Here is a 282038-nt window from a genome sequence, read left to right as displayed (position 1 = left end):
CATGCTTCTCCAGTTTTATTATCAACCCTAATCATGATGTTTCTAATGTTCCACAAGTGAATTGTTGCTTGACACCAAAAAATTCTTCGAGCGACTTAAAACGTTCTGAACAGCTATAAGTGCTTTAGTGTATACTTCACAGGCGAATAGTGCTTATCTAACATGTTGATTGGCTTGTTCCGAAGTGATTAACACTATTCCTCTCAAAGCAGCCGAATACTAAAAAAATTTTTACCCTGGTGTCGGTGAAAGTGGTGGATATTTGCCTCGCCGCTTTGCCGCTTAATAATTAAAACCTGGCACTATTCACCTCTACTTCGTTGAATAATTACTGGGTATTTCTCGACATTTATAGCTGAATCAATTAGTTAACTGACAGAATTTTCCCCACCACCATTGAACTTTATGAAATATGCAATAGATATCGCATTATTAACATTTCACTTCATTGCTGACTACTTTTGAGCTTGTTAGCACACTTCAAAAGTACAGAATAAAACTTTGTAAATTAATATCTTAGTATCTCCTTGAACTGAAGCAAGTCTGAATCATACCATATATTGAGCTGCTTAAAAATATGTTTTTGCTAAATCAACGGAAACGTTTTTATTTTCCTCGTTTGGGAAACGATTTTTGCCTCGTCAACTAAAAGCCTTCCTGTGCTGAAGTTGTTTTTCAGCGTGGGGTCTCATTTGTGGAGCATATTTACATCTCAGCTTGTTTCCGATAAGTTTATCACTTCGATTCGTCGATGGTTATTTCTTCCCGTTTTTAACAGAGTTTTGAAGACCGCTTTATATTTTGGGAGGCGCCACGCGTACAAGAATGGATTCAGCAAAGATTTCATGGTAAAGATGTAATAAAATATTGCAAATAAGTACATTTGATAAGATTCGTGTTCCTCGCACGTGGGACATGCACCAATGACTTGGTAGAACACAAACCAGGGAGTCAGACAGAATAAAAACAAACACAGTGCAACCACCATGGCCTTTGTCATATTGCGTTCTCTTTGGTACGCATTGATGACCATTTTCCCTGATTCGTCAAGGTCTCTTGCCCCCTTACGAAGATTTTTTAACATGCAGTAAAGGCGAATATAGAACAAGACGCTGATAACTGACGGAAGCACAGTGTGAGCCCCAGATATGATATTAATCAGCGTGATCGAGTAGTTGAGCTCTCTCAGGATCGTCCGATACGACATGTAGACGATGCTGCTTATCCAGATAACCAGAATCCATAGAAAGACTCGTCTCTTCGTAATAGTAACGTTATGCTGTAATGGTCTCGCTACAGCCACGTATCGATCGAAGGACAATGCCACAGCGTGTAAAACGGAAGAAACTAAAAACAGAGAACTCACGGCTTCGATGGCGTGAACAGCTATGGAAGAAAACGTTAAAATCCACCAGGCACACAAGGGCTCTTGTACCAAACCTACAAAGAAATCAGCTATCGCTTGACTCGCGATAAGTAAATTAGACGGAGATCTTTGCAAATTCTTATTAGGATCTTTCCATACAGCAAGAAGAACCAACGCGTTTGCAAACGTTGTAGCTAGCGCTGTCAGCGCAACGAACACTGCCCAGAAATACTTAAGATCAAAGTTTGCTTCTTTCCAAGGACGTCCCGTTGAATCATAGAAATCATTCTCCATTTGGGTTGAAAGGAATGATATGCGTAAAATATATTTTTGCCAGAAGATTCTTTTTTAGTAAGGTAGAGATTAGTCTTCGTTGGTATCTTTTCCTTTTAATTCTTGCAATTCTTGACTGTTAGTTTAAGAGAGCAAACATCCCATTTAATTTCGCAAACAACAAGGAATCAAAATCGACAGCTGTATGTAGGATGGATTTTGTTCGATGCTGTGAAGCCACGAGTTTCTGTCAATTATAATTTATCATTTGATCGGCTTGACATGAATCATATTCACTTTCTCTGTGAACTGAAATCGAATGAGTATCGTTTTTATATAAGAAGTGATGACGATTCTTTCTCTAACGTTGAGGCTTCGAAAAATAAATTCGAAATCCTTGTATTTGAATTCATTTTATTTTTTATCGATCATTTTCAGTTCATTCGGGCGTATTTAGCATTATAAATACATTTTCTTAAACCGAACGCAAGCTCTCTTTCAACACTGCACAGGCTCTGACATATCATCAGCAGGTGTATTTTTTTAGATTTGGTCAATTGTTATCTTTGCGAACTGATAATGGAAAAATACTTCAGATACGCTTGCTACCAATTGACTTGATCCTAAACTTAACTACTAAAATTTGGTTTCAATGTCGGTTAGGAGGCAATTGAATATACTCAAAAATAATTGTAGACTCCTCTTCTGTGTAATTTTTTTCTTCTACGTGAAGTAGATGTAATTATTATAATTAGTATATCTGTGATTACGAGCGCCAGACAATTGAAAAAACCAGTGGAAATGTTTTATTTGAATAAGTCTGCCCATCTTACAAATAAAAATTGCGAAAGCTATATCTCAATTCCGACTTAACCAACAAATATAAAGGAACATTACTAATTAAAGAAAATATTATTTCACCATTTACGTTGGACATTAAGATGATGTCAGTTTGATCCGTGAACAGATTGGTTAAAAATGATTTTGGGGGAAAAAATAAAAAGAGAAAACTGCGTAAGCTTTTTTGTACACATTATCTTTTATTTCTTTCTCGAAGGGCACGGTAACGAATCCCGCGATATGATTGGTTCTTACCGCCGTCCGTATTTTCCTATCTCTGCCCACGGGCGCGGTAACGCTTTCGTGAGTCGCCGAGAACATCCCCAGCTTCTTTGCCATTTTTCATGTATATATTTTGTTTTGCCGGCTGGGTAGTATTTATAAGCAAGTCAAGCCGACTAATAACTTATTAATCCTCTCTTTTCTCTATCTCAAATCACTTTGCTTGCCAGCAAAAAATTGTTTTCGAAATTAATTTGTGGTAGCAAGTGTGTCATTAAATGATTGACACGCGACCTATAAACAGTTTTTAATTAACTGTTATCCTTCACAAAAAAGTGACTCATAAGGTTAAAACTGTAAGATATTTGTTTACAACTGAATTAATCGACGGAACTTTTATTCATCCAACAACTGAATTCTCTCAAACAATTTCTTCGTTGTAAAACAGCAAGCGAAGTTTTCAGTCCTAATTCAAGTCTTTGCAAGTCTGTTCAATTTGGCCATTTGTACATTAAATTGCACAACAGGAACCGAAGGAGAATTATAAAGTAGATTTTCTGACTTTAGACGAAATGTGCATTACTCCTTTATCGACCCCTATGCCGTGCAAAGAGAGTAGGCAGACTGAGGAATGTATTAAGTCACATTTGTTAGTGTTATTTACAATGGTCGATAGGAGAGAACCAGAGATTGACAAGTAAAGAGATTTAGCACTGCGTTTACGTGAGACGGCAAACGTTAGCTTATCCTTTCAAGTTTCACGTAAAATAGCGTGAACCTTACTGCTCAAGCTTTGCTGAGCTCACGTCACTTCAGAATGGACTGAAAGCCGTCTCAAGAGTGGACGCGAGTTCTTGCAGCAGTCTGCCGAAGAAAAGTGCGGCATTCGAAGGACTTTCAACATGAAACTTCATCTGCCCTTATGTGACCTACAGGAAATAGTTTTGGTGCACTTTTTCCGCAAATTAATTTCTACTCTCTAAAAGGTATACCTTGTATTTGAAATAGATAACAAAACTAGTGGCTGTTCAGGTTTATCGAATGATACTGAAGCACGATTTGCAAATCAAAATCGCATATCTGTCGCAAGTAACAGGTAACGCAACACAGAGTAGGCTATTTTTTCTTTATCGTATCAGGTCTCGTGACACAGAAATACACGCAGGGATCAGATCAAGCGGAGACGTGATCAGAAACACAGGAAGCTGAAGCAGTCAGTTGAAATACAAAGATCACTTCCCATGTCGTCTTATTAGGCAAGTTGTTTACCAGAAGTACTGAAAAACTACAATGGACTCTGCGAAGAAACCTTCAAAAATATGCTCAGAGATCGTTCTCCACAGAACCTCTACGGTTCTTTCTTTTGTTTCCATGCTGCTTATAGTTGCGCTCTTCATGAGGATGGAAACAATAAACAGACGAACAAAAATGAACGAGCTGCGAATCTCTGACGTGGAAAGTCACATGAAAATCACTGGACCGTCAAAGAACGAAAACGATGAAGACGAAAAGGAAACGTTGAAGGGTGAGTGAGCAGCTATTTGCGAATCTAACCTCTCATTTACGTGTCATTGAATCAGGTTAAAAAACAATCGGTTGTTACATTGATGTGAAGAAGTCAGGGTTCGCAGACCATAGCCCTGATCAATCTAAGGACTAATCTAGACTCAATGTTCTAATGCTTTTGAAGCCTTATTTCCCTTCCACTCCATATTTCACTCCATGATGGCAACACTTTCTAAGAAAACTTTAACTTTATGAGGATATTGCACCCCTTCATTTATATGACAATGAAATTGATATAGAATAAGTCAAGCAGGGACAATCGATACATAGCCAGCATAGTCATTGTTTACATAAGGATTATGAATACGCCGTGTGGTTAGATAAACTCATTCCCCGATGTTTCCATAACCTAACACTGAATTTGAAAAAGCGACCGAGTTGAACAACAACAATATAGTATACCTCCTATACTATCAATGTCTAAGAAAACCGTAATCGAAACATCCTATACGACGCAAAGTAAAATTGATGAAAATAAAGAGGTAATTAAAGGTCAAACCTGGCTGTTTACTTTCAGGTGTTAGGTTGCGCTTCCTGCAGGATTAAAGTAGGCCTTTGGTCTCCCTGTTGAGTATTAAGGTTATAGAAAACTCTTATTGCGCTCTTAACGAAAATATCACAGACTTCTATGAATCGAGCAGTCCATCAAAGAAGAGGTTAAAACGGCGTCCATAGCCAAATCTAGTGGACACATTGGTCTCTTTTCAGCGTAAACTCTGCGTCTTGTCATCTCAGACTGCGGCCATGAAATTTCGCCTCCTTGAATCAATCGGGGAAAATAACGTCAAGTAAAGGCAAATGAGTCCAATTTTGTTAGTATTATTTGCTTGATGACACTAAAAGATCCGAAAATCTCGATTCTCCAAAGGATTCTTTATTTTTTATCTTTCATTGGTTTGACTAATTTTGTTTTGCATGTCAACACACTCGTAGAGTGTTCCGCCTGTGGTATGAGGCAAGGGTGGCATTCATGTGGAAACGCTAAAATCTAACATGATAAACCAGTTCTGGTTATTATATGACGTACGGCCCCGCCAGAAACAACGACAGTGATACGACAAAATACTTCTTGACTGGTCCTGACTTCTTCATGACCTCGAGCTATATAGTTCCCGGTCCAGCCCTTTCACTCTGTCAAAAACTAAATAGTAGTTTGTTTTACAGTCGTAAGCAGTGACATTTTTTTTTCAACTGCTTTTTTATCTTACTTTTTTTTAGATTTAAAAAACTTTAAAGAAATAGGAAATAACGATCTCCAGAGAAGAAAAAGAAACAGTGCTCAGATTACTGTACAAGATGTTCGCCATGAAATCAACAATCAGTTTAATCGAGCTTGCAACGCCACAAAAAAAATTTGCCTGAAAGGACCTCCAGGCCCCCCTGGTGCTCACGGGTATCCTGGATATAAAGGAGAGCCAGGACCTCCAGGGCTCACTGGCCCACGAGGATTTATGGGTCTAAGTGGAGTCCCAGGCGTGAGTGGCAAGCAAGGACCAGTTGGACCTCAGGGAGTAAAAGGCGAGAAAGGTGATGTAGGCTCTGTTGGCGCACCTGGAATCAAAGGTGAGTTCGGTTTACCTGGTCCTCAAGGGAGAAAAGGGTCTATTGGTTTGAAAGGCAGCAAGGGAATAAAAGGTTCTATAGGAATTCGTGGACCGAAAGGACATCTTGTTGTTGCACCAAAAGTCCATGTTTTTCCCAAATCGCAGGTAGTTCCCGTCAACAAATCAGCAACTTTTTACTGCTGGGTTGATGGTCATATGTCCACGAAAACGACTTGGCGTAAGCTTGGAGATGCTTTAGCTAAAGGTGTCGTAAATGGTGACACTCTCCATTTTGACAACGTCCAAAAATCCCACGCTGGATCGTATGTGTGCTCAGTATTTACTGGTTATGGATTCTTCAAGGCCGCCAGTACCCTACAAATCAAAGGTATGGAAATACTAAATAAGTATTTTGAAATTTGGAAACCTATAAAGTCGAGAAGGTGTGATCGTCAGATGTCGTGTACGTATGTGCGTGGTTTATGGAGGATTTGGCTATACTTTTTGACCAAACTCGCCACCACCCTAACCATTTCGCCTCCAAATCCCTCAACTCGTCTCCTTATGGCAGAATGTATCCCTTTCCCGTCAAAAACATTATACATTTAGATGGCATGCAATGGGGCGAAACTTCATGATAGCCCGTGCGTCCACAATTAGGCAGTGATATTACTGTGAGGCTCTATGTATAAATGAATGCACGCACAATATATATTTATAATATGAACGCATGCAGGCCGATCAAGGAAAATACAGCTTAATTGGGTTCGTTCTAGATCTAGATGGGCATTTTACAGTTTCATATAAAAAGCATATGTGGTAAAGAATACTCGAATCTCTACAATCTGTGCACAAAAGTCTGAAAAGCAAGTGAAGAAGCTTTCGAACAAAAGAAGCGAAATTGTCTCCTGAATTCAATTTGGAGATCACTTGGGCTCGGTAAATATTGATATTTGATTGCTATTGATAACTGATATGTACACAAATTCATCATTTGGAAAAGCGAAATGAAATGTGCTTGATAAAGCGTCACAGCAAATTGAAATGTACTATCTTGAATTAAAGCTTCCGAACCAGTTCAAGATAATCTTATTTCTATTTTGAATCACTATGTTTAAAAATATTTTTAAATATAATTTCTGCCTTTATAAGAACCATCATTGTCATTTTTTTTTTGAAGAGCCACCTGTATTAATAAAGAAACCTCCCTCACAAGTCGAGGCAGAGCTTGGCTCTACCTTGAAACTTTGCTGCGTTGCTGAAGGCTCAGTCTCATGGTCACGCGCCCAATTGTCCCTGAATTTGTTGCCAGCTTTTCAGCAAAACGGATGCCTCACCATAACCAGTATCACAGAAGAATCTGCTGGAAACTACATTTGTCATGTTACAAATACCTTTGGATTCGCAGAATCTTCAACTGCAGTAATCATAAAAGGTTAGGTGTTATGAATATATATATATATATATATATATATATATATATATATATATATATATATATATACACACACACACACACATATTTTCAACTCAATTTTAAGTGAAAAGTTTATCAGTGTTGCTCTGCTAACGAGAAATGCAGCACATTTAAACTAAGGAATGCGCCGTCCAACTATGGAGGGTAAAAATTGACGGGGGGTCATAGGACAAAGAACAAACAGCGTGAGCCACTGAAACTGGGGTCAATGAGCGTGCGTTGGATATACATGTTATTGACCAATCTTGTTCGGTCATGATGGCTTATAGGTATTGGCCGAATTGTTTTGTTGTTGTTGTTGTAGTTGTAGTAGTAGTTGTTTTTTGCGATTTTATGGGCCGAGACGAAGTCGAGGTCTATAAAAACGCAAAAAGAAAGAACGGCTAAAATCCAGCCGACAAGCTTTGTGAATAAAGAATTAAATATATAGCAAAAAGATCATCGGTTTATTAAGAGTCAAAACTCGTTTATTTCGAAAGACGTGGAAAGAAAAGCAAATATAGCGCAATATACCAACGAAAGCCGTTTATGTTCCCTTCGTTTTGACTGCCATCTGCCGCTCTTTGCAACTCTATCGCTGATGTTGTCCAAAAGTTATGAACTTCGCCGGAGTGTCCGCCCCAGGTATTTTTTTTCTTTTTGCGCGGGATCAAAGCGGGAAATTCAAAGCGGGTAAAATGGGCCCATCTTGCCCACTCGGGTAGCCAATCCGAACACCGTATGCGCTCCATATTGCCCCAGGCACTGCCAGAGATATAATAGGAGATGGTAAATAGGCAACGAAGTGCATAGCGCCGAATAAACAATTGCTCCTCTCCAACTTGTTAGATATGAGATGATAAATAGCCAACGAGGCTCGTCATGTCATGTCCAACAAGCGCGAGTGAAATGATTGTTTTTATTGAAAACGCCCCAAATATGAATAAATCTTTCCAACTTTCTTTTTTTAAGAACAAACGGAATCTTACAATATACAAAAACACTGCCGGTTTAACCCTCGTCATGCGCAATTATGGTTTAATAGCTCATAACCCATGATGGCTAGGCCGATGAAAACTCTTGACTTGCATTATTCAATGACCCAATTTCTAATAATTGGGTGTAATCAATTCCGTATCCTACAAGTGCGAATGGAATAATTGTTTTATCAAATTTCAAGAAAGAACTGAATGTACTTAGCGACATCGACCAGTTATCCCGCGGAACAGAAAATAACAGTTTCAGATGACTGGCATGGGTGCATCATGTTCTCACTTGAATATTGGGACTCGTTTGTTTGTCATTCATTTTCCTTTTGCGTTGTCTTATCTCCACCTTTGAAAGTAATTTTGCTTGTTCTTTTTGCGTTGTCTTGTATTTCAGCTGCAAACTCGTGTAACGACTGGAACCATAAGTACGGCGGAATAAAGAACGGAGCGTACCTGTTGTCACTGGAAAATCAATTCTTCAAGGTAATCTAATTATCATATTCATACATGAATTAGGTATCCAAATGAAAAACAAATTATATATAGTGGAAGCTTGGACAATCTCACTCACTTTGCAACGGAAGGCAAATAATTAATAGAAGAAAAATTCATAGCCGTGGGCGTTTTGGACGAGGAATTAAGACTTTCTCCTTACTGTACGTTTTCGTCATACTCCAAATTTCCAAGAACGTAATTATTTTTCGGACTAAAAATGATGGCTATCTCATCCCTCCATTACCCCAGTCAAATGGTCTTCTCATCCCTTCCGGTTATTTAATGTTTGGCACCAAAGTTTTATTTTGGCGGTAAAGATATGAAATTTCCAGTACTGACTTGTCTCCATCAGGAGCCTATCACTTAGAGCGTTCAAATCCCATGCGAAGCCTAACATCTTTTCTCTCACTGTAGAAAAGGCGTATGTAGTCTGTGCAAATAAGCATTAGTAATTTTTTCAGCATAAAGTATCCGTCTGTTTTGTCAGGTCCAGTATTCCATTTAGGCAGGAAGCCATTACCCGGAGCCTCCATACCAATTGTACCCTTGAGTCAATCCTGTCCCGTATCTTTTTATTTTTAGAACTGAGATACGTAGGAGGTTCTTTAATTTCCCGCGAAAACACGCTGACGTTCGCATAACACCCTAAAAAAAAATGGTAAACTTTCCGCGCTCTTCGCCATTATTGAAATACTTTCGTACGGCCTGCATGTGGCGTAATCAGGAGAGAACCACAGCTCTCTTATGATTGGCTATTATGTAAACACTCGCGAAAAACCCCGTGGGAGGTGCTTCTAAAAATAAAAAGATACGGGACAGAGTTGACTCAGAGGGTAAGTATGGTAGATGGAAGCTCCGGGTAATGGGCTCCTGATTTAGATGATTCCTCCATATTGCACTGCACATTCTCTACTGCGCATAAAAATCACGTAATCAGGCGAATAAGCGCGCGTATCACGAGAATACAGTATTGTTTTTCAATCAATGGACCAGGTGTAGAAGAACGATTGTCTTTAGCTCTTGAACGAGCACTGTGGCCTTTATCCCTTAAAATTGGGGATATTCAGAAAGAATTCCTCGAAGGCAAAAAAAGAAAAAAAGATAAAGCTAAAAGCGTGCACAACACCCGTTATTCGAGGATGCAAATTATGACCTTAAAGGAACGACTCGAGGAACGTTTTGAGTCCATGTCGTTCAAATTTGCGTGGTTGTCCCACAAATTAAGTATCAAATTGTTCAGCTGCAGCAAAATGTACCGTAAAAGCATTAAGATGAAGCGCGTGATTAGTGCAAGTACAAGCATTAATGGGTAAGTTTGGCCCATCATACCTCATAAACAAGCTCGGTGACCTATCTTTTTTACTGTATTTTTCGAAACGACACTGGTAAGGAACGTTTATGGAAGGTTAAAAAAATTATTCCAAAAATTGTTTTCTGAGGAATTACCTTAAACATTCATATCCTTTCTCCTTTATTTTCCTAAATCCTTTGCTAAAATTCACACGCCCTGTCTAGTTTAGAAAAAGATATTATCGATTATTAGGCAGGGGTGTGTCTCTGCGATTATTATTTTATTTACTTACTAATTCATCGAACATCATCCATTTAAAATTTCATCATCTATATTTCTACATTTTATTAATGTACTGAAAATGTACTAATGAGCCACGTTTGCAAGTTAATGACATTACAGAAATTGAGTTGCCATTGGTTCCACTCTATGTTAATCACAGGAGTTCTCCATATCACAGGACTTCGAATTGTTCCGCGATCCTCTATTGTGTTTTCAAACGTTCTTTGTTGTGAATGTAAGCACTTCGAGAAATTTTTCGAAGTAACTATCACAAAATATATTGTATAACAATTTATGAGTAGCGTTAATGGAACGGCTAGACCTTTTTCTCCCAGTGCCTGAGATCAGGAAAGTCGATGTCGTTACAGAGTCTCTTTTTAGACGGGAAGATATATGAATCATGAATCATGAGTCCAGACGGAATCAGTCAGATTAGTTTTCTTTACGGGACAGAAGAACCTCCTAAGATTTGCCTCGCTCTATTTTAAGAGGCGAATAGTTGGCAAACTTTACCTGGTTCATGTTGTCCTGAATTACAAAAATTGGCATGAACCAACTTTAGTAAGTGCACATTCAATAATGGAATATCTACCAAAACGTTGTACATTTATTTCATAACGTTCTTAGAAAGTGTGACTTTTTTGTGTATGTGTTTATGAAACTCAGATTTGGGATAAGGTGCACTACGATCCGGAGAATTCTAAAATGTAATTTGTCCTAATTTAACTTCCTATTTTTTATTTTTTCAACCGATAATAAAGACGTTTTAGACAAGACAAATTGAAATACTAACCTCAGCAGGAAATATTAACTGATTGCTGATAGTCCCAGATTTTATTATCCTAGTCTTTAAAGCTTCACCCCTTCACCTATTTTAGGCCTATTGTGACGATAAAGGTTGGACACTGATCGCTAGATTTTCAAATACTGATCGCAAGAACTGGATGGATGATCGAGGAAATTGGTGGTACGATATTCGTGGTGCTGTCGGGAGAACATTAGATCCATCTTCTAATACTGACATGATCTCTTCAGCCTTTTGGTTGGTGGGTGGTAAAGAATTTAAGATCACTCGTAGCGACGACCCCAGTCACACACCTTTGTTACAAACCAAAGGTGATTGTTTGGCGGGACAAACATTTCGATCGAAAATTACTAGTTACGGAGACTTTAGAAATGGCAAAGTTTGGGCCAGTAACAACTGTTTGGGGAGTTGTGTTGTTCAATATGGCGGACGATATAGGTCAACCGAAGGATTCCAACAGGCAAGCTGCAATGGAAACATCCAAAGTGCCTTGAAGATTGGTTTCTGGTGTGACTGGGATGACGGTGATGGATCCGTGATGATGATTGGTGGAGGAGGAAATGCTTGTTTACGCGCTGATCACGGGATTGGGATCACAGAGGATGAACAAGCATCCTTTGAGTACGGAAACGATGAACATGACTTTGGTCAAGATACAACTGTTACTTTATCTTACTCGTTGAATTTGTGGATCCGTTAAATGAATTTTCTACGATTCATTTGTGCTGCTTTTTTGAAGTGTTGGGCTGAGCTGCTCGAAAAAAATACTATACTTATTAGGACTTAGTTTCGGAAAAAAGTATACGCCACCATGAAAATTACTGCCAGAAATGTAGCGTAATGCCAAACGAGCTTTGAATAGGTCGGTCGAGGTCTATAGGGATTTAGATTTTTAACAATGCCTGTGGATTTTGATAAAAAGCAAGTGCTAGAAATAACGAAACCTATGTAAAGTAGAAGAAAATTTTTTTTATATTTATTTGTTTTGCATATATATATATATATATATATACATATATGGGATCTTTGAGACCGTTTCTAAAGTTATCGAAGCAGATTGGAAGTGTTCATGACAAAGTCGGTCACGTTAGACTTAAATTACATCTGAAAAGTATATTATTCAAGATTAATTATATACGAGATAATTCTTTAATACCAAGTATGTCTTATCTGAAGTGTTTTCCATTCGTAGTATTCAGCTGAGTGAAGATAAAAAATATGCGTTACTTGTTATTTACAAGCCCAGAAGCTATTGAAATACATTTATGCAGGTGATTCATGCGTGATTCATGTATTCATTTGTGATTCATTCATACTTTCAATGGTGAGACATGCGAGAAATTAGAATTAATAAAGCAAAACAAAAACTAAAGAAGGAAAAACTAACAGAAAAGAGATAAGTAGAAATTTAGAAAGCAAATACAGAACAACAATTACAAAATCGATTGAAACGAGATCGCAAGCAAGCTTGCCACATCAATGTATTTTCTCAATGGTATGTGCGTCTTCTCTTCGAGGGGAAGTGTTTCCAAGACGTAATTTCATTTTTTTTTTCGATTAAATCAATGAATAAAGGAATAAAAATTAAAAAAAAATGAAATTAATGTATGAATAAAAAATGAAATAACGCATTTGGAATTCTACAGATTGTCACAACCTATTAAAAGCGTCTTAGAGGGTGTAAACGGTTCGATAACGGAACTACGGAAACTGAAAAATTTCAGATCTTTCGACACAAGCGCATACTTTCCTATAAGGCAACGAGAACTCATTCCTCTTGTTTTTAACTGCTTAGCGATCATTCCTCTTGTTTTTAACTGCTTAGCGATCTGTTTTACCCTTCAGGAGCCAGGCAAATAATGAAATTCTTGTACTTGCTGTTTGGGGTATTGTTTTTGAACCGCACGCTGTGGTTTTTTAACGTGCAGCGTGGTTACCAGTTTGACGTTTAGAGGCAATCTTCTCTCTTGATTTGGAGACAGTTTTCGTAAGGTTAAATTACCATTTGAAACATCAGAACGCGGTATGTACCATTTGATTACCGCGTCAATGACTCAGTCTAGATATCATTCGTTCAGCCAGTATAGTAACGTAAAGATATTTTATTCAGCTGCGATGCTAGCTGTAAACACTGATTCAATTGACAATTCTCCATTACTGTTAAACCCTTTTTCTCTTCCCTTCGATACTCCTCTTTCTTCATTGCGAATTTTAAAAATAAATCAGTTTTTGACCATAATAAGTTTCCCTTCCTTTCAAATACAATTAAATCAATGCAAAAAAAAGAACAGGAAGACACGATACATTGTGAAAGGGTTCATTGTTTTAATTAATCGAGATGGCAGATGGGTAAATTTGGACAAATCAGTGGCTGAAATAGTGGACAAGATGGCGACCACGCGTGCGCAATTAACCCAAAATAATAATCAAATCGTATGCCTGGAGTGTTACATAGAATTTTGTATATATTCAGCCATAAGCCGTGTGAGGTAATTATTTATTGAAAATGATCTTCTATTTAAGAAAAGAAAAGCGTAAAGACTTGTTGTGTGCAGACTTATCAATTGCAAAATCTGCAAATTTTGGTGGACACGTTGCCCAAAATTCGGCGAAATTTAGTGAAGTCCTCTCCCTCCTAATATAAAACCTCATGACTCCCTCCAAGCCATCATTACCCTTTTCTACATGAATATCATGATACTCTCTTATTTTTCTGTTAACGCCATGATCCCTTTAAACTTTGCTTTTTATGTTAGATACCCTAGCTCTGTCTTAAGGAGTAGATACAAACATTACACCTCCGGTGGAGGATTTGGAGAAAAGAACAAAATGAAAAAAAAAGTAATTCTCTTGAAAACTCTGAACGAAAACGTTGTTACTTTTTCACGAAAATAAAATGAAAAACTAGACAAAAATATAGAAATTCCCGTATTTGCTTTGTTCTGTTATAAGGCAAAGAAGCGTCAAAGCACTCACGATTATTTGAAGGGAGAAACAATCGACAACATCGGCTTTTCCCCCTCCACCCCTACACTTTTCGTTTGCCTTAGCCGCTTCCTGCGGCCTGCTTTACTTTACTTGATGCTTTTCATTATCTTGAATTTTGAGGAATTTCAAGGTAATTCAATTTTCGTCAAGTGAAGCTATTTTTTCCCATACGTTCATTTTTTCTGATCTGCTTGATAGTTTAGAAATTCGAGATTAGTAGAATTTCACGATGGAAGTTTTTGAGCTAGTGAATGTCATTTTGGAATTAGTGGTAATACCTTAGACCACAGATAAGCTTGCAATGCACCCTTTTGAATTCTTTCTAAGCTGCCCATACAGAATTATGACGGTAGACGTTTGGTGATTGCCGAAGATACATGTAGCGGCAGGTGCTCGAGAAAGAGTAGCTGATGCACTGGAAAATTTTTGACCAGCAGTGATCGATAAATATCGAATCGTCTATTCTTAGTTAACGTGTTGTTATTGTGAGCACGCGTGATTAAATTTAACCTGGCCAGAAATAACAACAAGCAAGTCCGAAAACAAAATTCAACACCTGTACCGTAATGTAAAAAAAAAAAAGGACGACCCGAAGCCAGGTTTAACTAAGCGAGAATAGGAAAAGGTATAATAAACACTTCACATAGAAAATAAATACACTATTAGACACATCTGTTGGGACATGTGCATAGGAGATTGTCTTTCTCTGTCTCGTTATGCAATCTGTTCGTCTATTCATCATTTTATCTGTTTGTCAGTTTTTCAGATGAAGTGGTTAGTCAAATACTCAAGAAATTAGATCGACAGATAATTTGGGTGAAAAATAACTATTTATTATAGAGACATAACTTGCAATCCGCTTTCAATGTGAAAGTTTTAATTTCAATTAAAAGTTGGGTATGTTCATCTTGTTAGTTCCTCGTAGGTACATTTGTTTACTTTACGTAATTTATAGGGTGGGTTAATAAAAGCAAGAATTCAAAATCTTTAACTCTAAATGTGTTCAAAATTTCCAAGGTTTTATGAAAGTTCGACATCGAAGGGGGTTCTTCTGGAGAACTGTGCAAAGGTAAATCCTGCCAAGAGGCCCTATTGAAAAATTAATAAATACATGTAAGCAACAGATAGGAAGATAAATAAATAAATTAGGACATTAATAAATAAAAGTATAAATAAATATCGATTAAGATAAGGTACGCTTAAATTGGTATTACCACCCATTTATGCGACATTTTGTGGATGCGACATACAAAAAGTGATTCCTGGAAATACGTGTGCAGAAGAGGGCTCATATATATGGAGGACAAAGAAAAAGTTCGTGGCACCAATCTGCGATGGAAAAGCTCACTTTCGCCAGGAACGCTAATGCGAAAAAAACAAACTGCAGGTGCTAAATATGCTACAATCTAAATGGCGTGCTCAGCCAATCAGTGGATGAAAAGAAACTGAAGGCGAGGTAGGAGGAAGCTAATAAGTACCATCTAAACTCATTTATTAAATTGGTCGATAAGCAAGAATACAAAGACTTTGTCAGTGAAAAACATAATTAGCCCCTTCTTCAACTAAGGAGGAAAAAGATTCAAGGAAACAGCTTGTGCAACTACTGTTCTAGACATCCATGTCTCATGTGACGGTGACAACAAAAGAAAGCACCAAAACAAAACTAAGAAAGGAAAGAAAAAACTGAGCTTCGGTCACTTAACCCTCATTAAAATATCTAGAGAAGACAAGCTTAGACACTTAAAGTGGTATGTCATCGATAATTATCACAAAATGATTTTAATAAACAGTCGAAGTAACACGAATAACCTAATCGAGCTTTTGTTTACCTGTTAAATATGTCGAAAATGTAGAGTCATATTTCTGAAATTCTCGCAGGGGAATATCTCGTTTACTCAAAGTATCTTTTTCCCGGCGTCCCATGCGCTCCCTGAGCTGTATTACCAGAAATTTCCAGCCATCTCTCCGCTGAAGTTGACCGGCGATGTTCAGAAACGTGTTCCTCCTTGCACAGTTCTCACGTAAGCCTGCCTCACCTCCCTTACCTCTCGCCTTTCCTAAATGAATGAAGAAAAGTGAGCAAGAAAGCATGCTAAAATACCTTGAAAGCTAAAGCAAATATTAACCTAATGCTTTCACTCTCATTAGAAATACACAGACACACACTAAACAATAAATTGATTGCAAATTACTGTGAATTGGAGAGATGAAAGAAGTGATGTTGTTAATTATGCCAAACCAATCAAACGCCCCTATTTCGACCGGGTGTCCTTAATTTAAGAATCTTAGGGGATAAGCCACGTAGTTATCTTAGAAACACCATGAAAGAGAAACTTTAACAAAGGAAAATCGACGAAAATTAAGAATTTCGTCCATCATAATGATAAGAGGTTCGAAGCTCTTTGAGACCAAACTGATACTTCCAAGCTCTCCCAATTTAAGGTTCCGAAAGTCGAAATCCTTAGTTGAGACAATTCAGTCAGTCGTCTAGTCTAAGTGTGTTAGCTTATCTTACCAACTAAAAGGTTCACACATGTTATTCTTCTATTGAGGACGGCAACGTGAATAGACGATCTCCCAGATGGCATCTTCCGACATGGATCAATACCTAAGCTCATTAGTCTGGAAACCACTCGCTCATGACCGCGATGGGAGGCAATGTACAGAGCTACATAGCCACGTTCATTAAAGTGCGCCCCTCTAAACCAACCAACTTTATGCTCCATCACTCTTATTCGCGACGCCATCACGTCTGATTTCATATTAAGAACAAAACAGTTAATAAACATTCATATTTACTTGCGAGCCGTTCTATTGCGAGTGCACGAAAAAGTCACGATCGCTTAGCTCTGCATACATCTACCACCACAATGAGGGTTGTAGACTAAAGCAATATAGTAGCCCTCGAATAAATCTCATAAATTTTTTCTTTTCATTTCAAGTGAACGTAGATGTTACAAAGAACTTGATGTGGATCAGGACGAGCAGGAGATCGAGAGATTGCAGCCATCCAAACTGAGATCTCTCTCCCACACAAATCATAGAATTGTAGAAGTTTCAGTCTGAAATTTTTAATTCTGACAGAATTCGTTATGGCTTTGGGTCAAAATATAAACCGTGTTATGTGTCTGCATATTAGCTGAAAAACCACATGGCTCAAATAAACCATGAGCCAGTAAGCATATAAATGTTGCCTTTATTTCTTTATTCAGCAAATTTTCGATGAAGGTTTTGATTTAAACTAGAAATTGTCCACAATTAACACATAAATGACCACGTAGTCAGATAAAATGACTTACTTTTTAAGTCACCACGATAAGCGGCTTGAATCAGAGAAGCCCACTCAGGCCACCATTTCACTGTAAGTATGGAGTTTGGTACTACATGGAAGAAGGACAGTTTTTTTCTGTCATCCATGTCTAGTTCATCAAGATATGTTAAGCGTTGCAATTGCCTTTGAAAATAATTAAAACAAAAAAACAAAATTACAAACATAGAAACAAAAATACGCCGAAGAAAAGAGCAATTAAACAGTGACACGAGACGATTGTACTCTTCCGCTGACATTCAGCATCTTGTCTCGCGAAAATTAAATGTTCAGTACCAGGTTCAAACAAGGGACGAAAGGATACGCTTTCACTTTTGAAGGTCAAATAGCTCCCAATTTTTAGACGGAAGGGATCCTTTATCAAAAGACTTTTTATCTGTTTTACATTAACGCTTTGTTACGCAGAGAGTTTCAAAAGTCTAATGTCTATCAGAGTTTTTTTGCCAGAATTCTTAATACATTTGGAAGTGGCATCTAATTGAAAATAAGCAGGATTTCAAGCCGAGAGTCAGACTTGAGCTTGCGGCTCGTTCAATTTTGAAAACTTACAAACAATGCCCAGTGCATAAATAGTACATTGACGTTGAAACGATTTCCTCTACAAATGGAGCGATGTAACTGTACCTGATCAGTAATTATGATTTAAAGCATAACTTCCTGATCGCTGGAATTGGAATTTTTCGAAAGGAATCACTCAATCTTACCGTGGAATCCCACATTGCAACTCAATTTTGTCTTTTAAGGCCAGCACAGTCATTGATGTGACGACATCTCTTATCACGATTTCTTCAATGGACGTAAGAACAATCTTAACAGGGAAAGGGCGGTTCTTGGCCGAAGAAATTTGACAAGGCATCTTCTGTAAAATCTCATGGAAACCAGAAAACTTCTCCTTTTGTTTCTGATTGTTTTATCTCCGTTTACGTCATAATAATGATCACGTGGGAAGTTGGTTAATTGCACGCGCAGCATTTCAAATAATTTTCTATAGGAGTTTCGTGTCACATAACGTGGTCGCTCGTAAAAAAGTTCAATTACTGAACGAAATCGAGTCATACATCACTGCAACGGTTTATTCAATTGGTAAAACAGTCAAATTCAAATCTGCCCTTTGAGGTAGAGTGACCGCTTTAATGGGTGAAAGACAAAAGCGATTTGCTCAATTATTAAGCCTTTCAGTTCTTAACTTGTTTTATGGTAATCCAGACAAAATCATGTACGAAAGATTCCCATTTAATAGCAACTCACACGATCGCACCAAAAAGTAACTTAACAGCTTTGAAAACATCATTTGAAACTCCTTGTAAATCTCTTGCATCCTTTACCTTCCAAGTCATTGATCATTGAGTATTCCAATGCAAAAAGGTGTGTCTACCACTGTGCATACACGAGAAACAAGAATTATAAAAAGTTTTAGTTTTTTTTATTTCTCAACATCGCAATCAATACCTCAAAATGTTTTAATGTAGATCCAAAAGGGAATGATGTCAACGTGAAATTTTACTTTCATGAATTGTGTAAATATTTTTGCCCGAGAACGCTTAACTGCTCCCTCAAAGTCATCGAACTAATCTGTATTCTAAGTGATTTTTTTCCTCGGGATTATTCCGGTTGGCACTAGCCAATTGACTCTAAGTGATATATGGCCAAAGGCTTTCATCACTTGATTAAACTAATGAAAATAAAGAGCATGCTATTAACGCAGTTAGACACGCGCACTGACTTAGAAATTACTTTCATTGCACGATTCACCTTCATAACAATATGTATTCAACTTAATTTACAGATCGATATCTTTGTGGATTGAATTTTCTAATATTTTTAATGTTTATTTTTGGGAAATGCTCGGCTTTTGCCATCAACAATCTGCAACAAATGCAACCTGCTTACAGAATGATGACTCGTCGCTACCTTCAAGTTTATAGTACACCGTTTTATATCTATCACCTGCCACAAACTTGGCCAATTAACGGTAGTGTTATTGGGTCTGAAAAGAGACATTATCTTTTAGAACTTCTAAAGGTCAGTCTTTCTGTAAGTTTTTATTTTTGTTTGCCATTTTAGCATTAGAACGATTTTGGCAAGATTTCTGCACATAGTTGTTGATAAAGAAAATGATGGTGGATACCATGATTACAGCCTTAGGGACTGCAGCTCTGTTTAGGAATAATTTTTGGTTATACGAAAATCTTTCTACGATTTTTCAAGCTCATTAATTTTTCGCATCCGTTTGATTTTGTACTTTGTTTAATGAACGTGTCACAAAAGCATTCGAAGAATTCTTTGGTACAGTCGTATTTTGGTGCATGAATAAATATTAGTTTGTGAAAATCACGATTAGTGTATTGTTTTTATTTGATGATTGATTCTCTTGACCCAAAACCACCAAATTTACCTCATGCTTCAGCAATGACATTCCTAGCCGATCTTATTTTCATCCTTAAACTAGTTGTCGCTGTTTCCCCGTGCAACATTGCTCTAAAGGAATGTGAAGCCGATAATACTTCGAAGCTAGGATTTGTCCTCGTTGGTTATTGTTTTAAATCATTTACAGCTGAAGACCTGGCGTTTTGCTACAGTGTTTGTAACACGGATCCGTCATGTCAAAGCTTAAATTATAACCTTGCCACCAAATCCTGCGAATTGAATTCAGAATCAAGAAAAAGTCAACCAGACAATTTTCATGGGGACGCATCTCGTGTTTTGTCTGATAATCCTGACCGACGTAAGAATTAATTAAAGGCAATGTGATAATTTATAAAAGGGAAGACGCCAACTATTCGCTTTTGTGATTGCTTCTAAAAGTTATTAACTGGCGCCCTGTATCTCATAGTATGGCAGTTTTTCACTCTTTTTCTTGGGGGGGGGGGGGAGGAAGGGGGAGATTGTAAAGCTGTTACTTATCGTTAACAGCAGGTTCTGGTAGCAATCAAACTTTTATTGATATGCAAAGACAGCATGTACGAAGCAAGTCCCGTTTGTGAAACTGTGAAGTCCGAACATTAGTATAGCATGATTAACGTTATGGCTAAAATTACATGAAATGATAAAAGACATTGGTTGGGTCCTGGTTCAGGTCTTAGGATGTGTCAACTTTACTTATGCATAGTCCTTCAAACGGAAATATGTTTACCAAGTCGTCCACACAGAAGTCAACAGTACCCTGATTCTCCGAACAAACTACACAAATTAGCTTTGTATGCATGAATTCGAATTCCCAGTGAGAATAGACCACTCTGTGCCATAGGATCATGCGAAAAGGCGTGCAAATCGAAAATGGAAATGAAGCACGTGTAGCCACTTTAAGTTTACAACCATGAAACGTGACTCTGGCACCCTTTTTTGTATTTCCACGGCTTTAACTTCGCAGGAAACCCATAGTTTTACATTTTTCAAACAATCAAGAAACAATTAAATCAGTCAATGAAGTTTAAATGAACAAAGCAATGGATTGTAAAATTTTTCATTAACCAATAACTATCAACCCGGTTTTCTTTTTACAAATGTTCATGAGATAAATTATTGTAACACCACACTTTTATTTACTTCAAAGCGAGAGTCAATCACTTTGCGCTAAGCATATTGCTTTCGTGAACAAATAAAAAAAGAACCCCGACCTCTTGGCTGGTTGGAGTTCTAAAATCTCTGTCATTAGTCAACAGTGTGAGGTTGCTATCTTCGTTATGATAACTTGCGCTCACCATAGCCGCGAACACAGATTTTCAAAGGCTAAAAAAATAAGTTAAGTGCATGAGCGCGATAGCACGGCCTTGAGGGTCCCTCTCTGTCCTCATATTTTCTCTGGTCACTTTTTATGATCTGTTTTTTTCCCCATTGATTCGTTCGTTTAATCTTTCATCGACTCCTTAACGGTCGCATGTCACCCGCAACATCTGAAATACCAGTTGGAAAACATGAAGCAATCGTATAGCACAATGTAACAATGTTTTCATCTCCTAGCTCTGTGCAAAGGCAATAAGCAACCAACACTGTCATCAATCTGAACCAAACATCAAACTAATAATAGAAATTTGTCTTTTATGCTTTTGTTTTGTTATGAAGGAAAGAAAGGGTCTTTGGTTACGGTACCAGGCCTCTCGTGTAGAAATATCCAGGATAATGGAGATCTGGACTCTAGTGGTATTTATTGGATTCGGCCTGCAGGGTCCCTCATTAGTTTCCAAGGATACTGTGACAAGTTAGCAATTGGACGTAAGTTTACCGACCAAAAATTTAAATTTATTATGAATAGGAAACGCTATGAAAAATGTATGTGTTTCATAAAATGATCCAAAAAATTACCTTCCAACCTCTCTCATCCCGATAAATCTCGACCTTAAATCAGCGAGGCTCTCGCGATAACCACAAACCCATAACACCTACCGAAAGGACTTAAATTTTCTGGTTAATATCATTCTTTGTGCATGATATCATTGGCAAGCACGCAATACTAATGATACGATTGGGGCGGAAATACATACCCTAATGCGGCAATCTGATTGGTGCGAGATACATACCATTTGCGGCAAGGCAATTTAACTGGTGCCAGACACATACCCAAATGAGAAATTTGATTGATACGAGATACATACTCTAATGCAGCGATCGTATTGGCTCGTGCAACATACCCGCCTATATGCATAATTAGTCATTTTTTTGTTACAAAAATAAAATCTTATGATAATGAAAATAAAATAATATTAATAATAACTCAAAAACAAATGTAAAATGAGAATTAGAAAACTCTCATAAACTTCCAGGAAAGTGGGCATGTGGCCATGTACTGAGGGTGAGCTAATTTGTTTTATTTGACTCTTCTTTAATTTACTTCTAAGATATTAATGCTTTATCAAGCATGCTCATGAACACGATTGACTGAAGGCTTCATGTAACTTCTGCACGCATAGGAAATAGCTATTGTGCTGTGTGAGTACCATGTAACAAAACAGAATCGGCAAGAACTGGTAGTGAGTTTTTTGGCCAACTGCAATAGAATAAGAGTAACAAATTTGGAATTACAAATATAATAATAATTCCAAGTTTTTTTTTAAGTCATCAGAGCGAATGACGGAGGGCTAATACTCGAAACGTCATTTTTGAAACTCTTTAGCTATTTCCCATTATTAACTTAGTTGATATGACTAAAAGTTATACTTCCCCACTGACGCAGCACAATAGTTTCTTCAGAAATTTACCCCCTATATTTTTTAGTGATTGTCACACTGTTAGGAAATATGTTAATCTGGTTTTCTTGCCTGTCTCAGAGTGGACGAGGGTAACTTCACAATGGATCGAACAAACTTTCAAAGATGGAGTGATCTTAAAATACACTGAAGAAAATGACGGGCTCACCATTTACGGCCAAGTGACGTCAAATGGATGTCTTTCAGGGAAAAATCCCGGAGCCCTGACTCTGATTAAAAGCTACTGGACTAAGATAAAATGCACTCAAGAATTCTATGGGAAAGCTCTCTGTTGGAGCATATTTGGAGATAGCAGGTAAGCATACTTTTTAACCATCCCAGTATTAACACATGTATGCCACATTTCTTTGAGCTTAAAATTAGTTGAATAAGTTGAAACTCGAGTGAAGTTGATTGTCTGTTTGAAATTTACAGGTATGGTCGAGCCTCAGCTGGCAAGAAACCAACAGGTGTGCATCCCTTTGATTCCTCTCAAGGAGATTCCATCACAAATCAATACTTCATGGGTGGAGATTGTAAGTAAACTCCTACTTTATTTGTCTGTTCTTTTCTTTTATTCATATCCAGCGCCTACATGTTTGAAAACGGGAAATTTGCATTTTTATAAAACAATGTTCTGCTTTAGAGTAGTCTTTTCTTCTATTATTCCTTATTTATTTAAAATGACAGGAGTGTATTACGAAGTACAAAAAACAAAAATTATGAAACGCGGCAATTTATGATATTGCACACTTCAGGACGACGACAAGAAAGTTAATGCAAACAAATTCAAGTAAGGGGAACCTTAATCTCCGTGAATTACCGCACGTGAATGTTTTTGGTATATTTCATTTTCATGAGATAATTTTTAATTGAAAGTAACTCGGGATTACTTTGGTTTTCCTTTAATTCAGTCTGATTGGTCCTGAAATCTCATGCTCAGCTCTGAAACTGTTAAACGCAATCGCCAAAGGAAACCAATCGTCACTTGGTCACACACGTACCTCGTACTTTTGGTAGTTTGCCTGTTTTCACTCTGAGTCCTCATTGGCTAATAATGACGCAAACCTTTGATCTGAGTGGCTGTCGTAGTTAATTTGGTTCAGGTTTTACGACAGTTAATTAAAAACCGCTGTACTGAGGTCAAGCTTGAGCTTAGTCAGGCTTAAATTCCTGAATTTTTAATTCAATTTTATCTTTTAGCCCATATCTTCAATGGTAAAACAACAAGGTGCAACGATTCAGCGGCAAACTTTAAGAGTAACACAGACCGAAATGTACGCTATGCGACAGTGGTTCTCAGAAGGGAATTGAGTGCTGAAAGTGCCGGGGTTTTTACTGGCACACCAACATACAAAATCAAGGATATTTGCGTACACTTTTAGAAACAGTGAGCAATAAATTAAGTGTGGATCAAAGTTATTTAGAGTGATGTTTATTCTTGTCTTTTGAGTCAGTCACTTTAGTGAGGTTTGCATCTGTGTTGAGAAGATTTTAAATTCCCTTTCATCGAGTCTCATGGGTATGTAAATTCAGTTTTCACAAGAAAAATAAGGATATCGAGGTCAATCTGACATTGCTGAGTTAATAAGAAACACATGTTCACCAGTGAGAAAGAAAAATAGATGAAATAAGAAACATGATGTATTTTGAAAACAGAGGACTTTTTCTCGCCCCATCTTTAGCTTAGGACAAATAAAAATCTTGAGTTTTCATCACGATTTGCACCTCAGACATTCAGATTCTACGCGCGCTGCGATGCTCCATCAGTAAGTTACAGGAAATCTTAGAGTGCATCATGTTGAGCCACTAGATTCGCTCGTGACGTGGCAAAAGAATGCTTCACTAAAATAGAAATATATCATATCTCCATCTTGTCGCAATATAATCAATTTGAAAGCATAACTTCCCCTGGAAGTCATAGAGTTAATCTGTATACTAATTGCATTATTTTTCTTAGAATTGATGTTCAGTTAATCAAAGCTGGCTAAAAGGCTGATCAAGACACTTTTCATAAAATGCATTCATCAGTTAATCAAATATTGCACGATACGCGCTCATTACGATACACATTCGACTAAAGTTAATAATCTTTTTACAATAAATTTTTCTACTATTTTTCTTCGTTTAGCTTTTGTTAATGCGCGGCTTTTCAGTTTACAACATAAAATGAATGCTGTCTGCCTACAGATTGATGATTCATTGCTGCCTTTAAGTTTATAGGACACTGTCTTTTATTGTTATATCAATATTTTTTCTTGGACATCACCTGTCACAACCTCGCAAAATTAATGGTGCAAAAAGAAAAGAGAGATTATCTTTGAAAACTCATGAATCGATTTTCGAGGTAGTATATTCGAATCCTTATTGGTCAACTTCTTCGGCAAGAATTTTGCACAGCCCCTTAATTATGCACAGAGTTCTTGGATAAAGAAACAGCAAACATACCTTATCCATCAGCTATGGCATTCCTAACTAATATTATTTTCATCCTTCAGCTACTTGTCGCTCTTACCGCGTCCAACATTTCCCTATAGCAATGTAAAGCCGATAATGCTTCAAAGCTAAGATTTTTCCTCGTTGGTTATGCTTATAAATCATTCGCAACTCTTACACTTTTCTTGTGCTCTCCAAACTTCCCGCGTGCATCCATAACTCGACATACATACACTGAGCATGGACCCATTCTATAACAGTTCTTAATTTGAGTAGTCACATGTATTATAATTTAAAACAGACAGACCGTCGGGAAAAGTTTTCCTTTTTTCCTTTTTTGCCAAGGAATGGACAAGAGTAACTCCACAATGATTCGGGTGTAGTAAAACCAAACTAAAAACCATTTTGAACTCACACTTCTTAAACTTCTCGCGAAGGTAAGTTCAAAATGATATCTAACTGCCTTCTTAATTTTTTTTTTTGTTATAATCTATGTTAACAATAAACGGACTTTTCTACTTTTATTAGACTGATACGAAGGGACTGGTTATTATTTATCTCTTGCCGGGGTGGGGATGGGGGGGGGGGGGGTGGGGGTGAGAGGAACGGGTTTGTCTCTATTTAAAATTATGTGGCAGTCAATTTTCTATGTTCTCCCTTTAAACTATGTTGGCGAAGACTGATCTCCCTCCGTTCCCGTTCCCTGAAAACCACGTAATGCCTCCCCAAGAATCGAAAAATCTGAAAATCATGCAGGCGTACGATAAATTTCAACAGTAGAGTACTTTGACAATAGTTTATGACAGTACAGGAAAATGTATTTGATGCATCAAGTTTAAATATTCTAGTATATGCTCAGAAATACGTTTTGTTCACGTTGGAAGTACACCATACTTTTTTTCAAATATGACCTCTTTCCTTTTTTTTTCCTCGAAGCTCACTTGGGTGACTTTTCATTTTAACTTAATATTTCGATTACGTGAAATAGTTCCAAGTGGTCTTGAGAACTTTTGCTGGATTGTTAATTAAGTCTAACAATTGTAATCAACACTCTGACCCAGATACCAAAGCTTTCTATAGCTTAACGTAAATAGGTTCTTACTCTAAACATCTGTTATCCTCCATTCTCCTCCACGAAATTTAGAGATGTAAATTGTGAAGCCCGTCTTGGGCTTATTGATGGAAAAGGCCTGCAGCTTAAGTCTTCAGAATTATCTAAATATATTTCATTTAATCAGCAGAAACACGACTGTGATTCAGACACCGGGCTTGGTGGTAGGAAATTCAGAATCTTTTGAAGTAGCAATTATTCTCCTAGCTTTCTGGGAGAAAACGGCGGAAACGGAAACGGCGGCTGAGGCGGCTAAGGGCATCAGGAATATCTAATAAGTAAACTCTCTATTCTGAAAGAAAATTACTGAGCCAACGACACTATCCGCACACAACCCAAGGAAGAAAGTAATCCTTTTCCTTCCTTACTAGTCCGCGGGAGCCGTTCGAGCAATTTTTTCTCCCGGCAAGAGGGGGGGAGAGGGGGGGGGGAGAGGGGGAGGGGAGGGGGGGGGAAGGGGGGGAGAAGGGGGAGGGGGGAGGGGGGGAGAGGGGGGGAGGGGGGAGGGGGGGGGGGCGAGGGGGGAGGGGGGAGAGGGGAGGGGGGGAGGGGGGAGGGGGGGTTTGGGTAGGCTTTACTCGGGTCAATTTTTGCTGTGTATGTGCCACCCTACTTCATTACAGTTAATTCTGTGGCCAATTAAAGACCTTGATCGCCTTTGGGTAATGAAGCTTTCTTGAATGTTAACATATAATACATACATGTGAACTACGGATGAAGACGTGAAGATGACAACAGTAGAGCACTGCACCGGTATCGCAGAAGAAATCATGAGTTAAAATCTCCTACAGGCCTGAAACTTTTTCAGGGCCTATTTTCACTACTGCTCTAGTAGTGTTCATTACTGCTACGATCCCTTTCATATTCATGAAGTTTTCATGGTAGCTACTTTGTGTTTATTCATCTGCCTTGTAAAGCGTTTTTAAAGTAGGCAATTTTTAAATTTCGAAAGTGTGCAACCCCTTTCTACCAACTCTATTGAAAAGGTAACCCAATCATAAACAATAGAATATAAACCGTTTATAATTTCCTAACTTATTGTCAACCCACTTGTCAAAATGTGACTCCATCTATTGGCACATCCCCATGGCCATTGGATAATTACTAGGAAGTACCCCATGGGCAAATCTCACAAAGTAATAGGACATCATACGCAAAATATCAACACTCACGTATATTTACCAACTCTTATCAGTGCTGTTCCTTCATAACTTAATTTAGTGGCTCATGGACCATCTGCAGAATCTACAGTAAATAACAACAATGCGATTTTTCATATTACCAAGCATTTTGCATTCATAATGACTTTGTTTGATTGATCAATAAACTTACGTCCAACGGCTGATTGGTCACAGTATCCTTGAGGACTAGCGAGAGAGCCTGCAGACCGAATCCCGTAAACGCCGCTTGCGTCCAGATCTCCATTAGCATGGATATTTCTACCTGAGAGGCATGGTACTGTAGGCTGAGACACTTTCTTTCCTTCAAAACACAACAACAGAAATAAGTTAAATTTTCAGTTAATAGTGTGATCTTTGATTTCGATTAATGACGTTGTTGGTTGCAGATTATCTTTAATAAAGCTTGGCGTTACATTGCGTGACATTGTTGCTTTCATTTCAGTTTCCAACATGTATTTCAAATAAATCGGGTGAGATATGACTGTTGATGAATGGATGAATGATTAAACGAAAGAATAAATGAATAAACAAGTCCAAAAGCGTGTCACAGGCTTTATGATAAAAATTAATTCATATATAAAAAAAAAACAAATAACAAAAAAAAGAACAAACAAACAAACAAACCAAAACAATACAATAAAACACCTTCAGGCATAATTCTATAGTTTGGCAGAGTGGCTGCTTTCTCACTAATGATATGAATAATGTCGAATCGGTTTTTGGGATGATGTCATTGGCCAACCCGCCCCATTCACCTATTTATTTATTGGTCGCGAACAATAAGGAGGCCAATTTTGGGATTGAAAATACCTAAGAAAAGGTTTGTAACATAGATGCGACGTAATTTTTTCGACTTTGTTACCAGTAAGACAAGGAAATTTTTTTTCGGTAAAACACATCTTCGAGTTGGTGGCACTCTAAGGTTGTAGAAGGTTTATACTCACTATATGGCCACGGCGTATTGATCATTAAAAGCACCTCGCTTGTCCTCCAATATTGTTAATAGTAGGACATTTAAATGCATATGAGGACAACCGGTTCAAATGGGCCTGTTTGATATCCAATGGGTAACGAGTTACTGAATTATCAATCAAACCGAAAAACAAGGAAAATGTTATAGAAAATAACAGCTTCACTCGATGAAAATTGTTTTACCTTGAAGTTCCTCAAGCAGCAAGTACTAAAACCAAAAGATAACGAAAGACCACAAAAAAAGTAAAAAACGAACAAAGAAAACAAAATATCATGATGCTGATTGATGTACCCAATTTTTGTACAATTCTTCGAAATATTACCGACGAAAACGCCTTTTACTCTTAGGTGTCCAAGTTGTACCAAAGCCTTAAAATACCTTTTTTTCCCCAAGCGATCACCAATATTTTCTAATTTCTCGCCATCTTCCCTCGATGGTGCATTTTCGTTGAAGGAAAATAAAAGCCGTATTACTTGTAGACGCTTCCGTGATTTGTCAGTATTTATTATTTCATTGCCCTCTAAAGTGATAATAATAGCAATAGCGTAATGAGTCTGAGTTGGCAAATTGGTGTTCAGAGCTTGCAAAAACGTTTTGCAACATGTGAGTCGCTGAGTTTGTTTTTATCCATGTGTGCTTGCGTTTCATGTCTATTGGAAAAAAAGTTAAGAACTAAAGCTTACCTCAATGCTTTAACTTGATATTTGCGTTCAACTCCCTCTATAACAAGTCTTGGGGATTTTAAAACTGAAAAGTCCAACTATGGTATTTAAACCCTGGTGAAAGAACTGCGATTGAGGTAAGCCAAGATTTAAACATCAAGGCCAAGGTGTGTCTTTTTGCCAGGAGCCCATTACTTAATGGACTCCTAATTTGCTAAGTTGTGTCCCAGAGGGGGGGGAGGGGGGGCACTCCTTTATTTGCCTTGGATTGCGAGGTACTGTTGTATAGGGCACCAGGATAAATAATTTCATAATCTAGTCTTATTCAACAAGGCTATTTTTTATTTCGAAGCCTTAGATAGTGTATGAACCGTAGTGACATTATGTCTACACTGACTGGGACAAACAGTTTTCACATCAAATTTTGTGTAATCTGTCTGAAAATGCTGAGCGTGGATGGCGGAGGTGATGTCGCAGTCTATAGAAACTTATTTTTTATGTTATAAGGGTGACAGTGGATATGTCTTATATAGGATCAGAAGCTCTCGGTCTCAAAGGTACAAATCCGCTTCCACCCTCTATTTCTACTCCCGCCCGAGAGTGGACTGTTGTTTGACATTAATTTGAAATATTTCAAAATAACAGCCTTTCACTGATTTGTTTATTAAGGGTCCCAAATGTGGTAGTGTTCATCTGAATTCAGTTCATTACTATGAGAGTAGATGCAAATGTTAGTCATGAAAATCGACGTAGTTCCTCGTTATAGATTGTTATTAGGTTCTTTTAAATCGTGTAATAGCATTCAAAAAATTTTTTTCTTTCTGAACTAGTGAACCACTATATGGTAAAAAGACAATAACTTGTCCATCACCTAAGAGCTTCCGACTTAGAATTGAGTTTGCACGAAGAGAAAGAACACCCAACAAAGCAGAAAAAAATTTGCTTCATTGTAATATATGTGATATAATAAAACATGCTAACAATTCTATTTTTACGAATAGTAATATCTCCCATACGTGCAGAAGTGATATGAAGGTTACGGTCTGGTGTGACATGATTAGACGATCAAATCTTAGCCGGAATAACTCGTTTTGTAAAACGACTGAAAAAGTGTCACAATGAAATGAAATATATCACAGCGTCAAATCAGCCCCACTCAGCGAAAATCAAAATACTTTTAAAAGTATACGTAAATATCCTTTATTGTTTTTCCAAAAGTTTGTGTTTACATTGTTGCACTTTGTTGTTTCACCATCAAAGATGTGGGCTAAAAGATTAAATAAAACAAAAGTTCAAAAACTCAGGCTAGAAATTATCTTTTAATTATCTAAGTTGACGAGAATTTTGATCCCGAAAATTCAGGGTATTTTAGGTTTCATTAGCTTGTTTTTGTTTTGTTTTAATTTTCTCTTCGTTGAACAAAGTGTGAATCATTAACTGCCGTGATAGTAACTTTAACCTTTGGAAGTACAAGGGGAGGGAAGTGGGGGCTACTGGATGCCACTCCCACCACATCTCGTTTTTTTTCTTTAATTTCATAAAGAGGATTTTATCTGAGGAACTGTCCATCTCAATAGCTTTCTGGTTATCTTGGAGACATACTTACTGCAAACTTGGTAGGAATCAAAGGAAATACAAAATGACAACCTAAAGAAATGGCAGTGAAATAGCACTGTATCTCAAAAGGAAACAGAGAAACACTTTACTCACAATCTCCACCCATGAAGTTTTGATTTGTGATGGAATCTCCTTGAGAGGAATCAAAGGGATGCACACCTGTTGACTTGTTTCCAACTGAAGTTCGACCATACCTAGGATTCCAAAACATAATCAATTAAATTTGCTCGAGTTTCATAACCTTTGCACTTTACTCTTAAACTCCTGCAGCTTATTTCAGGCTCATTAAATTGTCGAGCAAACATTCTGGTACTGAAACGATTTCAATGTGTATATATACTCACCTGTTATCTCCAAATATGCTCCAACACGAAACTATTCCACGGAACTCTTGAGTGTACTTTATCCTGATCCAATAGCCTTTAATCAGGGTCAGAGCCCCGGGATGTTCACCAGAACCACATGCATATCTGGTCACCTGACCTGAAATGACGAGCCCGTCATTTTCTTCAGCGTAGGTCAGCGTCACTCCATCTTTATAAGTTTGCTTGATCCATTGCAGAGTTACCTTTGTCCATTCTTATACAGGGAGAAAAAAATTAACATCCTAACAACCTCTCTGTCTTCAAATAGAAAGCAATTGAATGGCCACAAATATGCTACCAATTCTGTTGTGTTACGAACAGTAATATTGCTTACACGTGTAGAAGTGATATTAAGCCTACGGTCTGGTGTGACATGATTATACGATCAAATCTTAGACGGAATAACCCGTTCCGTAAAATGACAGAAAAAGCATCAAAATAAAATGAAACAGATAAGATTAAAATTCCATGGGACCGTTGTGGTAAATGTTTTTGCAGAGTATGTTTTGTTTTTTTTTTCTTCTTTTATTTTCCTTTGTTGTGTTTTGCCTTTTTTGTTTTTTCTGTCTGTTTGTTTGTTTGTTTTAATGATTTGCGTTGCAAGAAATTATTTTTAAGGCTCAATGACAATCCCTTGAATCCAGGCATAATAAAGCCCACAACATTTTTGAGTTAGTTTATTTTATTTTATTTGTTTGTTTTTTAAATAACATCTTTGTTAGCATTTAGAGAGAGGTTTGTTGCTTGCACCAATCAGATCGTTTAGGGTATGTATCTCGCACCAATCAGAGCGTCGTTTTTGTTCTTTGGTTTGAGAGTGTTCAAATTTCAACGAAGTAAAGGGGGATTCGGAGAGAGCGGTTCGTACAATCGAACCATCTTTTAGAATGAGAAATGTTGGCTTTTTTAAGGTGTATTTTACCGCGCTTTAAGAGAAATGCGATACCACTGGACAGATGAAAGATATCAGATTACCTATAGTAAACGTGTTGCTCATGCTGTGAAAGTGGTGGATAGTTGTTCGAGAGAAAATGGAGTCCTGTGCACTGTTGCACGATCATGGTTATTGTTCCTTCACGAGGAAAGTGGGTGGAAAATTTTTGAATCAAATATTGCTTGAGGTGTTGATGAATTGCACCAAACATTTTGATTTGAGCAGCTCTTTAACGGCAAGCTGTGTTGCAAGATTCATGATTTGTTAAGCGTACTGATTATATTTTTCTGGATTGGTTTGCTCGGTGCTATCTCTAGATGAATGTCTCAGTAAAATTACCTATGGACGATTTTGTGTATGTTTTCGATGCCTGAAGAAAGTGATCTTGTGTAGTCGTTTGTGTTTGGCCAAGGACGAATTCAAATACCATCGTTGCCACGTTTATTTGATTTTGTTATCTGGAATGAATGATTTACGGAGGTAAATCAATATGATGTGATCTACTAAAGTCGAAAATATATCAAGTCGAAGGAACAGTTTTGGTCTCGGTCCGCATTTTTGTCAACAAAATAAACACATACTGCTAAAAAAGATGATAATACGGACCACGTGCAAAGCTGTCAATTGTTTCTCGAATGTTGCGCGTATTAAATATTTAATAGTGACTTCTCATTTACATCTACATCTATTTTTACTATGTTCATAAAATCTGTACGGACATTACACCAACCAACTCGCGCGCAAAGTGAGAAGACTACATGGAGGCTTGAAATTATATTAAGATCGATTTTTATCAATTAAAGGGGCCAGGAATATTCAACAATAGTGCAAATAATCGTGAAAGCTGATCGCGGAAAAGCGATCGGGAGACGCTCGGTTAGTTGTAGGATGACATGTTATCACATACCAGACGAAAAAACTCTTTAGATTCTCAGTCTGCATTTTGTATTCACTCTGCAGTCTGCAGTCTACATTTTGTACCTAGTCTACATTTTTTATCTAGTCTGTAGTCAGCAGTCTGCAGTCAGCAGTCTGCAGTCTGCATTTTGTACTAACAGGTATCCGTGGCACCAATACAGTTTATTTTTGGTAATAGTTATGCGCACAACACATACAATCTACTACAAAATAGCTGTGTGTGACTTAATTCGACATTTTCATTCTTTTCCGCGTTAATAATCTTCTTTCCTTTTGTAAAAATGTAGACATCACTTAGAATGTTTCAAGTAATCCACCCACCCCCCAGAAAAAACCTCTTGCATGCATAGCATGCCTATGTTTAACTTACCCACTAGTTTATATGTTTATAAGAGGAAATTTCAATGTGTCGGGTAACAAGATTTTTGATGAAAAGATGAACAAATAAGCAAATAAGTGGATGAATAACTCACTATAGGGGGGAAGGAGGGTTTCCTTTTTTTTTTTTTTTGCGAAAACAATATGCTTAATATAATGGACATTGAAACGTAACTCTCCCCTTCCAGCGAATATAAGTTTTGTATTACAGCGGTTATTCCCCGTGAAGGTTTATAAGAGGAAATCTAGATTCGCAACTTCAACCATTCAACTCTTTATTTATATAATTGGCATTAATTCAACCATTAATTTTTCAATAGTTTAGATGTTAACACACTCGTGGGGTGGTCCTGCAAAGCTAAAACCATGGCTACACGTTACCATTCGATTATGGTTTCTGCCTCTTTTTGCGTCGGAACAAAACTCTCCTAAATGTCTAAGCGGCTCGTTTTAACCGAGAACTTAAAGTCGTGCATACAAAGCTCATAATTATCGTTTGTTTGGGACATTACATCAACGATGACTGTTAGACGGGCGTCTCGGGAATTATGCTTTCGTTTATAAGTTTAGCTATAAGTGTATTTGACGTTGCTTTTCCTTGACAGTAATATTGATCGAACTCTCCTCGCTCCAGGCATAACAGCTGCATCAAGAGAACTTACTACATACATACGACATGTGTAAATCAAAGGTTGAACAACACTGCTTCCAAACTATCAAAGATAAGCAATACTCCCCCGACCCCGAGAGAAAAAAGGAAAACTGTCCTCACCTGCAGGAAACCAGCTGAATTACTTAAGCAATCGTGAAAGCGAATTGGTGGCGACATCTTTTTCATATATTATCAGATTATTGCTTTAAAACTCTTACCTCGATCAGGATTATCAGTGTAAACGTAACCATTGCTCGCGTGAAAACTGTCAGGTTTACTTTTCCTTGATTCTGAATTCAATTGGCAGGTTTTTGAAGCGAGGTTATAATTTAAACTTTGACAAGACGGATCCGTGTTACAAGTACTGTAGCAAAATGCCAGTCTTTCAGCTGTGAATGACTTAAGTACATAACCAACGAGGAAAAATCCTGGCTTCGAAGTAGTCTTGACTTTACATTGCTTTAGAGCCATGCTGGACGGGGAAACAGCGACAAGTACTTGAATGATGAAAATGAGATCAGCTAGCAATGCCATAGCTGAAGGATGAGTTATCTTCGCTGTTTGTGGTACAAGGTAAAAATTAATCTTGAAAAACGAGACATTAATCGTGATTTCATGAACAACGTTCGGACTAATTATTTATTTATTCATTCTTTCATTAAAAATAGACCTATATCAAACAATAAGCAAAATAAAACAAATGAAAATTAATAAAGAACAAAAAAAAACTTTGTAGAAACCTTTTGGTACAATTCTGAAACATAGCTGTAGTCCAAAAGGCAATCATGACAATTGTTTCCCCCCATTGTTTTCTTTATCGAACGCAAAATTTACATTGAGGCTGACCTCCAGGATCTCTTAAAGATAATTTCTCTTTACAGGGTATGACAGTTGAAGACCCAGGAAAAGTGTTTATGTAAAGGTAATAGACAATACGTGTAAAGCAAATAAATGTAGCAATTTGTAATCAGTCTTTTTGGCAGATCGCGTTCGTTGTAATTTCAAAAGACAGAAGTCATGCGTTTACAAAACCAAAGAAAAGAAAGTTAAGAAAAACAATAAATTACGCAAAAATCCTAAACTTGATTTGAATATAGTAATAAGCGCGAATCGCTTAATAAATTTCGTTTTTTAAAAGTTGGTGTCTAATTGCTTTGATAGCGGGGTGCTTTCTATTTTCGTTGGTTTAATAAACTGATGAATGCCTTTTATTCTTTAGCCATCTGTCACTTGTTGTAAATTGTGCCAATTCTAGAATAATCCTGCACAGAATCAACAAGTATTCGTATTATTTCGAAGGCTTTCTAAAATTCATGAAAGGGGAATTGCAACTGGGAATGATTCCCCTCTAGATCTGTAGCAAAACATTTTGAGACGTTGTTTGCGAGGTTGCGAATCTATCTTAAAGACGACTATTAAGTTCGAAATTCTAGTTTGCCATACAGTGGTAATTAAGCAAAATAAGTATGAAACACTTTAAGAATAGTGACGATGAAGATCAATAATTTAGAAGATTTACATCATGGTGACGCACGTTAAAGGCCAAAATGTAATAATTGCCCTATGTAAATGTAATAACATTTGGTCCTAAATGTAATAGGCCTTCAATACAATCGTTTAACTGCGCTAGTGCATTGTTGTTGAAGCGGACATTCCCACTGAGATGTCAAAGTGACAGATGTTGCACCGAAGAGCCCTCTGATCAATATTTATGCCATATTGCGGGCTCGTTGATATAAATCAGCGTCTTTTTATTTGCTAGAGACGAAGGTCGAGAAGAGTTGGCTACAAACCCTTATAATAATGTGCTTTTGGCATCTAATTGACAGACGTCAAAACAATGAGAACGCTGATGAATACCTCTCTTTATATCACTGGCTCAGACTCTTTAGTGCAACAGATTTTGACGATATACTTGTGTGATCAGTGCTGAAGTTAACACTTTATGAGCCAAATTACAAGGAAATGGAAGTCCACTGACCGACACGTTAGACAAATTCCAGGCTCGGAAGTATATTTTTTGTACTGTCTTCCCTTGCCAGATTTGTACGGGTCTGCATGAAATGTGTTCATTTGCGTCATTGACCAGGGCCCAGTTGTATAAAGGGCGGATAAATCGCTATCCAGCGTATAAGTAATAGCAAAACTTATAGTATTATTCACTGGATAGAGATTTATCCAGAGGATAGCGTTATCCGATCTTTGAACAACCAGAGCCAGGCGTGAGGTCAAGACAGCTGGATATTGGCCGAGTTCTTTTTTTACTTTTTTTTAAAAACGCAGAAAAAGAACAAGGTTGATATCCAGCCATCTTGACCAAATAAACTTGTGGGCTTTACTGGGGTCAATTTTCGCTCTGTATGTTCCGCCGGCCATTACGGTCAATTCTGTGACCTATTAAAGACCTTTCTTGGTCACCTTTGGGCACAAGAAGCTTTCTTGAATGTTAATATATGAAAATCATTCATGTAAACTGCGGATAAAGACGTGAATATGATTATGGTCAGGAGCCCATTACTTGGTTCCTGCCATGGTAAAGTACTGCACCGGTATCTCCGAGGTCATGGTTTAAAATCCCGTACAGGTCTGAATCTTTTTCAGGCCTTATTTTCACTACTGCTCAAGTAGTGTTCATTACTACGACGATCGCTTTCATATTCATGTAGTTTTCTTGATAGCTATTTTGTGTTTATTCGTCTGCTTTGTAAAGCGTTTTAAAAGTGGGCAGAATATAAACTGTTTATATTCTCCTGAACTATTGTCAACCCCCTCGTCAGAATGTGAATCCATCTATCGGCACATCCTTCTTGGCTCATTACTGGGAAGTACCCCATGGGCAAGTCTCACATAGTAATAGGACATCATGCGCAAAATATCCACAATGTTGTATATTTATTGACCAGTTTAACTCGTACCCAGATCTTACAGTGTAAATGTAACTGAGATGTAGGACCTTACAACCGCTTGGCCTGAAATGGTGAGTCCGTCATTATCCTCTTTGTAAGTTTTTTCGATCCATTATGGAGTTTTATTCCCTTGCCCTTTCTTAGGCAGAAAAAAAAGCGTTGATATTCTAACAGCCTGATTGTCTTCAATTAAAGTGCCAATTATTATTTGAATCAAAAACTGTTTTAAAGTGATAATACTTATTCTACATGTATTTTAATTGGCCACAAACACGCTACCAACTCTTACCAGTACTGTTCCTTAATAACTTAATTTAGTGGCTCATGGACCATCCGCAGAATCCACTGTAAATAACAATAACACAATTTTTCATATTACCGAGCAGTTTGTATTCATAATGACTTTATTTGATCGATCGGTATACCTACGTCCGACGGCTCATTAGTCACAGTATCCTTGGAGACTAGCAAGAGAGCCTGCACACTGAATCCAGTAAACGCCGCTAGCGTCCAGATCTCCATTAACCTGGATATTTCTACCTAAGAGGCATGGTACTGTAGGCTGAGACACTTTCTTTCCTTCAAAACACAACAAAAGCATTAAGACAAATTTTCAGTTAATAGTATGATCTTTGATTTCGATTAATGACGTTGTTGCTTGCATACTATATTTGATAAAGCTTGGTGTTACATTGCGTGACACTGTTGCTTTCATTTCAGTTGAACATGTATCGAAATGAATCGGGGATATATGACTGTTGATGAATGGATGAATAATTAAACGAAAGAATAAGTGAATGACTAAGTCCAAAAGAGTGTCACGGGCTGTACGATAATTCATGAATAAAAACAAACAAATAACAAAATAAACCAAACAAAAAACAAATACAATAAAACACCATTGGACATAATTTTATTGTTTGGTAGAGTAGCCGCTTTCCCACAAATGATATCAATAATGTCGAATCGGTTCCCGGGATGATTTCATGAGCCAACCCGCCCCATTCACCCATTTATCGGTCGTGAACGATAAGGAGGCCAATTTTGAGATTAAAAATACACGAGAAAAGATTTATAACGTCGATGCGACGTTAATTTTTTCGACTCTGTTACTAGTAAGACAAGGAAATTTATTTTGTCGGAATAACACATCTTCGACGGCACTTTAAGGTTGTAGAAGGTTTACATCACGGTGACGTGTGATTTGACTATGTGGTCACAGCGTATTGATCATTAAAAGTACCTCGCTTGTCCTCCAATATTGTTAATAGTAGGACATTTAAATGCATATGAGGACAACCGGTTCAAATGGGCCTGTTTAGTAATTAACGGGTAACGAGTTTCTGAATTATCAATAAAACCGGAAAAGAAAGGAAAATGTTATAGAAAATAACAGCTTCACCCGATGAAAATTAATTTACTTTGAAGTTCCTCAAGAACTAAAACTAAAACAACGAAAGACTAAAAAAAAAATAATAAAATAAACAAAGAAAACAAATTATCATGATGCTGATTGCTGTACACAATTTTTGTATAATTCTTCGAAATATTACCGACGAAAACATCTTTTGCTCTAAGGTGTCCAAGTTGTACCAAAGCCTTAAAGCGATCACCAAGATTTTGTAGTTTCTCGCCATCTTCGCTTAATGGTGCATTTTCGTTGAATGAAATTAAAAGCCATATTACTCGTAGACGCTTCCGTGTTTGTCAGTATTTATTATTTCATTGCCCTCTAAAGTGATGATAATAGCAATACCGTAATGAGTCTGATTCGGCAAATTTATGTTCAGAGCTTGCAAAACTGTTTTGCAACAGGTGAGTCACTGAGCTTGTTTTTTATCCATGTGTGCGTGCGTTTCATGTCTACTGGAATAAAAGATAAGAAATAAAGCTTACCTCAATGCTTTAACTTGATATTTGCGTTCAACTCCCTTTCTAACAGGTCTTGGGGATTTTAAAACTGAAAAGTCCAACTATGGTACTTAAACCCTGGTGAAAGAACTGCGATTGAGGTAAACCAAGAATTAAACATCAAGGCCAAGGTGTTTCTTTTTGCCAGGAGCCCATTATTTAATGGACTCCTAGTTTGCTAAGTTGTATCCCTGAGGGGGGGGAGGGGGGGCACTCCTTTATTTGCCTTGGATTGCGAGGTACTGTTGTATAGGGCACCAAGATATACAATTTCATAATCTAGTCTTATTTAACAAGGCTATTTTTTATTTCGAAGCCTTAGGTAGCGTCTGAACCGTAGTGAAATTATATTCACACTGACTGGGACAAACAGTTTTCACATCAAATTTTGTGTAATCTGTCTGAAAATGCTGGGCGTGGATGGCGGAGGTGGATGTCGCAGTCTATAGAAACTTATTTTTTATCTTATAAGGGTGACAATGGATATGTCTTAGATAGGATCGGAAGCTCTCGGTCTCAAAGGTACAAATCCGCTTCAACCCTCTATTTCTAGTCCCGCCCGAGAGTGGACTGTTGTTTGACATGAGTTTGAAATATTTAGAAATGACAGCCTTTCACTGATTTGTTTATTAAGGGTCACAAATGTGGTAGTGTTCATCTGAATTCAGATCATTACTATGAGAGTAAATGCAAATATTAGTCATGAAAATGGACGTAGTTCCTCGTTATGGGTTGTTATGAGGTTCTTTTAAAACGTGTAATAGCATTCAAAAATTTTTTTCTTTCTGAACTAGTGAACCACTATATGTAACAAAGACAATAACTTGACTATCACCTTCATGTAAGAGCTTTCGACTTAGAATTGATCATGAGTTTGCAGGAAGAGAAAGAACACCCAACAAAGCTGAAAAAATTTGCTTCATCGTAATATATCAAATATATTAAAACATGCTACCAATTCTGTTTTTTTACGAATAGTAATATCTTCCATTCGTGCAGAAGTGACATAAAGCCTACGGTCTGGTGTGATATGATTAGACGATTAAATCTTAGACGGAATAACTCGTTTCGTAAAACGACTGAAAAAGTGTCACAATGAAATGAAATATATTACAGCGTCAAATCAGCCCTTCTCAGCAAAAATCAAAATACTTTTAAAAGTATACGTAAATATCCTTGATCTTGTAGGTTGGTGTGCCACACGATGTGCCGGTAAAAATACCGGCATTTTCTGCACTCAGTTCTCTCCTGAGAATCACCGTTGCATAGCGTACACTGGGGTTATTGTTATGCCAAAAGTTTGTGTTTACACCGCCGCATTTTGTTGTTTCACCATCAAAGATGTGGGCTAAAAGATTTAAATAAAACAAAAGTTCAGAAACTCGAGCTACAAATTATCTTTTTATTATCTAAGTTGACGAGAATTTTGATCCCGAAAATTCAGGGTATTTTAGGTTTCGTTAACCTTTTTTTTTTGTTTTGTTTTAATTTTCTCTTAGTTGAACAAATGTGTGGATCATTAAATGCCGTGATAATAACTTTAAGCTTTGGAAGGACAAGGGGAGGGAAGTGGGGGCTGCCGGATGCCTCTCCCGCCCCATCTCGTTTTTTTTCCCAGCTTTAATTTCATAAAGAGGATTTTATCTGTATCTAGAACTGTCCATCTTAGTAGCTTTTTGTTTATCTTGGAAACACATTTACTGCGAACTTGGTGGAAATCAAAGGAAATATAAAGTGACAAACTAAAGAAATGGCAATGAAATAGCATTGTACCTCAGAAGAAAATAAAAAAACAAACAAAGGAACACTTTACTCACAAACTCCACCCATTAAGTATTCACTTGTGATGGAATCTCCTTGAGAGGAATTAAAGGGATGCACACCTGTTGGTTTGTTTTCAATTGAAGTTCGACCATACCTAGGATTCCAAAACATAATCAACTTCTCTCGAGTTTCATAACCCATGCAATTTACTTTTGAACTCCTGCAGCTTTTTTCAGGCTCACTAAATGTGACCCTCCACGGGCTTTCGGGGAATAGGGTGAACGCACGCACATGGCACGTTATAACACGCTCGCACGCTAATGGCATGACACGCTTACCGTGCAGATGTGCAAATAGAAACAATTGATTTTGGAAAGCTTGTTGTGGCCATTGTCCATATCTGGCCAACACGATAGAGTATTGTTTCTATAACACGCTGGATTTTTTGTTTTTTTAACACGCTAACCTCCTTTGTCCCTTAACACGCTAGCTTATCGTGTACAACCCAGCTCACTTTGTTACTAAATTATCATGAGAATGGCGTTTGTAAAGTATATTACTTATAGAATATAAGAAAAAATGAAGAAGATCTTCTGTCGATCCTATCCGAAAGTTATAATGAAAAAAGGAAACTTTCACGGCAAATCACGGCTCTTTCCCTGAGGATTTTCACAAGGAATTCAGTGAGCACGACGTGTTTCACAAGGTCCAGAGGAGCTCAGTTTGAACACATGAATTACTTTTTTAAAAATTATCTCTTACCTTATAAGATATAAATCCTTATCGCTTCATGAAGTTAATAAGCCCAATACCGAATCTTTGTGAATCCTTCAGCAACAGTTTTCCGGCTCCATGTCGCTGTTCATCACTCAATGCAAACCGGCATTTTTAAAACGAATAACCGCTAGTTAGCCGGCGCAAAGCGAAGCCTTCCGAGCGAAGCCGGCGTGTTATAAAACTGGCACGGTCACCGTGTTATATCGTGAAAAGCGTGCTAGTGTACCGTGTGCGTGCGTTCACCTTATTCCCTGAAATCCCGTGGAGGGTCGCAAATTGTCGAGAAAACATTCTGGTACTGAAACGATTTAAATGTACACGTGTATGTATACTCACCTGTTATCTCCAAATATGCTCCAACACGTAGCTTTTCCACGGAATTCTTGAGTGTACTTTATCCTTGTCCAGTAGCCTTTAATCAGGGTCAGAGTCCCAGGAGGTTCACCAGAACCACACGCATATCTGGTCACCTGACCTGAAATGACGAGCCCGTCATTTTCTTCGGTGTAGGTCAGCGTCACTCCATCTTTATATGTTTGCTTGATCCATTGCAGAGTTACCTTCGTCCATTCTTACACAGGGAGAAAAAATTAACATCCTAACAACCTCTCTCTCTTCACATATAATGCAACTGAATGGCCACAAACATGCTACCAATTCTGTTCTGTTACGAACAGTAATATCTCTTATACGTGTAGAAGTGACATTAAGCCTACGTTCTTGTGTGACATGATTAAACGATCAAATCTTAGACGGAATAACTCGTTCTGTAAAACGACCGAAAAAGCGTCAAAATGAAATGAAACAGATAAGATTGAAATTCCATGGGACCGTTGTGATAAATGTTTTTGCAGAGTATGTTTTCTTTTTTTTTCCCTTTGTTTTGTTTTGTTTCGTTTGGCGTTTTTTCTTTTTTTTTTTTTGTCTGTCTGTTTGTTTGTTTGTTTGTTTTTTAATGATTTGCGTTGCATGAAATCATTTTTAAGACTCGAGGACAATCCATTGAGTCCATTCTTAATAAAGCCCACAACAATTTTAACTAACCCATTAGCTACTGTTCATAACAAATTTGTTTGATCAATCAGTAAACTTACTTCCAACAGCTGACGTGTCACAGTATCCTTGGAAGCTAACAAGAGACCCTTGCGGTCGTATCCAGTAAAAGCCGCTAAAGTCCAGATCTCCATTTTCGTCGATATTTCTACATGAAAAGCCTGGTACCGTAGGCAAGGACCCTTTCTTTCCTTCATAACATAACAACAGGAAATTTTTGTCAATAGCATGACCCTTGATTTAGATTAATGACGGTCTTGGATACAAATTATCTTTGCGTAAAGCTGGGTGATAAATACATGTTTAGAATGCGTCACGTGATTGCTTCTTTTCTTCTAGCATCGATTTCAAATGTTTCGGGTAACATAAGACTTTTGATGAATAGATAAACAAATGAGCAAATAAATGGATGAATTTCTCACTCTAGGGGGAAGGAGGTTTTTCAATTTTTATTTCTTATGCGAAAACAATATGCTTAAGATAATGGAAAGTGAACCTACTCCCACCCCCCAGCGATTATTAGTTTTGTGTTACAACGGTAACATCCCGTGAAGGTTCGTAAGAGGAAAACTAAATTCACAATTTCTACTATTCAGTTCTTTATTCACATAACTGGCATTAATTTAACGATACATTTTTTAAATATTTTTCTTAGATGTTAACACACTCGTGGGGTGGTTCTGCAAAGCTAAAACCATGGCTATACATTACAATTCGATTTTGGTTTCGTGCTTCTTTTTGCATGGAAACAAAACTCTCCTGGATGCCTAAGCGGTCTGTTTTAACTGAGCACGTTTGTTTGGGAAGTCTCATCGATGTTGACTGAGAGGCAGGCGTCTCGGGAACTTTGGTTTCGTTTATGAGATTATCTACAAGAGTATTTGACATTACTTTGACAGTAATATTTATCAAACTCTCATATTTCTAGGTATAACAACCACATTGAGAGAACTTACCACATGCATACGACATTTTTAAATCAAAGATTGAACAAAACTGCTTTCAAAACTATCAAAGATAAGCAATACCCTTCCCCGACTCCCACAAAATTGGAAAACTGTCGTCACTTGCAGGGAACTAGCTGAATTACTTAAGCAATCGTGAAAGCGAATTGGTGGCGACATCTTTTTCATAAATTATCAGATTATCGCTTTAAAACTCTTACCTCGATCAGGATTATCAGAGTAAACAAAACCCTCCCTCGCGTGAAAACTGTTGGGCTGACTTTTCCTTGATTCTGAATTCAATTGGCAGGTTTTTGAAGCGAGGTTATAATTTAAACTTTGACAAGACGGATCCGTGTTACAAGTACTGTAGCAAAATGCCAGTCTTTCAGCTGTGAATGATTTCAGTACATAACCAACGAGGAAAAATCCTGGCTTCGAAGTATTCTTGACTTTACATTGCTTTAGAGCCATGCTGGACGGGGAAACAGCGACAAGTAGTTGAATGATAAAAATGAGATCAGCTAGGAATGCCATAGCTGAAGTACGAGTTATAATTGCTGTTTGTGGTTCAAGGTGAAAACTAATCTTGAAAAACAATACATTAATCATGATTTTATGTACAACGCTCGAGGTAATTATTTATTCATGTATCCTTTCACAATAAATACAACTATATCGAAGGAGTCATCCTCTGCCAATGCTTTTTAGAATAAAACAATATACAAAGTAAAACAAATGGAAATCAATGACGGGCAAAAAAATGTCGGAGGGAAGTTTTTGTACAATTCTGAAACAAAGCTGTGGTCCAAAAGACAATCAATTGTTTTCTCCCACTGTTTTCTTTATCGAAAGCAAAATTTACATTGAGGCTGAACTCCAGGATCTCTTAAAGATGATTTCTCTTTACATGCCCAATTATGCCGTTAAGTGGCCGAGGTAATGACAAGTGAAGACCCAGGAAAAGTATTTCTATAAAGATATAAGACAGTACGTGTGAAGCAAATAAATGAAGCAATGAGTCATCAATCTGTTGCCGGTAAATCACATTTGTAACAGTTTGCAAAGAATAGAATTCGTGCATTTACAAAATATGAACGAAGAAAATTCAAGAAAAAAATCAATTGTGCGCAAAGCCTAAACTTGATTTGAATACAGTAATAAGCGCGAATCGTGCAATAAAGGTCGTTTTCAATTTGGTGTCTAATGGCTTTGATAGCAAGGTGCTTTCTCATTATTTTAGTTAGTTTAACAAACTAATGAATGCCTTTTATTTTTCAGCCAGCTACCGCTTGTTGTAAATTAGTGCGTGGAAACTAAAGAATAATCCTGAAAAAAAATCAATAAGTAGACACAATATTTCGATAGATTTGTAAAATTCATGAAAGGGGAATTGCAGGTGGGAATGATTCCCTTCTAGATGCAAAGCGAAACGTTTTGAGACGTTGTTTGTGAGGTTGAGAATCTATCTTAAAGAAGACTATAAGTTCGAAATTCTAGTGTGCCATATAGTGGTAATTAAACAAAATAGATTTGACAGACTTTGTGAATAGTGACGATGAAGATTAATGATTTGGAAGATTTAAATCAAGGCGATTGGTTGAGAAGGTTATGCTGGGTTGTGGAACAATCAAAGAATCAATGAAATTGATCGTAATTTTAATTGCGTAAATAGTTTTGCGAATAACAAGCTACTCTAATTTGAATGGTTCTGAACAACGTCAATCAGTTGTCGGATTTGACCTGACCTGTAAAGCAGCTTGAATCAGACAGTCATAAGCCAATAATATTTAAGCAGCAAGTGCTTATTGACAGACGAGATTTAACGGCCTTCCGTCGTCAATACCAACCAGCCAAAATGAAGCGCGACAAGCAGGCTTGTGTGCTTCAGTTTTCAAACGGAAAGAGGAAGAATATAATGTTCCATTTTATCCTCCTGTGGTAGAATTAAAAACAGTTGACATATTGATTCGAAAATAAAGCTTAAAAAATAAATAAAATTTCTTCCAATTCTTGTGAACGCAAATTGGTTATTGAACTTAGCGTTGTACAATTTTGGTATAACCACATCATCCTCACGAATCGAGCTCAACCAATTCAAGATGCATATACGATTAATTGTGCTCCATTTAGTTATGTTCACATCACTTATCATGACTGCAATGATGTCAAGCTGTTGTTTATTCATTGTAACTACACACTTCCACGTACTTTCCATTTTTGAGGAAAATTTTCCTTTTTTTGACACTGTTAGGTGAAACTCCACTTTTAAATTACTGAAATTTGACCTCAAAAGTCGAGCTTTTCCATGCATCTTTCTTGAGGCTGGGTAAGTAAAAAACAATAAAGTTTTCACGTTGGGTTGTTAAGTAATTATTCTAAAACATTTTAAGGGAGTCAACGACTGCTGTAACAATTGAATTTTCAAAAAGGTGCTAAAATGCAGAAGATGTGGGGCTATAAATTTCAGACAGCAAAAAGTGGAAAATCATCTAATCAGGTAAGTTTAGATGACAACATTGACTGCGCGACGCTTTCTTATTGCCACCGTAATCTTTTTTTTTATTTCATCGGGTAGCTTGGGAACAATTGAGCTACTGGAGTAACCTCTGTTGCGGCACACATACTCCGCGGTTTGCTTTTGCGGCAAATTGCTCTCAATTTAAACTTAATTGATACACTAATGAGGCAGAATTTCCGACAGATTTAAATATAGCAGTATTTTTTACCCGTGCCGTCTTCCTTCCGACTTTGTAGCCTGTAGACAATTACTGACTCTATTCAAAGGAAAATTAAGGGAAAAAAAGCTCTTTATGAAATTGATTAAATAAAAACAATTGACACTACATCTACACTTTTATCAGGCCAAACTAAATAAGACAATTCTTTTTGAGATTTCACTGTGTCATCAAGTTGATTATGGACCAACTCTTTCTTTGTGTCTCTTAGCCGTTTTCTATCCATTCAATTCTGAGCGACCCCACATTTCCTTTTAACTATGCATAGATCAATAATTTAAGGTTACTGAGAGATAAGAAAGTTATTGCATGCTCGAGTAGCCCTTTATTGGTCCAAGCAGTTGGTGGTTTGCCACCACGATTTACGTGAACATAAAATTTTTACACAATTTAAATCTTGTTTATAAGTGAAAGTTATTTAGATTTAGACGTCTTCTCCAATTAGATGAAAGGCAGCCCAATCCTTCACATGATCTTGATGCTCCCCAACATGTTTTACGGCACGATTGAGTGCTTTGCTCGCTTTATTTCCAGCAACTAATTGTTCATAAAAATATTTCATCAACTCCAGAGTGACCTGGTCATCAATCTCCCATAATGCCACCAAAACACAACGTGCACCTGCCGCCAAAAAGCCTCGTGCGATGTCAACTGCACCTTCCGCTTTTATCTTTCCTTGTGCACTATGGCAGCAACTTAACACTACCATTCTCGCTTGTCATTGAAGAGCAGTTAAATCAGTCATTGTTATCATGTAGTCCTCCACTCTTGGTTCTTGCGATTCCCTTATTGGGTTTGGTGTCAACAAAGTTTCTCCATTTTCGTCACCACCCTGCGCAGCAATGTGTACTAAAGAGGCAAATTTAAGGCGTCTTAGCACTTCCTCTGTCGTCGAATCTTTTCCAATAATGGACTCACTTTTAAGAATTCTGCCTACATTCTTGACTTCGTCTTCAGCTCCTGGAAGATTCCAGTTCCACGGCTGTTCTATAACAATCTCCGCAAGGTTCGGATTACCAACGAGAAGCACGCGTCCTTTGCCACGGAACTTTGGAGAATCCGCAATCAATTTCAAACTCGTTAGTGAAGGAACTAATCGTGCTCTGTAAGATTCACATATGTATCTATCATGCGAGTCGATGAATGCTGTAAAAGGCGCTCTACAGAGTGGGCCATCTGGGACAATAATTATTTCATCTCTGGTGAGGAGGTCTTCTACAGGTCTTATCACGACATCGTATAACATTTTCAGTGCTTCTTTCTTCGATTCGTCTCGTTCTCGTATGATTACTTCCGCCTTTAGAGCACAACCCTCCGACAACGAATGATCTTCAATTTAAAGGAGAAAATAAGCCGCTTGTACCAAAGAATCAAATGTCAAGTTGAGTTCCTGTCCCAGAGCTCGAGACCGCTCATCAATTTTACTTTGTCTTACTTGAACGTCATTTTCATTGATGACCCAGATAGTGATGTTTTTCTTCTCAATTGCTAAGAAGAGTATGACACAAGAAAGACTGGAAAGCAGGCTGGGCAAACGGTCCAAATGATCGGTTTCAGGACAATGGCTCTCAGATGTTAACTTCAGAAGATCTCGCAAGGCCTGGGCACGTCCTTCCTCAGCAACTAGGAGAGCATCCTTAGCTTTCTTTTGTTTTAAAAGAGTTCTCCATAAAGCGACAATTACAATTTTGTATCTATCTTGAATATTTATTACCCACATCGTTCGAATGGCTGGGCTTTCGTAGGTTATCAAATGTTTTTTACTAAGTCGAAGCCATCTCTCAGCTTCATCTAGGCTTCCCAGGTATTCGAAGCAGCAGCCTATCGCGTAACATGCCTTTCCTTCTTCAGCGCAGTTCTTAGCTTCTCTTGCAATGTCTAGACTCTTCTCGTGGTATGTTATGGCCTCCTGCAATTCCCCCAAGCTGAAATAGACATCTCCAAGGTTGCCATATGCAATACCTTCACCCTCTTTGTCTCCTAACTCTTTGGCCAACTTCAAGTCTTTTCTATGATATTTGATGGCATTTTTAAACCTACCATTACGGTAATGGCAGTTGCCAAGATAACGTTTCGCTTTTGCGATTTCTGTCTTGTCACCTATCTCTTCGGCGATGTACACAGCGCATTTATACCTCATCGCGGCCAACTTAAAATTTGCGATCTTGAAATAAAGATGACCGAGATTTTCGCAAGCTTGCCGTTCCTCAACTCTCTCTCCAGTTTCTTTAGCTATTTCCAGCTGTTGCTTATAACAGATCAAGGCATGTTTATGGTTTCCAAGCCCGACCTATAGCAGCCCTGTCTTCTTCTTCGATGTATGAAAGATAAAGTTCGTGGTTATGCAAAGCCTGTCTGAAATCACCAAGATTGTAATAAGCATCGCCAATAACGAGGAACGCTGGCCCTTGTTTTAACTTTTCTCCAATGTTTTGGACGCCTTCAAGAATTGCAGAGTTGCGCAGTTTATCACTTTGTTTGATTGATAAGAGGAGAGGAAAAAAAATGCACTTAATGAGAAATGTTGACGAAAAATATTTCAATGGACTGAATCTCATATACGAAACCACTTGTATACCTAAAATCTCTGCCGGAATTCAGGATTGAATTTATGCGGTTATATCGTTATTGATGTCCAGTTCTAAGTGTAGTGAACCTTTCGTATATTATCCCAGGGCTGTGATTTTCAGTGATATGTGTTGCGTGTGCGCATACGCACGCGTATACGTTGAACTTTAATAAACTACTCTATAGATAGATATGAATTCAAAGCATGTGGGATCTATCCATAAATCATCCATGGCCAAGCTCAACGACATTTGAACACGTGAGCTGGCGATCCATTTCAATTCTATCAATTTAAATTTTATTGTGATTGAAAAAATTGTCATCCCCGAAGACGCTGGTCATATGGACTGTTATTAACTAAGGAAGTGCATTAGATTGCTCAATTGTTTATACAGAACTTTAATGGCCTCAACTGAAAGGTGCGAGTTCAGATTTAAGAATCATTCTTGAAAAAGAGATGCTTTTTTTTCTATTTGCACATTTTTTACATTGTCCCTTTTTTTTCATTGTACGATGATATATAACTTAAATAACATGTTTCCTATACACTATAATTTTCCGCGACTTTGTAAGCACTTAACGATCTGAAGCTTTTTATGTTTTTCAATTTTTTAGCTCGTAATTGTTTTATGTTCACTCTTTACTTGAGAGGGCTGAACATTTCCGCGAAACATTGTGTATGAAATTGCTGGTCGGCAAAACACTTACTTAACAAACATTTTACACTTAATGTATAGTCCAGAGGGAAACAGTTAGTTTTGTTTTCCCTCAACTTTGTCTCGGGAAACATAGGACTCGAAGGAAAACAAAACTAACTAGTTTCCCGAAGGACCGTACATTGAGTGCTTTGTTATGTATTTAAACTTTCCCTCAAACAATCATGTGCTGTTGTATTCGGAGCGCGGGCAACAACTGCACAATTGTATCCCGGTCGGGATACATTTGAATTTGATCAGGGGCACGTGACCAAGAATCAACCAATTACAGTGCTCATTTTGTTGAGCGAAAGTCTAAGTATGTAACAAATATGTTTAATTGGTGTGCTACACATTTTTTCTCGTTATTGTATAGCCTTCGACATGGCATAAGTCACTGGCAGTTGTCTTTATAACCTGGGTTGGGTGAGCTAGACTGACACCCCCAAAAGAGAATTCTCGAGTAACTGACATTCAAACTTCTTTGTCGCTTTATTAATCTGCAACTAAATAGCAACCAATAAATGAACAAACAACGCAATAGAGGGAATAAAGGGAATGAGGGAGACGACGTGGTGCAAAGCTCTAAAATATTCTTGAATCCTTTTTTTGTCGCGCTTTGTCAAGCAGGATGAATTCTTACGTTCTTAGGTGTTAAGGATGCATATTCCTGGATGAGCTATATTTCAAGCTGTGCTTAGCAGACAAGTGGCTAGTTGGTGTTAGGAATGGTTGCATGCACAAACATGTCGAGCTGAGTTTTCAAGAAAGTCTTTGAAGTCATACTCACAATTAATCCCTAGGCCCATTTGGTAAATAAGGATTATTCCATGGGAAAGGCGCACGAAAGATTTTTGTTTACGATGCATCAAAAACGAGCGAGTGATCGAAGCAAACGAGTGAGTTTTTTGATGCATCGCCGCGAGTGAATAAAAATTGTCACAGAAATTTCCATGATGTTTTTTATTTCATACCTACTGAAATTTGTACTAACCAATTGACATTTTTCAAAGATTGGAAACGAACGACTCTGAAAATACATCGTTTGTCCAATCAGTTACACGAACGATAGTAATTCGCCTTGTAAATCTCAGTATGTATAAAATGAAAAGGCTTATACCATGCCATGAGCGGCGAGGAAATTTAAGGCTATTGCAGCACCAAATGCAAGGGCCTTCGATGCCGATTTTGGTCTTTTGTTGGCAACTAACACCATTTAGAATTATAGCTGAGATTCGACCCAATTTTAAGAAAAACCATTGGGACCTTCCGTTAGTCAGCTACATTCCTAAGCAAAAAATTTTTATGACGTTTGTTGCTCTTTTCTCTCAACTGGAACCAAAGATAAAACTTTTAACCGATGACTGCTTCTTCAGCTCTTGAGCTATGCATTAAAAAAGGCTATACAGTCTCTGCTTCAAGAGGTTCATGCTCATTTACATACAATTTTTCAGAAGTTCGATCGTTTATTCACTTGTCCTGGCGATATAATACAGATATGTTCTCCTTAATTCTCGTTTCTTTGCTTTCGTTTCACGAAAAAAAACAGTTACACACACTTCACTTATTTCATCACAAAATTTAAGAGTAAATTGACCTGTAATTAGCATATTACTGGTCAAAGCGGGTCAATCACCTGCAAAGGATTTACCTAATTATTGCATTGCCTTAGATAAAGAATCTAGAGAGACTGAATACTAGGAGTTAGGTAAGGAACTTGAAAGATAACTGTTAGAAAAATAAGTGAATAAATAAGTTGTGTACAATAACATTTATTTGAGAGCAAGAAGAACCATACAATTTGATTTAATTGTACAGTTTTGGAGGTTTTAACATTGAGATAGGAATCTTAATTTTCCATAATATCAAATAAAGATTTATTCACTTCTTTTCTTTAATGTTTTTTGTTTATTTAAGTTTTAAAATAATTAAGTATCTCGTTTCCAAAATATAAGAGAAAAGTATATCTCATAAAAAAAGTTCATAGACTATCAAGGCGTCATGATCTCCGTTAGGCGTGAACCCTTTGGGAGGTCAGTTTAACGCAATATTTAACTTTGAGTTCCATATTTTTCGAAAGATAAGTCAATTTCTCGTTATGAAACTTAAAAAAAAAGGATGAAAAAGTCCTTGATAAAAACCAAAAGGCTGAAAAAGCGAAAACTTGTAATTTGTGATGGTTTCTAAAAAAAGAAAAAAAGCGCGTAGGAATTTTCTTGGTGGAGGCACTCGAGCGGGCTTATAATAACCTGGATAAGTTCAGATCAAAAGAAGCCGAAAGTCGTCTGTCGTCTCAAAGAAAGGAAAACTCCAAAGATTTTCTGTATCGGTTAGAAAAAAAGTCACTGGTTGATTAGTGATAGAAAAGTAACGGTGTATATGCTACATCCACATATACGCGCGAAATTTGACACCTTATTCGCACTAAGAACGAAGTAAAATGAATTTTATTTGGTTGGATATTAATAGATAGATAGATAGATAGATAGATAGATAGATAGATAGATAGATAGATGGATTGATTGATTGATAGATAGATGCATGTACATAGATAACTTTATCAAGTCGATTTTCACAGGTCTTCTACAACATCAAGAGATAACAAGAATATTTATAATACTCATACTAATTATTAAAAATATCTATTTCTTAACTGCTTTTTAAATTACTGACTACTGGCCGGAGCACATTATACCACTGTCATTTTGAGCCTGGTGATTTATGCAAGTAAAATCTGATAGGCAGAGTCATCACGCACATCCTAACTGTTCAGTTAATGTGAACCCGTAGGATGAATATAGTTCCAAAAGCCTAGTTTGTGCAACCTGGTCTCGCGCCATTTACACCTTAATCAGGTCTCGTTGGTTTCTCTGTCGTTCTGGTTCAACAGCGACAGGGTGCGAAGCTGAACTGTCCCCAGCGTCCCATTCTGCATGGTCTGAAAGGAAAACAAAAAGAAGCTGTAGAGGAATATGGGAGAAGAACTGTAGCCATTGGAAGGCTCTGTTTTACTCCTTAAGAATGTTATGTAAAATTTTTAGGGTATGTAAGAACTTTATCATCTAGCGGTGATTATTTTCTAACGTCAGACACTATTGTTTGCGGATGGCATAGCTGTTGAAAGCTGTCGTGGTCTACTTTGTTTCTTGAAATCAGGCTGTCTAGAAAATATTCAGAGTGTACGTTAGCGGTGGCAGACGATAAAGATCGCAGTAAATGAACTCTAATTTTTAGGAATCGTTCCTAAACTATTTAATTGTGATGTATCTATATTGTTAGTAATAAATAAAAGAAAAAGATAGACTCCAATTCAAAAATCCTTGGAAGAGAATCAAATTGTTTTTCAGCCAGTCCAGAAGGCGTTATTACAAATCGGAATATTTATATAGTGTTGCAGTTCAGGGATGCAGCGGTCAATGAACGTTATACTGGTATCATCCGCTTATATTCGTATAGTAGAATAGCGAGTCTTATCGGCAAGGTCGTTTATGTGTATTGAAAAAAAAAAAACCGAGTTTTGATTGTGCGAAAACCGAGGAGGGACTTCAAACAACAGACTTCAGACTTCCGACTTCCGACAATTAAAAAAAAAAAAAAAAAATTCTGGAGTCTGAAGTCCGAGGTCTGAAGAATGAAGTCTGAAGTCTGAAGTTTAAAGTCCTTCCCCGCTTTCGTACAATTGTCAGTTGTAAAGCCTCTATGACTGATAAGATCGAGCTGGGCAATGACTTGATTGACTGCTTAATACAGGTTCGACTGTGAAGCTCTCTATGATAGATTTCATGCTGTTTTTCTTCTTAAATTTGTAGGAAAATGAGTCATAACTGCTTCTGCTCAATGATGTGGTAAAAAGGTGTTTACTTACACTGCAAAGCACCAGCGTAAGGCATCACTGTCTGTTCTGGTTTCAGAAACATGTTTAAGGTAACATCGTCCCCAATGAGTACAAATGGAGCCCAGTGTTTAAGTTCACAAAACTCAGTTGAGTTTCTGAAACATTCCATGGCCTTGGTTAAGGCCTTACTAGCGGTGCTTCCTTTCACCAACTCTTTATAGAATTCTTTCATAAACATAAGTGTGGCTTCATCATCGATCGCACCCAATGACACCAAAACAGAACGAGCTCCAGTGGCGATGAAAGCCCGTGCAATGCCAATGTTACCTTCAGACATAAGCTTTCCGTGCCCACTATGACAACAGCTCAGAACAACCAGTCTTGCTCTCACTCCAACAGTTAGTACCTCAGCCATCGTTAAAATGCAGTCTTCCCCTTTTGCAATGTCTGAAGTCCTCTTAGGGTTGGGTGCCAACAAAACCTCACCCGTTTGTGCCTCTCCGTGAGCTGCAATGTGTATTAAGGCGACAGAGTTTAGATGTTGAAGCACTACCGCTTTTGTCGCTTCTTCACCGATAAGGGGTTTAATACCGGTCCATCTTCCGATCAATATCACTTCCTGTCTTGCATCGGGAAGTGATTCTATCTCATGGGGTTTACCGCGGAGTAGAATTTCCCCGTTGAAAGTATCTCCCACAAGTAGACCATCACTATTACGGTGATAGTCCTGAGGAGAATCAGCGATTATTTTCATACTCGTCAGCGACGGAAAGAGTCGAATTCTAAACAGTTCGAAAAAGTACTTCGACTGAATAGATTCCCTGAGTGCAGTAAAGGGAACAAAGTACAAAGGACCATCAGGGACAATGACAAGTTCTTCTCCCTGCAAGAAGTCTGATATTTCACCAAAAATTAAGCGGTGAATTAAAAATAAGGATGATGAAAGATCCAAGATTTCCTTGTCATCGTTACTTAATGATATTGCAAGCGATCTTGTTCCACTAATTGCTTTCCAAAAGGCTTCAACATCTTGAGCACTATCTATTGTCCTCTTGACAAACTGAACATTTCGTCCGAATTTCGCGGGAAGAAGCAGCTAGATGTATATTTTGTCGCCATCAAGTCGCAATAAAACTGTGTCCAATTAAATGTATCATTCATCAATGCTACCTGTGTCACCATTGGATAAGAAAGTAATTGCATGCTTGACTAGCTCTTTATTGGTCAAAGCAATCGGTGGTTTGCCACCACGATTTACGTGAAGCAATTTTCATGCAATTTATTTCTTCTTTATAAGTAAAAGTTACCTAGGTTCCTTTGTAAAACGTGGTTGAAAGTTCATTTCGAAGTAGCAATGTTCAAAGCATTCATGTTCTTTCAAGAACTTACGATTTGCAAGAGTATTCTAGCACCCAAGACGGAGTGTATATTTTGCAGACTTCATACTGAATTGTTTTGCCGCCGTCTCTTAGGTATATTCGCAAATGAGTGTTTCAACAATTCAACTCATAGCTTACGTTTTGAATCGATAATCTTGATTCTTCTGCCAAGAAATCCAACTTGACGTCTTCTCCAATCAGATGAAAGGCAGCCCAATCCTTCACATAATCTTGATGCTCCCTAACATGTTTTACGGCATGATTGAGTGCTTTGCTCGCTTTATTTCCAGCAACTAATTGTTCATAAAAATATTTCATCAACTCCAGAGTGACCTGGTCATCAATTTCCCATAATGCCACTAAAACACAACGTGCACCTGCCGCCAAAAAGCCCCGTGCGATGCCAACGGCACCTTCTGCCTTTATCTTTCCTTGTGCACTATGGCAGCAGCTTAACACTACCATTCTTGCTTGTAACTGAAGAGCAGTCAAATCAGCCATTGTTAACATGTAGTCCTCCACTCTTGGTTCTTGCGATTCTCTTATTGGGTTTGGTGTCAACAAAATTTCCCCATTTTCGTCACCACCTTGCGCAGCAATGTGTACTAAAGAGGCAACCTTAAGGCGCTGCAACACTTCTTCTTTTGTAGCATCTTTTCCAATAAGGGGCTCACTTTTAAGAATTCTGCCTATATTCTTGACTTCATTTTCAGCTCCTGGGAGATCCCAGTGCCACGGCTGTTCGGTAACAATCTCTGCAAGGTTCGGATTACCAACGAGAAGTACGCCTCTTTTGCTATTGAACCTTGGAGAACCCGCAATCAATTTAAAACTCTTTAGTGAAGGAACTAATCGTATTCTGTAAGATTCACACAGGTATCTATCATGTGAGTCGATGAATGCTGTAAAAGGCGCTTTACAAAGCGGGCCATCCGGGACAATAATTACTTCATCTCCGGAGAGCAGGTCTTCTACAGGTCTTATCACGACATTGTATAACATTTTCAGTGCTTCTTTCATCGATTCGTCTCGTTCTCGTCTGATTACTTCTGCCTTTATAGCACAACCCTCCGACAACGAATGAACTTCATTTTCAAGGAGAGGATAAGCCGCTTGTACCAAAGAATCAAATGTCAAGTTAAGTTCCTGTCCCAGAGCTCGAGACCGCTCATCAATTTCACTTTCTCTTACCTGAACATCATTTCCATTAAGTACCCAGATAGTAATGTTTTTCTTCTCAATTGCTAAAAAGAGTGTGACACAAGAAAGACTGGAAAGCAGGCTGGGAAAACGGTCCAAATGATCGATTTCAGAACAATAGCTCTCAGAAGGTAACTTCAGAAGATCTACCAAGGCTTGGGCGCGTCCTTCCTCAGCAACTAGGAGAGCATCCTTAGTTTTCTTTTGTTCTAAAAGAGTTCTCCATAAAGCGACAATTACAAGTTTGTATTCATCTTGAATATTTATTACCCACTCATCGTTCGAATGACTTTGCTTTCGTAGGTTATCAAATGTTTTTTTACTAAGTCGAAGCCATCTCTCAGCTCTGTCTAGGCTTCCCAGAGATTCAAAGCAGCAGCCTATCGCGTAACATGCCTTTCCTTCTTCAGCGCAGTTCTTAGCTTCTCTTGCAATGTCTAGACTCTTCTCGTGGTATGTTATGGCCTCCTGGAATTCCCTCAAGCTGAAATAGACATCTCCAAGGTTGCCATATGCAATACCTTCACTCTCTTTGTCTCCTAACTCTTTGGCCAACTTCAAGTCTTTTCTATGATATTTGATGGCATTTTCAAACCTACCGTTATGGTAATGGCAGTTGCCAAGATAACGTTTCGCTTTCCCGATTTCTGTCTTGTCACCTATCTCTTCGGCAATGTACACAGCGCATTTATACCACATCGCGGCAAACTTGAAATTTGCGATCTTGAAATAAAGATGACCGAGATTTTCACAAGCTTGACGTTCCTCAACTCTCTCTCCAGTTTCTTTAGCTATTTCGAGCTGTTGTTCATAGCAGATCAGGGCATGTTTATGGTTTCCAAGCCCGAGATGGTCCTTGCCAAGAATACCGTGCGCACGACCTATAGCAGCCCTATCTTCTTCTTCGATGTATGAAAGATAAAGTTCGTGGTTATGCAAAGCCTTTCTGAAGTCACCAAGATTGTGATAAGCATCGCCAATAACGAGGAACGCTGGCCCTTGTTTTAACTTGTCTCCAATGTTTTGGACTCCTTCAAGAATTGCAGAGTTGTGCAGTTTATCACTCTGTTTGATTGATAAGAGGAGAGGAAGAAAAATTCAGTTAATGAGAAATATGGACGAAAAATATTTCAATGGACTCTGTGGCATTCAGGAAGGAGCGAATCTTTTGCATATTATCCCCAGGCTGTGATTTTCAGTGATTGTGTTGCGTGTGCGCATGCCCATGCGTATCCGTTGACCTATAATAATCTATTGACCAAGAATCAATCGATTACAGTGCCCCTTTTGTTGAGTGAAATTCTAGGTATGTAAGAAATATGTTTAATTGGTGTACTACACATTTTTTTCTCGTTATTGTATAGCCTTCGACATGGCATAAGTCACTCGCAGTTGTCTTTATTACCTTGTTTGGGTGAGCTAGACTGACACCCCCAGAAGAGAATTCTCGAGTAACTGACATTCAGACTTCTTTTCCGCTTTATTAATCTGCAATTAAATAGCAACCAATAAATGAAAAAACAACGCAATAGAGGGAATAAAGGGAATGAGGGAGACGACGTGGTGCAAAGCTCTAAAATATTCTTGAATACTTTTTTGTCGTGCTTTGTCAAGCAGGATGAATTCTTAGGTTCTTAGGTGTTAAGGATGCATATTCCTGGATGAGCTATATTTCAAGCTGTGCTTAGCAGACGAGTGGCTTGTTGGTGTTAGGAATGGTTGCATGCACAAACATATCGAGCTGATTTTTCAAGAAAATCTTCAAAGTCACACTCACAATTAAGTCTTAGGCCCATTCGGCAAGTAAGTATTATTTCATGGGAAAGGTGCACGAAATATTTTTATTTACGATGCATCGCAGCGAGTGAATAAAAATCGTCCCAGAAATTTCCATGCTATGATGTTTTTATTTCATACCTACTGAAATTTTTACTAAACAATTAACACTTTTCAAAGATTGGAGGAATGGTGAGGAAAATAAGAGGAAAATAAGACGAAAAGGCTTATACCATGCCATGAGCGGCGAGGAAACGTGAGGCTATTGCAGCACCAAATGCAAGGGCCTTCGATACCGATTTTGGTCTTTTGTTGGCTACTGACACCATTTAGAATTATAGCTGAGATTCGACCCAGTTTTTTTAAGAAAAACCGTTGGGAACTTTCCGTTAGTCAGCTACATTCCTAAGCAAAATTGTTTTCTGACGTTTGTTGCTCTTTTCTCCCAGTTGGAACCAAAGATAAAACTTTTAACTGATGACTGCTTCTTAAACTCTTAAGCTATGCATTAAAAATGGTTATTACAGTCTCTGCTTCAAGAGGTTCATGCTCATTTACAAACAATTTTTCAGAAGTTAGATCGTTTACTCACTTTTCCTGGCGATATAATACAGATATGCTTCCCTTAATTCTCGTTTCTTTGCTTTCGTTTCACGAAAACAACAGTTACATACACTTCACTTATTTCATCACAAAATTTAAGAGTAAATTGACCTGCCATTAGCAGATTACTGGTTAAAGCGGGTCAATCACCTGCAAAGGATTTACCTAATTATTCCATTGCCTTTGATAAAGAAGCTAAAGAGACTGAATACTAGAAGTTAATTAAGGACCTCGAAAGAAAGCTGATAGAAGAATAAGTGAATAGATAAGTTGTGTATAATTACATATTTATTTGAGGACAGGAAGAACCATATTTTTGAGTTCCATATTTTTTTCGAAAGATAAGTCAATTTCTCATCATTAAACTTAAAAAAAAAGGATAAAAAGGTCCTTGATAAAAACCAAAAGACTGAAAAAGCGCAAAACTTGTAATTTGTGATGATTTCTAAACAAAGAAAAATAGCGCGCATGAGTTTTCCTGGTGGAGGCACTCGAGAGGCTTGGAGTAACCTGGATAAGTTCAGGTCAAAAGAAGCCGAAAGTCGTCTGTCGTCTTCAAGAACGGAAAACCCCACAGATTTTCAGTATCGGTTAGAAACAAAACCATTGGGTGATTATTAATAGAAAAGTGATAGTTTATATGCTACACCCACATATACACGCGAAATCTGACACCTTTTCGCTCTAAGAACGAAGTAAAATGAATTTTATTCGGTTGGATATAACTAGATAGATAGATAGATAGATAGATAGATAGATCAATAGCTGGATAGCTGGATGGATAGATAGATAGATAGGTCAAAAGATAGATAGATGGATGGATTGATTGATAGATAGATACATGTACATAGGTAACTTTCTCAAGTCGATTGTCACAGGTCTTTCACAACATTAAGAAGTAATAAAAATATTTACAATACTGGTACTAATTATTAAAAATATCTATTTCTTAACTGCTTTTTAAATTGCTGACTACTGGCCGCAGCACATTATACCACTGTCATTTTGGGCCTGGTGATTTATGCAAGTAAAATCTGATAGGCAGAGTCATCACACACATCTTAATTGTTTAGTTAATGAGAACCCATAAGACGAATATAATTCCAAAAGCCTAGTTTGTGCAACCTGGTCTCGCGCCATTTACACCTTAATCAGGTCTCGTTGGTTTCTCTGTCGTTCTGGCTCAACAGCGACAGGGTGCGAAGCTGAACTGTCCTCCGCGTCACCTTCTGCATGGTCTGAAAGGAAAACAAAAAGAAGCTGTAGAGAAATATGGGAGAAGGACTGTGGCCATGGAAAGGCTGTTTTACTCCTTAAGAATGTTATGTAAAATTTTTAGGGTAAGTAAGAACTTTATCATCTAGCGGTGATTATTTTCTAACGTCAGACACTATTGTTTGTGGATGGCATAGCTGTTGAAAGCTGTCGTGGTCTACTTTGTTTCTTGAAATCAGGCTGTCTAGAAAATATTCAGAGTGTGCGTTGGTGGTGGCGGACGACAGAGATCGCAGTAAATGAGCTCTAATTTTTAAGAATCGTTCCTAAACTATTTGATTGTGATGTATCTATATTGTTATTAATAAATAAAAGAAAGAGATAGACTCCAATTCAAAAACCTTCGAAGAAAATCAAATTGTTTTCAGCCAGTCCAGAAGGCGTTGTTACAAATCGGAATATTTATATAGTGTTGCAGTTCAGGGATGCAGCGGTCAGTGAACGCTATACTGGTATCATCAGCTTATATTCGTATAGTAGAATATCGAGTCTTATCGGCAAGGTCGTTTATGTGTATTGAAAAAAAAAAAACCCGAGTGTTGATGCGCGAAAGCCGAGGAGGGACTTCAAACAACAGACTTCAGACTTCAGACTTCCTACTTCCGACAATTTATAAAAAAAAATTTTTTGGAGTCTGAAGTCCGAGGTCTGAAGAATGAAGCCTGAAGTCTGAAGTCTAAAGTCCTCCTCCGCTTTCGTACGATTGTCAGTCGGTTGGTATTTATTAATATTTTTTTAAACCACGCTACAACTTAGCCTCTAAAGCCAATATCCTGTCATTGAAAGTTGTCAATCTACCTTATCAAAGGCTGTCCTTAGATCCAGGACCAATCTTCTCTTATCAAGACCACATCTATTTTAAAGCCGCTATGACTGATAAGATCGAGCTGGGCAATGACTTGATTGACTGCTTAATACAGGTTCGACTGTATAGCTCTCAATGATAGATTTCATGCTGTTTTTTCTTCTTAAATTTGTAGGAAAATGAGTCATATCTGCTTGTGCTCAATGATGTGGTAAAAAGGTGTTTACTTACCCTGCAAAGCACCGGTGTCAGGCATCACTGTCTGTTCTGGTTTCAGAAACATGTCTAAGGTAACATCGTCCCCAATGAGTACAAATGGAGCCCAGTATTTAAGTTCACAAAACTCAGTTGAGTTTCTGAAACATTCCATGGCCTTGTTTAAGGCCTTACTAGCGGTGCTTCCTTCCACCAACTCTTTATAGAATTCTTTCATAAACATAAGTGTGGCTTCATCATCGATCGCACCCAATGACACCAAAACAGAACGAGCTCCAGCGGCGATAAAAGCCCGTGCAATGCCAATGTTACCTTCAGACATAAGCTTTCCATGCCCACTATGACAACAGCTCAGAACAACCAGTCTTGCTCTCACTCCAACAGTTAGTACCTCAGCCATCGTTAAAATGCAGTCTTCCTCTTTTGCAATGTCTGAAGTCCTCTTAGGGTTGGGTGCCAACAAAACCTCACCCGCTTGTGCCTCTCCGTGAGCTGCAATGTGTATTAAGGCGACAGAGTTTAGATGTTGAAGCACTACCGCTTTTGTCGCTTCTTCACCGATAAGGGGTTTAATACCGGTCCATCTTCCGATCAATATCACTTCCTGTCTTGCAGCGGGAAGTGAGTCTATCTTAATGGGTTCACCGCGGAGTAGAATTTCCCCGTTGAAAGTATCTCCCACAAGTAGACCATCACTATTACAGTGATAGTCCTGAGGAGAATCAGCAATTATTTTCATACTCGTCAGCGACGGAAAGAGTCGAATTCTAAACAGTTCGAAAAAGTACTTCGACTGAATAGATTCCCTGAGTGCGGCAAAGGGAACAAAGTACAAAGGACCATCAGGGACAATGACAAGTTCTTCTCCCTGCAAGAAGTCTGATATTTCACCAAAAACCAAGCGGTGAATTAAACATAAGGACGATGAAAGTTCCTTATCATGATTACTTGATAACATAACAGGCGATCTTGTCCCACCCATTGCTTTCCAAAAGGCTTCAACATCTTGAGCACTATCTATTGTCCTCTTGACAAACTGAACCTTTTGTCCTGCTTTCGCGGGAAGAAGCAGCCAGATGTATATTTTGTTGCCATCAAGTTGTAATACAACTGTGTTTGTGGAAATCCAATTAAATGTATCATTCATCAATGCCTGTGTTGTTGATAGCGAGTGAAAGGAGCCGATTCCATAACGTGATCTCAAAATGTCTACCAGAGATTGGGCACGTCCATTTTCCGCCGCGACAAGAGCCTCTGAAACCTTATTTAGTTTAAGTAGTGTTCTACATAGGGCAGTGTTCACACATTGTTGCGCATCGAAAAAGTTGATTTTCCATTTATCTTGGAAGAAATTGTTCTTTTTTCGAGGAAGATGAGCTCGTATCTCTTCAAAAAGCTCCACGCTTGACCTGTAATATTGCGCAGCCTCTGTTAAGGACTCTAGTGATTCAAAATTACGACCTAGTTCATATTTCGCACGAGCTTCATCAGTTCTCCTTCCCTCCGTTTTAGCAATACTCAGTTGTGTTTCATGATATTCTATGGCTTTTTTGAACTCGTGCAGACTGTGATGGACTCTCCCTAAGTTTCCATACGCCTTTATCAATTCATTCCTCTCGCCAATTTCACAGATAATCGAAAGTTGATTGTAGTAATATTCTATGGCTTTTTCTACTTCACCAAGGCTATGGAAAATACTGCCAAGTTGTCCATACGCAAAGCCCTCTTCTGATCTATCTCCCAACCTCTTGGCAATAATCAAGTGTTGCTCTTGGTATTCTACAGCTTGTTCATAACCACTGAGGTACTGAGAAACACTACTGAGTCTTCTATAGGCTTGACATTCCCATTCCATGTTACCCAGTTCTCTAGAAATTCTTAAATAAAGCTCGTAGAACTCTTTAGATTGGTCAACCTGGCCAACGCTGCTGTAAGCATCCCCAAGTTTGCAATACGCATGCCCCTCGCCAATGCGGTCTTCCAATTCTTTGCAACAACCCAAAAATTGTTTGTAATAGTCTATTGCTTTTTCAAAGTCGCTGAGCTCCGAATACTTATCACCAAGGATGAGATACTGAGCACCTACGTTCCTTTTGTTCCCTACTTTTTTGGCAATATCGAGGTTTAGCGGATTGAAGTTTTTCTGACAGTGGTACTTGTTTTCCTGTAAAATAGATAAAACTGAATCATTTCGCTTGTATTGATCTAGGTCCAGTTGTCCAAAGGGTGGATAACGTTATCCAGCAGATAAATCGCTGTCCAAAGAATGAATGTTAACAAAACGTTCCTCAGTCGCAATCCATCGGAAAGAGATTTATCCAGTGGATTGCTTTATTCTAGACCCTTCAAACAACCGGGGCTGGTGAAGCCGATTGCGGCCTTAAATATTTCATTGTAGCAAAGCAAAATTCATACGGGAAACTCCTTTCAGAATACTGAAGATACAGTCGAGTCTGTATGAAGCGGTAGCCCACGGAAAATGGCAGGGTGACCGCTAAATACCGATTGACCGTCTGATGCAGTTCCACGAGGTATAATAGAGAGATTTAGATCCGTGTTCACCGCAAACGTCAAACCGCGGTCAGCGGTTTGTAGTTAGAGGTTAGAAGTTCGAGACTTTCAGCTTCTTAGATCAACTTTTTATTTCGGCGATCATCGGTAACGAAACTATTTTATAAAAACGAGACTTTTCCCGAGTAATATGCTATCCTTTTTAAAGTAGAAGGATAGCATATTACTTGGGTGACGTCTTTTTTTTTTTTAGGATAGTTCTTAACTTTACAGTGGTTGCGAAAAGAAACTCGCAACTAGTATATTTATTTAGGTAATACCGCACGTTTGTCAAATTTTCAAAGTTTTGAAAATGTCTTCTATTGAATTAGTCCATGAAGCTTTTAGCTATTTTTCCTGAAATACATTCATTCGAGGGAGTGTTATGCAAAACGAAAAATAAAAAATTCGATTAAGTGGGACTGTCTGTCGATCCTCAACCCTCTCAGAAATAAGCTCTTAATGTATAAAAAAGGGCGCAAAAATACCATTAATATTGATTTCGGAAAATAAACATGAATTAAATTTTTCTTTAAAGGTTATTCTTAGTTTTATTTGGGTGGTTTCCTTAAAGCGATCGTTGAATACAAGTGGAGGATAATACTAACACGCTTTTGGGACTCAGTAAAGAGGTGACCACTACTGTTTAATAGAGGTGACCGCTCTTTTCAGGTGAAAATTACATATCTCCTACTGACAGACTTCGAGGGCCGTACAGTAAGTTACGGACCGAGCTTTTCCCGCTCGGATTTATAGCCCAAGCGCGAAGCGTGCAGGCCGTAAATCGAGAGTAACTTACGGTACGGACCGAGAAAAACGAAGTTAGTAAGATTTTCATTTTATCTCTTGTTTTATCTGTTATCAAATCCTAAGTACAAGAGCATTTTATTGCCTTCCAATATAAACCGGACTTCGAGTCGTCAAAACATCAAAATATTCGTTGAATATCCACTGTTCCAAAACAAACTTTTGAATTTAGCGGGCTGTGAAATACGGCCCGCTGAACAGACCAATCATAGCGCACGTACTAACCGATTTATATAATAAAAAAATTTGAGGAAAAAAAATATCGGAACTTTGATAACCGACCGTTTAGTACAGGGCGACTGCTTAACACGGTGCCCTTTAAGACTTGAACCCTTCGATCCTACTAACCTTCTGATATCACATTTATATTCAATGGGGCCTAACGAAAAAAAAGATATATTAAAATGGCTGACATGCCCTTTTTCGAGTCAAGTGTGAGCGAATCTTCTGATTATGATTAGTACATGTTTCCTTGAAAACGATTCATAGTTTTTTCTTTCTTGGCCTGTTTTTCTCAAAGACGCCAAATAAATGTGAATAACTCTTTACGATGATTATCCAACATTACCCAAAAAAAAAAGGTTCATCTGGGTTAAGAAAATTCAGTTAAATCTTCATGTAGAAATAATAAAATGTCGACTGAGTTTAACACATGTCAAAAAATAACTTTGTGAAGAGTATGTAACTCCAACCTTAGCACACACGTGATGTTCATTTTCGATGTAAATCTCTTATAAAACAAACAAACAAACAAACAAAACAAAACAAAAACAACTAATCAAACTGAACATGAACGAGAGAAAATGATAGAAAACTTTTTCTCTTGGTGTCAAACCGAAAAATAAGTCTTCACTCCCTTAATGTGCTGCACATGTACGTTCTGTGTCTTTTCAATCACCTTGCTTACCACGTTGGTCTCAATATCTGCCTTTTTAACAGACGGCTGTTGAGTTTTCTTTGCCTCGATCTCAGTTTTCAGTTCTAAGAGCCTCTGGTTTTCTGGGTGAATCTTTTTTAAAGTCAAGATGTATAACGTGACAAGACATAAATCTGACGATAATCCATGAAGAGTAATTCAAATGAAGTAGAGCACAGCCGTTTGACCTCTCGTGACGAATTAAAAGAAAAAGAAAAAAACGACTAAAACAAATACGAAAATAATTTTTAAAAAATCAAGCAAACAAACACAATCAACAAAATGGTTTTCGTTTTGGTTTATCAGTGTGTATATCTTGTTTATGTGGTCTTTTTAATTTATAAAAATGAAAACTTGAAGTTTATACAATTTGATTTTGTTTTTACCATTTGATTTTCATACGAAGATGGTTTTGTCTTTTAAAAAAAAGTAAGAAGGTCAAGAGTCTCAAAGATATTTTAATCCCTTAGAGAGCTAGAGACAGATACTTGCAATTTTCACTTCACATATTTTAGCAAAACTGAGCTGAAAAATTTCCTTTTACAACTTTCACTTAAAATGTATGAGCATATTAAGGATACTTCTTGTCCCTCGCCGCACCAGGTGGCGATTGCTTCTATGTCAAGATTACGCGTCATGCAGGCTTCTGATGCTGAGGATAGAGACATTCGTAATGATAAATTAAAGCCGGAATATGGAGATCTTTTTTAATCCGCAGAAAGCCTACAGCCCTTTCTCCAAAATCAGTGAGTCGATGATATGTTAAAAAACTGGATCAAGTTAACAGCTAACAAGAATCATATGTGTGATTGACAGATGACGGACAATCCGCCGTGCTCTTTCCTTGAGTACTGCGTCTAGCACATAAGTGAATGGACCTAGGGAGCGTCCATTGCACGTGGTAAGTGGAAAAAGAAGGGGAAAGCAACAATAACAGTCTGACATGTCTTGAAAGAAATTGCAAAAAAAAAAATAAAACTATTACTTACCCAAATGATAATTTACTGTTTCTCTGTTTAAGTTAATATTTATCCCTTCTGTGTATTACTGGATAGTATTTCGATATTTTCCTTTGATTAATGCTTCATCACCTTGATTGCTGAATACTTCTGTTATTGCTGAAAGAAAGAAATTATTTTTCTATAGTAATAGTCTGTAAATAAAATGTTTAATGTTAAGGAAGAAACACGATCAAAAGATCAACGTACCAAAATATGTTTGTCCTCTTTTTCATTTTCCTTGTAAACATTCGTTAACTATGGCTTAAAAAGAAAGAAAAAAAACACGCGTTCCCTTCGGAGTACCACTGACAGAATGCTCCACCAAATCCAGAGTAGCTAAATATGTATGTGTTCAATTATACCGAAAACAATTTAATTAAACCGAACGTAGAACAAAACAATGATGATACTGGGAAAGAAACAACTTACTTATTTACTCGATCGCAACAAATGCCAAGTTTTAATCATACTCAACACTCTAAGAATACAACAATTAAATTGTTCAGTGCGTTAAACGTTAAAGGTGTTTGTAGCTCCTAATTCGTGCCTACAGTTTGACGTCAATACCCGGGACATCGGCTGTACGCTTTGTCGAAAGAGAACTGGTCGCCGTTTCTATACTGGCATATTTTGCAAACCAAAATTGCTGAGTAATGGTCACTCTTAACTCGAAACAGTCGGTGATTCTATCGTTTTTCGGGTGTATTGTAATTTCGATCGCTAAAGGTGTAATTTCTGTTCGAAGAAAACCTGCCTCATTGTCTAACTGGATGTTTACTCGGCTTGATTACTAGAACATTTGTGGAATTTTCATTGGAATACCTGTAAATAAATAGTTCAATGTTATGCTTGTATCGTTCTGCGAGCTACGTAATAGTGCTTTATCCGACTAGAACTTTACACTCCGCATAGCTAACATTATCATTTGTGTCTCGATGGAATTCCGAAAATGAGGATTGTTAGGAATGCCCGATGTGTATCGAAGGAATCGCTTTAACGGTAAATCCTTGACATATTTATAAGCTGTAAGCGTAGAAAAGCTCTTTTTCTAGCACATCACAGATTATTATAAAAGGAAGGGGATTTCACAAAACTGACAGAATCATCGCACACTATATTGTATGGGTTTAACGACATTAAGTATGTATGGACTTTAAGCGCCTATGAGATGAATTTCTTTTTGGCATTTTCTGGTTAAAAGCTGTATATAAAATTAGAAATAATCGGCCTTAGCGCCAATCGAGTTCTCCTTGACCATTTTTTTAAGCATTGAAAGTACGATTGAGCGGCCAAAAAGTGTCCCCATCGAGCGCGCAGCGAAAACGATCATGTTACATAGCTGTGACGTAAAAACCGTGAAGACGCTTCTGCAGCTACGGTGGAGAAAGGGGAAATGTAGAAGAAAGGACGAACGTATTGCACGGATCGCCAAATGATGTTAGCTACAAGAATAGGACATATACACCGGGGTATTCCTATACACTTATTTCTAAAGGATGTAGCCGTATGGCGAAAGTGGACGCGTTTCGATTGTTGACATTGAAGAGATTTTACTTTTCGATGTCGAAAGATTTGTGTCAAATAAGAGTTTTCACAGTTTTCTACCTTATCATCCTCTAACTTGTTCCCAGTCCATGGGACACATTATAGAGAAAATAAGGGCACCTTAGGGCAAAAAAAAACTGAGTTTTAAGCTTTCCTGATATTGTTCTTCTATGGGAGTTAGTTTGTACATATGGTAAGCTAAATATTTATGCAAAAAAATCGTGTCACTGATAGGCACTTTAACGATCGACAGTCGTTGTAGTTTCCCTTTATAGCTTGTTATAAACGCGCTAATACTCTAACATTATCCCCCATCTGTACACTTTTGTGTCTGTTAATGACAATGATAGTATTAACTGGAACTTCAAACCATTTCTCATTCCCGAATGTCACGAAGTCATTAGAATACAATTTGCGCGATTCTGATCATGTACTTGTTGCATATTAACTAAACCATATAATAAAAAAAAGTTTATTAATTAACTAACTCGTCACACGTGATTGAAAAAGGGCATTTCACAAAACTGACAGAATCATATCGTAAACTATTGTATGGGCTTGTTGCTCTTATGATTATTATTTTTTCCTTTCGCGTAAATTTTCCTTGCATTTACTTGTTCAGTGCCACCTGCCACTGCTTTTTAAAGGTTCTTTTCCATCATCCTTTGTAGAATGATAGCTGAATAACAGGTAAATTAAAACTATAATTGTTAGGGAATTACCTTATGTCGAGAGTTCCAATTCCGTCCTCACAATTCCTGTTGAAGAACTGTTACTCTGTACCAGCTCGCACGATTGTAACTTTCCTAGTGAAGCAATAAATTGTGACGCACTTAAATGATGTGTTTGAAAGCAAAATTGTTTGGCATTCCGTGAGACAGATTGGGTACAACTAAGAGCTAAATGGACTTAGATAGGCGATATGACCCATTGAAAGGTAAGACGGGGAATCCCCCGCACCGCACTGTTGTTTCATGCATACGGAACAGTCGACTTCCGTTATTGCGGACACGGAGGCATGAAAGTGTCCGGATTTCCGTAAGAGCGAGAGTCCTTAAAAACGGGAGTTTATTTCAGTCGTTTCTCTATGCGTTCGCCGTGGGAGATTTTGTCCGCAATATAGCAAGGTGTCCATAGGGCGAGAGAGTCCATTGTATTTCGACAGGACCTCTTGATTAAGTTGGACGAACGCGATGAGCCCATCACTTATAAGTGATTTCGATTAATATTAGCACATTTCACTAGAGAAGGGTTTAATCTGTTTTCTAGCCACATAAACTATCGAGAGGGTACGATTAATGGGTCCATTTAGATGAAGTTTATCGCCACAAGATTACAACATTTGCAGAAGAGTCGGAAGTCCTTTCGTTTTATAATCATGAGCCCCACACAAAGAACGCAGGATTAACTCTGTTATTCAATATCCTATGTTTGCCTTCGAATTTTCGAATCGTCATAGTGAAGTATTTTTCGTTCATGATCTGATATTTTAAATCATAAAATGCTAAAGCGTGCAAATACAGTCAGCGCTATGTTTATGTGTTTGTGTTTTTCGAAGTGTCAGAAGGAAAAGTACGGAATACGTATTTATGATTTGATATCAGGTAATATCTCGCATATCCTAGAGAATAGAAAACAACGACAGTCGCTGCAGACCTTGTCATAAAATGTAATAGTACTCAAATATTATGCTCTATTCGTACATGCTGATGTAGTATTACCTAAAACTTAAACCATTTCTCGTCATGTTTGTCACGAAGTCATTACAAAACAGTAGATGCCCTTACAATATGTTTCTTTTTCTCTCTGACCTTAGTGTTTAAAATAAGGAACAGTGGGTCGGCTTCGCAGTTTTAATTAAAAGTCAATGTATATAATAAGTATCTGTCTACTTTGCAGGCGGGTCAGAAGTCCTTCTTATTTTGTCTCATTGTGTCAGCACGACTAGAAGTAGGGAAACCCCCTAATTTCATATGCTGTTTTTGCTTTCAAATTTGTGTCACACAAGGGTACGTGGGATGATTTCACAATAAACTATTGCAGCTTGATGTTCTATTTGAATATCAATTAATACTAATCTGTTCATAAGATTAAAAGTTGTATCAATATCTATTTGAGATCATTCGGTTCCACATCACCTCAGCTGGTCCTCGAATAAGGAGAGGAAAGGTTTATACTGTTCTGCAAAACGAAACGAAACTGACGAGACGAACCAGGCGAGATATTGCTGATATATTTTGTATAAGGTAAAGATAACTTTCGCAATAATTTTGGAGCAATCATCAATTAACAAGAAGGATTTTTATTCATTTCGCAAAGTAGCAATTTAGAAGAGTTTCTATTTTGCGAAATCGACTAATAGTCCATTTCGATCACAAAATAGTATCTCCTAAAATTACTATTTTGCGAAATATCTTTCAATACGGTTAAAGAAATAAGAGGAGACTAAAATCTTTGGTGATATACTAATTTGTAATGTTCAGATGTATCTCTGTGACATGAAAGAGGTCACGTTGTCACCGCAAGGTGAAAATAGTCTGCATTATTCCTTTAAAAAGTTTAAAAGCTGATAGAAATTAACGAGGAAGGAAAATTAGTCATTCAATTCGTAGACTGACATACGAAAACAATGTATTCGGTCTTACCGAATGTTGACAATTCCTACTGAGAATATGTTGCTCCCTGATAGTTTAATGGAGCTTTCCCAAGTGTAGTAATTAAGACTGGACCGCTTGAACCAAATGCGGGCTTTCAAGACAGACTTGTTGCAAATTCTGTGTAAAGGAGAGGTTACTGGAACGACTTAAAGTAAAACTGACTCATATAAACAGATATGACGTACTGGTAGACGAGTCGGGGAATCCCCTGAAAACCCCCTAATTTCATATGCTGTTTTCGCTTTCAAATTTGCGTCACACAAGTGCAAGTTAGATGATTTCACGATGAACTATTGCGGCTTGATGTTCTATTTAAATATTCCATGAATACTCATCTGTTCACAACATTAAAATCATATTAATATTATTTTCATATCCTTTAGTTTCACATCACTCCGGCTGGTCATCCGAATAAATATGGATGTTGTTACTTTTTTTAGCTTACTAGTCATTCGCGAACAATTTGTTGTCCGCGACAAAAAGCGACGTATAAGAGATTTGCAAGAATCAAATAAAACAAGAAAAGTCAATTCATCAGGGGTTGTATGTACAAGCATTGCAAATATAGATTCCTACGAAAAATTAACCAGAGAAACAGTCTAACGGAGGCATGCATGTGAGTATATCTTGGCCCAAACAGAGCGTCACGAAGTAGCGATTCAATCACGCTCGCATGCAAGGCTTTGATTTCAGACAATGAGTATCATAACTGGACTCTCCAGGTTTCCTTACAATGTAAATAAGTAAGAAGCTAATAGAAATTAACGATCATTCAATTCGAAGACTAGCACACGAAAACAAATGTATTCGGTCTTACCGAATGTTGACAATTCCAACAACGTCCTCACAATTCCTATTGAGAATATGTCACTCCCTGATAGTTTATTCAATGGAGCTTTCCCAAGTGTAGTAATTAAGACTGAACCACTTGAAATAAATGCGGTCTTTCAAGACAGACTTCAGCAAATTCTGTGTGAAGGAGAGGTTACTGGAACGACTGAAAGCAAAACTGACTTATATAAACAGATGTGACGTAATGGTAGGCGAGTCGGGAAAAATCCCTTGCACTGCATTTTTTTTTCCAACTCAGCGTATTATTTTGGGATGAGAATAGGAAACTTTGTAGATAAACCGGTAGAGTATCCACCCTTCGTGCATAAACTGTTTAAAGAGAAGATGAATTGGTCAGTTTCAGTTGCCCCCCTCAACAGTAACTATAAATCATTAAGATTAGCAATTCCTTTCGTTTTCATTCATATCACGTGCCCTTTACAAAGAACGATGTTACTAAAAGCGGAAATGGGGAGTGGGGAATGGGACTGGGGAATGGGACTGGGAGTGGGGAATGGAAAGGTAGAATGGAGAGTGGGACACGGGGAATTGGGAATGGGAATATGAAATGGGAAATTGAAAATGGAAAATTGTTTTTTTCTGCGTGGGATGTTCTTTTTGAGTGTTCTCTGGGACGACTTTACGAAAAACAAATATTTCCCTTTCGTCTGTCGATCTGTTACAAACAAAAGACGCTCTTTCAGCTTGAATTGAATTTTAAACGAAGACTTATCGCAAGGTTTGAAAATTGGGGAGTATCGCTTGGGTGATATCCATGGATATCCCCCAGTTTTAGGTAGGTAATATTCGTTAACGTGAAGTGTTTATACCAGTCATGAGCAAGCAAAAATATTTGATGGATCATAATAGAGGATATACCCCAGGTGATATTCATTAATTTTCAAGCTCTACGTACATTACGATAAGTCGATAAGTCCTCGTTAATTTAGCCCTTAGTTAATTTAGGGTGAGAGAGTGTTTTGTGGTTGTTAAAAAAAGAGGGGAAATGTTTGTTTATACATAAAATCGTACTAGTGAACACTGAAAAGAGAACATTCCGCGCAATGAATGGTTAACTGTTCGTAAACATTTGTTATGTAATGTTGCAAATTATTTGAAGGATAATAAACAAAATAGCCCCCTTTTGGCACAGAAATATACACGATTGTTCACACTTCAAGGGCGAGATTACTCATGTTTGCGGGGAACCCTTTGGAAGTTCAAGAGTTGGCTGCAAACTCGCATCCAATATTCGTGCAATTTTTCATCTGAAACCTCGTTATCTATTCGTTATCTGCTAGGCGCGTCTTTTGGTCGTCAAAGTAAAATTATTCTTTAATATGATTTTTCGATTTCTCAGCAGCTGAAAGTGAGAAAAGTGCTTTCTCTCGCCGAAATTTATCTCTTAAGCGAACCTCTATCACTTTCAAAAAAAACTATGGGTTCGTTTGTCGATCGGAGTTGAATAGTGACTTGGAATCTGAACAATTCAAGCATTATTCGGTTAACTTCTTTGAAACTTCTAGTTCGTTAATATTAAAATAAGCATTCAAATGGCCCTTTCATTAATCTCAGCATATTTAATTTACCTTATTACTTGTTTACTGATGAAATGAACAAGATTTAGTTTTAGAACATTCTTTAGGTGTCATGTATCACTTCTTTCTTTATCATCAATTTATTCCGTTCCTCAAGTTTTGCCTACGAACGTTTTTGAAAGTGAGTGGATATCGGTAATCGCCGCTGAAAATTTTCTTTTCCGCATATCAAACAAAAAAAAAAATATTGCACAAAAATAAAAAAAGGAAATTAATTTCTCCTTTTCAATTTCCCATTTTATTTTCCCTTTCCCCGCTCCCCATTCTCGCTTTTGAAAACATCCGTTGCAGGAAGTGCCTTTCGTCAAACATCAACAACAAAAACAAGATAAAAACAATAAGCGGATCTGAGAAGCTTCATTCGAGCGAAAAAAATACACAGCAACGATGAAAAAGGATACGACCTATGGTAACTTTTACTACAATACATCAAGTATTTCCGCTCAGATTTACCGCGCAGCAGGCTGATATTCTCGAGTATTCGCAAGTTTCTATTATAATAAAGATGATTCGCGTCATCAGCGCATCTTTTCTGTTTTCACAGAAGGTCTTCTTTTTACCCACACAATTTAAGAAAAAGTTTAGGATTTAGCTCATATTACAATCAGTTCTCAATGTCCTAGAAATTGTAGATGAATTTATAACAAAAAGCGTTTAACGTGTTTTTCAAAGTTGCAGGAAAAATAGACACTATGAATAGATATAAATATTTGATGACATTGAAAATAACAAACTCGTTTAAGTTTCCCAAAGCGACTTTATTATTTTTTAAAGCAGCTGTAGCAACCGTGTCAATAAAGTTGTTTAAGAAAATCGTGCGATCTTCTTCTACTGAGCAAACAGGAGAAATGACTAATTTACGAATTGTGTTATTTCAATCAATCCTGGCGTTACAAGTTCAATTTTTGATGACCACGCGGCAATGTGTATCTACAAGTTCGAAATATGGATTTATCTTGGTAGGATCTGTGTTTAAATCGTTCCCTTCAGAAAGTCTTCATCTTTGTTATATCACCTGCCAAAAAAATCCGGTCTGCCAAAGTTTGAATTACAACGCTGCTGAAAATGTCTGCGAGCTTAGCACAGAGATGAGCAGAAGTCGACCTGAAAACTTTCAGCAAAGGAAAATGTTTGTCTACGCTGAGAAACTCCCTGATCTGAGTAAGTAGAGAGTCTTTTGCACGCGGTGATATGATAATAGACTTCATTAGGATAAGAAATACTTGTTGAACAACTGAATCACTAACAGACTAATCTCAGCAGTCCTTTGGTTAGCTACTGGTTCAATTACCAAACCGAATCTTTTCAAAATTGGCTAATGCCGAAGAGATTCAGTTTCATTCCTCGATTGTAATGTATGTGTTAAAAGATAAGGAACTATCCAAGTGCAGACATCGTCTCTTTTTGATAGATTCACGGTAGATCAACATATGAGCTAAATTCCTTTTTCTTTATTCAGTTTCACTGTCTGATTCTAGGACACCCAAAAACATAACATTGGAAATTAAATTCTCGCAGGCCTTCATCAGTTACATGACTGATGAGCGGCATCAAAGAGCGAAACATTTGCTTTCCCAACGAGTGTTCCATCGGGTTCTCGCCTTTTGTCAAACCGCACTTTAATTTAAAGGATGATATTTTCATCATTGTCTGAAAATCAAATACTTAGGATGGAAAAGAATCACTAAGTCATGGATTGACAGCGCGCTCACGGGAGGAGTTACATTGACCTACGATGAAGAAAATAATGGGCTCACCATTTCAGGACGAGTGACGTCATCTGGCTGTGGATCTGCACCACCGTCTGGGGCCTTGACTCTCATTAAAGGATACTGGACAATGATAAAGTATACCCAAGAATTTCGCGGAAGATCGTCATGCTGGAGCATTTTTGGCGATGAATGGTAAAGATTATGAATAATTCATCCGAATACTAAACAAAGATAATATACATAAAGAAGCAATTTACGACTTCACGACCAAGGGGGAAAAAATAGCTTGACTGTTTCATTAAGCTTGCTTGAAAATTTCAAACATTTTTTTATCGTTTTTGTAAAAACAAAAAAACAAAAAAAAGTTAAAACGAAAACAACAAAATTCAAACAAAAAAAGTAAGAAATAATATAAGGACTCGAACGTCACGTCTTATTTTTTATCTTCACTGCCTTGCAATTATGATGTGTCAGGGGAAAACTTTTCGCGTGAAACATAGCAAACGAATGAAAAATTCGGCCTCAATTTCAGGTACGCTGGACTGTATATCTCCAACACGTCGACAGGATTGTATCCGTTCAATGCAAAAACAGGAGACGTCATTACAGATGAGTACCGCATGGGTTTAAACTGTAAGTGGTATTTTCTTTTGCTGAATTAATTTTAACGGAGGAATTAAATTTTGAATTTCCCGTGGAAAACCTTAGTGAGGCGATATTTGTTCTTGAGGTGTGTTTAAGGTGGAATTGACAATTCGGGTGTTTCATTTTCCCTGGATCACAGAACTGTTTCATTTTAATTAATAGCCCCTTTTTTTTGTCCCACACGCGCTCTATAAATAATCCAAAATCAATTGTCCGAACAGAAAAAAATGAAACGATTTGAAGGCAAAATAAACAATTTAGACAAGCTGAGATTCATTTTTTTTGTTTGCCGCAGCACATGCATTTGATGGAAAAACTAGAAGATGCGACAATTTGGCAACAAATTTCTGGAGAAGTCAACAGGGCTTGCGGCACGCAGCGGTTGTTCTCAGAAGAAAACCGATGACAGAGAAGGCTGGAATTTTCACTGGTACCTCGTGCGGGAGACCATCATACAAGATCAGGGATATTTATGTATACTTTTAGATTATCTTCATTACACGGTGGACGCTGAATTTCAAAACACACCCATCCATTTGGTCTCTTCTCTATAACAGAGAAATTGCATATGATGTAGGTTGAAACTAAAGCACTATTAAACAAACTTTTCAATGGCGTTAAGCGCTAAAAGCCGTTAAACAGCCTGAGCCTTAAGGCCCAGGCCCTTAAGGCCCAGGCCCTTAAGGCCCAGGCCCTTAAGGCCCAGCCTGGACCTTAAACATTGACAATTTTTAACCGTTAGTCATAACGATAGTCGTAATTTCCTATCTTCAATGTCATTTTGAGGTAACCGATTACCGTTAAATGGAGAAAGATGTAACCGTTAGCTTTAAAAGCCACCATCCCATTTTGCCCTTCTTAAAGTAAAAAGGAAAGTAACAAAAGTGGCCAATCAGAGAGGAAGAAACTATTGCTAAGAAAAAGGCACCAACAGTAACATGTAACATGTTGCAGTTTATGACACACAGAAGAAGTGTATGATGTGCAATACTTTCACCTTTCATCATTTATGTAGGATATTTGTAGTTTTTCGTTCATCCCATTCATATTTAGCAAAATTCCGTGAAAAGCAAAAAAAAAAAAAAAATAATAATAATAAATAAATTCAGAAAAAACTAAAGTAAACATCTTTTATATCATTGCAGAGGATAAAAAAGGGAGATATGATTTTCAGCTGAATTGTTGATATCACATCGCCGAGGTTTCTGTTTATTTTGGCCTTGACTCATCTATAAATGAGGGATTCAAACTCGATGGTATTTCTGTATTGAGTGCCTTGTTTATCTGCCGGTTGTTCCAATAAAAACCATTTCTCATTCCTGGTTTGTCTAGTTATAAAAAACATCAAAAAAGTCACTGATTACCAAGTTTAATGGCCGACACAACTTATCAAACAGATCTTAACTTTTGGTGTCTATATATCTTGAACACAGTTCTAAACTAGTCAAGATTAGAATGTTGTATCTGTGTTATTAGACTATTCAAATATTAAGATGATGTGATAAGTCAGTTACGAATCAGATCTCTACCTAAAATGCTCAATGTTCAGCGGGAGTCAAGCAGAAAAGTAGATATCGTTTTTGGCGCGAATAAAACAGGGTTGCCGAAGTTACCCAATAATTTTGTTTAGCCTTTCTTCGCTTTCCAGAATCCTTCTCAAACGATTTGCCATCTCCTTGACCAACTCTTCCTTTAATCATCCACAAGGTTTGCATCGGTCAAGCAATAGTGAGGAAGATTTCTCCTCTCCATACAGATCCGCAATGCTTCAAGAAATTTAATTAAATGCTTCACGCGTCTCCGCACACCCCATCTAGGCCTCGTTTCTTTACGAAGTGGATAAAGGCGGTTTTCAAGTGTTAGAGTCCATGGTAAGGATCTCTGCCGTCTTTGCACGATGGTCTTCACGGTTCTGGAGAACTCGTGCTTGCAGCCATGGTCTTCTCTGTCCTTGAACTCCAAGAATTCCTTCGAAAGCGACTGGCTCCAAAGGTGCACTTTGTAAAGTGTTCAGATGTTTAGTAAACGACCTAGAATTAGCTATAGGTTCGCGAGTTAATTCCATGTTATTGAGAATAAAAATGACTTGTTAATTAAGCTACAATTTTTATGTCCACCAAAAAAGATTCCTGAGTACATTTAGCCCAAAACAAGGCACTTAATTAATATATGTCATGATACTGACCATTGACACTGCGAGAGAGACCACCGGGAGTCTGAAGCTACGCAAGAATTTTGTTCAGCTTCACTTCGATGTCTCGGATACTTCTCAAACGCCTCGCCATCTGTTCGACAAATTCCTTTGTGAAATCATCCAGAAGGTTTATATCAGGCAACCAATAGTGGGGAAGGTTTTTGCTTTCCATAAGATTCTCCAATTCTCTGAGAAATCCAAGGAAATGTTTTCCCAAGGCGTCTCTGTTAACCCAATTCTGACCTTCTCCCCTTATATAGTGCATGAAGGCGGTCTTCAGGTAATATGACTCCAGTGGTAAAGAATGCATTACCGGCCTCTTAAACATGGTCTTCACGATTCGAAGGAGCTCGTGCCTACAGCCATGGTCTTCCCTGTCCATGAACTCTAGTACTTGCTTCTCCTGTAACGAAAACGACTGCCTCCAGAGAAGCCCGTGGCTTAACACAAATCGCTTTCCTTTAAAAGGCTTGGGCACGTACCACATTTCAGCGAGTTGGAAGCAAGGGACGAGATCAACTGATACAAATTTTTCATCAGATCCTTTCCTGAAAATGTCCACTTGGACTGCTGGCCCGTGGTGACGCACATTTAGATGCACTTCTGAGAATTGTGATTTAGAATTGAATTTATTCACTGCTCGGCAAACAAGGCTGTAGGTCCAACGATCTCGGAGAATCCTGGGGTCAATATGACTGTCAGGACTCAAATACTTATGGAACATCGAGCTATTTGCCCTGAGACGGACATATCCGGGTACCTCGGATTCTATGACCTCAATTTCTGAACCTGGCGTTCCCAGCACTACCATAATATCTACTTCATCAGCGGCTTCTGTCTTCAGCCTCTCATAAAAACTTCCGGTGTACTCAAGATTTAAAATCGGAAGTTTGGATTTTCGTCGACAGTACTCTATGATTTCGCCTTCAATGTAATCTTTGACCAATTTTCTGGTGCGAGTCATGTTTTCGTTAGAAATCTTCACGTATTTTTCAGAGAAATCATGAAGTTTCTTCGTTAAAGAAGTGGCGTCTCCTCTCTTTACCTCGGCTAATGTCATCAGTGATCTGTGATCTGACGAATAAAGAAAGCTATATTGATGGCATGTAAGATAAGTGTATTTAATACTGTTAAATGCCAGCGGAGTCAGTGTGCTTATCAAGTAATATATAGAACATTCATTCCCTCTTTCTTCATCAACCCTCAGATGTACACAGGTGGGGGGATGGGAAGTTAGCTTTTTATCTCGGAGACATATTTGCTGTGAATTTGGCGTGATCAGCTTATAGATATAGTAGTTATTTAAATTACAAGGTGTGGTTTAACGGTTGATATGAGATACGAGAACGAAAAGCTGATAAGTATAGTTAACCTAGTCTTTATATTCTGAGTCTTATTTTCTATTTTCTTGTCAAGTTCAACAGCTACTGTTCTTTTGACAAGCTAAAAATAATAATGAAAAAAGTATATAGTCCAAAAGTTCTTCCAGTTCGATGACGCCACTGAATCCCACGAGCGCATTTTGCATTTTCCCATAATATCTACATCACCTTGCAGACGACATAACAGGCTATCTATTTAAGGTAAAAACTTCTCAAAATATAAAAATAAAAAAAAATCACTGAGAATTCTGTAGAAAATCATCGTGTTGGAGCATTTTTGGTGATCTGATGCATAAGGAAAACGATATTTGTGTCAATAGAATATGAAAGATGGAAAACGACATTGATGGCTTGTAATGCAATTAGTGCTCTTCGTGAAAGCGAGCCGAGTCAGAGTGCTATATTACTTCTGCTCAGGAAATAATACAGAATACAATAATAATTTCCCTACCTTCCTTCCTAAACTGCATCCTTTTATACCTTACTTTTATTCCCTGCCCTGCGTTAACCGCATAACCCGACCTAAACCTCTCTCGCTTCTTCACTCCGCCGCTACAATCGCGTCGCTTACTATTACGCTCAGTTTTACAACCTGAGCGCCTGAAGCATTTTCAAATTCTTCTTCCCAAGCAAACTGAAGATGCTTGTATATATCCCCTAACAGAGCATGTCGGGGCGCGTAGAAACACTGGCTCACGCAGACACACCGACATAATTTCAGGACTTTCATTTCAGGCAATGAAAGCCAAAACAGCTCTCTCACGAGTGAGGCTTTTCCTGCATTAAAGCATACAAATAATCGATTCTAACGAAGAAATAACAGTTACTTACTCAGTAGGTTGATCGTTTAACCAGGAATAAATGCTTTCGGTCTTACCTTTAGTATGGAAATTTCCGATCCTAATTGACTATTCCTACAAAGAATATGTTGCTCTGTAATAGCCGCTGAAACTTTTCCAAGTAAATGAATCAAGACGGGAGCAATTAAATACCGCCTCTAACCTCTAAACTGTGGCGCATTCAGTCTAACCGACGAGTGAAAGTGAAACGGACTAAATAGGTGGATGCGATGTAATAGAACCGAGTCGGGGTTTCCCCTGCATCATACTTTTGTTTTCGATCCATGTTAAAATATTTACATCAGGGTAGATAGCATTTCGACGAAGAAGTTTGAATCTGCCGTCTTGTTTCATAACAAAACTTCAAAGAAAGGTCAGTGGGTCGGTTTCAAATATTATCTCAAGGTATGCGTCTCATAAGTGCTTGCAAATCAGTGAGATTTGCTGAAGACGCGGAAACCCGTATGTTTTCGTGTCATAAACACCAAAAATAGAAATAGGTAAAATCCCTTCATCTTGTATGCACCATTTTGTTTTCGAGTTTTCGAATTTTCGAATCTCTTGGCAAAGAGGTATCCCTTTACGATCTTGATGTTTATAATCTCCTCTGAAAGCAATGATATCTACAATCGGAAAACATGTCATTCTATTTTTTCACGACAGAATAAGTCAATATTTAAAGGACTCTCAATGTAGACATGACAGATATGACTTGTGGTTGAGGTATTGTGCAGATCTTATCGCAAAATATAAAACGGCAAAAGTTGCTCGTAAAAATGTAGGATCTTTTTCTTTTTGACTGAAATGCGTATAAAATAATGCTCAATTAGGGTTTTTGATCGAAAAATATTGCATGGAAGTTTCTGGCATACGAGTAAATGCAAATCAACCAATCATATTATTTGCGTGAGGACAGCAAGTTCTTTGTTTTGTTTAGTTTTTTTTTGTGCCTGTCGAAGCGGAAATGGCAAGAATTTGGGAAAATCCCTCACAATGTGATAACAGGTATTATTCTGTCGCGACCCCGTTATCTTCCAGAATAAGATAAATAAATAAGAAAGCTTAGGGCACTTTTTCCCTTTAAGAGTTCAAAAAAGCAAGGTGATTTAAAGTATTTTATTAAGTCTTTATGGAAAAAAATATAAACACTGTAACTTGATTCTCAAATCGTATAAACATTTCTTCTTGTATTTCCTTTAAAATTAAAAATTGCAATGATATAATTCATTTGAAATTCACACAAGGAAAAATACTCAATGTCACGATTTTCAGCTTGCATTATTAAATTCATGCATGACCTGAAGAAACTGACTCATGGTTATAGCTTCAAGGGAAAGACATAAACGAATAGATAAATGAATAACAAGAGAAGAAAACAAACAAACAAACAAACAAACAAACAAAGAAGTGGAAAAGAAAATATAGGAAAACTTTAACCTACCCAAGAATTCGATTTGTTCAGGTAAGTTTTGTCCTAGTTTACAAGTAGCTTTTCTGTGACAGAAACTTGGCAATGTAAATCATGGATCCACTTAGACTTCCAAAAGTTATGGTATCAGGATAGGTGATGGAGACTATTTATCTATGAAAGAATTTGATTCCGTTCTACTTCACTATTTAGGATTCTCCTCAACCGAGCAGCCATGTTTCTAATCACTACTCCGCCAATGTCATCTAAAATGTTTACACCGTCCAGCCAGTAGTGTGGAAGATTTTCTTGCTCAAGGGAGTTTTGCAAGTACCCCAGAAATCCAACGAAGTGATCTCCAAGCGATGTTCGCGTATTCCAATAATGGCGCTTCTCTTTGATATAGTGCATGAAAGCTGTCTTCAAGTGGTATGACTCTAATTTTCCAAGGGAGGATCTTTCTCGATTAACGATGGTCTTTACTATTCTGAGGAGTTCGTGCCTACAGCCATGATCTCTATCCATGTACTCGAGAAGTTGCTTCTCTTTCAAAGAAAACGATTGCCTCCAGAGAAGACCAGAACTTGAGACGAATCGTCTCCCACTGTACGACTTTGCCACATAGTAATTATCCGACCCGATTTGAAAGCAAGGAACGAGGTCAACAGATAAGAGATATTCGTATGGTTCCTTCTTAAAGATGTCTACCTGCACAGCGGGTCCGTGTTGGCGCACCATCATGTCCAAGTCAGATCTTGGTACTCTAGCTCTAAAGTCGTCAACTGCTTTGTCAACGAGACTGTAGAACCAGCCATTACGAAGACGTTCAGGATTTATGTAACCTTCAGGACCTGCGTATCGGCGGAATTTGGAATCGCTTCTCGCTTTAAGTCGGACGTACCCTGGTACATCCGAGTCCTCGACCATGACTTCTGGATCGCCCCATAACCATGGCGTCGAAGTTTTTAAAACCACCATGACATCGACTTCATCGGCAGCTTCAGTTTTCAGCCTTTCATAAACACTGCCAGTATATTCAAGTCTCAGAATCGGAAGAGTAGACTTCTTTCGACAGTACCACATCACTTGGTTTTCAATGAGGTCCTTGACCAGCTTTTTGCTGCGAGTCATATCAGCTTCGGAAATCTTTACGTGATTGGCCAAAAACTCACGAAGTTTTGTCGTTAAGGTAGCATCTCCTAACAACAAGTTCCAAAGCCACATGATCTACATGAAATTCGTAAATAAAGCAGAAATTCATGAAATAGAATGCAAGTGGTTTTTCGATTGTACTTCCAATCATACTACAAGTAAAGGTGACTGGTTAATAAACTTTTGTCTCAGATTATTGTTCGGTTGCAAAATGGTATCTAAATTAACCAAAAAGTGGAAGGTTTTCATTCAGTCATTCAGTCATTCAGATATTTTCGCCAAACATGCTGCAAATACAGTTTTACCTGAATCAAGGATCATTTATCACCAAGAGATTAACTATAAAAAGTAGAGGTTAACTATAAAAAGTGTGCGTAATGTTTTAGTCACAGACTTCTGTTGTTAAAGAGAAAACAAAAGAAGAATAAATAATACATTTTTTGTTAAATGAATGGCGAGGATACTTTCTCATTTTCCTTCAACCTGAGTCTCAATTTTTGTCAACATTTATCTTAAATAGTCCTGAAAAGTCCCAATATGCGAGGTTCTTAGCCTAATTGTAGCCGTACCCTCCCCCGTAAGGTGAAACGGAAGCTAGGGAATTCCGCTCCCTCGCTTCCGTTTCACCTGAGGGGAGGGGGGGGGAGCGAACACAGTAAAACCTTTCATCGATGGGTTTCTCTAATCTTGTCGATAAAATAGCTTTTGCTGACTTAAGTTTTTATCATGTTACAAAATTTTTAGTCGTGGGCTTAACGAAGGCAGTCAGGGGAATCCTTTCTCAAACGTAACATCGAATGTTCGATGTTTTGCTACCAAAGTATGGTAATTTTTCAATAAAACAGCAAGCAAAATACGTTGAAATCAACATTGTTTTGATTAGAATTTTCGACCCAGTTCTTTTGTTGATTAATTTTGCATCTTAAAAACTGAATATGAATATACAAAGTGAACAGCTAAATTATCTAGGAAATTGTTTTTGCTGAACGTGGCTATATCAAAGAATGGATGCACTTGGCAAGGTTGGAGAGCACGTGGCAAGCTTAAAAGCGGTCGAGATCAAATCTAGCTTTTTTCTAGTTTTTCGAAACAGGTTTCTATAGCAATTCTAATTTTTAACTTGAAAATGTGAACTCCAATGAGGCTGTCTCAATTGGTGTAAAACAATATTGACCATTTAATTTAAACTGGACTAGAGCTTTGCAGCAAATTGTAAATGTAAACGTTATGCTTTACACGCACAACCGTGCGTCCACAGAGATTTTGATATTGGCTCAATTAGATAGGACAAGCGTGTGCGTTACGTTTCAACGAAAAATATCTCACCTGAGTTTTAGAAGCTTCAGTCTGTTGGTAAGAAATCAAGGTCTAAACCACAAAGAGTCGAGCGAACGAGCAGAGCAAATAATAACTGATGCAAATTTGACACGTATCTGAAATAATGAACCAATCAAATCCATATTTTGGAGAGGAACCACATCCGGTTGATTTCCGCGAAAGAGCTGTGACATAATAAGAGGACAATGAGAACGTGGCAAATTTAGAATGAGTTAAAAATGGAAAGTTTATAATAGAGCTGCCATAAAATATCACCGACACGTTATAAAGATTTTTGTCTGATATCCTTTTTTTTATTCGCCTACTAAGAGAAAAGCTTTTCAGGGTTTGCTCTGACTTCTTGGGACCAGCTCGTTAAAGGTGTCTTAGGAGCTCAGGATCACTTCCGCCTTGAAGTCTAATACATTTCTAGGGAGAACTGAGAGGAACCACATCCGGTTGATTTCCGAGAATAAGCCGTGACATGTAACAACAAAATGACAGAACCAGTCGGAGAAGGAAGGAAAGGAACTTTTGTAATACTGTCGTAAAATATATTTTCAACATATATAATAATTTTTAGAAGTAAGGTTTGACTATGATTATTGATAATTGTAAACTTGCTAAGTTAAATGGCGTACAATTTTGAGTGCGTGTCTTACAATACTGATAAGCAAGTCTGGTTAACACTTCGATTTTATCTGTCTACCATCTTTCTTTTCAAAAACTTCTGATTATTCTCTTCAAGAGACCCAAAGCCTTCGCGTACTAAGCAAATAATCACTTCAGGCATTCTTCTACTGATCTCAAATAGAAAGGCTTGTATTATTTATTTGTACTTCCAATTAGACTTACTCTAAACTCGCAGTCTAACGCCACGGACGTGACAAAGTCTAACTGAATTTGCTTCCTTCCAATTAAGTGAAAGGAGATTTTTGTTTTTTTAATCCATCAGTATTGGCGAGTATGGCGCCAACCATTAACTCTCTGCGAACTTTCAAAGCTCAGGTAAATTGTGACCTCATTTCAACCTTTTTCTCTTTTTACAGCGATCTTCGCTGCCCTCGCAAAATAGAAGAAAGATTGGCATAAATTGCATTGATTCGCATGACGCTTACATATCGAAATGATTTATTAACTGTTGGCGAAGAATCTAATTTTATCTCTTGAGCTAAACACTCAGACGACAAAATCTGGATCGGACCGGATCGGATCACGGACTGGTTTACGGATCGGATCAAGAATGGAAGTTTTTTCGCCCCAAAACCCCTGTAGTCACTTTCAAAAGGCTCTGTCAAGGATTGTTATGTAGTGCCACCATAGACAAACGCAAGCGAGAGGCACGTATGATTTCATCAGTCAGCTATTTTTTGGTTTGTTTTCTGCTTGTTTGTTTGTTTGTTTATTTTTTTTTTCAATGCCATGTCATGTGCTACTTCTCCTTATTTCAATATCATTTACCACGCGCGAGAAAAGAGGCGATATGAGGTGTACGATTGTGATAGATATGACTGCTGAAGTGCACGTAAGCGATTTATGTAGTTCGTGAAAGTGACTAAATGGGGTTTTGAGGCAAAAAAAATCAAGAGGGGCCTACGCTCCTTTATTGTGTCACGCACACTATATTTTGGCTTGTCAGTCAACATTTTTTTCAACATTTATTTAAATTTAAGCTATTTTATTATTTTTTTACTCTTATTTTTTTAAGTATCATTATTTTGTACACGATTTGATTTTTTTTATTTTTCGAAACGTTTTGTTTTAATCCGTGATCCGATCCGGGGTCCAGTCCATGATCCATCCCGTACGGTCTGATCTTGGCTTTAGGGACTTTAAGCAAGGAGTACGGGGACGGCGAGGGGACTCCAACACCCGATTCGCTCGTAATTAACCGCTTATATGCGGATTTAATTAGTATTAATTAGTATCAAATTAACGCATACAAGCGGTCAAAGTAGGGCCTATTTACCTATCGTGAACCTGTGACGTATGGGATTAAATATTAGCGCCCTGCTCAGCACGCTTCGCTGACCCCATTGCTTGGTCTTTATATCCCTGCACAACGTGGATCCTTAGGTTATTGCGCGTCTGACCTTTTTACTTTACAATGGAAAGGCAGTCCCGATTAGTTTATTCTGAAGAACAAAAGGAAGTGCTGACCACGTTTTTCAACGAGGGAATGACTTCCACCAAGAAAGCGATGTGCGACAAAATTCGTGCATGTGCCACAAGAGTCGGCATTTCGGAAGACCAAGTGAAGGTAGTTTAAGCTCTCACGGCCTTGATTAACATTCATTTTATCCCAGGCACCAGGATAATTAATTTCCTGTACTAAATTTCATGTATGTATGTTGTTAAGAGTTTCAGGCCATTTGAAGTTAGTGTAATTTAATTTTTCTGATCTTTTGACCTATTCTGTTACAAACCGCGTTGATTTAATTGCGATCTGAGGACATCTTTCGAGCATTTTTCTAATTTTATTACACACAGGCTTTATATGAAGTTACAGTGTAAGGTTTTCGCCGGCCAGTTTATTCCTAATTCTGCGTTGTCCATAGCTATAGCCTTTCACAAATGATGTGAAAGCCGTTTGATGTCGGAAGAAATTAAATGAAGCATGTGTTGTACTTTCTCTCCATCTAAATAGAAATAACATGGAACGACGAGAAACCACAAAAACGATCTTAAACCACCTAAAAGCATTTTAAACTACCTGAAACCACCTAAAAACAGACAAACCATCTTAAACCACGTAAAACCATCTAAAACTACCTACGATCGACAAAGAGAGTTCTCCGGTTACCGCATTGATAGTTTGCTCCTCTGGAGACCTCTGTAATCAATTTCAATTTTTGGGACCCCTTCACACGTTTCGTACCGCTTTCTTGTACTGAATGAAAGTTCTCTTACTTCACATGAAAATGTAATTAACTGGGTGCCATTGTTAGACATTTGTTGATACATTTGTGCAATTTTGTCCTCTTTGACTCAAGTTGTCAATTGAAAAATGAGATCGACTGTAATTTAGTTTTCCATAAGGAAATTATAGGAACAATGATGGCCTTTGTAACTCCTATTTGTCGAGCACAATGATAGTCTGAATCATTCATCTACAGCTGGCCTCTTAAACCAGCCTACTATCTCCAGCTCGAGCTGAGATAATATTTCTTTGATTTTTGGTGGTTTTAGATGGTTGCACTGAGGTAGTTTTTGGTGGTTGTACTGAGGTGGTTTTAGATGGTTGTACTGAGGTAGTTTTAGGTGGTTGTACTGAGGTGGTTTTTAGATGGTTGTACTAAGGTAGTTTTAGGTAGTTGTACTGAGGTGGTTTTTAGATGGTTGCAATTAGGTAGTTTTAGTTGGTTGTGCAGAGGTGGTTTTAGATGGTTGCACTGAGGTAGTTTTAGATGGTTTAAGATGGTTTGCTTGTAGATTGTTTAAGATGGTTTAAGATGGTTTAGGGCCTGGTTACATAAAGGTGGGGGACCCTTGGTAGTTGAGGTAACCTGCCTACCTGTGGTTGAGAAATAGCCTGTGTTAATGTACAATCTTACAACCTCAGGAACTCTAGCAACCCCAGCAAGATACATTGACCCACCTTGGGATTTTTACAAGGCAAATTGCCATCCCTGTAGGGAGACATTCTCCTAAGCAGGTCACCCTGCCTATCATGTAAACATGATCAAGATAAAGTAAGAGATTATATGGATAGGCAGGTTACCTCACCTAGGTGGAGTCCCCCAACCTTCATGTAAACAGGCCCCTAGGATAGTTTTAAGATGGTTTCAGTTGCTTGTACATGGCTTTAGATGGTTTTAGGTGGTTGTAGATGGTCTGAATCAGTTGTAGATCAGGTTTTAGTTGGTTGTGGATGGTTTGAGTTAGTTGCAGATGGTTTGAGGTGGTTGTAGATGGTTTGAGATGGTTGTAGATGGCTTAAGTTGATTGTACATGGATACAGATGCTTCCAGATGGTTTCAAATGGTTACAGATCATTCTAGATGTTTTAAGAAGGTTATAAATGCTTCCAGATAGTTTAAGATGGTTCTGAATGGTTTTAGTAGATTCAAGATGGTTGCCAATTTTTTTACATGGGTCAAATGATTTAAGATGAGTTTATATGGTTTCAAATGGTTTAAGATTACTTTGGATCCTTTTAGTTTGTTTTCAGGTGTACATATTGGTTTTAGTTTGTGTTAAGGGGGTTTTTGGTCAGGCCATGCTGTAGTATTTCCCTTTCTTTGCACCTTATGTGTTACCTACAGAAGTTTTGTCTTGTATATTAATACAGTAGAACCCAATTGAACTAAGTGTTTTGAATAAGGTACTACATATGAGGATGTTAATGCAGAAGGTCATATTCACAGTTGACTTCTGATAACTTTCAAATGTTATTCGAGCCAGCAACTAGCAAATGAAACAAAAGTCATTGGGGTGCTTTAGATTTACATGTTTTTTATTCATTTGCTATCACTCTTTTTCCCCTCTCTCTCTCTCCCTCCCTCTCCTCTCTCTGTGTCTCTCTATCTTTCAATTTGTTTTTATTTGTTATTTTGCATCTTTTTCAGTATTTTAAGATAGACAAAATTGATGTGGTATTTGTACCTCACAATATAGATACAAAAAGAAATACTTTTAAAGAGATCTTGAAGAAGCTCAGAACTTTAATTTTATGGGACTGCACAGACCTCTCCTCCCAGACTTTGCAAATTAGAGCATATAATAACAGTTTCCTTTTTTCAATAGCCTTTTTAGCTACTGTACAATGTCATCTAACTGTTTTAAGTCATATTAATGTGATAAAGTAACTGGAAAATATATTTTTCCAATTGAATAAAGAGAGAAAGTTTCTAAAGAACCTGTGGTGCTGCATTTGTGGGGAAATATAGCAAGAAAATTCTGTTTTATTTACTGAGTTGATAATATGAATTTACTATCATACAGTGTTTCAAAGTTGACTTTTTGAGTGTCAGCCCTAAAGTAGCTGTGACTGCATGTGAGTTGTCAGTGACAGTTAGTTCAAAGTTTTCTTGTTTGTCAAACTGCTAAACCAGTTAGAATTTTACTTTTCTTGGTTTTTTCTTTTAGTGTGAAACATTACTTTTTTTTCTGGTCAGCACTGGATAAACAACCACAATGCGAAGTGTAGTAGTGGTTCCAGAGTGCTTGATGGACACAAGAGGACAGAAAAGAAACTAGTGAGGAAACAAAGTGACTTTAATGCTTTCACAAGGGAGTTTCTCCACAAAGGTAGGTAGTCATTCTTGATCTAGCTAAATTTGTGCTTTACATCTTACCTTCTAAGTTGAAAAATGCATCATGTCCTTTTATTCCACAGAACAAACTGGTGGAAGTGCAGAGGTCTTTCGCACCATCGGAGAAAAGTGGAGGAACTTGTCTGACTCAGATAGAGATGCCTACAAAAAGGTGGCAACAGATTTAGGGTCAGCTGTGTCACTACCCTCAGCAGATAAACAAGCCAAGAAGATAATTGGCAACATCATGAAACAGGTCAGCTAGTAATAATCATAGTCATTATCATCATCATTATTACAAACTTACAATGATATTTATCACATTTTGTGATGTGAACTTTGTGGTTTATAAATGACCAAGTTCAACTCACCAAGCTGTATAAAGACTGGATTGACAAGTTCTTGAAATGATATACCCAATACATTTACTGACCTTATGATTTTGTTTAATTTGTAAACTGGTCTTAAATTGTGCTATAATAGCAAACAAGCATTTTGTATTGAATTTTTTTGTTTGACATTGATTTTAATCGATCAGCATTAATTTATCAGTTTTCTTATTGTTACATTTATATTACTGGTAGATTGACTGTTGTCAAATAAAATTATGATATTTATCTGTGTGGATTGTAATTTAAGATATGCCAAAAATTTTCCCCTTTCTTATAATTTTACAGTTGGTCACCAGGTGTCTCAGCAAGCTCTTAATAAACAATGAAAGTTATTCTTAAACTTACTCATAATTACCTGTTTTAAATATCTTACTTTTTAGGTTTTTTCTTTTCCTTGATTTACACAACTTTCTAAGTATGCAAGCTCAGTAATTTTCATGTAATTAAATGTTTGTCACCATGCACTCCCATCATGGGATGCAACTTTAATCCAGCACTAAACAAACTGACATTGCTTAAGTAATGAGTATATATGTTATCACACTTATTTGGTTCTTCTAATTGTTACCAATCCTTATCAATGTTTTACATAGGTTGCAGAACTGGAAACACTTGGTGGCCATGCACTGATGTTATGTGCTTATGATGGTGTTTGTTACCAAGGTTCAGCTGGGATTGGTGACAGCCTTTTAAAAACAAACATCATGGAAACATTTGCAAGTAGATTACACTGTGAGTACTGACTGTAGATATGCATTAATTAGCACTTTACTATTGATATATACTTTCAGAAGCTCATTCTAATTTTACTTGTAATGTTGAAATCTTTCTGCAAATTTTTGCGCTTGAGAATTTGTGAATTGGATTTTTCCATACATGAGTTGATGAAAAAAAGAAAAACAATTAGTAAAACCAATTACCTGTTAATTCCAATTTGCATTTCATTCCCTCACTCAAAACATAAACAGAACCTCAAAAAAAGTTTATTGAGAGCAGTAGTCCCGGTACTCAATTTCTGTTACTCTAAGTGTACATCTATGTTCTTAAATCTCAATATAATCTCAATATATTAAAACAATAAATGAATCCCAATGAAATTCACTACATTGATGCTTAGATCAACAACTTATTATACCAAGCATCTCGTTTCTTAAGAACTTAGAAAAGAAAGCATAATATTTCCAGTGAAAATAGGTCCTTACTTTATAGGTAATTCCCTGGTGGAAAAGCAAGACGTGTCAGTAAAACATCTACAAGAAGTGTTCAACTTCAAATACAGTATGCGTTTTTATAGCATATATTTGCCTTTATCCATGCACGTGCGGATTAAGGTCTTCGAAGATCTAGCTGATGTTCCTCCAAATTATTGAAAAATATATTTGTTTTCTCTTTCCACTAAAATGGCCGCATTCAGTTTCAGTTGACCCATGATTGAAAACTACATCTCCATAAACTACTATTTGAAGCATTTAAGGGGTCAATAGCTGTTTTACACTCAGCTTCTGCCTTTTCTTGTGATTTGTTGCAATACGAAAAAAAGTCAGTCTTCTTTCCCAATATAAATTTTATTTCTGCTTTTAATGTATTGATGTGGTAATTCCCTTTATCTATGGCTATGATTTCTGTATAAGTGACATATTCAACGCAACAAGGAGTGACTTTTAGCCTCGTTTTTTTTTTCCAGTCAATCTCTGTCTTTGTCTTTTGTAGGTGAACTTGTCGGAAACAGAGGAAGTAAAATGCCTTACGCTAAGATACAGCAATTGGGAATTTTATTTAATAACCTTCCCTTGGATTTAAAGAAAGAGATTGGTGTTATTCCGCGTAAACCGTCTCTTTACGGAAGCGGCCAGCGACGAAAGCTGTGGCTCGCCCGTCATGACTGGAGCTTTGGTATTTCTTTGCCTGTACCCTCCATGGATAGTTCCACGACCCCTTCAGCCACCACTCACACATCAACTTCTCCTACGCCCACTCCTTCCCTTGTTAATTCGTCGACCTCCTGTTAACTGCTATTCACAACCGTAACAATACCAACTCACAACAAACTAACTACTAATTGAACTTACAAAACACCTCAGTCGAAAAGATGAAATTTACACAACATACCATACATTCTTCCTTCACTTTGACACAACCTCATCACACACAAGTTCTTTAAGTGTTTATCAGTCATCTGCAACCAGAGCCACAGTGAGTGTTGACCACTTTACTTCCCGCGCATCCATTGTTCTTGGTACTCCTTCCTAATCTCAACGCAGCACTTCCTCTGCTGCTGGTTTTATCGTTTCCAAAGGTGAGCAAGTTTTTTATCTCTGATTTTGTAAAGTTCAGTGTTAAGCGTGTTTACCACTCAAAGTGACGGGCTTATTACGTGTGAAAAGGAATTAGGAATTTCCATGAAACAAAGTGATCATGCTGGAATGAAAGACTAGTGTACTATTTGGTCTCCTAAGTATTTAACACCAACGTTATTTACTTTGTAACCCTTTTTACGCAGATACTAATTTGGAATGCTGTTACCAAGCACGGCCTGAGAAACACGTGTGGTTTTTGTTCTTCCACCACGAACACACATTCATGGGCGCACAGTGAATCCGGGAAACTTTGTGGTTGAATGGTGCATTCTATGACGGAGAATCGATTTTTGTCGGTGGTTTTATGAATGGCCTTTAGAGCCGGCAACCTATTTTCACTCGACTTAGTGAAGTTTACTTCTTCAGGCTGACCTCCCTGTGAAGGCGCCATAACCTTTTGGAACTGTGCACAATAAATTGTAACGTGGTTTTGGCAAATAAATCTCTTAATTTTTATTTTTTGTTTGTGTGTTTGTTTGCTTTTTCTATGTTTATTTGGTTAATTTCTTGGCAATAAAAGGAAAAAGCACTGTCCATCGAGCATGGCATATCCGATGTTTATCGCATAGTTTCCTAACAAGTTTGATGATAAGTTTTCACGCACTCTAAACTGAACTTGCCGGAAACATACAAACGGGGGGAATTAACTCGGCAGAGACCACTCGGCTAATGAGAACGGAACTCGTCACGATTTCCTGGCACACAGCGATCTACTTCGAGTGAACTTGTAGGGACATCAAGAAAGAGATAGCGTTTGGTTCCACAGAATACTTTTATTCGTAGAGCGCTCTAACATACACCATGCTAGAGTAGAAGCTAAAGTAGTAATCATAAAAGCTGCACAAGGTACTTGCTTAAGAACTAACTGGTGAGAGGTGCTATTGAACCAATTTTTCTCGAGAGACCATTAACACTTGTATTTACCTAACAAAAACCAGTAATAGATAACAAGTGCCGACGTGCAGGATCATAATGAAAGCGAGTAACAAGCAAATCTATTGGTCAATTGTCTTGTCAATGCTAGTACTTTACATATCAATCAATGACTCTAGTATCGTAGTCCATCATCCCCTTATGAACTGGTCTGAAAAGTTTCCATTTTTAGGCTTTCTATCGTATCATGGAACAACACTAAAAGTGTCATTTTTTCTTGAAAAGAATAAGGGGGAAACAGTCCCTTCTATTCATTTTCTTTGTATTGTGGTTACTTTGGTGTTATGAAACCAATTAAGACACGAAACGAAGATCGTATGGCCCGGATTTCTTTGGTCTTTAGCGGTTTCATTGGGTAAAACCCCGAATACTGTGGGTGTGTGTGTGTGTGTTAGCCTTCCCAGGAGGATACACGTAGTATACTTGATATACAGCGTAATACATCAAGAACTGATCCCTGTTATCACTTGTTTCCTATTGGCATGCACCACATTTGTTCTGAGCCGAGTGTTTACGAAGATTTCACCACCTTTCAGAGAATTAAAGACAATTTGCAGCAGACGTGAATTTAGCCAAACCAGAGTTCTCGAGCAATGAAAACTCGGTAACATTGTTATGGTTTTCATGGGATAACGACATTGGGTCCCACTTGGACTTATTTTGGTGATATTGGCGGATTTCCACATCTGTTTTATGATTTTCATGGGAGATTGCGGTTGGTCCACAGTCAGACCCATTTTGGCAATATTGGTTAGTATCCAAATTTTTCCTATGATTTCCATGGGAAATCGACTTTTAATCGCACTTGTACTCATTTTGGCGACTCGCCCAGTTTCCAGAACTGTCCTATGATTTTCAAGGGCTATTGTTGTTGGTCCTCACTAAGACCCATTTTAGTGATATTGGCGAGTTTCCACATCTGTCCTAAGATTTTGATGAGATGTTCACCTTGAGTCGCACTTGGACCCATTTTGGCGATATTGGCCAGTTTACATAACTTTCTCGTCATTTTTATGGGATATTGGCATTAATCCACACTTGGACTCTCTTTGGCGATATTGGCGAATTTCCTCACCTTCATATGATTTTCATGAGATATCGCTGCCGATCCTCGCTGAGACCTATTTTAGCGATATTGGCGAGTTTACACATCTGTTCTATGGTTTTGATGAGATATTGAGTCGCACTTGAACCCATTTTGGCAATATGAACCGGTTTCCACAAGTTGGCTATGAGTTTCACAGAATATCGATATTGACCTGCACTTATACCCATTTCGGCGATATTATCGAATTTTGCCATCTTTTCTCTGATTTTCATCGAATATTGACGTTCATCCGCACTTAGATCCATTTTGACGTCATTGGCGAATTTTCAACTTTTGTCTTATGATTTTCATGGGAGATTGCCGTTGGTCCGCACTCAGACCCATTTTGGAAAAATTTGGTCAGTTTCCAGATTTTTCTTATGATTTCAATGATATCGATATCAATGATATCGACATTGACTCGCACTTGGACTCATCTTGGCGATACTACCAGTTTATAGAACTCTGTTATGATTTTCACGGGATATTGCTGTTGATCAGCACTAAGACCCATTGGCGATATTGGCGAGTTTCCGCATCTGTCTTGTGATTTTCATGGGAGATTGCTGTTGGTCCGCACATACACTCATTTTGGAAATTTAGTCAGTTTCCAAATTTTTCCTATGATTTCCATGGGATATCGACATTGAATCGCACTTGGACTCATTTTGGCGATACTAGTCATTTTCCATAACTCTTCTATGATTTTCATGGGATATTGCTGTTGATCCGCGCCTAGACCCATTTTAGTGATATTGGCCAGTTTCCACATCTGTCTGATATTTTCATGGGACATTGACATTAAGTCGCAGTTGGACTCATGTTGGCGATATTGGCCAGTTTACATAACTTTCTTCACATTTTTATGGGATATTGGCATTAACCCACACTTGGACTCATTTTAGCGAAATTGGCAAATTTTCTCACCTTCATATTATTTTCTTGTCGACACGCATTAATTTGGAACCATTTTAGCGATATTACGTTCAGTTTTCTAAATTTTTCCCATGATTTCCACGGGAAATCGACATTGACTCGCTCTTGGACTCATTTTAGCGATATTGGCCAGTTTCCAGAACTCTCATATGATTTTCTTGGGATATTGCTGTTGATCTGCACTTAAACCCATTTTGGCAATATTGGCGAGTTTCCACATCTGTCTTATGATTTTCATGAGATATTGACATTGAGTGGCACCCGGCTCTATTTTGGCGATATTTGCCATTTTCCGAAACTTACCTATGATTTTCAAAGAATATCGACATTGACCTGCAGTTATACCAATTTTCGCGATATTTGGTCAGTTTGAAAATTTTCCATGGCATATCGACATTGACTCGCATTTGGATCCATTTTAACGAAATATTGGCAAATCTCTGCTACTTTACCATAATATTCATGAGATATTTGAAAACATCGATTTTGGCGATATTGGCTAAGTGCTTCGACTTCCCTGTGTCTTCTGTGGGAAATTGCCATTGACTGCACTTGGATCCATTTAGGCGAAATTAGCCAGTTTCCACGACTTTCTTACGATTCTCACGGGAAGTTGCCATTGATTTGCACCTTAACCCATTTTGGCGATTTCAGCCAATCTCTTTGACTTTCCAATGATTTTCATGGGATCTAAGCATTGACCCACAATTGGACCCATTTTTGTGATTTTGGTAAATCCCTGCGACTTTCTTATGATTTTCATGAGATGTCAACGTTGACCCGCACTTGCACCCATCTTGGCGATATTTGTTAGTTTCTACAACTTGCTTATAACGATTTTGACTCACACCTGGACCCATTTAGGCGAAAGTAGCCAGTTTCCACGACTTTCTAACGATTCTCATGGGACGTTGACACTGATTCGCGCCCTAACCCATTTTGGTGATTTCAGCCAATCTCTTCGACTTTCCAATGATTTTCATGGGATCTTAGCATTGACCCGCAATCGGACCCATTTTTGTGATTTTGGTCAATCCCTGCGACTTTCTTATCATTTTTATGAGATGTCAATATTGACCCGCACTTGGACCCATTTTGGAGATATTTGCCACTTTCCACATCTTGATTATGACGATTTTGACTCCCACTTGGACCCATCTAGGCGAAAGTAGCCAGTTTCCACGACTTTCTTACGATTCTCATGGGAAGTTGACATTGATTCGCACCCTAACTCATTTTGGTGATTTCAGCTAATCTCTTCGACTTTCCAATGATTTTCATGGGATCTTAGCATTGACCCGCAATTGGACCCACTTTTGTGATTTTGGTCAATCCCTGCGACTTTCCTATCATTTTCCTGAGATGTTAGCATTGACCTGCACTTGCACCCATTTTGGCGATATTTGCCAGTTTCCACAACTTGCTTATAACGATTTTGACTCCCACTTGCACCAATTTAAGCGAAAGTAGCCAGTTTCCGCGACTTTCTTACGATTCTCATGGGAAGTTGACACTGATTCGCACCCTAACTCATTTTGGTGATTTCAGCCAATCTCTTCGACTTTCTAATGATTTTCATGTGATCTTAGCATTGACCCTCAATTGGACCCATTTTTGTGATTTTGGTCAATCCCTGCGACTTTCTTATCATTTTCACGAGATGTCAACATTGACCCGCACTTGCACCCATTTTGGCGATATTTGCCAGTTTCCACAACTTGCTTATAACGATTTTGACTCCCACTTGGACCCATTTTAGCGATATTGCCCAGTTTCAACAAGTTTCCCACGATCTTTGTGGGATATCGACACTGACTTGCAATTGGACCCATTTTGGCCATAAAGGCCAGTTTCCACAACTTTCTTATGGTATTTATGGGACACTTGGACCCATTTTGCCGACATTGGCCGATGCCTCAACTTCCTCGTCGCTCTTATGGGATATTGCTCTTGACCCACACTCACACTCTCACTCGTTTTAGCAAAATTGCGAACCTTAGATGTTCTTGACTCATGTAATAATGCACTAAATAATTTTAATAAAGGTCGCCATTGCCATCCGTTAAAATACTTGTCCCGCGAACAAAGACACTTAGGCCAAAATGCTGAAACTTTTTCAATTTAATCAGGCTTCAAACGTCACAACAAAATGACCAGGTAAGGATACGTCAAGGAGCCAAAGTCGATAAAACAAGATTGAATTAATTCGTGGAGGAGAGCTGTTATTTGTCGTATAAAGTGACTGACTAGTTGACAGTGAGCTTAATTTTTTTAAACTGATTGGTAACACTTGTTCGTAGATTTACATTCTTGAGTGAAAGAGGAAAAGGAACAGGCAGTTGAAACGACTCACAAGTTATAATCAAGATATTTCTGTGTTTAAATCTGAACTATCTGAATCAGATTCACTGTCACTTCCGTATTCAGCATTGAGAACGGAACGCAGGTCCTCAAAGACTTCACTTTGGCCAAGCTGTTGAACCACGTCAGCTTCATCAGTGTTGTAATCGTCCTCCATCTGAACCTCTTCATCGGCATCATCACAATCCACTTCGGGGAAAATTCCAAGGTCAAACTGAGCTTCACATTCCTCATGGCTATCATCATCATTAGAAAAGAGACCGTGGAGATGACCTGTGAATACGGAAAGCTCATCCATTTTAGTGCGGGCAATGGAGAGTAATGCGCGAGCTCGCTCCGTATCTTTCTGTGCCATCAGTTCCTTTGACCAAGTGTCCAATACCTTCAACTTTCCCTCGAAATGACTGAACATCCGAGCCATTTCTTCTTTGGTGTTGGCTATTTCCTCTAAGCATCTTTTGCGTGTGTGAAACAAATCAATGAGTTGCCTCTTTAAACAATAGGGAACAGCAGACTGCGGTTGGATGTCATCGTTTAGTACACGCCACAGCGGACTGTCGATGCTTAGCGCGTCTTCAACCGCAATTGTGGAGGGGTATTTACAACCCACCGTGTCAACGTTTTGTCTTGTGTACTCCTTGACAAGCTGTTTAATGGCTCCCGTTGCCTTTGTAATTTGCGTACAAAGCCGTTTTGCAATGGCTTGTCCATCTAAAGAATTAACACGACATGAGTCAAAATGATACCCTAGAAAGCCTAGGTTATAATCATTTCAATACGATGTGTTGGTTAGCTGTAATCGGGCTTCTTATCGACGACTGTTAGCACTGAAACATATCAATGCAGTACCTGCATATTTCTTCATCAGTTGTAAGAGAAACCACCTTTCTGAACACTTGACATGCATGGATAATAGCAAGTCTTCTCGACGCTTGTCTTGCAAATCGCGGAGGTATGCAATATACATGCTACTGTCAGGAGACCATCGGGGTTGGCCGCCCTCAAGGTTCTTTAGCTGTTGATCCAACCTATTACCAGCGTAAAGGAAAACAAAGGAGAAAGCCAAAATTTGGTTGAAATTATTGGTTTGGATTTGCATTGCTTTGAAGTGCGATTGGCAATCAAAACTTGCCCTAAGAACCCAGTATAATACCTATAACGACTTCCACGTTTAATGACATGGAATTTTCCATAATTCTGATTGCCCGACTGCCTGATTGTTTGTTTACTTGTATGATAAGCTATTTCTAGATTTTGTGGCTGGTAATGAGTTCTTTGCTTTGTTTTGGCGGACCTCATTTGAAAATCGTTTTAATATCCTTACGTAAAGATCATTTAGTTCCCAGATGAGGGGAATAAATTGCAGGATCCAAAATATGGTTTCATACCTGTCAAGCTGATCGGTCAGTACTTTCCAAGTTTCAGATGCCGGGGAACATTTTTGCAGGTTTGTTCTGTTAATAAACAGTTTGAAAATTCAGAAGACAAGCATCAGAGAAAGTCAGGAGAAATGACAGAAAGTGATGGACCAAAAGTGACACATTTACTGTAAAATTTGGGGTAAACATTGTATGAAAACCAGATCCCCATGCTACTTCATACCTTACACAGAAAAACTGCCTCAACTTGTCCGGGTAATCATCTGGTGATGAACCTTCAAGTAGGAAACGTAAAATCATACACGAACTTGTAACTGTTTAAGTAACTTGCGTGTACCTATCTGAACTTCAGTTGTGGTACTCTAATTTCCTCTTAAGCACTTCAAAACATTTATCACTCTGTAATCAAAAGGGGGGCAAAGTACAATGGAAATCATTCATTTGTCATAATTATTATTGGTCGTTAAAGGTGAACCATTCCAAATAAGTTCCCCTCAATGAATAGGCGAAATTTGTACGTACTGGGTCTTCCTGTATTGGCCGCTTTGTTAGCCGTAGATTTCTCCATCATGCTCCACTCTGAGACGTTGGATACGTCCACCTTAATACCTTGGTAATAGTAAAATGGGGCTGTATCATCATCTAGACATACCTATGTATCTAACAAAGTTACATTCATCGAAGTTTCAATTTCTAGTATCCCGCAATACCCAAATGCCAATTCGCTAATGAAGGGAATATACAATATGTATTTACGACATAAAGCTCACAACAGGACGCACATGCAATGAAGTCTAATTCTTTTTAACACGTAAAGGAACAATGTAATTAGTTGAAGGGAAAAATAACGAAAGTAACGAAATCAAATCCCTACCTGTCTCATTCAACTTCTCAAGAAGCAAATCGAGTTGCTCTTCAGTTTCTTTCTCCGTTTCCACTGCTTTCTTTAAATGGTCACGAAGTCGTTCTCCTAAATTTTGGGGGATAACGAAACATGGTGAAAAACAGCAAGATAACGATTGAGTTTACGAAAACATATCATAAATCGTTTATAATATGATATACTGTGATGATAACTGTATTTGTAAAATGTGAAGATTAACAGCTAAATTACCAAGGTTCGAAATTGACTTTTTAGCGTAATGCATCAAGAAGTCAGTTAATGTATCAACTCGGTGGGCTGGAGTCATTTCCTTCGTTATTTTTGCTGTTGGCCTCAAGTAAGACCACAGTCTCTCCATCACCTCGCCATCACTCATCCCGAACCCTTCCAGCCGTCTTCCGCTGTAGTTGACCTGGCGTTACAAAAGACCAAACAAAGCTTCATGAAAACAATAACTGTTTTAGAGTAAGCATGCATGTGATTTTCAATACCTTTCAACTCCTCAAAAGTGTTCAAAAAGAAAATATTTCAAAATACCTGACAAGAAACTTTGTGTCCATAGCAGTGAAATGCAGGTATCGCAAGAGTAACACTTTCAAGCAATGTTTCCTGGTGCGTATTCTACAGAGAAGATAAATTAAAAACAACAGGGCATCATTTGACAAGCAAAAATGCCAGAGTACCATGACCACAACTTAATTCAAATAAAACCGCTAAAAAATCTTACTCTCAAATGTGTATCCAGCACACATGCAATATCATAGAAGAAGTGAATGTTGATAGCTTTATCTTGCACATGATTTTTAATCCATTTTAGCAAATACACAGCATTTCCAATCCTGCTTAATAAAAATATAATCATTATTAGCCACAATGTCCATGCAGTAATGTATTTGTTCCCTAGTTTCATTGAGTACCCTAATAGAAATGGTGTATAAAACAGAGTTATGCTATACAGCAGTACGACTATCATATATAAATTCTTTCCTTAGGAACCTAAAAAGTGACATGTCTCTTAATTTATGCATCCTACAAGGCACTCTGGTTACATATTTCTTAACAATAGCTGACCAATAATGTACAGATTTCCTTTTGCATGTACATACTCTTCTCCTCTCTTTAAGCTGAAAAACTTCAGTGGCACTTCGTGCTTGCAGCCTCCACCAAAGAGGGCCGTCTCATCGAGCTTTGTGGATTTGTTTTTGGAACGGAGATTGGAACCAGCTTGAAACTGATTACACTGCTCCTACAACAGAAAACATTTAACTCTTAATCTTCAACTTCCTTTCTACCTTTTCTTGAGATGTCATTTACAGCAGAAGTATCAAAGATAAAAACAGAACAGGAATTAAGATCTATGTAGCATTCATGTACGTGTAGCATTCAAAGTAGATATGGGTTGTTGGAGGTGAACCCTCACATTAGAAATTAAACATTACATTATGGGAAAGGTGGCAAGGAAAAATATTGGCAGAAAATAATAATCATTCATCAATTTCTCATAAAAATTTAAAAAATGGGACAACCAAATAAATTTACTGCTTGATAACAACCCTTCCCCTTTCATTCAGGCTTGGGACCAGCAAGAGTGACAGTAGATACCCTTGGCAGAGTTAGTTGTGTAAGCAAATACAAAGATATTACCTTTAAAGACCATAAATCAATTACAAAAAAAGAGGGAAAAAAACTGTATTTGAAAAAAAAAAAAAAAAAAAAATAGAAAAAGATCAAGGAAAAGAGGGGGCTGCAATAAAGATTATGTACTTGTTCTTGAAGCTGACAATTCACACAGTTCTTGTAAATTAAGTTTACAGAACAAACTAACAATATATTTGAGCTACATGTATTTTGGGCAGAATGTTACCAAAGTAATTAACCCTTCAAACTGTACCATATTTAAATCATTCAGCACTAACATCATTATTACAAGTAACGAACATAATTGTTACTTTTGGTCTCTCGTTGCAATGGTTGAGTAGTGGTATGAGTACTGATGGGTAACAAAAGGTTAGAGCAATGCAACAAAATACAAAGTAAGAGAAAAAGTCCTTTGGTTCACACACCATTGACTTGCTGCTGGGTCTTTTGCTGTAATTAGCTAGAAATGCATCTACTTTTTCTTGGCTAATGAACAGTTCCTCTCCATGATTTGAGGACTTTCCACTAGTTCCAGCGCTGCATTTGCGGACACATCCAAACAATGCATCAACAGAGATAAATAAACTTCCCTTCTCCTACAATCAGATGCCAAAATCTTATTAGAAATGTCATGTTAAAAATATTTCTTATGCCTAAATGAATGAAAAACAATGGAATAACTCATGCTAAGACCAGCTGCCACACTATGAGGACCACTAGGAAAGATTCAAAACAATGTTTCTTGTCTAAATTATATCATTCATTATGCCAACACATATAGTAATAGTTATTTGAGATTTCTAAAGGTAAATATTACCCACTTAGACATTTCATCTGAAGGATGACTTATCACAAACCTTAGGACATGCAGGACATTCATGATCATTCTCATACGAAGGATTGAAATGCTTCAGGTTACTCAACATGCTAGACATATACCGGAACTCGCAGAAACAATCTCCAACAAGGAGCCGGTAGATGTCCTTAATCTAAAGGAAAACAAATAATTTATTTATTGTATAAATTAAGAAAATAAAAAGGAATTCATAAGCATAAGATAAAAAATTACTGAATGAATACTTACATAAACCTTTGAAGCAGGTGGGACCAGCCACTGCAGTGCCTGACATATTGACCTTAAAGACACTCTACATTCTAAGAAAATGTATTGGAGCAAGGCCATAAATTCAAGGTCAAAGGCTACCTGAGGCTGTTTTGGAGTAGATGGCCAGAAACCATTCCTGACCAGCGTTATGGCTTCTGGTTCATGCTCGCAACATTTGATTTTGATGGGATTCTGCTGCCCTGTATAAAGACAAACACCATAGAGTGTTCATAGTCGTATTCTTCTATAATAATATTTGTTTATTAATTCCTTTCTGTGTTGAAAAAAAACAATTAAAACACAAACAAAGACCATCCTGGAAGAGGTAACCTAACTATTTAAATATAAGTATAAGTAAAAAGTAGTACTAGTAATTGCAGACTGGCAACCTATCTCACAATAAAGTTACATATTGCACAGATGTTAGTTACTTACCATGCAAACCGACAGCTATAATGTCACGCACATATCCATGATCCATGTTGTGAGGTGTGGTCCATACACACTCACCAAACTGATATGGCACAAATCTTCCATCCTAAGAGCATAAAATACCCTACATGAATCAGGTGAATACAAATCACACACCATTTAAATCAGCCAACTCTTTCAAAATTGCCAAAATAAACTTTACTTTGTTCTGAGTATAGAGCAAATTACATGTATGCTTGCAAGAAAAAATTATCCTTACAGCTTTAGCTTTTTCCTCTGTATAAAAATGGGTCAGGTCTCATGGACATAGTGCATATTGAAGTTGAGAAAAAACTACATCAAGTGAAGTAATTGAATAGAGGTGATATAGTTGTAAGAAAAAAAGATGGATGTCTCTGCAATTAAACCACAACACAACGTACTTACAAATGAAATTGCCTAACGGCCAGAGTACACAAGAAATCGGGTTTCACAACATAATTGAAAAGGTGACTGGAGGAGATTGTCCTCCATAAATCTTCAACTCACTTTCCAAACTTCCGGGTGGTGAAGTGATCTACCGCCTGCGTGAACTAAATTGATGTGATCTGCGCATAGGAATTGCCCTGGACTGCAGTGAAGGCATCTGCCGCACGCCTCTTCTTCGCAAAAAGGAATGACACACATCTGCCCCAAAGGCAAAGCCTGTCTGGTCAACAGCGCTGAGACGAGCTGTTCTCTCGCATTGAGCCAAGACAAAGCCAGCGTGGCTTTCCTCTCATGGTAAGCTTTTAACTTGCGCTTCAGTCGCACTTTTTTACTTTTAGATCTTTGGTTGGTTCTCAAACCATGATGTTCGTCAATATGGGGAAGGTCTTCTTGGTATGGAGAAAAACCGCCGCACGTGTTTAGAGAAGATCCGGCGACTACAGACGTTGTATCAGTTAATTGCTGGGCGGCATATCGAACTGGAACACTAAACTTCGACTTTCTTATAGCTTTTCCTCCTTTAAAAGTAACTACATTCAAACTTTTTTCGACCTAAAATCGCGTTTAGGAGGCATAATGGTATCCAAAGCTTTTTCAAAGCCGCGTTTCAAGGGTTCGCAGGCTATAGCACCAGGCCTTGAGTCCTTTCAGGTCTCGATAGGTAAATAGGCCCTACTTTGACCGCTTGTATGCGTTAATTTGATACTAATTAAATCCGCATGTAAGCGGTTAATTATGAGCGAATCGGGTGACTCCAAAACCCGCAAAAAGACTGGAGAGAGAACGCCACTGTGGCGGGAATTTCTAAACAGTTAAGCAGCCATTACAAAACACCGCTCATGAAGTCTTTGAAAGAAGTTCGAAATCAACTTTTGATTATCCACGATGATGGTGTGATAAACGATAAGGGTACGATGATGTTGACCTTACGTACAATTCTTATCCTGGTTTTGACTTCGATGATTTGGAAGACGACGAGAGCCTTTCAGAGTTTCACTCCTACAAGAACGACGTACCATTTCTGGCTGAAGATTCCTGAGATAGTGGAGTGCCATCAAAGAAGTATCCGTAGCGGATTGGAAGCTCTTTGCATTTTTCTAAAGAGTCACAGCTATCCTTGTCGATATTCAGACATGATAGCTCGCTTTGGGAAGCCTATTCCAGTGTTATGCGTGATAAACAACTACATGATCGACTACATCTACCAGGCACACAGTCACAGAATTTTGCAGTGGAATGATAGCATCCTACAAAGTAAATTGAACGAAAATATTTCCGGTAGATGTTTGTCGACTGGCGCGACAAAATTCTTTAAACTTGTGCTGGCAGATAAAAAAACCAAAACGGCTACATAAGTTGTGGTGCTGTCTGCCCTTTTAAATCGGGTCAGAATATCTTCTTTGTCAAACTGTTCGACTTTTGAGTTATTCTAAGCGGCTAATTTTCGATCGGTATCAGTTTGAGCCAAGCTTATTTACATTACATTTCTTACTCACATGTTCGTCAAATGGTGTCGATCTCGATCAGCGTCTTGACGTTTCTGTTGTAAAAACAAACCATCAAATTAAAAAATAACCTCACTTTATGAAAGAAAAAGCGATGAAAGTTATTTTAAATTGTTTCCCGGGAATATTTAACGTTTAGATGGCAGAGAAGACGAAAAAGGATACTCACGTTTTTAGCTTACGTCAAAGTGACTTCGTTTCACGTCGGGGCCGAACGTAAGTACTAAAACAAGGAACGACCTAAAACCACCTAAAACCACCTACAACCACCTACAGCCACCTACAACCACCTACAACCATCTAGAACCACCTCAAAAATTTCAACAACCACCTACAACCACCTCAAAAACATCTACAACCACTCGCAAACTATCTAAAACCATCTAAAACAAGGCATAAATGTCTAAAATAAGGCGAAACGACAACATGTCACGTACACGAAATACGAGAATCGAACGAAACTTCTACCTCCCCCTGAAATCTTACTCTCCCTGGTCCCATGTATAATCAACCATCTCACGAAATGAAATGCGATAGCATGCTAATTATTTTATATTCCCTCAGCAAAAGACTTAAAGAACTTTACAAAATGAACTAACTAGGCGCGCGTATGGAAGTTTTTGTAATCATATTCAAAGCATTTTCCATCTTAAGATGGTTGTAGTGTAGGTGGTTTTAGGTGGTTTTTAGGTGGTTTTAGGCGTTCCTCGTTTTAGTACTTACCGGGACCGAACGCAGAACGTCAAACTTTTTCCCGCCAGTCATGCGCAGATGATTATTTGGAGTTTCCCTGAGAGCCTGCGGTCCCCGTCGCCGTCCCCGTTCTCGTTGCTAAAAGTCCCTTTTGTCGACGCCAGGTTGGAGAGTATATTTACAGTCGAAGAAGTTTAAGGAAATTTTAGGCTCTTTTTTGTGTTTTGTTTGTGCTTTTCGCTTTCTATTTATTTTTTTCATCAAATGGGATATAACTGTAATCTTGCAATTACGAAGAAGGTCAAAGTTTGGTCGATTGTTCGAAAGGGAAAAGCGATGCAGCGGAATTTCCATCTGTAATTTGGACACCAACAAACCGAATTAAAAAGACAAAGTTATCACCAGATGATGCTTATCGGCATTATCCGCCGTTTGTCGACCAGAACACAACTGAGGGCACGTTAAGGTCATGTGGAGTGTCGTATACAGAAATTTTTCGCGCACAGAAATTTTTCTCGCGGTTTCGCAGACGATTTTATCAACCATATTTGTCGGAGCTTGATTATGAGCTCAGAGCTAAGTGAAAAGCTCATAACCTTGCTCCACTCAGCCAATCAGAAGGCTAGAAATTCAACAAAAATAGAGAAGCCCTGACTGTGCTCTATTCTGTTGTAATGCACGCAGGAGGCGGCTAGAGCACGAAAAAAGTGTAGGGAGAAATACACGACGTAATCGGGCCACACTTCTTGAGTAGGGAGACTCAAGAAGTGAGGCCCATAAAAACACGCAAGTTTTTTCACGTTACAACTAGAAAACAAACTGCATGTTCAAGCGTGTGTTTTATGAATGAATGACAGCCGAATTTACCGGAACATGCAGATTTCTCGGGACACAAAACTCAGCTGTAGTGACTGATGTCGCCATCCACTCAACGCATCGGAAAGGATATCAGAGCAAGCTCTTAGCTGTTCTCTCGGAGGGCGGCCGATGTAATTTCTGAGTCTTACTTGACTATTCTGCGATGACTGGAGATCGCCATGTTGAGCTAGCCGCTGTATTTCGTACCATTCCTGTTTTGTTCTGTTTTGTTTTTGAACACGAAAGTATATATACTACACGAGTGTTAGCTGTGTTTGATTTTTATTACCGTACGTAAGCTTGCAGTCTAATTGCGTATAATCTGAATACGGTTCCTTATGTAGGTCTTATACAGTCTGTATACAAAGTCGTGTTCAGAATATACAAAGAAGTGTCATGATGTTTAAGGTACTGTTTAAAAATCAGATACGTCAGGCCATGCTAAGGAAATAGCAGGAAGTTATACACTTGTAGCAAGATGTCCTATACGTCAGTACTCGTTTCAGTATACATACTGTATACTGAAGGAGTTATGAGGTTCACTGATGTTGTGTGGAAACAACAAGTCCGTATATATGATGTATACTGCATGAAGTAGGAAGGGTACTGATATGTTCTGTGGAAGGTACGTGTACAGATTCTTACACTTGTGCAAGGATGACCTTTTTGTCATTACAGATGTCTGTATACTTCGCGTAAACTGTAAGAAGTATAAGATTTATATACTATTGTTTTTTCAAGGTGGTTTATTCAAAATTTCAGTCTTTGTTCATTCACACAAGAATCTTCTGCAACCTCACTTCACTATTCAGGATCCTTTTCAGACGATTCGCCATTTGCTTCACAGCTACTTCATTGAAATCATTCAGAAGGTTTACATCAGGTAAATTATAGTGGGGAAGATTTCCGCTCTCTAGATATAACAGCACTTCTCCAAGGTATCCAAGGAAATGTTTCCCTAAAGCTTCTTTACTCACCCAGTCTTGGCTATGTCTCTCTATGTAGTGCATAAAGGCGGTCTTCAAGTAGTAGGAATCTAGTGGTAAAGATGTCACCTGCCCCTTGATCACGGTTTTCACGATTCGAAGAAGCTCGTGCCTACAGCCATGGTCTTTCTGGTCCTTCTGGTCCATGTTCTCGAGTACTTGCTTCTCCTCCAGCGAAAACGACTGGCTCCAGAAACCCTTGCGAGTGAAAACAAATCTTTTCCCTTTAAAAGGCCTGGGAACATACCAGCTATCCCTGGCATGGAAGCAAGGGACGAGATCAACTGATAATAACTTCTCTTTAGATCCTTTTTTAAAAATGTCCACCTGGACAGCTGGCCCGTGGGTACGCACAACCAGACGAACGACAGAGAACGGTGCTTTAGGTTTGACATTATTCCCTGCTCGCTGAACGATGCTTCGGAACCAACCATCTCGAAAGCTCCTAGGGTCAAGATAACCTTCATGATTCGAATACTTGCAGAAAATCGGGTCACCTCTTGCCCTCAGACGGACATACCCAGGCACTTCGGATGCTATGACCTCGATTTCTGAGCTTGGCGTTCCCAGTACTACCATAATGTCTACTTCATCGGCAGCTTCAGTTTTCAACCTTTCATAAAAACTTGCAGTGTACTGCAGATTCAGAATCTGAAGTTCGGACTTCTGTCGACAGAACTCTATGACCTGATTTTCAATGTAATCGTTGACAAGCGTTCCGCTGCGAGTCTTGTCTACGTCTGAAATTTTCACATACTTTGCATAGAAATTGCGAAGCTTCTCCGTTAAAGATGTGGCGTCTACTCTCCTTGCCTCAGCTAATGCCATATTCTGATAAATGAAGAAAACGATTTTATAAGCATTTATTTCCTTTCTTCATTCTTTCGTTACCTACCTTATTCAGCCGGTTTTAGGCGCACTTATTCATTAAGATTCAGATCATAGTAATGCTTTTCATTTGAAATTTGCGTTTTGAGCAACCATCCACACTTAATAAAAGTCCAATGCAAAACGTAAATGGAGGTAAAACTAAGCTATGCCTCCTTAATTACGTATACCATTTCCAATGCACGGTTCGAAAAAGACTCTGTAAGCTTAAATGACGTCACTGCTTTAAGGAGCGTATGAAATGAAAATTGCATCACTTGCGTGATCTTTGGAACCTCCCACAATCGAATAACTGTATAACATATCCAACATACAAGAGGACGGGAAGGGCGTACGAGTATCACGTGCCAGCTCGATACGAAATTAAGCCTACAGATTTCCGGTTTTCTCAGAAAAACATGCGGGTGGTTCTCGGAAAAAGTAATTTTTAATTTACTACGGATAAAACCTGGTATCCGATACTTAAGGATGATTTGTAAATTTAGTCGTTTACAATTAAACACAGTCTCTTTCGCTCCTCATACATAATACCCTTTCTACTCACTTGAACGGGGTGATCTATTTTTGTTCATTTCAATCTATCGCACCTGATGATAACATTCTTTCAAAGCCTTGCACGTTTCATTTGTCTGAAACGTTTGTTGTTGAGAACATTAGATGCAAGCATTGCCAAATTATGCAATATCTGATTTTTGAGCTTCGTTGGCGAATTGCCCCTATGGAAAGTAGAGGCAGGCCCGCAGAGATTTTTACTTGTTTAAAAGCTAGAATATTATAATCAGCTAGGTGGGTAGTTTCAGTTCCAGAATCGGTGTACTTTTGGAGAAATTCAGATAAACGTTTTCCCTGTTTTACCCGACAACAAAAATGACCGAAACTGTACCGAGATGAATAATCTCTTGGTGTGTTTACATTCACTCCCAGGGAAAGTTAAATATATCAAAATGAAGATGAATGATGTCACTATGCATGGTAGAAGTGCCAATTTGTATTGTTATATTTAGCTTGAGATAGAGAAATAAACATTTCACTCTTTTTTTGCGACATTTTTGGAGGAAAGTGAGACCCAGGCCTGGAACAAGCAGCCGTTGTTACTATGGCAGCAAGAGTGCTGCGACCTTTAAAAAGGGCATTTTTGTGCATCCCCTCTGAGTGCCTAACTGCATGCAAAATTTGAAGGGGGGTTGAAAGTTTTCATTTCCCATGATGTTTGATCCTTACAGAGACTTGTTCTTAATACACAGTTTTAATTTCTCTTTGAGGGGGACATTGGGATTTTCGGTTTTACGGTTTTGGCTATTTTTAGATCGGTTTTTCGGTTTTTGTGCCAAAAAGCTGCGGTTTTTTTCGTTTTGGAGTTCATTGCGGTTTGCGGATTTTCCGTTTTTTAGCATGTGATTTTCGGTTTTCGCGAAAAATACTAACGGGTTTTCGGATTTGATATCCGATGCGGTTTTCGGTTTTTCCTATTTGACTTTTTTGGGTTCCGGTTTCTCTTCGATCTGAGCGGCAATTACGCGCCTCCACTGATCTCGAATAGCCGCTAAACGCAAATGTTATCGCGAGGAATGCGTGACAAACCAATTAAAATATCGCAGGGATCCCTAGGTAGCCTCTGGCAATGTTCCGTACTTAGATGTACCCTGCGTGTAGCCGTACCCTTCCCTCCCCCCCAGAGGGGGGGAGGGTACGGCTACGCGTAGGTACGGCTAAGCATGGAACATTGCCAGAGTTTCTTTATCAACGCCGCCTCGACGTTGGTGACCAAAGCCACATGTTACTGATTGATACAACATTCCAATAGAATCTCCAAACTTTCAGGTCTTAGTTCGCAAATGGAAATGTTAGATTAGGGGTTTTCGATGAAACTTTCCTGAGCTATAGCTTTCTGCGACTGCAAAATTGCAATCCTATTAAGGACTTTTGTGCGAATTTCCTTAATTTAACTCGGCTCCATTACCAGCTTCTGAGTCTTCGAGAGGGCAGCTGTTAATTTAAGCAGATAATAGAAGATACGAATGCTAAGTCCATGGCATTCATAAATCCTTTAACGAAATTAGTCTAGTTTACTCTGTGTGCTCCACTTGTCACCACTGAATCGGATCGATCAGGGTATTAATAACTGGGATGTGAAAATGTATCGGTTTTGACAGTTTTTCATGCGGTTTTCGGTTTTGATCGATTTTTTATTTCGGTTTTTCGGTTTTGGATGATTTTTCTTCGGTTTTGCGGTTTCTAATAGGCCTCAATGCCCCGCTCCTCTTTTAAAAATAAACCAAGAGCAATGTCTGTAATCTATACTCCCAACTGCGTGACAACCTTTTTTAGGAGTCAGTTAAACTGATCATATGCAAATTTCCTTCTAGTTTGCTTTTAACCGCTTCGTTGATATTTGTGATTGTTGCGTGTTTGCGTTTCACAAGTAAACCTGATTGTAGGGTGGAACGTATTGGCGAAGTCAACGATAGCTCGGTTCAATATCGTGCTCGGTTGCCCGGGAACAAATATTGATCGAAGAATTTGATGGCTTTCCTGTTGGTCTGCCCGAGTTTTTGTGTCTCATCCATAAAGACTAAAAACACACCGGAGAACTACCGTTCAAGCCGGCTAAAGATGCTTTAAGCAAGTCTTGTCCGTTCCCCATAATCAGGAGAGTACATTATCAATATTGTTAAGTCTACAATTTGTCCATCAGTTTAGATAAGGTAGGGAACTATAGCAACTTGGGTTTAACCAAGCGTGATCGGGATAAAAATTTTCATAGCGGCGGGATGGTGGATGACCCTACCAAGAAACAGACATGGGCTGACAGGCAAACATTGCTAAATGAAAGTTGGGCACAGTCCCATGCAGAAATTTTTAATTTTTTCCTTCAAAGCACTTTTGCTGTCCCTGATGATGCTATGTGTGAAAGGTGTTTGAATGAGTTTGCTTTGGTTAAAATGCCATGAATGCTCAGCCTCACAACATTTCTGCAATGGCTGTGATAATATCATTCATGGATATTTACCTTTTCATGATAGAGATGCAATCGTCAGTGGGCACTATGTGCCTATCCCAGCAACAACATGATGCAACAGCAAAGGGAAATGATGGATAGTTGGTGAGTAAAAGTAATATTTTTTAACTATGTAATTATATTAATTTACAGTCTTTACTAGTACAAATAATTTAACTTTTAAATATATCTTTTGTTACAAATGTCTAGTACTAATTGTAAAGTTGTGTATCAAACAAATACCACAATCTGCCATTTATTAGCCCTTGGCTTGTCCAACTTCATAAGGGGTTTTAGATGGGCTTATAACCGGGGAAGTTAATACCTGGGAGGGCTTATATTAACCAGAAGAATTTTTTCATTAGTAGAAAAATGGCCTATAACTGGAGGGGTTTATAAGTGGCAGTTTACGGTATACTGCTTATTGTGCATTTTAACAGAACATGCATGACATAGCAAAATGGCTCAATCGCTGTGCAACCTTCATTTGCAGTCCATTGTGGTCATCTTCAAAATTGTTTGCCATGACTGCAACTGCTATAGTTAGTTATCTTATCCGCCAAACTTACCTAGATATCTCTACTACCTAAAATTGAAAATTATCCCAAAATTATATCTGGTTGGTTATTATTTCTCCAGTTTAAATTTAGTATTTTAATCCTCCAGCTATATTTTGTCAGGGAGAAGTCTGCCTCTCAGAGATGTTCTTTGCACAAGTTGCAATAGCAAATGCAACCTCTTTAAATATTACCTGACAGTCACGGCATTATTCTTACTTTTAAATGCAATTTTAGTACTTGAGAAAGGTAAAGTTAGGTAAATTACATGAAGAATAAACTTCGTTACTATCTTGGACCAGTATGCCTCACTGGGCTTAATACCTTACTTAAGGCTTCTAATTAAGAGCCTGACTTACTTGAATTGCTTGGATATGGCTTACCAAGCCAATCCAGCTCATGGTCTGCTATTGTAAAAATAATGTAACTATGGCCTATTCTCAGGACTTGGAATTCCTGGAAATTCCTAGGAATTCTCAGCTATACTGAAACTACCTATGATTTAAGAAGGGTGGAATTCTTTGGAATTTCTGGGAATTGATTTTGAGGCAATTTAATTTAATAAATATCCTGAGGTCCACATCAATTCCAAGAAATTCTCAATACCTTGAATGTGAAGTTTTTAAGAAAAGGAGTGGTTTTAGAGGCTTAAAACTTTGGCCCAATAAAAGGTATGCTATACAAAATTTTCCAAGAAATATAATACATGTATATGTTTATAACCTAAAGATCATGAAATTTATTATTCAAACTAAGTTTTAGTAAATCTCTGCATTAATATGGATTTCTCATGAAGCAGCAGTCAATTAAGTTAAATGCAAATTGTCAATTAATCCAATGTATTCATATCACAGATTTGCTTTCTAACCTCAGGGACTCTTGGATTCCATGATCATGAAAGTTTTTATTGTGATGCAAAACTTCTCTCATTAACAGATGTGCCAAAATCATCAAACATTCAATAATTACATTGTTATTTACACATAAAGAACTTTGTTAGTTGTGAACATAAGTTTCTTGCCTAACCTACATTACTGGTTGCTTTTGAGAAAACCTTGGAACAGTCAAGCTCAGTTGCCTCAAACACTGTCAGAGACTTTTTGTTCACATTAGTTTTAGTTTAAATTTCATGCCTCATACAAACAAATTCTACACCCAATTAATCTTTCCTTTTTCACGATTGTTGTTGCTGTTTTTGTTCTTTTTTTTCAGTTTTTTTTGTTGTTTTCGTGACTGATTGCTGTAATTTGTTTCGCTGTTTTTATTCTTACAAAACATTTTTGTAAGAGTTCCAATACTTGTAGATCATCTGCACACTTCGCAATTATTTGGCATGCAGACAAGATAGAGTTAGTCACTGTTCCCTTGGAGAAAAAACACCTTTTGAATTTTGACCTTTTGAGTTTTGAATTTTTCTCTAAACAAACCTCTGCTTCATTTTAGGAAAAAATATCTAATTTTAATGATCTCCATTTCTCCTATAATTATAATGTAACAGTTAATAGATTTTTTTGTCGTTGAATTTTGTTGATGTCTCCTGAGTTTCTTGTCAAATATGCTTTGTTGACTTCAGATAGACATAGGCCTGCAGATCTCGATGATGGTTATTTTCTCTCATTCCTCCCTATTTTTTTTTCCTTTTTTTGTTAGGAAGAGAAGAACTTCCCACTGAACATGCTATTCGTTGGGATAGGCTGAAAATTGAAGGGCTTCCTTTTCTTTAGCTAAGCGCTCCATCAAGGTAAAAAGTAATTAAGTGATGATAAATTTCTTTTTTCACAACACTTGATGATGTATAATAGTTGAACTTATCAGTATTCAGGTCTGACACATGTACTTCAAATGCCTTATTATTGTTATTAGCTCTACATGTTTAATCATTGAACACGTTTTTTTACGATGTGGTTTCCATTCCTGTCTGGATATAGCTTTTTCCTCGCGGAACTCGAGACACACATGCCCAAGTGACAACAAAACACAACCATTGTCAATGTATATTTTTCATTTCCAGGCTCAGGATCAGCTTAAGAAGTTGTAAGAGGAAATGAAAGATCTACTACAAAATTTTGGTTTAAAGCAAAGCGAGGTGTCCATTGAAAGATGGAATTAGACAATGTTTTACGGGTCGCAAGAGGTTTATCAATTACAAATTATCCTTTGTTCTGGTTAGGGAGATCTATATCAAAACCTTGTTATGATGTGAGTCGCTATTCACTCTATGCTGTATCTGTCTTTGTGGTAGTTCGTTGTTTTCCTTTTTGTTGTTGTTGTTGTTGTTTATTTTGTGGTTGTTGAATTTCTAAAATGTCATGTTAAACTGTTGATACATGTGCAAGCTGCCCTGAAAGTTTTTCGGCAGTGTTGTTATTTTGACAGTCAGTAATGGACGCTTTTGTTTGTTACTCTTTCAGAGGAGGAAGTTTCTTTTAATAAAATATAGAATATGACTATTCTGCGATGACTGGAGATCGCCATGATGAGCTAGCCGCTATATTTCTTTTCATTCCTGTTTTGTTCTGTTTTGTTTTTAAACACGAAACTATATATATTACACGAGTGTTAACTACGTTTGATTTTTAATACCGTACGTAAGCTTGCAATCTAATTAGATAGATAGATAGATAGAAACTTTATTAAAGTGTCAAAAACCGTCTAGCCAGGGAACAAATCCCTTACTAATTTGGGGACACCAATTAGGGGAGAATATACAAACTAAAAAAAACTATATACAGTAGTAGGTAAAATATCTATAGTTAACTCATTAAGAGATTTATAGTAAAAATACACAGAAGTCAAAATGAACAAAGGCTACAGCCTGCGCAGCCGTCATCTAAAAGTTCACTTATATTGAGTTGGCGTATCTTGCTTTTAAACGACGTTAGGGTTGTGACGTCCCTGATACTCTTGGGTAGTTTTGTCCATAGCCTAGGCCCTAAATATCTAATAGAGTGCTTGCCATAGGTGACTGTCTCATACCTAGGTATAGAGAAATCTGCTTGCCGCAGATTGTAATTACTATTTGGTTCTTTAAAGATGTTACTTATATATGCAGGGCACAGTTTATGCTTTACTTTATACATAAGGATGCACAGATCCTGTAAGCGACTATTTAGTAGTGTTGGCAGATCTGCCTTCTCTAATAGTTGTTCATAACTAGAATTATTATCCTTGAAAACCGCTCTAAGTCCTCTTTCTTGTAGTCTTTCAAGCTTTCGAGTGTCACTCGCTTTACAAAAATGCCACACTAGGTGACAGTACGTGAGGAATGGTAATATCGCGCTTTTGAATAATATTAACTTAGATTTCATAGGAATTAAATTACGTAGTCTCATTAGAACACCAATTCTCTGGCTGGCTTTTTTACAGATAGAGATTACATGCTCAGAGAAATTTAGCTTAGAATCTAACACTACTCCTAGAAGTATGATATTATCTTTAGTTTCAATCACAACATCATTCACGCAAATATTGCTGTCATTTTGAGTGAAGCCCAAGTTCAAAACTTGGTACTTTTTGAGGTTTCCCGCCAATAAGTTAGAATCGTACCACGTTGTTGCTAAGTTGGCACTATCCTTTAACTGGGAAGTCACAGCTGCCTGGTCTGCTCCTGCGTGGTAAATTTGATGGTCGTCGGCATACATAGACAAGTTCGCTGTTAGGCAGTAGGATAGGTCATTCTGGAAAACATTCCATAACAACGGGCCAAGCGCGGAACCCTGAGGACAGCCACGACTCACGAATCGGCTCGAACTAACATGACGGCCGATCTTTACTTGATATTTCCGTTCATTTAAATAGCTGTTTAAAAGTTGAATAGCGCTTTCCTGAAAACCGTACGCTTCAAGCTTGTTCAGAAGTAGTGGTGGGTGTAACGAGTCAAATGCCTTTGACATGTCAGTTGAAAGTATGCTCACAACCTGTTTTCGATCCCTCGCCAGTCTCCAATCTTCTACTAAATTGATCAATGTTGTTTCGCAGCTGTGAGCTTTGCGATAAGCGGATGAGTGTTGGTAAATGCGATTACCAAAGCCAGAGTTGATCTGCGCTCCAACCAACTTCTCAAGAACTTTACTTACACATGGTAAGAGAGTTATGGGCCGGTAGTTTTCCTTTGCATTCCTGTCATCCTTTTTGTATACTGGGGCCCAATGCCCATACTTCCATTCACTAGGCCATGCATTCTTGTTAATACAAGAATTGAACAAGGTGGTTAGTGGAGCGGATAATTCATTAGCACCTGTTTTTAAAGCCTTTGAAGGAATTCCATCAGTGCCGGTGGCTTTGACTTGCGTGAAATAATCAGAAAACGGTTCCTTATGTAGGTCTAATACAGTCAGTATACAAAGTCGTGTACCGAATATACAAAGAAGTGTAATGATGTTTAAGGTAATGTTTAAAGATAGGTATACGTCAGGCTATGCCAAGGAAATAGAAGGATGTTATACACTTGTAGCAAGATTTCCTATACGTCAGTACTCGTTTCAGTATACATATTGTATACTGAAGGAGTTATGAGGTACACTGGTGTTGCGTGGAAACAACAAGTCCGTATATATGATGTATACTGCATGAAGTAGGAAGGGTACTGATATGTTCTGTGGAAGGTAAAGGGGGCATATGAAATTACAATTGCATCACTTGCGTGATCTTTGGAACCTCCCACAATCGAATAACTGTATAACATATCCAACACACAAGAGGACGGGAAGGGCGTACGAGTATCACGTGCCAGCACGATACGAAATTAAGCCTACAGATTTCCGCATGCAGGTGGTTCTCGGAAAAAGTAATTTTTAATTTACTACGGATAAAACCTGGTATCCGATACTTAAGGATGATTTGTAAATTTAGTCGTTTACGATTAAACACAGTTTCTTTCGCTCCTCATACATAATACCCTTTCTACTCACTTGAACGGGGTGATCTATTTTTGTTCATTTCAATCTGTCGCACCTGATCACGTAGATTCATGAATAAAAGCATGGACGTGAGAGTTTGTCAGAACCGAATAAAGCTATGATATATGTATCGCGATAGCAGATATAAACACCTACGGGAAAATATTTAAAGAAGCACGTGTACAGATTCTTACACTTGTGAAAGGATGATCTTTTTGTCATTACAGATGTATACTTCACGTATGCTGTAAGAAGTATAAGATTTATATATACTATTGTTTTTTCAAGGTTGTTTATTCAAATTTTCAGTCTTTGTTCATTCGCACATATAAGCTATACAAGAATCTTATGCAACTTCGCTTCACTATTCAGGATCCTTTTCAGACGATTCGCCATTTGCTTTACAACTACTTGCTTGAAATCATTCAGGAGGTTTACATCAGGTAAACTATAGTGGGGAAGATTTCCGCTCTTCAGATATAGCTGCACTTCTCCAAGGTATCCAAGGAAATGTTTCCCTAAAGCTTCACTGCTCACCCAGTCTTGGCTATGTTTCTCTATGTAGTGCATAAAGGCGGTCTTCAAGTAGTAGGAATCTAGTGGTAATGATGTCACCTGCCTCTTAACCACGGTTTTCACGATTCGAAGAAGCTCGTGCCTACAGCCATGGTCATGCTGGTCCATGTTCTCGAGTACTTGCTTCTCCTCCAACGAAAACGACTGCCTCCAAAAAACCTTGTGATTGAAAACAAATCTTTTCCCTTTAAATGGCTTGGGCACATACCAGCTATCCTTGACGTGGAAGCAAGGGACGAGATCAACCGATAATAACTTCTCTTTAGATCCTTTCCTAAGAATGTCCACCTGGACAGCTGGTCCGTGGGTACGCACAACCAGACGAACGTCAGAGAACGGTTCTTTAGGTTTGATATTATTCACAGCTCGCTGAACGATGCTTTGGAACCAACGATCTCGAAAGCTCTTAGGGTCAAGATAACCTTCATGACCCAAATACTTGCAGAAAATCGGGTCACCTCTTGCCCTTAGACGGACATACCCAGGCACTTCGGATGCTATGACCTCGATTTCTGAGCTTGGCGTTCCCAGTACTACCATAATGTCTACTTCATCGGCAGCTTCAGTTTTCAACCTTTCGTAAAAACTTCCAGTGTACTGTAGATTCAGAATCTGAAGTTCGGACTTCTGTCGACAGAACTCTATGATCTGGTTTTCAATGTAATCGTTGACCAGCGTTCTGGTGCGAGTCTTGTTTAAGTCAGAAATTTTCACATACTTTGCTGAAAAATCACGAAGTTCCTTCGTTAAAGATGTGGCGTCTCCTCTTCTTGCCTCAGCTAATGCCATATTCTGATAAATAAAGAAAACGATCTTGTAAGCATTTATTTCCTTCCTTCATTCTTTCTTTATTTACTTCATTCAGCCGGTTTGAAGCAGCACTTTCATAGAGACTCTGATCAAAGTAACCGCGTTTTCATTTGAAATTTGCGTTTTGAACCATCATTCACACTTAATAAAAGCCGAAAACGTAAATGGTGGCAAAACTAATCTATGCCTCCTTCATGACGTATACCATTTCCAATACACGGTTCGAAAAAGACTCCATAAGCTTAAATGACGTCACTGCTTAAAAGAGGATATGAAATTACAATTTCACTACTTGCGTGATCTTGGAAACCTCCTACAATCGGAAAACTTAATAACATACAAGAGGATGGGAAGGGCGTACGAGCATCACGTGCCAGCTCGGTACGAAATTAAGCCTACAGACTTCCGGTTTTCTCAGAAAAACATGCAGGTGGTTCTCGTAAAAAGTAATTTTTAATTTATTATTTGTACCCCATGAGTTTGATATGTTTTTGAAGACGCCACATAGCAATGGTTGTTGTTTGTTTTTCCCTGCTGAAGGAGGGCGCGTTTACGTCCTTCAAATTTCACTTCTTATGGTGTGTTGTTAATTAAGTTTTTCGGGTTACTTCTTTGTTCAAAACAACCTCTTCCAAATGTATTTTGAACAAATTTTTGCTTTGAAGAATAAGTCCTGAGGAGTCGTAACGCCTCGCCTTTAGCAAAGCGTTTCTTTGCTTCCGGTGGGTGACACGTTGTGTATGAATTGGAATGTTTTTCATTGGAATGTCATTCCGGTGAAAAATTCTCGTACGCAGTGCATACTATGTTCATTTTCTCAGCTCGTAATATATTTGTCATGATAAGCTCGGAACGTGTATTGAAATGAGAAAGGTTTGTTTTGTTTTTCTGTGAACTTCATGAAGTTTGTTGTATCTTTGAGATATGACTTCTACTGTTTACCGATCGGCAGAAGAATTTGATCGCTTTTCTGTTGGTCCGCCTGAGTTTTTGTATATCACCCATAAATACTAAAACACACCAAAGAACTACCGTTTTTTCGAGCTGGCTAAATATGCTTTAAGCAAGTCCTTGCGGTTCTCCACAAACAGGAGATCGGGAGTACATTATCAAAATTGTTGAGGCTACAATTTGTCCATCAGTTTAGATCAGGCGGGGAACTATAGAAACTTGGGTTTAACCAGACGTGATCGAGATGAAATGTTCATTGCGGCGGGATGGAATGAAAAGCGGCAGGATGCGGAATTGGGAAAGTGTATTTTGGACCCTCGAGTCAGTGTGGTGGGTTCCTTTCACTTGACAAATTGACCGCAATTTTCCTTTGTCTATAACCTAATTGATCATAGAAATGACGCCATCAAAGTTCAAACCACGAGTTTTTGCAAAATTAAGCTAATTAATTCTATTTTACTATATCTACTCTATTTTCGACCAACATCCACTCTAAAGCGCACAAAAACGCAGAAGTTTACAAAGGCCTTTATTGTGCAGTATTCCGCTAACTTCCGCTACATGACTTTAGAGTTTCTGAACCCTTCTGAAACCATTTTCCAAAAGTCTCTCGCCAAAATACCAACATTTTTATGGAGAAAGCGCAATTTTCCAAACGAACAGCTAACGTAATTTATTCTAGGAGTAAATCTCCCTCTCTTCTTATGCAGTATTGAGATATTGTGACTATTGGTTTTAAAAGATAAATGTTGATATTCCAAGCCGAAACTGGCAACACACTCGAGCTACATAGCGAAAATTTAATCTATAAACAAATGGCCGGATATGAAAAGCGTCTCGAAGCAAAACATTGTCGAGCGCTGATGGACTAAAATACGAAAACAAAGAGTGTCATATTCACTTACTAGTAAAACCCTGAAGGTTTTCTGGCGGATGAAACAATCCTCGTAATATGTAAGAAATAGAAAAAAACAAACAAACAAACAAACGAACAAAAAACATTATGTTACTTAGAACGCTTTTTTCTCTATCAAATACCTTTTTAATAAAATCAACACGGATTGCCACACACTTCGAGTGAAAATCAGCGTTTTCGATGGGTTTTCAAATGTAAAATGGTAGGATATTGGGATAGCTCTTGCTTCAAATGTTAAGAATGGATTCACCCTATATCAGAAACTAAATTTATTCTAGATTCTACCGACAAGAATATAAATAGGATGATTTTCTGTACCATGATTTGACCCTGATCTGCCAACTCGGTAAAATGGCGTTGCTGCTTCCAAGGTATATCAAATAACAATATTTCATATTTATTAAACTGATCTTTGGAACACCATACATCGAAAGAAAAAGTTATGATTTACATTGTTAAGCAGACGGAAAAGCTTATGATTCTGTGCGCTCGATAAAAAAAATTATCTGAATCAAACAGTACATACTTCCGATTTTCTAAGGAGGGATATGGTTCTCGAAAAAATAAATCATTTTTATTTCAAAATCTCGGCTAAAAGGCTTAAGCGTGAAATGTAAATTAAAGCGTTTCATAAACGCGGCATCGCGCCCTTTGTACTCAATGGAACAGGCTGAGGCTGGACTATTATTGTTCATTGGAATATCACCTGATCTACGGTTATGAGAGTTTGGACTAAATAAAGCTTTGACGTAAAGGGCTCAATGAAGGGCGATAACAGATACAAATTTTCACGGCAAATGTTCAAAGAAGCAAGCAATGGATGTTGTATTTATTACCTACAGCGCGGGCCAGGTTTCGATTCAAGCACATACATAAGACTTTTGTTTCAGACGATGAATATTATAAAAGATCTCTTTCGGGTGAGGCTTATTGTGTATTCAAGGATATAACGAACCGATGCTCGCTGAGAGAGGAAGATAAACTCACTCAATACGTTTATTACTGAACTCAAGAAAGAAGGGTTTTAGTCTTACCTGGGGTCGGGAATTCCGTTGCTTCTTCTTCCCCATTTCTGTTGAGAATCTGTGTCTTTGTTGGAACACTTTCGTATTGCCTTTAATCTCTTAGTTGTGGCGTATTCAACCTAAATGACGGATGAAAGTAAAACGAGCTTAAATGACGTACTAGAATCGATTCGGGAAGTGTCCTGCACCGTCATTTCGTTTTCGACTCAGCTTAAATATTGCGACAGCGAACGTTGGGCGAAAAAGGCTAGAATTTGTCTTCTCGTTTTATTAACTTTTTTAAAGAACGCTCAATGGGTCCGTTTCGAGAAAGACTTAAGGTATAAGACTCAAAGTGCTCACACATCGATTAAATTTCTTGAAGATTCGGAAGCCTGTTTGCTTTCGTGTCGTGTTAACCAAAAATAGAATTCGGTAAAAACCCCTTCATCTGATATGCACTGTTTTGTTTTCGAAATCTGGAATATTCTCATTTAAGTAGTATCCCTTCATGATTTTAATATTTTGTGTCCTGGAAAGCAAAAAATGTACAGTCAAACCTGTATTGAGCAGTCACCCACGGAGAATGGTGGGGTTTACAATGTCAACAGAATCAGGGTATTATGTAAAATAATATAAAGCAACATATCATGCCACAATCGACCACTAAATGTATAGAATCTCGCTCAAAAATACCACTTACTTCGATTTCGGGAGAGAAACATGGATAACAATTTATGATAACGATTACTCTCAGTTTTATTTAAGTGGTTTACGTGTCCAGGCGTAAACGGCATGAATTCCGGAAAACCTCTCTCAACGTGATAACAGGTATTATGCCGCCATGATTCATTCTCATCACGAACAGATAAGAAAAATGATGATTCATCAAATATTTTTACTGGCGCAAAATCAGGTCTCAACGTGTCACGTAACTAACAACCCCAGCTCAAACTGGGTGATATCCAAAAGTATCACCCAGGTGATATTCCCAATTTTCAAACATAACGTCCTCTTCAACTAATAAGTCTTCGTTTTAAATTTAGAAAGCGTTTTATCGTTGTTACGGCAGGAGTAAAATATTTGTTTGTTCATAAAGTCATATAAAAAAAAACCTCAAAAGAGGACACCCACGCAACAAACAGAAGGCTCTTCGTAAACGTTTTTTTCATGCACGTTGCAAATATTTGAAGGACAATAAACACAATCGCCATAATTTGTCACGAAAATCTGCTTCTATATTTGTCCTTGGACATTATCTGTTCCTCAAATCGCACAGTTTTGTTCGCGCCAATCAAACGCTTTTTTTGTTTATGTGCTTTTTTAAAGTCTTGTTAAGTCCCAGCATGTGAGCACTGAATTTATTCACGTTGTCGCCAAAAAAAAAATTGAACTGAATTCAATATCACCTTTCATCGATGATTTGAATTATTTACTTAGCTTCTCGGTGGTATGCATGATTTCTCTAATCTGGTCAACAAATTAGCGTCTGCTGCTTTAAAATTTTATCATGCATGTAACAGAATCTTTAGTCGTAGTATTAACTAGGGCAGTCAGACAAATCCCTTGTCGGCCACGACATCTAATGGATCGACGTTTTACCACTTAGTTTTCTTTACTTAAGAGATTTACAAGCAAAACAAGTAGCTAGAAATTAGACATCTACGGCAAAGTAATTTATATGATTTATGTAATATGTCTTCTGACAAAATAAGTAAGAATATTCAAGTTGAGCAACTAGGTAATTCACGAGATGGTCTACGCTTAACATGGGTATATTTTAGGTGTATGGATACACGAGGAAGGTTTGGAGAAGCGTGAGAGCCGCCCAAAGGGTGGCCGAGAGCAAAATCTAGGCTCTCTCTTGTTTTTCGATGTAGAGTATTCTTCAGCGATTTCATTTTTGATTTTGAGATCCAATGGGGCTGTCTCAATCTAGATAGAAACATTTGATCACTCAAACATGACTTAAGATTTCTAGCAAATTATAAATGTACACATCATTAAATTTTTATACACACATGGCCGGTCGTGCGTTCATAAAGATTTGGCTATGATGGCTCAATAGCAGTTAGATTAGAAAAGCACCAGCGTTATGTTACAATTAACAATTATTCTCAGACACTAATGGGAATAATTACTTTAGTGTGTACCACACAAAGACCAAAAAATGACTTTATTTAAATACCGAAAATGGTCGAAAATTAAACTCTTGAGGCGCAATTCTGTCTCATCTACTGCTCGGAGGTGAATAGTACTTGCTATTCACTTCCGAACTGGCTAATCGGAGCTCGCAAAAAGCACTCGTCACTCGTGTGGTATATACATAATGGTAATTGAACTGAGTGGAGTGCAATTTGGGCTGAAATCTTACGTGTGATTTCAAAATCGAACGAGTGCACAGCGCAAGTTCGATTTGAAATCACAAGTATGATCTCAGACCAAAATTGCACGGCACAAGGTTCAATTACCACTTTATTACATCCATTTTGAAATCGCCCAAGTACAGGACTTGGTCAGTTCAAATATTTTATTGATGCAGTACTGAGCTAGTTTGAAATAAAATTCGTCCATTTTTGGCGGGGAAAAAACAAGAATTTTGGAAACAAGGGTTGCAAAATTTGCCACATGATACTCTTTGTCTTTCATTTTCCTGCAATTACATTGGTTACTTTAACAAGCTGTTAAGAAGAAAGTACCGGACTGGCGTGTCGTGCAATTAGCGCGCGCGCTGAGACATTTAACGTTAATCAGTGGTAAGCAAGTTACGCTTACGATTTCTCGCGTGTGTGTTGTCGTAGTTTGAATTGCAGTTTTTTAGCCGCATTTTAGTCGCAATTAGTGGCAGTTTTTTAGCGGCATTTAGTCGCATTTGGGAGATTTTCGTTATCGCTTGTGTTTTCCAGTTTAGTTGCATTTAGGAGGTTTTCGTTATCGCTCCCGAACACAAGCCTTGAAATCTGATTGGTTGTTTTGTTTTCAGTGTAGCCTCCTCATTGGCTTGGAAAATGATGCGATTTAAAGCAAAAAATGGTGCGATTCGCCAATAAATCGCACCAATTAAAGCCAATCAGATTACAGCGACCACCAGTGATTTCAAAATGGGTGTAATAATAATCTAAAATGACCCACCTGATTTTTCAGAAGCTTTCAAAATCTGTTGGTTTGAAATCAAAGTCTGAACCAAAACGATTTGGCGAATGCAAATTTGCCACGTCACTGAAATATCCAGCTAATAAAATCCAATTTTTTTTTAAAGTTTAAAGAGATCGCCCTAAATCCTCTGGGTAAGCTTGTAAAAGGTGTCTAAAGAGCTCAAAGGGCAATCTTCTGAAATATGGCTTAAAATATTTTGAAGATTATTGAGTGAAACGAGACTAAGAGATTTCACTAACTATAGGATCATAAGGAATAAAGAATAAACAGAGGATTACGAAAATGATCGAACTCTCGTGATGCGTAACAAATTAGCATGACTCGCTCAGACTTTTAAAGATGTAAGCTCGCGAGCAAATGGTGCTTACTACTATGGTGCGTGAGATTGGCAGTTTTTCGAAAGAGTCACATTTCAATCTGAGATGTCAGCCATAACAGTGGAAGTATCCTTGAAACTGGGACAATAAAAACAAGCATTGCGCGCGCAAAAAGCACTCATCATTTGTGTGGTATTTACTAATCTTAAATAAGCCATCTGATTTTAGGAAGCTTTTAAAATCTGTCGGTATGAAATTAGGGTCTGAACCAAAACGAGTGTAGCGAATGCAAATTTGCCTCGTCACTGAAATATTCAGCCAATCAAATCCATTTTTTGGGGAGGAACCACATCCGCTTCATTCCGAGGAAAAGCCGTGACATAATATTGAAAAAATGACAAAAATGATAAATTAAGGAAGAGGGGAATTTCTTGGAGTGCTATCAGTCTAAAGGACCCGGCCCTATATCATGTAAAATATAACCAAAACGCTAACTAAATACAGTTATTTTTATGCCGTGCGTTTCTTTTGTTTTAATAGCTCTCCACACCATGCGCAATTGTCTTTAGCCTCATTGGTCCGTTCTTAGATGGAAAAACAGAGCATTATAATGTCCACTATAGTCTACCTCCAGCAAAAAGGGTTGAAAGACGTTGAAAAATCCGCCATGATGCTACCATGTGAAAAACCAGAGTAAGCGCACTGACAACTGCTAACGAAAACTTATGATTTATGGTGCGATGAAAGGGATTCTTTCTAGTAAAAAATATGAGGCTTCACAGTCCAATCCATACGTTCTACGCTGAGTAAGTACATACAAGCCATGTCAAACTCTTGACTTTGTTATTGAAATATACAGTTAGAAGTATATGTTTTAAGCCGTAAGGCCTAAAACTCTGGAAATGATCAGCGCGCAACCGTGATACCAACACCTTACCGTCGAAAAAATTATCTTTATGAGATTTCTTTGTTCTTTGGCAGTGCTTGACTATATCAACAAGGAAGTTTGTCTCTTTTTCTGTAAGTGCGGCAAACCCATAAAATGTCTTGCATAAGAGTTTAAACTAGGATTGTTATTGCTTTCGACGAAGAGTTTGAAAATGTTAAAATAACAATGGGATTATTATTCATTCTTGGCCAGCGTTGGTTCCGTCACGTTGCACGCTTAGAACAATAGCGCGTGAAAGGAAGTACATTAATTTCATCTGGCTCACAGCAGAGTTAAGTCGTCATTCTAAGTGTTTGCTACGTAAGGAGCGCATCGCCAGAAATCAAGGACATTTCGAGCCCGCTAACAATTATCAGCGGTATATCGTATTACACTCCGGAACAATAGAATATCAAGAGAATTCAATATGGCGGCGATCACGGCTCGATCTGCAAAGAAGAGTGTTTCGTACCATGACTTATACAATTTGAGCATCGCAGATCTTCTATTTGATGAAAAGAAAAAGGAAAGAAGACCTGCAAGTAAATCTCTGGGATTTTTCGAGGCAGAGCGATGACATGATGTCAGAATTTTGATTTGCTTTAATTTAATTTTTGCGCTGAGACTGCTGAATTTGCATTCAATGCCTGGCATATTTTTATTCCGAAAAGGACCTGAGAACTAATTTATTTCCCTGCAAGAACATAAACAAATATGGCCGACGATTCGAAGATCAGTGTTGCTCGTGTTTAACTATTTCAGTCATAGTTTTCAACATGGCGTCTCGTCACTTACTCAACATGGAAAATAAGGGATATTCTGGCGCGTTGGGAAGTTTTTTGATGGGAGGAAATGGCAATTTTACAGGACATTTGGACGTTTCGAACTCTGTAGCAGTCAATTCTATCGAGAGCAGTTGACTTTATTGCTGCACTTTCCTGTAATAGGCGAGTGTTTGGGATGGAGAACGACGGATTTTGAAGAACTGTCTGGCGACCTAGGTCAATGATCAATGACAAAAGAACTGGCTGAGGAAGTAGGTGGTTTTTATTTATCGAGTCCCTGTGAGGTTTGATGAATAGCAGAATCAGTATTGAATATGTCTCGATCGAGAGTAGACGGGACCATGAGCCCCTGATTGTTATATTTTAGAAATTTTATAAATTTCCATACAGTTTCTTATATTATTTGGACTCCATTATGGACGAAATGCGCTAGCGCGGCCGCCATCTTGTCCAATATTTCTGCCAATGGATATAACACCAGGTTAAATATTTCTAAGGGTAAAATTTCACTGAAACGTGTCATTTAGACTCGCGTTTCAATTATAAAGACTTGTTCAAATTGATAAGAAGCTGAGCTGCAACGCGTTTTAAACTTTATTTGACGGCTCCCCGACTGAAGTCAGAAAAAGTTGTGGCCAGAAGTTTAAATGTAGAAAGAAAACAACTTTAGATAGTGAATTAATACTATTCTAGGTTGATTTTACTGTGTTTCAAATGCTGTTTTTGCGATACCTCATTTGTTCATATGTTTATTTTGTAATCTACAGTTACTCCAACTCTAATGATGCAATTACAAGGAACAGGTGAGACGGTATAGTTCCAGATTTAAAATTTATGTTGGTAAAATGGAACTTGAAAATTTTTTGACTGGTTTATAAGAATAATCACTGATTGCCCATTGTAATTGCATTAACTGGTTAGCAATTCCAAAATAATATGGGTAGGAAAACAAAACAACGAATTTAAAGGATAGCGAAGCCTGTCCTAAAACAAAATTAACGCTTATAAAATTTAAACCTTATTCCAAGCATTGCTTTAGTTTTTATCACCATTATCGTCATAAATACAAGTATCAGTTGATAAGTATTATCTGTATATTTTTATCTATCGATATGCATTGTTCACTGTGGTACCAAAATGCCTGTTTCCAAAATTCTCGGTACACATTTACGAGATGGGGAGGAACTTGGTCTGAAAACAGTGATGTCTGCAAAAGCCAAGGTGGTTACTTAATTTCCACTGAACCCAATGAGGAATGGGATTTTATCAGTCAGAAGATTTAGAATCTGAGTAGTTGGAGGAATAAAGTATGGCAGATTGGTTTATCAAAGGAATCTGGGAAGTGGACTTGGGAGAGTGGAAAATCATTGAAAATTTCGAAGTGGAAAAAATTTTGAGGAACGTTGTCATCGTCACCATCTCATTACTATAATTAGTAGAAGTAGTCAGTATCAGTCAAATTATCTTCATCATTATCATATCATTAGCATTATTAGTGTTATCGTTATTATCAATGTTATTGCTTTTGTTGTAGAAATTACCAACATTGTGATTGTAAGCATTATTGATTTACTTTTTTTTTTTTGTAGAAAATCACTTTTTGTTGTTGTTTTAATTTTGCAAAATACCAAAATCCTTCCTTTAATAACTCTTGATACAAATTTTCAGAGTGGGGTAAAACATGCGAATCAACGAAACTGCCGAAGCCAAGCCTGGTTTCCATCAAAACTGGATACGAATGGATTTTTATGAACAAAGAGAGTCGAAACCGCTCTTTATAGTTCTATCATATTGGTTTGAAAAAAAAAGCCGACATGTGGACTTGGTTGAGTGGAAGACCGCTGACTATTTTGCTAACAGGGAAAAAAAAAAAAAAACAGCCAACACGTAAGAGAGACGTGGCTGTCATACTCAAAGGGTCTCAAGGTAAACCACCTAAAAGGGTAATAAGGAATAAAAAAATATGGTGAATAAACTTAAATTTTAATGTCCACCAAGGGATATGTTCTTGCCTTTACATTTAGTTTTTTCCAAAATCGATCTTTGCAAGTTCAATAAAATGATAGATAGCTTTGATTGTACGAGAGAGACAGATATAGCAGAGTCATGAAGGCTATTTGAGTATCTTGTTCAGCCTTGCTTCGCTGTTTAGGATGCTTCTTAAACGATACGCCATCTGCTGGACAACCCCTTTCTTGAAATCATCCAAAACGTTTACATCATCCAACCAATAGTGAGGAAGATTTCTGCTCGCCATATGACTCTGTAATTCTCTAAGAAATCCAACGAAATTTTTCCCCAACGCGTCTCGACTTACCCAATCCAGGTCTCCCCTTTTGATGTAGTGCATGAAGGCCGTTTTCAAGTGATATGAATCCAGTGGTAAAGATGTCACCGGCCTCTTGACTGCGGTCTTCACGATTTGAAGGAGCTCGTGCCTACAGCCTTGGTCTTCCCTGTCCATGGACGCTAGGAGTTGTTTCTCCTTTGGTGAAAATGTCTTTCTCCAGAGACACTCGTTTTTTAACAAATATCGCTTCCCTGTAAAAGGCTTCGGCACATACCAGTTCTCCTCGACTTGGAGGCTAGGAACGAGATCGACTGATAAAAACTTCTCGTCAGATCCTTTCTTGAAAATGTCCACCTGGACAGCTGGTCCGTGGCGACGCCTAACCAGACGAACCTCAGAGTATGGGGATTTTGGTTTGATATTATTCACTGCGAGGTGAACAAGGCTGTAGAACCAGTTATTTCGAAGCTTCTTGGCATTAATATAACCTTCCACAGTCGAATACTCCTTGAACATTTGGACACTACTTGCTCTGAGACGGACGTACCCGGGAAATTGGGACTGGATAACCTCGATCCCTGTACTTGGTGTTTTCAGTATTACCATGATGTCGGTCTCATCAGCAGCTTCAGTCTTTAAACCCTCGTAAAAGCTGCCGGTATACTCCAGTTTTATTATCTCAATGACGGAATGATCTCGGAAGAACGCTTTGACCTGGCCTTCAATGTAGTCTTTGACCAACGTCCTGGCACGAGTAGTGGATTCTTCAGAAATCTTCACATATTTTACGGCGAAATCACGAAGTTTCTTCGTTAAAGATGAGGCGTTTATTATCTAAAGCATAAAGAAAACGATATTTGAGTAAACCGATTATGAAGTATGGAAATAAGAAAAATGGAACACGATATTAATGGCTTCTAAGAAAATTGTATCTAGTACTCTTCATGCATTGAGCTGAGTCAGAGGGTCCAACGTAGGTATGGCGGAATGCAGAATAAGGCTTAAAATCGAGGCGGGATGTGGGATGTGGGATGTGAGGCATTTTAAAGGCGAGATGCAGGATGAAAATAGGAGGGCGAGACTGTGATATCTTGCGTTTCGAAGGCAGGATAGGGGATAGGACGGGTACAGGTGGGATCATAATTTAGCTAACGAGTCACAAGACCTCACAGACATAAATTGGGGCTAGCCCAACCCTGTAGTGCGTCCAGTTTTTTCCTTATTTGTTACAAGTGTTAATGGACCTACACGGCTCCAAATGAGTAGGTTATAATTTTGCTGTCACGAGTATTTCTTTGAATAAACGCCCATTCCTGTATGATATTATCGGTTCTTTAAAGACTTCACATAGCAATGGTTTTTGCTGTATTGAAAGACACTTGCTCATAATTTTTTTCGGGTTTGGAGCTGTCACATAGTATTGTGTTGCAAACGGCATGATTCAATTGTTTCTTTTTCTCTGTTAGAGGAGGGCCTTTTTACGTCCTTCAAATTTCACTTCTGAGGGTGTGTTGTAAATAACGTTTTTCGGGTTGCTCCTTTGTACAAAACACACCTCAACCAGTTGTGTTTCGAACGAATTTCTGTTTTGAGGTCCTGAGGGTTAGTAACGCCTCGCCTTTAGCAAAGCGTTTCTTTGCTCCCGGTGGGTGACACGTACTGTTGAGCGTGTACTGGAATGTCTCTGTTAGTTTGAAGTGGATTCTTATATTGAGAACTGACTCCCTGTTGAATCTTTCACCCTTATAAATAGTTGTGTCTAAGAAATTAGCTTCTGAAACCGTTATTCCAGCCGTAAATTCAATCGTTGGGTGGTGTTTATTTTTTTTTCCAATGGAGTGGTTGACGGCATCTCTGTAGGTGTGCAAGAGAGAGATTATGTGAGCGATGTAGTTTTTCCGAACGAGCGGTTTGGAAGCACTTTTATCGAAGATTTGCGTTTAGTTTTTAACCATGAAGATGTTCGCAAAAGCTACTGCCTTTTTTGGTGATCATGGCGGTTCCGTGCGTTTGCAAGTAATTTTGTTCGTTGAATTGGAATGTTTTGACACTGGAATGTCATTTATGTGAAAAATTTTTGTACGCAGTGCATACTATGTCCTCAGCTTGTAGTGCATTTGCGTATAAGCTCGGAATGTGCATTGAAACGAGTATCCATTCTTTTGTAAGCTTTGTTTTATTTTCCTGTGAAGTTCATAAAGTCTGCTGTATCTTTGAGATCTGACTTCTACTATTTTGCGATCGGCAGAAGAATTTGATAGCTTTTCCGTTGGTCCGCCCGAGGAACAACTGTTTTTCAAGCCGGTTATATATGTTTTAAGAGAGTCTTTACCGTTCTCCATAATCAGGAGAGTACATCATCAATATTGTTGAGGCTACAATCTGCTGTCTATCAGTTTAGATAAGGCGGGGAACTATAGCAACTTGGGTTTGCAGGATTGGGAAAGTCTATTTTGGAACCTCAAGTCAGTGTGTTGTGTTCTTAACACGTAATAAATTGACCACAATTTTTCATTGTCTATTTAACAAATAGATTCCAAGTTGCTGTGCGTCTGTTCAGTAATAGATCACAGATGACATCAAAATGTGGTAAGAACATCAGTGGCACACTCGGCTGCGCCTCGTGTGCCACTTTTTTGTTCTTACCACATTTTGACGTCATCTGTGACCTATTACTGAACAGACGCACGGCAACTTGGAATCTATTTGTTTCATATAATAAAGAATTCAAAAAAATTTTAATGATGACGTCATCTATACGTCTGTCCTCCAATAGATCATAAGTGAGAACCAATCAGAATGCGAGCATAACTGAGCTCAATATATAAAAGATAATAGATCATAGCCAGAAATAGCGTCAACAATCTTCAAACTACTAGTTATTGTAAAATTATGAATACCACTTCTACTAATCTTACTTCTTCGAAAAGTAACGCAGAACGCAATTTCTCAGTTTTATTTACTGCCAGGTATCATCAGTATTCAGGTTCATTTTCAACCATCATCCGTACTAAAGCACACAAAAACGCAGACGTTTACTAAGGCCTTTATTATGCAGTGTTACGCTACATGAGTTTCGGAACCTTTCTGAAACCATTTCCGAAAGTCTCCCGCCAAAATACCAACGTTTTCATGGAGAAAGCGTAATTTTCCAAACAAACAGCTAGCGCAATTTCTACTGGGAGTAAATCTCCCTCCCTCCTTGTATAGTATTGAAATATTGTGACTACTGGTTTTAAAAGATAAATGTTGGTATTCCAAGCCGAAACTGTTAACACAATCGAGCTACAGAATAAAAATTTAATTTATAAACAAATGGATTGCTAAAGCGCCTCGTTATCTTCGAGAACACTAATAAAGCATGTAAAGAGAAACAAAACATTGTCGGGCGCTGATGGACTAAAATACGAAAACAACGAGTGGCATATTCACTCAATGTAAATAAAACCCTACAGGTTTTCTGGCGGGCAAACAACCCTCGTTATATGTTAGAAACAGAAAAACAAACAAACAAACAAACAAAAACATATATATAAAAACCTTTTTTTTTTTCCATAAAATCAACATGGATTGCTACTCACTTCGAGTGTTTATGAACCTAGTCATGATACAAGATCAGCATTTTCGATGGGCATTTAATTCGAAAAGGTTTTCAAATGTCAAGTGGCAGGATATTGGGATAGTTCCTGCTTTAGAAATCAGTTAAGAAATGATTCAACCCACATCAGAAATTGAATTAATTCTAGATTCTACAGACAAGAATATAAATAGGATAGTTTTCTATTCTATGATTTGATCCTGATCTGCCAATTCGGTTCGAAAAGACCCTAAAGTGGCGTCGCTGCTTCCAAGGTATATGACAACAAAATGTCATAATTAACCTGCGTAGATCGAAAGAAAAACGTATGATATAAAGTGGAACCTCGATTTAACGAACCTCTATATAACGAGGTTCTCGGTATAACGAACGATACACTTCAACCTGGCCAAAGTTACAGTAAAATGTATGGGACAGAACCTCGATATAGCGAACCTAGATGAAAAAATAGATAACTAAAAAATCCATTTACGAAAAGAGAGGCTAGAGTCCAAACTCCGTAGAAAATATGTATTGAACTTAATGAACCACAACATTTTAATGAACCACAACATTTGGCTGAAAACAAACTAAAAATAAGCAAAAAATGTTCACGTCAGTTTTCCAATGTCGAGGTTAGAGTTTTTTCATGTGATTGGCTTGATATTAAAATCACGCGCACCGCACGTGAATACGAAAATAACACAAAGTGGATAGAGGAAGAGAAAAGCTGTTACTTGAAATTTAAAAACGAAAGATATTTTCTGTACTCGATATAACGAATCCTCGATGTAATGAACACAATCCAGAAGCCCAAACGTATAATATACCCCGACAAAACGAACAAATGTCAACACGTGACCAAACAGAAATACGAAGCAGACCAACAAGAATTCTGTGACAATAGTGCAACTTCACAGTTAACAGCTCATTATAAATGCCGACACTGACACTATCGACACATCTAAAGATCCGCTCTACCCTCTTTATCTTTCTCCTTCTGCCAATGACTTCCACTGAGATTTTTCCTCCGTGCTTTAAAAACAAGGTGTTGTAGCAATGTACAGACCTGTACAGTGTACTGTAGCTTCACATACACATTAAAGCACTAATGTTATTTACACTAATCGTTCGGATCCCAAAAAGCTGGGTAGTGAGACGTCACACCGAAATAAAAAAGAAAGAAAATAAAAAACGAAGCAGCTATTAACCAGCCCACGATATAACGAACATTTTGGTTGTTTTGCCGAAAATTCGTTACATCAAGGTTTACCATAAAACGAACCCTCGTTCGCCATATAAAGAACCAATTTCCCCAACCCCTTAGGACTTCGTGAAATAGAAGTTCCACTATACAAACAGAGGGAAAAGCTTACGATTCGGTGCGCTCGATAAAAAAAAAAATTATTTAAATTAGACAGTACAGACTTCCGGTTTTCTAATAAGAAAGACATGTGGTTCTCGGAAAAATAATTTCACTTTATTGAAAACCACATGGGTGAAATGTAAATTAGAGTGGTCATAAACACGGCATTGCGCCCTTTACACTCTCTGGAACAGGCTGGACTATTATTGTTCACTTGAATATCACCTGATCTAAGATTATGAGAGTTTGACCCAAATAAAGCGGATACAAATTTTCACGGCAGATATTCTAAAAAGCAAGCAGTGGATGCACGTATTTATTACTTACATCGCGTGCCAGGTTTTGATTCAATCACACACACAAGGCTTTTGTTTCAGACAATGAATATTATAACTAATCTCTTGCGGGTGAGGTTTACTGGTCGCTGAGAGGAGAAGATAAACTCACTCACTACGTTTTTTACTGAACTCAAGAGAGAAGGGTTTTAGTCTTACCTGGGGTCGGAAATTCCGTCGTTTCTTCTTCTTCTTCTTCATTTCTGTAGAGAATCTGCCGCTATGTTGGAACACTTACGTACTGCCGCCAATCTCTATATTGTACACATGGCGCATTCAGTCTAAATAACGGATGAAAGTAAAACGAGCTTAAATAGCACGTGCTGTGACGTTATAGAGTCGATTCGGGGATCGCTTGCGTCACTTTTTCGTTTTCGATTCAAAATTGGGGTATTACGACAAATACAGCGAACATTTGAGCGAAAAAAGGTAAATTTGTCGTCTCGTTTTATTAACTTTTTTTAAAGATGGATCCGTTTCGAGGAAGATCTCAAGGTATAAGTGCTCACAAATCATTTAAATTTGCTAAAGAGTCTGTTTGTTTTCGTGTCGTGTTTACCAAAAATAAAATTCAGTAAATGAACTATTTTGTTTTGGAATATTCCGATCAATATAAGTATCTAGATAGACCGAAGGCGCTATGTAACAGAGCTATTTACTTTTAAGTTAAAATGGCTTATGTAAAACGGTACCAGTAAACAATCCTTATGTAATTAAAGTCATCTAAATGGACTTTTTTTTTTTCAGAGGGCACGGTAACGAATCCTCTAATTGACAGGTGCAAGATTTTGATAGATACTTATAAAATAATGTTTCAAAGTTTGTTTGGAAGCCTTTTAAATCACCTTTGTCATTACGTCAAAGGAAATGTTTCGGTGAAGCATCTCTCTTTAATTTGCATCACCTCTATTTTAAGTACCATTTACTCGCTCAAAAATTGTTCAGTTTATGGAAGATCTTGCCGTATTTACAGCCCTAAATCATTCGGGTTCTTTCGGAAAGAATTTATTTAAGTTTAAGCAAATATATGTTATTTACCGGCTAAGGGTCGGTCCGTATGGTGAAAAACTGTGAAGACCGAGGTCACAGTTTTTCACCATACAGACCTCCCAGCCGGCAAATAATATATGTATATATAGAACATAGAGCCGAGCTCAAGCTGTCACGCCATCTGCCGAATTGTACCTTATCCGGGACTTTTCTCCATGTTTTTTTTTTTTTGAAAGTGAAATTTCGGAACAGTCAAGTCGGCAAATAGCATTAGAAGAACCCAAACAAAGGTTTGTAAACATGCCAGGCGCCGTAATTGACGTTATTATAACGTGAGCAGAGACGAAAATCCTCAAAAAGTAAAGGAAACGGACAGTCCGAGTTTTGAAGGTTTTCACACTCAGTTAGATTGCAAGCGTACGTACGGTAATAAAAATCAAACACAGCTAACACTAGTGCAGTGTATATAGTTTCGTGTTCAAAAACAAAACAGAACAAAACAAGAATGATGAAAAGTATAGCCAAACTGGCATAACTGTTAAAAACTCAAACTAATCATGACGGTGTCATATCTCCGGTCATAGCAGTCAAGTAAACTTCAAAATTAACATCGGCCGCCCTTCGAGAGAACAACTAAGAGCTTACTCGGGTATCCTTTCCGATGCGTCGAGTGGAAGGCCACATCAGTCACTGCAGCCGAGTTTTACGGCGCTGTCATCCCGAGCTACCTTCATGTTCTGGTAGGTTCGGCTGTCGTTCATTCATAAAACACATGCTTGAACGGTTTGTTTTCTAATTGTCATGTGAAAAAACTTCCGTGTTTTTATGAGCCACAATTCGGCCAGATTTCACTGAGCATTTCACTTTCAGGTTCTTTATTAGAGACTCAAAGGCTTCAGGCGAAAGAGTTAAATTCGACCTGCCGAACTATTAAGTTTGTAAACTATTGCAGAATGTGAATGTGATGGTTTTTGAACTTTGATGCTTTGACGTTTTTGACTGCTTCAGTCTTGTACAGCCAATCAAATTATTTGAACCATTTTAACAGGGATTCTGATTGGCTTATTGTAGCGTGCTTTATGAGAGTATATAAAGCATGCTGACGACACTGTTGTTCGCTTTGGAAATAAAGTTTGTTTTGAAAATTGAAAGTAATGCGGGCGTGGGCAACTTAACGGAGTCTTTTTTATAAAACAAATAGAGAAGCCTTGACTGAGCTCTGTTCTACTGTAAAGCGTTTCTCCCAAGGAAGATCATCATCTAAGTATATTCCCAATTATACTTATGCTGCTACCGAGTTTGACCTCTATGCTATATGTTGCGATCTCAACGATTGAAGTCGAGTTGTACGGTGGCCCACAATTGTCACGGCAAAAGAAATAACCTCGCGGCAAAAGAAAAAGACTCACGGCAAAAGGAAGAACTTCACGGCAAAAATGAAAAGACTCACGGCAAAAGAAAAAACCTTACAACAAAGAAAAAACCTCACGGCAAAAAGAAAAGACTGACGGCAAAAAAAATAACCTCACGGCAAACGAAATATCAATGTCCTCACGGCATAAAAGAGAGCGTATAGGGGCTGGCAGGTTTTTTCTTCTGCCGTGAGTCTTTTCCTTTTCGCCGTGAGGTTCTTCCTTTTACGGTGGCCCATGTAACGTGTCACGGCAAAAACAAAACTTACAACAAGACAAAGCGAACCCACGGCAAGACAACCGCAATTCACGGCAAATCTCAACGAACTCACGGCAAGACAACGCCAATTTTTCAAGGCGGAAGTGAGAAACCAAGGCGGAAGTGAAATGCCACAGCGGATGTAACCTGACAACTACTTCATTACAGGCCATAATATGTTTTTGTGAATTATGGCGGAATCTGTGGAAGTTGACCTAAAATGTGAGTACTTGGAGTTGCCAGAAGACGACGAAGTTCTCCGAGCTTTCAATATCCATTTCTCTAAGCAGTTCTTGTACAACGATGCGCGGTACTCTAGTTCCTCTCAGCTTCAGTGCGTGCCATACTGACCTGTATCCAAGTAAACATCCATGGCCGTCGATAATAATTTGGACAGATGCCCTCACATCATCGATGTTGTAATCCGGTCGTTTTATTTTCAAACCATAGCTTTCAATTCGCCGTTTTAAGGTACTTACGCCCATTTGGATGTCGTGGTTTTTCTTTAAAGGCAAACGGATCTCTTCCTACTCGAAGCCCCTGAAGAAAAAATAGCGGATGAGGATTTCTTCTTCGTCTTCTGACAACTCCAAGTACTCATCTTCCAGTTCAACTTCCACAGTTTCGCCATAGTGCACGAAAACATATTGTGGCCTGTAATGGAATAGTTATTAGGTTACATCCGCCGTGGCATTTCACTTCCGCCGTGGCATTTCACTTCCGCCGTGGAATTTCACTTCCGCCGTGGCTTCTCACTTCCGCCGTGAAAAATTACCGTTGTCTTGCCGTGAGTTAGCGTTGTCTTGCCGTGAGTTCGCTTGGTCTTGTTGTAATTTTTGTTTCTGCCGTTACACTTATGGGCCACCGCATCCTTTTGCCGTGAGTTTTTCGTTTGCCGCGAGGTTATTTCTTTTGCCGTGACAGTTGTGGGCCACCGTAGAGTTGTCTGTCATTTAACAATATGTCGTGTTACATGAAATCGAGTGTACAAAGCATAAATACTCGTGAAATTTGCCTGCTTGAACTGATAACACTCTATAAAAGCTTTCCCTCACAAAAAGTGGATCCGACATGTGCATTTGAATTATTTATTTGTAAGACAGTGATCTTTAAATTTACGTGAGAGCCGTGTTTCAACACAAACGATTTTAACAAAGTAGGTAAACATTTAACCTTGTTCTTGTTAATTTTCGTGGAGTCCTTGCCATTGTAAAATTCACAATTACATATCAAAAAAAAAACTTGTTTTGAATCAAGGTGCCAAGATGGATCTGACCACTGTACGACAAAATGAAATGAAATTATACTACTCCAGCCATGCGGCTGAACAAGCCACGAAGTTTGCGCAAACGTTTTCGGTAAAACGTGCTTCAGAAGAAATTCCAAGCATTGAAGAGAGATAGCTGATGACTTACCTTACTTTTCAAAGATTTTAAAGTCGATGAAGTAAAAATTGGGAAGAAGAAAACCTCTAGATAGGAATTGACTCGTGACTTGCTTCCAACATCAACAGTTCAATGGCTTTGTAACCTCTTAATTTTGCCTTTAAGCACATCCGGTTTTTCTTGGAAAGTTCAATGATTCGATTAATTCACCGGAACTGCGCCTTCTGCCTTTCAAGGGTTAACAAAGAACGATGTTGACGAAGAATGATATTGATCTTAATTATTGATTTGTAAACAATAGGTGATTAACGAAAATCGTGCACGTTTAAGAAAACCACGACAGCGACAGCAACGAGATGGCGAAACAAAACAAGTGAACAGTAGCTCAGCAAGTCCCTTCTAAACTTTGTACATTTCCTGACCATCCTCGGAAAAACAACAATGAAATCGCTTAATTTCATTCAGTCTTGAAAGGAGAACTCCGACGGAAAATAAATTACGTTTCTTACGTCGAACTATCAGCAGATTGCCAAGTTTTTCTGGAGGGAAGATCTGGCACGAGAAAAAGCAGCCCACATCGAGCTTCCTGTAGAGTGCTTAGGAGAATTGACAAATAAATTTTAAGCGATGTGTTCTCAAGCGGCGGATAATTTCGCTCTGACTATCAACTGATAAATTAAAAAGTCCCTATGCCAGGTTGCGTAGACACAATTTTCTGAGAACCACCCGACTTTTCTGAGAAAAGCAGAAGTAAACTCATATTGGTCAAGCTTACCTTTGAGCTGACACTTTGTTCATCACATTACATTCGATATAGTATCTTTACGAAGTCTTACGATCCCTCTTAAATTATTCTGCTCGCTTTGTACGAAAAAAACCCTTGCGAGTTACACCTTTCAAGGCATCAGCTAGGTTATGAGGGATTATACTTAGGTGAATAATTTCAAGTTGCAGCGCCTATGTCGACTCCTTGTCGAAATGAGTAAGTGAAACAATAATATTAGTATGCTAATTGAATTTGACTTCGTCATGGCTATCTGTTGTTATCAAAAGGAACAGCACACTATCCTTTCGTCTTACCTTCGTGTTGAATCGGCAGTTTTTAAGGAAGATGAATCCGTCTTTTTTTTTAAATATCCAAAGAAGCTGAAATCTTATGCTGCCATTATAAGAGTTTTAATAACCGATTAAATGCCCCTCGACGCAAATTAACAAGCGACTAAATACAGGAATGGCTCCGACCTGTGATTGGATGATAAAAATAGTAAAAGTTAATTACTTATATCCTAACTCCTTGCACGTGAGTATGGTTAACCGCGTGTCTCGAAGCGGAACAATGAAATATCAATGTGTAAACACCGATGAGTCAAACAAAAAATGGCTACTTACATAATTAAGAGAAGGCAGAGTCTAGCTTGTTCAGCGAGATCGTTCAGCGATATTCCGGCGATGAAAAAGTCATATGTTGACTAGCTCCGCTGACTAAATTCATTTAGTCAGTTCACGCGCACGACCAGAGACAATCACAGGTCGGAGCCATTCCTGTATTTAGCCGCTAGTCGCAAATTACAGGGCGGCCATTTTTAATTAAAGTTAAATCTATCATTTTGTCTCATATTGTATGTCAGAAGGTTTGTCGAAGAGTGAGCGCTCCATAACAAGCTCACACGGCTGTATTTTTATATATATGTTTACTTAGAAAGTCGATGTTTGCATATTCTGTTCTGGACAAGCTCTTGTTTCCCTTCGCCACCGACCTGTCCAAAACACATGCTTCTTCAGCGGCAACCTCGGCGATTAAACGTTTCTCAAATTTACCATATCAGTTCAATTGGTTCTTTGCTCTCGGTGATATTCAGAGATTTCAGTGACAAAATTTGTTTGTCAGTGTCATCTTTGTATATATATATCAGGTCATGGCAGTGGCTGAAGAGGAGATGCTTCAAATTTAACGAAGAAACTTCGTGCCGTGCCCCAGTGGTGGGGTGTGGCAAATGATCAGTGTTACCAGTGTACCACTACAGTACAGTGATCAATAGAAGGCAGATATTTCCCATTAAATGTAGCTTTTTTCCCCTTTTAAATTGGACAGCTTTGCATATATACATGATTATCGGACTATGTCCTCTTGAATTGCCCTGTTAATGATAGTTTCTGTTCTCTATCTAGAGGCTTCCAAGGAAATTATTGTAAAGTAACTTTGGAGATTGTATGGTATCTTGAAGATGAATCTGTAGTTGAGACAAATCTTGAATGAAAAATATGAAGATGTTGATGAGCAATAAACAATAGTTTACAGGACCATTTGATCAAATAAGAATGAAGAGACTGTACAGTATATCATGCTCAAGAATTCCATGCTTACACTGTGTACACATATATTTTAAGAGAAATAGATGCTTTGTATAATATTTTCCATTTGAAGTTCGAGAATACCCTTCACATGCTTGTTGTTCTGCTTTATACTTTAGAAGTTATTAAGGCAAACTAGAGCCCTAGAGCTGGTTAACTGGGCTGACCAGCATGAGGAAGGAAGAGCAGCCAAAATCCTGGAGATGTATGGTATGAGTCACAAAGAAAGCTGCTACGAAGGCAACAGTAGAAACTCTTCAAGAGTGACAAAATACTCTGTCAGAAGACTTGAGTGGGAAAGTAGGACAATGAAAAAATTTTTAAAAAACTTGACAAGTTATGCAAAAAAAACCTCACAACCAGAGCTAAAGATAGAATACTGCCCAGAGTTGGTGGGCAACTGTTACTGAGATGCCTAGCCACTGAAAATTTTCCAGAGTGGGCAATAATGCAATAAATATATATTTTGGTTTCATTAATTAATCAGATTGATGATGTATTATCTGTCCAAATCATTTTGTATAAAGCATTAATTGGCCAACTTTAGAAGGAGGTTATGTTATAATTACATGCCTATGTGAGGCTTCTTATTCATTGAACATATAATTTGGCAATTTTTATGACCTCATTAAGGTATGTTGTTGTGAATTCAATTTTATATTTAATTTCCTCCACCTGAGATCCATACATTCTTCCAGTTGTACACATTTTTATGTGTGAAAGTTTCAAATTTAAAGTGCATTCAGAATAAGAGAACTATTTTGTATTGGTGCTTTACTAAGGTGTATAATTATGTGTAATAGGCATACATTAATTGATACAATTACAAATTTAAATTGATTAAGAAAAATATCCTGACTTTTTTAGATGATAGGTTAAACTTATATCTTTTATTTTATCAGTTCAAATCATGTTTCTCAGTTGCCAGAATTGAGAAAAGGATATTTGAATTGATAAATTTTTGTGCTAGGTATTAATATAGCCAGGTATATTGTGTATTTTTAAAAGTGCATTCAGAATAAGAGAACTATGTTGTATTAGTGCTTTACTAAGGTGTATCATCATATTTGATAAGCAATACATATGCAAAAAAATGGCAAATAACCGATACAATTACAAATTTAAATTGATCAAGAAAAATATCCTGACTTTTTAGATGATAGGTTGAATTAATATTTTTTATTGTATCAGTTCAAATCATGTTTCTCAGTTGCTAGAATTGAGAGTATGATATTTGAATTGATATATTTTTTTTTGTAGTGCATTACTATAGCCATGCAGTTATATTCTGTTCATATATTTTAGTGAAGAAGATTCTATTGCGTACATGATTGAGATTATACAAATTATACACAGACAAAAGAGAAACAACTTAATTTATTAAAGTATGACAATTAGTAATTTGTAATGTTTGGACGTCTTGTTTTTATTTGTGTAAGGGCCTCATTTAGTACAAGTCCAGATATCTTGAGTTTCATTGTGGGTTTGCTTGGGGAGCAATTGAGTTTTGTACAAAATTATTTCATCACTGCAATTTCAAATATTTTGTAATAACTTGCATGTGACTTTTTTCCTAGCAATTATAAGGTTACCCAAAATACGAATTACATTAATATATGAATATGGGTGTGATAAGGCAAATCAAAAGTTAATTGGAAGTGAAGATTTAAGAATCACTGAAAGGTCACTTAAAGATGAATGTTAACAAAACTTGAGATGCAAGAAAACCTGAAAGCACAACTGAAGTTGAACAAAACCTGAAACTTTAAGTAGTACCTAAAGGGATACAAAAGATTAAAGAAACCTTTAAGATGCCTTTACAAGTGAAGTTTTGGTCTACTAACGACGAGTTTACGAGATTTAGGAGAATTTTACTCTTAAATTCCATTAAATGGTTATTTGGGTTTGCTTTCATTTGAGCTTAAAGTGTTCATGAAATGGTTCATAAGGGGACTTTAATTGACTTCTGAAAGCTTAATGAAAGGTTCATTTAAAAAAAATTTGTACATCACATAAAGATGTCTTAAACGTTTTCAATGTTAGCCTTTAAGTTACCTTTAAGGCAACTTAATTGAGCTATTTCGTTCTCAGCCGCGAAAATGCCATTACCAAAGCCACGGAATACGTAACTTTCGGTTTTTTCGTTCCATATTTTGCATTGGTTTTCCCTCCGTTTCTAGGAAAGTTCTAATGTCACTGCCTGTGAGCGATACAGATTTTTTAGTGTTTTGGCAGCCATAATCCGAAAAAATTTTGACAAACGACCTTGTATTGGGAATCGTGAAGGCTTTACCGTTCATTCATCAACCTAACCGAGTGGCGCGAAAGGTGAATGACGTGTCAGCAGCTGATTGGCGATATCAAACACGTGAAAAAAATACGGTTTTTTTTTTTCGTGTGTTGTAACGGCTTTTCACAGGGCTAGAAATCCTTTTATAACACCGTAGTTTATATGATAAGCTCTTTTCATGCCGCCATGAATCCATTATCATTAAGAACAGATAACACAAATTACGATTCATCAAATATATTTGTTCGCGCACGATTGGTCTCTACGCCCCTCACGAGACTGAATACCCCCAGTCAAATTGGGTGATATCCTAAAATATAAGATACGATAAGATAGGACAGAAGAGAATTTCTGGGAGTGTTGTCATATGGGATTTTCACCAGATATAAGCATCTTCAAGCATTTCAGGTATCTCTTTTAGATTTTGTAAGTCTTCGAACGTTGTCTTGGGTCAAAAGTTTGAAGAGATTGCCTTAAATCCTCTGGGTTAGCTTGTAAAAGGTCTCAGGAGCTCAAAGGGCAACCTTTTGCAATATTGCCTAAAATATTTCAAACATTGTTGAGTGAAATAAGACTAACGGATTTCATTAACTATTGGTTCATGAGGAATAAAGAATAAACAGAGGATTACGAAATGATCGAACTATCTTGACGCGTGACGAATTAACGCGACTCGCTCAGACTTTTCAAATATGTAAGCTCGCGATTAAATGATGCTTACGACTATGGTGCGTGAGATTGGCAGCGTTTTTCGAAAGAGTCACATTTACATAATCAATTTCATAATCAAGAGTCAGAATTACATAATCACGCTTGTACGGATATATATGACATACCAACTTAAGTCCATCAGTTCTGAAGCGCAGCTTCATCTGTTTGATGGGTAAATGGTGATCATTTTTATTCTTCCAAGAACAGATGGGATACTCAAATTACATTTCGGCAGATAAATGTTATTTACTTGAAGACAACCGTAGTTAAACGAGTATTAATCTAAAATATCCTATATTATGTAAAACATAACCAAAACGTTAACTAAATACAGCTATTTTTATGCGTGCGTTTCTTTTATTTTACCAGCTCTCCACACCTTGCGCAAATTGTCTTTAGCCTTATTGGTCCGTTTTAAGATGGGAAAACAGATGGTGATGCACGTTAGTGAGAATCAGTTGTGCATTTTGATGTCCATAGTCTACCTCCAGCAAAAGGATTTGAAAGATGTTAAAGAATCCGCCATGATGCTACCATGTAAAAAACCAGTATAAGCGTACTGACAACTACCAACGAAAACTTATGATGTATGGTGCGATGAAAGGGATTCATTCCAGTAAAAAACATAAAACGTTCACAATCCAGTCCATACGTTCTACGCTGAGTAAGTACATGCAAGCTATATTAAACTCATGGTTGTGCTGTTGAAATTTAAAGTTAGAAGTATATGTTGAGATATAGATATATACAGATAACTCGGTATTAGGATATCCTACAGCCCTCTTCCGAGTCAAACCATAAATAAATAAAATGTAAAAATTGAGGGGATGTACCTGACGCTGTTTTACAGAGGTATTTGAGTTTTTAAAGGAAAAAAATTTAAAATAAAACAATCATGTTGTACTTAACATTAAGTGGTGCTTGTAGTTCATGATTATTAGGGATATCAAGGATCGCAAGAAGACAACTGCTTAATTACCAACCTTCTGAAGATGCCACTTGGTTAAAATACACACTTCTGTGCAAAACGAAGTTCGAAATTTTCTCAGGCATCTCAGGCGACGAGTCATTGCAATTTCAGATGAAGAACAATTATAGAAATAATTTCCACATCGCGTTTGAACGTCGAAGTATATTATACTTTAAAGAGAGTTATAAATAGCATATTCCCGCACCAGATGGAGGCCATTAGGCTTAAAACTCATGAAATGATCAGCGTGCAACCGTGTTACCAACACCTTACCGTCGAAAAAGTTGTCAGTTTACGGCATTTCTTTGTTCAATGGCAGTGCTTGACTATACGAACGAAGTTTATCTCTTTTTCTGTAAGCGCGGCAAACCCCATAAAACGTCTTGCATAAGAGTTTAAAGGAGGATTGTAATTGCTTTCGACGAAGAGTTTCAAAATGTTAAAATAACAATGGGATTACTTTTCATTCTTAGCCAGCGCTTGTTCCGTCACGTTGCACGGTTAGAACAATAGCGCGTGAAAAGAAGAGAGTTGAGTCGCCACTTTACGTGTTTGCTATGTCTTCGAAGGAGCGATATAATACTAGGTTAGATATTTCTAAGGGTAAAATTTCACTGACACGTATCGTTTTAGACTCGTTAAAGACTTGTTCAAACTGATAAGAAGCTGAGCTGCAAAGCGTTTTAAATTTTGACGGCTCCCCGAAGAAGTTAGAAAAAAGTTGTGGCCAGAAGTTTAAGAGGCGATCTCTGTAAGAGCGGTCCAGGGCATTTCGCATCGGAAAAAATTTTTCCCTCAAACTTTTCCCAATAAACTATCTTTGGTTACAAGTAAATAAAACCACATTAGTTTCTGGAAATACGTTAACATAAAATTTTTAGAGCTGTCAAAAGTCAAAGCTGCAAAAGGCCCTTTTTTGACCTTTTGCGACATCGAAAATTTCAAAAGTTGAATAGCTCGGTCCTCGTATCACACCGCATGCAGCAAAAAATATTTTTATTCTTAAAGTGTGTGATATATAAGGTGTATAAAATGCATTTCAATTTTGATATTCGTTTATTCAGAGGCTCGTCAAAATTTATTTAAAAACACTCGTTGGAAAGCTTTCTGAAATTGGTTAAAAGTACTCTTTCTTTCTTGGTTGATATTGCTCAAGTCCAGACCAGACCATTAAAAACGCCGCTTGATTTCTGCTGATAAGATGTTTGGCTGCAGAAAAATATAAAAACATCTTGCACTTATTGATTTTCTTCGCTGAGGTGACTTCGAACTTTTAGCGATATTGCTAGCGTGACAGCCGATTATGCAAATTAGTTCATTGAGCAAACTCCGACCGTTTTATGTGAGTAGCTTAATAAATCTTAGCTTTTGACCATTATAAGTAGAAAATAAAGTAGAAAATATAGTGGAAAAGCTTTAAGACCACACCGATTAATACCTTAAACATTTTAAAAGGCCAAAATTTTGACAAATTTTATTATCTCGTGACGAAGGACGTCAACAACAACGTATCGAATATCATAATTTGATTGGCGCTCGCAAACCCCTTTTAAATAATTTGGCTTCTGTTATTTCATATTCGAGTTCTGACAGCTTACGCTATTAAAACCTGTATGAACATTTCAAAACCAAACTACAGGATTCTATTTGGTGTAACCGGCGATAACAGCACACACTGAAATACACCGTGACCAATGTCACATAATTCAATTGTGTAATTATCCTGAATTGCTTCTCCCTTCGTAATAAAGCAGCGATAACATCGCCTTTTGGATCAGAATTCTGGTCGGCAGAAATAAGAGAAATTTTGCCTGCACACCGGTCTTTATGAAAGTTTCTATTCAGAACTCTAGAGAGTTCTTGTGGAAAAGGACCCCGCGATTTTTGAGGAAATAAATTATTACGTTACGTGTCACCTCATTTTTCCAACAATTAGCTATATCTATATCGTAAAGCGTGTAATTTTATTAGCTGTCATTCATATGTCTCTTTCGGTACTGGTTTGCTTGGGATTAATAAAAAAAAAATTCTTGAAACGGTATTCGCCACAAGAAGTCCTGTTTTCAGTCGCGTTCCTCAGAAACTTCGTTCGGAGACTGACGAGGAGTTTCCGGTTTGTTTAACTTGCCTCAGAGTACTGACTCAATAAAGAGTCATCTCTGCTTAATCCATTCGTCAAAAGAGAGTTTCACAGAAGGAGAGCTTATCTTTGCAAGGGCTGGCCTGTTCGATGTAGAAGACTCAGTTATGGCAAAATGTGGGTCTGCGCAAAGCATAGGCACACTTATGGGAAGTTCTGGCGCCAAAGTTCAGCGTGCCAGTATCCGACACACCCTGGTAGCGATTCCAAATGGGTAAAGAGCCAGTATTCTGTCAATTTGCAAATGTCAAAGGCCATTTCTAAGATGTATGGCGTTCTATAGAGGTTTAGACAATACTGCAGCTGAGGGAGCGGATGGTTTCAAAGATTTTTCTCCAAATTATAGACGAATTGGAAAGCGTGGGAGCAGAAAAGGACTAGGGTAAAGTTGGGAAGAGGCTTTAGGAGAGCAAGTTGTATTTGAAGACTACATACCGTAATCGCTACGAAGAGGAAGATAGAAAATGTACCGATCACTCTAGGGTCTTTGCACTTAGTCATGCTGTTGACACTGACGTTCAGAAAGTATGCAGTCACAGTCACAACGTGAGGTGTGAGGATTGTGAGAAGCTGAAGAGTATTTTTGAAGGAGAAAAAGGCGCTATTTCTGAGTACACAATGCAGTTGGGTAGGTTTCAGAGAGAGGCGAGGAACACAGTAATGGATGAGATAGGATTGAAACATCCAATCACGTTTGATATCTATGACGTGTGCTCGTGGCAAGAGAAGCAAGGTTGCCTAGCCTCAAAGTCAAGATGCTAAGAGACATGTGCAAACATTTTGAGCTCGCATTCAAAATGCAAGATACAAATGCAGCACCTCTTGCAAAAATGGAGGAAATGATTTCGGAGTGCAGATGATATGCAATCTAGTTATGACGTCCACCGTTAATTATGCAAATGCGATATCCTTTTTCACAGGAACTCTTCAAACTTATGAGAAGGGACTGTTATGCAGACAGGCGTGACGACCAAATATCACTTTTTTCCCTTTCAGCTAGAAATCCGAGCAATCGCTGCTTTATTTAGACATGAGAAGTATTCAGGACAATTACACAATTTGTCCGTTTACGAGACAGAGTCAATGGTCACGGTGTATTTCTGTGTGTGCTGTTATCGCCGGTTACACTAAATAGAATCCTGTAGTTTGGTTTTGAAATATTCATACAGGTTTGAATAGCGTAAGCCATCAGAACTCAAATGTGAAATAACAGAAGCCAAATTTTTAAATAAGTTCGCGAGCGCTTATCAAATTATGATATTCGATACATTGTTGTTGACGTCTTTCGTCACGAGATATTAAAAATTGTCAAATTTTGGCCTTTTGAAAAGCTTAAAGTATTAATCAGTGTGGTCTTAAAGCTCTGTCCTACTGTATTTTCTTCTTAAAATGGTTAAAATCTAAGATTTATTGAGCTACTCATATAAAACGGTCGGAGTTTGCTCAATGAACTAATTTGCATAATCGGCTGTCACGCTAGCAATATCGCTAAAAGTTTGAAGTCACCTCGGCGAAGAAAATCAATAAGTGCAAGATGTTTTTATATTTTTCTGCAGCCAAACATCTTATTAGCAGAAATCAAGTGAATTTTTAATGGTCTGGTCTGGACTTGAGCAATATCAACCAAGAAAGAAAGAGTACTTTTAACCAATTTCAGAAAGCTTTCCAACGAGTGTTTTTAAATAAATTTTGACGAGCCTCTGAATGAACGAATATCAAAATTGAAATGCATTTTATACACCTTATATATCACACACTTTAAGAATAAAAAATATTTTTTGCTGCATGCAGTGTGATACGAGGACCGAGCTATTCAACTTTTGAAATTTTCGATGTCGCAAGATGTCAAAAAAGAGCCTTTTGCAGCTTTGACTTATGAGAGCTCTAAGGATTTTATGTTAACGTATTTCCAGAAACTAATGTGGTTTTATTTACTTGTAACCAAAGATAGTTTATTGGGAAAAGTTTGAGGGAAAAATTTTTTCCGATGCGAAATGCCCTGGACCGCTCTTACAGAGATCGCCTCTTAAATGCAGAAAGAAAACACCTTCAGATAGCGAATTAATTAGTACTATTATAGGCTGACTGTGTTTCAAATACTGTTTTGCTATAATTCATTTGTTCATATGTTTATTTTGAAATCTACAGCTACTCTAACTTTACTGATACAATTGCAAGGAACAGGTGAGAAAGTGTAGTTCCATTTCGAACTTACGTATCTGAAAGGGAACCTAAAAAAATTATGAGTGATGTTTAAGAATAATCAGTCACTTATTGCCTATTGGAAGTGCATTAATTTGTTTGCAATTTCTGTATAAAAACAAAGCAACAAAGTCAATGGCTAGCGAAGCCTATCCTAAAAACAAAATTAACGCTTATAAAACTCTAACCTAATTCCAAGCTTTCCTTGTCACAATGATCGTCATAGTTACAAGTATCAGGTAATAAGTATTATCTATGTATCTATATATTTTTACCTATCAATATATATTGTTCACTACAGAGTGCCAAAATACCTGTTTCCAAAATTCCCGGTACACATTTTCGAGATGGGGAAGAACTTGGTCTGAGAACAGGGATGTCTGCAAAAGTCAAGGTGGTTACTTAATTTCCATCGAAACAATTGAAGAATGGAAATTTATCAATCAGGAGATGCAGAATCGGAGTGGTTGGAGGAATGAAGTATGGCACATTGGTTTATCAAAGGAATCTGGGAATTGGACATGGGAGAGTGGAAACTCATTGAACATTTCGAAATGGAAAAATTCTACGAAAAGTCATAACGGATCATATGCGGCGATGCACAAGAATAGTGGCCTTTTTAAATCAATCTCTCCGCAGAAAAAAAAGCCTTTATCTGTGAAATGCACGGAGGTAACAAGGCATTCCACACATCAAGTACATTATAAGCCAAAACACCACCCTTAGCATTTTGATCCTCAAGAAACTTCTTTTTCAGAATAACTCTAGCTCTCAAAAGTAAAAATAGTGCTGTACCCACAAGCTCATTTTAGTTAAATAATTACACTAGACACCCAGGTAAAGAAACATGTGTCAGATGACACTGAACAAAAATGTACTCTTATCATTATTATTACCATCTTCATTATATCATCACCATCATCATCGCGCTCGTTGTCATCGTCACCATATCATTACTACAATTAGTAGTAGGAATCAGTATTAGTCAAAATATCATCATTATTATCATATAATTAACACATTATTGTTAACGTTATTATCATTGTTGTTGCTTCTGTTGTAGAAATTATCAACATTGTGATAGTAAGCATTATTTATTTACTTTTTTGTGTTTGATAATCAGTTTTTGATGCTGTTTTTATTTTGCAGAATGCCAAAATCCTTCCTTTAATAAATCCTGGTACATATTTTCAGAGTGGGGAAAAACATGGGATTTTAATCAGCGCACCTGCCGAGACCAAGGCGGACACCTGGTTTCCATCGAAACTGAAGAAGAATGGATGTTTATCAATAATGAGATTCGAAAACGCTCTTTTAAGTTCTATCATATCGGTTTAAAAAAAAAGGCCGACATGTGGACTTGGTTGAGTGGAAAACCGCTGACTATTTGCCAAGGGGGAGGAAACCGGCCATCATGTGGGAAACATGTGGCTGTTATATTCAACGGGTCTACAAGCGACATACAGTGCACAATTAATTACTTCGGTATCTACTACGGTAGATATAAGCGGGCGGCCTATATCTGTGAGATCTCCAACGGTAAGACAAAATTACTCTTACTGTATTTATTCGACTATAAGCTGACCGATTTTTACACAAACTAAAACTGAAGTGAATTAAAAGTTTGGGCTCTAGAGGGGGTCTTGGCTTATAGCCGAAAGTTTTTGAAAACAAATTCTTTCAGCGCATGGAAACTCTACTAAATTGGGATGTACTTACTTATAAGCCGAGCTAAAGTAGGGAAACGCAATATGCAATCATTTTTTTATTAACTTTTAATTCAAATTCGAGAGTGCGACTGGATGGTAGTTCGAAGCGCATCGGTGTCTCGTCCATGTTGAAGATTCTTGATGGGTAATAACTGTGATGCTGACGTGATGTGATTACAAATCAATGGAACTTGACTGTTTGTTGCTCCAAATCTTCTGGGAGACGCTGAGCGAGTGTTGTTTTGGTCCAAAGGCTGACGGAATGGCGGCGCTTTCACCTCTCGTACCAGCCGAGGGACGCTTTAAACTCAGGATCCTCGCTGAATTCTTTTGCCTTTAGACGTATCATCCATCCATTAACAGCTACTCCTATGCAAAACGAAGTAGAAAGGTTACCAAACGATCAAAAGGATAAAAATTAGACACCTCTTGAATTTGTTTTGACACTGGTCAAAACTGGCCAATGAGAATCTTTCTTACAGAATGTTGTCGCATGATACTACGATAGATTTCAGAGTCCCACATTCAACTCACATTCACTCAGCAATCAGTTGATTGATTCACTTCGTGATAATTTTTCTGTTGTTTAAAAATACAAAATCAATGCTCTACAAAAAACTTACCTTGGCTTCTCTGCTCTGTTAACCATTCCAGTATTCTTTGATCAAGCTCCAGATACTTCGGCGTGAAGCATCCCATAGTCTTCCGTTTCGCTGACAATTTAATCTCGCAATTAAAAAGGTTCGCTTGATCTTTCCTCCAGCGACGGACCATGGACTCGCTGATGCCATTTCAGAGTTATTTTTAACAGCTTCTCCTTCGGCGATTATTTTAAGTTTAAACGCGAGGTTGTATGACGAGCCTTAGGCATGATGACAGCTTGACTTACATGAACACTCATCATTTCATCATCTAACAAAAGAACATCTGAGACTTCAATACTCCTAAAACTCTCGTTTAGATGCATGATTTTTTCTTATTTTTTTTTATTCATTTTAATGCTTCTGATTGCCTATAGGATCTAGTTTCACAGTTTCAATGCGATGCAAAATGTGTGAAACAACTGATCAGAGGGCAAAAATAGTGGACACTTTGATGTAGCATTAAGTTTAAATGGTTGAGAGCGCGGTTAGTAATAATTTCCGTAGTTCTCATATATCACCAGAAGTAATAGTTGCATTATCTTTTTTAAAATATCCTCGACACTGTGTTGGAACTGAAATGGTGTTGTGTTCACCAAAATAATCATTCTTCTTGGTGCTGAAGCAAAGCGACGGTTGACGATGTTTCATTCTATTAATTGTGAAAGAATTACTGCTCAGAAGAAACCTATTCTTTCTTTAATGATTGTTTTTGTTTGTTTGTTTTTTTTAATAATTACTTCCTTTACATCTTAGTTGTAATTTATTTTTATGGGGTTTTTCAGTTACATGGAAAAACTCTTCGCAGAGCTACTATCAAGAATACGTTGAAGTACCTTGTACACTGGAATATGGCGATAAGAGTTGGGTGCAAAATTGTAGCTTAACTAGTTATACCTGCAAAATGAACTGTACCGTAACTAGTTGTGAGCACGTGCCAAGTAAATTCCCCTTCGAGGTTTGCGGCCAAAATTGTAGTCACACGAACACATTATTGGTAGATCAATGTTCCGAGCAAATACATGAGGGAGGTTATCATACTTGCAACGTCACAGAATATAATCTGGCAATCGGCGAAGAGGAATATAAATTTGAGCAGGCTTACTATTGTGAGGGTGATCAATGTAAATTAAGATGCAATGGAATAAGGTGCACTCAAATTTGCAAAGAAGGAGAAGACGGTGAGTATAAAAGAAAGTCAGAAATGATAGGCAGGTTATAACATAATGCGTATATCAATTTGAAGCTTCAATATCCCCCTCTCCCCCCTCCACCCTCCCTCTAACGGCAACCCTTTAGGCATTTGAACTTTTGAAGATTGATTTATTCAAATACCTATTGCCTCCCCCCTGGTGGGCAAAAACTTTGTTCAAATTCCTTACCAAGTGCCAGATTCGATATTTATTTATTTATTTATTTGTAAGAGGCAAAATCAACGTCGAAGGCATTTCTACTCACTGACCAAGCTTTGAAACGTAGAGTTTGAAGACCTTTTCTTCTGAACAAAAGTGAAATCTATATCTTTTAAAACCTTTACATTTAAACATATAACACTTGTATTCCGTTGGAAAGACCATTCCGGCTGAAATTTCCCAACCCGCTCAGACAATTTTTTTTCAAATTCCCCACCCCGTGGGTACGGACGACGGCAAATGCCTGTGGGGTAAGAAGGGAGGGGTAGGGATGTTGAAGCTTCAGCTAACTCCAGCTAACTATTAATAAAATTGGCTACGCTTTGTAGGTTTTCTATCTTGCATGGCACTTTTTGTCGGCAAAATGTTTGAATTCTTTACTTACAGATCTAAATAACCAGATTACATTTGCTTCTTAAACGGCTTAGGTTTTGACCGATTTTTTTAAGGCAGCGCTTCTGCAAGCCTAAGCAAGCTAATGAATTGGCTGAATTGTTGCAATGATCGAGCTGTTGCATTTTCTCTTTCGCTCCCAAGATCTCGTAAATTGTCCACCTTACTGTCTGCCATACATGACGGTAACTTGAAGAATTTGGTATTGGATCAATCAACTAATACTACCTGACCGATATTTTTCTTTATTCTCATCTCTTGCCTGCTTGATATTATAATGATATTGTAAGGATAAATTATTTCTTGGTCATTCATGGGAGAAAGACCCACTTGTTTTGTGCCTGCAATACCGAGATGATGGAGACTTATGAATTAATAAATATCTTATCGACTAAACAACAGAAGCAAGGAATCGATTAAACCATTTGTCGTCGATATCCTAGTTATCCTATCCAGATCTTACGTAAGATGCGTGAAACTAAAACAAATTCAGAAATGACAAAAAAAAATTAATATCAATACTAATCAATCGAATACAAGAAGTACCACAAAAAAAGAGATATTGGTAAGGAAAAATGTATCATTCAATCTCGAATAATGCTATAATAACCATTATCAATTAATCTTTCTGTTGCTTTTTTTGTTTCTGGAGATTTATTGATATCAACGGTTACATCATCATCTACGCCGTCACCTGCAGTAGTCTCTGCATCAACGGAATCAGCACGGACCCAACCGGTACCGTCGCCGCAGCCTTCGTTGTCTTCTTCACCTTCGAGAAAAATTCACAAACTGGTTTGTACTCTATCAGCTCTAATTCTTGTCCTTGTGATTGTCATTGTTAGCATCCTTGTGGTTAATACTTGCAACTGCCATTTTCTTTGTATTAGGCAAATGAATATGTCTCTAAATTTGGCAGAATGGAGATCACCAGAAACAATTCCTTAAAGGTATTTCAATTCTACACATGTTGCTATGCAACAGAAACCAGATTTGTGCATAGATGTATAATTAGAGTAGGCCATGATAAAAAAGATTAACTTCAACCACGTTTTCAGAGAGGTAGCACAGGCTTACGTTTTAAAGGAATTATGAATTCAATGGATTCAAATCTCTTAGGCTTAGTTGATTAAGTACCCGACCAAGATCAGCCGGAAGGTCTGCGGCTTGAATGCTCGTGGGAGACTCAGATCGTTTCTTTTAGTCACACTGAAAATCAATGTCAAGTGCTTAGCACCTTACCTCAACAACAACAAAATACATTTTATGTTATTGCAGGAGGCTATAGGGGTTTTTGATGACTTCGTCATCAGTATGAGAAACATCGTGAAACCTCTTAACGGCACGTTTAGCACAGAACAAATTGAGACAAGCAGAGCATCCACCTTTGACGTGGCAGATGTGTTCGAGGAATTTATTCTTAATTATGGCAAACTCCACCTGGTTGGAACGAGGTCTTCACAAGAGATCTATAGCCACAAATTGGGTGAGTCAGAACGCGACCATCAATTGTCCTGATCAGCGCTGATCCATTACTTGTTTATCCACTAACTGGGTAATGAAATGATAAAATGGTCTTCCTGCCTTGATGATGTAATAAACTATAACACGTGCTCCATTTTCTAAGCGTTATTGCTGGATCAAATCGATCCATCTCCTCCTTCAATTAACTATTTGCGTTTATGAATCATTTTGGAGGTGGAAATAATTCCAGCGATTTTCATCCTTAAAAATATCAAAATGTCTTGTTCTCGATTGCTCTGTGTTCCTTAGAGGATTAACCCTTTAACTCCCAAGATCTCATTAGTAATTCTCCTTACTGTCTGTCATATAGTTCTTGTGATGTTAGTTTGGAGAATTTGATGTTGGATCTAGTTATTTAATCCCCTAGTTAATTTTTGTAAATTCTTATGACTTGTCTGCTTGATACTGTATTGGTGTTGTAAAAGGAGAAATTCTGTCACTCATGGGAGTAAAAGGGTTAATTGTACTTGCTACGTGGTAATTCTATAATCACAATATAGTAGGATAATGACATCATATTTGCTGTCCAGTCCGAAACACATTTCATCCAACATACTTTGTTGTTAAGTTTTCATTTGCTGTTTTCTCCGTCAGTGCTGCGTATTCAAAAAGCCTACCATCAAAATGCAAGTGACTTTTATCTTGAGAAACCAGAATGGCAAGCAAGCATGAATATTTCATCAGCAAATTTTGCGAAAAACGGTTTGTATTAACTACGTGGTCAACTCTCTAACGTATTGACACAATGCTCTTTTGGTTTCTTTTCAAATTGCAATGGTATTGAAAACCATCTCCGTATACAGAGGAGTTTGTTTGTTGATGCACACAGTCTGTTTGAATCGTAGTTTTTTGGAATTCAAATTATCATGTTTTTTTAGCTTGATATATTTTTCTCCTCATCACTATTTAGTATCGGTGGTTGTTGGGATTGTGTACAAAGATCTCCATGATCTCTTAGCTCCAGATCAACCCATCAGGATTAGATCAGGCAATAGAAGGTAAAATTAATTCCCTCGATGTTTAACCGAATGTACCAACAGAAACAAAAAATACAAAACAAAACAAAACGCATTGCGTTTAACCAAGAAGGTCTTATAACGTTTTCAAAACCCTGTTTGTTGATTCTCCAGTGAGTCAATGCATATTTTAGCGTTTACGACATTAGTATGGAAGTAGCACTTGTTTTTAGTGGCGCTAAGGATGCCATATCCTTAACAATTACGAAGCTCAACATTGATATGCATCATGTTAAAACTGTGTTTTTTTTTCAGGCATTTGGGTTCCAGGATAATGGCCGTAGCAATGGCTCCAAACCCAGACAAGCTGCAAGAAAATGTCGTCTTAAAGTTCAGAAACCTGGATGTAAAAGCAAGATCAAAATTAGTATGTGGCAACCGGTCGTTTCGATGTAAAGTCGTCTCGATACATTGATAAACTCGATTCGGTATAAGTAGAAAGTTATTTCGATACATGTCGTTTCGATACAAAGTAGTGAAGGATACATTTGGTTGTTTTAAACCGTCATCCAGTCCGATAACGAGAGGTTAAGAAAGCTTCCTAAGGTAAGAGATTGCATCTCCGTAAGTACGTGTGGTACGCGAGCTGCTTATGTGTAATTAGGCAATCGCGTTCCAAGTATTTGAATGAACTTGTGAAAGATGAACTTTTTAGTACTTTATGTTCGTTAGGGTTTATCATCCAGACGTATATTTGCTCCCTCTAACGACCGTAAACGGTTTTTAGGTTATCTTAATTTATTCCTAAGAGATCATATTTTTTAGGTCGATAAAGGGGAGAAGAAATGCATGTTTTGGAGTGGCCTCAGCGAGAGGTAAGAAGCTGGAATATATTACTAGCCTTGATTCGGAAGAAATAGTTTCGTGGATTTTAAATTTGTTAAGTATCATGCTTGAAAGGCCTTTTTCCTGGGCATAGGCAATTGCTACCATCATAGATAAGTTGTCAGTGAGAAAAAGCACATTCCGACTAATCAGATCTCGCGAACAGGAAAAACATTAAAATGAAAAAAAAAACCCGCTTGTCTAACCTTTCAGTTCCTCGATGGTTTTTGAGGTCATTTCTTTTTCTTGTTCACCACTTTTTTATTCTTTTTTTTTAGTTCAGAAGAGTTCTCAGGGAGAGGATGCTATGTGGTTACATCGAAAAGCAACTCAGAAGAAACAGTTTGCAGCTGCAGTCATTTCTCTCATTTTGCTGTCTTAGTTACCTACGATAGTATTCCAGGGGTAATGATTTTATCTTCTCAGTTTCATCATAGGTACAATTCCGTTGATTTGATAACAATTTTCTTATTTCTCTTTATGTCATTTGTGACACAGCTTACGGCCGAGGACGAGACTATTCTGCAAATTATCACCAAAGTGGGATTAGGCTTTTCCATCACCGGAATACTTTTGACAGTTATTGTGTATTCCTTCATCACGTAAGTACCTCAACCATGCATACGTCTAAAGAACTTATTCTTTATTTGATTTTAAGTAAAGATTTCGGACTTAAATTACATCAATACGCGATAAAAAAAAATGAATTAATGAAATTAATTATAAATAATTACGGAAGAAACGAATAAAGATGAATCAAATCTCGACCTCTTAGCGACAGTGATTCAAATTCCTTAGCTGGAAAAGTACCACATGAAATTAGACGCATGCGTTGTCGTATAATGCTTCTTTTCTGTTGTTTGTCTTTTTGTTTGTTTGCTTGTTTCACCAGAGATGTTCGAAAGCCTCTTTCTCAAATAAGATTGAGTCTTTCTGTGTCACTCGGAGCTGGTCAAATAATCTTTCTCGCCGGTATAAAGGTCACAGAGAACACAGTAAGTGACGTCTTCGTTCATTAACGGTATATTTGCTCTTTAGCGGCTTAAGTTATTCTGAAGAAAGGAGGATTAGAACAGACAAAAACCCGGCTCTCTTTTTTATCTCTTAGGCTTCCTGTGTTACAGCAGCAGCTCTCTCGCAATATTTCCTGATGGCCGCTTTCTGTTGGATGATGGTCGAGGGAGTTTATCTTTATCTGTTTGTTGTGAAAGTTTATAACATTGGCGAAAAGATGCACACGTATCACGTCATCTCATGGGGTACTTTCATTTCACTTATGAGTTTTTTGTAACTGCCTCTTTTGAATCGCCTCTGTGATTCTGCGTGTGATTCTGTATTGACCCCCTCCTATTTCTGTTTAGGTTTTCCGATCGTCATGGTAGGCATTTCATTGAGCGTTGCGACTGGAAAAGATGGAATTCAAAGTTATATCAGTGACAAATAGTAAGATAATTATTTAGTACTTGTCTCTTCATATTCTGTGCCTTCCCACTCTCTCTCTTTTCGCTACAAAATATTTGTTGTATTTTCATTCTGTTTCTCTTCTAGATGTTTTGTTACCGGTAAAGGGTGTGGGTTAGGGGTTTTATCGCTGCAAATCTGTGTTTATTCTGTGTTCTCCTTTTACCTTTCAAGTTGTTGGCTGTCCTCGACTAACAACTTGATCTGGATATTCGTCGCATTTGTGGCGCTCATTGAAGTTGTGAGTTTATAATTGATTGAAGCCACGTTATTACTTTTATTTACCGGGATTGACTACTATTGGATACTTCTTTTTTCCCCTGCTCCTTAAAAAAAACTTGAACACCTTTCTCTTAATGACGACCTGACTCAAAGTTTGCAATCTTCCCTATTATAATTACCAGCATAATTTATTCGGCATTTCTTATCGTAGCAGTTTGCAGGAATGCGTACCATTGGGTCCTTCTTAAATGAAGATTTGGGGTTTAATTCACAGAGAGGGATTCAGACTTTTTCTTTCTCTAACGCTCGTAACAAGACGGCTAAATTTTTTTCTTTTTTTCGACGACACATTTCACATTTCTTTCTTTTTTCAAGTTCAACATTTTGATACTCATCCTGGTCGTTAAACAGATGACCACATTAGCGCAGCCAATGGTGGAAGACAAGCGCTTCCGGCAGATACGGTGGGATTTGAAATCAGCATTTTACAAATTAATACTTATAAATGAAAATAATGGAAAGCAGGGTAAAGCAATGTGAAGGAATCGTTGGGTTAACTTTTTCTGAGGTATGGATTTTCCCAAATCCACCCTAGTTAATCTCAATTAAACAATGAGACATTAAGTGAAGAAAAAACCCTTCTATAAATTAATCCACAAAACTTATATGGCTGTCGTTCTTTAGTCTTGGCATTAAAACATGCGCGGTGATGGTGCCACTGCTGGGTGTCACGTGGTTAATTGGTCTTTTGTTACCCTTACACAAAGCTTTCGCCTACATTTTCACCATCTTAAACTCCACTCAGGTAAGCTTTTAACAGAAATTTTTAAATTTGAATCAAAGGTTTGCATACTTAGGCGCTCAAACTACACCTCAGGTAAAAACAGACACTAACTTTATTCAGATGATATTTCCCATTCAAAATTATTCTAATCGATATGATAAGTTATTTCTCGATTCATGAGATCTGTAACGTACTTTTAATCAATATTTTACCCCTACACGTTACGGCGGTTTCAAAGATGAACAAATGATAAGAGCATCATACACCTTGAACTCTATGCAAACTTTGTCATCAAAGACTAGCCTTACCCTACGACTTGTTCAAAACATTATTATACCGACCAATTATAATGAAAAAAATTGATCTTGAAAGAATCATCTGTTTTCAGGGTTTCCTGATTTTCGTCCTTCACTGTGTGCGAAACAGCCAGGTGAGATGGATATCAGACTGAGAATGTACATAATGAAAGCGAATTGTGAAGTTTTTAGACACAAGTTAAACATTTGATTGCTTAACAACAGACATTTGGTTACCTGTTCATCTACAGATTAGAGAGCGATTCAAGAGGAGGATGAACAGCATTTTTCCACATGCAGACGATGGAAACTTTACAAAGAAGGGCTCACATGTTTATCTAGGTGGTGCCAGAAATGTGTGGACAGTTGAATTGCAGTCTTTTAATAACTGAAGAATAGCACTTAACTTGAGTATAGCAACTCAACCGACTTTTAGCTGTAGTCAGTCACATAGTGTGATCGTCAAGGCGAAGGTATATCTTCAATTGAGCTTGTTCAGGATCGAAATATCAGCAAAGTCAGGCCTTCTGCGCCATTAGTAAGTCAGTATAACAATGTTTTAAACAAGTCGTGGTGTAGTGCTAGTATTTGTTGAAAAAAGGTTGCATAAAGGAGGGCAGTGAATGGTACCCTAGCAAATTGTAAGTCTCGCGAAGTATTATCCGATCACGAAATCTCGGCTCAAAGTCTAGCATTTTTCAATAGGCCATATTCTCTTCTAAAAGATAGTTAGAATTACTTGAAGCCAACACTGTGGGCGACGAAAAACCGCCCAGGGGCCCATGTGTAAATAGTGTTGATGCGACTTCAATGATTAAAATCAATACCCCATCCACACCAGCAAAACATGTTTTAGCTACACCAGGTTTAACTGAACAAAAATACGAATCTGGGAACTGCAAATTTGAATTTTATAAAGGATTTAAGCAGTCAATAACTTGTATTTTCAATGTGCTAAATTTGAAGCCGACGAATATCGTTTTAAGCAGCTTAAACTGTTTTTAACGAAATAGCATTAAAACATGCTCAAGCGTTGGGTGAATGTGGTATAAGATAATAACAAGGAGTTTGTATTTTAGAAGCTTTTAAGTTGTTTAGTTTCAGTCCCGGTTTTTTTTTTTTTTTGACAAAACTCACGTTGTTTGAGCGAGTCACGAAATTCATTAGTTGCCGCTATATAACTTAATGTGTTTGGAAAAGTTATTCGCTGAAATTTGTTGATCGTGATGATAATGCCTTTACCATTAGATGTAGATTAAAGAGATGAACTTAAAAGTCTGGACAAAATTTAGATTTTGGGTTAGCCTATTCGCCTTTGAATTTGAATTCGCTGAAATTTGTTAATCAATGTTGTAACTTTTACCATTCGATGTAGATTATAGAGATGAATTTAAAGGTCTAGATGGAATCGAGATATCGAGTCAGCCTATTCGCCTTGAATTTACGCATTACAATGTCCTTTTTCTTTAATGTATTCTCATGTGCTATGAAAGAAGTTATAAACTTAGTCAAATAAAATGTGAAACAAAATTGGTATCGATCAAAGTAATAACGAATAAATAACAAGTAGATAAGAAATGTGATGTCGCCCTGTTACATCCTATGGGTATTTTAGTATAAGTGGGCATTTTTTGTCGTATCCTCAAGAAGAAGTTGGCCGGTACAGTTATCATTCAAAACATCCTGATTATATATTTATCTGCCTTTTTATGGTCCTGAAGGGGGAGGGAGGTGGAAGTTTGTGATCCTCATATACCACGATGGGGTTTCCTCCTAAATACACCTTTAAGTTGCAAGGTGGTCAACAGCTAGTAAGCTGATATGATCAGCCTGGTTGGATGGCCGTAAAGAGGAGTTCACAGACATGTAAATTTTACAATAATGAATTCGAAGAAGAGAGCTTCTAAATACACCCTGTGGCTATCTCCAGGCTCTACATGGATAGGGCTATAAGTGATTTCGGTGAGTAGGCTGGGTAAGAAAACTGAGATGGTCGAAGCTTGATTCAGAAATCACATTTTTCTATACACTACAACCTAAATGGGCCGAGAATTATCGCTCAAGACAAGTAGTTTTGAATATTTTATATGGAGTAATACATATGATCTTATCATTGCCAGAGTTAACGAGTTACACAGGGGGGTGGGAGAGGGTGAGGTTCAGACCCTCTGAACCCTGCTACATTTGCCACAGCAACGGGAGAGAACCTTACCAATCAACCTACTTCCTTGTCATGGCAATCGCCTTATTGTCCTATTTGTCGATTTTCTGCACCAATTCAGTTATTGTTATGAGTTATAGTGATTATAATCTGAAGCAAAATCATATGAATTACAATGTAAATAGTAAGATTCGGAGTGCCTCGACTGATCTGTCCTTCTTTTCAAGAAAGAACTTTATTCCTTTCTGCGTCGCTATTGAGGATTGCTTGAAGACGATACGTCATATTTCTGGCGTAACCTCTTCATTGATGTCATCTAGAAGGTTTACACCAGATATCCAATAGTGTGGAAGATTTCTTCTCTCCAGATAAATCTGCAGAGCTCTAAGAAATCCAAGGAAATGGTTTCCCAGCGCGTCTCCGCTCGCCCAGTTTTGTAAACCACCTTGCTAGGACAACGAGGCTGTAAAACCAACCATCCCAAAGGCGTACAGGGTCGATATAAACTTCACGACTTGCATACTTTCCGAACAACGAGTCATCTCTTGCCTTGAGGCAAACATACCCAGATATTCCGGATTCAATGACCCCAATCTCTCTCCTTGTCGTTCTCAAAACTACCATGACATCTACTTCATCGGCGGCTTCAGTCTTCAGCCTCTCGTACACACTTCCGGTATAATCCAGTTTTAGTATAGGAAGAGACGAGTGCTGTTGGCAAAACACTATGACTTGATTTTTGACGTACTTAATTATTCACCAAGCGTCTGGTGCGGGCCATGTCGTCCTCGGAAATTTTGACATACTTTACACAGAAAGCACGAAGTTTCCTCTTTAAATTCGAAATATCTCCTCTCCTTGCCTCGGCTACTGTGTAGTAATAATTTTCATGATTCCCCTTCCTATGGTTGTTGTGTGCGAATCAGTCAACATATAGCTAAATCAAAAGGTAATATACCGATTGAGGTCTCGCTTTTTCCTATCCTCTAAAACCAAAGTCAATTTGAACTACACTTTAATCTATCTATATCGTCTAATGCAACTCCGTCTGGTAAATAGAATGCAGAAGAGAGCTGTGCAGGCTATCACCAACTCAGACTATCGAGTACACTCTTTTATTCTCCAAACCAGAAATTTAAGATGTTTTCCAAGTCAATACGTTTGCAATCGCCAATTTCATGTTTCACTATTAAAAAAAGTATCTATTTCCCCCATTGCTTCTCAATCGTTTTTGTTACAAATAGCCAAATTCACTGCTTTGGTACCAGAACTGCTACGAACGTATTTGTGTCGTACAAATCTCAAGCAATTAACAATTCTCTAGCAAGGTCCTAAATTTGGAACCCTCTTCCTGTTTAATTTCAGTCCCTCTTTAGGCAAATCTTCTTAGCTTTAAGACAAAAATCCAAAGGTTTTTACCAATATAAACACTGAATTGGCCAAGTAGCACATTTGTAGCACTCATCCTTTCTCAAATATATTGTTGTTAGTAAGGTGGCCTCTCCCATAAGCCCGGTGGCTTTTTGAGTCTCGTCGCCTTCCACAAATCATAACTCTGAGGATAATTCTTTTTTTCGGATTGCGAAAAAGGCATAAAAACCAGACAGTATCCTTATCAATTATCAAAAGGATATCCTTGTATAGTAAATTCGTCATTCTATTTGACAAACTTACTAGCTTGTAGCAGACTCTTTTGACCTCCATGCAAAATGTTGCGATCTCAGCGATTGAAGTCGAGTTGTCTGTCATTTAACAATACGTCGTGTTAAATGAAATCGAGTGTACAAAGCATAAATACTCGTGAAAATCGCCTTCTTGATTTGATAACACCCTACAGGAGCTTTCCCTCAAAAAATGGATCTGACATGTGCATTTGAATTATTTCTTTTTAAGACAGTGGTTTTTAAATTCAAGTGAAAGCCGTGTTTTAACACAAACGATTTTATCAAACTAAGTAAGGATTTATCCTTGCTCTTGTTTATTTTCGAGGAGCCCTTGTCACTGTGAAATTCACAAAAACATACAGAAAAAAAGGGGTTTCGAATCAAGGTGCCAAGATTGAATCTGACCTCCATAAGACAATGAAATAAAATGAAACAACTCCAGACATGCAACTGAACAAGCCACAAAGTTGGCGCCAACGTTTTCGGTAAAACGTGCTTGAGATGAATTTCCAAGAATTGAAGAGAGATAGCTAATGACTTATCTTACTTTTCGTAGATTTTGAAGTCGATCAAGTGAAACTTTGGAGAAAACCGCTAGACAGGAAAATGACTCGTGACTTGCCTCCAACTTCAACAGCTCAATGGCTTTGTAACCGCTTAATTTTGCCTTTAAGCACTTCCGGGTTTTCTTAGAAAGTTTAATGATTCGATTAATTCACAGGAACTGCACCTTTTGCCTTTCAACGGATTGAAAAAGAACGATGTTGACAAAAAATGATATTGATCTTAATCATTGATTTGCAAACAATATATAGGGGATTAATAAGGTAGTCGGTAAGAACAAAACAGAGTCCCAAAACCTACAACAGAAACACAAACTTAAAACAGAATCACAAAATCCGCAACACTAACACAAAACTCTACAACACAAACACAGACTTAAAAAAAATCACAAAATCCGCAACACTAACACAAAACTCACAAACACAAACTTAATTAAGTTTGTGTTTGTGTCTTGGATGGTTCATAAGGAAATTTTAATTGACTTCTGAAAGCTAAATTAAAGGTTCATTTCAGAACTTTTGTACATCACTTAAATGTTTCTAATGTTAGCCTTTAAGTTACTTTTAAGGCAACTTAATTGAGCCATTACCAAAGCCACTGAATACGAAACTTTCGATTTTTCGTTCCATATTTTGGTTTTCTTCCGTTTTTAGGAAAGTTTCAATGTCACTGGCTGTGAGCGATACAGATTTTTCAGTGTTTTGGCAGCCATAATCCGAAAAAATTCAGACAAACGAGCTTGTATTGAGAATCGTCAAGGCTTTTTTTGTAGTTCATTCATCAACCCGACCGAGTGGCGCGAAAGGCGAATAGCGATATCAAACACGTGAAAAAGATACGATTTTTTTTCACTTGTGTTGTTACGGCTAGAAATCATTTTTATAACACTTTAGTTTATATGATAATCTCTTTTTATGCCACCATGAATCCATTATCATTAATTAAGATAACAACAATTACGATTCATCAATATCAATATCCTAGAATATAAGAAACGATACGATAGGACAGAAGGGAGTTTCTGGGACTGCTGTCATATGAGATTTTCACCAGATATAAGCATCTTTAAGCAAGTCTGGTATCCCTCTTAGATTTTGTAATTGAGTTTCCGAACGTTGTCTTGGGTTAAAAGTTTGAAGAGATTACTCAAATCCTCTGGGTTAGCTTGTAAAAAAAGGGTATCTGAAGAGCTCAAAGACAACCTTTTGCATTATTGCCTAGAATATTTCGAAGATTGTTGAGGAAACGAGACCAGCGGATTTCACTAACTATAGGATCATGAAGAATAATGAATAAACAGATGATTACGAAAATGATCGAACTCTCGTGACGCGTGACGAATCAATTAACGTGACTCGCTCAGACTTTTCAAATATATAAGTTAGCAAGCAAATGATACTTACGACTGTGGTGCGTGAGACCGGCAGTGTTTTTCGAAAGAGTCACATTTAAGTCTGAGATATCAGCCATAACAGTGGAAGAATCCTTGAAACTGAGATAATAAAAGCAATACTTTCACCTCTCTCCATTCTCCCTTCTCCTCCACTTTTGTCTCACGGCCTATGGATTTGTTTCTCTCTTGACGTCAGTTGCGTATGCCCCAATATGAATAGTATATTTTATATATCTGGCTTAGTGTGTAACTTGATACTTAATTTGGAAGAGCATATAATTTCATTCTCCATACATTAAAACGCATAAACCTACCTTTATTTTTTGAACCAGGTTTCTTGACTTTCCAAAGTCAGCGGGCAGGGAAGACATTCTTACAACAGTAGGATTCTGTGGTAGAATTACATTATTACGCTTGAACCGATATATATGATATACGAACTTAAGTCCGTCAATTCTAACGCGCAGCTTCATCTGTTTGATGGATTAAGGTGATCTTTTTTATTCTTTCAAGAACAGATGGGATACTCAAATTACACTTTAGCCGGCAAATATTATTTATTTGAAGAAAACCGTCGTTGAACGAGTATTAATCTAAAGGAAACTATATTATGTAAAATATAACCAAAACGTCAACTAAATACAGTTATTTTTATGCGTGCGTTCAGTTTGTTTTAACAGCTCTTCACAGCTTGCGCAAATTATCTTTAGCCTTATTGGTCCATTTTTAGATGGAAAAACAGATCACGATGCACGTGCATTATGATGTCCATTATAGTCTAACTCCAGCAAAAAGGTTTGAAAGATGTTGAAGAATCCGCCATGATGCTACCATGTGAAAAACCAGTATAAGCGCACTGACAACTGCCAACGAAAACTTATGATGTATGGTGCGATGAAAGGGATTCATTCCAGTAAAAGTTATAAAACGTTCACAGTCCAGTCCATACGTTGTACGCTGAGTAAGTACATGCAAGCTATATTAAACTCTTGATTGTGCTATTGAAATGTAAAGTTGGAAGTATATGTTGAGATATAGATATATTCAGATAACTCGGTATTAGGTTATCTAACAGCCCTGTTCCGAATTAAACCATAGAGAAGCAAATATAGACAGAGGCTTTTAATAACAAAAAAAGTAAAATTAAGATAGACAAAAGAATGAATAAATTATTAGATAAATAAATGGAAAAATTGAGGAGATTGGTCTAACGCTGTTTTATAAAGGTATTTGAGTTTTTAAAAGAAAAAAATTAATAGAAGAAAATTCAAATAAAACAATCATGCTGTATTTAACATTAAGTGATGCTTGTGGTTTATGATTGTTTTGGATATCAAGGATCGCAAGAAGACAACAGCTTAGTGACCAACCTTAAAATACATTAAGGCTCTCTTCTGTGTAAAACAAACTTCGAAATTTTCTCAGGCATCTCAAGCGACGAATCGTTGCAATTTCATGCAGATGAAGAACATTCATAGAAATCATTTCCACACCGCTTCCTAGTGAAAGTTATTAATAGCTCATTCCCGCACCAGATGGAGGCCATTAGGCTTAAAACTCATGAAATGATCAACGCGCGCGACCGTGTTACCAACACCCTACTGTCGAAAAAGTTGTCAGTTTACGACCTTTTTTTGTTCGTTGGCAGTGCTTGACTATATGAACAAGAAAGTTTGTCTCTTTCTCTGTAAGCGCGGTAAACCCCGTAAAATGATTTGCATAAGAGTTTAAACGTGGATTGTCATTGCTTTCGATGAAAAGTTTCAAAATGTTAAAATAACAATGGGATTATTCTTGATTCTTAGCCAACGTTTGTTCCGTCACGTTGCACGCTTAGAACAGTAGCGCGTGAAAGGAAAAGAGTTGAGTCGTCACTTTCCGTGTTTGCTATGTAAGGAGCGATATAATACTAGGTTAGATATTTCTAGGGGTAAAATTTGACTGAAACGTATTGTTTTAGACTCGCGTTTCAATTATAAAGACTTATTCAAACTGATAAGAAGCTGAGATGCGAAGCGTTTTACATTTGCCCTTTGACAGCTACCCGAGGAAGTTAGAAAACATGGTGGTCAGAAGTTTAAATGCAGAAAGAAAACAACTTTAGATAGTGGATTAGTATTATTCTAGGTCGATTTTACTGTACTTCAAATACTGTTTTGCTATAACTCATTTGTTCATATGTTTATTTTGTAATCTACAGTTACTCTAACTTTACTGATGCAATTGCAAGGAACAGGTGAGAAAGCATGGTTCCATTAAGAACGTATGTATCCGAAATGGAACTTAAAAAAATTCTGAGTGATGTTTGAGAATAATCTGTCACCGATTGCCTCAGAATCTGAGAGGTTGGAGGACGAACGTATGGCATATTGGTTTATCAAAGGAATCTGGGAATTGGACTTGGGAGCGTGGAAACCCATTGAACATTTCGAAATGGAAAAATTCTAAGAAACGTCCTGAGGGATTATATGCGGCGATGTACAAGAATAGTGGCGTTTTTATATCAATCTCTCCGCGAAATGCAAAAGCCTTTATCTGTGAAATGCGCGGAAGTAACAAGGCATTCCACACGTCAAGTAAATTATAATCCAAAACACTACGCTTAGCATTTTGATCCTGAAGAAACTTCTTTTTCAGAACAACTCTCAAAAGTAGTGCTGTACCCAAAAGCTCATTTTAGTTAAATAGTTACACTAGACACCCAGGTAAAGAAACATGTGTCAGATGACACTGAACAAAAATGTACTCTTATCATTATTATTACCATCTTCATCATCATCACCATCATCACCGCGATCGTTGTCATCGTCACCACGTCATTACTAAAATTAGCAGTAGTAATCAGTATTAGTCAAAATATCATCATCATTAACATATACTTAACATATTATTGTTAACGTTAGTATCGCTGTTGATCCTTTTGTTGTAGAAATTATCAACATTGTGATTGTAAGCATTATTTATTTATTTTTTGTTAGATAATCAGTTTTTGATGTTGTTTTTATTTTTCAGAATGCCAAAATCCTTCCTTTAATAACTCTTGGTACATATTTTCAGAGAGGGGAAAAACATGGGACGTAAATCAACGCACCTGCCGAAACCAAGGTGGAGACCTGGTTTCCATCGAAACTAGAGGAGAATGGATGTTTATCAATAAAGAGATTCGAAAGCGCTTTTCTTTCTTTTCTTCTAAGTTCTATCATATTGGTTTGGAAAGAAAGGCTGACATGTGGACTTGGTTGAGTGGAAGACCGCTGACTATTTGCCACTGGGAAAAAAACCCGCCAACACCTAAGAGAGATGTGGCTGTTATACTCAAGGTGTCTACAAGCGACAAACAGTGCATAATCAATTTCTTCCGTAGAAATAGGTGGGCGGCTTATATCTGTGAGATCTCCAACGGTAAGACAAAACTATTTCATATCGGGCGGGATAATAGCAACGTTATCGTACAATTTTTAGGAATCCACGTGATCATAACAGAAGATATGAAGCTTCTAACAAGTTTTCACTTCTAGTTGCATGGGTAGAATAAAGTTGAGACAAGGTTAAAGAACTGATTGTCACCATATACATGCCTGAGTAGTGAAAAAATTAGAGGTTAATTACCGACCGTTTGTTTACCAATCATTTCATCAACATCACGGGTACCACCAGTTGAAATAAAATTAATAATGATGATAGACTAAACAAACAATTATAAACTTCCGATTATTATTCATCTTAATCTTTGATGTTTCGATTGAACAAGGTGATGTTTAATTGCCTGCTCAAACACCCACTCCAATATGTCTGCGCGATTATTACGCCTGATGAATTTCAGGAAGACGGCGAGTTTCGATCTAGGGTTGTAAAGCTAGTTATCGTTGAAAAGTAACTTACGGATAGCGTTTCCAAAGATACGCGAACTTTCATCATCTCATCATTTAACAAAACAAACATCTAAGACTTCAATACTCCTTACATTTTCGTTTAGATGCATTATCTTTTTCTTATTATTTTTTTTTTATTAATTTTAATGCCTCCGATTGCTTATAGGATCTAGTTTCACAGTTTCAATGCGATACGAAATGTGTAGAGAAACAACTGATCAGAGGGCAAAAATGGTGGACACTTTGATCAACGTAGCATTAAGTTTAATTGGTTGAGAGCGCGGGTTGTAATAATTTCCCTAGTTCTCATATATCACCAGATGTAATAGTTGCATTATCTTGTTTAAGAACTCCTCGATACTGTGTTGGAACTGAAATGGTGTTGTGTGCACCAAAATAATCATTCTTCTTGGTGCTGAAGCAAAGCGACGGTTGACGATATTTCATTATGTCAATTGTAAAAGAATTACTGCTCAGAAGAAACCAATTCTTTCTTTTATTCTTACTTTTGTTTTTTTTTTAATAATACTTCCTCTGCATCTTAGTTATACTTTATTTTTATGGCGTTTTCAGTTACAGGACAAAACTCTTCGCAGACCTACTATCAAGAATACGTTGAAGTACCTTGCACGCTGGAATATGGCAATAAGAGTTGGGTACAGAATTGCAACTTTACCAGTTATAGCTGCAAAATGAACTGTACCGTAACCAGTTGTGAGCACGTGCCAAATAATATCTCCTTCGAGGTTTGCGGGCAAGATTGTAGTCACACGAACTCATTGGTAGACCAATGTTCTGAGCAAATACATGACGGAGGTTATCATACTTGCTACGCCGCGGGATATAATCTGACAATCGGCAAGAAGGAATTTGCATCTGAGAAGGCTTACTATTGTGAGGGTGGTCAATGTAATTTAAAATGCAATGGAATAAGGTGCACTCAAATATGCAAAGAAGGAGAAGACGGTGAGTATAAAACAAAAGCAGGAATGATATAAAAAAATCAACGTCGCTGCGTTTCTACTCACTGATCAAGCTTTGAAAAGTAGAGTTTGAGGACCTTTTCTTCTGAGTCAAAGTGAAACCTATACCTCTAAAAACCTTTACATTTAAACATATAACACTTATATTCCGTTGGAAAGACCTGACCATCCCGGCTGAAATTTCCCACCCCTCTCAAACAATTTTTTTCAAATTCCTCACCCCGTGGGAAGGGACGACGGCAAATGCCCGTGGGGTAGGAAGGGAGGGGTGGGGGTGTTGAGGTTTCAGCTAAACCCAGCTAACTATTAATAAAATTGGCTACGCTTTGTAGGTTTTCTATCTGAGATGACACTTTTTGTCGGAAAAATGTTCGAATTCTTTACTTTTACATTTAAATAACCAGATTACATTTGCTTCTTACACGGCTTAGTTTTTGTCCCATTTTTTTTTAAGGCAGCGCTTCTGCAAGCCTAAGCAAGCTAATGAATTGGCTGAATTGTTGCAATGATCGAGCTGTTGCATTTTCCCTTTCACTCCCAAGATCTCGTAAATAATTCTCCTTACCGTCTGCCATAAATGACGGTATCTTGAAGAATTTGGTATTGGATCAATCAACTAATACTACCTGACCGATATTTTTCTTTATTCTCATCTCTTGCTTGCTTGATATTGCAATGATATTGTCAGCATAAATTCTTTCCTGATCATTCATGGAAGAAAGACCCTCTTGTTTTGTGTCTGTAATACCGATATGATGGTAACTTATGAATTGATAAATATTTCATGGACTAAACAACAGAAGTAAGGAATTGATGAAATCATTTGTCGTCGATATCCCAGTTACCTTATCCAGATCTTACGTAAGATGCGTGAAACTAAAACAAATTCAGATATGACAACAACAAAAAACCAATTTATATCAATATAAATCGAGCGAATACAAGAAGTACCACAAAAAGAAAGATACTGATGAGGAAAAATGTATCATTCAATCTTGAGTAATACCATAATAATCATTATCAATTAATCTTTCCGTTGTTTTTTTTGTTGTTTCTGGAGATTTATTGATATCAACGGGTACATCATCATCTTCGACGTCACCTGTAGCAGTCTCTGCATCAACGGAATCAGCATGGACTCAACCGTCGCCGCAGCCTTCGTTCTCTTCTTCACCTTCACCTGTACTCTATCAACTGTAATTCTTGTCCTTGTGATTGTCATTTTTCGGATCTTCGTGGTTCATAATTGCAACTGTTATTTTCTTTATATTAGGCAAATGAATATGTCTCTAAATTTGACAGAATAGAGATCATCAGAAGCAGTTCCTTGCAGGTATTTCAATTACACACATATTGCTACGCAGCATAAACCAAATTTGTGCATAAATGTATAGTTGTAATAAGAGTTGGCTAGAATAATAAAAAAAAAAGATTAACTTCAACCACGTTTTAGAGAGGTAGCACAGGCTTACGTTTTAAAGGCATCATGAATTGATAATATTTTTAATAAAAAGACAATCGCAATAGTTGATATCCAGAGAGACATGATTTTATCTTCTCAGCTTCATCATAGGTACAATTTCGTTGATTTGATGACAATTTTCTTATTTCTCTTTATGTTATTTGTGACACAGCTTACGGCCGAGGACGAGACTATTCTGCAAATTATCACCAAAGTGGGATTAAGCTTTTCTATCACCGGAATACTTTTGACAATTATTGTGTATTCCTTCATCACGTAAGTACCACAACCATGCATACGTCTAAAGAACTTATTCTTTATTTGATTTTAAAGATTTTCGACTCAAATTACATCAATACGCGATAAAAAAAATGAATTAATGAAATTAATGATAAATAATTACGGCAGAAACGAATATGGATAATTCAAATCTGGATCTCTGAGCGACAGTGATTTAAATGCCTTAACTGGAACAGTACCACATGAAATTAGAAGCATTCGTTGCCGAATAATACTTTTTTTTGTTTTTTTGTTTGTTTGTCATTTTGTTTGTTCACTTGTTTCACCAGAGATGTTCGTCAGCCTCTTTCTCAAATACGATTGAGTTTTTCTGTGTCACTCGGAGCTGGTCAAATAATCTTTCTCGCCGGTATAAAGGCCACAGAAAATAGGGTAAGTGACTTCTTCATCCATTCACGGTATATTTGCTCTTTGGGGGCTTAAGTTATTCCGAAGAAAGGAGGATTGAAACAGACAAAAATCTCCCTTTTTCTTCTCTTAGGCTTCCTGTGTTACAGCAGCAGTTCTCTCACAGTATTTCCTGATGGCCGCTTTCTGTTGGATGATGGTCGAGGGAGTTTATCTTTATCTGTTTGCTACGAAAGTTTATAACATTAGCGACAAGATGCACACGTATCACATCATCTCATGGGGTACTTTCATTTCACGTATGAGTTTTTTGTACCTGCCTCTTTTGAATCGCCTCTGTGATTCTGCGTGTGATTCTGTAGTGACCCCCTCCTATTTCTGTTTAGGTTTTCCGGTCGTCATGGTAGGCATTTCATTGAGCGTTGCGGCTGGAAAAGATGGAATTCAAAGTTATACCAGTGACAAATAGTAAGATAATTATTGAGTTCTTGTCTCTTCATCTTTTGTGCCTTCCCACTCTCTCTCTTTTCGCTACAAAATATTTGTTGTTTTTTATTCTGTTTCTCTTCTAGATGTTTTGTTACCGGTAAAGGGTGTGGGTTTGGGGTTTTATCGCCGCAAATCTGTGTTTATTTTATGTTCTCCTTTTACCTTTCAAGTTGTTGGCTGTCCTCAACTAACAACCTGATCTGGATATTCGTCGCATTTGTGGCGCTCATTGAAGTTGTGAGTTTTTGAGGCCACTTTATTACTTTTTATTTACCGGGATTTACTACTATTGAATACTTCTTTTTCCCCTGCTCCTTAATCCTTAACAAAAAACATGAACACGCTTCTGTTTTTGACGACCTGCCCCGAAGTTTGCAATCTTCCCTATTATAAATACCTGTATGATTTTTTTGGGCATTTCCCCTTGTAGCATTTAGTTCTCCTTACATGAAGATTTAGGGTTCAATTCACAGAGAGGGATTCAGACTTTTTCTTTCGCTAACGCTCGTAACAAGACGACTAACATTTTTCCTCTTTTCGACGACACATTTCACATTCCTTTCTTTTTTTCAGTTCAACATATTGATAATCATCCGGGTCCATAAAGAGATGAGCACACTGATGCAGCCAATGGTGGAAGACAAGCGTTTCCAGCAGATACGGTGGGATTTTAAATCAGCATTTTAAAAATTAGTACTAATAAACAAAATCTAGGGAAAACAGGATAAAGCAATGTGAGAGAATCGTTGTCTCAACTTTTCCAGTGGTATGGATTTTCCTAAATTGCACTCTAGTTAATCTTAAACAATAAGACATTGAGTGAAGGAAAAACGCTTCTATAAATTAGTCCACAAAACTTATATGGCTGTCGTTCTTCAGACTTGGCATGAAAACATGCGTGGTGATGGTGCCACTGCTGGGTGTCACGTGGTTATTTGGTCTTTTGTTACCATTACACATAGCTTTCGCCTACATTTTCACCCTCTTAAACTCCACTCAGGTAAGCTTTTAACAGAAATTGTTAAATTTTAATCAAAGGTTTGCATCAAACTACACCTCAGGTAAAAACAGACACTAACTAACAGTTGATAAGTTATTTCTCGATTCATGAGATCTACAACGTACTTTGAATCAATATTTAAGCCCTCCGTTACGGTGGTTTCAAAGATGAACAAATGATCAGAGCATCATACACCTTGAACTCTATGCAAACTTTGTCAACAAAGACTAGCCTTACCCTACGACTTGTTCAAAACATTATTATACTGACCAATTACAATGAAAAAAAATGATCTTAAAAGAATGATCTGCTTTTAGGGTTTCATGATTTTCGTCCTTCACTGTATGCGAAACAGCCAGGTGAGACTGAGAATGTACATAATGAAAGCGAATTGTGAAGTTTTTAGGCATAAATTAAACATTTGATTGCTTAACAACAGATATTTGGTTGCCTGTTCATCTACAGATTAGAGAGCGATTCAAGAGGAGGATGAACACCATTTCTCCATATGCAGTCGATGGAAACTTTACAAAGAAGGGCTCACATGTTAATCTAGGTGATGCTGGAAATGTGTGGACAGTTGAATTGCAGTCTTTCAATAACTGAAGAATAGCACCTAACTTGAGTATAGCAACTCAACGGACTTTTAGCTGTAGCCAATCACATAGTGTGATCGTCAAGGCGAAGGTATATCTTCAATTTAGCTTGTTCAGGATCGAAATGACAGCAAAGTCAGGCCTTCTGTGTCCACTAGTAAGTCAGTTTAACAATGTTTTGCTCAAAGTCTAGCATTTTTTGAATGGGAGTTATTCTCTTCTAAAAGATAGCTAGAAAAGCTTGAAGCCAACACTGTGGCCCATGTGTGAATAGTGTTGATGCGACTTCGATAACTAACACTAATACCCCATCCACACCAGCAAAACATGTTTTAGCTACACCAGATTTAACTGAACAAAAATACGAATCTGAGAACTGAAAATCTGAATTTTATAAATAGCATTAAAACATGCTTACCTAAGCGTTGGGTGAATGTGGTGTAAGATAATAACAAGGAGTTTGTATTTTAGTAGCTTTTAAGTTGTTTAGTTCGGCCAGGGGTTTTTTTTTTTGACAAAACTCACGTTCTCTTAGCGAGTCAAGAAATTCATTGGTTGCCGCTATATGAATACATGTGTTTTGAAAAGTTATTCGCTGAAATTTATTGATCGTGATGATAACGCCTTTCCCATTAGATGTAGATTGAAGAGATGAACTTAAAATTCTGGACAAAATTTAGATTTTGGGTTAGCCTATTCGCCTTTGAATTTGAATTCGCTGAAATTTGTCGATCAATGTTGTCACTTTTACCATTCGATGTAGATTAAAGAGATGAATTTAAAGGTCTGGATAGAATTGAGATATTGGGTCAGCCTATCCACCTTTATATTTACGTAAAACAAGGTTTTTTTTAAATGTATTCTCATGTGCTATGATAGAAGTTATAAACTTAGTCAAATAGAATGTGAAACAAAATTGGTATCGATCAAAGTAATAACGAATAAATAACAAGTAGATAAGAAATGTGATGTCGCCCTGTTACATCCTATGGGTATTTTAGTATAAGTGGGCATTTTTTGTCGTATCCTCAAGAAGAAGTTGGCCGGTACAGTTATCATTCAAAACATCCTGATTATATATTTATCTGCCTTTTTATGGTCCTGAAGGGGGAGGGAGGTGGAAGTTTGTGACCCTCATATACCACGATGGGGTTTACTCCTAAATACACCTTTAAGTTGCAAGGTGGTCAACAGCTAGTAAGCTGATATGATCAGCCTGGTTGGATAGCCATAAAGAGGAGTTCACAGACGTGTAGGTCTTACAATAATGAAGAGAGCTTCTAAATACACCCTGTGGCTATCTCCAGGCTCTACATGGACAGGGCTATAAGCCATTGTGAATTTGGGGTCCCCTGGCGTGACTTCGGTGAATAGGCTGGCTAAGAAAACTGTGTTATCTCTTAAGGACTACTTATTTTGCCCGCGAGGGGCAGGGGAATCTCCTTCTCTCCGGGCAGAGGGGACACTAAAAATAGGGGAGCCCCTTCAAGACGACTATTTCAGACTCTACATGGATAGGGCTATCAGCCAGGATGCTTTTGGGATTCCCGGAATAGAACACAGGCGAGAGGGCGGGTTAGAAAACTGTGTTGTCAGTTGTGATTTACTTATTCTGCAATGCGAGGGGATACTGGACGCCCCTTCTCTCCGGGTCAAGTGAGGCACCAAAAGTAGAGAGAGTGAGATATTCCAAGACTTTACGTGGACAGGGAAAGAGATTGACTAATAGTGAGAAGAGTTTTCCGGCTCTGCAAAATTCAGCTAGATCTGCATCATGTATTTCATATAGTTTGCAATTCATATTAAAGCCTTTCAAACTCAGGCATGCAATTTACCCGCAAGGAACTTCTTTGAATTGATTGTTTTCGTATTTTCAGATGCAGATGCAGGATGAAGGGGGCGGGTGCAAGAATTTCTAATGGGAGGGGGGGGGGGGAGGAGGGAGGGTCTAAGCTTGATTCAGAAATCACACTATTTTTCTATACACTACAACCTAAATGGGCCGAGAATTATCCCTCAAGACAAGCAATTATGAATATTTTATATGGAGTAATACATGATCTTATCATTGCCAGAATTACCGAGTTACACAAGTAGTAAAAAACGCACTTGTTTGTTTTAAACGAGCAAGGGGGGAGGGGTTGGGCTTCAGACCCTCCGAACCCTGCTACATTTGCCACAGCGATGGGAGAGAGCCTTACCAATCAACCAACTTCCTTGTCATGGAAATCGCTTTATTGTCTTATTTGTCGATTTTCTGCACCAACTCAGCTATTGTTATGAGTTATACTGATTATAATCTGAAGCAAAATTATACGCATTACAATATAAATAGTAAGATTCGGAGTGTCTCAACTGATATGTCCTTCTTTTCGAGAAAGAACTTTATTCCTTTCTGCGTCACTATTGAGGATTGCTTAAAGACGATATGCCGTATTTCTGGTAAGCACTTCACTGATGTAATCTAGAAGGTTTACACCAGATATCCAATAGTGTGGAAGATATCTTCTCTCCAGACAAATCTGCAGTGCTCTAAGAAATCCAAGGAAATGGTTCCCCAGCGCGTCTCCACTCGCCCAGTTTTGTAGACCTCCTCCCTCTATGTAGTGCAAGAAATGGTTCACTGCTAGGACAACGAGGCTGTAAAACCAACCATCTCGAAGGTGTACAGGGTCGATATTAACTTCACGACTTGCATACTTTCCGCACAACAAGTCATCTCTTGCCTTGAGGCAAACATACCCAGATGTTCCGGATTCAATAACCCTAATCTCTCTCCTTGTCGTTCTCAAAACTACCATGACATCTACTTCATCGGCGGCTTCAGTCTTCAGCCTCTCGTACACACTGCCGGTATACTCCAGTTTTAGTATAGGAAGAGACGAGTGCTGTTGGCAAAACACCGTGACTTGATTTTCGACGTACTTATTCACCAACCGTCTGGTGCGGGCTATGTCCTCCTCAGAAATTTTGACATATTTTACAGAGAAAGCACGAAGTTTCCTCGTTAAATTTGAAAGATCTCCTCTCCTTGCCTCGGCTACTGTGTAGTTACAATTTTCATGATTCCCCATTATATGGTTGTTGTGTGCGAATCAGTCAACATATAGCTAAATCAAAAGGTAATATACCGATTGAGGTCTTGCTTTTTCCTATCCTCTAAAATCAAACTCACTTTGAGCTACACTTTAATCTATCCCTTATCGTCTAATGCAACTCCGTCTGGTAAATAGAATGCAGAAGCGAGCTGTGCGGGCTATCACCAACTCAGACTATCGAGCACACTCCTCTCCTTTATTCTCTAAACTAGAAATATAATACGTTTGAAATCGCCAAATTCATGTTTCATTATAAAAAAAAGTATCTATTTCCCCCATTGCTTCTTAATCTTTTTGTTACAAATAGCCAAATTCACTGCTATGGTACCAGAACTGCTACTAACGCATTTGTGTCGTACAAATCTCAAGCAATTAACAATTCTCTACCAAGGTCCTAACTTTGGAACTCTCTTTCTGTTTCAGTCCCTCTTTAGTCAAATCTCCTTAGCTTTAAGACAAAAATCCAAAAGTTTTTACCAATATAAACATTGAATTGGCCAAGCAGAACATTCGCAGCGCCTCTCCTTTCTCAAATATATTGTTGTAAGTGAGGTGGCTTCTCCCATAACCCGGTGGCTTCTTATGTCTCGTTGCCTTCCACAAATCATAACGCTGAGGATAATTTTTTTTCGGATTGTTAAAAGGCATAAAAACAAGAACAAAAATGGGATGATGAAAATTCCTTATTTAGACTACAGCATCCTTATCACTTATCCAAAGGATATCCTTGCATAATAAAATTCGACATTCAATTTAACAAAGTTATTAGCTTGTAGCAGACTCTTTGGCCGATTTCAAGCTTTTCTTCCAAGATAGATTATCACCTAACTATATTCCTAGTTATACTTGTGCTGCTACCGAGTTTGACATCTATGCTATATGTTGCGATCTCAACGATTGAAGTCGAGTTGTCTGCCATTCAACAAATCCACCTACTTGATCTGATAACACTCTATAAGAGCTTTCCCTCAAAAATGGATCTGACATGTGCATTTGAATTACTTCTTTTTAAGACAGTGGTTTTTAAATTCAAGTGAAAGCCGTTCTTTTACATAAACGATTTTATGAAACTAAATAAGGATTTATCCTTGCTCTTGTTTATTTTTGAGGAGCCCTTGCCACTGTGAAATTCAAAAAAACATATAGAAAAAAGGGGGTTTCGAATCAAGGTGCCAAGATTGAATCTGACCTCCATAAGACAATGAAATAAAATGATAGAACTCCAGACATGCGGCTAAACAGGCCACGAAGTCGGCGCGAACATTTTCGGTAAAACGTGCTTCAGATGAAATTCCAAGCATTGAAGAGAGATAGCTAATGACTTATCTTACTTTTTAAGGATTTTAAAGTCGATGAAGTGAAACTGAAGAAAACCGCTAGATAGGAAAATGACTCGTGACTTGCTTCCTACCCCGACAGCTCGATGGCTTTGTAACCGCTTAATTTTACCTTTCAGCACTTCCGGGTTTCCTTGGAAAGTTTAATGATTCGATTAATTCACAGAAACTGCACCTTTTGCCTTTCAACGGATTGACAAAGAACGATGTTGACAAAGAATGATATTGATCTTAATCATTGATTTGCAAACAATAGGTGATTAATACGGTAGCCGGTAAGAACAAAACAGAATGAAAAAATCCGCAACACTAACACAAAACTCTGTAACACCAACACAAACTTAAAACAGAATCACAAGATCCGTAACACTAACACAAAACTCACGAACACAAACTTAATTAAGTTTGTGTCTGTGTCTTGAATGGTTCATAAGGAAACTTTAATTGACTTCTGAAAGCTAAATTAAAGGTTAATTTCAGAACTTTTGTACATCACTTAAAGATGTCTTAAATGTTTCTAATGTTAGCCTTTAAGGCATCTTAATTGAGCCATTTCGTTTCAGCCGCGAGAGTGCCATTACTAAAGCCACTGAATACGAAACTCTCGATTTTTCGTTCCATATTTTGGTTTTCTTCCGTTTCTAGGATAGTTTTAATGTCACTGGCTGCCGGTGAGCGATACAGATTTTTCAGTGTTTTGACAACCATTATCCGAAAAAAATTCTGACAAACGACCTTGTATTGAGAATCGTGAAGGCTTTGCCGTTCATTTATCAACCCGACCAAGTGGCGCGAAAGGCGAATTACGTGTCAGCAGCTGATTGGCGATGTCAAACACACGTGAAAAAATACGATATTTTTTCACGTGTGTTGCTACGGCTTTTCGCAGGGCTAGAAATCCTTTTTATAACACCGTAGTTTATATGATAATCTCCTTTTACGCCGCCATGAATCCATTATCATTAAGATAACAAAAATTACGAATTATCAAATGTTTTCGCTCGCGCACAATTGGTCTCAACGCATCACCAGACTGAATACCCCCCCCCCCCCCCGTCAAATTGGGTGATATCCGAGTTTATAAGATACGATTACGATAAGATGGAACAGAAGGGAATTTCTGGGAGTGCTGCCATATGAGATTTTCACCAGATATAAGCATCTTCAAGCAAGTCTGGTATCTCTCTTAGATTATGTAATTGAGTCTACGAACGCTGCCTCGGGTTAAAAGTTTGAGGAGATTGCCCTAAATCCTCTGGGTTAGGACAACCTTTTGCAATACAGCGTAGAGTATTTCGAAGATTGTTGAGTGAAATGAGACTAACGGATTTCACTAACTATAGGATCATGAATCATGAAGAATAACGAATAAACAGATGATTACGAAAATGATCGAACTCTCGTCACGCGTGACGAATTAATTAAGGTGACTCGCTCAGACTTTTCAAATATGTAAGCTCGCGAGCAAATGATGCTTACGACTATGGTGCGTGAGACCGGCAGTGTTTTTCGAAAGAGTCACTTTAATGTCTGAGATATCAGCCATAACAGTGGAAGAATCCTTGAAACTGGGATAATAAAAGCAATACTTTCACCTCTCTCCATTCTCCCTTCTCCTCCACTTTTGTCTTACGGCATATGGATTTGTTTCTCTCTTGACATCAGTTGCGTATGCCCCAATATGAATAGTATATTTTTTTATCTCTGGCTTAGTGTGTAACTTGATGTTTGATTTGGAAGAGCATATAATTTCATTATCCATATAATAAAACGCATAAACTTAGCTTTATTTTTTGAACCGGGTTTCTTCATTTTCCAAAGTCAGCGGGTGGGGAATAAGGTCTTGCAGCAGTAGGGTTCTGTGGTAGAATTATATATTGATATATATGATCTACGAACTTAAGTCTGTCAATTCTATTCTGTTTGATAGATAAAGGTGATCGTTTTTATTCTTTCAAGAACAGATGGGATACTCAAATTACACTTCGGCAGATATTACTTATTTGAAGACAACCGTCGTTGAACGAGTATTCTTTTAAAAGAAATGTAAAATATAACCAAAACGTCAACTACATACAGTCATTTTTTATGCGTGCGCTCAGTTTGTTTCGACAGCTCTCCACAGCTTGCCCAAATTGTCCTTAACCTTATTGGCCCGTTTTTAGATGGAAAAACAGATGGTGATGCACGTTAGTGAGAATCAATTGTACATTATGATGTCCATTATGGTCTAACTCCAGCAAAAGGGTTTGAAAGATATTGAAGAATCCGCCATGATGCTACCATGTGAAAAACCAGCGTAAGCGCCCTTACAACTGCCAACGAAAACTTATGATGTATGGTGCGATGAAAGGGATTCATTCCAGTAAAATATATAAAAGGTTCACAGTCCAATCCATACGTTCTACGCTGAGTAAGTAGATGCAAGTTATATTAAACTCTTGATTGTGCTGTTGAAATATAAAGTTAGAAGTATGTGTTGAAATATAGATATATACAGATAACTCAATATTAGGATATCCTACAGCCCTGTTCCGAATTAAACCATAGAAAAGGAAATACAGATAGAGGCTCTTAATAACAAAAAAAATAAAATTAAGATAGACAAAAGAATGAATAAATCGATAAATAAATGAATAGAAAAATTGAGAGGATGTGTCTAACGCTGTTTTCCAAAGGTATCTGAGTTTTTAAAGGAAAAAAATTATTAGAAAAAAAAAATTCAAAATAAAACAATCATGCTGTAATTAACATTAAGAGGTGCTTTTAGTTCATGATTGTTTTGGATATCAAGGATCGCAAGAAGACAACAGCTTAGTTAACAACCTTCTGGAGATGCCACTTGGTTAAAATACACATAAGCTCTTCTGTGCAAAACGAAGTTCGAAATTTTCTCAGGCACCTCAGGCGACGAGTAATTGTCATTTCTGATGAAGAACATTTATAGAAATCATTTCCACATCGCGTTTGAACCTTTAAATTATATTTATATAATTTAAAGAGAGTTATAAATAGCAAATTTCCGCACCAGATGGAGGCCATTAGGTTTAAAACTCTTGACATGATCAGCGCGCAACCGTGTTACCAACACCTTACTGTCGAAAAAGTTGTCTTTATGACATTTTTTTGTTCGTTGGCAGTGCTTGACTATGTGAACAAGAAAGTTTGTGTCTTTTTCTGTGAGCGCGGCAAACCCCATAAAATGACTTGTATAAGAGTTTAAACGTGGATTGTCATTGCTTTCGATGAAGAGTTTCAAAATGTTAAAATAACAATGGGATTATTCTTAATTGTTAGCCAGCGTTTGTTCCGTCACTTTGCACTCTAAGAACAATAGCGCGTGCAAGGCAGAGAGCTAAGTCGTCATTTGACCAGTTTACGTGTTTGCTATGTAAGAAGCGATGTAATACTAGGTTAGATATTTCTAGGGATAAAATTTCACCGAAACGTATCGTTTTAGACTCGCGTTTCAATTATAAAGACTTTTTCAAACTGACAAGAAGCTGAGCTGCAACGCGTTTTAGATTTTATTTAACAGCTCCCCTGAGAAGTTAGAAAACGTTGTGACCAGAAGTTTAAATGCACAAAGAAAACACCTTCAGATAGTGAATAAGTACTATTCTAGGTTGATTTTACTGTGTTTCAAATACTGTTTTGCTACAACTCACTTGTGCATATGTTTACTTTGTAATCTATAGTTACTCTACTTTTACTGATGCAATTGCAAGGAACAGGTGAGAGAGCATAGTTCCATTAAGAACTTATGTAACTGAAATGGAATTTAAAAATCTCTGAGTGATGTTTAAGAATAATCTGTCACTGACTGTCTATAAAGTGCATTAATTGGTTTGCAATTTCTCTATAATACGAGTTGGAAAACAAAGTAACAAAGTTAAAGTTCAGCGAGGCTTATGCTAAAAACAAAATTAACGCTATAAAACTTTAACCTAATTCCAAGCATTGCTTTAGTTCTGTCACCATTATCGTCATAATTACAAGTATCAGTTAATAAGTATTATATATTTAGTGATATATTTTTCTCCATCAATAAATATTGTTCGCTATAAAGTGCCAAAATGGCTGTTTCCAAAATTCCCGGTACACATATCCAAGAATGGTGGCCTTTTCAAATCAGTCTTTTCGCAGAAAAAAATGCCTGTGAAATGCGCGGGGGTAACAAGACATTTCACAATGCAAGTACATTATAATCCAAAACACCACCCTTAGTATTTTGGTCTTGAAGAAACTTTTCTTTTAGAACAACTCTCTCAAAAGTAAAAATTGTGCTGTACCCACAAGCCCATCTCAGTTAAATAATTATGCCAGACACCCAAGAAACATGTATCAGATGACACTAAACAAAAATGTACTTTTGTCATTATTATTACCATCATCCTCTTCACCATCATCATTGCGTTCGTTGTCATCATCACCATGTCATTACTACAATTAGTAGCAGTTATTAGTATTAGTCAAATTATCATCATCATTATCATATCATATACATTTTTATTGATATCGTTATTATCATTTTTGTTGCTTTTGTTGTAGACATTATGAACACTATGATTGCAAGCATTGTGATTGTTAGATAATCAGTTTTTTTGATGTTGTTTTTATTTTGCAGAATGCCAAAATCCTTCCTTCAATAACTCTTGGTACATATTTTCAAAGCAGGAAGAAACATGGAATGTTAGTCAAAGGAAATGCCGAAGCCAAGGCGGAGACCTGGTTTCCATTGAAACTAAAGAAGAATGGATGTTTATCAATAGAGAGATTCGAAACCGCATTCCTAAGTTCTATCACATTGGTTTGGTAAAAAAGGCCGACAAGTGGACTTGGTTGAGTGGAAGACCGCTGACTATTTGCCAACGGCGAAAGAACCAGCTAACACGTAAAAGAAATGTGGCTGTTATACAATCGACAATCGACAATGAGTGCAACATCGATTACTTCGATAGTTATGAGTGGGCGGCCTACATCTGTGAGGTCTCCAACGGTAAGACAGAACCACTCCTATTTCATATCGGGTGGGATAACAACATCGTTATCAAGCAAACTTTTAGGAATGCATGTGATCATTACAGATGATATGAAGCCTCTAACAATGCAAGTTTTCACGTCTAATTGCACGAGCAGAATATAGTTGAGACAAGGATAAAGAATTGATTGTCACCATATACATGCCTGACCATTAAGTAGTCAAGAAATGAGGGGTGAATCAGCGACAGTTTGTTTACCAATCATAATCATCACAAAACGGGTATCACTATTTGAAATAAAAGTAATAATGATGATAATAGACTAAAGAAACAATTATAAACTTCCGATTATTATTCATCTTAATCTTTGGTGTTTTGATTGAACAAAGTAACGGTTAAATGCCTGCTTAAATACCCACTCCAATATGTCTCCGCGATAATTACGCCTGATGATTCATCTTCGAATTTCAGGAAGACGGCTTGTTTTGATCTAGGGTTGTAAAGCGAGTTATCTTTGGAAAGTAACTTACAGACAGCGTTTCAAAAGATACATAAACACTCCTCATCTACTCAATATAACTAAACAAACATCTAAGACTTCAATACTCCTTAAACTTTTGTTTAGATGCACGATTTTTTTCCTATTTTTTTTTAAAATTCATTTTAATGCCTCTGATTGCTTACAGGCTCTAGTTTCACAGTTTCAATGCGATGCTAAATGTGTAGAGAAAAAAACTGATCAGAGGATAAAAATGGTGGACATTTTGATCAACGTAGCATTAAGTTTAAATGGTTGAGAGCGCCGTTAGTAATAATTTCCTTAGTTCTCATATATCACTAGAAGTAATAGTTGCATTATCTTGTTTAAAAACTCCTCGATACTGTGTTGGAACTGAAATGGTGTTGTGTTCACCAAAATAATCATTCTTTTTGGTGCTGAAGCAAAGCGACGATTGACGATATTTCATTCTGTTAATTGTAAAAGAATTACTGCTCAGAAGAAACCAATTCTTTCTTTTATTATTATTTTTGTATTTTTGAATAATACTTCCTTTGCATCTTAGTTATAATTTATTTTTATGGCGTTTTCAGTTACAGGACAAGACTCTTCGCATACCTACTATCAAGAATATGTTGAAGTACCTCGCACACTGGAATTTGGAAATAAGTGTTGGGTGCAAAATTGCAACTTTACCAGTTATACCTGCAAAATGAACTGTACCGTAACCAATTGTGAGCACGTGCCAAACAACATCTCCTTCGAAGTTTGCGGGCAAAATTGTAATCACACGAACACATTATTGGTAGATCAATGTTCTGAGCAAATAAATGAGGGAGGTTATCATACCTGCAACGTCACAGAATGTAATCTGGCAATCGGCGAGGAGGAATATGAATTTGAGCAGGCTTACTATTTTGAGGGTGGTCAATGTGATTTAAAATGCAATGGAATAAGGTGCCCTCAAATTTGCAAAGAAGGAGAAGACGGTGAGCGTAGCGTCTATCAATATCCCCCTCTCCCCCCCCTCCCCGCCCCCCTCTTACGGGGTAACCCCTTAAGCATTTGAACTTTTTAAGATTGATTTATTCAAATACCCATCGCCTTCCCCCTGGTGGGAAAAAAACTGTGTTCAAATTCCCTACCAAGTGCCGGATTCTATAATCATTTATTCATTTATTTATTCATTTATTTATTCATTTATTTATTCATTTATTTATTCATTTATTTATTCATTTATTTATTCATTTATTTATTCATTTATTTATTCATTTATTTATTCATTTATTTATTCATTTATTTATTCATTTATTTATTCATTTATTTATTCATTTATTTATTCATTTATTTATTCATTTATTTATTCATTTATTTATTCATTTATTTATTCATTTATTTATTCATTTATTTATTCATTTATTTATTTATTTGTAAGAGGCAAAATCAACGTCGGGGCATTTCTACTCACAGACCAAGCTTTGAAAAGTAGAGTTTGAAGACCTTTTCACCCGAGCCAAAGTGAAATCTATACCTCTAAAAACCTTTACATTTAAACATTTAACACTTGTATTCCGTTGGAAAGACTTGACCGTTCAGGCTTTCTTGGTCATTCATGGGAGAAAGAGCCACTCGTTTTGTGTCTGTAATACCGAGATGATGGAGACTTATGAATTGATAAATATTTCATCGACTAAACATCAGAAGAAAGGAATTGATGAAATCATTTGTCGTCGATATCCCAGTTACCCTATCCAGATCTTACGTACGATGCGTGAAACTAAAACAAATTCAGAAATGGCAAAAAAAAAACAACAACAACAGTTTATATCAATGTAAATCAAGCGAATACAAGAAGTACCACAAAAAGAGAGATATTGGTAGGGAAAAATGTATTATTCAATCTTGATTAATGCTATAATAATCATTATCAATTAATCTTTCTGTTGCTTTTTTTGTTTCTGGAAATTTATTGATGTCAACGGGTACATCATCATCTTCACCGTCACCTGCAGAACTCTCTGCATCAACGGAATCAGCATGGACACAACCGTCGCCGCAGCCTTCGTTGTATTCTTCAACGTCGAGAAAAATTCGTAAACTGGTTTGTACTCTATCAACTGTAATCCTTGTCCTTGTGATTGTCATTGTTAGAATTCTCGTAGTTCACAATTGCAACTGTTATTTTCTTTGTATTAGGCAAACGAATATGTCTCTAAATTTGACAGAATAGAGATCACCAGAAACGATTCCTTGAAGGTATTTCAATTACACACATATTGCTATGCAGCATAAACCAAATTTGTGCATAAATGTATAGTTATAATAAGAGTAGGCTCTGATAAAAAAGATTAACCTCAACCACGTGTTCAGCCGGAGAGGTAGCACAGGCTTACGTTTTACAGGCATATGAATTGATAGTGTTTATTAAAAAGACAATCGCAAGTAGTTGATACCCAGAGAGACAAACGTGGACTTCCTCGACGAATCTTCAATCTGAGCACATTCTAGACAGCAGATTCTTTTCCTTTTTTTTTTTTTTTTTTTTTGCACTTTATTCTAACTTTAAAAATATATAAAAAATATGCACGTGCGTAACAAAGGGTTCAGATCTTTTATGCTTGGTTGATTAAGTACCCGACCAAGACCAGAGGGTCTGCGGTTTGAATGCTCGTGGGAGACTCAGATCATTTCCTTGAGTCACACTGAAAATCAATGTCATATGCTTAGCACCTTACTTCAACAACAACAAAATGCATTTTATGTTATTGCAGAAGGTTATAGACGTTTTTGATGACTTCGTAATCGGTATGGGAAACATCATAAAATCTCTTAAAGGCGCATTTAGCACAGAACAGATTGAGATAAGCAGAGCATCCATCTTTAACGTGGCATATTCATTCGAGGAATTTGTTCTTAATTATGGCAAACTTCACCTGGTTGGAACGAGGTCTTCAAAAGAGATCCATGGCCACAAATTGGGTGAGTCAGAACACGAACATCAATTGTCCTGATTAGCGCTGATCCATTACTTGTTTACCCACTAACTGGGTAATGAAATGATAAAACGGTCTTCCTGCCTTGATGATGTAATAAACTATGGCACGTGTTCCAGTTTATAAGCGTTATTGCGGGATCAAATCGATCCATCTGCTCCTTCCTTTAACTATTTGCGTTTATCAATCATTTTAGAAGCGAAAGTAATTGCCAGCGATTTTCATCCTCAAAAATATTAAAATGTCTTGTTCTCGATGGCTCTATGTTCTTTAGAGGATAAACCTTTTAACTCCCAAAAGATCTCATTAGTAATTCTCCTTACTGTCTGCCATATAGTTCTTGTGATGTTACTTGAGGAATTTGATATTGGATCAAGTTATATAATCCTCTAGTTAATTTTTTTTTATTCTCATCACTTGTCTACTTGATACTGTATTGATATTGAAAGGAGAAAATCTATCTTGGTCACTCATGGGAGTGAAAAGTTTAATTGTACTTGTTGCGTAGTAAAGTAAAACCAGCATTTCTACAATCATAACACAGTAAGGTAATGACGTCACTACATTGTTAATATTTTTACATGCTTTATTCTCCGTCAGTGCTGCGTATTCAAAAAGTCCAGCGCCAAAATGTGAGTGACTTCTATCTTGAGAAAGAAGAATGGCAAGCAAGCATAAATGTTCCATCTGCAAATTTTGCGAAAAACGGTTTGTATTGACTACCTAGTCAACTCTCTAACGTATTGACAAAATGCTCTTTTGGTTTCTTTTCAAATTTCCATAGATGTTTGTTTGTTAACTTACACAGTCTACGTGATTCGTACCGTTTTGAAATTAACATTATCTTGTTTTTTTTTCCTTTCCATGGTGTGGAAAACCATATTCGTGAAATTTCTTTGCTGATGCACACCGTCTATTTGATTCGTAGTCTTTTAAAATTTAAATTATCACGTTTTTTCAGCCTGTTATATATTTCTCCTCTTCCCTGTTTAGGATCAGTGGTTGTTGGTATTGTGTACAAAGATCTCCATGATCTCTTGGCTCCAGATCAACCCATCAGGATTAAAGCAGGAAACAGAAGGTAAAATTAATTCCCTCGATGTTTTAACCGAATGCAGCGTCCTTCCATCAAATAGAAAACCAAAAAAATAAAAAAAGGAAAACGCAGCGCATTTAACCAACAAGGTCTTATAACTTTTTTAAAACTCTGCATGTTGATTGCCCTGTGAGTCAATGCATATTTTAGCGTCTACAACATTAGTGTGGAAATAGCACTGGTTTGTAATGGCGCTAAGGATGCCATATCCTTAGCAATTACCAAGCTCAACATTGATATGCATCATGTTTAAACTGTGTTTTATTTTCAGGCATTTGAGCTCCGGGATAATGGCCGTAGCAATGGCTCCAAACCCAGACAAGCTGCGAGAAAATGTCATCTTAAAGTTCAGAAACCTGGAAGTAAAAGCAAGATCAAAATTAGTATGTGGCGACCGGTCGTTTTGATACAAAGTCGTTTCGATACAAGTCGTTTCGATGCATCGATAAACTCGATTCGGTACAAATTAAAAGACAGTTCGATACATATCGTTTCGGTACAAACTAGTGATGGATAGATTTGGTTGCTTTTAACCTTCATCAAGTCCGATAAAGGGAGGTAAGATAGCTTCCTACGAGAAAAGATTGCATCTCCGTAGGTACGCGGGGTACGCGAGCTGCGTGAGTGTAATTAGGCAATCGCGTCCCAAGTATTTGAATGAACTTGTGAGAGATGAACTTGTTGGTGCTTCTTTATGTTAGTAAGGGTTTATTATCCAGACATCCATTTGCTCCCTCGAACGACCGTATGTCAATTTATTTCAAAGATATCATTTTTTTTTTAGGTCGATAAAGGAGAGAAGAAATGCATATTTTGGAGTGGCCTCAGCGAGGGGTAAAAATTGAAATATATTGCTAGCCTTGTTTCAGAATAAATGGTTCCGTGGATTTTATATTAAGACGACACATTTCATAAGTATTATTCTCGTAAGGTTTTTTCCAGAGCATGGGCAATTGCTACAATCATTACATAGTTATCAGTCACTGCTGCTCTACTTGTTCCTGAATTGAAGCCGTTTATTTCATAAAATTTTATCATATTATTTTTTCTGAATAGCGTTGTTCTTTCTGTTTGTTTATTGCTATCATCTTCCTATTTATTCTTCTGTTGATAAAGTCGTCCTGTATGTCATGAACACAGGCTCACTCTTTTGTTTTGTTTTTGCCTGTCTTTTTTGTTTCGTCACGCATCTTTTTAAGGTAGGCTGTAATTGTGTTTAATGAGTCTATTTTAAACGACACCTGGCCTGCCTTGATATAACCTTTTGCCTCACTCTGGCAGTGAGTATATCAAAGCCGACTCTATGGATAACTGGGAGGAGATAAGAAAATTTGAAATCTAACCTTTTGGTTCCTCGATGGTTTTTGAGGTCATTTCTTGTTTTTGTTCATCATATTTTTTTTACGCTTTTTTAAAAATTTTTTTTTTAGGTCAGAAGGGTTCTCAGGGAGAGGATGCTATGTGGTTACATCTAAAAGCAACTCAGAAGAAACAGTTTGCAGCTGCAATCATTTGACTCATTTTGCTGTCTTAGTTGACTACGATGATAGCCTAGGGGTAATGATTTTATCTTCTAAGCTCTATCATGAATCTATTTATGTGAAATTCGCTTCCAAACAGTATGAGAACAATGACATCATTTAAAGATTTTAAGACAGCCATAAAAAAAATTAACTTTCAGTAGTTTTAATCAATGTATTTTAATACTTTAATTGATTTATATATTTTTTTTGATTTATATACTTTTCCTTCTCGAAGATATTAGCTCATTAGAGTTACTCTAATAATTCGAGTTGAAATTAAGTGTATGTATGTATGTATCATAGGGTATTGCAATTCAGTTTATTTGATAACAAATTTCTTATTTCTCTTAATGTCATTTATTACACAGCTTACGTTGGAGAACGAAGCTATTCTGCAAATTATCACCTACGTGGCACTAAGCTTCTCCATTACCGGGATACTTTTGACAATTATTGTGGAATCCTTCATTACGTAAGTACCCCAACCATGCATACGTCTAAACTTATTCTTTACTTGATTTTGAAGATTTCGGACTCCAATTAGAAAGTACGCAATAAAAAAATGAGTTAATAGAATTAATGATAAATAATTATGCAAATCTCGACATCTGAGAGACAGTGATTCAAATGCCTTAACTGGAAAAGTACCACTTGAAATTAGCCGCATGCGTTGTCATATAATGCTTCTTTTTGGTTTTTTGTGTCTTTGTCTTTTTGTTTGTTCACTTATTTCACCAGAGATTTTGGTCAGCCTCTTTCTCAAATAAGATTGAGTCTTTCTGTGTCACTCGGAGCTGGTCAAATAATCTTTCTCGCCGGTATAAAGGCCACAGAAAATAGGGTAAGTGACTTCTTCATCCATTCACGGTATATTTGCTCTTCAGGGGCTTAAGTTATTCTTAAGAAAGGAGTATTAAAACAGACAAAAACCCGGCTCTCTCTTTTATCTCATAGGCTTTCTGTGTTACGGCAGCAGCTCTCTCGCAATATTTCCTGATGGCCGCTTTCTGTTGGATGATGGTCGAGGGAGTTTATCTTTATCTGTTTGTTGTGAAAGTTTATATCATTGGCGACAAGATGCACACGTATCACGTCATCTCATGGGGTACTTTCATTTCACTTATGAGTTTTTTGTACCTGCCTTTTTTTAATCGTCTCTGTGATTCTGCGTGTGATTCTGCATTCACTTCCTCCTACTTCTGTTAAGGTTTTCCGATCGTCATGGTGGGCATTTCATTGAGCGTTGCGGCTGGAAAAGATGGAATTCAAAGTTATACCAGTGAAAAATAGTAAGATAATTATTGAGTACTTGTCTCTTCATCTTTTGTGTCTTCCCACTCTCTCTCTTTTTGCTACAAAATATTTGGTGTATTTTGATTCTGTTTCTCCTTTGGATGCTTTGTTACCGGTAAAAGGTGTGGGTTAGGGGTTTTATCGCCGCTGTGTTTATTTTATGTTCTCCTTTTACCTTTCAAGTTGTTGGCTGTCCTCGACTAACAACCTGATCTGGATATTCGTCGCATTTGTGGCGCTCGTTGAAGTTGTGAGTTTATAATTGATTGAGGCCACTTTATTACTTTTTATTTACCGGAATTGGCTTCTATTGAATACTTCTTTTTTCCCCTGCTCCTTTACAAAAAACATGAACACCTTTCTGTTTTTGACCACCTGGCTCAAAGTTTGCAATCTTCCCAATTATAATAACCTGCATGATTTTTTTCGGCATTTCTCATTGTAGCAGTATGCAGGAACATATACCATTTAGTTCTCCTTACATGAAGATTTGGGGTTCAATTTACAGAGAGCCGAGGGATTCAGACTTTTTCTTTATCTTATGCTCGTAACAAGACCGCTAACATTTTTTCTCTTTTCGACGACGCATTTCACATTTTTTCCAGGTCAACATTTTGATACTCATCCAGGTCCATAAAAAGATGAGCACACTAGTGCAGCCAATGGTGGAAGACAAGCATTTCCGGCAGATACGGTGGGATTTGAAATCAGCATTTTACAAATTAATGATAATAAATAAAATTTAGGGAAAACAGCATAAAGCAATGTGACAGAATCGTTGTGTCAATCACAAATTCCACTCTAGTTAATCTTAAATAATGAAACATTAAGTGAAGGAAAAACACTCCCATCAATTAGTCCACAAAACTTATATTGCTGTCGTTCTTCAGAGTTAGCATTAAAACATGCGCAATGATGGTGCCACTACTGGGCGTCACGTGGTTATTTGGTCTTTTGTTACCCTTACACAAAGCTTTCGCCTATATTTTCACCATCTTAAACTTCACTCAGGTAAGTTTTTAACAAAAGTTGTTAAATTTTAATCAAAGGTTTGCATACTTAGGCGCTCAAACTACACCTCAGGTAAAAACAGACACTAACTTTAGTCAGATGATATTTCCCATTCAAAATGATTCTAATCGATACAATAAATTTATTTCTCGATTCATGAGATCTGCAACGTACTTTGAATCAATATTTTACCCCTATGTTACGGGGGTTTCCAAGGTGAACAAATGATCAGAGCATCAAACACCTTTAACTCTATGCAAACTTTGGTCAACAAACATTAGCACTACACTACGACTTATTCAAAACATTATTATATTGACTAATTATACTGGAAAATAATTATCTGTTTTTAGGGTTTCTTGATTTTCGCCCTTCACCGTATGCGAAACAGACAGGTGAGATGGATATCAGACTGAGAAAGTGCATTAAGTGAATTGTGAAAATTTCAGACATAAATTATAAATTTGATAGCTTAGCAACTGATACTTGGTTGCCTGTTCATCTGCAGATTAGAGAGCGATTGAGGAGTAGGCTGAAAACCATTTTTCCATATGCAGACGATGGAAACTTTGCAGAGAAGAGCTCACAACGTAACCTAAGTGATGCCGGAAATGTATCTTCAATTGAGCATGGTCAGGAACGAGATGTCAGCAAAGTCAGGCCTTCTGTGTCCGCTTGCTAGTCAGTACAGCAATGTTTTGAATAAGTCGTGGTTTAGTACTAATATTTATTGAGAAATTTTTGCATAAAGGAGGGCAGTGAAAGGTACCCTAGCAAATCGTGAGTATCGCGAAGTATTATCCGATCACGAAATCTCTGCTCAAAGTCCAACTTTTTTTTTAATAGGCGATATTCTCTTATAAAAGATAGCTAGAATGGCTTGAAGCCAACACAGTGGGTAACAAAAACCGCCCAGGGGCCCGTGTGTGAATGGGCTGGAAGCGACTTCAATAAGCAACACGAATACCCCATCCACACCAGCAAAACATGTTTTTGTTACACTGGGTTTAACTGAACAAAACTACGAACCAGAGAACTGAAAATCTGAATTTTCCAAAGGATTCGAGTAGTAAATAACTTGTATTCTCAATGTGCTAAATTTTTGAAGCCGACGAACATCGCTTTAAGCAGCTTCTGTGAAGAAAAGAAATTTAATGAAATAGCTTTAAAACATGCTTATGCTTTGGGTGAATGTGGCATAAGATAATGTCAAGGAGTTTGTAATTTAGTAGCTTTTAAGCTGTTTAGTTTCGGTCCCGGTTTTTTCTTTCGTAACAAAACTCACGCTGCCTGTGCGAGTCACGAAATTTGTTATTTGCTTCTGTATTACTTAATGTTTTTCGCAAATTTATTAGTTGAAATTTGTTAATGATGTAGATTGAAAAGATGAATTTAGAGGTCTGGACAAAGTTTAGAGTTTGGGTTAGCCTATTCGCCCTTGAATTTGAAGTCACTGAAATTTGTTTATCATGATGTTATTGCTGTTATCATTCTATGAGAGATGCATTTAAAGGTCTGGATAAGATTGAGATATTGGGTCACCCTATTCGCCTTGGAATTACAATTTTCTTTTTCTTTAATGTGTTCCCGTATATATGCCATGAAAGAAGTTGTAGACCTAGTCAAATAGACTGTGAAATAAAATTGGTATCGATCAAAATAATAGCAAATAAATAACAAGTACATAAGAAATATAATGTCGCCCTGTGACATTCTGTGGGTAGTTTGGCAAGTAGGCATTTTATATCGTATCCTCAAGAAGAGGTTGCTCGGTACAGTTTTACTTCAAAACATCCGGATTATATAGTTATCTGCCTTTTATGGTCCTAAGGGGGGAGGGGATGGAAGCTTCTGACCCTTATGTACGATGGAATTAACTCCTAAATACACCTTTAAGTTTCAAGGTGGTCGACAGTGAGCAGATACTTATCAGCCTGGTTGGATGGCCATAAAGAGAAGGTCACGGACATGTAGGTCTTACAATAATTAAGTGAGCTTCTAAATACACCCTGTGGCTATCTCCAGGTTATACATGGACAGGGCTATAAGCCAGTGTGAATTTAGGGTCCCCTAGCAAGATTCCGAAGGGAACGAAAACTGTGCTGTCTGTTGTGGACTACTCTTTTTGCCCGCAAGGGGCAGGGGGACTCTCTTTCTCTCCAAGCCGAGGGGACACCAAAAGTAGGGGAGCCCCATCAAGGAAATTATTTTAGACTCTACATGGATAGGGCTATCAGCCAGGATGCTTTTGGGATTCCCGGAATAGATCACAGGTGAGTGGGTGGGTTAGAAAACTGTGTTGTCAGTTATGATTTACTTATTTTGCCATGCGAGGGGATGTTGGACGTCCCTTCTCTCCGGGCCTAGTGAGGCACCAAAAGTAGAGCGAGTGAGATATCCCAAGACTTCACGTGGACAGGGGAAAAGATTGACGAGTAGTGAGAAGAGTTGTCCGGCTTTGCAAAATTCAGCTAGATCTGCATCATGTATTTCATATAATTCGCAATTCATTATTAAAGCCTTTCACACTCTTTCGATGACAACGAAGTCTTGGCAAGCACATTACCCTCCCCCCCCCATTTCAGATGGCAGATGCAGGATGTAGGGGGGCGGGTGCAGGAATTTCTGATGGGGGGGGGGGGGAGGGAGGGAGGGAGGGTCTAAGCTTGAGTTAGAAAACACTTTTTTGAACACTACAGCCTAAATGAGCTGTAGACCCTCTGAACCCTGCTACATTTGCCACAGCGATGGGACAGAACCTTACCAATCAACATTCCTTGTCATGGAAATCGCTTTATTGCCCTATTAGTCGATTTTCCGCTCTAACTCAGTTATGGTTACGAGTTATACTGATTATTATCTGAAGCAAAATTATACGCATTACAATGTAAATAGTAAGATTCGGAGTGTCTCAGCTGATCTGTCCTTCTCTTCAAGAAATAATTTTATTCCTTTCTGCCTCGCTATTAAGAATTGCTTGAAGCCGATATGCCATATTTCTGGTAACCACTTGAGCGATGTCATCCAGGAGGTTCACACCAGGTAACCAATAGTGCGGAAGATTTCTTCTCTCCAGAAAAATCTGCAATGCTCTAAGAAACCCAAGGAAATGGTTCCCCAGTGCGTCTCCGCTCACCCAGTTTTTCAGACCTTCTCCCTTTATGTAGTGCAAGAAGGCGGTCTTCAAGTAGTATGACTCCAGTGGTAAAGATGTCGCCTGCTTTTTAACAACGGTTTTCACAATTCGGAGGAGCTCGTGCCTACAGCCACCATCTCTGTCCATGTACTCTAGGATCTGCTTCTCCTGTAACGAGAACGACTGCCTCCACAGGAGCTCGTGATTAGAAACAGGGTAACTCCCGTTGTAAGGCTTCGCGACATAGCAGCTCTCCCCTAGTTGGAAGCAAGGAACGAGATCAACCGATAACAACTTCTCGTTAGTTCCTCTCCTGCAAATGTCAAGCTGTACCGCTGGCCCGTGGTAACGAACCTCCAGACGGACTTCAGAGAATGGTGATTTAGCGTCAAAATTATTTACTGCTTGGACAACGAGGCTGTGAAACCAACTATTTCGAAGGCGCACAGGGTCGATATAACCTTCCTGACTTGCATACCTACGGAACACAGAGTCACCTCTTGCCATGAGGCGAACATAGCCAGATATTCCGGATCCAACAACCTCGATCTCTCTCCTTGTCGTTTTCAAAACTACCATGACATCTACTTCATCGGCGGCTTCAGTCTTCAGCCTCTCGTACACACTGCCGGTATACTCCAGTTTTAGTATTGGAAGAGACGAGCGCTGTTTGCAAAACACCATGACTTGACCTTGGACGTAATCAGTCACCAAGCGTCTGGCGCGGGCCATGTCGTCCTCGGAAATTTTGACATACTTTACAGAGAAAGCACGAAGTTTCCCCGTTAAATTTGAAGCATCTCTTCTTCTTGCCTCAGCCACTGCCATGACCTGATACATGAAAGACGACATTGACAAATAAATTTTGTCTCTGAAATATCTAAATATCACCGTAAGCAAGGAACCAATTGAACTGATATTGTAAAATTTAACAAACGTCTAATCGCCCAAGTTGCCTCTGAAGAAGCATGTGTTTCGGACAGGTCGGTGGCGAAGGGAAACAAAAGCTTGTCCAGAATTCGAAGAGAATATGCAAACATTGACTTTCTAAGTAAAAATTTCTCTTAAATACAGCCGTGTGAGCTTGTTATGGAGCGCTCACTCCTCGACAAACCTTCTGGCATACAATACGAGACAATACGATAGATTCATCTTTAATTGAAAATGGCCGCTCTGTAATTTGCGTCGAGGGGCATTTAATCTAGTACGATTATTAAAACTCTTAAAATGGCAGCATAAGATTTCAGCAACTTCGGATATTTTTTAAAAGGATGGATTTATCTCCCTTATAAACTGCCGATTCTGCGTGAAGGTAAGATGAACGGATAGTGTGCGGTTCTTTTCGATAACAACATATAGCCATGACTAAGTCAAATTCATTCATCGTACTAATTTCATTGTTTTACTTACTCATTTCGACAAAGAGTCGATACAGGCCTTGCTACTTGAAATGATTCACTTAGTATAATACCTCATAACCTACCTGATGCTTTGAACGGTGTAAATCGCAAGGGTTTTCCTTATACTAAGCGAGCAGAATCAGAAGGTCCTTAAAACTTGGTTAGTATATTATATTGAATGCGAGGTGATGAACAAAGAGTCAGCTCAAAGGTAAGCTTGACCAATAAGAGTTTACTTCCGCTTTTTTCAGAAAAGTCGGGTGGTTCTCGGAAAATTATGTCTACGCAACCTGGCATGAGGAATTAGGAATTCATCACTTGAAATTATCCGTCGCTTGTGAACACATCGCTTAAAATTTATTTGTCAATTCTTCTAAGCACTCTACAGGAAGCTCGATGTGACCGCTTTTTCTTGCGCCAGATCTCCCCTCTAGGAAAACTAGGCAATGCTGCCGAGAGTTCCAAGTAAGAAACGTAAATATATTTGCCGTCGGGGTTCTCCTTTCTAGACTGAATAAATTAAATTAAGCGATTTCAACCGTTGTTTTGCAGAGGATGGTCGGGAAATGTTTAAAAGTTCAGGAGGGACTTGCTGAGCTTTTGTTTCACCACCTCGTTGCAATCGCTGTCGTGGTTTTCTTAAAGGTGCACGATTTTCGTTAATCACCTATTGTTTGCAAATCAATGGTTAAGATCAACATCGTTCTTTGTCATGACCTTTGTGTTTTCCGTTGAAAGACAAGAGGCGCAGTTCCGGTGAACTTTCCGAGAAAAACCGGAAGTGCTTACAGGCAAAATTAAGCGGTTACAAAGCCGTTGAGCTGTTGTGGTTGGAAGCAAGTAACAATTCATTTTCTTATCTAGCGGTTTTCTTCTCCACAGTTTCACTCCATCGACTTTCAAAACTTTGAAAAGTAAGGTAAGTCTTTTGCTATTTCTTTTAAATGCTTGGAATTTCATCTGAAGCATGTTTTACCGAAAACGTGCGCGCCAACTTCGTGGCTTGTTCAGCCGCATGGCTGGAGTTGTATAATTTCATTTCATTGTCTTAAAGATGTCACAATTTTTTTTTAATATGTTATTGTGAATTTCTCAGTGGCAAGGGCTCCTCGAAAATAAACAAGAGCAAGGATAGCTCCTTAGTTAGTTTGATGAAATCGTTTTGTGGTAATACGCGGCTTTCACGTGAATTTAAACATCAGTCTTAAAAATAAATAATTCAAATGCACGTGTCAGATCAATTTTTATGAGGGAAAGCTTTTGTAGGGTGTGACCAGATCAAGTAGGCGAATTTCACGAGTATTTATGCTTTGTACACTCAATTTCATGTAACACGACGTATTGTTAAATGAGAGACAACTTGACTTCAATCGTTGAGATCGCAACATATTGCATGGAGGTCAAACTTGGTAGCAGCACAAATATAATTAGGAATATACTTAGGTGATTATCTATTTTGGGAGAAACGCTTCAAAAACATCGGCCAAAGAGTCTGCTACAAGCTAATGAGTTTGTTAAATAGAATATCGAATTTTACTATGCAAGGATATCCTTTTGATAAGTGATAAGGATACTGTGAAAGTAGTCTAAATAAGGAATTTTCATCATTTTTGTTCTTGTTTTTATGCCTTTTTAACAATCCGAAAAAAAAAATTATCCACAGCGTTATGATTTGTGGAAGGCGGCGAGACCCAAAAAGCCACCAGGCTTATGGGAGAAGCCGTGTCACTTACAATAAAATGTATTTGGGAAAGGATAAGTGCTGCGAATGTGCTGCTTGGCCAATTCAGTGTTTATATAGGTAAAAACTTTTGGATTTTGTCTTAAAGCTAAGAAGATTTGACTAAAGAGGGACTGAAACATGAAGAGAGTTCTAAATTTAGGACCTTGGTAAAGAATTGTTAATTGCTTGAGATTTGTACGACACAAGTGCCTACGTTAATTACTGGCAGTTCTGGTACCATAGCAGTGAGTTTGGCTATTTGTAACAAAAAGATGGGAGAAGCAATGGGGGGCAATAAATACTTTTATTTATAATGAAACATGAATTTGGCCATTTCAAACGTACTGACTTGGAAAACATCTAACATTTCTAGTTTTGCGAATAAAGGAGAAAGGTGTTCTCAACAGTCTGAGTTGGTTTGAGCTCGCTTTTGCGAAAAAATAAATTCGATTTAAGTTAGGTACGTTTGTGGACGACCAGGCAGGGTTGCAATAGACGATGTAGGGATAAATTAAAGTGTAGTTCAAAGTGAGTTTGGTTTTAGAGGATAGGAAAAAGCGAGACCTCAATCGGTATATTTCCTTTTGATTTAGCTATATGTTTACTTGCATAGCTGATATGGTATTTACGGGTGAGATGATCGTCAGTATAGATAGAAATTTAATTGTATTGGACTGTTTTAGGGGTTTACCTCCAAAGGAGAGAGAAATGCTGGAGTTAAATTTCTTCTGTCTGGGTTTAAAAAATGATGAAGTTAGGTTTCTTTTTAATAACTGAAAGCTTATTACATTTGAGCCAAGCATCAATAATTTGAACTTTATCATTAAGTATGGATTCTAAGCAATGTGGGTTTGAGTGAGAGGAAAATATAAGGCTAGTGTCATCAGTAAAAAGCCTAGGATCTGTTAATTCAGAGGCATTTGGGAGGTCATTTATGTACAGAAAAACTATAATAGGCCTGCAATAGAATCTTGAGGGACACCACACTTGATTGTTTGCATCGAAGAACAAGTTTGATTGAATTGGGCAAACTACTGGCGGCAAGAAAAGTAGCTTTTAAACCACTGTAGAGCCACGTCACGGATACCATAGTGTTCCTATTTGGAAAGGAGATTTTTCGAAAGCTTTGGAAAGATCTAAGAAGACACCAACCGTTTCGTGTTGGCCGATTGCAGAAGCAGTATTATCTACCAAATAAATAAGCGTGTGTAATGTCGAGTGATTTTCCGAAATCCAAACTGACAGCGTTACTATATGACTATTGTTTCGGAAAAAGGTAGGATCCTCTGCTTTGTAGATGGAAACTGAATTATAGCGATGTTAAGTTTTTCCGGAAAAATTCCTTTTCGCAGTGAGAGATTATTACGTGGTTAGATTGCTCTAAAAAACATGTTAGAAGATAGAGCTTTTACAAAATGGACTGAGCCATGCGTTCAATATTAGACACTTAAAGGAACACGTGTTCTAAAAATTATGCGGTCCAAGTTAAGTCTTCTTGCAGTAGAGACTGGAAGGCGTCCTTCGCCCAATGTTGACCTTTGTCAGGAGATTGTGCACCATTAAGTGTGCACGAGTGGCAGTAATGATTGTTTCCTTCGTCCGCCACCACATAGTCACACAAGTGTAAATGTGCAACACCTTTCAATTGGATTGAATTTGAAAAACGTCAAATTGAATTGGGTTCTTGTTTGTTTTCTTTTAATTGAAGCTACCCTTGTTCGCTTCCCTTGCTTGGTTTTATGGCAATAAATTTGTACATCATGGAAACGTTTTGTGCTTGTCGATGAGCTGGATCGAACAACATTTAAATATTTGTCTCGGAAAGAGTTTACTTGATGCCCTTTAACTTTTCTTGGATTTGAAATTATAGTGGCGCGTGTTATAGTCAAGTCCGGTTTAAAAGATATTGATTCGTTTTGGATTCAGGCTCTTTACCGATAGGCGAATCACGAATTATATATGTCTTTCATTATGGTTGGAAATTGCGTAAACTTCGAATACCGCTTGTTCAAACACTTTCAATCATCAGAAGGTTAGGAGGCGTTCATAAGTAAATCGAAATTCGGAAAATTTCAAGATTATTTTCCACTCAATGTGTCTAAGTTGAGACTGGTTAGAACCAGTTTGGCGCTAGGCGATTCGTGGGCTATTTGAAATCTAACGGGATCTAACGAGCGCTAGGAGTGATTGTTCATTTCTATTCTTTCCGTGCTTTAGACAACCATGTGGATTTGGGATTGGTTGGTACAAGACGACACCTTAACGAGAAAACTCAGAGCTTTCTCGGTGAGGCATGTGAAGATTTCTGAGGAAGACATGACTCGCACCAGAAAGTTAGTGAAAGACTATATTAAGGACCGGATCATGGAGTACTGTCGACAGAATTCCGAGCTTCCGATACTGAATTTGCAGTATACCGGCAGCGTGTACGAGAGACTGAAAACTGAAGCTGCCGATGAAGTAGATGTCATGGTAGTACTGAAGACGTCGAAGCCTTGGTTTTGGGGCGATCCTGAGGTAATGAAGGAAGAAACAAGCTTCCCAGGCTACGTGCGACTCAAAGCAACCGTGGACTCGAAACTTCGCAGGTATGTTAGTTCAGAGGGGTACATAATTCCCGGACGACTCCGCGAGCGCTGGTTCTTCAGTCTTGTTTCACGAGCAGTTACAGATTTAAGAGAAAATTCGCCGGGGTCCAACCTCGACTTCGTTGTACGTCAACATGGGCCTTCTGTTCAACTGGATATCTTCAGCGAAGGAACCGGGTGGAAGCTTTTGTCAGCGGATCTCGTTCCTTGCTTTCAAATTGGGACGGATGAATATTTCGTGGCAAAGCGACACACTAGAGATGAACGGCTTTGGAGGCGGTCATTTTCACTGGAGGAAAAAAAGCTGCTGAAGCGCATGGATAAAGATGACCGTGGTTGCAGACACGAGCTCCTGAGGATTGTGAAGACCATCGTCAATAGGGAGAGAACATCTCTGGGACAACTGAGGTCATACTACCTGAAGACAGCCTTCATGCACTACATAGAAGAGAAGCCTTCCAATTGGAATGGAAGGAATTCACTGGGGGAACACTTTGTCGGATTCTTGGCTGCATTGCAAGCTTTCCTGGAGAAAGGAAACCTGCCAAATTACTGGCTTCCTGAAGTAAACCTCTTGGATGAGATCCCCAACCCGGTGGTTGTTGGGAATATGGCGTATCGTCTGAAACGAATCCTCAACAGCGAAGTAGAGCGAAACAAAATACTTGAATAGCAGAGAGGACTCTATGAATGAACTTATCGTTGACACTGTTTTAGTTGAGTGGTACTTGTCATTAAATTTTCATTGAGTCCATCAAAAATTCACATACAATTATTTTGCCAAATCAGTTATTTGGTAAGTCCTTTAAAATTTGTTATAACCTAGGTTGTAAGTGCTAAATAATAACCACTTCCTATTTCATTCAAATAAAGTCAGACTGCTTAGCTAATTAGTAAGTTGCAAGTTTCTTTTTTCCCAACACTGTTATCTTAGAAAGTCCATGGGAATTGACTGTGGTTGTTAGTACAACATACATCAAATCGATATTATTTCCTTTGAATTTTCTCTTTAGAGGTCAACGCACACTCGCCCTATCCAGCTGCTGGGAGTTTTGTCTGTCTGCCTACCTGCCTGCCTACCTGCCTGCCTGTCTGTCTGCCTGCCTACCTGTCTGTTTGTCAGTCTGTCTGTCCGTCTGTCCGTCTGTCTGTCTGTCTGTGAGCCTGCTTGTTTGTCTGTCTGTCCGTCCGTCTGTCAGTCTGCCAGCCTACCTGCCTGCCTGTCTGTCTATCTGTCTGTCTTTCTGTCTCTTCCTGACATTGCTTTAAAGTTAGCGCATTTCTTCACACCCATTCTAATCCATGAATATGACGATTCCTTTGAAGTCTCGGTTCCATTGTATAATAGTTAGCTGGTGAGCTACGGGAGTAACTAATCATTTTCTAGCGAGATTAGACACCCAGCCATCCGGTTGTTCGAGGGTTGGATAACAATATCCGCGCTGGATAAATCTCTTTTCGATGGATAGCGCAGTACATTTTGATAACAGCCGCTGGAGAGCGACTTATCTGTTGGATAGCGTTATCTGCCTTTTGAAAAACTGGGCTCAGATGTTTGCATTACTCACATGTGGGGCAGAAAGCAAGCCTTTTTTACAGTTCAATTTTCGATTGCGAGATAGTGAGAACGATTGATGCATTGTACAGATGAGTGTATAGATCCAGTCGAATAAAATCAGAGTAACTTTCCTCTCCCCCCCTTCCTCCTAAAAAACCCAGCGCCAGCTAATTCTTGCAGAGAAACAAAGTCGAACAAAAAGATAAACTGCTGAGCTTTGACATCTGGTTTAAAGATCGAACCACAACGCAGTTGTTTCAACCTAAAATAATTACCAACATTAAAAAAATTGTAATTTTAAAAAGTTCACTAAGTTGGAAGTAAGATTACACAAACATTAGGGCAGTTTTCTATTGGGCAGAATAAAGGTAAACGTTGTTATTAGCCAATGAGAACACAGAGTGAAAACATGCAAACTGCTTGAAGCGCGGGAAAACGCGAATGACCAAGTCACGATTGGTTTTAGTTTTGCATCTGATTGGTTAAGGGGATGGCGCGAGTTTTCTGGACCAATCACAGAGGAAACTAATGTAACGCAATCCCGGATTTCTTAGACACAAAATTGACGATTGCTCTATCATTATGAATGCAATTTCAGGACACATGGAATGAACATATAACAAGGGTTAACATAGTTTATTCAGTGTACATTAAAATCACAGTAAGTGAAAATGAATTGATTAAATTTTAACATATAGTTACAATCTTATCATCGTTCATAAGTGAAAATCAATTGTTCAAAATTTAACATAGTTAGAATCTTATTATTGTTCATAATCATTTTACAATTCTAGTGCCCATCCCATTTTCCCCCGATTTTCAAAACTGAAATAAATTATTATTAACATATTTGCGTTGCAAACTAGATTCCCCAATATTTCCTCTCCACAAGCATTGATTCAATAACATTATCTGAAGCTTAAAATTTAGATTTAGAGAACTACGTGCATTTATTCGTTTTTGTTCGAGAACTAAGAACGTTACCGTGTGCCTTTTAGGGCTCCACCCTGTTAGTCCCTTATATCCTTTTTTTTTTTTCTCCGCTATCAAGAGTATTTGTCTACATCTGCCAATGTCCTTAAAATGACTACTATTAACTGTGTCGTTTGAATGAAGAAAATTATTATTTGCTGTGAGTGAAAAAGTGGGGCCTTTAAAATGCGGCCTAGTTACCTAGTATGACAAGAGAGGATGTCGAAGCGATTGCCACCACCCATACTAATATAACTGCAAGCGTACCTCCTTCCTGAGTGATTACCCAAGATATAAGAAAATAACAAATAGAAACTGATCGGTAGGAAAATCCTCGATCTCAATCTTTAATCTCGTCCGCAGAGCCTTCTCTGCCCTTGTCTTATGCAATGGTTTCGAACGCTGGTTAAAGAACAAAGACTTCAGAAACGATGCAAGCCGACCTTTGTCACATTTTTACCCACTGTTATTGGCCTTTCATTTTGCTATCAAACTTAAAATGCTACTTCTGAGTGGTAAACATTTTAGTTCGACACAAAAAATATTCTTTGAGAAATGCAATGCTACAAAAACGATTCTGAAATCTAATGAACAAAAATTTGATCAATAGCATAAGCTAACATTAGGTTATACTGATGTGGCGGCTTCAAGGTTAAGCCGGAAGGAAGGGAAGAGTTGGGGGAAGTCAAACTAATGGGAGCCTGCTCCCGATAGCAATATTGACATCGTCTCTGGGTACCCTGACCTTTGTCAAATAATGAAGTGGGTCTACCTGGACCCCTCTCTTAATTTCTCCTCTAAATACTACTCTGCAGGAGGAGGGACATGATGAAACATGCGGTACTTAATTACCTTCTCACTGGTCATAGTTGTGATCATTGTAGTCAGGTCACTTCGTAGTAAAAGGTCATTCAATGCTATCTCGAAATTTAAATTATCATAACTTGCAATATATAATTGTCTGGTGAACATTGTTATCCTTAAAAGCTTTACCCAAAAACTATTACTCAAACACAAAATGTGTGTCATAAATCGTGCAAAAGTTATAAAGCAAAGTGAGAAATACAGAAACTTTCTGTTTATCCTTACGCCTAGCATTTTTTACAAATTAATACTAATTAAATATTAGCTCTGTTGAGCCCTACTGAAATCTAATTTTTTCAAAAAGTAAAATTATTTTTTCACATCCACAATAAGCTGTCATATTGAATTGCCAACATGTGTTTTATCGCAAACTGACATCAGATGCGAAGCCTTTCCTGCTGCAACCGTGAATAAGTTGAGCTATGTCGCAAGCAAAACCATCTACAACAGAAATTAAACACTGGAATAAACTTATAACTTGTAAAATAAAGTGTAAAGAAATGACCGTTGATAAATGTATACATCTATATACCAAATTCCTGTCTCTTACAATCACTCATCACTTATCCCGGAAAATCATAGCATGTCACAGGCATTCAATAAGTAAAACGGAGCACCCACGGTAGTAAACGGCGAGGCGGCGGTAGCGGATCGAAAAAACGAGGGAAGTTCGGTTCATTTCGCGACTCGACCCAAACATCTCTCGTTTTTTGCACTTCTCCGCTACAATCGCGCCTTTTATTTTAGCACTTCGTTTTACAAACTAGACACCTGGAATAATTACTTCATCGTTGAATTTTCCCGGCAACAGGGACAACGATTTTATCAAAAGAGAAGTTAAACAAGACGTTAGAGGCAAACAGCATATGGCAAACTTAAACTTCTCGCCCTCTGCTCAGTTCAACTGTTTGTACACTTAGTGGGATATGATTAAAAAGATTCAAGCAGATCATTGTTACATACTTCCTCAAGACGAAAACCTACAGCCATCCCCATCACTGATCAATAATAGTAATAAGTAAAGGCCAACCTGTTTTGCATTTCAAAGTTCAGTTCGAACTTCTCGTAGGGTTCAGGTACTCATAGACCACTTGTCTCTTTTTGTTTCTGTCCAATATGGTTAATGCAATACACTTCAAATCGTCTAGAAACCTGTACATATCATAAACGTTACATCCATGATTTTACTCACTTGCAAATGAGGAGACACTGGGTACAAGCAAAGGTGCAAAACTAACTCTTTGCTCTTTAAAAAACATGCCTTCTTCCAAAACTCTTCCGAGGATTACTTAATCTCCTGACCCCTATGAGATAATTATTAGCATCTAATCTCCCCTTACAATATCACCCGTGAATCAAATATTACGAACACAAGGGTAAATTAAATGATTTCCAGCTGGAGAAGCTCTTGATTGTTAAACAAATTGTTATGGTCAACTTTTTAGGAAATGCAGAAAGAAGAGTGTACCCTCGGGAATTCTGCACATAGATGAGCTGTGCGTAATAGAACAACAAGAACAACAGTAATAAATTGGGCTACCTGGAAATCGCTTTCTTGGCAACTGGGTCATGTTGGTACATGGCGTGAAAATCAGCTAAACCGTTGGTGTGCCTCTCTGAAAGGAGCTTGTTTATGACTATGATATCCAAACTGATGTTTTTTGCCGGTAAACACGCCAAGATGTCTCTTTCTTCCCTCCATTTCTAAGGAAAGGAGAGTAGATAGCACAATTTAACATGCAATATATATTAAACTTACTAGCTTTAATTTACAGGAACGACTTAGAGCTGGTGTTGCGGTTTACCATACTATCCGAAGTAGTATAAAATGTAAGTAAAAGGTTGTCCAATTTTCGAGATTCTTTCCGATCCTCTATATGCGGTCACTCTCGTTCCTCTCTACCCCAGTAGGATCTTGAGTCTCTCTCTATCCCAGCTACCGCTGTGCAACAAAATTTAAAAATCAAAGTATCATGTCTAGGAATGGTATCTTGCTCAGCTTCCTAAATACTTATGCCCGTGGTTATTGCACAGAACTTATAGAGAAAGAGGGCTTTAGATATAGACATATCAACCTTATCTCTTGGCGGTTGTCCTTTCAAGATGGCCGGATAATTTGGAAGAAACGCATACTCGTCATACTGAGAAACGTTAACCGCGGCATGTCCAACTGTGCTGGTGAACATTATGGATGTTAATGTTTGGCAGAGCTGTTCTGTTGTTTCGAACCTGCCTTCACCCGGCACGCCCTGAAATGAACATCAATTATTTGATTCTTCAAGCTATTATCATGAGTTTTTTCCAGGTCAGCAGTGGCCAGTTGATATCGAAATATCTGAAAGCTCGCGCCGCCTATTCAAATAATGAATTACAATCGGGACTTTACCTTTAATACGATTTTTTGTCTAATTCCGCTAATTTGTTTGAATTATCTTTGAAGTCTCCTCAGTAAATTCTGATAATTTCCTTTGTCCTGACTGGTCATTGGGATCACTTTCAGTTTTTGTTTTATACCATTCGGTGGAGAGAAGCTCTGTTGTTATAAGTAATATATCAAACACGAGGAAGAGTGTTCCATCCGATATCCAAACACCGAGAAGTGGTTGAAAAAACGAGGTGCAGCCGAGTTTTTTTTAACCAACTTCAAGGTGTTTGGATATCAGATGAAACACCCTTTCGAATGTTTGATGTAGCTTCTCAAACCATGCATTAACAATTCTTGGAGAAAATCAAAGCAAAAGTTCACCAAATTTTATGATAATTAAGATCTCATATCCAGACCTCTTTCACGGTTACAATTTCCTTTGTTTTCTCAGCATGAATTATTAATGAGTTTGAGAAGTTACATTGAAGAGCCTTCATGAAGTTGGTATTGGAATAACTAACAAATACATCAACAAAAACAATGATAACAACAAGCAGAATTTTCCCCTTAAATGAAAGAATTAAATCAGTTCAACAAAATAGCAAATACAAAGAATCTGATTACCAATCAATGTGAGTCAATTTAACTGACCTTTATACCGCACCCGGGATTTCCATCTGCCACTAGCTCCAGTCCCCAAGCCTGAAGCTCATAATCGTCTGTTAGTGTTTCTTCTTCATCTAGTTATGATCAAATTTAACGAAAATTTTTGAAGGTCCACAGAAAAAGGTGAGGAGCGACTTCTTAACAGTCAGGTTTCAGATTCAAGAAAGATCGATGTATGGAGTTATAAATTCCAATTGGTAATGTAAATGCGCTATGCTTTTTCGGCAGTGCTCAGAGAGACTTGGCTAACGGTGCAATTCAGCAACATAAACTTATTGATGAATTTACATTCTAATAAGTATGATAAGAGACCATTTACACATAAGTAGAAGAAATACAAGAACTTATGTTGAATATTAACTCGAATTTATTTTATAACTAACACATAGTTTATGACTAACACCCAATTTAATTCTTAAATGCAGTTTTAATTTGCCCTTTAAAAGAGTAACGAGATTTCTATAGGGTCTTCGACCTTTTTTCTGCTAATACTGTGTTAAGAAAATAACGCGCATAAGGATCAATGATTTTCCTTACCATATCTCGCCTCCACAATTGAAGTGACGTACTTGTTGATGGCATTATACAACATGAGGCCATCATCTCGGTAAGGATAATCTGGCAGTACTGAAGGATCAGCCACCTGTTACCATAACAACAAAGGAGTTTTTTTTTCTTTTATTACAGTGATTATCTGATGATATATAGAGATAGATCTAAGATCCAGATCTTCCAGTTTCAAGAAAGATCGATGTATGGAGTGATAAATTTCTGGCAATGGAGAGATTTGTTTTCAGAAACGCGTTTGGTTTGGAACGTTCAAGTTTGTTTGGAACTTCGATCACTTTACACTGATTTAATTGAGTCTCCAGATATACTTGCTTGTTGTTGTTGTTGTTGTTTTATTTTCTTTCAACTTTTTTTTGTCTATTTTCATTATTGTCATCGTTATCATTAACATTGTAATGGCACCTTTTAGTTGGCCCTACAAATCGACAAAGGTTTGACGAATATTGTTGTTGATAAGAGTACAGGTCACGCTAAACCACCGTCGATTTTCTTTTTACCACGATATCGACGTCAACTGAGTAAACTGACGATTCTTTCAGTGCGTGATCATTGCGTGACACGTTGACGCGAGCAGCGTTGTCTGTACTCCTATCGACAACGACAAATTGACCAATCAGATTGCGCATTACTTCCAAATGTGGTAAAAAAGGCCTATAACCTAGATATATGCTTCTGATCATGACAATTTCCTACTACTGGAGGTTACAACGAAGAATCCAGAAAAACCCGAGGACTAGGTAGCTATTAACGCAGTCGAACTAAAGGGACGAGAATGCCTGGAAAGATTTTTAAATGGCATCGAATAAGTCTATTGCTTGATTTCCCATTTTGCCACGCGTCAAACCAACACCAATCTTAATAGACGAAGGAGGTGTACAACTGTGAATGGCAAATTTGAAACCGTGGTTTGTGGTCCGCGATAAACTTCGATCTCTAAGGTGTCTATTGCTTTTGTTCTTTACACTTCTTAATGAAAACTGAACAAGTTTTTAAATATAAACTTACTCCTCTTTGCTCAAGGTCCGCCGGTAGAGTGCCATGCACATCCATTCTCCAATCTTGCCAACTAATCAATAAAAAAAATGGATAGATTTAAAATAAAGATAAGTAGCTACGAAACTTTTGGAACAGTCTGATAAATCATAAGCTATGGTCGCCTGTTATATGCAAAGTCTGTCCGAAATCATAAGATTGGTTTTTGCCAGTTTGCTGAAAAAAGAAATTCACTATATTACGCGGGAATGCTACAAGGATTAGGAACTGTTTTCACCATCGTTCTCGTTCAAATTTCCCTCCAATTTTTCAATGAGGCCAACCAGGATCTTGACAACTTAATGACTCTACTTAAAGCAAAGGATCGTTTCGAAAGAAAAATTGACATCAGTTCTTAGAACTTCCCCGTCTACCTTGCAAACAAGATGGTCCGACCCGACAGTTCTTAGAAATGCAAAGAGACCCATGAGCAAATATAATACATAAGCGAGGAAAGTGCTTTGAAAACCCCTGCTAGTTAAAATATACGGGCTTATTCATCAGTGCAGAAAGTGAGCCACAAGGCACCTACCCTAAGGCTATAAGATCCTGGGTGCCCTTCGCTCCGAGAGTTGTCGCGCTGTCAATCCAAGAACCTGGCGCGAGCAATTCGTTTACTTCAAAACTGTGAGAAGAAGAGTGAATAATAGAGTTGATGAATGGCGTACTGAGAAATCTTCACAACTAAGTTTAGGCCAGCCGAAGAAACTAAACACAAGAAACCCAAACTTTGAATCCAAATGCTTCGTGCTTTGCACTCAACAAATTATTATATTAACGCAAAAGGTTGTTAGCGCTATATAGTGGTCAGATTAATAAGACGAACCAATCTTAAAGGCAGTTGACTCCGTGGCGCAATGGTAGCGCGTCTGACTCCAGATCAGAAGGCTGCGTGTTCGAGTCACGTCGGGGTCAGTGGTTACTTTTATATTTTTCAGTTTAGAGAGTTTTTAAGTCTCTTCCAAAGCCTTTTTCGTTGGCCATTTATCCCATTAAGCCCTGGCCTCCATCATAGGTTTAAATCCAGAATAATAAAAAAAACTAATCTACAGTTCTAAAGAAATATCTCTGGGAAGTTAATCAAGAAAACTTTTTATCGATCAAATGTGAATAGTTAGATCCTTAAACCGACCTAAACCCGTTAACGTTCTGTAAAAGTATCACCGATGTCAAAAACTTACCAGTTCACGGGAATCACGTGACGTAAGTACGGTGCTAGTAATCTATAGATCGGATGTGAAGGAGAAAGCTGACGATGTGTTGCTATGGAAACTGCTTCCAAAAGAAGATGGGTGTATCCTTCAGAAGAAAAGAAAAATGAAAAGCACAACCAAACTGTAAGAAAAGGAGTTATGTGCTGCTGTTGATGTTTTAGTTGTGGTTGCTCTGAGACAACTATTATTAGCAGAAGTAGACCAAGAGAAATCCCTTATTGGAGTTAATTAATTTTAAATGGATGATATTTTCCCAATTTAAGAATATCTAGGTCATGTTTGTGCGAGAATTACACAGAGTTATGATTTTTTCCCTATCATCTGTTGTGGCAGTCAGGGAAAACTTGAGAGAAGGAAAATGAACGCAATAAATGCTAGATCTTTTCCCAGAGGGTGTTTGGGGAACCATCATGGAGTTGGAGGATTTAAAGGGGGGAATATAGCCTTATGGGGGGGACTAGGTAATTTTACTGTGACACGACATAAGCAAAATCCTCCGACCCCTCCTTCCTTCCCCCAGACAATAATTAATGACCGGTTTTAGAGTGTTCTGTGAAACCCATTTATTATCGTAGGCTTAGCAAGGGATGGTGCTCTCTAGGATCGAAAAGCCTCTTTTTGAAAAACTCAATCAAAATGACTTGGCCAGGCTTGAACCCGAAATTTTAGAACACTGCATCTTCATATTAGTACGTAAATGGTACCTACAAGTTTGTAGACTTGTTTATGTACATTGCTATACTGGTCTGAGCACAGTTGTTCAAGATAAAATGTCATTTTATATAGCAAATGAAGACAAGTTCAATTTAGATCGCGCATGTCGTATCAGTACCTAGCAGTACGCATGCTCTGTGATACTGCGCATCAGCGTTGTTGAACCACATCTTTGCTAGCACCCAGGTGTACCAAGGGTCGCTGGGAAGGAAAACCTGGCGGAGAGAGATTACCAATCATTTATAATAAAGTTCGGATATAACGCGCGCTGTCATTGGTTGAAAGAGCGTGCTCCATGAGAATATAGAGCATAGAGCTGAGCTAAAGCTGTCACGCCATCTGCCAAATTGGAATATGTCCGACCTTTTCCAGGACTTTCCTCTAACTTTTTTTCATTAATTGAGAGTGAAATTTCGAAACAAGCGAGCCGGCAAGTAGCAACAGAACAATTAAACAAGGGTTTATGAGCATGCCTACACATTCTGTATTAGAGACTAAAAAACTTCTGGCAAAAGTGTGAGAAATGACCTGCCAAACTATTTAAGTTTGTAAACAATTGCAGAATGTGACCTTTGATTGTTTTAGAACTTTGATGTTTGACAATTCTGACAGCTTTAGTCTTGTACAGCCAATCAGATTATTTGAACTATCATAACAACGATTCTGATTGGCTTATTGTACCGTGCTTTACAAGAGTATAGAGTATGCTGACGACACTGTTGTTCGCTTTGGAATTAAAATTTATTGTAAATTGAAAGTAATGCGCGGGGAATTTAACGGATTCTTTATTATTAAACAAATAGAGAAGCCTTGACTGTGCTCTTTTCTGTTGTAAAGCACGCAGGAAGCTGTTCGAGCACAAAAGAAGTGTAGGGAGAAACACTTGACTACGTCTCGTGTTTCTCCTCACTTCTTGAGTGCTCTAATCGCTTCCCAAGTTCTTCCTAAGAACAGAACAGAGCACAGTCAAGGCTTCTCTATTTGTTAAATAGCTCGAGAGACACTCGATGTTTCAGTTTTGCGTGCGTATTCACATATGTCACTGAGATTCTCAAAAGAAGCGACAAAATAAGCAGGAAAATATCCTAAACGACGATGACAATCGCGTTAAATTTGTTAAGTGTTGATAATGCAAGGTGAGATACTTAGCGTTGGCGTTTTTCGCGACATTTATAACTGCAAAATACTGACTGGATATTCGTACCGGATTATCCTCTCCTCTCTCCTGATAGAGCTGGATGGCGATAGGAACAAGATAACACTTCGATGGACTCAGGAAGAACAGTGCCATTGGAGACACAACCTAAAGAGATCCATGGAGAAATCAAACTATTCCAAAATGATAATTTGGTTTTATCAACTGAGTTGATAATATAATTTGCCACATTAAACAGTTTCAAACCTAACTAATCGATTGTGAAGCCCCCGTGGCGCAATGGACTAGCGTGTTGGACTTCTAATTCAAAGGTTGTGGGTTCGAGTCCCACCGGGGGTGGAGTATTTTTATTGTGTCAAACATTAAGTTCTATTTATCGTTGAAGCAGGAAAAGTGCCGGTCAGTGGGTCTTTAGCTTATGAACTCTGTGAACTTACAGTTTTGTGTTCCTATAGAACTATTACTCTCCGCAAAATGCACACCAAACTAAAGAATTTCAAATACTATTTTTTGGTTTATTCGTTTTTTTGTTTTGGCGTCGATGCAGATGTTTTAAAAAGATCGTATGCAATTTTGTAAGTATCTTAGTAGGAATTGGCACCTTTGTAATTTGTTTTGATTCAATTTACTTTGTTTTGTTTTCCTTTTTTCCTATTTTTCTAACTCGCTCTTGAATCGCACCACATATCTTTTAAAAACCCGAAAAAGCAAAAGACAGCTCTTTTCCTCAGTTTACCGAAATTATAACCCACTTGGGATGTTGGGAGAAACACAATAAAAGTTTGTAAACCACGAGCCGGAGACTAGTGTTCTCTGAACATTACGCCGGTAAAGCGATGAAAAGTGTGATCTGTTGCTTTTATAAGATAAACCTCAATTTTCTATGTGTTTGGCGGTGCAATGACCGATAGGTTTTTGACCAATCAGGGCGTTGGTCTTATCACGGTTATTTTATACGAACAATAAAACTAACCTTTCTTGACTCATCTAATTCTAACCGGGCCAAGATTTCTAAATCGACAATAAAGATCCTGTTTGCTTCCAACGCCATTTCCAACGTTTGTCCCTCAAGAAATGGCTCTAGCATCGCTGACGTAACAGCAAGCCTACGAGAAAGCATTTGTTATATAGGAAACAAACTGCTTACTGAAACATAGGCATATCCAAGTATAAGGTGGGCGTGTTTTGCAAGCATTTATGGAGGGTTTATTAAGAAGCTTTAGTCAGAATTTCAAGCAACGAATCTCAAAACACAGACTCACTTGTCGGGTACTTTGGTGCAAAGACGAATGAGCGTTGGATTACAGCCACACAATCTCTGTCGAGCGAAATGCACATCATCTCTCCAATAGTTACGTCCCTGAGGGGAAAAAAGAGAGAGAGAAAAAAGAAGAAGCAAAAGGAGGTAAACTGCAGGAAAGATTATGATTGAATTAAAGAATTTTCTTATCAAATATTCTTCCAAGAAATTTCAGGAAATTTGAAATTAAGTCACTCTCGATTGCAAAAACATGAATGATAAGACCCAATGGCTTCATGGGAAATGTTTGCACAGTTACATAATCACTGCTTCACCTTTTGGATTATTCAGGGCAAATCTTCATACACCTTCATTCTTTGATTCATTTCCATCTGACTAAGTGGCAGTTTTTTATATTTTTGCTTGTCGTCTTTAAGTTTTTCTTATCTTCTTCTTCTTCTCTGATAAATTCAATAGACTCGTCAGCACTACCGCAGAATAACAAACGATTTGGTAGAACGGATGATATGAATATTCAGCTTGTGCTGTAACTCTGTATAACAATGATCATTCACCTGATCTGCAAACGATCAACCTACCGCTGGTTTGCCAAATTTTCTGTCAAAAATTTCGTCAAAGTCATGAAGCGAGTTCCAAGGTTCATAGCCGTAGTCTGGCAGATTGAAAGCGTTGACTAAACTAGATCGCCTCACAATGATATCCCACTGAAAATGAAGAGGAAAATTAGATTGGTGTAAATTGCCATTTGTTATGATGTTCTTGTGATCGTTTTTGAGGAACCCGAAAAAAGAGAAATAAAGAGGATCAGGCAGATTCACAATCGATATCGACATCTGTCGTTTTAAAGTGATCTCAGCGTTTAGTTGAAGTACTGATAAAAGCTTCTCGTAAGACACTGTGGAATGCCATTTTTTTAACATGGAACACTACGTTTGAGATCGAAGCATCATAGAACAGGTATTTCAACCAGTAAATGCTTTCCGTTTACGATGCATAAACTGTGAAGATATTGAAAGGGAACTAGGTAATGTTTTGGTCAAGGCTAAATAAGAGGCAAACCGAGTGAAAAAAAAAAAGGAAATAGCTGAAATAAAATTTAAATTAATCACTGGATACTTTGTGAAACCCCCGTGGCGCAATGGACTAGCGTGTTGGACTTCTAATTCAAAGGTTGTGGGTTCGAGTCCCACCGGGGGTGGAGTATTTTTATCAACTAAGTTTCCACTCTCCCTAATTGAAACATGTAAAATGCTAATCAGTCTTTAGCGTATGAATTCTGGGACAAAGACTTAAAACCTGTGTGTTCCAAAGAGCTATTCATCTCCTCGAAACGTACTCTAGAATGATGAATTTCAATGACGTTTTTTATTTGCTCATTTGTTTTTTTGTTTTTGTTTTTGTTTTTGTTTTTTATTTTTGGGGGTGGGGGGGGGGGGGCGCTGAGAGATGAGCAGATTTAATTCTTACAGTCGATCGATTGAAATTTGAGTAACTTGAGTGGAATTGGCATCTAAGTTAAGCCATGTTTTCCAATGAAGTAATACTTTATTACCAAAGTGACACTCCGTTTCGAAAAACTAGCCTTTTCTACCTGTTCTCCTATAGTTAATCTGTCCTGAGATAAAGACAAGTATTCTTTACAAGCAACAAAGACTTAATGTCGTCTATGATGCATTGTCTGTCATAAATACCATTCTCGGATCAATGTCAATATCTGAGCAACTGCAACGATCACTCCCCGGACCCGAAAACAGTAAACTGAAAAAAAAGGTTAGGGTTGATGCTGGGTTAGGGGAATGGTAGGTGTATAGATGCTCAGATACTGATATTGATCTGCGTTCTCGTCTGGCAACAGCATAAAGACTTCAGAAGTGATTTCTAACTTGGAAAAAAAAAAATGTGACACGATGACCCCGACGTGACTCGAACACGCAGCCTTCTGATCTGGAGTCAGACGCGCTACCATTGCGCCACGGAGTCACCTATAGATACATTTATAAATAGGTTGGAAGCAACTTAGACAAAGGGCTAACGCTCGAAACCTCAGCCTTTTAAACCTTTTACGGTGGCCAATTTACGTTTTCAACTTTCCCTGATAACGTTAATTGGCCACCGTTAAGAGTTTGAAAGCTGACATTTCGAGCCTTAGCTGTTAGTCAGAGCTAAAGACGAGGGGCTAACACTCAAAACGTCAGCTTTCAAACTCTTAACGGTGGCCAATTTACGTTTGATTGATCTCGTCGCTATACGAGAAAAACCTTTTGCATTTATCTCTGATTTAGTTTTCTTGGTGAGTCAGACAAAACTGTGATCTCAGAGACTCACGAGTAGTTAGTTGGACCGCGAAAATAACAGAAGTTGCATCTAGAACAACAAGAAACTTCATCGTGGACCTCGGCCGAGAACTGATTTGAGCACTGAGAGGAGATCAAATCTTTGGTACGGATTGACTTTATTTAAAGTTAGCATGACGCGACCAAACATACACAAAACCAGTCTGAGAAAAAGATGCGCAGGCTTGGGGAATGGTTTTAAAATGTAGACTATTTAATAATTATTCACTGATGACGCGCGATTTTGTTTTTCCGTCTGCTCGGAAGTAAATAGTGCCTGCTTATCACTTCCTAACCAGCAAGTCAGCGCGTGCGAAAAGCAGTATCCACTTGTGTGGTATATACTAATTAAAAAACATTAATTCACCGAAGTGGAGGCGGTGAGTGGTGGATATTTACCGAATTGCGAAGCAGCGAGGTAAATATCCACCGCGACTCACCGACACTGAGGTGAGTAGTTGTTATCGTATTAAAATAAGTGATATAACACGGAAAAAATAGATGATTTTAACTCATTCATTCCTGCAACTATTACAATATTTTAGGGCGCAAATCCCGCACGCGTTGCTCGGAGAGAAATAGCAAAGAATATTCGGAGTTTAAGTAGCCAATCAGGGTGCGCCTTCAAATCTATCCACTGTTTTAGCACATACTAATTTATGCAAATTCAGAAGTTACCATTTTTTCTGAGTTTTAAGCGACAAACCGACCTTAGCTGCGCTAAAGGTGATATTGCGGTAGTAACTGCGAGCTGGTACTAACCTGATGATTGCAGCTAAAAACCTCTTCTTTCGGGCAGAAGCTTATCTGAAAAAGGCAAAGGAAAAAGTACCATTAGCGTACTTCTGGTATGCATACGGTATAGCATGTATACGTTGGTATAAATTCAGTAATAAACAGACTAATGACACTATAAAGCGGTAGCCTTTGCAGTATGCAGATGATATTTCGTTTTTTCTTACGACTCCGGAAAATGATTACAAACTGGCCCTGAACTGTGATAGCTCTTTAAAAAAAAACTGCGTCAACATCTCCAACATGGTAATTTACCCCCATCGTTTTTTCCGACCTAGCTCTAAAATTACTAAATTTTCTTTAAAAAAAATTTCTGCTTAGAAGTTAACCTTAGTCCTTAACAACGGGGAAAACTCTTCTTTTGCGAAGATGATGCTACGCATGCCTTTCAATTCCTGGTGTGCTTATGGCGTTGGCTCCTGATTGTGGAAGATTTTGAAAAAAAAAAAGACGCGAAGCTCAATTGCAAAGACGCACGCAAATCAACACCGAATGACAGATCAACTCGTGAAAGAGTTCCAACGGTTAAAATATTTTCTGAAATGTATCGCTGGTGATCTGTGATCAGCACAACTTGGAAAAAAATTAATACTTTTGGAAAGTCTCTTATGAAATTCTGTTTTTTCCTGTTCCTAGGTTAATTACGTTGTACCTACATATGGCCATTTTCTATGCAGGAGTTCGTCCTTTTAAAGATGGCAGCTTTCCAACAAGTTTAGGCAACAGCCAACTAGACTTCGAAAATTTCTCTCTTCAAAACATTTTGCACTCGGTTTGACTAATAAGTAATCACAGTGCCTTTGTGCAATTAAGATCATTTTACTTCTCATTCTGAAGCTTTCCAATTTGCGTGGAATCTTTCCTCGAAAACTTACTAAGCTCAAGCTAAGTTTTTTTTCTCCCGGGACGCGCACCGAGACCTATCATTAAATGGGTATATGAAGCCATGGCTTGCAAGTATTGAATTTTGCGAGTTAATTAACGAAGACTTGATTAGTAGTGTCCCATGTCTCACCTGAGGCGGAATTCCAGGTCGTCTTCTGTAATATCGATACATAGTTCTTTTCCAAAATAATTCCGTTTCCCTTTGCTCAGTCTCAACATCAAACTGAGGTAAGGTGCTATCAAACATCCTTAAAATTAAGGGTTGTTTGTTCTTTATCCATCGATGGCATGGAAATATAAAATCTTCGTAGTCTCCTGCGGTATAGCGTCGAATTTCAATCGTTTCAATGAACCATTCTACATAATTTCTACGACCCGTTGCATCCCGTCGGACGAATTCGATTTTGCAAAAGCGTCCGATTTTCACTGGCTCGCAGATCTTAAAAGTATCCGTGTGGCCTTTCTTGAACACCGTAACACAACACCCTGTCAGGCATAATTCTTGAGATCTATTTCCTTTTTCGTCAATGATCGTCAAATAAGCTGTATTGTGCAATCCACCACCTTTCGTGTCTCCAGTTTTGACGGTTATTACCAGACCTGGGATATCAAAACAGCTGAAGCAATCCACCGTGTTTCCCATTTCAGTAATTCTTCGCTTGGTAAACCTGCATCTTAATTTCAACAGGTGTCAGAGGCAAAGTACGGGCGTAGATTCGATGTCAGTCAATTACCGTCAGAAGATGGCAAGTTCCAAGAACATTTTCGATGCTTTTCTTGCATTTAGATGGTGATTCTGGAGAAGAGTGTTGTTGCTAGCGTCAGTCAAATGAATTGCCAAAATATCTCTTCATACCACGGTAACTCGCAGCGAACGGTCAGTTATTTTAACCATGGATACCAAGAAGCTTTCAGCCACTTAAATGGCGTCAGGCACCCGCCAGCTCAATTCATCGTTTTCATCTGTCAAAACTCGACGCTTCGACTAGCTCAGCGTTCCGTTTGATAAGCTTTTAGAAGAGCTATTGTATTCTTTAATAGACAGCGATGTAAAATGAATAAACAGATCTACACATAGCCAAAAGCAACAGGTGGAATCACCCTCCTCATGAATTTTTAACTGTTTTATTTTACAGAAAACCACATTAGGATATTATAAACCGAGGTACGTTGAATTAGAAAATATTTGACATATAAAAAACTTGCGGTTTATTTTATTCTACACATGTGAACTATAGCTACAAGCAATTTCATTAAAATTATATCTGTTTAAAGTCCTATCTACTGCGTGCATGATTTGGTGGTTTTTTATCTAAAACCCCTCTCGCGCAACGTCCCACCAATCACGTCTTCTGAACATCTTTCATTCTGTTATGGTTAAGCGAAGCAAGGGAAAATTCAAGCTGCAAAAGATTTCTCGTAAGGTCGTGAAACGTTCGCCCCTAAAATAAAAAGAAGGAAAATTTTTTTCCTTCAAAGCAGGAAAATTTTAATTAACTGAATGAAGTTTCGAAATAAAAAACTCTTGCGCAAGAAAACCTGTAGAGTTTTACATTCAGTGTATTGATTAGGTATGCGGTACAACAGGTGTAAGCCTTATATTATTTTTTTTAGCCCAGTCCCTCAGCACAACTAAATGTCAGTTGACTGCCAGGCTCCTAATTAATTAGCCGGTTCTTTGGCAGTTTTACAGGCTTTACTAGTGATAGAAATAGGTACAAGTCATACTTGTTTGTGGCAAAACTGAAAAAATTTGCTAGGTCTGATACTGGCAATTTCAGAATTAATGAGTCACAAAAGGTGTGAATTGTTCGCATTTAGTACTTGCAGATGTTTAAACGACGATGTAGTGAAGATTCATATTGAAAGAAAAAGGAGATCCAAAGAAATGGTGATCTCCTTGAGAAAGGATGAATGGCCGAGTCCACCCTATTAATTAGTATAAATTGTAAAATTTTTAAGATGATCGTTGTGTGACGGCCCTGTGGCCCAATGGATAAGGCATCTGACTACGAATCAGGGGATTCCAGGTTCGAGTCCTGGCAGGGTCGCGCCACTTCATTTTCCCTCAATCTTTTCTTTTTTTTCTTTGTCCTTTTTCCCTCTCTTAAAATATTCTCTGTTTTCCATACCGAATAAAGGAAGGAAAACAATAATTAATCCGGAAATTGGACGAACTTCTGTCATAATCCCCATTTTTCCAACCAACCAGCCAAACAAGTTGTGGATTGATCGACTGACGCCGAGCGAAATGTTTCCCTTCTTCAGTTTTCACTGAAATTTCTTCCCCTTAACAAAAATCGGTCCCACATTAGAAAAAATTTCATTTAAAAAGGTACAGGGGCGAGTTGGCTGTGCAACTAATCTTCAGTATTTTGATATATCAGTAATAATAGGAGGGTCAAAATTCTTGGGTGTTACGTGGAAAATTTCATTGAAGGAATATTCGATAAAGTATTTTCCCTTACTGAACATTTCTGTCGCCAATTGCATCCTTCAGTGGAAATAGATGGCACATGGAAGGTAGAGAAGGAAAGGAAGCGAAACTTAGGATCTTAGACTACATGCGTGACCTATTGTGTTATTGCACGTGACTTTACAGTAAAACGCCACTGATCGTGAGTTGACAATGTACTGCAATTACCAGTTGAGGTATAGCACCGTTCAAGAGTAAGTCGACAGTCTCGACTCGAAGCTTGAAACATTCGAGAATCGAGGATGATCGAGAATAAAAAAAAAATAATCGCGCGAAAATTATTTTGTCTTCCCGTCTCGCAACTCAACTCGAACGTCTCGAAATTCGACTCGAGCCTCGAAGTTTTCGAGAATCGAGGATCCAGTTGCGAGGGACGGACAACTCACTTTAGAGTAGTACTGTATGTGACCTTTTATACTTTCTTCAGCTTATTAAGATTGCGAAGAAGGCAGCCAATGTAAAAACAACAACAACAACTACAAAAACGAAGTCCCCATCATCATTTAACCCTTTAACTCCCATGAGTGATCAAGCCAGAGTTTCTCCTTACAGTATCATTACAGTATTAACCAGACAAGTGACGAGAATGAAGAAAAATATCAATTTGGCAATATTTAGTTGATCTGATACTAAATTCTCCAACCTAACATTATAAGAATTGTATGGTTGACAGTAAGGAGAATGACAAATTTGATCTGGGAGTTAAAGGGTTAACTGTCTCTAGGACAGTTACATTGCACAGTGAATCTGCTTTCATTTTCCTCATTTTGTTTGTTAGTTTTGTTTTTCCCTGATCACAAGAAAAACCCTTGGACAACCTTGAGTGACTAAGACAGAATTTGTCCATTCAATATCATGCAGACACGTGATGAGTATGGTGAAAAATATCAACTTGGGGATTATCATTTGATCTGACACCAAATTCTCAGAACAAACTTTACGAGGTATGTATGACTGATATTTTAATCGTGAAAGGGTTCAGCAAAGTAGGCAACTTCTGAGAGAAGAATAACATTAATATATTCCATAAGAGCATTCCTTTTCAATAAAGGATCATTTGCTTTACTTATTAGTTAGTTTGTTTTGGTTTTTAGCTTTGATTGTTGGGGCATTTTGCTTTGTTTTTTTGCTTTTTTCTCTGTACTGTGTGGGCTCGTGTCATACAGTGAAGAAACCAGAGCTTGCTAATGATGGGACAAAGGCTTTTATCCTGCAGGTAAACCTTTACACCCAAACCGGCATTGGTATGCATATTCTCCATGCTGTTCTATATACATTTCCTAAGGTGCTGATAAGGAGAATTTGTTTAATAATCAAGAGCCTCTTTGTTCATTTCCTTTATTGCTGTGACCTGAATGTTTGATTCAGGGGTAATAATTTCAGGAGAAATTAATGCTAGTCACTTCAAGGTCAAAGAGTTAGTGGTTCAGTGCAGAGTCATGCATGGAAGCCAAATTTTTGTATAATGTTAAAGGCAAAATGCCAGCAAATATAGCGAGACGTGAACTTCAACAAGGTACCTTTATGTAACTAATTTCAAAGTACTTTTATTTTATAGGCAAGACTTATAAAAGTGCTTAAAATGCACAATTTACAAAAAGCACAAGCACGAGTAGTCTTACCAACTTCCCTATTGCACCATAAGGAAAAAGTACATTTTTAACAAGAGGTTAATGCAAGAACTTTCTAACCAAGAACTTCAAAAAATAATGTATTGATAAATCAAATAAGTTATCAGCAAAAAATACAAAGACCAATGTAAAAATGTCTCTTAACATTCCAATAACTGAAAATTGATGTAGACATGAACTGGTTATAAATAATTGATCAGTCCCTGACTAAGCTAAGATTGAAAGCCTTTGGCAAACACCTCTTAAAACAATTGCGACTCTTTTTAAAAGTTGCAATGTTAGTAACAAATCTCTCGAAATTTTAATTAAATCCAAATGAGCAGAATTGCTTCAAACTAAACTTTATCAATAGTAGTAAGGTTCTATGACTTATATCATAATTCTTGTTTTTCGTTTTTGACACAATCCTTTGTATATTCTTTGCACAAATAGTCAAAGAGGTCCTTTGTTTTCCTGTATTCTGCATAAATTTCATCTTCTCCAATGTCTCCAACCAAACCACCACACTTCTGGGCAAGTCTAGAAAATGAAATTAAAAACTTAATTGTATTTGACCTCAGAAATCATGCAGAGAGTATGTACTTTAAATAAACATATTCCTGTATATTGCATCAAAAAAAAAATAAAATAAAAGGAACAAGTGGTGTGGAGATCAAAAGAAAAAGAAACCAGGAGAGCAAGGGTAAAATTCATCATAAAATAATTGTGCCCTTCTATGGATTTTTTTTATTGTGAAGGTTATTAATGACACATAGCTGTAGTTTATGTTAAGAGTACTAAAACATCTCCAAAAAAGAGAGGCAAATAAAAAAATTTAAAAACCTCCAATTCCAGCACAATGCCATTTAACAGGACACTAGTACAGTATTTCTTTTAAAGTATTTCTATCAGAGAGGCAATTGTGCCCATAACTCTGAAATCTGTATTTCTCACTTTTTGCTTTATTCTTCCTCCTTCACAAACAGATAGCACCTTCTTGCTGATAAATTTCAGTTTTTCTATGACATGTTTGCTCAGTAAAACACTAACATTTTGAGAAGAAGTTAGATTTTTAAACCCTTTGGAAGCTTAGTGGTTACCCCTTTGCACACTTACAAGGGTGTCCACATTCTGCATTTAACTGTTCTCAATACATTTTCTATGGTATTGACTTGGAAAATTTGTTCACCTATTAACAGCTTGGCAATCATATCCTTCATTCTCATGACCATAATGCTTAATTTAGTAGTAATACTGTGAGGAGAATTTAGATGCCAATTACCCTTTAGTAAAGATGGTTAAAGGTAACCTCACCTGCCAGGCCATTTGCCTCCCCCTTGCATCATACCAGGAAAATCTTTTGCTTCCAAACCTGGGCCAGATAAACGATTTACACCCTTAACTGTCTTTATCCCATAGCTGAAAGTTAAAAGAGGAAAAACTAATTTGAACATGTTACATTGATTATTACTGAATGTATTATATTTGTTTTCTTTTTCTTTTGTACTCTGACCCAGTATTACTACCACATAGCCTATATGATATATACTCATTCAGATAACTGAATACACTTTTCACTCTTTTTATTGCAGCTGTAAGGTTTAATATTCTGTCACACTTGAGACCATTTCTCACCTCTGTCTACAAGCTACAAGCAGTGTTTACCTAATCTTGTATTTAAAACAAGAAATAAACTTGTAAACTGATACAATGTCATTATGAACTCAGTTTAAACTTGGATATGCTTTTTACCCTTTACACCCTAACATCAGTATATATTTTCTTCATACTGTTCTCAATGCATTTCCTGTGGTGCTGACAAAGAGAATTTGTTCAACAATCAAGAGATTATTTAGTTGGTGATCATTTCCTTTATTCTCATGACCTCAATGTTTGATTTAGGGTTGCTACTTAAAGGAGAAAATAGTTACTAATCACTCTTAGGGGTTAAAGGGTTAAGTAGATACAAACGTAAACTTAAAAGATTTAATTGCCTTAACAATCTCTCTGATCCTTGCAATTTTAAAGTCCATCCTTGGGGTGGGTGGATATGACTATTTCTTGAAGCAAGTTTGGGTGAGGTGCTGGAATGATGGTTAGAACTTTCTGACTTTAGATAAAGAGGCCTCCATTTGAACCCCTGCTGGATAATTTTTACCAAATCTTTGGCAAATAAATTTACTCTTACAATCCATCTCTCCACCTAATACAGTTGAACCTGTCTTACGCGGTCACACTCTGGGAATAGGGGACGAGTACTTAAACAGGTTTTTCACAGATAAGGGGTATAATGGAAAAAAAAAATGATTAAAAATACAATTTTGGACCATAAGAGACCACTTAATGTACAGAGACTTGCTCAAAAATACACCACTAACATTGATTTCGCGAGATACATATGGATAAATTTTACTTGAAGATTGTTATAAGTTTCACTTGAGCAATTCCACTTTAAAGTGACTGTTCAATACAGGTGAAGAACAAAAGAAACAGGCTGCTGGGACATAGTAAAGGCTGATCATGACTGCTTAAAAGAGGCAATTGGTTGATAGAGGAGGAAATTACAGTAATTTGAGGGACAAAATTCTGTACTATGAAAATCAAGTGGTTAATACAAGGGGACAGCTTCATACAGTGCCATTCAATACAAGTTTTATTGTAGTTAAGACCAGCTATGGCAGAGTGTGCAGGAGCCCTAACAAAATTCTGGAGGTTTACATACAATGGAAAAGCATCCCATTTCAGGGGGAGTAGCATCACCTTTTCTCAATTCATACCAAGGGGATAAGCTCTAACAGAAATTGGCCCCTTAGATCAGACCACTTTTTATGCAATATTAAATAACATATGCAGCTTCCCATCTTTAGTTACCTATTTTTAACAGGTGCACTTATGACCTAATTAGTTTCAATGATCAAATGACTTACTCATCCCAAGAATTGTCACAAACTGCCTCAAACACATCAAGATAATCTGACTCTGGAAGTGGTTTTCCTTTCAGTGATGGCTTCTTGTCCTCTGCTTTACGTAAAGCTTTGCTCATCTGTAATAAAATTGGAAAAAATGTCATAAACATTGGTATGTAATTCAGTCTTTGTTTCATCACACTAAATACACTACTTCATAAGATATCATATTTCTGTAGGCTATTTGGCTGTTTCATCATTACAAACTATTTAAACAGCAAAGAAAAGCGTTGCAGAGATTTAAAACCAAGGATAATTTTGAGAGAAAAATTATTAAGTGCTGTATGTTAAGTATTTTTAAGTTCATGAAGCTGTGCAGCAACCCTAACAGTAGAGTAAAACTTTTATTAGGTAACTATTCATCGCCTACAAATTACATTAGCGGGTATTATATCAGTTCAGCCGCCCTTAATGACAATAGCGTATCGCCACTTTACGCTGGCAAAGGCAACAAAAAAAATCTCGGCAAAGTGTTAAACTAATATTTCACAGTCGAGCAGGTATATTTCAAGAGGACAGCAAAGACTCCTTCAGTTACCTGGAATGCAATCGCAGTGCAAGCATCACACGTCATCTCAAACGACTTCGGTGTGTGCGGTGAGTGCTGTTCTTCTTCATTCATTTTTGGCGTCTCAAAGCGCATTGGTTCACCATCCTGGCCGTGCGCTTTCGCGCTCAGAAGAGCGAAGATGGCAAACACCGCAGCAACTTGTAAAGTCATCTCATTCACGAGTTATCTTTACCAAAGGGAGCAACGTGCTTTGTACAGAAGTGAACGGTTATCAAATGGGTCTAAATTTATCAAAGCATAAATAAATAAGTAGCTCGAAATGGAAAGTTAGCAAAGCGACAAATCGTGTTTTGCCACGAGAAAACAGCAGGCAGTTGTTCTTTAGCAGTATACCGCTGTGCATTTGAACGGCGCTGTTACAGTTTCTGCTCGGTTACCAAGCAACTTATGCCACGTCGCGCGCATGCGTACGAATAAATTTACGACAAGAAACAAAGATGGAGTACTTATCTCGCGGATTTAAGTCAGTTTTGGGCAATCAACAGGGTGGTTCTCAACCTTCTCCTCACGAAACGGTGCGCATTTGTTTAAATTTTGTAATCTACGATGTGTGACAGTTTCAGACATTTATTTTAACTATCAATTTTGATCCAGGTTGAAAGATTATGTGACCGCGTAGCCTCTTCTACGCTGCTGGAAGACAGACGGGATGCTGTTCGGGCGCTCAAGTCTCTCTCAAAGGTAAATTTTTAATGAAAATTAAAAGGCCTCACCAGAGTATTCTCGTAGAAAAGCTCGATCTTAACCGTAAAAATGCAAGGAGTTTACACGAATGTTCCACGTCATACCGTTCTGGGATGGGAAAGAGGAGTTTAAAACCGTCGAGGGCATTAGGAAAGGAAATTGTTGTCCAATAGAATTTCTTTCATTGACGGCCTAATCAACTTCTATAACAGAACTGACCAAAATTCTAGCTTGCGCAATGGATTAGACGTCGCCATCAGCTTAATATTTGTGATCTAAGTATCTCAGTTAAGTTATCCAACGATGGAGTTGTTTATCAATTAAGTTGTCAAACAACTAGTACATTGAATCTTCCTCTCACACAATTCCTATAAAATTATCAAAACTCCAAACTTGTTGGTTAGGAAGTCAACAGTTTCCCATATTACATTCAAACTGATTAGGGCTCACAAGTACAATTGTATTATTACAAACAAAGTTTTTCCACTGATTGATGAGCTGAATGCTCTTTTCAATCTGTCTCAAGAAGGCTGCTTTCAATATATGATAATGTTACAGTTAGGATAATCACATTCAGCTCTGAGATTGTGTCTGGTAGTAAGGATCAAGATCTCTCTTTTTTTTATAAGAAATTCCGCCTTGAAGTTGGAACACAATCAATGGATCTCTTGATAAATGTGTTACAAACAGACAGGTAGGCTGTGCAGGGCTTCAAGCTAAATTTTTCTCAAATTCCCCATTTAGAAACCTAAAATGATGAAAATAATGGTCACCAAAACATATAATTTAATCAGCCAAAAACTGAAATTAGATAAGGTTAAGACCTTTGCATATCAAGAAGAGATATTTTGCATCCTAAATGAACCGCAAATGACTTCATTTCTTGACAAGGTACATGTATTTGGTTACATGGCATAGTATTCTGATTAACAACTATGATGACAAAATGATTGCCTCTAGAATTTTCTTTAGTGACTGATCAATCTGTACCATTGAGTGCATCTACTCTTTTTCCTTGTTTGGTGTTGACAAGTTTACCCTTGGGGATATTTTGGCAAAAATAAACAGATACAAACATTAACATTTTAACGATAAATTTGAACTGTAATACATGTCCATGTGTTTTTTTTTATCCATTTTACTTTTGATCTCTCTGTTTTTTGTCTTCTCTTTCTTTTTTTTATAATTTCAATTTTGACTTCTGTTTGATCTTAAAATTTTAGGAATGACACAGAGATCACAGGTTTAGCCTTACAAACTTTCTGCAACCTGCTTTCCGCTGATCCAGCTCAAGGTGAGATTGTGTAGATTTTAACCCTCTGACTCCCAAGATCTGATTGTTAATTCTCCTCTCTAGCTGCTACACATTTCCTTGTCAGTTAGTTACAAGAATTTGGTTTTAGATCAAGTTAACAACTTCCACCTGATAAGTTTGAGCATTCTCATTACCTTTTTGCTGGGTAATGTATGGATATCATAAGGAGGAGTTACTTATTAATCACTTCGAGGAGTTTAAGGGTTGGATAAAGAATATTGTGGGTTAAAATTTGGATTTGGTTGTTATGTGTATTTTTTCTTTCTCTAAGAATCACAGCAAATTTAATTTGTCAGGAACAAGAGCAAATACCAATTAGACCAGTTTCTATTGAAAGGAAAATTCATTTTAAACTACTGTAATACTTTTTAGAGTGTGATCCCTTTCACTCATAGTATCTTGTTAATGATTCTCCTTACTATCTGCCATTTAATTCTCATGATGTTGGTGTGAAGAATTTGTTATTGGATCAATTCATAATCCCCATAATTTATATTTTACTCTCATCAATTTTCTTCATGTTGTATTGATATTGTAAAGAGAAATTCTGGTCACTCATGGGAGTTAAACGGTTAATACCAATTAGTAATTGTAACTCTAGATTTGTAAATAACATACATGTACCATTGCATTTAGTATTAGTAGTATTAGCAATGAAATCATCCGTTATCAATATTTTATAAATTGACAAATACTTAAACAATTTATTGTCAAAGAAAATTTAGCTCTGTCTTATTTTCTTTTCCAGATGAAGGTGGTCGAGATGCCAGTCAAACTGCTTCTGATGTTGAATTAGGGGTTCAGTTTACAGAAATTTTCATCAAGAAAAGTGATAATGTCACTTTGTTACTTGGGCTTTTAGAGGTACTGTATACTGTATACAGAAGAAAGTTAAGTAGTTGCTAGATTTGCAATCAGTGATTTTTGTGCCATTTTTTTTTCTCTCTAATCCTATACATGTCTTACTATATTTGATGATAAAAGATGCATGTATAAAACAAGTAGTGGGTTGTTTGAATTTATGAGCAATTTGCTACTGTGCTTAGAAAAAAAATGGCTTTTTGGTTTTCCTTGTCTTGTTGTTGTGTCGTCCTGTATTACATATCAGGTGGTATATAAATTGTGCTAGTGATTTGAACAGACAGAACAGGAACCAAATTTAATTCTGTTAATACTGATAACATAATAAAATTGTCATGCTGAAAATAAGTAAGATGTTTTCCAGCCATTTTGTTCAGTTCTTTCTTTTTTGTAAGTTGGTCAAACCAGGATATGTTATAATGTAATCTTTTGAGCACTCCCTTAACCTTATCTGATGAGATTACATTTTACAGGCATACACTTAGTAACATGAACTAACAAACTTTACATTAATTTTCAGGAGTATGAATTCCAAGTTAGATGGCCAACCGTTAAACTTCTTACTGTGTTACTGACAAACAAAAGGTAAAAAAACTAAAGACAACCTTATCTTAAATTTCACCTATATACTGTACAGCCTGTATTACTGACTCCATTTTGTACACATAGTACTGTACATGTATACACTGTACTGTGTTACTGACAAACAAAAGGTAAAAAACCAAAGACAACCTTATCTTGAATTTTCACTCATATACTGTACAGCCTGTGTTGCTGACTCCATTTTGTACACATAGTACTGTACATGTGTACACTGTACTGTGTTACTGACAAACAAAAGGTAAAAAACTAAAGACAACCTTATCTTGAATTTCACCCATATTAATACTGTACAGCCTGTATTACTGACTCCATTTTTGTACACATAGTACTGTACATGTACAGTATATTCATAATTTTGGTGCATTTTTACAGATTAGCAGCAGATTAATGAACAGTTATTACAATAATAATTTAAAAAATAAGTTGTACATATAGCTTACATTACAACTCAAAGATGCATGTAATTTGACGATGCAATGCAATTCATTCCTCTGAGGATTGAGGCTTGAGTCCAGGTTTGAGATGTTCAATCAAGTTTCAAGATGCTCTAAACTTATTTAAAGCATCTTAAAACTGCAAATGGAGATCCTGGAAAAGTTCTTTAGGAAACTCAATCCTTGATTTGTGATCCTGAATTCTCTAAATTTTCAAGGATCAAGAATCAAGTTTTGAGCTGAGATTGTCAACTTTTTTTGAGGGGTACTGTTAACAGATCATTAATTTATTTGGATTGATTTTGATTTAATTTTCAGTTATCAACTCCAGCAGTGCATTCTAGTAAGCCCCATGGGTAAGTTGAAGAACAACACTTGTATGTGCCATTTCACCCTTAACAACATAACCTTTTAGTTCTATCATTGAAGAATCGATTGGACAGTGTGACTGACCATCATCAGGCCTGCTGCAACCCATATACTGTATGAAGGGCTTGTTCAGGGCTCTCAACAGGTCTTCACTGCACAGTACCTGTGCCAGCCACAAGTCTATATGTTATGGGTGGTTGTATGGAAGACTCATGCACTGTACATTGCACATGAGTGATTGCAACTTGAAAATATTCCAGGACTCCATTGGTTTTACCTGTTGTTTTATTCTGGCCAGTCAGATGCAATTACATCATGCTCACTCTTATTTTCTTGTGCTTGATGTTGAGGCATTGAAGCTCACATTTTCTTGCACTTGCTCTGAGACTTTGATTTTGAGTTCTCACTGGCTTCTGTATGATAACTTTTTTCCTCAAATAAGAACACACAGTCAAATAAGCACCCTCCCTGACTTAGGCCTTAATGTCAAACAAGTGTCCCTCTCAAAAAGTGTCACCCCTTCCCCCCTCCTCTTTCACTATTTTATATACTAGTAGGGATACAAGGAAACATGTTCCTAATGCCACCCTATTAAAACTTTTTAAGCTTTTGCTACAGCTGAACCAGTACAGGAGGAAAGTCTCTTTTTTTGTTCAAGTTCTTTCTATCCCCATATGGTTGTATTCCCTTCATATATGTTATCAGTACTTTAACTTTTGTCCTATTTGTGTACCAACTTTACAAATGCTCTCTCAATCAAATCACCCTCTTTGCAATAAGCACCCCTCATTTTAGCCAAAACTTTAAATAAGTGCCCACCTCCTATTCAAGGAAATACACTAGCTGTAGAAGTAAATTGTTTGCAGTTGTTTTAAATACTTTTTCTCTTCTGAATTGTTGATCAAGTCTTCTATTGAGAGGAACTTTGTTTTTATTTCATTTTGTTCTGAAGGTGTATCCAGACTAATGGACTTACTGTCAGACAGTAGAGAAATCATCAGAAATGAGGTACAGCTGATGTTTATTCCCTTATAAGGAATAAGGTTTTTAAAGTTTTTATGAAGTTGATTGCAGCTTCAAGTAGGTAAGGCTGTTTCTAAGGTGTTGAATAAGACAATACATGTATGTAGTATAATTTGTACATGTGCATTGTATTAATTGGTCATTATGGTACTCTCAGCTGTGCTCAAGGAAAGAGACCAACTGGGTGTTTTAAATTTGTCTAATCAAATTCAATTGCGCGATAGTGCTTCATATTCTTATTGTGCACGCTCATGACATCAGCAAACATATCCCTCAAGAAAAAATTTTCCATCAGGTTGAAAATGTTATAAAACAATGGGTTCATACATCAGCTGTGCATTCATCGAGATATGAAGCACTTTGGAAGTTTAGAGAGTATTCAAGAAGCTAGAGTTGCTCTCGGCTATGCCTCGAGCAACTCTTATGCATCTTTCGTGCTCTCCAAACTTCCCACGTGCTTCATATCTTGATGAATGCACGCTGATGTGTGAACCAATTGTTAATTGGAAGATAAAAACTAAATTGTTATAGTTAAGCACTCAATAACTAGTTCAAGATGCACATGCATCAATGAATACAAAAACGTATGTTCATGTAGCTAGGAGATTTGTCATCCAACACATTGTATACTGCTTTTTTCAGGGTCTCTTGTTGCTAATACAGCTTACCAAGTCTAATGCTGCTATCCAGGTTGGAGCCAGATTTCGTCGCTTCTGTGAATTGTTTCAATCTTTGCATATGCACAATATATGTATAAAGTACAATCTACAATCTACAAACAATAATAATTTTTTTTTTCTTTCTTTTGTCCCCCTTCAAATAGAAAATTGTTGCCTTTGAGAATGCATTTGACAGACTCCTTGAAATAATTACAGAGGAAGGTTACAGTGATGGAGGTGAGTGGAGATGTAACTATGGCAGAAAATTTTTGTGCCATAGCATTGTATGGGAAGTGATTACTTCCAAGAATTTCCAACAACAATTCTATCTGTGGTAGCAGTTTCATGAACATAATTATACATATAAGTCAGTCACAAACAGAGTAATTTTAATGTGGAAAAAGTGTTGTTAATGGGTGAATGTTTTTCAGAAACAGCTCTGTTTTGTTTTGTTTTAACATTTACATGTATACGTATACAAACTAAGGTATATTTTATAACACAGAAGTGTTCAATTTGATTGCTGAAATGACACTGACTTATCAGTGTGAAAAGACCACAAGTACTTAAATTTTTCTGTACAGATTGTATGAGTGCAATGCTCTTTAATAATCCATTGACATTTTAAAACCATATGTGCATCTATGGGTGGTAAAACAGCTATGAAGACATAATGATTGCCCCCAGAATATTCTTCTGTGATTACTTAATCTGTACTATTGAGTACCTCTGAGCTGTTTTTTCACCATAATGTGATACAACGTACATGTAAATTTGAAATATTTCTTGTTCTCATGCATATTGCTGGACAATGACAATAGTTTTTCTCGTGCCATGATAACTTTTCTTTCAGCTTCTGATACTTTTAAAAAATTTAATTACAACAAATCACTATGGCTGTGTTGTTCTAAATTATACATGATCAGTAAGCTAAGGTTTTCGTTACATACCAGTAAGAATCCTGTTTGTCCCTGAAAAGCCCCAATGGGAAGAGATCAATAAAATATTGCTAATATTGCTTTGTAAGTTCTAGGGTAATTCCAAAAAAATTTCAGTTACTTGAAGTACTTCCTTTTTCATTTGCTCTCTTGCAGGAATTGTAGTAGAGGACTGTCTCCTACTGATGCAAAATCTATTAAAATTGAATGTTTCAAACCAAAACTTCTTCAGAGAAGGGAGGTATGAGATTAAGTTTTTTTTTGTTTGTTTGTTTGTTTTGAAATTGTTTGTTTTGAAATTGTTTGTTTTGAAATTGTTTGTTTTGAAATTGTTTGTTTTGAAATTGTTTGTTTTGAAATTGTTTGTTTTGAAATTGTTTGTTTTGAAATTGTTTGTTTTGAAATTGTTTGTTTTCTAATTGTTTGTTTTGAAATTGTTTGTTTTGAAATTGTTTGTTTTGAAATTGTCTGTTTTGTCCCTTTATTGTTACTCACTGTGATGTTGTTGCTGTTCTGGTGGTGGTTGATGTTGTTGATAGGTCTAATTTTTCTTTATGTTTTAGTCTTTTGACATTTTACACCCAAATATCAGTATTGATATTCTCCATATTCATCTTTATACTTTTCCTTTGGTACTGACAGGGAGAATCCATTTATTTAACAACCACAGTTTCTTAGGTTGAGAGTCACTTCTTTCATTCTCATGATCTTAATGTATGATTCAGCAGTTTTACTACCAGGAGAAATTAGATGCTGGTCGTGCTTAGGGTTTAAAAGGGTTCATTTGTCGCTGCAGTTTATTCTTTTTTTAGTGGATGAGTCTGTGCTTGTTTGAAGTGATGTGTTTTTTGTTACCCTTTGTGTGATTCTTTTTGTCTGTTTTCAAATCTTTCTTAGCAACAACTATATAGGAATACACCATTTATTGAATTTGGTTTAACTTTTCAATATTTTTCAATTGTTGTTGTTACCAACAGTTATGTTCAAAGACTTACTGCATTCTTTGAGTTGGATCAAGTGTCTTCACCAGCCACTCCTGGTCAGTCTTCTTCTTCTGTATTGGCCAATTTTTTTTTTTCTTTTGCACACAAAATCCCTGGCATTTTTCAATGACAGTTCTACTTGTAAGAGCCATCCAAATCTTTCACAAATAAAAAATGACCCTTAACCCCTAGAAGTTATGAACATGTAGCTTCTCCCTGTAATATCCATATATTATCCAGCAAACAGGTAATGAGAATACTCAAAATCATCAGGTAACACTAAATACTTGTAGCTTATTTTAGAGGAAATCTGTAGCAGTTAGAGGGAGAATTAACAATCACATCTTGGGAGTTTAAGGGTTAATAGAATTTAGTAACATGTAAAAGACAGCAGTGGTTTAAGAAGTTCTCAAGTCAAGCTTATTTATTTTATGAATAAAGGGGGTAAGTTTCTAAAGAAACTGTGGTGCTGCGTTGGTGGGAGAGTATAGCACATAATTTAGCATTAACAACTGAGTTGAAAACATAAATTGGCCACTGTAAAGAGTAAAAAAGCTGACATTTCGAAAGTTAGCCCTTAATCAGAGTGATAGACGAAGGGCTAACGCTTGAGACATCAGCTTTTTTACTCTTTGTGATGGCCAATTTTACATTTTCAACTCGGTTGTTAACACTAAATTACCTTATTTATTTCATGTTTGGAGAAAAAGCTCCTTGCATTGCTCTTTAATTTATGCAGCAGTTTCAGTGAACTGTTATGTAATTTCAAACTGGCTGTATTTATGATGCCTTATCTTCTTGCAGAAAATCAAGACAGCACATGGTCAACACAGAAAGTGTCAAATATCAAGCTTATGTTGCAGGTGAAACAAGGAAAGACTACATTATGTATAGAAAGTTGTTAGCAGAGCAGGAGGTGGTGTTTAAGTTACTCAGTTCAGTTGTATTTCTCAGTCAGCATCAAACAGAGTTTTGTCTGTTGTTTTAGCTTATCAGCCTTGTGGTCTAAGTTGACCAAATGAATTAGAACATGCTACTAAAATGGATATATCATGTTAGACATTTTTGCTGAGTATTTTGACATGTTTTGCTGTATGTTGACAAGCCCCACTAGGGAGAGTTGAAGTACAAACAACTAGTAATCAACTTAATTCTAATAATTTAATTATTGATATCAGGGCTTGTATTTTTTTCCTCTTTCAGCTTGTCAGAGTGTTAGTTTCTCCAGACAATCCTCAACAGGCCACAGCCACTTGTCAAAAAATAATGAACCAATGTGGTGAGTGCCATAGTATTGCCTGCTTGAAATGACCATCAATTGGTAAAATGTTAAAGCACAATGCAAATTTACTGTATAGTTACTGTAAGAGTGATGAACAAATACTCAGTTATAACCTCAGTTGTACTGTCAGTACCTATTGCATATTGGTCTGGATAACTGAGTCTTGTAACATGGATAAGAAACAGCTATGATGACAAAAGGATTGCCCCCAGAATATTCTTCTGTGATTACTTCAAATCCATACTGTCAGTCTCGTTGTCTGAGCTGTTTTATTGTGAGTTTTCCAATTATTTGAATGCTCCTGATAATACCAGGTCCATTCAAAGACTGGTCATCAACCGTGGCTAATTTGAATTTTATTTCACAATTATCTACTTAGAATGGTATAGCATGTCTTTACGTATTGACTTTCATATTGTTACTCTCCTCCACCCAGGTTAAAAATAGTCAGTAAAGAAGCCTGGTGGATTGTTCAGGGTTATCCTGTAATTAATAAAAGTTCTTTTCAAAGTGATGGGGAAGGGGATGAAAGTGACAGTGCACAGAAACTTGTGAAATCAGGATATGTTCCAGCAGCTGTGGGAGAAAATTTAAGCAGACTTAACGTTACTAAGCCTTACATAAGCTCACATTTGCCAATTATTAATTTCTTTTGTCTGCATTAGGATTGTTGAGGCTACTTTGTGGTATACTTATGTCAACTGGAATTCCTGCAGACATCCTCACTGAGGTAAAGTACTTGGTGATGTACACTTTATTATAAACATTTACAGTGGCATTCATAAGCCTATGTTATAAAGAATACCTCCAAGAAGTTAGAAATCTGTTGCACACTGTGGTAGGCAACAAATTTTAGTCATGAGTAATGATCAATGTAGCCTTTAATTTGCCACTGAAAGCTAAACAAGTGATCTGCAATAATTTTGGGGCTAGTGGAATATGCCTTTGGGCACTTTCTTTGTCTGGCTTAGATTTTATATCATATTTGCATTTGTGGTCAGATAAGACTGTCTTATGAAATGTTAAGTTGAGGCCGTTTATTAATGCGCTTTTTTTGTAATGTTCCTTTGTTGAATCAATCAGACTATCAACACTGTATCAGAAGTAATCAGAGGATTCCCAGCAAATCAAGAATATTTCTCTCAAGTTAATGCTCCTTCAAACCCTCCTAGGTAAGACACTGTCATTTTGGAAATGTACCTTGTCTTTTCTTTATCTCTCTTTTTTTTTTAGCACAATTCCACAACTTTCTCGTTAATATTACTATGTACGCATTGCATGCTTACGTTTTTTTTTTCCAGTCCTGCCATTGTTGTCCTTCTCATGTCCATGATAAATGACAAGCAGCCGTTCAACCTTCGCTGTGCTGTCTTGTACTGCTTTCAGGTAAGTTCCAATCTAAGTCTTGTGTTAAACATGCTTTACAAGATGTCCGTAGGAGTAACTACTAAAATGAAATTTTAAAAAAAAAAAAAAAGTTAATTGAAGGCTGTATGAATGAAGGCAAAAATGCTTATAGGTACTGCCACTGAACAGACGATGTATTAAGGAAAGAAAATGTTTTGTTACGTGGGCAAATATAATTTTATGGAATGTTCAAATTTCAAATCCCATTCTCCTTAAACCACTTGATAAGGCCACCTCCACTTGCTGGCTCAACTTGTTCCCTTATTTATTTATTTTATTTTATTATTTACTTTGATGACGTTGGTTTTTTTTGTTTCTGAACAGTGCTATCTTTACAAGAATGAACAGGGACAGAATGACATTGTGACAACATTGCTACCATCTTCAGCTGCAGCTGGTAAATATTACGAAATGTTTACCAGAATCATTCTTACTTTCCTCGTTGATCGCTTTTATGGTTTATTTGAATTGGAGTTAAGAATGGGGTGCGTTTCGATTGAGTGTTGCAATGTACTTGCAAATTTGACCACAAAGCAGAAACGAGAAGTGTTATCAATTATTCTCAAGAAAGTGCAGGAGACTTTGCTTTTGTGGCTGCTGGTTTTTCTCTTTGTCTCGGAAGATTGCCCCTCTGAAGATGTTAGGGTTTATTGCTAATGTGTTTGTCCGTTTATGGTTAATAGACATCTTTTTAATATCTTTCTTTATTTTGCCTTTAACTACACCTTATTTTGACTTTTGCTTCATTTCTAGCTAGTAACATTTCTGCAGGACAGCTGCTTTGTGCTGGTTTGTTCAGGTAGGTATTGCAAAAAGCTGAACGGAATGTGTGCTTCTACAACGCATACCACCGATAGTCCATGTCAACTTCGGTTATACCAGTTGGTTCCTGAAGCCCTTGAGCTTCAAAGTTGTATCATAAACTTGGAACGCTAGTCTGCACGTTGCCCGAATATCAGGCATATAGAAGTTACGCCCGTTAGCCTTTATTGTTATCCACAATCACGCTTCCAATCCAGCCCTAGCGTTGGATTGAACTGCGTGAATTTCGTGACTGCCCTTTTTTTTCCTATAATGAAGCGCTTTCTAGACTTAGCCAAATAATTTTAACCAAAGAATCTCGGACTGACTAATATCGTTTCTTACTTTCACTATTTCTGTTCAGTCCAGACCCTCTGTCCAACTGGTGCGCGGCAGTAGCTCTTTCTCACTGTCTAAAGGGTAACCCCACCCAAAAAGAACAGCTTCTCAGAGTACAGCTGGCAACCAGTGTGGGTGAGTATTTAATTCTCTTAACCGATTTCGGAGGGCTTCTTGCGTTTAAGTTGGGAGAACTTCGTTTTTGGTATGACTCAGATGATTCGTATGTTGAATGAGGAATTGATCCTTTCTCTTAAAGTGCAAGTGCAGAAAGTATAGACTGAGAGAAAAGCAGGCTTCGATGGGGTGTTAATCAGTGCTTTCCAGATATGGGTAATGCCCACTAAGCCACGTTTTCATAGCGAAACAGATGTTTAGTACGTTTGTTTGTCTGTTTGGTTGTTCCCTGCAAGTGACTTTGATCACAGATGAAATGTGAAATGTATTTTACTTGACTTGCGGATAACAAGTGGCGAATGGATCCTGACAAATGACTTTGAAAATCATTTGTAAAAATATCTTGGTAGTGTGTAAGCTCTAACAGATTCTTTGTCATTTTTAGGAAATCCTCCAGTTTCCTTGCTTCAGCAATGTACCAACATGCTCTCACAGGTAACCATGACTAATGTTCCTATAGCTGGATTTAAGGTATCATTAAGAAGACCCTGGTGGTAAGATAAGGCATTGCTACCCAGAGGTTATATATAGTTGTTAAAATTTTTTGTTTACGATTACTTGAATTTTTTCGCAGGGTGGAGAGATACAAACACGTGTTGGTTTGTTGTTGTTGCTGTGTTCGTGGTTATCCAATTGCTCCTTGGCCGTGTCTCATTTTCTTCATAATTCTGCTAACATTCCATACGTATCCTTTGGCTACTGAGCTGTGTCAATGAGAAAGTAGAAACTGGAATTGTTCAAAGTAGCTTCATATGTAATCCTCAACAGTAAACGTGTACTAAGGTGACAGGGCACGCGTGTCATGACACGGTGCGTTAAGCGTGTCACAAATTTGCAGATATGTGCATGTTGAATACGCAAAAGAAGACAGAAGCGGTGACTCGCGATAGTCGCTCCCCGCCTTTTGTATTATTTGTAACAGGCTGGAACTGAAAAGGTAAAGGAAGAAGGAAAGTTCAAATTTTGAGAACGTGAGGCATAGTCGGAAGTGCAGTCGTCGGCTTGCCTTTCTTTATTCGCGTCGTCGGCTTGCCTTTCTTTTTCGCGTCTACATTACGAATGAACGGAGTCCTCTTGACAATGGCGACCACAATTTATCTTGGGAAAAAATTAAACTTCTCAGTAAGCCTGTAAATTTCCTATCATTGTTATCTTCTCAAAGCTATTCCTAGTCTCCTTAACTGCTGTAAGCTGATGGCTCAAGTCGAGGCTCATGGCGAGGAAGCTGACAGACTGGTTGGAGCTCTCTGTGCTCTTCTTTTAGGGATTTGTTTGGATAACAACGACAATTCAGAGGCTACTTGTCAGAAGTAAGTCAGCTCTCGCTCTCAACCCTTTCACCCAAACATCAGTATACATCTTCTCCATACTGTTCTTTATACATTTCTTAAGGTGCGGACAAGGAGAATTTGTTTTACAATCAAGATCAAGAGTTTTTTTTAGCTGACGATCATTTTCTTTATTATTGGTACCTTTATGTGTGTTTTAGGGGTGATACTGTAAGGAGGGGCTCGGTGCTAGTCACTCTGAGGGGGTGAAAGGTTTTTTCTTGCTGCAGTGAAGTGTCTCTCACGAGTTATCGAAAGAGATTGGGAAAAAGGGCCGCACAACGAGACAGTTGTATAATATATTAGACACACAGTAATTGTAGACTATACCTTTTCTATAGGGACGATCTTCGAAATTTAATAATCAAGAGAATAGGGAGTGACAACCTTTTGGACAAAATTAGTTTTATATCCAAGTCTGAGTTTTTCACCGCTGCTGTCAAATCTCCTGAGGTAAGATGACTTGCTATGTTCAATGATATTTTTTTTAATTGCTTTCTTTTATTTTCTATTCCGCTATTTATTTTTGTTTTGTTTTTGTTATTGTTGTTCACCTGTGCTTCATCACGCGAGCATGTTCCAGGTGGCATCGGGAGAGCTGTGAGAGAAAAAATGACATGATTTCCTTACAAACATGCACAAGTTTACTTTTCAAACTTTGACCCTATTAATGGCGGAGGGGCGCCTAACTCGCAAGTAAATAACGTCACTATCACTCTCAATCCAGCTCTCATATTGCGACCCAATCGGCAGATTAAACGAAAAAATAAATAAATAAAATGCATAAATAAATTAGATGTAATAGTTTGCCCGGGGAATCTTAGCCAAACGTAGCTTTGAGATAGATAAGAGTCAGAGAACTAGAAAAACAACTACGAAAGTAAAATTACGAAAGCTTCGTTTCGGTAAGCCAATATTAAACAACTAGTACAAAAACTGTCCATCGAATCCTTTACAGATTTCATTATCTTGTTATCTTTGGAAATGTTGATTACTCTCTTGATTGAGGTAACGACCGAATGATTTTGTCTACCACAGATCAAAGTCGAGTCAGAGAAGCACGTGTTATTTGACCATGAATTTACTAAGCTGTTCAAGAAGCTGGAAGGTTAGTTGGTCCAGGTTATGAACTAATTCACTCTCCCACCCCTATCCTTATTTTTTTACTGTCGCTCACCCCCTTGGTACAAATAACTTAGCCTTCCGCTGCCATTAAAATCAAAGAAGGCGGCTATAATTTTCGCCAAGAAAATACTGAGCACTCACCCGCCAAAATTACCCCATCCCCGATCCTTTTATTCCGGACTATGATAATTGTATAATATACAACACCTACATGTAGAAATGTTTTTTATTTACTTTGAAATTTGGCCAGAAATTAGACAGATTTTTCTACCATATGTTTCCGCAAGTTTTTTGGACGTAACCGTGAACAAAGTCCTATAGCATTTCAGTTACTGTCATACGAGAGATGAGTGTGTTGTGCTTGTGCACGTTCAGGGTGCTCCCAATATACACTGCAGCACCTTTGTTTCGCCGGCTTTGGTAACCAATTTTTCTCAATTAACTCTGACTGGTATGAACTTAAAACTTTTATGATGTATTTTCAGCAAAGCCTCAAAGTTAAGTTTTTGGCAAAAATTAGTAAAAGCAGTCTCCTTGAAACTAACTTGAACATTCTCATCTAAAGTTAACTGCACTGGCTTTTTCACGAGAACTTGTGGCTAATTTGTCTTCCCTTCACTAATATTGATCATTTCTTATCTTACTTTTTTTTTGCTACGATGATGTTGATTTAAGCCTTTGCTCCTTTTTCCCTTGAAGCTGCTGTGACTAAAGCTATCGAAGAGGAACCTTCACACCAGCAACTAGCGAACCACGTGAACGGGAAACCCTCACAGGGAATGGAGAACCATGACTCGATCATATCATCGTACAAAGAACTTATTAGAGAACAGGTGAGTGTCACGTGACCCTCAATCAGTCCGGATAGTTCAACGTTCTCTGTGTGTTGGAGGGTCGGAGAGTTGGTGACTTAGTAATAGTCCATTTTCAAGTTACGTGCTTGGTTGCAAAGCCTTTGAACAGGAGTTAGGCTAAGGGTGACCTTGTTAAGATACAAGCGTTGCTGTTTTTCAAATGTAAATTACCTTGTCATCATGCTAACTAGATACTGATCTCTCTCACGACAAGGTCACCTTCAGCCTCACTCCAAATCAAAGGCTTGGCACCTAAGTTCACAACTGTAAAATGGCCTCTTAGCGCCTCGGTCGCCAAATAAAGATAGCCAGATTCCAGCTCCAGCTAGGGTCACTGTGATGTGCTCTTGAACACTGAACTCACTGAAATATTTTTTCTATATTACCTTTTTATAGTTGTAGTAGTTGTCCAGTGCGCGCCCTTCTTATGTATGCAAGTATATCCTAGTCCTATGTAGGTTGAAAAGCTTCTTTTTTTTTTATCTGCAGGATGAAGAAATCGGAAAACTGAAATCAAGATACGGTGACATGGAGTCGTCTTACAACCAGGTGAAATGCCACGACTTCTTCAATCCTTGGGTCGTTTTTTTTTTTCGGGCAACCCGCAAGGCTTGCAGGGATATGTTGCATCTTGAGTGACTCTTTAACTCACGGTCAGGCTATCAAGAGTTTGTGAGAGAAGCAAATTCTTTTGTTAGTACAAATGCCAGCCCATTGTTTGTACATTAGAGTAGGCTTAAGGGGGGAGAAATTACTTGATAAAGGTGCAAGTTGTCAACGCTGTCTTCTCTCTGACAGGCACAAGCACAGATTCAACAACAGTCTCAGGAGATCCAGGAGCTTCGTGAACAACTCCTTGTGGCTCAGAGTAAGAAGAAATCTCTTTTCACTTTTGCACTCTCTCGTTTCTTTTTCTTTTCCATTCGTGGAGATAATGTCCATATTTTCTGGTTTATATTGCGCAGCTTTTCAGCCCCAGTCTTCGGGCGTGACTGAATCATTCTTCACTGAAAATGTGGAATTAACAAATCTTAGAAATCAAGTCAGTGATCTTCAACTAAGTAGAGACTCGCTACAGGAGGATGTCAAAACGAAAGATCAAAAAATAGGAAAGTTGGTAAGTGCAACCTTAAGATCAAGCTGTCAATTCTGCTTGCTAGCTCTTTTCTGATAGTTTCTTTTAATGGTAAATACTTGTATCCTTGTGTGAAATACAACTTCTGTGTTCCTTTATCCGACGAAGACGTTTCCTCTAGGTTTTTCCTCTTCCTTTCATGCTGAACTTTGTTCGAAGCCTTTGCTTTCTCAATACTTACAACTGTCAAATCAGTTTTAAACTGTGCGTTATGATGGAATAAACAATCCGTCCGCGATGTTGAAACTTTTGATATATAGGTTCTGTGTTAATGGTCGTCTGTTCCGTAATTTATCACAGATGACGTCAAACTGTGTTAACCCTTTAACTCCCATGAGTGATCAAGAAAGAATTTCTCCTCGCAATATCAATACAATATCAACCAGATAAGTGATAAGAATAAAGGAAAATATCAATTTGGGGAAAATTAATTCATCCGATACTAAATTCTTAGAACTAACATTATAAGAATTGTATGGTTGACGGTAAGGAGAATTACAAATTTGATCTGGGAGTTAAAGGGTTAAGAACATAAGACTGGCACACTAGGCGCAGCTGAGTATGTCACTGATGTTCTTACCACATGTTAACCACGTGTGTGATCTAGTACTACAAAGACCCACAGCAACATGGAATATATTTGTTTTGTACAACAAAGAAGTGAAATTTGTGAATTATGACGTCATGTATGAGTCTTTCCTCTAATAGATCATGTGAAAGAACCAATCAAATACGTGTAGAATTAAGCTTATTAGATATTTATAACCGAGAGTTTATAGGCAACCACTAATCACAGAGTACGTAGTAATCAATTTATTGTATAATGAAATGTTGGTCTTTGCTGAGAATTTTGTAAGTTGCTGATATCACTTTATCTTATTTTAGGAGAAAGACCTCGAAGTCTGCCAGGCCTCGTTGGCCGTGGCTCATGCAGCCGCTGAGCTAGCTGCGGGCTCAGAAGCTGCAGAATTCCCATCAGTACCTCTGAGCCTTACAAGTCAGCAACTAGAAGAATTAGAGCAGCTGAAGCGAAAAGTGATATCACAGCAAGAGGAGTTAGACGTGCTTAGAAATTTGAACACAGAACTTGAAAACGAAATGGAAGTGATGGTAAGTAAAAAGACGGGAAAAACTGCACTGACTTACGAGTAATTTTTTAATCGAGAGTCGAATTCATGAACAACACAACTGACATCATTTAAGTGTTTTCTGTGACCAAAAGAAAAATTTGATGTGGTCAAAGGAAAACCCATTGAGATGCAATCTCTATTGAAAGTTGCATTGTTTTTCGTCATTTGAATTATATTTAGAGAGAAGAGGGGATCGATACGCCAACGAATAGCACAGATGAAGTGAAAGCTGAGCTGGAGAGGGCCAGAACGGAAAGCCATGACAAAATAAGACTGTTAGAGGAAAAATTAGCCACGACGGAGAATGAAATGAGCAGAATGAAAGAGGAAAAGGCAGATCTGGAAAAGGAACACGAAGATCTTTTGGTTATGCTAACTGAACAAGATAACAAAATTATGAAATATAAGGTAATTTTATATGTGATGTAGATTCATGCCCAGAACTAGAGAATCTTCAAATCTTAGAGTGGCTCGAAGTTATATATCCAAGAAAGGAAAGGCTCTTTACAAGAAATGTGGAAAAAGAGGAGTGAGGAATCTGTTACTCTCTCTTTCTGCCTGAATGATTTAGATATTATTTGAGTGAATGTAACTACATTTGACACCTTCGTTCTTAGATTTAAATGTCAGTTCTCCATACTGTTTGGCATTTATTTTAAACAACTCAGGTCTGAGAATTTGGTGATGAATCAAACGGTATTCCATTCTTGATATTTCGTCATTGCCTGTCTTTTAGTAGCGCAGTGGTATTGTAATGAAAAGTTGATCTTTGTTACTCTTGGGAGGAACAGGGTTAAAAGTATGGAAATCTTTAAAAAGGGCCTCGTAAAGTCAACTCTTACCGATGCTGTAACCCTTTCCAGACTGACATCAGTATGCATATTCTCCACACTGTTCTCTTTACATTTCCTAAGTTGCTGCAAGTAGAATTTGTTTGGCAATCAAGAGTTTCTTTAATCGGTGTTCATTTCCTTTGTAGTAGTGACCTTAATATGGGATTCAGGGGTGATATGGTAAGGAGAATTTAGATGCTGTCACTATAAGGTGTTAAAGGGTGAAAAACCTTTGTCGTTTCCCATTTACGCAGAAACTAGCGAAACAGGCTGGACAAGAGGTCAGCGAAGACGACGATGACGGTGATGACGATGACGACGAGGAAGAGGAGGACGACGATAACGCGGAGAATGATGACGATGTTGAGAAGAATGATGAAGATGATGAGAAGAATGATGACGATGAAAATGAAGACGGGTCTGATAACCACGACGAGAATGAAACAAAACAGGACACAAAACAGCCAAACACGGACGACACAGAATTGGACGATGAAGAACTTACGTGAAATACAAAAGAATCTAACTGCATCAGCTCTATTGATGTCAAACGAAAAACTAGGCATTCTAAACAGAAGTAGAATGATGCCCATTTTTAACGATAGTGTATATTAATTTTATTAAGAATTTTAAATTCATTGCATCAGTTCCGGCAACAATGAATGAGTTACTTCGTCTTTGGTTCCTCAGATTACACGTTCTTAAAAATTATCAAACTAAATAACAGAAAATTGAGAAACATTTCTAAACGTCATTTGCCTATATTGAAAAATATTCAGCCAAGAGGAAATGTAGGATTTTGTCTTCGTGTTTTCGTTTTACAAGGGAAACGAGACACTTTGGAAAAGAATCAAAGTTCTTTCCTCCAAAGAAAAAATAATAATAATTTATATACTGGTACTTGGATTTACTGTGTTGTTTGGTAGAAGCTAGCGTTGCAACGTTCAATTTTGTTTGTTACCCAGTTTTATAAAAACACGAAATTTGAACAAGATTGTTCGTCGAGCGTAAAAATTAAAGAAATACTTTCTGAAGGAGTTAAGTCATCAAAAATTGCCCCTTTCAGGTGGGAAACGTAGAATACATTTTCCTAAAACACATCACAGTAGCCAATTAGAACAAATGTGGGAGGAAAGAAAGAGGATGGCTATGTTTTGGGTATCACAAGCTTGAGGAACTAGGACTTTGACGTTTTTCTTGAAGAAGTTTAGTATGGGATTATTCAGGTAAATCTTCAAAAAAGATTTTGTCAGATGGCACTCAAAAAACGATTGTTGTTTCCAAATTTAATAAGTTCTAATATGAATTGTAATTAAAGGTTATTTGTGCACTTGTTGTGTGAACTTATGCGTAATCATACTGGTCAAATGAATAAAGGGGTAAGTTTCTAAAGAAACTGTGGTGCTGCGTCGGTAGGAGAGTATAGCAGGTAATTTAGTGTTAACAACTGGGTTGAAAACGTAAATTAGCCACCGTAAAGGGTAAAAAAGCTGACGTTTCGAGCGTTAGCCCTTCGTCAGAGCTATCGCTCTAACGCTCGAAACGTCAGCTTTTTTACCCTTTACGGTGGCTAATTTACGTTTTCAACCCAGTTGTTAACACTAAATTACCTGCCATACTGGTCAAAATTGACTCTCTTAGATTAGGGAAGGGTTTCGCGAAGGATTTGAGTTTCCTCTCGCAAGTGCAATTTCGCATCCAGTGGGTCATATTCGATTTGCACCCTCTATCTTGTTTAAGGTGGGGCACGGATAAACTCGAAGGAAAATGGAGAACCGGCATGTGAAATTCAGTCAATGTTTTCCCTCGTGAGTAGGTTATCAATTTTGAGTGTTTAAGCTAACTCTGATCGGTTCAAGGATTATTAAAGCAATTTTCAAAAGAGTTCCGAAAAAAATCCAGGATTACACTGTTTTGCTTGGCTGCGCTCATTGGCTCTTAAGGTATTTTCCTTTCTTCAGATTGGCCATCCTGATGACTTAAGTTTTGATTGTACGAAACTTCATCGAAAATCCCTTTAACACTGTCTAAGGCTTAATGATAAATCCGCGGCGAAGTGTAAATTAGAGAAACGTGACTACAATATTGAAATATAATAGAGAAAGGGGGGTGGGGGGTGGGGGTAGAGTGGGCGTGAACAATCCTGACGATTGCAATTTAAATTTCAACACCCAAAACCGATCTATATTTCAAGGCTTCCGTCCGTATCACTCATTCTGACTTCTTCGGTCGTCGTCGTCGTCGTCGATCGGGGCACGTCGTAATTTTCATGGAACTCGAGCACTCGTGGAAATTTGCGATCGCCTTTGGTATGACTTCTGGGAACGTCGTAGGTTTCCAAAACAATTTCTGAAAATAGCAATAGTGGATATGAACTAAGGCGTTTTCCTATTTCCGTCATGTCGTTAAGAAAACACGGAGCCTTAACGAAATGGACAACTGGACGAGTCTTTAAAATCAAGCGAGAACCCCGCAAAAAAAAAATCAATGAATAAGTACATGAAAAAAACACTGGGACGTATTTATTGGAGCACTTTCAATAGAGGAGTATATTGAGGTGCTCCTCTCGAAAGTGGCACTTTTCAGGCTAAAAGATTACGAACAGGTTTGAGGACTTCAAATGTCAAAGCGTGGAAAATGGTAAGGAAAAGTGCCATTGACGCTCTAGGAGTGAGGGGGGGGGGGGGGGGGGCAGAGCCCAGAGGGTTTATAGAGTACTTTGAGTGGGTTTGGAGCCGAAGCTATGAATACCCTGACCCTGCTCTTGAAAGAAAAATTGTTCATTTCGCTAATTTTCCATCTAAAACACTCCTTTTGTTTCAACATGTGATCACATTACATTTTTCAAGGATGTGTTACTTCTCTGTGATAAATAGAGGGGAAAGAAAAGTTAAACGATTGTTACCAGACAGTGAGACGCTCATGTTTTCAGACAGGAGCTGGTTGTTTGACTCGGCACAACTTCCATAGTTGCTGTTAAATGGATCACTCAAGCGTGTCTGTATCTCAGAAAATTCTAAACGCTTTTTGGGATCCTCATGCCAACAATCTTTCATGATAGCGTACACGAAGTCTGGACAGTCTCGAGGCTGGCCCAGATGAATGCCCTGCAATAAAGGAAACCGCTTGCTGTTAGGAATGACTCAATCGTCCCCAAAGAGTACCCTAAGAAAGAACCGCGTGTTGGTGCCCAGATCTCCAACTTAGCGCAGAGGTCAACAGGCGTTTATGTCAAGAAACCAGAATAATTGACTTTACCTTCCCCTTTTCTCAATCAATGTTCAGGTCAATGTTCGTATTTGAATTTGTGAATTTTAATTACTGTTTACCCGACACAGGGGTATTCAGCACTCTCGCCTAACCTCTCCTTTCATTAGGAAAATTTGCGATGTATTAGAGTAACACGTATGGCTCAGTTGACAAGCACAATAACCTAGGTTTAAAACTTTGAAGCTGGCTTCTTGTTCAATCTGTAACTGAGCTGTAGCTTTACTTAACGACTAAGGACTGGACTGAAAAATCAACTTGTAAAATGAAAGAATTAAAGTTTGCCATATGGACAGAAGACCGTAAATTAGTCCCACTTACAACATGAACACCTGGGTTACTGGTCTATGTGAAAAGGCCCTCAAAAAGGCTGACCATAGAGACGAAAGCTGATCTTGTTGTAAACGATTTTCCGCTTCTCCTGACAAGAAGCGGTAAAGTCTAGGCATGTAAAGACTACGAAACTCTTTCGTCAGGAGAGAGCTACTGTTTAACCCTTTGGCCCCAGGCCCCTGAGAGTGATAAGCATCTCATTTCTCCCAACGTCACCCCCCTGAATTCAACTACAGAAGCTCCTGATTGTTAAACAAATTCTCCTTATAAGCACCATAACAATTGGATAGAAAACAGTATGGAGAACTTGCCACCTGTGGTGTTAGAGTAGAAAGGGTTAAATATGTAAAAAATTGAGTCCTATATCGTAGTTTTAGTACCCAGACCTACCCCTACCAAACGAGTAGATCTCGCGGTGAGTTTTGTGATTACCTTTTGTATAAAGTGTATCACTTCCTTGTTGCTATAGCCGTAATACGGTTGAAGAGCAAATGTGAAAATCTCCCAAAGTAGCACGCCATATGCGTACACGTCTGACTTGAAGCTAAATTTGCCGTAATTTAATGCTTCAGGAGCAAGCCAGCGGATGGGCAAAGCAGTTTCCTTGCTCAACTGAAAATCAAAGAACTGAAATGAAAGGTCCCTTCCGTAAAATTTAAAAAAGAAAAAAAAAATCAAGCATGTCTCTTGTAGATGGAAAGAAGGCGGTAAAGTGGCCTAGAACATGGTGACTTGATCATTATCTTGTTTTCTGTATCATAAGTGTTTTAATTAATCTTGAACAACACAAGTACCTGCTTTATTGTCATTCATTGCAGTTTGGTATTGTAAGAGTACCTTGTAATAATCTGAGGTGTGAATGTCGCGCGACATCCCAAAGTCCCCAATCTTCACCACAAGGTCATTCCCGACCAGACAGTTTCTCGCTGCCAGGTCTCTGTGAATAAACTTCATCTTGACCAAATACTGCATGCCAGCAGCGATCTGGGTCGAGATTTGGAGAAGGTCTTCGTGGGCAAGGTAGACTGGTGAGAAAAATAAAGTGAAATTGCAGTATTAATGGGGGATTTTCTCATACCGTTAGACAGATGGATGGATTGGAGGATAAATGGATGGAAAAACGGATGAACGGATAGTACCTTTATTCGGTTCCTGTGATTCCAGGGGGGTTTCAGCGGCCGGAAAGGCATTCCTCAGATAATGGTTCAAATCCCCACCACTCATGAACTCGAAGACCATGCCATAAGGTTCCTCCTCGGTTGATACAGCCAGGAGTCGAACAATGTTTGGATGTGTGAGAATGGACATTAGAGTCACTTCTCGGAAAAACTCGTCTTTCTGTTCCTTAGATGGATCATCTTTCAACGCTTTAACAGCAACTAGAATCTCCTTCTTGGGCTTTTCTGTAAGACCAGCTGCACGACCTAGAAAACACTGATATAATGAAGTATCTCGTATGTTCTCATCTGTAAATAGCGAAAAAGGTTTTCGATATCAGCTGGACTTGGTCGCTTACGAAAATTTGGCTCACGTGAACAGCCACTAGCTGTGCATAGTCACTGACGGGAGTTGTTTAGCCAACTTTAACAATATACCACACTTTCTATCGGTTTGCCGGCGTAAAAATCTACGCGGGTAGTTGCCGCGCAGGAACTCGAGAAAGTTTGTCAATCACTAGCAGGAGGCAGATGGACCTTGGAGAATAGAGTAATTTGAACTCAAGTGTTACTCGAAACATTTTGTGAAGAACGATTAGCAGCTGCCTGGTATATCCACGTTAAAAACAATCTCAAAAGGGTGTAGATGCAGCGTGCACAGAAAGGTGAGCTTACCTTGAAAAACTTTGCCAAAAGAGCCTACTCCCAGGTCTTTTACATAATGTACGTGGTCCAATCTGTACTGCCTTAATCTATTTGGATCAAAATGCCGCGACAACAATGTATCAAAACTTTTTAGGGACTCTGCTCGTAATTTATCTCTCATTGAAAAAGCCGGCGGCTCGACCAATGTCTCCATGTCATCTCGGTGTCTTCGCCAAAGCAAAAATATGATAATGCACACCACAATGGTGAGCAAACTGACTGTGACAGTGGGTAGAAAGATGCGAAGATTGTCGTCGTCACTGCCTTGGTTCATCTCTTTCGTTTCTACACTAGGCTTGAGTTTTCGTTTTTCTTCGAATTCTGCGAATTTTAATCATAAATCTATTTTAAACAGATTTTCCATACATAACCTGCGCATGCGCGGTAGAATATTCCATAGAAGTAATTTCGTTCGCGGCAGTCCTGACTCTAGTCCAATTGAACGGTTGCCAAATGCTCCTGTCAAGTCTAATATAATACTTAATTGGCTGGTAAAATCACCGAAATAAATTGAATATGAGTGCCTGCGCAAATTCGTATGGACAAATACAAGCAGAGCCTAACGATTCGTGGTGCTGACCAATATGATCATGGTTCTGGTAATGAGATTTAAGATTCTCTGATATAATGAGTTTGTAAACCAATGCGAATTGAAACCTGCTTGAAGCGTAGGAAAACGCGAGTGACCAAATTGGGATTGGTTTTACTTTGCATCTGATTGGTTTAAAAGGTGGCGTTATTTTGGACCAATCTCAGAGCAAAGTGAAGAAAAAAAAGTAGTCCAGTATCACTTTCGTTACTCAAATTAGATTTTCTCTTAAAGACACCGCTCCTTTTCTCAAAATTAAAGCAGTTTCACTCACTGAAAAATCCAGAATTGATACAAGTCTTGTTCCCAGGCAAGCGCTCGTAATACGACCGAGGATGATGTATGGAGCAGTTAGGAATTCCTCGATGTATAAAGTCAATATGTTCATTATGCACATAGAGCTTCACTCCCCCAATCACTTGATTTATGGTTACGCTACACTCGTTAAAAATTTCTTCGCAGTCTTCCTTACAAAAGTCGAGTATCGTGCCATCTGAGTAACAAGGCGGTACGGTGAAGTGGCACAGCATGTTCACCATAATGTACCTGCATTTTTCATTGTCACCAGCGAGGTCATTGATGATGCCAATAACTTTTGCAAGGAACCGCTCGGTCCCAGATAGTCCAAAACTGTTGTCAAAGAAACGCTTGGTGTCCCTGTACTCGGGTAGTGTTGTAAAGGAGTCGTTACAAACTGTTCCTTCGTATTTAAAACAGGCGCCTCCCCTAACAGAAATACAAAGCCAATATTAAAACTACTTGATGGTAAACAAAAATTTTTGTGCACATAGCTGCTTTGTGCATACAGCAAGACGGGAAATTTGCTCCCGTAATTGTAGTAGTGATGATTATGTTGAACTGTTCCACGGGGCTTAATTAGTAAAAATTAAGCGAATTAGTGAACGGCACAATGGTAGCGCGGGAGCGAAAATGGTAAAGGTTCGGGTCGGGTCGCGTACGGAACACGTTCATTACGCGACCCGACTCAACACTCCCTCATTTTTTTCACTCCTCTGCTTCTATCGCGCCGTTTACTTCGGGACAGGTTATGATTATGTGAGCTAATAGATATTATGTGTATCATAAATATGTATATTAAGAGAATGTAACATTCCTTATGACGACCTTTACACTCAGAAGTTACACAAAGTGCGCTTGCGCTGCTTGTGTGCAACCACCCCAACAACCATTAAAGTTTGATTTCATTACAGCTGCTATAATACCATCATAAACCATTTTTTTAATAATCCAGCAACGTCATAATATTTGCAATTTGCTCGACGTGTTTTTCCTGGCCCGATATATGTTTGATTTATCTAAGCTGAGCTGAGTTCATTTCCTCCTAGTTTTTAATTAATTCTAAATTAACAAATCTGATAATTACATTTCAAGAATACAATAGTGAAAAACAGGGTCAGAGAAGATAAAAAATAAGAAAAAATTTGAAAATGGTGCTGGACCCACTAAAAACTCTACTGCGAAATGTCTGAGGGTCTCCTTGCAAAGTCATAATGACTCTACAGTGCAGGTTTTCATACAGAACTCGATCTTTCTCAAGAGGAGTAGTGAATTTTCTTCAAATGGAAGTGAAAGCGAGTGATAATGGTGACGACGATGATTAAGCATGGAACTTACCGCTTTGTATAGCATTTGTCTGTAGCATCGGCCTGGGTATCATTCCAGCAACATCCAAGATACATGCACGTGGTAGAGTTTACATATTTTGGCACCATACATCCAACTGTCTCATTAGTAGCGATTGTGGAACAGTTCCATCTAGGCCTCTGAGGTGCTCCTTGGAACAAAAGAAATAAAGCAATCGACAAATTTAATGTTGCCTTGACCTATCCTCGACAGTCTTTTTTTTTTATCCGATAATGAAGCAGAAAATAGGGGTTTATTTTATAACTTGTTTTGGTTGTTTGACCAATTTTTCTCCTTCTCCACAACGATCCCTTACTGGGTGATCCTTATTTCTCCTTTTTTCTCTCAGTCTTTTGTCATTTACCAGGGTACCTCCCTTTTTTAAGGCCATTCCTTACCCCTTCCTCTCCCCCTTTACGAATACTTTTTCGTAAAAGCTACGATGTGCATCTTGATAGACGAATCACACTCGTACCCAGCTACTCCTGTGAAGCGTTTGACGAGAAGCCTTTGCATTATAAGAAGTCTATATTTCTATATCCTTTACGGCATAAAGACAAATTTTCCCAGCTATTTTAAATGCTCATAGGTATCATTCCTACATAATAAATAATCCTATTTAGCTGAAGTTAACGCATTAGGTTTGGTTTTAATGTATGTAAAATGAACATTTCTTAATGGCATAGAGAGCTTTTAAAAAGTATGCCTCTAACAATTGTGATCGGAGACGGATTTAGATTTCAAGCGTCGAAAGTCTCAATAGGATCTCCATACAGGCGCCGCCTTGAAACTGAAGATTAAAAAATAATCAATGATTGGGAAAATTTGTAGTGGTGAAATACAAAGAAGGCTCATCGGTTTGGAGCGCATTTCGATAGAGCGTCGAAAAACTTAAACAAAAATAAAATACAATGGCCAATCACGTGAAAGGAAATACTTTAAAGAGCCAATGAGAATCGAACTCAAAGTAAAAACAACCAAGCTGCCTTAAGTGCGGGAAAACGCGGGCGACCGTGACTCGAATTGGTCCTAGTTTTGCATGTTATTGTTTGAGAGAGTGGCGCAAGTTTTCTGGATCAATCACAGATGGAAGAAAAGTGAAACCAAAGGAATATCGATCACTATCGATACTCAATTGAAAATTGCTCCAAGAAAGACTAATTATCTCGGCCATTATCGTGTTTTTCGTAGACAACACCTAAGGCTTAGAAAATGAAAGTTGCAATATATCCAAGTCTTGATTGAGATATTCCGATAAATGAGGTTGAAAAGGTTAAAACAACAAATAAAGTTTCAATTTAAAAATTAGTTTATGCCTGTTTTTCTACAAAACAGTCATTTGAAATATTCTTGACTTCAGAGTTCGTCCACATCCTAAAACAAATTTACTTGAATACAACCGAGACATTCCTCTATGCCACATTTCACTTCGGATAAAAATAATGGTAGGAAACTCATATATGATTAGCCAGCTCGAAACCATAGATTAACTTAATTCGATCAATACTTTCTTGACTCGTGCCCAATTATGAGGCTTAGTTTCACTGATTTAGCCCCCACACACAGATGCGAAGATACTGAATTTTTTATCGGCAAAATTACATAACTTTCAACTGTTCAATAAGGGTTTTTCTGCTGAAATATAAAACGAAGATCGATATCTATCGGCATTTGCATTAGTTTTTCTTCCACTTGGAATGGATAGCGGAACTGATCAGAGCAAAAGTAAAAAATTTCCTTTATGGTAACTTTTTAAGATACTGGGTATATACTAATGATAGCCAACTAAGTTTCGTTCTGATCCACTTCAAAAGAATGAAACCATGTCAATAACTTTAAATCTTTCTCTCTCTGAAAATATAAGGCGATGTGTGTAAATGGAACACATGAGTTATTCGCGTACCTTGGCCGAAACTAGAAATATTCAGTTTAAACGGAGGATTCCCATGTGACTGACAAACTGACAATCTTTAAATTGAAACGCGTATCGATTTAGCAGCTATCAAATCACTTTGATTACTTCAGGTAACCCTTGGCTATCGAAAGGTTAATTTACTTGAAGTATTTTTCTAGTAAACTAATGCGTAACGTTACAGCTTACCTTGTTTGCTGTCAACGACCCCAAGCTTATCAAAGAATCGAACACAAAGTAAAACTACAGACGGAAATAAAATGTGAAACATGATCGACAATATCTCCAGCTATGGCGAAAAGGTTTCAAAGTTTTAATTTATCAGTCTCACTTCTTTTCCACTTTCCAGCGAAACTGAATTTGTTATGTTAATAATGATGTTTTCAGAAATCGCATATTAATGATCACTGTAGCGGCTGTGAATTGGGCAAGGTCAGTATTTCGCTTTCCGTTGAATATACATATAATGAACACACTGTTCATGCCACCACGCCGTTCTCGAAGTCTCTTTACATACAGTCCAAACTGTATTAACGCTTTAAACCCCACGAGTGATTTGTAAATATTTTCTTCTGTTACTATCACCCCTAAAAGAAATATCCAGGTCATGAGAATAAAGGACATGATCACCAACTGAAGAAGCTCTTGATTGTTAGACAAATTCTCTTATCAGCACCTTAGGAAATGCACAGAGAACAATACGGAGAAAATATATACTGATTTTAAGGTGTAAAGGATTAAGTGATCGCCCACGGGGCATGGTGGGTAACCACTTAATACAGGTTCCACAAAATAGGGGCCAAACGCGATCTAAACCCGGTGACATTTCGTCTTAACGGTCCTTAGAAGAAAGATAATGCACAATACGTTGAAGATATTTGAACGCAAAGGGCTGACATTGATTTAGAAGATAAATATGGAATAAATTTGACTTAGTTTTTTTTTTTTTCCAGTGTTTCCACTTTAACTGAATGTTCAATTCAGGGGGGAGGCAATATAAACAGGCCTTCGGGACTCAGTGAGGGATGACGACGATAGCCTTATAGAGGTGAAACTTACAGTAATTTAGGGGAGAAAATATTGGGACTTTAATAACTGACAGGGTGACCGCCTAATACGGTGCTCACTGCAGGTTCGTCCGTATGTACATTCCGCCTACACCTGCTGGAGATCTAATGTTAGTGTGGCTACCACTCGCCCCGTTTCGGAAAAAAAAGGTAATCAATCGCACTTCCTAAAATAATGTTCTTATTCAATACTGACAATACGATTACTATACTAACATACAAAAATGTTTTACACTTGCCTTATTTTTGAGATCTAATTCATATTTCAACTATCACAGAATAAGATTTGACAACTGTGCAGGTTTGAATAAAATATTCCAAAAGAATTACTTAGCTAATAGTGATACGCTAACGTTTTTAGATATGTTAATGGAGTCGTTGGTCAGTTTGATTGCATGTCTCTACAACTACTTCCTGATAGAGAATATAAAGTGTTTTAATGTCTTCTTTAAATTCTCCATCTATTAGCTTCCTTTCTGATCTTCATCAAGTTATAGGAAATAACAGAAATTCAAAAAAGACCGCACTAAATGATTACATGGATCGAATTTTGATCACGAACCTAGTGCAAAAATTTTATGAAAGAACAAAATCTAAAATTTTACTTGTGTATGATATTACCTTAGGCCTGATAATACATCGTTAATTAATAAGAGAAAGAAGAAAAACTTGATAAAGTTTGCGAATTTTTTGACAGAGAAACGATTCTGTTGCACTGTAATTCGAGATTTTGATATCAAATAAAAAACAAACTGTTAAGGGTGGCTGGAGTTGAATTTAATTTCAAGGTAAATATATGAAATTAAGAGGCAATCAATTCCTCGAGATGAATTTTAAGTCGATTAAGACAAAACAGGTAGAATTTTTGTCTGTTGATTTTGCAAGATTATAAATATTTTTTTGGAAATTAAGTGAGGGTTGCTGACTGATAAATCCATCAAGCATGAGAAAAGCCGCATTAAAACGAGCAAATTCTGTTTGCCAATGCACTTGTCAAGCTGGAAAAAAATACCCTTGTCCTCAGCGTTGACCAAGCTTATTGAAGTAGGATTAAATTTCTCTGAAGTCCTCTCCATTTTCCTTGTCAAGTTATCTACACTGACAAATTGCGTCTTTGAAAAGTTTCTCCTTGACAAGAAATTGCCATGAAAAATTTTTCAACGAAGTATTGGTTCAGCAAAGGCAATTTTTGCAGGTGCAGATGCGGCTGAAGAGAGATCTAGAAGGCCCCACGGAATCTCATAATTTCAGTCACCAAAACATCACTAAATATGGGTAGATATGACATACAAGATACGAAATATTGCAAAAATGATGTCACCGTAAACTGCGTCGAATTTTATAATTCCTAAAGCAACTAGTCAAAAAATCTAACAACGTAGTTTACATGCCTCGTGTGAATTCATTTATGGTCCATTTGATAGTTGTATAACGACGAGATTGTTCTTATGTGGTGGTAAACAAATCAAACTGGAACATCTTTCGGAGCTTCTTTGTCCTCGTCGTCGGTGTCGTCGTCGTCGTCATCGGCAGTGCTCATTCGAATATCTTTGTTTGATCTCGGCACGTCGTAATCTGACTCTAGCGTTATCGCACGCGGGATGTCGTAGTTTCCAGTGTCTGATATTAGGACAACGATAACGTAAGTGTATCTGTTTGCGCGTAATTTAAGGAGACGCAACTTCCACTAAAGGTAGAAGAATGTTACAATAATAGTTAAATAACTTAAAGACACACATGGCTCATGACTCCAAGTGCTTAAATCCGGTTTTTGCGGCGACAGCATTGTCCTCTTCCTTCCCCCCCCCCCCCCCCAATTACTTGAATTGCAATATACCTGATGACAAGATCTCGTCGCCTTCTTTTGCTTCCTCCCTTTGCTCGAGTTCTTCCTCAGATTCTGAAGCGGGAGGCATGTTATAAACGTGGTAAGGGTCTTTTAGACGCATGCCTATAGCTGTAAATTCCAAACGCTTCTCTGGTTCTTTTTTCCAACAATCTTTCATTATAGCGTATACGAAGTCCGGACAGTTGTCTGGTTTCTCTAAATGAATACCCTGTTCGAAGGAACAAGTTAGTAACTAAATCAGTTAGTGGATAACGAGCTGAACAAACGGAAACGGACGATCGAATACGAACAGATTGACAAACGGATAGGAAGGCAGATAGACAAGCCGACTAACAGACAGATGAATGGCCAGACGGACACGTAGACGGACAGATAGACCTGCAGAATGGAAAGACAGACTGAGTGAGATAGACAGACAGGACAGACAGACAGATAAAAAGACTTACAGATAGACAAAGATTCATAAAAGAGGTAAATGTAAGTCCGTTGGTTGAATGGTTGGGTCAGTTACAAGAGTGATAGATAGCGTGATGGTCATCGGAAGCAGCAACACCTAAAAAGTGACAATTTCAAATGAAAAAAAACTTTACGGTATTCCTCTACATTCCAAAAGGAACTAGCGGAACGCCCCTACCTCATGGTTTACAATCATCTGTTTAAAAAAATGCAGCAAATTCTCATAGAAATGAAAGATTTTTTTCCGATGAGTACAATACCTTTTGAATAAATTCCATCACTTCTTTATTAGTATACCCATAATACGGCTGAAGACCAAACGTGAAAATCTCCCAGAGTACCACACCATATGCGTATACGTCCGACTGGAGACTAAACTTGCCGTACAGAAAAGCTTCAGGAGCCAACCAGCGGATGGGCAACAATGTTTTTTTACTCATCTGAAAGTATGCAAAGATAAAAAAAAACTATCTAAGACACGAGACTTGTGAAATATTTTGAAAGACTTGGCGAAGAGTTTGGACTAATTCTAACAAACATTCTAACAAACATTTCCGTCATTTACTTTTTTCAGGTCCTATTTACAACTACTCGTTTCAGTAGTGTTCTTAGCTGCGAGGATCTCCTAATTTCATCTTTCCACCGCAGTGCAAATATGTGAATTTTCATATATCTAAAATCTTCATTCACTTGGATGTTTATTTGGACCCAATTCATTGACCAGCTCCCAGTTGGCTTGTTAGCTCAATTGGTAGAGCGCTGCACCGGTATCGCAGAGGTCATGGGTTCAAATCCCGTACGGGCCTGAAATTTTTTTCAGGTCCTATTTACAACTACTCGTTTCAGTAGTGTTCTTAGCTGCGAGGATCTCCTAATTTCATCTTTCCACTGCAGTGCAAATATGGGAATTTTCATACATCTAAAAAAAAAATTTCCGTCAATTTCCCATGCATTCAGAATCAAACATGTATACATTTCTTCCAACACGCCACATTTTATGTTGTTTCCCATCCTTGCACCAAGTTAACTACATATCTCCTTATTTTTTCTGTTGTTTCTTTTCCTGGCTCGGACTAGTTCATGTTCCCTGCTTGGCTTTACTTACCAAGAAAAGTGGATCAACTTAGATTACAGCAGGCTTTGTTAAATGATTAACGATGACCGTATAAGGCCACTTTGGAACAATGGCGGAAACAGCTTCAAAATACACGCGGGTTTTCAAAATTTCCGATTATCATACTAGCGGCAGATTTAAACCATGGTAATTAACTCATTCTTAACTTGTTTTACAGCATTTAAAATAAATTAAATAGAAATAGATGAATGTATGTTTTTTGTAACCATTTTAACACTGAGTTTCAGATTCTAATGCAGGGCCTCGCTCATAATTCCCTTGAAATTTTCGACAATAGAAGTATTCGGTAAACGTGTTTACGTCCATTCACATATTTGCACTGCGGTGGAAAGATGAAATTAGAAGATCCTCGCAGCTAAGAACACTACTGAAACTAGTAGTTGTAAGTAGGACCTGAAAAAAATTTCAGGCCCGTACGGGATTTGAACCCATGACCTCTGCGATACCGGTGCAGCGCTCTACCAATTGAGCTAACAAGCCAACTGGGAGCGCTCCCAGTGTTCTTAGCTGCGAGGATCTTCTAATTTCATCGTGTTTACGTCCTTTTGCCACCCAGTTTAGATCTTAACCCATTACACCCTGACAGGCATGTTCTTCAAATTATTCTCCATAAATTTTTATGGTACCTACAGGGATGATCTCTTTAACGATAAAAAGCATCTTTAGTAAGTGATCATTTGCTTCGTCCTCCTGACCTCAATGTGTTACCTCAATGTGTGATATTATAAGGATAAATCAGATGCTAGTGACTCGTACAGATCAAAGGATAAATTTTACGTTGATTCCTTTGGGACGCTTAAAATGTGCAATTTGACAAACACCTCGGGTTAAAGAAAAATAAAGGGAAAACAATGGTATCCTCGTGAATGAATCATCACACGATCTGGATTGGGCATTAACGCGGATGTAAACGCTTTAGCTGAAACCGTCTAACAACTTTAACTCTCTCTAATTCTTTAACGAGCTCAAATCTAAACAGCTTTCTTATTCTATGTATAAAATATGACGCTAATGACATTGCTGATCCTAGCAGTATGCAGGACCCATGTCATATATAAACTTCGTAATGTGCCTTGCTCAATATAGAGTCTCCGTGGCTCAGTGGTAGAGCATAGGAGTGCGGGATTCGAAGGTGTGAGGTTTGATTCGTCATGAGAACTCAGAATTTTTTGCTGGTCCTACGCTCTTGACAAGATGAGAAAACATCTTTCTCTACAAGAAAACTTGTTTGTTTAGCATACCTTATAGTAATCTGTAGTATAAATGTCACGTGACATTCCAAAATCTCCAATCTTCACAACGAAGTCATCTCCGACTAAACAGTTCCTAGTCGCCAAGTCCCTATGAACAAATTTAATCTCGGCTAAATAATGCATGCCAGCAGCGATCTGGGTTGCGGCAGACACAAGGGATTCTTGAGAGAGATAAACTGATGAAAAAGAAGACAAGAAGGCACAGTTAAGTTGAAGATCTACCGTTTGCAAGTTCTTAAGTTTTTCTTGCCGGTTTTGAGTTGTTGCCACTATGTGTGCATCAAAAGTATACCAGGCAATTTGATCACCTATTCGATTACGATTATATAACAGGGAATAAGAGTTAGTCCGAAAACCGGAAATTCGATCGCCTGAATCTCGAAATTAATACCGGTATACACAAAGATTTCTATCGCAGTGAAGTCACTAGACCCGAGCAAAACCAGTTTTGATGTGTGTGCTCGCTGGCGAAAATAACAAACGTATTGTCCCATTAATTTAGCGCAACGTGAACGCAGCACATCGAGTTACTAAAAGGCAAATTACCGACCTTTTGAAGTTCGCGTTAAATCATATTTATCGCGTTAGAGTTGTGGTACATTTGCATTCTTAAACAGCAACACCTCTACGCAAGACAAGGTAGGCTTGCTCCATTCCCTTCGACTGGGTCAATGGCAAAACCTACCTTTCCCTTTCTCGCTGGATTCAAGCGATGTTTCCGCTGGTAGTGCATTCCTCAAATATTGATTCAAATCCCCGCCACTCATGAACTCAAACAGCATTCCATAGGGTTCCTCCTCAGTTGACACAGCTAGAAGCTGAACAATATTTGGGTGTGTAAGAATGGACATCAGAGTTACTTCTCGGTAAAACTCTTCTCTCTGTTCCTTGGACGCTTCGTCCTTCAGCGCCTTCACCGCCACAGGAATAACCTTTTTGGGTTGTTTATCATTCAGACCCGAAGCGCGACCTAAAATGTAAATGGGAGTCGACATGAATCTCTAAATGCCTAAGTTAGGAAAGGAATTTGCCTCCAAAGAGTTAAGTAAAGGTGATGAAATGAACAATTCCTAAATTTGTGATTATATTCATTTCGAGTTGATTGGAAACATCCAAGTAAGAAATAACAGTCATATATTATGCCAAAGGAAAAAAAAAACCACCCCCGGTGGGACTCGAACCCACAACCTTTGAATTAGAAGTCCAACACGCTAGTCCATTGCGCCACGGGGGCTTCAGATACCAATCCCCTTCATTGTATTAAAGCTATTTCATCGTGTTTTTCTTCGAAACAAAAATAATCCTCGATGCTTTGATTTTCTACAACAATTGTTGATTGCCGTGACGTAAACATCAGGTTGATTTAATGTACCTGTTAACATGTGGCAATAAATTGTAAAAAAACAAAAATGCTTCTTTATCAATACGACTCTACATGCAATGATATTATTTCTTCCCTTTGGGCAGTTGAGATAGTTTTATTTGATCATTTTGCGTAACTTGACCATTGCGAGATGCTAAGATTCATTTCGAGGCAGAATCACGAGTATCGTTTCTATCGAAGAGTTTTGCACAAAGTGAGATTAAACCCTTCCTATCTTCTCACATCGTTCTCAAAAAATTGTTCTTGTCAATTGTATGACTATCTTCCATTTTTTTCCCTTGTTTATTTTTTGTTTTGTCCTTTATCTTCATTCTGTTAATTTTAGTTCATCGTGTTTTTCTTCGAAACAAAACTATTCCTCGTTGCTTTGTTTTTGTCTTTGTTTGTGGTTGTTGTACCTTAAACATCTTTTGTGCTTTACAAGACCTCTCTTTCTGCTGTCTTAATGTCATGATTTGAAAACCAGATGTGATCCTAATCGGCATATTGAGTCATACTACATCTTCGATTTGAGTATTTCAATGTTCTGTGACATATCCTGTCCTCCTTAAGTTCAGGGCCATACCTCACGTCCCCCGTAATATCTGCACAACATATCAATTTGTCTCCACCAAATATTTAAGGAATAAAACTGATACGCGAGTGAACATTCATTATGAAATTGCGTTGTTAAGGTACAAAACTCTTAAAAAATTTTGAGGAAAAAACTTGAGGGGACTGGGGATATACGCCTCATTCTCACCTCCAGCTCCTCACTCTCGTTACACATTCAATTGGCTAAAAATAACTAATGAATTGATTCCAGTTCTTAAGAAGAGGGTATGTGGAAGACATGCGCAAAGAGTTACACAGAGCCAAAGGATGAAATAAACTTGTAGAATTTTAATTAGGTAGAGAGTACCTTGAAAAACTTTTCCAAAGAAACCTTCTCCCAAATCTTTCACGTACTGTACATGGTCCAAATTGTATTGACTCAGTTTTTTCGGGTCAAAAAGTCTTAACAAGCGCGAGTCCAGGCTCTTCAGGGACTCCGCTCGTAACCTGTCCCTCATGGTGATGGAACCTTTGTGGGATAGCGCATGCCCATTATCCATAGCGTCCCTCATTTTCTGACGTCTTCGAAGAAGAACGACCACGATGACACATAGCAAAATAATAAAAAGGCCAACTATGACAATTGGAAGGATAATTGCCAGTTTACTACCAGGTTGTGGGGTTGGTTTCCCAGTGTTTGCACCCATCGTGGTCTCTGTGAAATCTGAGGAGAAGAAAAACACAGATTAGGTCGACTTATTGGATCGGTTGAAACGAAAATTGTCTGCAATGAAATAGTTGTACTGTAGCAGGCTAACATCTGTATCTGCAAATTGACATCATAATGTACGAGAAGGCGCTTTTGTACCGTACCTATCATTTCTCCTTTGGGAAGGGGGGGGGGTTAACTTCTTTGGTTGAATATTAGTTTAAAAGTACTTGCTCTGTGCCAATCAAAATGACTTACTATAAATATTTTAAAATAACTGCCAGACTCTACTCTCTCTGCATGGTTAAAATATCACTATATATTACTCCGGAAAAATCACACAAAGCTGAAACATCAATGATGGTATTTCAAAAAAGCGAAAAACTGCAATTTAATTTCTAAAGATTCAATGCGAGCAGGCCCTCACTTTTAGCGCGACCGTGGGAAAGTATAAGGCCCTGAGGCGAGAGATCTGCCAGGGGTCTGGCACTGATAATAAGGCTTTTTATTAGTGCCAGGTCTTTAACTTTCTCAAATCTTTCCACGGGCGGCAGCCCTATTAACAGGCTATAGATTCAGCTTAACAAATTGACCACAATTTTCCTTTGTCTACAACCCTATTGATCGTAGAAAAGAATTCAACAGTGTGAGCTGTGAAACTAGAGTGAAACCACGAAGGGCAATCGAGGGGTTTCACTGCACAGTTTTGAGTATTGTTGACGTCATTTCTATGACTAACAAGGTTATAGACAATAGAAAATTGTAATCGATTTGTTTTTTACAATAACACTGAAATTTTTGTGCCAGCTGAATACGCCAAAGTTTTCGAAAAATTACGAGCGCGTGACATGATCGATCCTTGCTTTGTTGTTTGTTTTGACTTGAGTTATGTAATAACTTGTATAGTGAAATACCAGTAAGAAATGGATGGCAATAGACTCTGTATCCCTGAATGGGTTTTTTATTGCCCACTTAGTTTTAAAATTTTGCACCGTTTGCTACGGTATCGGCAAGTATTTCTACGAGGTTGTCCATCTATCAACTTTGCGAACAGAACTCTGAAGATTTTCCCCCGCTTTTTCTTCCATCTCGACAAGTTCTTCTTCAGACATTTTTCTAAGTATATCGATCTTAAAATCCGGAAGTTTCTTACCGTCAATATCTGAGAAAATTTCAATTACTTTTACGAGATAAGTGTTTTCTCCGACATGGCGAGGATTGCCGAGCGTTGCGTTACATGCACGTCATTTTTATCGCGTATAATCTTATTTACAATAATTCTCGACCGATGAGCTTGCGAGAATTTCTACAGTTATGGAAAATATGTAATAACCACTTGCCATGGCTGAACAATATTCTAAATCTTAAGAACCACTTTACTTCTGCTTGACTTTCACGAAATATTTTCTTTTGCTCTCTAAAAACACCGCTATCAATGGATTACTATATTATATAAATTTTTAGTAACGCATGATAGTGGGCGCTGAAAAAGCCTTAGGGAATTTATGAGACTGCGAGATTCTGCCAAATTACTATATATTTCCTTGTGCAACACTCGGAGAAGTTGATGTCACACCAAAAGTTTCTTATTACTTAATAAATGTTCACTTACTGAAAAAGCCTGTCTTGATACAGATCTTTCCTGGTTTGTCTTCAAAATGTCCTTCCTTATGGTGCCCGGAACAGTTCGGTAGACTTGTATGTATAAAATCAATCTTTTCCGCTGCCACATGCAACGTCACGGCACCAATCACTTGATTCAGGGGGGTTCTACATTCCTTGAAAATGGCCGCACAGTCCTCCCTACAGTACTTCATGTCTGTGTCATCTGAGTAACATGGAGGCACAGTGTAATGACAAAGCATATTTATTAAGATGTATCTGCACTTTTCGTCGTCCTTCACAAGCTGGTTGATTATTTCTACACCCCTAGTAAGAAATTCTTCGGTGGCTGGCAAGCCAAATTTGTTGTCAAAGAAACGTCTACTGTTGCGGTAAGTTGAGAGGGTCGAGTTGAATGACACTTGGCAAACTTTTCCTTGATAAGGCATGCAGGATCCTCCTCTAAACAAAGAAAAAATAGAAAAAGGTTAGTACTGAACTTCTTATATCTTGATCAAACCGCCATTTTTACTTTTTATCAACCGAGTACTGTAAGTTACGGACCCAATTTTTTTGTCTACTAGAATTTATGGCCCAGGTTCGAAGCGCGCGGGCCTTAAATCCGAACGGAAAAGAATGGGTCCAAATGGAGGATAGAATTTCAATTAACACAAAATTTGGAATTCAGCGGGCCGTTCTGTGAAATAGGGTCAGCTAAATTGACCATTAAATTAGGGGAAGTACAAAGAGAGATACAAAAACAAGTGTTAATAACATCGTAGTCAGTTCTTTGTAATATTGCTTTTATCGGCCCGCCAAGGGACAAATAATTGACATGCACCACTCACAGCTGTTGGAAACCAACCAATCCCAGCGGAGAATAATACTTTATAAGGTAATGCGTGGAAAGTCAAAGCCATCGGAGTAAGAAGACCATGAATATGCGCTCAAAAGGATTTCATCGCAGCCACTACATCTTGAGAACAACAAAATTCCTTCATGAACATGGAATTTCGTTGTCTAAACAGAGGCCATCAACAGGCCAGTGGCAACGTATCCAACCAGCACGCGCAAGACTATTTAGAATATTTTTGGTATACAAGTCGCAGAATTTCCCCTCTAAAATACCACTCGGTGAGTCAAGGAAAGAAATTTTGGCTCAAAAAAATTGGAAAAATTGGCTAACTCGAAATTCTAAATATGTTATAACACTTACTTTCAGGGAAAAATAAAAGGTAATCCACCCCCGGTGGGACTCGAACCCACAACCTTTGAATTAGAAGTCCAACACGCTAGTCCATTGCGCCACGGGGGCTTCAGATATAAACATTGTCATTCTGTTATCCTCATTTCATCGTGCTTTTCTTCGAAACAAAAATATTCCTCACTGTTTTCATTTTCTACACCAGTTGTTCATCGATATGACGTAAATATCTGGGTGGATTTAATGTACCTGTTAACATGTGACAATAAATGTTTTTTAAAAAAGAAATGCTTCACCATCAATATGACTCTCCGTGCAATAACTTTTCTTCTTCCCTTTGGGCAGTTGAAATGTAATTTCACTTGCCAATTTTGCGTAACTTGGCACTGAATTGCGAGATCGCGTATCAACTGTGCTAAGATTCATTTTGGGGTAGAATCATAAGCGTGGTTGGTTTTGAACAGTTTTGCACAAAATGAGACCAAACTCTTGCTGCTTCTTCATGTCGGAAACAGGATAATTAGTATTGATTTAAGCTAAAGTTGTAATGATTGTGGAATATCTGGCCGGAAATCAAGCGTACGTTCTGTCTGCTCTAATGAATGAGTTTGTTTATCTTTTTTCTGAAAGATTTTCATAGCCAATCAGCTTACGCGTGATCAAGGCGTGACCATAAGATAAAGAAACAATTGATTGGAGCTTTTTAGTCAGTCTGAGATATAATTTTTTGTGTATGCGAGAGGATTAAAAAAAATGGATATCTGGAAGAGAAAAGCGAAAGTGTGGGTTCCTTACTAATATTCCCCACACTCACACCGATTTAAAACAAATATATTTTTGCGAATTGTGTAACCATCTCCACTTTTTTTATTGAGTTTGTTTATTTTTGTCTTTGCTTTATTTTCGTTCCTTTTCTTGTTTAGTCTTGAATTAAGCCTTTACACCCCAACATCAGTGTGCATATTCTCCATACTGTTCCTTGTACATTTCCTACGTTGCTCACAAGGAGAATGTGTTTGACAATCAAGAACTTCATAAGTTGGTGATCATTTCTTTAATTCTTATCACCTTTATGTGGGATTCAGTGAGTGAAAGGAGAAATCAGAGGCTGGTCTTTGTTAAAGATGAAAGAGTTGAAAGGGAACAGGACAAATTTACTTATTCCATACCTTCGATTATGGAACGTGTCTGCCGTCTCTTCTTATCTAAAAGTAACTTTGTTTTCTTTTACCTTTTGGTGTAACATTTCTTTGCAGAATCTGCTTCCGTATCACTCCAGCAGCATCCAAGAAAAAGACACGTGGTCATGTTTGTATTTTCCGGTACTAGGCACCCCACTTTCTCATTCGGAGCGATATCTTTACACTTTACCCGTGGCGGCGGAATCGTCCCTAAAAACAAAATGGAATGACACATGCACTTATACATTTCCAGTATGTGACAGCAAGAACGGGAAATGCTCGCGATATTTTTGGCGCGCGAATTCGCCAACAGTGGCCTAAAATATTGACCTACCCGTTGATAGAAACGTTTTTTGGTGCTGCTGTAAAAAGAAACAGGGCTTAATGCTGAAAATGTACTTTCCACCCGCACAAAAAAAAATATTATCTATTTTTCTACAACATACTTCTAAGAATTATACGAAAAGTGAGTCAAATCACTATTCATTTTTTTTTCCGTTAACGTGATACCTCACTTCATTCATAACCTCTCTACAATGGCCAGAACATGCAAGTCACTGACTGACGAACGTTGTAACAAAATTCGCTGAGCCGCCCACATAAGCCGACAATCTACTCCTCCACAGTCGCCTATTCGCCTTTGCCTTTGAGGCGACCTTTTTAGAGAGACTTGACTAGATCTGTCAGTAATAGGCACGTAATGTATAAATATTCAGTTTAAAGGGAGGATTCCCATGTGACTGAAAAACTGACATTCTTTAAATTGAAACACGTATCGATTTAGCAGCTATCAAATCACTTTGATTACTTCAGGTAACCCTTGGCTATCGAAAGGTTAACTTACTTGAAGTATTTTTCTAGTAAACTAATGTGTAACGTTGCAGCTTACCTTGTTTGCTGTCAACGACCCCAAGCTTATCAAAGAATCGAACACAAAGTAAGACTACACACGGAAATAAAATGTGAAACATGATCGGCAATATCTCCAGCTATGGCGAGAAGGTCTCAAACATTAATTTATTAGTCTCACTTCTTTTCCACTTTCCAGCGAAACTGAATTTGTTAATAATGATATTTTCAGAAATGATCACTGTTGCGGCTGTGAATGGGGCAAGGTCAGTATTTCGCTTTTCGTTAAATATGCATATAATGAACACACTGTTCATGCCACCACGCCGTTCTCGAAGTCTCTTTACATACAGTCCAACCTGTATTAACCCTTTAAACCCCACGAGTGATTTGTAAATATTTTCTTCTGTTACTATCACCCCTAAAACAAATATCCAGGTCATGAGAATAAAGGGCATGATCACCAACTGAAGAAGCTCTTGATTGTTAGACAAATTCTCTTTGTCAGCACCTTAGGAAATGCATAGAGAACAATACGGAGAAAATATATACTGATGTTAAGGTGTAAAGGATCAAGTGATCACCCACGGGGCATGGTGGGCTGACCACTTCCACTGGGATGACCACATACAGGTTCCACAGAATAGGGGCCAAACGCGATTTAAACCCGGTGACATTTCGTCTTAACGGTCCTTAGAAGAAAGATAATGCACAATACGTTGAAGATATTTGAACACAAAGGGCTAACATTGATTTAAAAGATAAATATGGAATAAATTTGACTTAGTTTTTTTTTTTCCCAGTAGTTCCACTTTAACTGACTGTTCAATTCAGGGGGAAGGCGATATAAACAGGCCTTCAGGACTCAGTAAGGGTGAAGACGATAGCCTTATAGAGGTGAAACTCACAGTAATTTAGGGGAGAAAATATTGGGACTTTAATAACCGACAGGGTGACCGCTTAATACGGTGCTCACTGCAGGTTCGTCCGTATGTACATTCCGCCTACACCTGCTGGAGATCTAATGTGAGTGTGGCTACCACTCGCCCCGTTTCGGAAAAATAAAGGTAATCAATCGCACTTCCTAAAATAATGTTCCTATTCAATACTTCTGACAATACAATTACTATACTAACATACAAAAATGTTTTACACTTGCCTTATTTTTGAGATCTAATTCATATTTCAACCATCACAGAACAAGATTTGACAACTGTGTAGGTTTGAATAAAATATTCCAAAATAATTACTTAATTAATAGTGATACGCTAACGTTTTTAGGTATATTAATGGATTCGTTGGTCAGTTTGATTTCATGTCTCTACAACTACGTCCTGATAGAGAATATAAAGTGTTTTAATGCCTTCTTTAAATTCTCCATTTATTAGCTTCCTTTCTGACCTTCATCAAGTTATAGGAAATAACAGAAATTCAAAAAAGACCGCACTAAATGATTACATGGATCGAATTTTGATCACGAACCTAGTGCAAAAATTTTATGAAAGAACAAAATATAAAGTTTTACTTGTGTATGATATTACCTTAGGCCTGATAATACACTGTTACAATTTGTATAGTGGTTAAGAGGGGTTTTTGTCCAATATTTTTGGTCAAAACTTGTAATTTAAATGTTAAAACAAGGTATTTCTCAGGTCCATGCTAAGTGAGCTCACTTACTAGGATTTAACTGCCATGGAAACGCATCGTTTCTGTATGCAGTTAACAATGTATTAGGTCCAAACAACACGAATCATCAGAAGCATCTATTCATAACGACTATAATTAATAAGAGAAAAGAGAAAAACTTCACAAAGTTTGCGAATGTTCTGACAGACAAACGATTCTGTTGCACTGTAATTCGAGATTTTGGTATCAAATAAAAAACAAACTGTTAAGGGTGGCTGGAGTTGAATTTAATTTCAAGGTAAATATATGAAATTAAGAGGCAATCAATTCCTCGAGATGAATTTTAAGTCGATTAAGGCAAAACAGGTAGAATTTTTTACGTCTGTTGATTTTGCAAGATTATAAATATTTTTTTGGAAATTATTTATTACCACGTGAGCGTTGCTGACTGATAAATCCGCAAAAGCCGCATTAAAACGAGCAAATTCTGTTTGCCGATGCACTTGTCAAGCTGGAAAAAAATACCCTTGTCCCCAGCGTTGACCAAGCTTATTGAAGTAGGATTAAATTTCTCTGAAGTCCTCCCCATTTTCCTTGTCAAGTTATCTACACTGACAAATTGCGTCTTTGAAAAGTTTCTCCTTGACAAGAAATTGCCAGGAGAAATTTCTCAACGAAGTATTGGTTCAGCAAAGGCAATTTTTGCAAGTGCAGATGCGGCTGAAGAGAGGTCTAGAAGGCCCCACGGAATCTCATAATTTCAGTCACCAAAACATCACTAAATATGGGTAGATATGACATACAAGATACAACATATTGCAAAAATGATGTCACGGTAAACTGCGTCGAGTTTTATAATTCCTAAAGCAACTAGTCAAAAAATCTAACAACGTAGTTTACATGCCTCGTGTGAATTCATTTATGGTCCATTTGATAGTTGTATAACGACGAGATTGTTCTCATGTGGTGGTAAACAAATCAAACTGGAACATCTTTCGGAGCTTCTTTGTCCTCGTCGTCGTTGTCGTCGTCGTCGTCGTCGTCGTCGTCGTCGTCGTCGTCGTCGTCGTCGTCGTCGTCGTCGTCGTCGTCGTCGTCGTCGTCGTCGTCGTTATCGGCAGTGCTCATTCGAATATCTTCGTTTGATCTCGGCACGTCGTAATCTAACTCTAGCGTTATCGCACGCGGGATGTCGTAATATTGGGGATGTCGTAGTTTCCAGTGTCTGAAATTATGACAACTATAACGTAAGTGTATCTGTTTGCGCGTAATTTAAGGAGGCGCAACTTCCACTAAAGGTAGAAGAATGTTACAATAATAGTTAAATAACTTAAGGACACACATGGCTCATGACTCCAAGTGCTTAAATCCGGTTTTTGCGGCGACAGCAGTGTCCCCCCCCCCCCCAATGCCCGAATGACTTGAATCTTGAATTACAATATACCTGATGACAAGATCTCGTCGCCTTCTTTTGCTTCCTCTCTTTGCTCGAGTTCTTCCTCAGATTCTGAAGCGGGAGGCATGTCATAAACGTGGTAAGGGTCTTTTAGACGCATGCCTATAGCTGTAAATTCCAAACGCTTCTCTGGTTCTTTTTTCCAACAATCTTTCATTATAGCGTATACGAAGTCCGGGCAGTTGTCTGGTTTCCCTAAATGAATACCCTGTTCGAAGGAACAAGTTAGTAACTAAATCAGTTAGTGGATAGGGAGCTGAACAAACGGAAACGGACGGTCGAACACACGAACAGATTGACAAACGGATAGGAAGGCAGATAGACAAGCCGACTAACAGACAGATGAATGGCCAGACGGACACGTAGACGGACAGATAGACCTGCAGAATGGAAAGACAGACAGACAGATAAAAAGACTTACAGATAGACAAAGATTCATAAAAGAGGTAAATGTACGTCCGTTGGTTGAATGGTTGGGTCAGTTACAAGAGTGATAGATAGCGTGGTGGTCATCAGAAGCAGCAACACCAAAGAAGTGACAATTTCAAATGAAAAAAAACTTTACGGTATTCCTCTACATTCCAAAAGGAACTAGCGGAACGCCCCTACCTCATGGTTTACAATCATCTGTTTAAAACAATGCTGCAAATTCTCATAGAAATGAAAGGTTTTTTTCCGATGAGTACAATACCTTTTGAATAAATTCCATCACTTCTTTATTAGTATACCCATAATACGGCTGAAGACCAAACGTGAAAATCTCCCAGAGTACCACACCATATGCGTATACGTCCGACTGGAGACTAAACTTGCCGAACAGAAAAGCTTCAGGAGCCAACCAGCGGATGGGCAACAATGTTTCTTTACTCATCTGAAAGTATGCAAAGATAAAAAAACTATCTAAGACATGAGACTTATGAAATATTTTGAAAGACTTGGCGAAGAGTTTGGACTAATTCTAACAAACATTTCCTTCAATTTCCCATGCATTCAGAATCAAACATGTTTACATTTCTTCCAACACGCCACATTTTATGTTGTTTCCCATCCTTGCACCAAGTTAACTACATATCTCCTTATTTTTTCTGTTGTTTCTTTTCCTCGCTCGGACTAGTTCCTGTTCCCTGCTTGGCTTTACTTACCAAGAAAAGCGGATCAACTTAGATTACAGCAGGCTTTGTTAAATGATTAACAATGACCGTATAAGGCCACTTTGGAACAATGGCGGAAACAGCTTCAAAATACACGCGGGTTTTCAAAATTTCCGATTATCATACGAGCGGCAGATTTAAACCATGGTAATTAACTCATTCCTAACTTGTTTTACAGCATTTAAAATAAATTAAATAGAAATAGATGAACGTATGTTTTTTGTAACCATTTTAACACTGATTTTCAGATTCTAATGCAGGGCCTCGCTTATAATTCCCTTGAAATTTTCGACAATAGAAGTATTCGGTAAACGTGTTTACGTCCTTTTGCCACCCAGTTTAGATCTTAACCCATTACATCCTGACATGCATGTTCTTCAAATTATTCTCCATAAATTTTTATGGTGCCTACAGGGATGATCTCTTTAACGATAAAAAGCATCTTTAGTGATTGATCATTTGCTTCGTCCTCCTGACCTCCATGTGTTACCTCAATGTGTGATATTATAAGGATAAATCAGATGCTAGTGACTCGTACAGATCAAAGGATAAATTTTACGTTGATTCCTTTGGGATGCTTAAAATGTGCAATTTGACAAAAACCTCGGGTTAAAGAAAAATAAAGGGAAAACAATGGTATCCTCGTGAATGAATCATCACACGATCTGGATTGGACATTAACGCGGATGTAAACGCTTTGGCTGAAACCGTCTAACAACTTTAACTCTCTCTATTTCTTTAACGAGCTCAAATCTAAACAGCTTTCTTATTCTATAAATAAAATATGACGCTAATGACATTGCTGATCCTAGTAGTATGCAGGACCCATGACATATATAAACTTCGTAATGTGCCTTGCTCAGTGTAGAGTCTCCGTGGCTCAGTGGTAGAGCATAGGAGTGCGGGATTCGAAGGTGTGAGGTTGGATTCGTCATGAGAACTCAGAATTTTTTGCTGGTCCTACGCTCTTGACAAGATGAGAAAACATCTTTCTCTACAAGAAAACTTGTTTGTTTAGCATACCTTATAGTAATCTGTAGTATAAATATCACGTGACATTCCAAAATCTCCAATCTTCACAACGAAGTCATCTCCGACTAAACAGTTCCTTGTCGCCAAGTCCCTATGAACAAATTTAATCTCGGCTAAATAATGCATGCCAGCAGCGATCTGGGTTGCGGCAGACACAAGGGATTCTTGAGAGAGATAAACTGACGAAAAAGAAGACAAGAAGGCACAGTTAAGTTGAAGATCTACCGTTTGCAAGTTCTTAAGTTTTTCTTGCCGGTTTTGAGTTGTTGCCACTATGTGTGCATCAAAAGTATACCAGGCAATTTGATCACCTATTAGATTACAATTATATCACGGGGAATAAGAGTTAGTGCGAAAACCAGAAATTCGATTGCCTGAATCTCGAAATTAATACCGGTATAGACAAAGATTTCTATCGCAGTGAAGTCACTAGACCCGAGCAAAACTAGTTTTGATGTGTGGCTCGCTGGCGATAATCACAAATGTATTGTCCCATTAATTTAGCGCAACGTGAACGCAGCAAAAAAACTAAAAGGCAAATTGCCGAGCTTTTGAAGTTGGCGTTAAATCATATATATCGCGTCAGATATGTGGTACATTTGCATTCTTAAACAGCAACACCTCTACGCAAGACAAGGTAAGCTTGCTCCATTCCCTCGACTGGGTCAATGGCAAAGCCTACCTTTCCCTTTCTCGCTGGATTCAAGCGATGTTTCCGTTGGTAGTGCATTCCTCAAATATTGATTCAAATCCCCGCCACTCATGAACTCAAACAGCATTCCATAGGGTTCCTCCTCGGTTGACACAGCTAGAAGCTGAACAATATTTGGGTGTGTAAGAATGGACATCAGAGTTACTTCTCGGTAAAACTCTTCTTTCTGTTCCTTGGACGCTTCGTCCTTCAGCGCCTTCACCGCCACAGGAATAACCTTTTTGGCTTGTTTATCATTCAGACCCGAAGCGCGACCTAAAATGTAAATGGGAGAGCCGACATGAATCTCTATATGCCTAAGTTAAGAAAGGAATTTGCCTCCAAAGAGTTAAGTAAAGGTGATGAAATGAACAATTCCTAAATTTGTGATTATATTCATTTCGAGTTGATTGGAAACATCCAAGTAAGAAATAACAGTCATATATTATGCCAAAGGAAAAAAAACCACCCCCGGTGGGACTCGAACCCACAACCTTTGAATTAGAAGTCCAACACGCTAGTCCATTGCGCCACGGGGGCTTCAGATACCAATGTTCTTCATTCTATTAAAGCTATTTCATCGTGTTTTTCTTCGAAACAAAAATAATCCTCGCTGCTTTGATTTTCTACAACAGTTGTTGATTGCCGTGACGTAAACATCAGGTTGATTTAATGTTCCTGTTAACATGTGGCAATGAATTGTAAAAAAACAGAAATGCTTCTTTATGCAATGATATTATTTCTTCCCTTTGGGCAATTGAGATAGTTTTATTTGCTCATTTTGCGTAACTTGACCATTACGGGATGCTAAGATTCATTTCGAGGCAGAATCACGAGTATGGTTTCTATTGAAGAGTTTTGCACAAAGTGAGATTAAACCCTTCCTATCTTCTCACATCGTTCTCAAAAAATTGTTCTTGCGAATTGTATGACTATCTTCCATTTTTTTCCCTTTGTTTACTTTTTGTTTTGTCCTTTATCTCCATTCTGTTAATTTTTACTTCATCGTGTTTTTCTTCGAAACAAACTATTCCTCGTTGCTTTTATTTTGTTTTGTTTTTGGTTGTTGTACCTTAAACATCTTTTGTGCTTTACAAGACCTCTCTTTCTGCTGTCTTGATGTCATGATTTGAAAACCAGATGTGATCCTAATCGGCATATTGAGTCATACTACATCTTCGATTTGAGTATTTCAATGTTCTGTGACATATCCTGTCCCCACCTCCTTAAGTTCAGGGCCATACCTCACGTCCCCCGTAATATCTCCACAACCTATCAATTTGTCCCCACCAAATATTCAAGGAATAAAACTGATATGCGAGTGAACATTCATTATGAAATTGCGTTTTTAAGGTACAATACTCTTAAAAAATTTTGAGGAAAAAACTTGAGGGGACTGGGGATATACGCCTTATTCTCACCTCCACCTCCTCACTCTCGTTACACATTCAATGAGCTAAAAATAACTAATGAATTGATTCCAGTTCTTAAGAAGAGGGTAATTAGAAGTAATTGCGTGTACTGCCGTTCGCTATCTCACTCTAAACTTCACTGTAGTTTCCTATTGAAATATTATTTGGCTTTTTTTTTTCATTTACTCCTGGCTGACAAAACTATCTTATTTACTCCTGAGGCAAACAAAGTCATCGCAAATTGTATGTGGAAGACATGCGCAAAGAGTTACACAGAGTCAAAGGATGAAATAAACTTGTAGAGTTTTAATTAGGTAGAAAGTACCTTGAAAAACTTTTCCAAAGAAACCTTCTCCCAAATCTTTCACGTACTGTACATGGTCCAAATTGTATTGCCTCAGTTTTTTCGGGTCATAAAGTCCTAACAAGCGCGAGTCCAGGCTCTTCAGGGACTCCGCTCGTAACCTGTCCCTCATGGTAATGAAACCTTTGTGGGATAGCGCATGTCCATTATCCACAGCGTCCTTCATTTTCTGACGTCTTCGAAGAAGAACGACCACGATAACACATAGCAAAATAATGCAAAGGCAAACCATGACAATTGGAAGGATAATTTCCAGTTTTCTACCAGGTTGTGGGGTTGGTTTCTCAGTATTTGCACCCATCGTGGTCTCTGTGTAATCTGAAGAGAAGAAAAACACAGATTAAGCCGACTTATTGGATCGGTTGAAACGAAAATTGTCTGTAATGAAATAGTTGTACTGTAGCAGACTAACATCTGTATCTGTAAATTAACATCATGACCACGATAACACATAGCAAAATAATGCAAAGGCAAACTATGACAATTGGAAGGATAATTTCCAGTTTTCTACCAGGTTGTGGGGTTGGTTTCTCAGTGTTTGTACCCATCGTGGTCTCTGTATAATCTGAAGAGAAGAAAAACACAGATTAGGCCGACTTATTGGATCGGTTGAAACGAAAATTGTCTGTAATGAAATAGTTGTACTATAGCAGACTAACATCTGTATCTGTAAATTAACATCATGATGTACGAGAAGGCGCTTTTCTATCGTACCTATCGTTCCTCCTTTGGGAGGGGGGGGGGGTTAACTTCTATGGTTGAATATTAGTTTAAAAGTACTTGCTCTGAGAAACTCAAAATGACTTACTATAAACATTTTTAAATAACTACCAGACTCTACCCTCTCTGCATGGTTAAAATACCACTTTATATTACTCCGGAAAAATCACACAAAGCTGAAACATCAATGATGGTATTTCATAAAAGCGAAAAAACTGCAATTTAATTTCTGAAGATTCAGTGCGAGCGGGCCCCGCGGGAAAGTATAAGGCCCTGAGGCGAGAGGTCTGCCAGGGGTCTGGCACTGATAATAAGGCCAGGTCCCTAACTTTTTTAAAATCTTTCCACGGGCGGCAGCCCTATTAACGAGGGCTTGCTCACAGGCTATAGATTCAGCTTAACAAATTGACCACAATTTTCCTTTGTCTACAACCCTATTGATCATAGAAAAGAATTCAACAATGTTCAAAACTAAAGTGAAACCACGAGGGGCAATCGAGTTGTTTCACTGCACAGTTTTGAGTATTGTTGACGTCATTTATATGACTAACAAGGTTATAGACAATGGAAAATTGTGATCAATTTGTTTTTTACAATAACACTGAAATTTTTGTGCCAGCTGAATACGCCAAAGTTTTCGAAAAATTACGCGCGCGTGACATGATCGACTCTTGCTTTGTTGTTTGTTTAGCTTGAGTTACGTAATAACTTGTACAATGCAATACCAGTATGAAATGGATGGTAGTAGACTCTGTAGCCCTGAATAGCCGTTTGCTATGGTATCAGCAAGTATTTCTACGAGGTTGTCCATCTATTAACTTTGCGAACAGAACTCTGAAGATTTTCCCCCGCTTTTTCTTCCATCTCCACAAGTTCTTCTTCAGACATTTTTCTAAGTATATCGATCTTAAAATCCGGAAGTTTCTTACCGTCAATATCTGAGAAAATTTCAATTACTTTTACGAGATAAGTGTTTTCTCCGACATGGCGAGGATTGCCGAACGTTGCGTTACATGCCACGTCATTTTTATCGCGTATAACCTTATTTACAATAATTCTCGACCAATGCGCTTGCGAGAATTTCTACAGTTATGGAAAATATATAATAACCACTTGCCATGGTTGAACAATATTCGAAATCTTAAGAACCACTTTGCTTCTGCTTGACTTTCACGAAATATTTTCTTTTGCTCTCTAAAACACCGCTATCAATGGATTATTACGGCAATAAACCGATATAGATTTTTAGTTACGCATGATAGTGGGCGCTGGAAAAGCCGTAGGGAATTCATGAGACTGCGAGATTCTGCCAAATTGCTATATATTTCCTTGTGCAACACAAGGAGAAGTTGATGTCACACCAAAAGTTTCTTATTACTTAATAAATGTTCACTTACTAAAAAAGCCTGTCTTGATACAGATCTTTCTTGGTTTGTTTTCAAAATATCCTTCCTTATGGTGCCCGGAACAGTTCGGTAGACTTGTATGTATAAAATCAATCTTTCCCGCAGCCACATGCAACGTCACGGCACCAATCACTTGATTCAGGGGGGCGCTACATTCCTTGAAAATGGCCGCACAGTCTTCCCTACAGTACTTTATGTCTGTGCCATCCGAGTAACATGGAGGCACAGTATAATGACAAAGCATATTTATTAAGATGTATCTGCACTTTTCGTCGTCCTTCACAAGCGTGTTGATTATTTGTAGACCCCTAGAAAGAAATTCTTCGGTGGCTGGCAAGCCGAATTTGTTGTCAAAGAAACGGTCACTGTTGCGGTAAGTTGGGAGGGTCGAGTTGAATGACACTTGGCAAACTTTTCCTCGATAAGGCATGCAGGATCCTCCTCTAAACAAAGAAAAAATAGAAATAGGTTAGTACTGAACTTCCTATATCTTGATCAAACCGCTATTTTTACTTCTTATCAAACGAGTACTGTAAGTTACGGACCGAATTTTATTGTCTACTCGAATTTATGGCCCAGGTTCGAAGCGCGCGGGCCTTAAATCCGAACGGAAAAGAATGGGTCTAAATGGAGGGATAGAATTTCAATTTACACAAAATTTGGAATTTAGCGGGCCGTTCTGTGAAATATGGTCAGCTAAATTGACCATTCATAGGGGAAGTACGAAGAAAGAGACAAAAACAAGTGTTAATAGCATCGTGGTCAATTCTTTGCAATATTGCTTTGATCGGCCCGCCAAAGGACAAATAATTGACATACACCGCTCACAGCTGTTGGAAACCAGCCAATCCCAGCGGAGAATAATATTTTATAAGGTAATGCGTGGAAAGTCAAAGTCATCGGAGCAAGAAGACCATGACTATGCGCTCAAAATTCCCCTTCTAAAATTCCACTCGGTGAGCAAGGAAAGAAATTTTTGCCCAAAAAAGTTGGAAAAATTTGCTAAACCGAAATTGTAAACATGTTATAACACTTACTACCAGGGAAAAATAAAAGGTAATCCACCCCCGGAGGGACTCGAACCCACAACCTTTAAATTAGAAGTCCAACATGCTCTACCTTTGCGCCACGGGGACTTTTTTTTTATCTTGCTTTTCTTCGAAACAAAAATATTCCTGACTGTTTTCATTTTCTACACCATTTGTTCATCGATATGACGTAAATATCAAGGTGGATTTAATGTACCTCTTAACATGTGACAATAAATGTTTTTTAAAAAAGAAATGCTTCACCATCAATATGACTCTACGTGCAATAACTTTTCTTCTTCCCTTTGGGCAGTTGAAATGTAATTTCACTGCCAATTTTGCGTAACTTGACACTGAATTGCGAGATCGCGTATCAACTGTTCTGAGATTCATTTTGGGGCAGAATCACGAGCGTGGTTGGTTTTGAACAGTTTTGCACAAAATGATACCAAACTCTTCCTGCTTCCTCATGTCGGAAACAGGATAAAGTTGTAATGATTGTGGAATATCTGGCCGGAAATCAAGCGTACGATCTGTCTGCTCTAATGAATGAGTTTATCTTTTGTCTGAAAGATCTTCATAGCCAATCAGCTTACATTTGATCAAGGTGCGTCCATAAGATAAGCAACAATTGATTAGAGCTTTTTAGTCAGTCTGAGATATAATTTGTTGTGTATGCGAGAGGATTAAAAAAAATTAATATCTGGAAGAGAAAAGCGACCACACTCACACCGATTTAAAAAAAATATTTTTGCGAATTGTGTAACTATCTCCACTTTTTTTATTGAGTTTGTTTATTTTTGTCTTTGTTTTGTTTTCGTTTCTTTCCTTTTCTTGTTTCGTCTTGAATTAAGCCTTTACACCCCAACATCAGTGTGCATATTCTCCATACTGTTCTCTGTATATTTCCTACGTTGCTCACAAGGAGAATGTGTTTGACAATCAAGAACTTCATAAGTTGGTGATCATTTCTTTAATTCTTATCACCTTTATGTGGGATTCAGTGGGTGAAAGGAGAAATCAGAGGTTGGCCATTGTTAAAGATGAAAGGGTGGAAAGGGAACAGGACAAATTTACTAATTTCATTCCTTTCATTATGGTACGTTTCTACTGTCTCTTCTTATCTAAAAATAACTTTGTTTTCTTTTACCTTCTGGTGTAACATTTCTTTACAGAATCTGCTTCCGTATCATTCCAGCAGCATCCAAGAAAAAGACACGTGGTCATGTTTGTATTTTCCGGTACTAGGCACCCCACTTTCTCATTCGGAGTGATATCTTTACACTCTACCCGTGGCGGCGGAATCGTCCCTGAAAACAAAAGGGAATGATACATGCACTTAAACATTTCCAGTATGTGGCAGCAAGAACGGGAAATGCTCGCGATATTTTTGGCGCGCGAATTCGCCAACAGTGGCCTAAAATATCCACCTACTAGTTGATAGAAACGTTTTTTGGTGCTGCTGTAAAAAGAAACAGGACTTAATGCTGAAAATGTACTTTCCACCCGCAAAAAAAAAAATATGTACCCACCACTGGTATTTTAAATGAGGCTTCTTCGCTTTGCTTGGTTCAGGATTGCCTTTTAATCGGAAAGACACCTCTCCACTTCGGCAAAAATTCGCTAAAACGCGTTCTCAATGTCAAAAACTGAGAAGTTAAAATTACGTTTACTGGAAACAGCAGGCGGCAGAAAAAAAGGGTACTTTTTGCCAACTGCATCTGGTCGTTTCGCAAGTTAGTGATGATATTTTTAACTTACTATGAAAAAGATATTTTTGGTTATTTTTCTACAACATACTTCTAAGAATTATACGAAAAGTGAGTCAAATCACAGTTCATTTTTTTTTCCGTTAACGTGATACCTCACTTCATTCATAACCTCTCTACAATGGCCAAAACATGCAAGTCACTGACTGACGAACGGTGTAACAAAATTCGCTGAGCCGCCCACATAAGCCGACAATCCATATTTTTGCCATCCCTCCAGAGTCGCCTCTTTCCCTTCGCCTTCGAGACGACCCTTTTAGAGAGGGGTTTTAGGTTTTATCGAACATCAAATTTTTAGCCAATACCACGGCCCAAAACCTGAACTCTACGGGCGCTACATTGACGATTGCATCGGCGCTACCTCCTCTACCAAAGAGGAGCTCACTCGTATAATTCTTAGAAGTATGTTGTAGAAAAAATTGACAAGGACGCATCCAAACCAGTCGCTAGACACTTTAATCTTTCTTATCATTCTAAACAGCATATGGCAGTTTGCGGCCTTTCCTTACATCTAGGCAGTTCGGAAAGCCGTAAAACACTAGAACAAAAATTTATATTCCAAATCGGCACATAAAATTCACGGTTTAAAGCCATTGATCATTTACCGATGAAGTTAAACGAATATTGTCTCACGTTCCCAACCAATCTATCATATTTCGCTACGCAATGAAAAAGCTTTCCAGCGCAAATTACAACATATGTACAGAAAATTTAAACCTTACCTTCAGATACAGTGGTAGCGCATATGAATAAGCTCAGAACAACAAACACAACCACTGGACTCGAAATCTTTTCCATACTGTGTGTGATTGATGATGAAGTTGATTGTGTTACGGTTCGTGAAGTTGCGAAGTCCTATATTTTCCTTAAACGCAGTAGCGATAATTTATCCACCAAAAAGATGTGTTATTAAAGTTCTACCATTTTCGTCCGATAAATTAGTAAAGCTATGTGCAAATCGTGCTCTAAAGTGGCGTGATGACTCGACGGTTCGCAGAACGGAGACGCTCGCAGGTAAATCGTTAGTGACTAACTAGAATATAACAGTCAGCCGGAAATAAGAGAGGAGGACTGGATGCAAGTTAAACGAAAACTGCCTAAGACATGACAATTTATGACGTGAGAGTTACGAAACAGTTTCACGTAACTCCTGTATTTTTATCATGGTATTAATTGTGTTCCACGTTTACCTTCGTTTCTCGCTCAGAGGACGACCTCACAAATCAAAATATTAAGAAAAACGTGGGGGTTTGTGGAAGGACTCGAGAGCGAGGACAAAATATTATCGAAAGTATCGTTTACCAGCTGAGATTAGACAGAAATCTGTCTAATCTCGTTCTATCTGTAACGTCATCACCTCAAGCCCGATTATGTTTCAAATCTTCTTAAACAGTAATATCACCCTGTGTAAATCAAACCAGACCCGATATCTATTTCGTTTTTCAAACAGCATCATTTATAAATTTATATCCTGTAAGAAGTGAGAGTGTAATGGCCTCCCACATATAGTCAGTAAATATGTCACGTTATTTTCAGTCATTTAACAACTCAAGAAGTGGGGAGAAACACTCGACTACGTCTCGTGTTTCTCCCTACACTTCTTTCGTGCTCTAGCCGCTTCCTGCGTGCTTTATAACAGAACAGAGCACGGTCAAGGCTTCTCTATTTGTTAAATAAATTTTTAGTTACGCATGATAGTGGGCGCTGAAAAAGCCTTAGGGAATTTATGAGACTTTGCAAGATTCTGCTAAATTGCTATTTCCTTGTGCAACACACGGAGAAGTTGATGTCACACCAAAAGTTTCTTATTATTTAATAAATGTTCACTTACTGAAAAAGCCTGTCTTGATACAGATCTTCCCTGGTTTGTCTTCAAAATATCTTTCCTTATGGTGTCCAGAACAGTTCGGTAGACTTGTATGTATAAAATCAATCTTTTCCGCAGCCACATCCAACGTCACGGCACCAATCACTTGATTCAGGGGGCGCTGCATTCCTTGAAAATGGCCGCACAGTCATTCCCTACAGTACTTTATGTCTGTGCCATCCGAGTAACATGGAGGCACAGTATAATGACAAAGCATATTTATTAAGATGTATCTGCACTTTTCGTCGTCCTTCACAAGCTGGTTGATTATTTGCAGACCCCTGGAAAGAAATTCTTCGGTGGCTGGCAAGCCTAATTTGTTGTCAAAGAAACGGTCACTGTTGCGGTAAGTTGGGAGGGTCGAGTTGAATGACACTTGGCAAACTTTTCCTCGATAAGGCATGCAGGATCCTCCTTCAAACAAAGAAAAAATAGAAATAGGTTACTACTAAACTTCCTATATCTTGATCAAACCGCTATTTTTACTTTTTATCAACCGATTACTGTAAGTTACGGACCAATTTTTTTTTGTCTACTCGAATTTATGGCCCAGGTTCGAAGTGCACGGGCCTTAAATCCGAACGGAAAAGAAAAGGTCCAAATGAAGAGATAGAATTTCAATTTACACAAAATTTGGAATTTAGCGGGCCGTTCTGTGAAATATGGTCAGCTAAATTGACCAATCATAGGGGAAATAATAAGAGAGATACAAAAACAAGTGTTAATAACATCGTGGTCAGTTCTTTGCAATATTGCTTTGATCGGCCCGCCAAGGGACAAATAATTGACATACACCACTCACAGCTGTTGGAAACCAACCAATCCCAGTGGAGAATAATACTTTATGAGGAAAGTCAAAGCCATCGGAGTAAGAAGACCATGAATATGCGCTCAAAAGGATTTCATCGCAGCCACTACATCTAGAGAACAACAAAATTCCTGGAATGGAATTTCTTTGTCTAAACAGAGGCCATCAACAGGCCAATGGCAACGTATCCAACCAGCACGCGGTTTTTGGGCAGTTGAAATGTAATTTCACTGCCAATTTTGCGTAACTTGACACTGAATTGCGAGATCGCGTATCAACTGTGCTAAGATTCATTTTGGGGTAGAATCATAAGCGTGGTTGGTTTTGAACAGTTTTGCACAAAATGAGACCAAACTCTTCCTGCTTGTTCATGTCGGAAACAGGATAATTAGTATTGATTTAAGCTAAAGTTGTAATGATTGTGGAATATCTGGCCGGAAATCAAGCGTACGTTCTATCTGCTCTAATGAATGAGTTTGTTTATCTTTTGTCTGAAAGATTTTCATAGCCAATCAGCTTACGTTTGATCAAGGCGTGTCCATAAGATAAAGAAACAATTGATTGGAGCTTTTTAGTCAGTCTGAGATATAATTTTTTGTGTATGCGAGAGGATTAAAAAAAATGAATATCTGGAAGAGAAAAGCGAAAGTGTGGGTTCCTTACTAATATTCCCCACACTCACACCGATTTAAAACAAATATATTTTTGCGAATTGTGAAACCATCTCCACTTTTTTTATTGAGTTTGTTTATTTTTGTCTTTGTTTTGTTTTCGTTTCTTTTCTTGTTTCGTTCGGCTTGAATTAAGCCTTTACACCCCAACATCAGTGTGCATATTCTCCATACTGTTCCTTGTACATTTCCTACGTTGCACACAAGGAGAATGTGTTTGACAATCAAGAACTTTCTTAAGTTGGTGATAATTTCTTTAATTCTTATCACCTTTATGTGGGATTCAGTGAGTGATACTGTGAGGAGAAATCAGAGGTTGGTCATTGTTAAAGATAAAAGGGTAGAAAGGGAACAGGACAAATTTACTACGATTATGGAACGTGTCTGCCGTCTCTTCTTATCTAAAAGTAACTTTGTTTTCTTTTACCTTTTGGTGTAACATTTCTTTGCAGAATCTGCTTTCGTATTATTCCAGCAGCATCCAAGAAAAAAACACGTGGTCATGTTTGTATTTTCCGGTACTAGGCACCCCACTTTCTCATTCGGAGTGATATCTTTACACTCTACCCGTGGCGGCGGAAGCGTCCCTGAAAACAAAAGGGAATGATACATGCACTTAAACATTTCCAGTATGTGGCAGCAAGAACGGGAAATGCTCGCGATATTTTTGGCGCGCGAATTCGCCAACAGTGGCCTAAAATATTCACCTACTCGTTGATAGAAACGTTTTTTGGTGCTGCTGTAAAAAGAAACAGGACTTAATGCTGAAAATGTACTTTCCACCCGCAAAAAAAAAAAAATGTACCCACCACTGGTATTTTAAATGGGCTTCTTCGCTTTGTCTGGTTCAAGATTGCCTTTTAATCGGAAAGACACCACTCCACTTCGGCAAAAATTCGCTAAAATGCGTTCTTAATGTCAAAAACTGAGAAGTTAAAATTACGTTTACTGGAAAAAGGAACCGGCAGGAAAAAAGAGTACTTTTTGCCAACTGCATCTGGTCGTTTCGCAAGCTAGTGATGATATTTTTAATTTACTATGAAAAAAATATTTTTGGTTATTTTTCTACAACATACTTCTAAGAATTATACGAAAAGTGAGTCAAATCACAGTTCATTTTTTTTTCCGTTAACGTGATACCTCACTTCATTCATAACCTCTCTACAATGGCCAGAACATGCAAGTCACTGACTGACGAACGTTGTAACAAAATTCGCTGAGCCGCCCACATAAGCCGACAATCTACTCCTCCACAGTCGCCTATTCGCCTTTGCCTTTGAGGCGACCTTTTTAGAGAGACTTGACTAGATCTGTCAGTAATAGGCACGTAATGTATAAATATTCAGTTTAAAGGGAGGATTCCCATGTGACTGAAAAACTGACATTCTTTAAATTGAAACACGTATCGATTTAGCAGCTATCAAATCACTTTGATTACTTCAGGTAACCCTTGGCTATCGAAAGGTTAATTTACTTGAAGTATTTTTCTAGTAAACTAATGTGTAACGTTACAGCTTACCTTGTTTGCTGTCAACGACCCCAAGCTTATCAAAGAATCGAACACAAAGTAAGACTACACACGGAAATAAAATGTGAAACATGATCGGCAATATCTCCAGCTATGGCGAGAAGGTCTCAAACATTAATTTATTAGTCTCACTTCTTTTCCACTTTCCAGCGAAACTGAATTTGGTAATAATGATATTTTCAGAAATGATCACTGTAGCGGCTGTGAATGGGGTAAGGTCAGTATTTCGCTTTCCCGTTGAATATGCATATAATGAACACACTGTTCATGCCACCACGCCGTTCTCGAAGTCTCTTTACATACAGTCCAACCTGTATTAACGCTTTAAACCCCACGAGTGATTTGTAAATATTTTCTTCTGTTACCATCACCCCTAAAACAAATATCCAGGTCATCAGAATAAAGGGCATGA

At 37.8% G+C, this 282038-nt stretch overlaps 26 protein-coding genes, 2 long non-coding RNA genes, 8 other non-coding genes and 1 pseudogene across 51 annotated transcripts; 16 read left to right on the top strand and 21 right to left on the bottom strand.

Annotated features, from left to right (window-relative positions):
- Nucleotides 1-591: 591 nt before the first annotated feature.
- On the bottom strand, nt 592-1736 carry LOC131784518 (octopamine receptor beta-1R-like). The gene has a single exon (XM_059101334.2). It carries the CDS (start codon nt 1658-1660, stop codon nt 713-715), a length of 948 nt encoding a protein of 315 aa, XP_058957317.1. The 5' UTR covers nt 1661-1736; the 3' UTR covers nt 592-712.
- Nucleotides 1737-3818: 2082 nt separating this feature from the next.
- Nucleotides 3819-12686, top strand: LOC131784481 (uncharacterized). Its single transcript, XM_059101292.2, has 5 exons — nt 3819-4226; nt 5486-6199; nt 6992-7246; nt 8651-8739; nt 11203-12686. Exons 1-5 carry the CDS (start codon nt 3992-3994, stop codon nt 11827-11829), a joined length of 1920 nt encoding a protein of 639 aa, XP_058957275.2. The 5' UTR covers nt 3819-3991; the 3' UTR covers nt 11830-12686.
- A 2434-nt stretch (nt 12687-15120) lies between these two features.
- Nucleotides 15121-18301, bottom strand: LOC131784488 (ankyrin repeat domain-containing protein 60-like). The gene is made up of 5 exons (XM_059101299.2): nt 18150-18301; nt 17417-17571; nt 16633-16869; nt 15947-16174; nt 15121-15206 (listed from the first exon to the last, which is right to left on the bottom strand). The coding sequence occupies exons 1-5, from the start codon at nt 18299-18301 to the stop codon at nt 15121-15123; spliced, it is 858 nt and encodes a 285-aa protein (XP_058957282.1).
- Nucleotides 18302-19854: 1553 nt separating this feature from the next.
- On the top strand, nt 19855-24013 carry LOC131784487 (uncharacterized). The gene is made up of 5 exons (XM_066166390.1): nt 19855-20170; nt 21508-21657; nt 22710-22944; nt 23064-23164; nt 23832-24013. The coding sequence occupies exons 1-5, from the start codon at nt 19855-19857 to the stop codon at nt 24011-24013; spliced, it is 984 nt and encodes a 327-aa protein (XP_066022487.1).
- Nucleotides 24014-27400: 3387 nt separating this feature from the next.
- LOC131791868 (uncharacterized) lies at nt 27401-38398 on the bottom strand. Its single transcript, XM_066166389.1, is given in 8 exon segments — nt 27401-27420; nt 27508-27657; nt 30181-30258; nt 30702-30802; nt 30953-31187; nt 37191-37340; nt 38183-38222; nt 38315-38398. Coding segments are annotated over 8 exon segments (858 nt in total).
- A 1428-nt stretch (nt 38399-39826) lies between these two features.
- LOC131791867 (uncharacterized) lies at nt 39827-43708 on the bottom strand. Its single transcript, XM_059109238.2, has 5 exons — nt 43432-43708; nt 42308-42457; nt 41550-41784; nt 40490-40590; nt 39827-40020 (listed from the first exon to the last, which is right to left on the bottom strand). The coding sequence occupies exons 1-5, from the start codon at nt 43682-43684 to the stop codon at nt 39827-39829; spliced, it is 933 nt and encodes a 310-aa protein (XP_058965221.2). The 5' UTR covers nt 43685-43708.
- Nucleotides 43709-57557: 13849 nt separating this feature from the next.
- Nucleotides 57558-70743, bottom strand: LOC131791866 (tetratricopeptide repeat protein 28-like). 7 transcript variants are annotated; one of them, XM_066167706.1, is made up of 8 exons: nt 70594-70743; nt 67842-67925; nt 65782-65910; nt 65563-65691; nt 65155-65225; nt 64556-64666; nt 60316-62464; nt 57558-59242 (listed from the first exon to the last, which is right to left on the bottom strand). In XM_066167706.1, the coding sequence occupies exons 5-8, from the start codon at nt 65209-65211 to the stop codon at nt 59145-59147; spliced, it is 2415 nt and encodes an 804-aa protein (XP_066023803.1). In that variant the 5' UTR covers nt 65212-65225; nt 65563-65691; nt 65782-65910; nt 67842-67925; nt 70594-70743; the 3' UTR covers nt 57558-59144. The 7 variants fall into 7 exon arrangements, with proteins under 7 accessions (XP_066023803.1, XP_066023802.1, XP_066023808.1 ...); XM_066167705.1 differs by having other exon boundaries at nt 65782-65835; XM_066167711.1 differs by having other exon boundaries at nt 64565-64666; nt 65782-65835.
- A 2550-nt stretch (nt 70744-73293) lies between these two features.
- LOC131784484 (uncharacterized) lies at nt 73294-75048 on the top strand. Its single transcript, XM_066166388.1, has 4 exons — nt 73294-73366; nt 73875-74109; nt 74450-74550; nt 74858-75048. Exons 1-4 carry the CDS (start codon nt 73294-73296, stop codon nt 75046-75048), a joined length of 600 nt encoding a protein of 199 aa, XP_066022485.1.
- A 1117-nt stretch (nt 75049-76165) lies between these two features.
- Nucleotides 76166-82946, bottom strand: LOC131784466 (cyclic GMP-AMP synthase). The gene is made up of 3 exons (XM_059101276.2): nt 82864-82946; nt 80565-81612; nt 76166-77830 (listed from the first exon to the last, which is right to left on the bottom strand). The coding sequence occupies exons 2-3, from the start codon at nt 81607-81609 to the stop codon at nt 76785-76787; spliced, it is 2091 nt and encodes a 696-aa protein (XP_058957259.2). The 5' UTR covers nt 81610-81612; nt 82864-82946; the 3' UTR covers nt 76166-76784.
- Nucleotides 82947-84955: 2009 nt separating this feature from the next.
- On the top strand, nt 84956-91196 carry LOC136281236 (uncharacterized). 2 transcript variants are annotated; one of them, XM_066167546.1, is made up of 7 exons: nt 84956-85114; nt 87972-88104; nt 88193-88365; nt 89095-89233; nt 89711-89779; nt 90212-90797; nt 91002-91196. In XM_066167546.1, exons 1-6 carry the CDS (start codon nt 84962-84964, stop codon nt 90508-90510), a joined length of 966 nt encoding a protein of 321 aa, XP_066023643.1. In that variant the 5' UTR covers nt 84956-84961; the 3' UTR covers nt 90511-90797; nt 91002-91196. The 2 variants fall into 2 exon arrangements, with proteins under 2 accessions (XP_066023643.1, XP_066023644.1); XM_066167547.1 differs by lacking the exon at nt 89711-89779.
- Nucleotides 91197-95926: 4730 nt separating this feature from the next.
- Nucleotides 95927-102661, bottom strand: LOC131786522 (uncharacterized). Its single transcript, XM_066166387.1, has 15 exons — nt 102141-102661; nt 101616-101718; nt 101160-101380; nt 100933-101064; nt 100501-100671; nt 99544-99683; nt 99165-99276; nt 98975-99058; nt 98669-98849; nt 98429-98524; nt 98077-98163; nt 97778-97829; nt 97564-97629; nt 97025-97203; nt 95927-96886 (listed from the first exon to the last, which is right to left on the bottom strand). Exons 1-15 carry the CDS (start codon nt 102276-102278, stop codon nt 96177-96179), a joined length of 2472 nt encoding a protein of 823 aa, XP_066022484.1. The 5' UTR covers nt 102279-102661; the 3' UTR covers nt 95927-96176.
- Nucleotides 102662-105909: 3248 nt separating this feature from the next.
- Nucleotides 105910-106950, bottom strand: LOC131784506 (cyclic GMP-AMP synthase-like receptor 3). Its single transcript, XM_066166386.1, has one exon. It carries the CDS (start codon nt 106948-106950, stop codon nt 105910-105912), a length of 1041 nt encoding a protein of 346 aa, XP_066022483.1.
- A 2611-nt stretch (nt 106951-109561) lies between these two features.
- On the top strand, nt 109562-112652 carry LOC136281141 (uncharacterized). The gene is made up of 3 exons (XR_010717567.1): nt 109562-110113; nt 112216-112306; nt 112577-112652. It is a non-coding gene; the product is annotated as an uncharacterized lncRNA (long non-coding RNA).
- A 3108-nt stretch (nt 112653-115760) lies between these two features.
- LOC131784480 (cyclic GMP-AMP synthase-like receptor 3) lies at nt 115761-120553 on the bottom strand. The gene is made up of 3 exons (XM_066167426.1): nt 120424-120553; nt 119751-119860; nt 115761-116831 (listed from the first exon to the last, which is right to left on the bottom strand). The coding sequence occupies exons 2-3, from the start codon at nt 119784-119786 to the stop codon at nt 115797-115799; spliced, it is 1071 nt and encodes a 356-aa protein (XP_066023523.1). The 5' UTR covers nt 119787-119860; nt 120424-120553; the 3' UTR covers nt 115761-115796.
- Nucleotides 120554-124458: 3905 nt separating this feature from the next.
- LOC136281233 (uncharacterized) lies at nt 124459-126844 on the top strand. Its single transcript, XR_010717613.1, has 3 exons — nt 124459-125157; nt 125674-125709; nt 126575-126844. It is a non-coding gene; the product is annotated as an uncharacterized lncRNA (long non-coding RNA).
- Nucleotides 126797-137708, bottom strand: LOC131791871 (cyclic GMP-AMP synthase-like receptor 3). Of its 2 annotated transcripts, none has more exons than XM_066167544.1 (3): nt 137601-137708; nt 132634-132755; nt 126797-128030 (listed from the first exon to the last, which is right to left on the bottom strand). In XM_066167544.1, exons 2-3 carry the CDS (start codon nt 132673-132675, stop codon nt 127020-127022), a joined length of 1053 nt encoding a protein of 350 aa, XP_066023641.1. In that variant the 5' UTR covers nt 132676-132755; nt 137601-137708; the 3' UTR covers nt 126797-127019. The 2 variants fall into 2 exon arrangements, with proteins under 2 accessions (XP_066023641.1, XP_058965225.2); XM_059109242.2 differs by lacking the exon at nt 137601-137708 and adding an exon at nt 136551-136703.
- A 4677-nt stretch (nt 137709-142385) lies between these two features.
- Nucleotides 142386-152858, top strand: LOC131791863 (uncharacterized). Its single transcript, XM_066166385.1, has 8 exons — nt 142386-142537; nt 147132-147167; nt 147487-147857; nt 148335-148724; nt 150321-150716; nt 151993-152135; nt 152231-152290; nt 152619-152858. Exons 3-8 carry the CDS (start codon nt 147848-147850, stop codon nt 152856-152858), a joined length of 1239 nt encoding a protein of 412 aa, XP_066022482.1. The 5' UTR covers nt 142386-142537; nt 147132-147167; nt 147487-147847.
- A 604-nt stretch (nt 152859-153462) lies between these two features.
- On the top strand, nt 153463-156178 carry LOC131792781 (adhesion G protein-coupled receptor L4-like). Its single transcript, XM_066167270.1, has 9 exons — nt 153463-153566; nt 153775-153862; nt 154136-154247; nt 154646-154695; nt 154984-155110; nt 155204-155307; nt 155598-155700; nt 155814-155964; nt 156067-156178. Exons 1-9 carry the CDS (start codon nt 153533-153535, stop codon nt 156147-156149), a joined length of 852 nt encoding a protein of 283 aa, XP_066023367.1. The 5' UTR covers nt 153463-153532; the 3' UTR covers nt 156150-156178.
- Nucleotides 156179-164019: 7841 nt separating this feature from the next.
- On the top strand, nt 164020-173250 carry LOC131792780 (uncharacterized). Of its 5 annotated transcripts, XM_066167269.1 has the most exons (16): nt 164188-164211; nt 165056-165163; nt 165451-165486; nt 166263-166652; nt 167696-168088; nt 169166-169287; nt 169379-169438; nt 169740-169843; nt 170137-170239; nt 170349-170514; nt 170602-170683; nt 170875-170941; nt 171278-171366; nt 171584-171704; nt 172022-172063; nt 172170-173250. In XM_066167269.1, the coding sequence occupies exons 3-16, from the start codon at nt 165468-165470 to the stop codon at nt 172308-172310; spliced, it is 1899 nt and encodes a 632-aa protein (XP_066023366.1). In that variant the 5' UTR covers nt 164188-164211; nt 165056-165163; nt 165451-165467; the 3' UTR covers nt 172311-173250. The 5 variants fall into 5 exon arrangements, with proteins under 5 accessions (XP_058966161.2, XP_066023362.1, XP_066023364.1 ...); XM_059110178.2 differs by lacking the exon at nt 165056-165163 and having other exon boundaries at nt 164020-164211; nt 170349-170499; XM_066167265.1 differs by lacking the exon at nt 165056-165163 and having other exon boundaries at nt 164020-164211.
- Nucleotides 173251-174717: 1467 nt separating this feature from the next.
- LOC136280716 (cyclic GMP-AMP synthase-like receptor 3) lies at nt 174718-175374 on the bottom strand. Its single transcript, XM_066166384.1, has one exon. It carries the CDS (start codon nt 175372-175374, stop codon nt 174718-174720), a length of 657 nt encoding a protein of 218 aa, XP_066022481.1.
- A 3611-nt stretch (nt 175375-178985) lies between these two features.
- LOC131776738 (adhesion G protein-coupled receptor L4-like) lies at nt 178986-191432 on the top strand. Its single transcript, XM_066167264.1, has 21 exons — nt 178986-179148; nt 180434-180469; nt 181363-181734; nt 182810-183205; nt 184229-184317; nt 184413-184472; nt 184988-185195; nt 185810-185917; nt 186203-186290; nt 186577-186688; nt 187090-187139; nt 187736-187862; nt 188197-188300; nt 188567-188669; nt 188783-188933; nt 189036-189117; nt 189305-189371; nt 189727-189815; nt 190012-190132; nt 190486-190527; nt 190641-191432. Exons 1-21 carry the CDS (start codon nt 179067-179069, stop codon nt 190812-190814), a joined length of 2661 nt encoding a protein of 886 aa, XP_066023361.1. The 5' UTR covers nt 178986-179066; the 3' UTR covers nt 190815-191432.
- A 1477-nt stretch (nt 191433-192909) lies between these two features.
- On the bottom strand, nt 192910-194837 carry LOC131776734 (cyclic GMP-AMP synthase-like receptor 3). Its single transcript, XM_059092961.2, has 2 exons — nt 194752-194837; nt 192910-194099 (listed from the first exon to the last, which is right to left on the bottom strand). The coding sequence occupies exon 2, from the start codon at nt 194094-194096 to the stop codon at nt 193065-193067; it is 1032 nt and encodes a 343-aa protein (XP_058948944.2). The 5' UTR covers nt 194097-194099; nt 194752-194837; the 3' UTR covers nt 192910-193064.
- A 163-nt stretch (nt 194838-195000) lies between these two features.
- Nucleotides 195001-199857, top strand: LOC131776735 (cyclic GMP-AMP synthase-like receptor 3). 2 transcript variants are annotated; one of them, XM_059092962.2, is made up of 3 exons: nt 195001-195133; nt 195221-195582; nt 198609-199857. In XM_059092962.2, the coding sequence occupies exon 3, from the start codon at nt 198615-198617 to the stop codon at nt 199650-199652; it is 1038 nt and encodes a 345-aa protein (XP_058948945.2). In that variant the 5' UTR covers nt 195001-195133; nt 195221-195582; nt 198609-198614; the 3' UTR covers nt 199653-199857. The 2 variants fall into 2 exon arrangements, with proteins under 2 accessions (XP_058948945.2, XP_066023375.1); XM_066167278.1 differs by having other exon boundaries at nt 195221-195587.
- Nucleotides 199858-201172: 1315 nt separating this feature from the next.
- Nucleotides 201173-216351, bottom strand: LOC131776741 (polyunsaturated fatty acid 5-lipoxygenase). Its single transcript, XM_059092968.2, has 16 exons — nt 215495-216351; nt 214447-214491; nt 211930-212055; nt 211353-211450; nt 211064-211196; nt 210139-210237; nt 209053-209149; nt 208188-208305; nt 207539-207631; nt 206980-207040; nt 205942-206047; nt 205390-205478; nt 204449-204622; nt 203914-204077; nt 203404-203525; nt 201173-202814 (listed from the first exon to the last, which is right to left on the bottom strand). Exons 1-15 carry the CDS (start codon nt 216005-216007, stop codon nt 203423-203425), a joined length of 2019 nt encoding a protein of 672 aa, XP_058948951.1. The 5' UTR covers nt 216008-216351; the 3' UTR covers nt 201173-202814; nt 203404-203422.
- On the top strand, nt 207850-207921 carry Trnaw-cca (transfer RNA tryptophan (anticodon CCA)). The gene has a single exon. It is a non-coding gene; the product is annotated as a tRNA-Trp (tRNA).
- On the top strand, nt 210356-210429 carry Trnar-ucu (transfer RNA arginine (anticodon UCU)). Its single transcript has one exon. It is a non-coding gene; the product is annotated as a tRNA-Arg (tRNA).
- On the top strand, nt 212476-212549 carry Trnar-ucu (transfer RNA arginine (anticodon UCU)). The gene has a single exon. It is a non-coding gene; the product is annotated as a tRNA-Arg (tRNA).
- On the bottom strand, nt 213260-213331 carry Trnaw-cca (transfer RNA tryptophan (anticodon CCA)). Its single transcript has one exon. It is a non-coding gene; the product is annotated as a tRNA-Trp (tRNA).
- Nucleotides 216352-217342: 991 nt separating the features above from the next.
- On the top strand, nt 217343-217415 carry Trnar-acg (transfer RNA arginine (anticodon ACG)). The gene has a single exon. It is a non-coding gene; the product is annotated as a tRNA-Arg (tRNA).
- Nucleotides 217416-219371: 1956 nt separating this feature from the next.
- Nucleotides 219372-223298, bottom strand: LOC131776732 (marginal zone B- and B1-cell-specific protein). Its single transcript, XM_059092960.2, has 4 exons — nt 222955-223298; nt 222378-222493; nt 220765-220869; nt 219372-219990 (listed from the first exon to the last, which is right to left on the bottom strand). Exons 1-4 carry the CDS (start codon nt 223135-223137, stop codon nt 219846-219848), a joined length of 549 nt encoding a protein of 182 aa, XP_058948943.2. The 5' UTR covers nt 223138-223298; the 3' UTR covers nt 219372-219845.
- A 73-nt stretch (nt 223299-223371) lies between these two features.
- On the top strand, nt 223372-242646 carry LOC131776737 (general vesicular transport factor p115-like). The gene is made up of 32 exons (XM_059092964.2): nt 223372-223502; nt 223582-223668; nt 224301-224365; nt 224895-224965; nt 225735-225850; nt 226368-226432; nt 227203-227240; nt 228206-228261; nt 228919-228966; nt 229100-229172; nt 230030-230114; nt 230851-230912; nt 231661-231719; nt 232060-232135; nt 232804-232868; nt 233222-233310; nt 233440-233524; nt 233870-233942; nt 234299-234344; nt 234711-234820; nt 235248-235297; nt 235437-235547; nt 236054-236172; nt 236532-236643; nt 237229-237298; nt 238015-238148; nt 238659-238718; nt 238968-239037; nt 239135-239286; nt 240190-240414; nt 240615-240842; nt 241522-242646. Exons 1-32 carry the CDS (start codon nt 223425-223427, stop codon nt 241774-241776), a joined length of 3033 nt encoding a protein of 1010 aa, XP_058948947.2. The 5' UTR covers nt 223372-223424; the 3' UTR covers nt 241777-242646.
- A 224-nt stretch (nt 242647-242870) lies between these two features.
- Nucleotides 242871-251172, bottom strand: LOC131776725 (inactive tyrosine-protein kinase transmembrane receptor ROR1-like). Of its 2 annotated transcripts, XM_059092950.2 has the most exons (9): nt 251064-251172; nt 248954-249113; nt 247593-248044; nt 246700-247050; nt 246007-246291; nt 245705-245892; nt 245300-245479; nt 244173-244374; nt 242871-243616 (listed from the first exon to the last, which is right to left on the bottom strand). In XM_059092950.2, the coding sequence occupies exons 1-9, from the start codon at nt 251143-251145 to the stop codon at nt 243450-243452; spliced, it is 2067 nt and encodes a 688-aa protein (XP_058948933.2). In that variant the 5' UTR covers nt 251146-251172; the 3' UTR covers nt 242871-243449. The 2 variants fall into 2 exon arrangements, with proteins under 2 accessions (XP_058948933.2, XP_066023521.1); XM_066167424.1 differs by lacking the exon at nt 245300-245479.
- A 966-nt stretch (nt 251173-252138) lies between these two features.
- Nucleotides 252139-264236, bottom strand: LOC131776730 (muscle, skeletal receptor tyrosine protein kinase-like). 2 transcript variants are annotated; one of them, XM_066166675.1, is made up of 9 exons: nt 264138-264236; nt 263299-263458; nt 260874-261325; nt 258920-259276; nt 257320-257604; nt 256623-256810; nt 254507-254686; nt 253779-253998; nt 252139-253561 (listed from the first exon to the last, which is right to left on the bottom strand). In XM_066166675.1, the coding sequence occupies exons 1-9, from the start codon at nt 264217-264219 to the stop codon at nt 253407-253409; spliced, it is 2079 nt and encodes a 692-aa protein (XP_066022772.1). In that variant the 5' UTR covers nt 264220-264236; the 3' UTR covers nt 252139-253406. The 2 variants fall into 2 exon arrangements, with proteins under 2 accessions (XP_066022772.1, XP_066022773.1); XM_066166676.1 differs by having other exon boundaries at nt 253779-253841.
- Trnar-ucu (transfer RNA arginine (anticodon UCU)) lies at nt 257795-257868 on the bottom strand. Its single transcript has one exon. It is a non-coding gene; the product is annotated as a tRNA-Arg (tRNA).
- Nucleotides 262105-262178, bottom strand: Trnar-ucu (transfer RNA arginine (anticodon UCU)). Its single transcript has one exon. It is a non-coding gene; the product is annotated as a tRNA-Arg (tRNA).
- A 936-nt stretch (nt 264237-265172) lies between the features above and the next one.
- On the bottom strand, nt 265173-279029 carry LOC136280895 (muscle, skeletal receptor tyrosine-protein kinase-like; annotated as a pseudogene).
- Trnar-ucu (transfer RNA arginine (anticodon UCU)) lies at nt 270520-270593 on the bottom strand. The gene has a single exon. It is a non-coding gene; the product is annotated as a tRNA-Arg (tRNA).
- Nucleotides 279030-282038: the final 3009 nt, after the last annotated feature.

The sequence above is a fragment of the Pocillopora verrucosa genome, chromosome 5, assembly GCF_036669915.1.
Source record: "Pocillopora verrucosa isolate sample1 chromosome 5, ASM3666991v2, whole genome shotgun sequence".
Taxonomy (NCBI): domain Eukaryota; kingdom Metazoa; phylum Cnidaria; class Anthozoa; order Scleractinia; family Pocilloporidae; genus Pocillopora; species Pocillopora verrucosa.
The sequence above is the reverse complement of the archived record's forward strand: the minus strand, read 5'-3'. Positions and strand labels throughout refer to the sequence as shown.

Bases quoted from the DNA above. Each gene is read 5' to 3' on its own strand.
- LOC131784518 (XM_059101334.2), bottom strand. From the start codon at position 1,660: ATGGAGAATGATTTCTATGATTCAACGGGACGTCCTTGGAAAGAAGCA.
- LOC131784481 (XM_059101292.2), top strand. From the start codon at position 3,992: ATGGACTCTGCGAAGAAACCTTCAAAAATATGCTCAGAGATCGTTCTC. The intron at 4,227-5,485 runs GTGAGTGAGCAG...ACTTTTTTTTAG, and splicing joins CGAAAAGGAAACGTTGAAGG to ATTTAAAAAACTTTAAAGAA. The intron at 6,200-6,991 runs GTATGGAAATAC...TTTTTTTTGAAG, and splicing joins CAGTACCCTACAAATCAAAG to AGCCACCTGTATTAATAAAG.
- LOC131784488 (XM_059101299.2), bottom strand. From the start codon at position 18,301: ATGCCTTGTCAAATTTCTTCGGCCAAGAACCGCCCTTTCCCTGTTAAG. The intron at 17,572-18,149 runs GTAAGATTGAGT...TTATTTTCAAAG, and splicing joins TTGCAATGTGGGATTCCACG to GCAATTGCAACGCTTAACAT. The intron at 15,207-15,946 runs GTAAACAAAAGC...ATTTTTCAATAG, and splicing joins ATTTTCGACATATTTAACAG to GGCCTCTTGGCAGGATTTAC.
- LOC131784487 (XM_066166390.1), top strand. From the start codon at position 19,855: ATGACATTCCTAGCCGATCTTATTTTCATCCTTAAACTAGTTGTCGCT. The intron at 20,171-21,507 runs GTAAGAATTAAT...TTTGTTATGAAG, and splicing joins GTCTGATAATCCTGACCGAC to GAAAGAAAGGGTCTTTGGTT. The intron at 23,165-23,831 runs GTAAGTAAACTC...TTTATCTTTTAG, and splicing joins ATACTTCATGGGTGGAGATT to CCCATATCTTCAATGGTAAA.
- LOC131791867 (XM_059109238.2), bottom strand. From the start codon at position 43,684: ATGGCTCTAAAGCAATGTAAAGTCAAGAATACTTCGAAGCCAGGATTT. The intron at 40,591-41,549 runs GTGAGTATACAT...TTGGAATCCTAG, and splicing joins AGCATATTTGGAGATAACAG to GTATGGTCGAACTTCAATTG. The intron at 40,021-40,489 runs GTGAGTAAAGTG...TAAATCTTTTAG, and splicing joins ATACTTAATGGGTGGAGTTT to CCCACATCTTTGATGGTGAA.
- LOC131791866 (XM_066167706.1), bottom strand. From the start codon at position 65,211: ATGACGCGTAATCTTGACATAGAAGCAATCGCCACCTGGTGCGGCGAG. The intron at 64,667-65,154 runs GTATCCTTAATA...ACTTTAAAAAAG, and splicing joins GGTGCGGCGAGGGACAAGAA to ATTCACCCAGAAAACCAGAG. The intron at 62,465-64,555 runs GTGATTGAAAAG...TCTATTTTACAG, and splicing joins AGACCAACGTGGTAAGCAAG to GAAAACAAGTACCACTGTCA.
- LOC131784484 (XM_066166388.1), top strand. From the start codon at position 73,294: ATGAGCAGAAGTCGACCTGAAAACTTTCAGCAAAGGAAAATGTTTGTC. The intron at 73,367-73,874 runs GTAAGTAGAGAG...TCAAATACTTAG, and splicing joins TGAGAAACTCCCTGATCTGA to GATGGAAAAGAATCACTAAG. The intron at 74,551-74,857 runs GTAAGTGGTATT...TGTTTGCCGCAG, and splicing joins GTACCGCATGGGTTTAAACT to CACATGCATTTGATGGAAAA.
- LOC131784466 (XM_059101276.2), bottom strand. From the start codon at position 81,609: ATGTGGCTTTGGAACTTGTTGTTAGGAGATGCTACCTTAACGACAAAA. The intron at 77,831-80,564 runs CATAGATAAATA...TTTATTCGTCAG, and splicing joins AGAACGGAATCAAATTCTTT to ATCACAGATCACTGATGACA.
- LOC136281236 (XM_066167546.1), top strand. From the start codon at position 84,962: ATGGAAAGGCAGTCCCGATTAGTTTATTCTGAAGAACAAAAGGAAGTG. The intron at 88,105-88,192 runs GTAGGTAGTCAT...TTTATTCCACAG, and splicing joins AAGGGAGTTTCTCCACAAAG to AACAAACTGGTGGAAGTGCA. The intron at 89,234-89,710 runs GTGAGTACTGAC...CTTACTTTATAG, and splicing joins ATTTGCAAGTAGATTACACT to GTAATTCCCTGGTGGAAAAG.
- LOC131786522 (XM_066166387.1), bottom strand. From the start codon at position 102,278: ATGTGTGTCATTCCTTTTTGCGAAGAAGAGGCGTGCGGCAGATGCCTT. The intron at 99,684-100,500 runs GTGTGTGAACCA...TTTCTGTTGTAG, and splicing joins GACCCAGCAGCAAGTCAATG to GAGCAGTGTAATCAGTTTCA. The intron at 97,830-98,076 runs GTACGTACAAAT...TCCTACTTGAAG, and splicing joins GGCCAATACAGGAAGACCCA to GTTCATCACCAGATGATTAC.
- LOC131784506 (XM_066166386.1), bottom strand. From the start codon at position 106,950: ATGGCATTAGCTGAGGCAAGGAGAGTAGACGCCACATCTTTAACGGAG.
- LOC131784480 (XM_066167426.1), bottom strand. From the start codon at position 119,786: ATGGGGAAGAAGAAGCAACGGAATTCCCGACCCCAG. The intron at 116,832-119,750 runs GTAAGACTAAAA...TTTATTTATCAG, and splicing joins AACGGAATTCCCGACCCCAG to AATATGGCATTAGCTGAGGC.
- LOC131791871 (XM_066167544.1), bottom strand. From the start codon at position 132,675: ATGAAGAAGAAGAAGAAGAAACGACGGAATTTCCGACCCCAG. The intron at 128,031-132,633 runs GTAAGACTAAAA...TTTATGCTTTAG, and splicing joins GACGGAATTTCCGACCCCAG to ATAATAAACGCCTCATCTTT.
- LOC131791863 (XM_066166385.1), top strand. The intron at 148,725-150,320 runs GTAAGACAAAAT...GGGGTTTTTCAG, and splicing joins TATCTGTGAGATCTCCAACG to TTACATGGAAAAACTCTTCG. The intron at 152,136-152,230 runs GTTTGTACTCTA...TCTTTGTATTAG, and splicing joins CGAGAAAAATTCACAAACTG to GCAAATGAATATGTCTCTAA.
- LOC131792781 (XM_066167270.1), top strand. From the start codon at position 153,533: ATGAATATTTCATCAGCAAATTTTGCGAAAAACG. The intron at 153,567-153,774 runs GTTTGTATTAAC...ATCACTATTTAG, and splicing joins AGCAAATTTTGCGAAAAACG to TATCGGTGGTTGTTGGGATT. The intron at 155,111-155,203 runs GTAATGATTTTA...TTTGTGACACAG, and splicing joins CCTACGATAGTATTCCAGGG to CTTACGGCCGAGGACGAGAC.
- LOC131792780 (XM_066167265.1), top strand. From the start codon at position 164,130: ATGATGTATGGTGCGATGAAAGGGATTCATTCCAGTAAAAGTTATAAA. The intron at 165,487-166,262 runs GTGAGAAAGCAT...TTTATTTTTCAG, and splicing joins GATGCAATTGCAAGGAACAG to AATGCCAAAATCCTTCCTTT. The intron at 171,705-172,021 runs GTAAGCTTTTAA...ATCTGCTTTTAG, and splicing joins CCCTCTTAAACTCCACTCAG to GGTTTCATGATTTTCGTCCT.
- LOC136280716 (XM_066166384.1), bottom strand. From the start codon at position 175,374: ATGGGGAATCATGAAAATTGTAACTACACAGTAGCCGAGGCAAGGAGA.
- LOC131776738 (XM_066167264.1), top strand. From the start codon at position 179,067: ATGATGTATGGTGCGATGAAAGGGATTCATTCCAGTAAAATATATAAA. The intron at 180,470-181,362 runs GTGAGAGAGCAT...TTTATTTTGCAG, and splicing joins GATGCAATTGCAAGGAACAG to AATGCCAAAATCCTTCCTTC. The intron at 185,918-186,202 runs GTTTGTATTGAC...TTCCCTGTTTAG, and splicing joins TGCAAATTTTGCGAAAAACG to GATCAGTGGTTGTTGGTATT.
- LOC131776734 (XM_059092961.2), bottom strand. From the start codon at position 194,096: ATGGCAGTGGCTGAGGCAAGAAGAAGAGATGCTTCAAATTTAACGGGG.
- LOC131776735 (XM_059092962.2), top strand. From the start codon at position 198,615: ATGTGGATTTGGGATTGGTTGGTACAAGACGACACCTTAACGAGAAAA.
- LOC131776741 (XM_059092968.2), bottom strand. From the start codon at position 216,007: ATGGGAAACACGGTGGATTGCTTCAGCTGTTTTGATATCCCAGGTCTG. The intron at 207,041-207,538 runs GTAGGTGCCTTG...TTTATTGATTAG, and splicing joins CAGGATCTTATAGCCTTAGG to TTGGCAAGATTGGAGAATGG. The intron at 205,479-205,941 runs GTAAGGAAAATC...GATCATAACTAG, and splicing joins AATTGTGGAGGCGAGATATG to ATGAAGAAGAAACACTAACA.
- LOC131776732 (XM_059092960.2), bottom strand. From the start codon at position 223,137: ATGACTTTACAAGTTGCTGCGGTGTTTGCCATCTTCGCTCTTCTGAGC. The intron at 222,494-222,954 runs GTAACTGAAGGA...ATTTTATTACAG, and splicing joins GCACTGCGATTGCATTCCAG to ATGAGCAAAGCTTTACGTAA. The intron at 220,870-222,377 runs GTAAGTCATTTG...TTTAACTTTCAG, and splicing joins TGTGACAATTCTTGGGATGA to CTATGGGATAAAGACAGTTA.
- LOC131776737 (XM_059092964.2), top strand. From the start codon at position 223,425: ATGGAGTACTTATCTCGCGGATTTAAGTCAGTTTTGGGCAATCAACAG. The intron at 223,669-224,300 runs GTAAATTTTTAA...TTTTTTTATAAG, and splicing joins CGCTCAAGTCTCTCTCAAAG to AAATTCCGCCTTGAAGTTGG. The intron at 236,173-236,531 runs GTAAGTCAGCTC...CCTTTTCTATAG, and splicing joins TCAGAGGCTACTTGTCAGAA to GGACGATCTTCGAAATTTAA.
- LOC131776725 (XM_059092950.2), bottom strand. From the start codon at position 251,145: ATGTTTCACATTTTATTTCCGTCTGTAGTTTTACTTTGTGTTCGATTC. The intron at 247,051-247,592 runs GTGAGTGAAACT...TAAAATTCGCAG, and splicing joins TATCAATTCTGGATTTTTCA to AATTCGAAGAAAAACGAAAA. The intron at 244,375-245,299 runs GTAATCACAAAA...CCTTTATTGCAG, and splicing joins TGATACACTTTATACAAAAG to GGCATTCATCTGGGCCAGCC.
- LOC131776730 (XM_066166675.1), bottom strand. From the start codon at position 264,219: ATGTTTCACATTTTATTTCCGTGTGTAGTCTTACTTTGTGTTCGATTC. The intron at 254,687-256,622 runs GTATGCTAAACA...GCATACTTTCAG, and splicing joins ATACTACAGATTACTATAAG to ATGAGTAAAAAAACATTGTT. The intron at 253,562-253,778 runs GTATATTGCAAT...TCCTAATATCAG, and splicing joins CGACGAGATCTTGTCATCAG to ACACTGGAAACTACGACATC.